General features: G+C 42.0%; 2 protein-coding genes across 5 annotated transcripts in view; one reads left to right on the top strand and one right to left on the bottom strand.

The window, feature by feature from the left end:
- Nucleotides 1-2,221: 2,221 nt before the first annotated feature.
- LOC140493723 (TBC1 domain family member whacked) lies at nt 2,222-117,656 on the top strand. 4 transcript variants are annotated; one of them, XR_011963752.1, is made up of 13 exons: nt 2,222-2,413; nt 4,328-4,415; nt 5,636-5,725; nt 6,267-6,374; nt 10,287-10,479; nt 14,269-14,394; nt 20,469-20,592; nt 21,616-21,685; nt 23,077-23,191; nt 42,576-42,693; nt 63,438-63,560; nt 111,309-111,431; nt 117,167-117,324. XR_011963752.1 is itself a non-coding variant. In XM_072592505.1 (13 exons), the coding sequence occupies exons 1-13, from the start codon at nt 2,298-2,300 to the stop codon at nt 117,397-117,399; spliced, it is 1,620 nt and encodes a 539-aa protein (XP_072448606.1). In that variant the 5' UTR covers nt 2,222-2,297; the 3' UTR covers nt 117,400-117,656. The 4 variants fall into 4 exon arrangements, 3 of the variants coding, with proteins under 3 accessions (XP_072448606.1, XP_072448607.1, XP_072448608.1); XM_072592505.1 differs by having other exon boundaries at nt 63,438-63,553; nt 117,167-117,656; XM_072592506.1 differs by lacking the exon at nt 5,636-5,725 and having other exon boundaries at nt 63,438-63,553; nt 117,167-117,656.
- A 122,401-nt stretch (nt 117,657-240,057) lies between these two features.
- The window catches only part of rassf10a (Ras association domain family member 10a), a 4,777-nt gene continuing 1,041 nt past the window's right edge, over nt 240,058-243,793 (bottom strand). Inside the window, exon 1 of the mRNA XM_072592500.1 lies at nt 240,058-243,793. This exon is cut by the window's right edge and continues 1,041 nt beyond it. Within this exon, the coding sequence (XP_072448601.1) occupies nt 243,191-243,793 (603 nt within the window). The 3' untranslated portion in view covers nt 240,058-243,190.

The raw sequence follows: 243,793 nt of genomic DNA, 5'->3' as shown, positions 1-243,793 counted from the left end.
AAAATGGGACTAGAATAGATGGTTATAATACTTCATGACTGGTGCAGCCATGAAGAGCTGAAGGGTCCCCATGCTGTGAAACTTTATGACTTTGTAGTCTACAGGCCTTTGAAGAAGTGCCCCTTCTGCAGGGGCAACTGCTTTGAGTAATAATCTCCACATCTAAAGCACAATTAAAACAAAAGTAAAGCTGTTAAATACTTGGGCACTAAAATTGCTGGCAGCAATAGCTGGACTCTGATGGAGAAGATTTGGCATCCAGAAAGGAGATACATATCTGTGCAGATACCATTTACCAGATAAATCGCAAGATGATTGAGTTTTTTGAAGAAGTAACAAAGAGGATTGATGAGGGCAGAGTGGTCGATGTGATCTATATGTTTGACAAGGTTCCACATGGGAGACTGGTTAACAAGGTTGATCTCATGGAATAAAGGGAGAACTAGCCATTTGGATACAGAACTGGCTCAAAGGTAGAAGACAGAGGGTGGTGGTGGAGGGTTGTTTTTCAGACTGGAGGCCTGTGACCAGTGGAGTGCCATAAGGATCAGTGCTGGGCCCTCTACTTTTTGTCAATTTAATAAATGATTTGGATGCGAGCATAAGAGGTACAGTTAGTAAGTTTGCAGATGAGACCAAAATTGGAGGTGCAGTGGACAGCAAAGAAGGTTACCTCAGATTACAACAGGATCTTGACCAGATGGGCCAATGGGCCGAGAAGTGGCAGATGGAGTTTAATTCAGATAAATGCGAGGTGCTGCATTTTGGGAAAACAAATCTTAGCAGGACTTATAAACTTAATGGTAAGGTCCTAGGGATTGTTGCTGAACAAAGAGACCTTGGAGTGCAGGTTCATAGCTCCTTGAAAGTGGAGTCACAGGTAGATAGGATTATGAAAAAGGTGTTTGGTATGCTTTCTTTTATATATGAGTAAAGGAGTTGGGAGATCATGTTGCAGGTGTACAGGACATTGATTAGGCCACAGTTGGAATATTGCAGGCAATTCTGGTTTCCTTCCTATCGGAAAGATGTTGTGAAACTTGAAAGGGTTCAGAAAAGATTTACAAGGATGTTTCCAGGGTTGAGCTATGGGGAGAGGCTGAACAGACTGGGGCTGTTTTCCTTAGAGCATCTAAGGCTGAGGGGTGACCTTACAGAGTTTTACAAAATTATGAGGGGCATGGATAGGATAAATAGACAAAATCTTTTCCTTGGGGTGGGGGAGTCTAGAACTAGAGGGTTAGGGTGAGAGGGGAAAGATATAGAAGGGACCTAAGGGGCAACTTTTTCATGGAGAGGGTGGTACTTGATATAGAATGAGCTGCCAAAGGAAGTGGTGGAGGCTGGTACAATTGCAACATTTAAGAGGCATTTGGATGGGTATATGAATAGGAAGGGTTTGGAGGGATATGGGCCAGGTGCTGGCAAGTGGGACTAGATTGGGTTGGGATATCTGGTCAGCATGGACAGGTTGGACCGAAGGGTCTGTTTCTGTGCTGTACATCTCTATGATGCTATGTTCCATTCTCATTACCAGCAACCTCAAGCTTGTAATCATATGTTATTAGGGAACAGGATGTATTTAAATTAATCACGATCAAAATTATAAACAGAAAACCTTAATTTTATTTGGATAATATGCATCCGATGAAATATGTTTATTTTAAAGCTTAAAATTAAAGCCACTGGTGATGTTACATTGTGATGTCATTAGAGTGGAAATGCATCAATTGATAAATATGGGATTAAAATATATTAATATCAAATGTATCACCTCCATTGATAAAACTGCCACCTAAACTTAGTTAAGACCTGGATGTATGTTGTGCGGATATCACACATAAGGAGTGTATGGATTTACTGTTCTCCCTCTCGCCAACTGTTTGCATCTGGACAGCTCCATGACTACAGCGTGCAGTGAGAACATTGAAGGAGAAAAGATTTTGGCAAGCAAAAGATATATAATCTTGGAAAAGAATGGGAGGAGGTGTTATAAGCAGGAGAATGTTTTGACAACATTGTCCTTCTTTCTTCCTGAAATCAGAGTAACAAAAGCCTAAGCTTGGCTGCAAGTTTGGGCTCACTCAGCAGCGGTGGGGCTTCCTATTGGTCGGACAGCCGCTGCCAATCAGACGTCCTGTCCAATCCGGAGAGATTGGGGGCGTGGCAGGGGGCAGTGGCGCTAGATTCGAAAGTGCTTTTGATTTGACTGGGGAGCAGCGGCTGGAGGGGAGCTCGGCGTTGTTGCTGGGGCTGGGGAAGGGCTTGGAAATTACGAAACCGGTTCTCGGGCCAATATGAGCAGCCGTTCGACCGAGAAGCCATGCGTGCTGGGCTTCGACCAGTTTGGCTTCGCGGTGTTTCGGAGGCATTGCGACAAGTGGAAGCAGGAACACCGCAGCCATGAATACAGGCAAGTGTCTGTCCCTTACTAACCCTGCCCAAGGCTCGTATTAAATACTCAGACCCCGAATCTCACTTCTACGATCAATTATATAAAGCTACAACCATAAACAAAAAACAAACAAGTGAAAAGAGCCTGCAGTAACCTTTCGAATCAAGACTGCAGTTCAGAAAGAATTGGTTGTGGCTGAGGGACTGGGCAGGCGCACCTGTTGCAGGAAAGCTGGATTCCTACCGGGAATCATGTTGGCCGCTGAATACCCTGTCGGCTTTATTGTTGTTTGAGGACTGGGTTGAGTCGCTGGTATACAGCCAGCTACTCAATTCTGCAACTGTCACTATTGTGCAGTGTATTCGACAGTTTCGTTCAGTGTTCCAGTGAGAAATCCGTGCGGTTTGTTAATCTCAACCGCGACAAGGCAAGGTCGTAATTTACCGAATGGTGCAACTATTGAAAGTGGTTTGAATCTGTGACTTCCCTTTTCTGGCAATAGTGTTTTCGTTATGCGGAAAGAATACCAATAGCGTGAACCGTTGCAAGTACAAGCTACTGCAGATGCAATCCGCCCGGCAGTTTTTACGCAACGTGAGTTTACTCTGAAATCAGGATGCGAAATGTGTCCACCAGCAATTACATGTTCATTGGAAAATGGAAACGGAAACTACTGCCAGTTCCAGAGTCGAAGAGTGGGGTTTACAATAATATCAATTTTAAAAGCAAGGCGTCCAGGGAGTGGAATTAGGAGCCAGCGCTTCATGCGAGGGCTGGTAGAATTTTAGAATTTACTTCAGTAAGGGACAATAGCATCTCGATCAGGTCTGAACTTTAAAACTGAAATTGATACAGTCTGAACAAATTCCTTTAATGAAAATGGGGGAAAGATGAAGTTACAGATTTCACTAGATGGTCGGACAGTTTGCGAGGCTAAATTGTGTTCTTTTGTTCCTGTGCCCCTAAACATTGCCCAGAATTTTATGGGACAGCACAATTTCCATTGAAAAATGGTCGCACACTTCTGAGTCTCACGAGTGTGCAAAGTTAAGAAGAGAGCATTAAGTTTATCCGGATTGCTACTTTTAAACCCTTCTGGGACTTTATGACGAGTTCGCAAAAATCTATGAACTAAAATCAAAAATGATGTACGCTCTTCAACAATTTGTGGAAAACATGATGGTGATGAAATTCAATGTAGCAATGCACAACACATTGGCCTTCCATTTTACACTCTGCCAGATCTTTTAGATTTGATTTCAAAAGGCTAATTTGGGGATGTGCATGTTTAAAAGGGGTGGCAATTTGTCACTTGTTTCTACACTATACCAGGGATTATTTTCATCTGTTATATCAACCATGGTTTAGTTGTGGTAAGCACACTACAGCCAGGCAGAGATCGAAGGGTATGTCAATCTGGATAATACCCTTATCAGAAAAGCTGCCATGTGGATGAAACCAAGGCTCTGCTCACTCTCTCAGGTGGGTCCTATGATGCCATTTTGGAGAAGAGCAAGTAAATTTTACCTGGTTATCTGTACGTATATGACATTGCGCTTTGGCTGCTTTCAATTCATAAGTTGGCTGTGTGGTTTCTTTGTGCTACAACTATGACTGTACTCAATTGGTTTTAATGTGCTGAGGGATAACAAGGTTGTGAAAGATACAGTATTATTTAAAAAATGTTCATGCATGCTCTTTCTCTCTCCGTTTCTTGATTATTCCTTATTTTCTCCTTTAATCACATCCTGTTTATCTTTTCCTGTTTTTTGTCTGTGTCTGTTTCACTCTCATGTACTTCTCTCCATTCTCTCTGTCTGTCCTCATGAACCCTTTGTCAGTGCCCTTCTCTATCTCTCTCCTGTCTGCCTGCATGTCTCCTTGTGTCTCGCTCTGTTCTTATGGATTAACCTCTTGTACCTCGGTTCACAGCTACCCAAATGTCAGTGCTTCCAAGCTGGAATCATGGCAGAAAATGCTTAGCAATTGGAATGAGGCTGGTGCATCATGCATGGAAAAGGTAAAGGGAATATTGCAAACTACTAAAAATGTTTTTTCTTTTAAAACATTGTGTGCCAGTTGGAAGCATGTTTCACATGTGATATTTTCTTTCCTTCCTTACCTCCATTGTCCCTCAGATGAGATTGTGAATGAAACTCAGGTCTGAACTGACCTGTAAAAAGAAACTAAAACATACTCGTGATTTTTCTCCCTTTGAGGAATTTATAGACTATTTGTCTCTTTTCTTCTGGCTGAAAATACTGAGTAATCTTAATGCCAACTCGCTGGTTCTTTCAAGAAGATCAATTTTGGATTATTTTGCAATTTGTGTACATGATGACATGGAAGTAATTGATTTCATCCCATGAATTGCCAGCCTGCAAAGTTCTAATCTTTCTGCATGTAGGTAAGGGTCAAGCAGTGGCTACGTCATTCCAAAACCAAAGGGTGTGGGGTAAATTAGATGGTGACTTGACTCTCCACTGATCTCTCTCACATTGTTTGTCACAAAGTAGCAATGGTGGAGGCATGATGAGCACAAACCAGAAAATATAACACTACGTGACTTATGCTAAATACTGTGCAATAAAGTGTAATGATTTGTTTCACCTTGTCCAGAATAGTAGAATCAGAGGACGTCAGCCTGAGTTTTGAAGTGGATAAATTCAAAACTGAAAGAAATTTCAGTGACTGAAGGGTATTCAATGAAAACCCTGAAGAGATATGGAAGGTTGATTCTCAATAAGAAGTACAGTAATACTTTAGAGTGGCAGATAGTGAATTATGAGTCAATAAATGAGTGCAGTGAACATGAGAGGAACAAGTGAGTTTTTGACCTGTAGTTCCCAGAACTCTCCAGCACTTGAGGATTTTGTCACCTAATGTCTTTAGGTCTGTTTTGACTTATTGATAGAGGTTAGAATGATTGACTAATCATAGTAACCATGTTATTGATTAGTAGTACTGCTATGTTAATGAAAGGTGAACTCCATGGCCCTTGAGAAGGTGATGGTAGGGATATGTACCCCTGCAAGCTGGATGGTTCATGTAGCTTTGATACAACAAGGTAACTTGTTAGACCATTTTAATAGTTCAGGATAAAGCCAGCACTGAAGAAACTCAGCAGTTATGGCATATTCATGGAGAGAGAAACAGTTAACGTTTCAAGTTCAGTATGACTCTTCTTTGATTCACTCCAGTACGTGTCTCCTCCCAGCACACTCTATTTTTTCTTTTCAGATTTCCAGCATCCTCAGTTTTTTTTTCTTTTCTAAGAAGCCAGCCCCCTTGGTGAAGAGCAGAATCTCTCTCAAGCTCAGACTGAATAAGGTGGTGTTTTTTTTTCCACTCCAGAGCATTAATAAACCAGATGATTTTTTTTTAATGATCCAGCATTGCGAGTGCCATTTACCAATCCCAGTTTAGTGTTTCCAATTGTAAAAACAAACCAAAAAAAAGTTGAGTTCTGAGGAGAGTTACCGGATTCAAAATGTTAACACTGATTTCTCTTCTCAGAAGCTGCTGGACTTTTCCAGCAACTGCTGTTTTGTTCTTGATTCACAGCATCCGCAGTTCTTTTGGTTTTTTTTTTAAAAAAACTGTCAATTGTGATATGAGCTGAGTTTATTCACTCAGACATCTGAATATTTTTGATATTTAAACAGTGATAAAGATTACAGAGCTATCTCTGTGTGAGGGAAGGGAAAGTCGATCCTGATCCCTCAATGCAACGTTGGAAATCTTTTAGAAAACCCATCTCTACTTACATGCGAAATAATTCACTCCTTGTATATTATTGTTTAAACTGATTTTGCATTTGATCACTTTGTAGAGAGTATTCTTAGTTTTTTTTTACTAAAATTTATTTCAGATTCATGTCTTCCTTGAAGATGGTGTTCCCATCAAATTACGTGGACGTCTGTGGAAATGCCTTTTGGGCAGTGACCTAGCTAAGCAGAGTAGTAGTCACACCTACCAGGTAAAGAAAGCTATTTTTCATCTGCAGTGCTTGCGTATTGTTTTTGTTTTAAAATCATACTTGATAGAAATTATCAAAAAGAGACAGATGTACATTTATGCAGTCATTCACCACCTTTGCAGACACTAAATACATTTGAAGTACAGGTATTGTTGTTATGTGGCAGCGAACACCATAGTTAATTTGCACACAGCAAACTCGCATGTGCAGCAGTGTTATAATTTTAATGATGTTGGTTGAGCAAATGTTGACCAAGAGTTGGGGAGAACGTCCCTGCTATTCTTCTAAATACTATCATGATATCTGGGGAATAAAAGTATATTAATCACAGGTGATTTTCATATCGATTGGGGAAATTCAAATTAGCAAAGAAAGCCACATGGAATAATTCATAGTGTATTTGGGACTGTTTCCTGAAATAATATATATTGTGGATTCAACCTGAGTTCAGGCTATTTTGGATCTGGTACTATGTAGTGACACTATCTTAATTAAACTTAATAAAAGTTCCCCTGGGGAGCAATGATTCTATCCTGGTCAAATTTGGAATTTGGTTTGAGGGGGAGTAACTTGGGTCAGAAGCATGTGCTAAATTTAAATAAGGGTAGTTACAAAGGTATGAAGGCAGAGTTGGATTAGGAAAGGCATTTAGCAGAAAAGGTAATTGAGGAACAATAGCAGATGTTGAGCAAAAATAGTTTGTGACTCTTAGCAAAACAAGCTCCCTATGAAGATGATTTCTAGGAAGGGGATAAAGGATGGAAGCAGAGGTTCGTACCGAGCTAAACAAAAAAGAACATACAATATGGCAAAAAGTAGTGGTAAATCAGAGGATTGGGAAAATGTTAAAAGCCAATGAAATATGGCCATAAAAATTAGAGGGAAATATAAACTGAGGGGAAACAAGTAAATTTTTTTTAAAAAGAAATAGCTTTTTAAATATAGGTGAAAAGAGAGGCCAAAGTGAACATAGGCTCTTTAGAGAATGAACATGAAATAATAATGGGGAACTAGGAAATGGCTAGGGAGGTAAATAAATATTTCGCACCAGTCTTCACTTTACCAGTAACTAATAGCATTCCAAATATCCTAATTAATCAAGGGCACTAAAGTGGGGGAGGAAGGAAGCATGGTGACTGTCACAAAAGTACAAGGTAAAGTAATGGGGCTAATGACTGAAGTCTCCAAGACCTAATGGGTTGTATCCTAAGATGTTATTGGAAGTAGTTAGAGTTGTAGGTGCACTGCTTGTAATCTTCCAAGAATCTTGAGATCATGGAAATGTCCTGGGGAATTGGAAAACTGCCAATGTCTCCCTCTTGTCAAAAAAGAAGATAAAGAACAGCTAACTGTAGGCCAGTTCAATTCACATCTGTCATAGAATCACAGAATTGTTACAGTGCAGAAGGAGGCCATTTGGCCAATGGAACCTGCCTAGTTCGATTACCCAGTACCAATCTCCTGCCTTTCCCTGAAACCCTGCACACTGTTTATCCAAATATTCATCTAATGCTCTCTTGAAGCCCTCAATTGCAAATCATTGCTCTTGCTTAGTTTGCACATCACTTTAAATCTATGCCCTCTCATTCACTTTTCTTTTATGAGCAAGATCCAGCCCTCTCATGATTTGGAAACCTGTATCAAGTTTCCTCTCTGCCTCTTCTTCTGCAAGGACAGTCCCAACCTTTTCAGTCTATCCTTGCAACTGAAGCTTATCTTTCCTGGAACCATTTTTGTAAATTGCTCCTACACCATCTCCAATGCATTTACATCTTTCCTATAATATGACACCCACAGCTATATACAGTACTGCAGCTGAGATCTAATATGTGCCTTGTACAAGTTCAACATCACCTCCTTGCTATTGTACTCTATGCCTCCATTAATAAGGCTTAGAAAACTCTAAGCATTATTAACTGCTGTCTCCACCTTTCCTGTCACCTTCGATGATCTGTGCACGTATACAATTGCCCTTCTTCTCCTGCACCCACTTTAGAATTAATACCTCCTATTTTTCTTGTCTCTCAATGTTCTCTAGACCAAAGTACATCCCCACTCACTACTTTGCATTGAACCTCATCTGCCATCTGTGTGGCTACTCTCCCAACTTGTCAATGTCCTTTTGAGTTCTACACTCTTCTGCTCAATGTTTACAATTCTTCCAAGTTTTATGTCATCTGTAAACTTTGATAATGTCCCCTTCACCCAAAGATCTAGATCATGAATATATACCAGGAAAAGCAAAGATCCCGATACCGACCCCAGGAAGGTCCACTATAAAGCTTTCTTCAGATCAGAAAGTATCCACTGACCATTACCGTTTCCTATCATGCAGCCAATTTTGCATCCATATAGCTATTGTCCCTTTTATACCATGACCAATAACTCCCATCGCAAGTCTGATGTGTAACACCATCACAAATACCTTCTGGAAATCCATGTGCCCCAGTGTTGGAGGAAAATGGATGTGCATTTAGAGATACATTATACAATCAAACAGTCAGCATGCCTTCATAAAGGAGAAATAATGTTTGACGTATTAATTGGAAGTCTTTAAGGAAGTAACATAATAAAGGGAAAACAATCAATGTGATGTATTGGATTTCCAAAAGACATTTAAGGTACCACACACACTAGGTTATGTAAAAAGGTAAGGCATGGTATTAGGGGTAGTTTAGTAGACTGGATAGAGGATTGTCTAACTAATGGAGGGTTAAAGGGAGTAATTTCAGGATGGCGATCTGGATCTGTGGTGAGGCCGCAAGTATTTCCAAGGTATGTTGTACATAGGCTAGGTGGATTAGCTGTTGGAAATGCAGGGTTACAGGGATATGATAGGGGGTAGGTTTGGATGGGCTGCTCTTTGGAGAGTCAGTGTGGACTCGATGGGCCAAATGGCTGCTTTTACACTGTGGGGATGTAATGGTTCTATATTAGTAACATAGATGACAAATGAACATGCTACCACCAAATTTGCAGATAAGACTAGAGAAGGTGGGTAGGCAAGTAGTGAAGGTGACTGTGTTTATAGAAGGACTTGGGTAGATGGAATATAATGTGGGAAAAGGTCTGGTATGCACGTTGGCAGGAAGAAATATTGAATTGAATATTATTTAAATGGAGAGAGACTGCAGAAAGCTGCAGCACAGAGATTTGTGTCCTTGTGCATAAATAACAAAAAGGTAGCGTCCAAATTCAGCCAGTAATAGGAAAGGCACATTCACCATTGGCCCTTTATTTCAAAGGCAAAGGAGTATAAGTTAGGGAGATATTGATAAAACTATTCAACACCACATCTCAAATTGAATGATTGTGGGTTTTTTTCTTTTTTTTTTAATCTAGATTAATCCTGGTATAAACGGATTTTCCTCTGAGGAGAGGGTGAATAGGTGCGACCGATGTTAATTTGAGTTTAGAAAAATGAGAGGTGACCTTATTGAAACATAGAAGGTTCTTAGGCTTGACAAGTTGGCTGCAAAGAGGCTATTTCCCTTTGTGATAGTCTAGGACCAAAGGCCATAATCTTGGAGTAAGAGGTCATCCATTTCAGATTGAGATGAGGAATTTTGTCTGACAACCTCTGGTGTCCTCTGGTTACTAACCTTCAGCCAATGGAAAGAGGGTTTCTCTTATTTACTGTGTAACAATCCCTCCATTTTTAATATTTATGTACATCTCCCCATAACTTTTCCCGATCTTGCATCTCCTGTCTGTTTGACTTAATTGTGGTTCTCCCCCTCTCGAGAGTAAGTGCCCTCTCCACTTAGAGTTTACTATCCTTTCTAAAATGTATTGCACTGAACTGAATGCAATACTCCAGCTGAGGCCTATCTGGTGTTTTATTTAGGAATGCTTGAGGACAAATTAAGTTAAGAATGGCATGGTTTAAAAATAACTCTGGATTTCTTGCAGGAGTATGTGGAGGAACTGCGCAGTCAGCTGGCAAGGCTTGGCGTGAATGAGTATGGGGTGCAGGTGGCCATTTCTACACTAGAAAATGCAGATAAAGAGAAGGCAGTAACAGACGGCACAGCTCCCAACCTGACAGCTAATCGCAACCCTGAGATCACCATTGAAACATTAAGGCAGATTGTCCTCGATGTTGGTAAGGAGGCTAAATTTTGTGATCATGATGGATTTGATGCTCCTTGTCAGGTGATAGTTCTAAAGGGCTAAACATTTAGGTCTGAGATTAAACATTTTCTCCACTGAGGGGTGTGTGTATGTTTGGAATTCTGTACCATTAAACAACATTGGATCCTCAGTCAATAGGTTTTTTTTTAAGGTAAAAACAATGACTGCAGATGCTGAAAACCAAATACTGGATTAGTGGTGCTGGAAGAGCACAGCAGTTCAGGCAGCATCCAACGAGCAGCGAAATCAACGTTTCGGGCAAAAGCCCTTCATCAGGTTTTTTTTAGACTGAGATCGATCAATTTTTTTTCATCTTTGTGGAAATTATGGGATATGAAGGTAGGACAGGAGAAATCTCCTGCCATGTTGAAGCAGACTGGAAGGGCTGATTGGCCTGCACATACTTCTGTTTCTTCTATTCTTGGGTGGTGGTGGATACAATCACATATGTTGAATGTGAAGCTGAACCTGTTCTGCCTGCCAATTTTGTAGTCCATATATTTGAATGCACAGTATGTTTGTAGAAGGATGTCTGGAAGAATGTAAGTACTTGCAGATTGGTGTCATGCTAATTGACCATAACTGACACTTCATGCAAAGAAGAAAGAAGAATTACTGAAGGATTTAATTTTATGCCATGAGCCCTAGCACACATGCACAGCTACCTAACACCACGCTTGCTTAGACTGTATATTGTCCCACCAATGGTTGACTAATGAATGTGAAAATGTGGGTGATAAAGAAAAAAAACAGTGAGTGGGTGGAACAAATGAACCAGTCCCTGAATATTTTGAAGACTTAACAGCAATCTAATTTGTTCAATACATCACATCAGTTGTATGACACTTTGATCTTTTAATATGAATTGTGCCCTATGATCCTGACCCACTAGCTGTTTACTGAAGGAGCAGCGCTCTGAAAGTTTGTACTTCCAAATAAACCTGTTGGATTATAACCTAGTATTGTGATTTCTAGCTTCCAGAGAGAACAGTGTAGCTGAATTATTACAAGACTGGTATCAAGTTTTTGGGATGGATACAAGGGCATAATGAGAGAGATGGACATAGAATTGATGTAGGGCAGTGTGGAGTGGTTATGGTGAGAGGAGAAAGTGAAGACTGCAGATGCTGGAGATCAGAGTGGAAAAGTGTGTCAGTGGAAACGCACAACAGGTCAGGCGGTATCCAAAGAATCAACGTTTCTGGCGTAAGCCCTTCATCGGGAATGGGGGTTGGGGAGTGGACGTGGCAGAAGGAGGATGAGATGAAAAATATGGTGGAGGTGAGTTAGTAGATCCAATCCTCCAACTTGGCACCACCCTCTTGAACTGTCCTACCTGTCCATCTTCCTTTGTACCTATCTGTTCCACCCTTCGCTCCAACTTATCACTACCACCCCCCCTACCTGCATCTACCTATCACCTTCCTGGCTGTCTCACTCCCACCTCACATCCTCCCTCCAATTTATATCTCAGCCCCCTGCTCCTCCACTCCTCCCTCCCCACCCACATCCACCGCATCCCTAATGAAGGGCTTATCCCCAAAACATTGATTCTCCTGCTCCTCAGACGCTGCCTGACCTTCTGTGCTTTTCCAAAGCCACACTTTTTAACAGGGCAAGGAGAGATAACAGAACAGCCAAAATCTTGAAGCTCCTTCCTTAACAACACTAGGTGTGCCTGTATGCTACAGACTGACATTGATCAATAAAACAGCTCACCAACCATTATCTGAAGCCAATTAGATATGCTAACCTTGTTAACATTGTACCTGTCTGATAGATGAATTCAAGATGAAAGTCTGGTATTCGTATTGAACAATACAGGAAGTATAGGACCAGGGGAATTAATTTGGGAATAATACAAGGGTGTAAGTGAAGACCGTGTCAGCAAAGTTAGGGCTGGAATTTGAGTGCCTATTAATGGAATGATAATTAATACAATACTAACTAACTCTTCTTGCCATTAATTTAAACCATTAATCTGATTCATTTAACTCATAAGTTGTTTGAGATTTGAAAAATGTCAGTTGCAAATTCTTGTTTCCTTTTTTATATTGCTTCCTCAATTTTTCCTTTTTCTCTATTTGTCTCTTTGAAGCTGATTTTGACTCAAATTCTTTTGACTTTTTCTGCTCTGTGCCTCTTTCTTGAACCTTTATCAGTTCAAATGACAACAGTTAACCCACTTGCTCTTTGCCCCTCTCCTCCACCCCCACCCCCACACCCCCACCCCCACACGTTATCAATTCACACTCCCAGCAAGTCACAGAGTCAATTATGTTTGAACTAACAGCTGCAGCAAAAAGGGATTCACACCACGATGTGACTTCAAGCCCTGACCCAACACCCCTTCTTGTTTCACGTTTCTTTGTGTAAGATTTTACTTTCGAGGGATAAGAAGGTCACCTCGATTAAATACCATTCATCAAGCCATTATTTGCAACTTTGAAATCATTTCATAATGTAATTATTTAGTATTTTGGTTATTGAAAACTTTTAGTTTTTTTTTACACAAACAGCACTTAAAGATGCTTTGCAGGAGTATGCTCAGAAGCATTTTTAAAAGAAGGGGAGATGGAGGAGTAATTTTACAGGAAGAATTCCAAAGCTTTGTTTCCCAGCAACTGACTGCACAGTCGCCAATGTTAGAGCTGGAGGAGTGTGGAGATCCCAGAGGGTGGAGGGCTAGGCAATGTTAGAGACTCAGCAGAGCAAGAACATGGAGGAATTTGAAAACGTGGATGAGAATTTTAAACTTCAAATATTACTGGACTTTGAGCTAGTCTGGGTCAAAGAACACAACTGGTGTTTGGTAAAAGTTAGGATGTGGACAGCAGAATTTTAGATCAATTACATATAATTGTACTACATAGAGTATTGGCTATTCAACCCAACTGAGCTATGGTAGTATTCAACTCTACTTCATCTCATCCTATCAGTACTGTATATTCTTAACCCTTTCTCTCTCATGTTCATCTAGCTTCCCTTGAATGTGTGTCTGAATCTCTGATCGGTCTTGGATAATTCCTTTGATTGTTCTAATGGAATTTTCTTAGTGACTACCTTATATTTATGGCCCCTAAATGTTTGACTGGGTGAGTTTAACCCTTTATTTCCTCTAAGACCAGACAAGACATTTATTCATGCATGCGTGGGAGATGCGTGCATCGAGTAAATGGCATGCAGCTCAAATTTTATTGCAACAGGTTTTACATTGTTCTTACAAATTCCAATTGGCCACTCTAACAGAATACTTTCCACCCACCCGATCTCTACCCAAACCTGGTTGCATAATTCATAATCCAAGTTAATACACATGACTATATTAAGCAATCCTATTCAAACTAATGTGATTACACTATGAACTCATATCTTTATGTTCACATCTTTTAATTGTTAATGTGTACTTGTTACAGGAAATCTATATTGCTTGCTTCACCCCAATGATATATAATTTTGATATCCCACGAGTGGAAACACCTGTATCTACTCTATTGGACAACTACTTGTTCTTCTTGGGTAATCCCTCCATCTTGGGAAAAGAGCTCAACCTGTTTAGTCTTTTCCTGTTACGTTCTAGCCACTCAGCTTTATATCATCTCATCTGCAGTTATTGGAACCAACCCATAAGCTAATGATTTTTATGGGCATAAGTATTTCATAGTTTTTTTTTATTGCAGCATGGAATATAAATGTCATTTTATATAAAAATACAATTTATTTAAGCACACGGTATAATAATGATGTTTGTTTCTTGCAGAAAGATCATTTCCCACTCACTGTTCCCTAATGGGTAAAAATCCAGAGGCAAAAGAAGGGCAGGCAAAACTCTTCAGGATCCTCTCTGCATATGCCAAGTATAATCCCCAGATTGGCTACTGCCAAGGTAAGAGCCAGCACTATTGCTCCTATCATTTCAGCACGTCTTTAATGCAGAGTAAGTATCCCAGAGATTGTATCCATCACTGGGAGGGAGGAGAGAGAGTTTTCCGTATGTGAATTGGCTGGTATGTTTCCCACGTTATAATAGTGCATACTCGTTTTTTTTTAGAAAGAAACTTTGTTGGCTGTCAAGTGCTTTGTGGGACATCCTGTGGTTGTGAATTGTTATGGAAATTTGTCTAATGACACATAAGTTTGTTAACTTGTGTCATTAAAGGCAATTGATTATAAAATGTTAAAATGGTTCTTAGTGTGCCAAATCAGTGTGGAAGAATATTCAGTGTTCGGCTTCATGCCATAACATTTCAACCTCTTGACAGTATACACTTTGTGGATTTAAAACTTAAGGGCATGGTTGAAAGTCTAAGCGAGATATTAATTATTAAGTAGTTGCAATGGTATCCTGAAGAACCCTCCTTGTTGTTTCTGCAGAAGTCCGTCCACTAGTGGAAATATGAGAACAGGGGTTTCAGTCAAGGTGTGTGTGTGTGTGTGTGTGTGTGTATAGCTATCAGCCAAAAGAGGGCAGTAGTGCTCCAGCTAACAGAACAATTCTTTTAAGGTCTGGTTATAAATTGGGCACTTCGCATTTTAGAAAAAGTGAGAGAGAGAATTGTGGGTTTAACTTTGCAGAAATATTTGCAGTTGAATATCTTTTTAAGGCTTTAAATATGAAAGTTTTCTGTTTTTAAACCAGCCAATAGTTTATCCAAGAGCACTTGCACTACCCCTGGATTCTATATAATTAAAGTAAAACCCTGATTGATTTTGAATTAATCCACCCTCCCTTAACGTAATGTTGCAAGGAGTGCAACAGGTGGAATGTCAAGTAACATGTCTTAGACCGTCATGTTAGAGTATTGGAATGGAAGAGCAATAATGAGCTGAAATCTAGCAGAGGGGATTTGTGGGAACTAGTAGCATGTTTTCCAGTTCACTCTGCAATCTATTGCCAACCTAGATGTGCCTAAGTTGGAAGGAATACAGAAAAAATATTGCAACCACTATATTTGCATTGTGCCTATAATGAGGTGCATTGTAGAACTAAATTTGACAATGTAAGGCATGTAACCAAAGCTTGGTCAAGATACTATGCTTTGAGCAATGTCTTAAAGGATAAGAGGCAAGAGGTTTAGGAAGAAAAGTGCAGAGCTTATGTCCTGGACAGCTGAAAATTGGGATGTGTAAGAGGCCAGAATAAAAGTGGGGACATCTATGGGTTAAAGTCATGTAACATTAAAGAAGATTTCAGAGGGACAAGACAATGGAATGATTTGAGCTCAAGGTGGAATTATCTAATTTGGATGCATTGACTAACTGGAAGTCAATTTAGGTCAGTGAGCACTGGCATGATAGGATATTTACATAAATGTTTTAATTGCAGCTTGAGTTAGCTCTTTGAGTTCTGTTTGCAGGCGTATAATAGGCTTCTGAAATTGAGCTGTAATTCTCTAGTGCTGCTTCAGCAACCTGAGTTTGCAAATTTATATTTTCACCTTTTCAAAAAATTTTGGTTTTTGTGCAAATCATAATGTGACAATTGAAATTTGAGTTCAGTCCGCGTTTACTAAAGTAGGTGGAATATAAAAGATTGCATTCTAATTAAAGCAATGTCTTTGTACTTTATGGCATGATATGTGCATATGAAGTGGCAGCAGTCGACTTATGGGCAGCCACCAACATCAAGCTTGGCAAGTTTAGGCTACCACAACTTACTGAGTTTTATAGTGTGGCACACAGAATTTTGAACAGTAAATAAATTGGCAACACTTAGAATATTTATGAAGTGAAAGAATGGAATTTCTGCAGTGCCTTTCATGACCTCAGTATATGCCACAGTTATTTACAGCCAACTAAGCAAAATTTTAGAGTTGCACGTTATAATGTAGGAAGCATAACAGTGAATTCATACTGTCCCACAAGCAACAAAGAATGAAAGAAATGTCATTTTTTTTGTCATTAGCTGAAAAGTAAATATTAATCACATACTGAAAGAGCTCCCCCTTTTTCTTCAAAGTAATACTGTGGATTCTTCTATCAGAGGGCTGAGCCCTCTATTTGTAAGGTTATAAAGTAACATGTGTGACCATCAGTGAGTGCTAATTGTATATCTGTTGATTGGTAAAAATGAGTGGTGGGTATTTATTTGGTGCTAACCTAATGCTCATTTATGAGAGCACACTGATAGAGGTTTTCTTGTGAGCTGTAGAGTATGCAATGCAGTATTTGTAAATAAAAGCTTTTAAGTGAATAAAGCAAGTGTCTGTTCTGTCCAAGGCAAGACAAGTTCACACTCTGAAGTCCACTATTCTACTAATAACGCCATGTGTTTGTTTTACACAGTTATCCATATAGCCAATTATATAGACCAATCTATCCAGTTCTAAATAGAAATCCACGAATTAGCTTATGACAAGTTATTTGGAAGTGTATGTGTTTATAACAGATGTGCATACAGATCACTTAAAGAAAAATGGAAGGAACGTTCCCTGTACAAAAAGAACTTTGACCAAATGTTATTTTATGAATAAATAAGTTATGACCTAATTTAGATAGCGATTAGTATGTTGTTTTGGCATACACAGACTGGTGTCGTGGGACGCACGGTTGTTTCTTGAATTGTTTTCCCCACAAACAGTTCATTCATGAGATATTGCAAGGAAGTCTTCCAGAAGTTTCTCAGAAGCTTGCTCTCGATTCTCGGAAGACTTTTCAAAACTGGAAAAGAATGAGTTGGATGACACCTCTCAGCAAACTTTGTATATCATCTGAAAAATATCAAATAGCTACGACTCTTGACAACCATAACTCAGCAAGTGACTTTCTTTTGAACAAGTCTAAGCAGTTAGGTTGTAACATTTGATTTCCACGCAACTGTCTTAAAACAAAATCTGAAGTATCCTAATACCAAACTTATTTTATAAAGAAAAATACATATATACTTCTGTTGTCTTTCCATCTTTAAGCAGTAGACCTAAAAAAATGTAATAATGGAAATACCTTCATAATACCTGAGGAAGATTGGGATGCCATTTTTAAAATGTAATAGTTTTTTTTAAACTTGAGGGATGTTTACTCATACACACAAACAATGAATGAGAATGTAACTAATAGTTAGGTCCAGTACTAGGTACTCAAAACTAAGATGAATTCTAGACAAATCATCAGCAATTACTTTGTTTCCTTTCCAACAATGTAGACAACCTTTAAGTATAGGGTTGCAAGAGTTAACTGCATTGAAATAATCTGACATTCTGGTTTTTAATTGTTCCACAAAGACTAAGATTTTATGATCAGTCTATAAGTGTCTCCCAGTAGCCACGGCAAATGTGTAACAGCTAATATTTTATTTTAACACTGAAATAATCTATGTTTGATTTTGTTATAATTTCTTAGGGAGGCCACTGGGGTGTTTTTCTATGCTTGACCCACCTTCTACTAATGCTTGCACTTGCCGCAGGTCATTAGTGTCAATTGTCACCTTGATGGGTTTGAAAACATTGGGGCCAGGCAATACCAAAATTGCTTTCAAACTCTCAAAAGATTCTGGAACTGCCCTGACCATGCTACTTTCCCTTAATATTAGGGCCAGGGAATGTCACTAATACTTGCATGTTTGTTCTTAGAAGGATTTTTTAAGAACTATTACCCAACACTAGCTTGGGCCTTTTGAAGGCAGTGATGACATTGGTTGATGTAGGTGCACCTACAGTATTGTTAAAGAGGGAGTTCCAGAATTTTTGTCCCAGTGATTGGATTTCCAAGTCAGGATGTTATATGACGTGAACCAAAAATTGCAGGTGGATGTGTTTGCATGAGTCTGCTGTTCATCTCGGTGGTAACAGGTTGCAATGTGGAAGGTTAATTGGAGGAGGCCTGTGAGTTGCGACAGTGTGTCTTGCAAGTTCACAGTCTGCCAAGGTGTGCTGGTGTTGGAGGGAGTAGGTGATTATAATGTTATAAATGGAATTTCAATGCTGTCTTTGATGAGGAAAAGAAATGCAGCATCAGAATCTTTCAGCATTCAGACTTCCAACTGATCATCCATTTTGGCGCCTATAATTGAGTGTTCAGAATCATATAGCCAATAAAAATGGGTGTGCACTTTAGAATAAGAGAACTGTGTGTACGGACTTTTGTTTGGAATAAGAGAACTCTGTTTAGTGTTCTCTCCTAAAGAGCAGATCTTTATCAACATGGCTCAATGGGTAATGTTCTGTTAATAGTCAAAGTAACTGTTTTCAGCTGGAAGAGTAAACTTTGATCCTAACTACTTATTCAAATAGACCGAAAAGGTCCATTGATCCCAAATATCAGGTGAATTCTCCCAGTCTGTGAGCTAACATTTCTCTCCTTCAAGCTGCAATATAAAATGTAATTAATTTGCTGTGATGTGTTTTGCAATGTCGCATATATACTTAACTATAAAGACTGTAGAGGTTTACAAAATCATGAAGGGCACGAATAGGATAAATCTTTTCCCTGGGGTCGGGGATTCCAGAACTAGAGGGCATAGGTTTAGGATGAGGGGAAAGATATAAAAGAGACCTAAGGGGCAACCTTTTCATGCAGAAGGTGGTATGTGTATGGAATGAGCTGCCAGAGGATGTGGTGGAGGCTGGTACAATTGGAACATTTAAAAGGCATTTAGATGGGTATATGAATAGGAAGGGTTTGGAGGGATATGGGCCGGGTGCTGGCAGGTGGGACTAGATCAGATTGGGATATCTGGTCGGCATGGATGGGTTGGACTGGAGGGTCTGTTTCCATGCTGTACATCGCTGACTCTGTTGTTCCATTTATTACCCAACTGATTACAAATATCTTCTATGAAAAATGGGCAAGTTTTTGTTAACTTGTAGCAACTCACTATAAGTCAGCTAGCAGTCATCTGGTTCTGTATTCTAGTGCTATATTGAGATGTCATATTGCCCCTCAAACCCATTCTGCCATTCCAGCTACTACTTAACTCCCCTTCCCTGCTGTACTTTCCTATCCCTACTGTGATGATAAACCTGCTCAGTTCATTGAGTAGCATGCAGTTTGAGCACTTTAGCCACCTTTTTTTGAGTGAATTCATTTGAGGAGGATATGGAAGTCATTGACAAAGGAAAGGAAAGATTTCTCCAAATGGGTTGAGGGTTTTAGTGCTGAGTGAAGAAACTGAGGCTCTCCTGCTGTTGAAACAGCCAAGTGAATGATCTAAGAGGTGTTATGTGGTCTTAAAGATTTTGATGAGGGCAAGTTGGGGAAAATGTGGTTGGTGAGTTTGCCAATGAAATCATGCAATCAATTGATAGAGTGCAGAAGGGGGCCATTCACCCCTTCTTGCCTGTGGTAGCTCTTTGAAAAGCAATCTAATTGGTCCTACTCCCTGTGCTCTTACCCCACACACAGCCTTGCAAATTATTTCCTGTCAAGTGCAGTGCTTATCCAATTCCGTGTATTCTTCAATCTGTTTCCACTGCTCTTAAGGCTGTGTTCTAAAGCATAATAACACACTGTCTAAGATAATGTCTCTTCATCTCCCCTCTGGTTACGTTGCCAATTATCTTAACTACACTCAGGCTATCATTAAAAGAACAAAGAAGATGCTAAGAGCATTTTTTCGTGCAGCAGGTTGATGGGACAAAGAAGGGAAGTGGACTCAAAAATGACTCTGATGGAAACTGATAAATGCTTGAAAATACATAAGTTTTTGGGAAGGAGCTGAGGAAAGAGGGGGGTGATGGTTAATAGCTTTTTCAAAAACCCTGGAAAAGTACAATGGGGTCCTTCTGTGATGCATTTTTCTACAGGAACAGTGGTGGTGGTTGGGCTTTTTCGCTTTACCTCCTGTCCAAGTTATTGAACAAATAAATCAGTGGAGAATCAAGCTTAAACTTGCCCATCTCCTACCTGAGGGTCAGTTAAAATGACTCCTCTGAAAATTATCAATTAAGTTTTTTTTAAATTTAATGCATGCAGCTTTTTAATAGTGAATTCTGGACCCAATTTGTTTTTGACTTGTTTTGCCAGGAATGTCCTACATAGCAGCAATGCTCCTAATGAACATGCAAGAAGAGGATGCTTTCTGGGCTTTGGTTGTCCTCCTGGAAAAGCCCAAGTACCTGGCTGGATTTTATGAACATTCTTTAGATACGTATGTGCTTTGCGTATGTGTCTCAGTATTGCATCTGAGCATGTCTCTGTGTCACTGATTCTATTACTGCATCTTTGTGTCTATCACGTCTGTCATTGAGAATCTGGCTTCTATTTCTTCTCCTCTGTGTTGCTGAAACATGATTTGTTAAGGAATCAGGTTTTTAAAACTACAATCACCGATTTATTCACAAAGATTGTTTAGCACTTTTCATGGCCTCACCAAATCCTAAAACACTTCAGATAGCAAAGTAATTGATCGTCACCCTTGTAATGTAGGGAACATGACAGTAACATTGTGCAGAGCAAGCTCTGATAAACTTCAACAAATAAACTACCATAGCCACTATAAACCTGAAGTCATAGAACTCTTGCCTGTAGCTTAACTTGTGCACCGTCCTGTTTACCTATAGCTTCTGTGCATGGTGACCTATATGGTCTCCCAGTCAAGCAGCACAGGTATATGAATTTTCAAATCCGACCCCTCCATGGCTTTACTACTTTCAATGTCTGTAATCTCTAACACCACAATCCCATGCTGCCTCGACCCTAAATTCTGCAATTCCCTTTCTAAACCTCTCCGCTTCTCTACCACTTCTCCCTCCTTGTTGACCTTAAGAGCTCAGTGGGCCTCCTTTAGCCATTCTAGGGGCAGTCCTCCTGTACAAACGGCCCGAGTTGGATGTTAATGTTTGGAGCTTTTAGTCTCCTTCCAGCATTTTGCGAATTCCCAATCAAATTTGACCATACTTTTAGTGTCTTCGTGCAAAGTTGTTTAATCCCCTCACTAAATCTCTGCCTCTCTAACCCTCTCCTCCTATAAGATCCTCTTTAAATCCTACATCAAGTTTTTGGCCATCTGTCCTAATGTTTCCTTCCATGACACTATCAAATTTCATTTAGTAATGCACTTGTATCAGACCCCCTTTGGTTGGCTTTTTGTTTAGGGAGGCTGTCTAAATGCAAATTATTAAATTTCATTGCATTGCCTATGCTGACTGGAAGATAGCTGTTTGCTTTACAGAATCCAAAGGCATGCCAAAATCTTTCAACAGCTGCTGAAACATCGAATGCCCTGCCTCTGGCAACATATGGTAAGCACTTTGTAATAGACTTGAAGCTCAACTCTTTTTCTGTCAGGCTTTGCTACTAGTCCAGCTGTCTCTAGCACAGCCCAATCTTCTTATACAAGCATTGTGTTCCCTTAGTTCAGAGTTGAAGGTGTTTTTTTTTCCCAAAGCACCAACCGTGATTGTAAATGTATGAAAGAATTGCAATTCACTCTGGGATCTCCTCTAGATCAAGCTGTGATGTTGAAACATGATTAGGGAGTATTGGCCAGTTGGAGAGATTAAATGAATATCTGTCTTCCTCAAGTACCTCTCTGAAATTAACAAAAGACTTATTTGCATACCAAAACTGCAGCGATTCCATCTCTTTTATACAATTAATGCATAAATCTATGATTTTAATTTCTTGATGTTGCTACTATGGTTTTCTGTCTGCTCGTTTCCACAAATCTGTTACCCCTCCTGACTTGCCTTTGTCCTAGTTCTCTGCCACTTCTCCGGGTCACAATGTCATCTCATACTTCATACCAGTGTTGTCCCCTGCAGTGCCCAATCTCTGGCCCCGATCTCCTCCTCTGACCTACTTGATTTTGCCGGATCTGTGCCTTTCCCAGCTGTTACATTCCTTGCTCCTGTCTGGTCAATAACACATGCTATTGCTTCTACTGGAACAAACTCCTCTTCACTCCAAGTATCTTTCTCCACATCAACATCTTCAGGGCATCATCAGATAGTAGATTCATACTGACTTGTCAGTGCCAACCATGTCTCAAGGAAATGTTTATAAATGAAATGTCATTTTTATTTTAAAAAGGTGGAGAAAAGAAGATATTTTAGTGTAGGTATCCATAAGAACATGCAAAAATCAATTTGAAGCGCATTGAATGTCAGTCTTTTATCTCAAGGAAATAATATCATTGTCTTGAGGAAATACCTTAGACAATAAATGAGGGACCTCAGGAGAAACCACTTTAAAAAGCTAAACATGTGGAATTTACTATCAAGGAGTAGTTGTGGCCAACAGTATACAGAGGAACCTCGATTATCTGAAGGACACAGGCAGGGAGAATTTAGTTCGGTTAATTGAATTCCGCATAATCGAATGCTGAATAACATAGTTTAGCAAAACATTGGGACCTTGCGATCTTGCTGGATAATCCGATATTCAGAAAATAAAATGCTGGATAATCGAGCTTCCTCTGTAGCTGTGTTTTAACTCCAGCACCAATCATTAGGGCTGAAAGGTTGATTTCTTTGCTGTCTGCTTTACATGTGTTTGAATTGTAACTAATAGTAAGTAGTTTGGAATTCTGTGATCATAAAATGTATTGTCGGAGAGTGCTAATGCTTAACCAGCCCTCCTCATCACATTTGTCAGAACAGTATTTACTGACACATTGCTTAAACTTTGGCAGGAGAATTTGGAAGTGGCACCGTTACTGTTCATCACCACTTGGTTCCTGACTCTCTTTACATCCTTGCCTTGCTGGGATTCAGTGTTGGCCATCTGGGATCTAATCATTCTAGATGGTAAGAGCAATACTGCAAAATGAATCTTACTAGTTGTTTATACAAACCAATAATAGAATGGACCTCTGCAGCTGCACAGAATGTCCAAGCTGGCGTGCCTCCATAACCGAGAACCTGAGAATAATCCAATGTCATTGGTGCAGTGCTGGTGCTATTTGTCTAGAACCACAGAACTTTGCAACACAAGATATTGTTCAGACTATCGTGTTATGTGGATTCTCTGAAAGAAGTATCCACTTGGTCTCCTTTCTCTTCCAACCTTTCTTCTGATTTTCCCTGGTTTTTTTTTTGTCATTTTCAAATGTGTGTCTATTTTTCTATTTGAAGCTCCCATGAATTCTGTATCCATCAATATTTTTGGCAGGAGTTCCATATTGCTAAAAACCTGTCTTGTATTTCTTGTTTTAAAATTGTCTGACCTCTTTCTTTAAATTGTTGAATTTATAATCTCATTGACCAGAAGACCGCTTTTACTCACTGTTATCAAAAATCCCCTTATCTTCCATTCGGCTCAGGTTTGGAGGGCCGAAGGGCCTATTCCTGGGCTGTAAATTTTCTTTGTTCTATTTCTTCATCATCCTGTGAAGAGTCCCATTCTTCCAGTTTCATTGTCTTTACATTTCTCCCCTTTTGCCCCAACATCCACTGCTATCTTTCATGTGCTTCAGCCTCCTCTACTGTGAAGACAGATACAACCTACTTATTTAACATCCCTGCCATTTCTTTGCTTCCTATTATTAATTCCCAAGTCTCGTCCTTAAAAGACTAACCTTTTACTTTTAGCTGTCCTCGGCTGCTTTATATAATCAGAGAAGAGCTTCTTATTCAGTTTTTGTGTTTAATGTTTGTTTGCTCTCCTGTCCTACTTTCACCCTCCAATCTTTTAGTTATCAATTGAAAAAGATTTTGAAACTGCTAGTCATTGAAATTTCGTTTGCAATTTTTTCCTTTCAATTTGGTACTATTGTTAACTGGCTAATTTAACCACCAAGGGTGCCACTTTCTTGCAGAATCTTTCTTTCACCAGAATTATAGCTCATTAAAAATCTGCCTCTGCTTCTCTACTATCTTGTAACAATTTGTGTAGGCCAATCTGTTCATATCCTTCACAATTGCATTTAATGAAGCTAACTCAAAATTCTCCCCCTTTTAAACTGTAAATTTAAATTCTTTAATTATGATCACACCTCAGTAGATGATCCCAAACAGTGAGATCATTAATGAATTCTGTCTCTTTACCTCTTATGGTCCAAAAAAATCTGGTCCCTGGGTTGGCTCCACAATACATTTTTTCACGTAACTTGAAAGGGAATTTATCTTCCTTAGTCCCTCCTTGTTGTAAAGGTCATGGGTTTAAAGCTACTGTGGAAGAAGCCTTAATGATTTGATATAGTGCATCTTCTAGATGGTATACCTGGTGATGAAGGAAATCAATTTTCAAGGTGATGCACTAATCCAGATGTTTCTTTTGTCTTGAATGGTACTTGGTTCTCGAGTGTTGTTGGAGCTGCACTCGACAAGGCAAGTAGAAAGTGTATCTCACATTGACTTGTACATTGTCATTGGTGGGCAGGCTTTGGGGAATTGGGGGGGATGAGTTATTTGCTGCATAATTTCCATTGTGGAATTTGCTCTAAGAATTGCAGTAGATGAAGGTGATTACCCACATGTTGATGGAGGCAGATTCAGCAATGGTATTTTAAATAAAGGTTGCATTTTGAGCACATTTCATGACCATAGAATGTCTTCAAGCATTTCACAGCCAGTTGAGTATTTTTGCACTGTACCCAGTGATGCAATGTAGGAAATACAGAAAGAAATCTACACTCAGTAAATTTGCACAAACAACAATGTAATAATGGTCCAATTGTCTGTCTGCCTTTTTGTGATGTTGATTAGCTAGGATGAACAACCCTCCTCATTTAAAATAGTGGCATGTGAACTTTTAATTTCATCCTCTTTGACACCTGTAATGAAAGTACCTCCAGTGGTGAAGCATACCTTCTATAGTGAACTGAACTATCTGTCACTTATCAACCCAAGTCTTGAATGTTGTTAATGTCTTGACTGCTTCAGTACCTCAAGAATTGCTGAGTGCTGTACAGTTATTGACAAATACCATGGTTGAGTGAAAGTCATTAATGAAGCAGTTGAAGGAAGTTAGGCTGTGTATTCTCTCCTAACGTCATGTTGCAAGCCTTGGTACTTGTTCTCCAACAACTGCAACCATCTTTTGTCCTGGGTGTTATGATAAAGTGTGTCCACACCACCTCTATTGACATCAATTTTGTCAGATTCCTTGATATCAAGGGCTCTCACCCTTCTCCTTCACCGTGTTTGGCTCAAGCCCAGCAGGTGATTAGCTCTAACACAACCCAAACTGAGAGTCAGTGAGCAAGTTATTGCAGCGCAAGTACTGCTTGATAACTGTCAGTGACACTTCCTATCACTTTGTGAAATATTGAGAGTTAACTGACGTGGCAATAACGTTGCAAACCGAATATACTTTGGCAATTTTCCACATTGTATTGGTTCAGCTTAACCCTGACATGGCTAGTTCTGAAACATGAGTCTTCAGCACTAAAGCCATAGTGTTGCCTGGTACTGTTTGGTTTGATTCGATTTATTATTGTTGCCACATATTTGAGAGAAAGTGAAACTTATTGTTTTGTGTGCTTTGCAAACAAATTATACCTGACTTGCATCTAGGTAATAAGAACAGAGTGCAGAATGTAGGTTACAGCTGCAGAGAAATATCAACTCTAATGAGAAGTCTGATAACAGCAGAGAAGATGCTGTTCTTGAATCTGTTAGTACGTGTTTTCAAACCTTTGTATCTTCTGCCTAATGGAAGGGGGTAGAAGTGAGTATAACAGGGTGGGAGAGAGGTCTTTGACTCAGTCTATACTTGCTGCAAACATAATCAATGAAAGGAAAGCTGGTTTTCATGATGGACTGGTTGCATTCACAACTATAATTTCTCATGGTCTTGAGCAGAGCAGTTGCATACCAAGCTGTGATGCATCTGAAGAGGATGATTTCCAAGATGCATCTATTAAAAATGTGTCATTGTGGACATGCCAAGTTTCCTTTAGCCTTCTGACGAAGTAGAGGTGTTGGTGTGCTTTCTTGGCCATAGCGTCAACTTGGATGGACCAGGACATATTGTTGATGTCTACTCCTTGGAACTTGAAGCCCTCGACCATCTCCACCTCAGCATCATTGATACAGACAGGGGCGTGTCCTCCACTCTACTTCCTGAAGTCCATGACCAACTCCTTCATTTTGCTGACATTGAGGGAGAGATTGTTGGCTTTACACCATACCACTGAGCTCTCCATCTTTTTCTTTACTGTTTTGTTGTTTGAGATCTGCTCCAGTATGGAGGCGTCAGCAGCACATTTGTAAATTGAGTTAGGGTTGAATTTGACCCCAAAGTCATGTGTATAAGGAGTATAGTCAGGAACTGAGTATGAAGTGTTGCAAAGCACCAGTGTTGAAGATTATTGCTGAGGACATATTGTTGCTGCTTTTCACTGATTGCGGTCTGCGGTTCAGAAAGATGAGGATACAGTTGTAGAGGAGGAGCAGAAACCTAGGTCTCACAGTATAGACTTGAAGGCAGAGCTAAAGTCCATACTCCTGAGGTGTCCTTATTATTCAGATGTTCCAGGAATGAGTGTTGGGCCAGGGAAATGGCATCTGCCATAAACCTATTGCAATGGTAGGTGAATTGTGGTGGATTAAGGCAATTGGGAGTTGGAGTTGATGTGTGCCATTGCTAACTTCATAACGAAGGATGTCAGAACTACTGGGTTGTAGTCAGTAAGACACATTACATGATTTTTTTTTCTTCTTTGTATCTGGGGATACAGGCTTGGTGCTGCATTGTCATTGAGGCATGGAAATGAGGGGCCCATTGCCTTCCCAGATGATACTATTGAAAAAAGGTGCAAATTCTTGATATTTCTTGCCTTGTCCAGTGTAATTGGAGGCCAATCTACTGATTTGTTCAGTTGCCGTATACAGAATCTATTGTGACCTTGTTGACTGTAACATTTTACCTTCATAGAAAAGTTAATTGTAGTCCGACTTTGGTTGTAAAGAGCTTTGAGATGGCCTGAGGATGTGAAATGCAATTTGTAATTGTGAAGTGCAGGAAGGAAATGATTTGAGAATTGTTGCTCTGCTTCCCTGGGTTGTATTTTCAGTAGGAACTTTACTGCTTTGTTTGGCATGCGGTAGAGGAGAGCTCACATTCACTATTCCACATCATGACTCATTCTGCAATATTTGAGGGATATGAGAGACCCTTGCTCACAATTTCCTGAAGGAAATGCAAAGCAACTAACTTTACACTGTCGTATTTACTAAATACTGCATTCTACACTGCTTGCTGGATATTTGTTCACTGCAGCTCTTTGTGATGACTGTGTGTGTGTGTGTGTGTGTGTGTGTGTGTGTGTATGGAGTAGATGAGTTTAACCCTTCACTCAACCAATTACGTATAATTAAAGGAAACACTTGTGGGCAATTAACCAAGCCAATTAAACCTCTGACCTTGACCATTCAGAGACAACAGCAACAGGTGCATGGGAATCTCCAGGAACCCCTTCAAGTCGTATACTATTTTGACTTAAAACAATGTCAACTATTCCTTTATTGTCAGTGAGTTAAAATCCTGGAAGCACCTCCTTAGTAGCAGTGTAGGTATACCTTCACACAGGTTCTGTGCCGGTTCATGATGACAGCTCACTACCATCTCCTCAAGGCAATTGGGGACGGTGAATAAAAGTTGGCTATGCTTGTGATGCTGACATCCTGGGAATGAATTGAAATACAAAAGAGATACCCAACGATGTAACGTTGTAACCGAATGTGGCTTTTTGATCCATACCCAAGTTGTTGGGGCCAACAGGAGGGGGTTGAAGTTAATGTCCATTACCTGCCTGCTGTTAAACAGAATTAATATACAATTAATACTGCACATCCTTTTAATTTTGTACAGTAACTTAATAGAATAGTAATAGGAGCAGTTTTGATTTGAAGTTACGCTACACTCCATTGATGCAGCGCTGCACAGTTGTAGATGCTGTCTATCGGGAATAAAGGTTAAAGTAAGACCTGGTTTGTCCACTCAGAAGCATGTGAGAGATTCCATGACACTTTGTCAAATGAACTGGCAAGTAATCCCTGGTGTCCTGTCCTGGCTAACATCCATCCCTCAAACTCCTTCAGTACAAACCATCTGATAATCTCATTGCTGTTTGTGGATCCTTGCTGTACACAATTGGCCTCTGTATTTCCAGAGTATAACAGTGACTGCACTTTGTGTTTGAAGATTGTGACAGGTGCTTTTGAAATGCAAAACTTGCAATTTTTTCTTATGCCAGTTAAGGAAGCAGTGTGTAAATTGAGATTGTGGCTAGCCATGCACTGATTGATTGTCTTTGGGAATATTTTTATTTAAACCTTTGTAAACATCTCCTCCTTCCACCCTTCCACCCCACCACCCCACCCCAAACACTCAACAAGAATTGGCATTAATTTGTGCTTTTTCACATAGGAAGGTGACATCCTTGATTTGGCTCTCATATTTCCATTAGTACTTGAAAAAGCAGTTAATTGACTTTAGAAGGTCTGAGATACTGTGTAAACACAATTTTTGAAGTAAGGTGGCAAGGGAGGTCTGTAAGGAAAGTTAATAGGATTAATGCCTCCAAGATAAATACATTACAGATTCACAATACCTCCTAACTCACAAAGTATTCTCCACAGAGCAGCACCAGTTGGCACAGGGTCCTGTGTAGATACTGTGAAATTCCAATGTATTGATGATTCACTTTAGATTTGCCACTTCCTGTAAAAAGCCTCTCTTAAAGGAAATGGTCTTCAGTCACGATTGTATTTTAGGTCAAATGTGCCAAAACCTTTCTTTTTAAAAACCTCGGATGCATTCTTCACTGAGGTGTGACATTTCTGACATTGCTAGCTCTGGCTTAGCTTCAGATATATATTTAAAATCTGAATTTGTATTTAAAGTCCTTATCTGGATCACAATAACAAAGATTAATTTTGCCAAGAGGGATTTAGACTGCAGAGGCAAATCTTGGTTAAGGAGTGTTCAGATTAGACCTCTGTAGCTATGAGGGTTTCCAGCCCTCAGTGAACATTTGGTTTGTGGTATAAACTGAGATCAGCAGCTGGATTCTGGGACCAATGTGGAATCTCCCTGTTGGCACAGTCACCTCCCTCAGGCAAATCCAAAAAAAATTCTTCAGGCACTTGTGAAATCTGATTGGAACATCCTGAAGTTTTGATTGACAGTTAGCAAAGTGTAATACTCAATGAAGCAGTTTGTAAGTACAGTAATACAGGAAACTTCCTGACATAGTTAAGACTTAACATTGTGACATTTGGTTATGCTCCCTTTCAAGATATCGTGAATCATTTGGTTTTTTTTTCAATAATCTGACTACTTCAAGATCACTCTTACCCTGGACATCAAAAAGCTAGGAGTAGTATGTTTAAAGAGGCTAAATTCAAACTCTTGAACTGTACCATGACGACAATTCAACACCAGTTGCATAAGGCTATAAGTAACAGAAGCAGGATTGACCTTCCAGTTTTTCAAACCTGCTCATCTATTCTGTAAGATTATCTCCACTTTTCCAATCTCCATGTCTCATTGTCCCTTTCACGTCAAAATGTCTTCAGTTTTAGCCTTGAATATTCTCCATGATTAAGTATTCCTAAGGTAGAAAATTCTAAAACAGTGAAGACATCCTCTTTATTTTAGTCCAAAATGACTGACTCCTTTACCATGAGATTAAACCTTTGAGTTCTTGATTCTCCAATCAGAGAAAGCTCCTACCTCTATCCTATCTCCACCAACTCTGTAGGACCACCTGGTATATAAAAGTAGCAAAACCTAGACACCCTGACTCTGGCATGAATGTTGAGAAACTATTTCATTTACAGGAAAACCAGTGACCATCAGGACACAAATTTAGGGTCATTGCAACAGAACCAAAAAGCACATGAACATTAAAAAAAAGTAGGTTGTTCTGAGCAGCAAGGGCCATGGAACTTGATTCAGAAATTTTCAAAAGGAAAGTGAGTTAATGCTGAAAGTGGAAAGGTTCCCTGTTGAGAATAGGGCTCTCTTTCAAAGAGACAACACAGACCGAATGGGCCAAATAATGGTTCTATTATTTTCATACCATGCAGTTCTTGCACCAACCAGTGAACAGTGCTAGAGAGCAACATCTAACCAATCTTGGGGAATTTCCATGCCTTTCTGAAGAGGATTTGAAACTTAGTAATCCTAGTTGGTTCATACTGAGCAGAGTTCCAAAATAATTACTGCCATAAGAAGTACACAAAGGGAGCTGATGGCCTAGTGCTATTATTGCTGGAATTTAATCCAGAAGCCAAGGAAATGTCCTGCGGACCTGGGATTGAATCCTGTCATGATGGAAACTGAATTCATTAAAAATCTGAAATGTAAGAGTCCAACGATGACCATAAAAAATTGTCAATTGTGAGGAAAACCTATCTGGTGGGCTAATGTCCTTTCGAGAAGGAATCTGTTTGTCCTACCTGGTCTCGCCCACAACACTCCAAATGGGGTTGATTCCTAATTCCATTCTCCAGCAACTAGGGATGAACGATAACTGCTGCCTCATCCAGCCACACACTATCACCATGAATGAATTTTTAAAAAAGTCAAGTGTCCTCTTGGTTCAGCCATTCCTGGGGGAGCCAATTTGTAGTAATAGTGATACAGAGATGCAACTTTTCACATTGAGGTGGTTCTGGCTACTTTTACAATCAAACTGCGCAGAAACAGGCCCATTGGCCCAACGTATTGAGGCTGACCAACAAACACCAATATACACTAATCCCATTTACCTGCACTTAGTCCAGAGCTTTTTATGCCCTGGTATTTTAAGTGCTTCTCAAAGTTTTTTAAATATTACAGCAGCACCTGCCTCCATCACTCCTCAGACAGCTCACTCCATATTTCCACTACCCCAGAAGGGGGGGGAAGAGGGGGTTGGTGGGGAACATTTTCTTCAAATACCCTATAAACCACATACTCCTCACCTTCAAGCCATACTTCCTGGTCTAAGATACATCTGCCACAGGAAAAAAGATTCTCACGACATGCCCTGTCTATGCCTCTCACTTTTGTAGACCTTAATCTGGTCACCCCATAGCTCCATGGAGAACAAGCCCAGCCTATCCAGTCTCTCCTTATAACTGTCACTTTCCATCCCAGGCAATATCCTGGTGAATCTCCTTCACCACCTTTCCAGTGCAATCACCAGTGACAACCAGAACTGCACACAGTATCCCAATGTGGCCTAATTAACATTTTATATGGCTGTAACAAGACTTCCTGTGTCTATAATCTTTGTTCCTAAAAGTAACCATTTGAAGGATATTAACTTTAGTGTCAACAATTCTTGGCCAGTCTTGCATCCTCCCTAAACCTCCGCTCATTCCAAGTATTAGGTATACACTTAGCCTCTCTGCTCCTGTGCAGAGAGATTCCCATTTCTCAAGTGACTTCTCAGCCATAGTTTCCTTTCCTGGATTTGTCCCCAAAAAAATCTTTGTATAAAACTACATTCCATGTCCAAATGATTTTAACCATTCTAACTTTTACTGCACTGGACGTTAGCTGTCGGTGGTAGATCTCAGTCAGGAGCACTCTCTTGGCTCCGATCAAGACCCAATCCAAAGACATGAGCACAAGACATCAGCTGGCACTTTCGTGCAGTACTGACTGGGAGTTTTGCTGTCAGAGGTGACTTGACTTGGGGAAGAAGTTGAACCGGCTGCACAGGATCCCATTGTACTATTTTAAAGAAACTTAGAGGAGTTATTCCATGTCCAGAGGAATTACTTCATGTTCAGTGGCCATCACATGATCAATATCGCTAACAGACTATTCAGATGTTGCTGTTTGTGGTGTTTTCTGAGAGGAAATTGGTCAGTTTGTTACGTTATAAAAGTAACCATATATGCAAGGTTTGTGAAGATTTGTAGCTCAGGTTGAGGTTTAGGGTGTAGGTTTGCTCGCTGAGCTGTAGGTTTGATATCCAGATGTTTCATTACCTGGCTAGGTAACATCAGTGACCTCCAAGTGAAGCTTCACCTGGAGGTCACCACTGATGATGTTACCTAGCCAGGTAATGAAACATCTGGATATCAAACCTACAGCTCAGTGAGCAAATGTACACCCTAAAGTAACCATATATGACTATAAAGCATGTGAAAGGTGTCATATAAATGCAAGCTTTTCTTTCTCATTTTATCCGGCCCCAACCCCCAATTCCATTTCCTGTCCCCCTCCAACTGGCTCAAAACCAACTTGAACCTCTTCTTCTTCTTCGTCTTCTTCTTCTTCGTCTTCTTCTTCGTCTTCTTCTTCGTCTTCTTCTTCTTCGTCTTCTTCTTCTTCGTCTTCTTCTTCTTCGTCTTCGTCTTCTTCGTCTTCGTCTTCTTCGTCTTCGTCTTCTTCGTCTTCGTCTTCTTCGTCTTCGTCTTCGTCTTCGTCTTCGTCGTCTTCGTCTTCGTCTTCGTCGTCTTCGTCGTCTTCGTCTTCGTCGTCTTCGTCGTCTTCGTCTTCGTCGTCTTCGTCGTCGTCTTCGTCGTCTTCGTCTTCGTCTTCGTCTTCGTCGTCTTCGTCGTCTTCGTCGTCTTCGTCTTCGTCGTCTTCGTCTTCGTCGTCTTCGTCTTCGTCGTCTTCGTCTTCGTCTTCGTCTTCGTCGTCTTCGTCTTCGTCGTCTTCGTCGTCTTCGTCTTCGTCGTCTTCGTCGTCTTCGTCTTCGTCTTCGTCTTCGTCTTCGTCTTCGTCGTCTTCGTCTTCGTCGTCTTCGTCTTCGTCGTCTTCGTCGTCTTCGTCTTCGTCGTCTTCGTCTTCGTCGTCTTCGTCGTCTTCGTCTTCGTCGTCTTCGTCTTCGTCGTCTTCGTCGTCTTCGTCTTCGTCGTCTTCGTCTTCGTCGTCTTCGTCGTCTTCGTCTTCGTCGTCTTCGTCTTCGTCGTCTTCGTCGTCTTCGTCTTCGTCTTCTTCGTCTTCGTCTTCTTCTTATGGATTTCTAGCTCAGCTCAGCTCAGCTATTTTCTGAGCATCTCCTTTGATTTTCTGCTGCTGCTGACAAACCGTCTTGTGATGATGCAGTGACCAGCATTTATTGTTGAGAATGCAGTCGTTGACCCTTTGAGCAGTGTGAAGCTGCCTTTTTGACCTGGCAGCCTTCCTGCTGTATATCGTAGTCTGTGCGGTTTGACTGATAGAATCGCTGAAATATCTCCAATCGCTCAAGGGGCAATTGGTCAGTCAAATTAATGAAGCACCTTTCTAGTCTTTTAGAGTTCATCCGTCTGAGCTAGCCCGTACGTAAATAAAATACTTTTGGGGGAAAAAAAAGACTTGATCGTGTTACCACAAACACCCTCTTCTGCTACACATTTAGCTCTTAAACCTTCTCTCCAAATGTGAGGGGGGAGTAAAAAACTTGCCTTTTATTTAGAATGTTCACAATCTCTGGACTTTTCAAAACATTGTATAACCAATTATTTACTGGTGAAATACAGTTACAAAATAGGAAATCATAGAATTAAAAGCACTGTAGCCACATAGATACAACATTGGCTAAGTGACAGCAAACAGTGTGGATGATGGGTCTTTTTTTTTTGAAACTGGACAGAGGTTTACAGTGGACCTTTCCACATGTTTGTTAGGACTCTTGATCTTCCTGATCCATATTAATGACTTACATCTTGATATACATTGGACAATTGCAAAATGATGATATGAAACTTGAAAGCATCATGACAAGTAAGGAGAAGAGGGTAAAACTTCAAAAGACGTGAAGTGATTCATTTTAATACAGTCATCGATAAAGGGAGAACAGAGTAAATTTAAGCTAAATGCTTTGTCCCTCAAGCAGGAGGCAACAAGGTGTTACCTGAAACTACTGTCCCTTACAGAGGTAGGCTAAGTGGGATTCCCAAAACACGCACTCTAGTAAGTTTGCAAAGTTTGAAATAAGCCCACAGAAAAATCCTAGAAGATGAAATCAGATATAGGATTTACAAAGAAATAGTAGCATGGGGTGGATGGAAATTTGTTTTTCTATTCTATCTACACACACAAGACCTAGGAAATGAAGGAAGACTGCATAACAAAGTAATTTACCAAAATTTATAATTTATAACCTGCGGTATTAAAAACTGTTGAGCTGCAACTTCCCAGAGGTCAGTATCTGATGTTAGTTTCCTCAGTGAGCCAGTCCCAGTAGTTTTTCTCCTTTTGAGACCAAAAGCGGGTTTCATCCCATCCAGCAGCTTGGAAGCAGAGATGGACGATCTCTCGTAGGTTGCCAGTTCAGTCTGGGGTCCTGATTATCTTCTGGAAGTCAGACAGCAACTGACTTGGAATCTCAGGATTGTCTATTGAGGCCATTCAACAAGCTCTGAATTTAGTCATGTGACAAAATGGCCACTTATGGTGCTGACAGCCCATCTCGATAGGCTAATTAGAAGTTTATTAAACTAAGTATAGCTTTACCTCCTCCATCAGAGCAAAGTGAAGAGGTAACTTTAAAAGCACTGGAGCCAATTTTAACATAATTGCTTTGGATATTTTCCTTTACCCACAGTGGGCTGGAGGTGGATATTCTGCCTCTGAGTCATCTGTGTCAGCTTTAACTGGAAAATTTATATGAATCAGGGAAGTTCAGAAACTTGTGGAAGTATGAGTGTGATCTGTTTTGGCTATTTTGCCTCCAGCAAACTTATGATTCTTTAAAACAAATATGGATAAGAGTACCATTTTCTTTGGGCTTTCTCCTTGTACTCCCGAGCTATGAAAAGTATGAATAATGCAGAGATGTATGAAGTAAGTTTAATTTCTAAAAGGGGTGAAGGAACAGAGGATCTGGGTGTACATGTGCAAAACATATCAAAGGTGACAGGGCAGGTTGAGAAGTGTTGGACAAAGCAAGCAGCTGCCTAGACAAGAGTTTCTCCAAATTGTGAAAATTCTGACCACTCGTCCTGTCTATTAGTCCTTCACAATTTATCCTGAGAGATCTTTCGTTTGCAGTGACGAGTTGTGGCCATTTCCAAACATTGAAGTGGTGACACAGTGGGGACTGCTTCATGAAGCAATGTCCCAGGTTTTGATTAATGTGGACTTCAAGTACAAAACCAAGGATGATGTATTAACCTGGTACAGAACATTGGTTTGGCCTCACCCGGAGTCTCACTCCAGGAAAATTATGAAGACATTAAAGATGGTTGTGGAAAATATTCATAAAAATGGTTCCAAAGATGATAAATTCATGCTACATCGACTGCCAAACTTGGGACTGTTTTCCCTAAGAAGAGCAGATTAAATGGAGATTTGGTAGAAGTATATAAAATCATGCACAATCTTGTATGAATCAACAGAGTAAAAACAGTTTCTGTTGGTTTAAGGATTGAGAATAACAGAACATATTTTAAGATAATTATTAAAAGAGAAGCAATAGACGCATTAGGGAAAAATGTTTCCTTGAGATGAGTTTTTGAGATCTGGAATGCATTGCCTGACAGTATGGCTGAGGCAAGTTCAATTGCAGCATTTAACAGGAAGATAGATAGTTACCTGAGAAGGAAGAGTGCAGGATAACAGGAAGGAGGTCAGGAGTGGCACTAGGCAAATTGCTCATTTGGAGACTCCGTGCAGACTCTGGGCCAAATGGCCCTCTTCCATTTGTCTATCATTCTCTGATTCTGAGAGAGCCACCTTATGCATTACAAGTGCTGACAAACGATGATCTGATAACCAGCAATGGTTAAGGAAGTTACAAGGTAACTATATAAAGCGTTGTTTGGTCCCAGCTGGAGCATTGCACCCAATTCTGAGCATTGGATTTTGAGAAGATGTGAAGCCTTTCAAGAGGGTGCTAAAAAGGGAATAGTCAGTTGCATTGGTCAATTGGTGAAGCTGAGGTTGAGAAGAGAAACTCGAGCAGAGAAGATTTGAAAATTGATTCAATCGGGATGTTCAACATCATGCAAAGTAGGTAAAGAGAGAGAGTGAGAACCTGGGGATTCCATTGGTGAAAGGGAGCAGAACCAGAGTGCAACGGTCTCGGGTGATTCGCAAAGGTATCAAAGGCACTATAAGAAAAACATTTTACACAGTGTGTTCCTGGGATCTATAATGCAGTGATTTAGGTTAGTGTAAGTTGAAGTGTGGCTTTCAAAAGGAAAAACTTGAAAGTGTTATGTGGAAAGGACAGGGAGTTAAATGATCTACCTTCTTTGTAGATAACGGAGATAAGCTCACTCAGCCAAATGGCCTCCAGTGCTATAACTGGTCTGCAATTCTGTGGTAAGTATTAAAATTGCCCAAGACACTGGAGAGGAACAGACTCTCCTCCTCCAATATAGAAATTGTACAACTGTTCCCTTCGGCCTGAAGGCAGACAGTGCCTTGTTTGATCATCTCACTTAGAAGGTAAATAGGTGTGCATATGTTATTTACATATCAGATTAATATAAAGTTTGCACTAACATGTGACATGTGTAATCTTATTAACATCTGTTTTTATATCAGACAGATTTTGTGCTTGATCTGTTTTGAAAACACATCATTTAAAATTAATTACTGCACAGTTTGGCAATTTTGGTCTCTTTATTTTAGAAAGGATGTAAATGCAATGGATCTGATTCAGAGGAGGTTTGTTTGATTTCCTGCTGTGAGTTAGTTGCCTTATGAGGATAAGTTAGACAAGCTGTGCTTATTTCTGCCAGCATTTAGAGTAGGGGATGACTTGATTGAAGCCTGTATGATCCTGAATAGTCTGACAAGGATCATACCTCTTGTGACTGGGGGAGGTACAGTTGTAAAATTACTGGTTGTTTTTTTCAGGACAAAGTTGAAGGGAAATCCCTTCTCAAAGGGTGATGCAACGTTGGGCTTCTCTGCATCAGGTGGTGGAGTTGGAGTCATTAACACTTTTTAAGACTGAGATGGATGCGGTCTTGTTGGGTAGTAAATGGCAATCAGATGAGTCATGAAAATCAAGTAAAGCACTGAAAACTGTCAGAGAAACTCAGCTGGTCTGGCAGCATCTGTGGAGAGAAAACAGTTAACATTTTGAGGCCAATGACTCTTCAGAAGTGCTGACCAGTCACCATACTTGAAACTTCAACTCTGTTTTCTCCCCTCAGATGCTGCCAGACCTGCTGAGTTTCTTCAGCAGTTTCGGGTTTTGTTTTAGATCAGTAATGATCTTTATTGTATGGCAGAGCAGGCTCAAACAACTAAATGGTCTACTTGCATAGTAACTTACATATTGAAGAATGTGGGTCAAAAAAGTGTGGTGCTGGAAAAGCACAGCTGGTCAGGCAGCATCTGAGGAGCAGGAGAATCAATGTTTCGAGCATATTACATACTTATGCTCCAAGTGCTTGTGCTCTCTCATAACCTCATTTCCAGAGCTATACATTTCATCTCATCCTATCAACGCAACTTATTCCTTTCCACCTTAAATTTCTCCATTTCTCTTAAATGCATTTAGTGTATGTACCTCGAGGATTCTTTTGTAGCCCTAGATTCTACACTTCCATTTCCTCTCAACAAAGTTTCTACTGAATTAGATTCAGGGCTCTTCTACCTGAGTGGTGAGGCACATCATCGGCTATTAGTGTAGAACCAGAGGAAACTTGGCTACACGCAAAGTGACCATTCACGGAAACTAGCCACCTATTCTAATCTCTCATTCCAGTTTCTGGTCTGTAGCTTTTGCAGGTTACCTGGTTTTAGGTAGATTTTGGATTCCTCTTAAATAGTTTGAAGGTTTCTGCCTCCATCAAAACCAGCAGCAAATTCTTTCTACATGGAAACGTTGTTTGACAGGTCCCCACTAATTCTTGTACCAATCACCTTAAAGCTGTGCCCCCAGTAACTGACCCTTCCAGGAGGGGAAGGAGGCCTTCCTTGTCTGCTCTTTCCAACTCCTCATTATTTAGTTCCCCTTGATTAAAGCATCCCTGAGCTGCCTTGGTTCTAGGGATCACCCTAACCTGTCCAATCTTTTTTCATAGCTGCTACTTTCAAGTGTTGGCAACCTACTGTTAGAATACTGAATGGACTCTCAAATTCTTAGCATTCACTTGTAACTGTGTGTTTTTTGTCGCTGTTTATTTATTTATCTATGCTACGTAACTCTGTGATCTGCCTGTATTGCTCACAAGACAAAGCTTTTCGCTGTGCCTCTGTACATGTAACAATAAATTCAATTCAATTCAACCTTAGTGTAAATCACTTCTATTCTGTGTCTGTGCTGACACCTTCAGGGGCCTGTGAATATACACTCGAAGGTCCCTTACTTCCTGTAATTCTCCCCACCCCACCCCTCCCAAGTAACAACTTCGAATTAGTTGTAGGAGGCATGATTGGAAAAATTGCTGTTAACAAAAGTTGGCAGGTAACTTATAACAGAAAATGGCTGTTGACTGCAGGATGATATTAATGGTTTGGATGAGTGAATGCAAAAAAGAACAAGGAATATGCTGTTAAAAGAAGCCCCCCCCCCCCCCCCCCCACCAATATTCCCCTGTTTGTGTCTTCCCTTGCTTTGTTTGCCCTCTTCTCACATGCATAACCTCACATCTTCTCTGGATTGAATTCTATTTAACATTTCTGGAATTCTGCATATAGTTCTGGTTGCTACATTACCAAAGGGATGTGGATGCTTTGGAGAGGTTGCAGAGGAGATTCACCAGGATGTTCCCTGGTATGGGGGGTGCCAGCTATGAAGAGAGGTTGAGTAGATTAGGGGTATTGTCATTAGAAAGATGGAGGTTGAGGAGGACCTGATTGAGGCCTACAAAATCACGAGGTATGGACAGGGTGGATAGCAAGAAGCTTTTTCCCAAGAGTGGGGGACTCAATTACTAGAGGTCACGAGTTCAAGAGGTGAGAAGGGAAAAGTTTACGGGAGATATATGTGGAAAGTTCTTTACACAGAGGGTGGGAGGGTGCCTGGAACTCTTTGCCAGTGGAGGTGGTAGAGGTGGGCATGATAGCAACATTCTAGATGTATCGAGACTGATGCATGAATGGGCAAGGAGCAGAGGGATACAGATCCTTGAAAAATAGGTGACAGATTTAGATAGAGGATGTGGATTGGCGCAGGCTTGGAGGGCAAAGGGCCTATTTTCATGCTGCAATTTTCTTTGTTCTCTTTTGCTTCCACTCGTCTAAACCATTAATATCATCCTGCAGTCAACAGCCATTTTTTTTTGTTATAAGTTACCTGCCAACTTTTGTTACCAGCAATTTTTCCAATCATGCCTCCTACAACTAATTCTCAATCTTTCATACATCCTAAATACCATTTAAAAATTGCTTTCCAATCGCAAAACTTTGTTTGCTATCCTGAAGCCAATTTTGACCCAACTTGTCACATTACTCTGTCCTGTGGGCTTTGCCATGTGCCACCTTGCCAAATGCCTTACTAAAATCCATATCGATGCTACCGACTACACAATCTTCATCAATCCTCCTTGTTACTTCCTCAAAAAATTGAATTAAGTTTGTAAGACATGACCTTCCATTAATAAAACTATACCATCCTCGATTAATGTCTTTCTAATTAACTTAATCCTATCTCTCCGTATTATTTCTAGTCATTAGCCCATCGCTAATATAAGACTGACTTGCCTATAATTATTTGACCTATTTTTGTATCATTTTTAAGTAACAGTGCAATGTTTCCAGACCTTCAATGCCTTTATCTAGTGGGCATTACAAAATGATGCTCAGAGGAAATGCTCTGCTATTTCCTCTCCTCTGGCTTCTTTTAACAGCATATTTATCTATTTATTTATTCACCTTCTCTTAGTCATTTTCGTACTTTCATTGCACTAATAAAACACATTTGGATTTCCTTTACTTTTATCAGCCATTTTTAAATATTGTTTTTGCTTTCTTAATTTCCTTTTTCACTTCACCCATGCGCATGTTTTGAGACTATGGCAAGTTTTATTTTCTGCTTGCCTGGGCTGGATTTGGGAGTTTCAGAATAGGGCCATGTCTGCAGTATTTGACTTTTGAATGCCACACACTGATTTTCCTTCAAAGAGCCTTATCCAGTCGACATCATTGCTTTGCAAAATTTGCCTAATTCCATGTGTATGTGTGCCGCACGCACTCACTCAGATGGACGCACACAGACAGACAGACACTCTCTCCAAAATGGAGACCCTCCACTACTTCATTCACCTGCCTAGTTTCATTCAGTAAAACTATATTGGGCTTGTATCTATGTAATTGGTGGACAAGGTTCCTGGAAAGTGCAGAAGATTGATACTGCCCCTTCTTTCCATTTGGGGTGGAGCCTGGTACGATTGCAACATTTAAAAGGCATCCAAATGGGTACACGAATAGGAAGAGTTTGGACAGATATGAGCCAAATGCTGGCAAATAGGACCAGATTAATTTAGGATATCTGGTTAGCATGGATGAGTTGGACTGAAGGGTCTGTTTCCGTGCTGTATAACTCTAGGACTCTATTTAAATAAAAGTCCAACCTTGGTCAGTCCGCTACTTTTGACTCTATGGTATTGTACAGTGGGTTTTTGCAACTCAAAACCTTTATCTGTGTTTCCGATCCACCGATAAAGCAAACTGAAAACAGCACTGACACTAATCAACTTGAGAGTTGGAAAGGACACTACATCAGCAGTTGTCAAAACATAACACTTCCTATAGAGATTGTCAAGCTGGATCATGGGGAAAAGTTAGTGATTGGAGAATGGCCAACATCAATGCTGGGTTCTGCTGATCCTGCATCAATTGCAATTGCAGTGCACAGTATTGGAAAAACAGAAGTGAGAGGATGTAGCCATTGGAAAAGTTTGCATAAGTTGAAGCTTTTTACTCAAGAATTAAGAAAGCTAAGGGGTAACTTGAGGAAAATTTTCAAGATTATGAAAGGGGTTTGCTAGGGCTGAGATAGAGAAGAATTTTCACCTTTGCTAAATATTATAAATATAAGATGATAAATTTAACTGAGAATTCGGGTGAAATCCCTTTACCCAGGCACTGTTGAGAATGCAGAAGTCAGTACCACAGGAGTAGGTCAGGCGAATAGCATAAATGATGTTTGATAAATGTGAGACAGAAAGGAAGAAAAAGAAGCTTAATGGGGTGATAGGAGGCAGGGTGGGGAAAAAATATCAACACCAGCATAGATCTGTTGGGCTGAATGGCGTGTTCCCGTGTTGATTATTTGTAATGTTCTGTGGCAGTCCTCTCCGAGATGGTCGCAATTTTGATAGCACTGTTTTTAAAAAAAAAAGTCACATTTTGACTACCCATTGTGTGGGAATGAAAGCTTCTCCGTTTTACTTTCAATAGCCTCTAATTTTTAACAATGTTCCCTTGTCAAGAAAGAAATAGTAGGTGTTTGGAAATTTTTTTACATGGTGAGTAGGGAGAATGTAGAATTTTGGAACAACAAGCAGCAATATTACCTTGAGAGTGTGCAAGAAAATGTGGAAAAAATGCAAGGAAACAGATTTTGATAGGTCAAAGAACCTGTTTGTTCTGAAATGATCTGCAGCCTGACTGCTTTTGCATGTCTGAATCAAAGTTGCCTGAGCGAAATTGTTTGGAGGGAGAGGGATTCTGATGAGGGACATTTTATCGAATTATGAAAGTACAGAAGGACCTTATTTGATCCATTATGTCTGTGCCAACTCTTTGAAAAGGTATAGTTCCTTTCCTCTGCATTTTCCCTGCAGTGCTTAAAAGTAATCCCTTTAAGTATTTATCCAACTCCTTCTTGAAAGTTACTACAGAATCTGTTTCTACTAGTCATTCAGGCAGCACATTCCAGATCATAATTCATGGTGTTTTAAAGAAAAGCATGTCCATGTCTCCTCCAGTACCCTGCAAACTTATCTAAGTTTGTTAAAAGTATTTCCACAGAAAGGAAGAAGTGGAGTGGCTCAATGTTTTGTTAAAATGACCTAAATTTCATTAAGCAGTGTCTCCTTAAAAATGATTCCAGAATTTAGGCCGATTCATCATTACAGAACTTGATTGAACAAGAGGCCCTGGTACAAGCTGATCTTAAGGCATTAACAATTTATTGCTGCATTTCAGTTCAATGTGGATTAATGTCATATTTAATCATTATCAAAGTTGTTTCACAATTTTTTGTGGTTAGGATTTAGACCTAAAATCTTCTAACTTAGGTACACATGCTACCCTGGCTGAGTCCTGAGAGGTGGGAGGATAGATTATTTAGTTTGAATTATTATTGATTTTAAAAAAAAAAATCCTGTCCCTTTGTTTCTCCCCTAGGTATCAATGTAATATTCAGCACTGGCCTGTGTATTCTACAGCTACTAGAACCTCGGCTACTCGCCATGTCTGACGTCTCTGTGCTTCTCCCGACCCTGCTCCGGATTCCCGTCGATGTGTAAGTACAACATCGCCTTGAGATTTCCAAGCCTCTTCCAGTTGTTGCTTGTCAGTAGATGAGTCTCTGCACGTGGGTAGCGCAGTGTAGACATGGCCCAGACAGGGCACCTCTGGTTGAAAGTTCACTTTATCATCCATGTAATGTGTTCAATAATTCCGGTCAGCTTGTCAGTCGGTAGCAGAAGTTGACAGTGAAGCTGCTACTCAGTCATTCTTTCAGGAGGGAAGCCTACCAGGTCAGTAATGCTTTCCAGACTAGGGGTACTCATGGTTCCTGGTCTGCTTTATAGCAAGGAACTGAACTGGACTGGACCAACCACTGAAATGTTGTGGCTATGAGAGCATGTCAGAGTCTGGGAATTCCAAGGTAGATAACTTATCTTATGACTCCTCTGTGCCTGTCCTCCTACAAGGCAAAAGTCAGGACTATGATAAGATGCAGAGACCTAGGCAGGTGGAGAGAACCTCCATGAACCAGAGTGGAGAAGTCCAACACGGTTGACGATGAAGAGTCTGCTTAATTGGCACCCCATCCCCCATGTAGAGTGTTCATTCCCTCCATCACTAAGTGCACAGTGGCAGCAACATGTACTGTCCGCTCGTACCAATGTAGTAACTTACCAAGGCTGCTCCAACAGCACCTCAACTGTCGGCCTATTGACTCCCACCCAGAAGGATGTGGTCAGTAGCTGCAACAGACCACCACCACCAGCAAATTCCTTTCCAAGTCACTCACCATCCTGACTTGGAAACATATTGCTGTTACTTCACTCTCAAATCCCAGAACTCCCCCCTCAACAGCACTCCAGCCATGATTTAGGGTGGTTTAAGAAGGCAGCTCACTACCACCATCTTAAGGGTAATTTAGTCATAGCAGACAAATCATGGAATTGCTAGTGACACTCAACCCATGGATTATTCACTCAGTGGTAGCACTTTTCTTTGCTAGAAAGTCATGGGCTCAAGTCTCGCCTCTATAATCTTTGCTGATTTTTTTCAGTTCAGTATGAAGCGAGTGCCACACTGTTGGAGATGCTATTATTAAATGAAGGCAGACATAAGATTCCAAAACAGAATTTTGACAGAGCGCAAGACATCTTCTGGACTATTATGTAACCAATAAAAATGAACAAGTTAACTGATTATTTCTCATTGCTGTTTGTGGGAGCATAATGTGCACCAATTGACTGCTGCACTTCCTACAGCACAGCTGTTGATTATAGATTTTAAAACAAAACAAAAAGTGCCTTGCAGCAACCTGAATGAGAATTCCCATCTCCAAGTTCAGGCTCAGAGGCAGCACCACATCCAAAATTTGGGAGTTCACCACATGCAATCCCCAATTGTTCATTTCCAATTAACCAACCTTCTAAGGGTAATGATAAATGATTTGTCTTATCAGCAAGTTTCACATACAGTGAACAATCTTTTAATGATGTTTGTCAAAATCAGTAGCGTACAGACTGTTCAACTGGAAAGTTACACCTTGCATACATGGGCCAAATTAAATTCTCCTCCCTCATGAGACTGTTCCTCATAATGTCATGTCACCAGATGGTTCCTATCAGCATTGTTCATGTTGTGTTTAATGATCTTCCTTTACTGTCAACAGCGCATCATTCTTAGCTCTCCAGGAGTGTGGGATTTTACTAAACCACTTGAGTTGCCAAAAGTTATTTCCTATTCCTCAAGTTTTCACTCTTCTCCTGTTAACAGACCCTGTTACTAGTGATGAGTGAAGCATTTCTTCTCAGGATTACTGAGCCCTTATGTTCTACCGATAACATTTTTTATTTTAGTTGGTGCTGTTTCATTTATTGTATTGATAATGTTTTTTTTTTCCATCACTTAGTCACCCCACACACATGCAGGCACAAGTACACACTTTCACGTCATTCAGCACTGACACTGTCTTTCACTGTCTTGCTTGGTTTTTTGCTCTCGCTCTCGCTCTCGCGCTCTCTCTCTCTTTATATACACTTCCTTCTTGTTCCCTCCCCTTGCCTCCGCCCTCACTCTCACACACCACTTCCCCCTCCCCTCTCTGGGCCCTCCCTTTTTCTTTTGGGAGGGAGGAGCAAAGGAATGTAACCACATTCATCAGGACACCTCCCAAATCCAGAAACAAAAACAGAGGTTGGTGAAAAATCTTAGCAGGTCTGGTAGCATCCATGTGGAGAAATCCAAGTTAACATTTCAGGTTCAGTGATCCTCAGAACTGCTATTCCCTCAGAGATCAGAACAGTTCTCTTTTTCTCTCTGGACTCAACGTTCGCTGTTGTGTTTCTGATTTCTCACATCTGCTGTTCTTTGGTTCCCAAATCCAGAAGTTATGGCAGGTTTTTAAAAATCTTTTTTGTTACATTTAATTTAAAATGATTCAGGATCAACATAAATTAAACATGAATTAACATGCAAGTGATGCTTCGAATAAGATGAAGTTTGTTTTTAGTTGATGCAACAAATGTATTACTCAAACACCTAATTTGTTCCCATAAACATAAGCCAGGACATAGTTCTGCTATAATGCTTTTTTTTTATTTACATAGAGTAGGTCAAGAATCTTATCTGGCAACACTTAACAACCAGTATTACAAGTATAACTCTCATCAGGCACACTTCCATGAAAACAATGCCATTTGGGTCCTGGCAATCCTGGTGGTGTAGCTCTCCAGAGTTTCCTTTCAACTGATCAACCAGTAAACCTCCAGTCACAGCTTGACCACCTCCCAGGAAAACGTCTAACTCTTTAATGTTTCTGAGCTATTTTCTCAACTGTCTAGATTGCCTCCAAGAAATCCTGTCTCTGTTCTTCCAAATAGAAAAATTAGTTCTTCCTGAGAGGAATTTGCTTCCTTTCCTGTCAGGAATTCTGTGTTCCTCTTTGCTTCTGAATGCTTTCTCTTTCTGTGCTCACTACCTTCACTTTCCCTTGTGTCTTTACTGTAGTAACTTCTTAGCCTGATATCTCTTTGTCTGGCCGCAGGACTTTTCTTTGTCCTTTCTGATATTGCTTCCAGGTCAAGGGACACTACAAGTTGCAGACTAATATATCTTACAACTGTTCCATTTAGATTTGTTGCAAACTCGAGTGCTTTTCAAAAAATTATTAAAATTAATTACAGATCCAGCAGACCTTTTAAAGAAATTGTAAGTTCTCCTTATTCCATTTCTGGTAAAGGTCATTCCAAGCTCCCATTTCTAATGTTCACATGCTGTCTCTCACAATATAGTATTAAATTTTATTTTGGCCTTGTCTCTCTTGCATTTCCTTCCACGTGAGTGATTTCCATGTGGATAGAGTCCAACAAATATTGTATCAGTTGATTTTCCACTTTTGCCCAAGTGCCAAAACAAATGGATTGATCGGGGATGGAGGATGTATTACTGACCGGCTGTATACATTGGAATGTGGACAAGTCTTCAAAGTAGTTTGATAGTTTTGGCACAGGCCCCCAAGTACAAGTGTTTTCTGAATGTTTTGTGTCAAATGAAGGCAAGACAAAGGATAGCTGGACCTTTGGTGGCTAAACCAAGAACTGCAAGGATTTAACCTTCCAGCCTGCACCCACTGCTTTACCTGCTCCCTGACCACCTCTCAGCTACCAATGTGAAACGCTGATGGTTTTGTTTGTCAGCAAGATTCCATTCTGCAGCCGACGTGGCAAAATTTTGCCATATGACGACTTTCTGGTGATGGGCTTCCCTACAAGTGTAGAGGGGTGGACACAGAAATTGATTGATTGCATTTATGTTGCGCCGTGCACGTCCTCGGGGATTCTCAAAGACTCCATCATCAATCAGAGGGTTTTGATGTGTTGCATTGAAACACATCTTTTGTTTTAATTGAAACAATGGTTCCAGCTAGCAGAGAGATTCCTGTTGCCAAGGCAACATACTGTGTATGCTGGACATATGAAGTAAAAACAGAAAATGTTGGAAATACTCACCAGGCCAGGCATCATCCATGAAGAGAGAAACTGGGTTACCCTTTCAGGTTACTGGCCTCTCATCAGAGCTGAAACAAGTTAAAGGAACAACCAGTTTTAAGCTGATATATAGACCAGGAAAGTGAATGGAGAAAGGTGACAGATTAATCAACAAAAGATTAATTAACTGACTACTTTTCAAAATACCATTCAATGGTGTGAAGCTCTTTGAGGAATCCTGGGGATACACACGGTGCTATAAAAATGTAATCAATTTCTGTCTCTAAATGCCTCGCTGAAGAAAAGCTGATAGCCAAACAAAATCCAAAAAGTAATTTTGGAAGCTGTGATCATCTGAGGGGGAAGATTGGCCCAGCTTTTTTTAGATTCATAAGATCATCGAATCATTACATTGTGGGAACAGACCATTTGGCCCATGGAATCCAAACAGCGTCCCACCCAGACTTACCAACCCTCTCCCTACAATTCCTGTAACCTTACATTTCCAATGGCTAATCTGCCTAACCTGCACATCTTTGGGCCATTTTGTCATCTGAAATAGGATCCTTAATTCAGCATTCAGTCAGTACGGCCCTGGAGTGGGACATGAGCCCACAATCTCCTGCCTTTGTCAAAGAAGGGCCGGGTCTGAAGCGACACCACGTATAAAATGCTAGACTGGGGATGGTGGGAAGAATGTACCCAATGCCACCCTCAGCCTGATGGCCGCCTTTGAGCATGTCTGCATCAAGCTGTGCGTCAACCCTCATACCACTACGTACTGAGGTTCTACCTGTCCCCTGGTGTTACAAAGGATAAGTCTAGTCGCCTTGCCACAGAACACTCTAAGTAGTTGGACCATCTGTATTTCCTGTCCCTTGTGGAATGATTTGTGATAGAAAATACCTTTGACTATAAGTCCACCAGCAAGTGGTCAACACATAGCAAGCTTGAGACCCTGTGGAAAAAGGAGAAGGTTGACCTTTTCAAGTGGCTCCCTAAGCAGATGTTTTTGGCAGAATGTCTTACTGTCCGAACTTTCCAACAGGCACCGAGACATCGCTTGGCTGGTGGTGAGAAGGGCACCAACTGTGAAATCCTTCACATATGCCCGGACATTCTGTGCCACAGCACCATGCACTCAAAACGGCTGCAGGGGGATGGAGACTGTCGCACATCTCCTGCTGGAATGTGCCTTTACATAGGAAGGCTAGAGAGAGATGTGGTGATTTTTGTCGAGGTTCATCCCAAGCAGCTCTGTGAAGGAAGACTCTGCTCTACGGTCTGTCCCCCAGGACACATGAGACAAACTCCAATTGTGCCTGGAGGACCATCAACTCATTGAAAGACGCTCCATGGCCTGTCTGAAACTTGCTGCTCTTCCAGTTGAAAGAGCTGACCCTGACCAAGTGTTGCAGTGTGGTCCATTCCATGGTCCAGGACTATATGTACTAAAGCTTGGGGCAACTGCTGCTGAGATGCAGTAGGGAAAGACCACCATCTAAGACCTTTCTGCAAAAGTACATTGGAGGTCTGTTCAGTTATCAGACTCTCTTGGTACCTCAAATACATGCAAATATAGTCCTGTATAAGTAAGAGATGCCTTGGGCTTTATTTCTTTGTTCATTAGACAGATACATGAATGAGCAGAGGGATATAGACCCTTAGAAAATAGGCTCAGGTTTAGAATCGAGGATCTGGATCAGCGCAGGCTTGGAAGGCCGAAGGGCTGTAATTCTTTTTGTTCATAGAATGCCAAACTTCCAAAGTTATTTGTTTCACATGCAGACTGTAAGGAAATGTTCAGTAACTGTGTATTTATTATAAGGATTTTTTTATGAATAAAATGTATTTTTGCAAAAAAAAAGGTGGGTTTACAGGGATTGTTAAGGGAGCTGGGTGTGATTGGGATGGTGTTTGGAGGGTTAGTGCTGACATGATAGGCCAAATGGCCTTTTTCTACCCTGTAAGATTTCTGAGATTCTAATTGAAGAAAGGAATAGGTTCAAGGGAGTGAATGCACGACTCCTGTGCCTAAAATGCTAATTGGAGTTCATTCTGATAATCAAATTGACTAACAGGACAATTCAATGAGCAGATCATTTTGTGTGCCTGTGTTGGTTGCACTTTATTTCGCCTCGCACCCATACTCTGTCTTCCTTTTTCTGAGTGAAAACAACATGGACGATAAGTTACAGTGCAACAAATTTGTGAGTGTGCAATTGTTGTAGGTTGCTAAAGTCCTGTCTTTCCAGCCTTCATCAAGTCAAAAGACTGCTAGTCTTTTCAAGGCTGTGTTAATCAAATGGTTTGAGTAGTTTAAAACATCGAAGGGGGAAGGGTTCTTTGAGTACTTGAGTGAAATGAATGAAGGACAATTAGTATAGAGTGACAGGACTATTTTCTAAGAGGGTAATGGGCCATACTACACTTTTGTCCAAACAATGAGCCAGCATTTGCTGTAGCAGGGCATTTAATACTATCTGCCATTATTTACATTTACCCCTACACCCTTTTGGCTGGGGTAAAAAGCTATTTCCTCAAAAGTTGCTGAAAGTGTAAAAAGATCGTTATTATGTTATGAGAGTTGGGCCAAACAAAATGAGCTGTGACCTTAACCCAATGTGATATAATGGTTCGGGTAGTAAGCAGCAAGGATAGAGAGGATGAACTAAAAAATTAATGCTGAATCACTACAGTAAGGGACAAAGATAAGAGATAGAGAATGTAAATGTAATATTTGACTTTTTAGATTTTCTCTGGAAGATTCAAGACCTGAGTTGCCACATTTATAATAGTTATTCTTCATTGCCAAAGAGGCTGATTGAGAATATTTAACCAGTCATTGCTGAGAGCAGGGGGTGGGGGGGTGCAATATTGTTGCATTGTCCCTCATCTACAAATTCATAGACACACGTGATATTCTGGGAACCTGGGTTCAAATCCCATTGTGGAAGGTGATGGAATTTGAATGTTGTTTTCTAAAAGATCTGTAATTAAAGGTCTAACCATGACCATGAAACCATTGCCAATTGCCATTAAAAACCCATTTCCTTTGGGGAAGGAAGTCTGCTGTCCTTGCCTGTTCTGGCCTCTGTGACTCTGAACCACAGCTATGAAAATAGCTCTTAACCGCCCCTGAAATGGCTAAGCAAGCCATTCAGTTGCTGCAAAGTCACAAAGGAATGGAACCAATGGACTCCCCTCCAACCTCCCAACATCAATCTAGACACCATAAATGATAACAGCAAACACAGCCCTGTTGATCCTACAAAGTTAGCCTGGTTAACACATGGTGGCTGCTGCTAAAACTGGGAGAGCTTTCCCATCAACTAATCAAGCAACAGCCTATTGTTGCATCTAAAGTATAATTCCAAAAGTATGGCTACATCCCAGACAATACCATCACCATCCCTGCAGGACAAACCCAGCAGAGATAATACCACAGTGGTGTACAGTCAGGAGGGAGGTGCCCCAGGAGTCCACAACATTTACTTTGGCCCCTCTGAGGAAATTCTGTCAGATGTGTTAAGGAAATTTCCTGCTGCTGATCACATACTGATCTCTCCCAAGAGTGGTAATAACACAATGTGTTCTATATGGGGGTTTTGTTGTCCATTAGCAATAACAGCTCAACAAAGCCACTGCTGATCATAATGACCAGATTCTAAAGGACATAGCTGCTAGACTGGGTCTGTAGCAGGTGGTAAGGAAGCCAAAAAGCAGGAAACGCATACTTGATCTCATCGTCACTAATCCACTTGCCACATCCATCACAGTGTTGGTTACAGTGACCACCACAGTGTCATTGTGAAGACAAAATCCCATCTTCAAATTGAGGATACTCAGTTTTGTAGCGCTATCACTGTGTTAACTGGGATAGGTTTTGAACAGATGTGGTAACTCAAGACTGGGTATCTAGGAGGCATTAGGGGCCATCCATCTTCAACATGGTGGCTTAGGGCATCCCCTACTCTACCATTATCATTTCAGCAGAGAATCAACCCTGATTAATTACAGAATGCAGGATGGCACATCAGGAATACAGTCAAGAGTGTGTTGTTGGAAAAGCACAGCAGGTCAGACAGCATCCGAAGAGCAGGAGAATCGACGTTTCAGGCATAAGCCCTTTATCGGGAATTGCCCGAAATGTCGATTCTCCTGCTCCTTGGATGGTCCCTGATGTGCTGTGCTTTTCCAGCCCCACACTCTCACCTCTGATCTCCAGCATCTGCAGTCCTCACTTTCTCCAAGTTGACATCAGGGATAGCGCCAGGCACATTTAAAAATGAGGTATCACCCTGGTGACGGTGCAGCACTGGATTCTGTGCATCCAAATAGCATCACCAGCAACTGAGAGACATGGCTAAATAATTCCACAGCTAAAGGATCAGATCAAAGCTCTGCACTCCTGCCACATGCAGCCATGAGTGGTACTGAACAACTTGGAGGAGAAGGCTCCATAAATATCTCCATTCTCAATGATGGGGGAACCAAGCCATCCATGCAAAAGATAAAGTGGAAGCATTTGTGGCAACTTTCAGCCACAAGTGTTCAGTTGATTATCAACTGGTCCTCCTTCAGAGACTCCCAGCATCACAGATGCCAGTCTTCAGCAAATCAAAAGCCACACAACCTTCTGCATCTATTTCTTATTTGGAAAGCTGTTCACAGAGGGGTTTCCTCACCACCTATCTGGGTCTGGTATAGACTCAGGGACAGAGATCGATCACTGTGATTTGGCAATTTTTTCATTGTCATGTGACTACCAGGCTGTTGGATGAACTAGATGGACCTTGGTCTTTGTTATTTCAGCAGTTCCTAGGAGCCTGAGACTATTTTCAATTTCTATTTTCTTGCACAGTAATAATGCTTATCTTTGTGCCAAATATTATGAAATTATAGGGAAAGCTGTGGAAATTAGCAAAAATCACAAATTTTTGCAACCTGGCTCCAGTGTACGTTTCTCCCACATTTGATACGTGTCACTGAGCTGTGAAGTTGTTCTTGTATTCTGTGTAAAACTGACAAAGCTTTGCACAAGCACTTAAAAAGCACTAATCTGTAATAGGGTGTTTTTTTTTTGAATCCCCTTCATGTTAAAACTAATAAACTCTCAAAGTGAAATGACCCACTTTGAATGGAGTAACTGTGTTTGAGTAGGCTCCAGAAGTCTACGTGTTCAGTCATCACCCTTCTCATCTGCAGCCGCGGGACCTTCCGCCATTAATCTCACACCACAGCCTTTTGAAAGATTGAATTGAGCACGGCTGATGTTTGCACTTACCTGTCAAGAGAGTTCAGGGATGTTTGCATTAGGGTGCTTGATGCAGTCTTGGTTTCACTTAATAGAGAGGGGTGGGAGAGATGTTTCTATGGAAACGGTGCCAGTGCCACTTTTGGCATCTGCCTTGAGGCACCTTACAATGTGATAGTTAAGGAGGCCTCAGTGCTTTCACTGATTAGGCCCATCTTTCACCTTTCTGTCCTAGTGAACAGATTTCATGTCTTCACTACCTAAGAATTAAGGATTCTGCACAAAGCAGTTTCACAGCTGATTGTCAAAACCAAATTTAAACAAATGTTCTCTCAGGATTAGTTTGATTTGCTTTGTGGACCCACTCTTTCAAACTATCCACTTGTTTTGCCTTTTGTAAATTTCTTTGACATCTCTTGAGACCTGACTTTTTTAGACACAAGTTTCTCTTTTGAGCGGATGGCTTTTAAATCAGACTTCTCTCTTCAAGTTAAACAGCTTTGAGTTAAATGGCTTGCGACAGCCAGAGAAATTGAGTGTCACCTTGTCTTTCAGAATCAGCAAAGTCCAAGTCTTAATATTTCTGAACTAAAAACACCAATCTCTAGTTTTCCTGGTGAATAGAGACCTAGGTACACTATGATAGTAATTAAGAGTGACCATGAAAGGAAGGTGTGCATGACCACCCAGATGTCTGAAAGTGCTTTACAGCCAATGAAATGCTTTTGACTTGCAATGTTGTAATGTAGGAAATGTGGCAGCCAACTTGTGTGCAGCAAGCTCTCACTGGCAATAATATGATTAATGGTAACGTGTTTTAGGGATAAATACCGGAGAATTGCCCTGTTCTCCTTCAAAGTAATGCCCATGATATCTTGTACATCCACCTGAGAGGGCAATTGGGGCCTCTATTTAATGTTTCACCTGAAAGGTAACAAGGTTCAAACATTACCTAACCTTGAATCAGAAAGAGCTTTTTACAAAAAACGTTTTAAAGATTCCTACAGACTGTTTAAATTCCTCGATGTTGCCAGTAAACAGAGCACTTTGACTTTCTTTTAACTGAGTCATTTAATGAGCTGCAAGTATTAAATTGCAGTTGGCGAGAGTACTGTAGTTAAATCTGGGTTGCTGGCAAGGGACCTGGTAGTTTGAACTGGGAATTTTGTGGTAATTTCCATCCCAGTCTTTGGCATGTAACAGAGCTAGCATCTTGACTGGAAACCCTCTCATCTGTTTGTTCTTGAGCTGGCCTGTCAACGATTGCAAAATCACTGTTTGAACAGAATTTTCTAGCACAGAAACAGCCCAACCAGCCCACGATAATGTTTATGCTCTACCTAACTCTACTCCTCCCAATTATCAGCATCCCCTGTTGTTGTTCCTTCTTCCTCATGCACTTACCTAGCTTCCCCTCAAATGTGTCGACACAATTAATTTGTCTTACACCAATGGTGTAAAGTTCCATACTTTAATGGTCTCTACCAATGCCTAATGCTAATCTCCAGCTTTTTCACTGTATCTTATACATTGTTTCAAATAATCATCCAAAGCCTCAGGAGTGCATTCCATACCCTAATTACTCAGAGTGAAAAAAATGTTTTTTGTTGCATCACCCTTGCTTCTTTTGCACATCATTTTAAATCCATGATGTCTTGTTCTTTTTCCTTTATGAGCAGAATCAGCTTTCCTGTCTACTCAATGCAGCTCACTCATGATTTTGAGTACCTCTATCAAATCTCGCCACAGCCTGCTTCTCTGAGGTGAACAGTCCCTAAAACCATAAGATAAAGGAGAAGAATTTGGCCCATTGAATCTGCTGCACCATTCGATCACGGCTATTATGTTTCTCAACGCAATTTTCTCACCTTTTTCCATAATACTTGATCCCTTAAGCAAATTAAGAACAGTCCCAACCTCTTTAATCTATCCTCAAAGCTGAAGTCTATCATTCCTGGAATCATTCTTATGAACTGCTCTGCACTCGCTCCAATGAATTCACGCCTTTCCTATAAGGTGCCACCCATAACTCTATTCAACGCAAGTGACTTCTACAGGTTCAAACAAGTGATTTATACAAATTCAACATCATCTCCTTCCTCCTTTACTCTCCCTCTATTTTAAAAAGTCAGAGACCTATATACTCAGTTAATTGCTCTCTCGACTTGCCGCATTACCTTCAATGATCTGTGCAGGTATACATCCAGGTGTCTCTGCTCTCATATCCTGTTTGGAATTGTACCTCTTCCATTGTACTATCTTTCAATGTTCTCCAGCGCAAGATAAGCCACCTCACATTTCTCTGCATTGAACCTCGCATGCCACCTATCCATCCACTTCTCCAACTTGTCAGTTGTTTTGACCTTGCATCCTGCCATCCTCACAGTTTGCAGTTCTTCCAAGTTTTTTGTGTTTTTTGCAGGATCATTAATTTTTTTTTTAAATTCACTCATGAGCTGAATCATCTGTGGCCAGGCCAGCATTTATTGTCCATCCCTAGTTGCCCAGAGGGCAGGTAAGAGTCAACCATATTGCTGGTGGGTCTGGAGTCCCATATAGGCTGGACCAGGTAAGGAATGCAGATTTCCTTCCCTAAAGGACATTAGTGTGCCAGTTGGGTTTTCCCAACAATCGACAACAGTTTCACAGTCACCATTTGGCCTTTGATTTCAGATTCTTTATTGAATTCAAATTTTACCATCTGTCATGCCGAGATTTGAACCCAGGTGCCCAGAACATTAGCTGAGTTTCTGGATTAATAGTCTAGTAATAATACCAGTAGACTATTGCCTCCTACATAATGTATATCAGAATAATGTGCATTACATTGAGCTGAGGAATTCATTTGTCTGTTTGCTCCCTGCCCATGTTATCCACTTTCTCCCTTTCTTTCCCAGTGAGCCCATTCAACTGCCCCATCACCTGACCTCCCTTACTCTCAGCAACTGCCCCGTCACCTGACCTCCCTCCCTGTCAGCACCTGCCCCGTCACCTGACCTCCCCCCTCCATGTCGGCAACTGCCCCGTCACCTGACCTCCCTCCGTGTCGGCAACTGCTGGCTGAAGTCCCAGAGAGCTGCTCACCTCCCTAGCTCAGTGCTGTCCATCACTGCCACCACGTGTCGTTGGACATCCTGTTACATTGCCACCCTAGCTAGGATATTCCCAACCCTGATTCTGCAAATTCCTCACCTTGGACATGTAAAGCCTGCCTATTGTTTACTGTGTTTGGTTGTAAGTATTGTGAAATGCTAAACAAAGGAGGAAGCGGAGAGCATTGATAAATTCAGAAGTACATTAGATGAATTTCTTGAAGGTAGTAATATTTGGGAGTACTGTATGTGAGTAATTTTCAATGTGACTTGTGGGGAATATAGCGTGTTTATGAGAAACACGGTAGATAATGATAAACTCTCTGTTTTTTTAGGACAAGGGAACAGGAGTGAATTTGGGAAACATTTCTACATGCAAAGTATGGTAGAAATGTTGTGTTTGTTAATTTGACGTTAGATTCCATCTGAAACTGAGAGAGTTGTGTTATTCAAATGCATTGAAGGAAGTGGAGCAAAGTATGTGGAATAAGGTTGCAGATCATCTGTGGTTGCACTGAATGGCAGAATAAGTTTAAGAAGGTATACACCCTACTCCTGTTCTCATTCACTTTGGAGCAAGAAAAGTTCAGGAAACATTTATTGGAACTCTTCAAAATTTTAACAGGATTTGATGAAGTACGCAGTAAACCTGTTTTCATTCGCAGGAGGGTCCATAACCAGAGGAAAGAGATCCAATGAATTCTGCAAAAGAACCAAAGGAAAGATGAAAGATATGCTTTGCTCTGTGAGTCATAATCAACTAGAATGTGCCATCTGGAAGTACAGTGGAAGCAGATACCATAGTAATTTCCAGAAGGCAACTGGTTAGATACTTGGGAAGAAAAGCAGGGCACTGAGGCAAGCGCAAAGGATTGGATTGATTGGAAAGTTCTTTTCAAGGGCCAGTACAGTAGAATAGGCTGAATGAGTTCTTTCTGTGCTGAGGCTCAAATGGTTCCAGTGGGTCACTTTGGATCTATGGTTGTTGGAACTCTACCACTGGGAGTCTTCATTTTGAGTCTTTTTGAGTCTTCATTTGTTTGGAACTGTTGTACATCACTGTGATGTATACGTCTGTTGAGCAACGATATTTTTTATTGTTGGATCATCTACCAGGATGATGGAAAGTGAATTTGATGAAACGTGGACACCTTCCGTCTAGCAATTCTGAAATTGTTTGGTATGCCATGGATGAGAGACTGCTCCTGAGGGAGGATGCACACGTTCCCTGAACTTTTTCTTTCTTTTTGTTCAAGCCCTAAAAACTACAACTGGATCACCACTTAATCGTTATACACCAGGAAATATAATCCTAGTGTACCTAAACCAACGCCATCATTTTAACCTTCTAACCCCAGTATCATTCTGATGAACGTGCTACACCACCTCAAAGGTGAGATGTAGAGCTTAGAACTGAACACAGTTACTCGGCATAGATATAACCAGATCTCTAACCAGCTGCAACTTAACAAATGAATAGTTTGGAGAACTGGGGATGTTCTCCTGAGAACTGAGATGGTTCAATGCAAGTTTGATCGTTTGAGCCATGAGCTCATTGAATTGGCAGGGCAGAGCAGACTCAATGGGGCAAATGGTCTACTTCTGCTCCGACATCTTATGGTTCAAAGCTATGAGAGACCCGGACTGGGTTAATAAGAGAGAAACTATTCACATTGGCAAAAAGGTTAAGTACTGGAGGATGCAGATTTCAAGTGATCAAAAGAACCAAGGCTCACATTAGGAAATGCTTTCTCTTCCCACTGCGTATGAATGTGATCTGGAATGCAATATTTGAAAGAATAGTGACAAAAATATTAATCATGAAAAGAAATTTCAAGACGGGAAGGGAAGAACTGGGTAAAGGGCTAAGCTAAATAGCTCTTTCAGAAAGGGCAGGGACTCAAAATAGGTATAGTAGGAGTCTGATTATGATTCTAAATCTACTAATCCTCTTCCACGGTAGAATGCAATCATCCCTTAAGCAGTCCTGACAGGAAATGGATGGGAAGCTAGAGAAAACCACCATCGCTACCAGGTGTCTCCCTGGCTCCTGTCATAACAAATCAGATATTATAGCTTCGTTCACCAGCCCCAAGCTAGAAGTCAAATCATTGGATCTTAAATTAACCAGTTTTGTTGATCCTTAGGAAAGTTACATTAGAGACAATGCATTAGTTAGCCTGACGTGAGATGAGGGTGTGATGGACGTTAGATGACATGGCAAGATTATGTGTTTTTTGTATTGTGCCAGAAAACCGCTAACTCATCTTGGTTTTGTAAGACTATCCCCAATAGTGGTCAAAATACCTCCTGATATGAGGGTAGTCTTTTGTAAACAATTGAAATATTTCTTCTCAGGAAGTACAGAGGACTGAACAAAAGTTTGAATGGAGGGTCACTCCCGATGAACCAATTACCTTTACTGATTGAGTTAAGCAGCACCTGTATCTGAATTCTATTGGTGGAACAGTGAATATTGAAATTAAATGCAACTGTAAGTTTTATCATTTAAGAACTGACTCATGTTTATCCAGTAATTTGCAACAAGTCATGGTGTTGTAACTCCTCAAAGTGCTTCATAGTCAATGAATTACTTTTTATTTTGCTTCAGTGAAAAACAAGAATCGAAAATTTGCTGTGTATGTTTAAAAGTGCAAACTTGTAACATATATGTTTCACATTCATCCATACAATGGTGGCTGCTTAACATCTTGTTCGGCACCTTGTTTTCCTGTTATTTCTATCTTCTGTTCTGAGAATAATAGAGGGTCTACCCCCCCCCCCCCCCGTACAGTGCTAGGATTGCAATTTCTTTGATGCCTGCTAACTGAAGGAGTTTTTTTTACTCACTAATAGGATGAGGGTGACAGTGGCTAGGCCAGCATTTATTGCATATCCCCAATTGCTCAGGAGGCAGTGAGGGTCACTGCCATTGCTGTGGGTCTGGAGTCACATGTAGGCCATACCCAGTAAGGATGCCAGATTTCCTTCCCTAAAGGACATTAGTGAACCAGATGTGTTTTCCTGATAATAGACCATGGTTTCACAGTCATCACTAGATTCTTAAGTCCAGAATTGTTTTTAAATTGAATTCCAATTCTACCATCTGCCATGCTGGGAATTGAATCCAAGTCCCTAGAACATTAGCTGAATTTCTGGATTAATAGTCGAGCAATAATATCACTAGGCCACTGCCTGCTCTCACCTAAAACTATACAAGCATCTCTACTTAATAAAGAATTAATGATTAAGAATTGCATCTAAACTCTTTCCAATCTCTTTCTATTTTCTCTTTCCTGGCTACTTGTACTTCCCAAACTCCCAAAATTAATGGAGGAGAGTTTGAAGATTCTTTGCCTTAGTCAATGGTGTAGTATCCAAAAGGATTAATATGTCTGCTCTAATTTCAAACTTGTTTATCTGCCATTTACTTTGACTATTGTTTACCAAAAGTCATTCTGCGGGCCTGTATTATCAAGGAAGCTGAATTCTTGCTATGGACTATTTATAGTCTATTTCTCTTAGTGCTGAGACCCCAGCAGGCTACTGTGGTATGTGTTTAATGTTCTGGTTGCTGCTTCATCCTTACCCAAGTCTCTCACCTTTCACTCATGACTCGATAAAATCAAACAGTTTTGGTTCCTGCCTCTGGAATTCTCGAATTACTTGGACTGCACCTGTTTCGGAGCACAGTTGACATTGATGTGTTTTCTTATTGGTTTGTTTCAATATTACTTTACTTGTTTTGTTTTTCTCCCTGCCCTCCACCCCCAACCCTGGTTGCCAAACACAAACTCTCCCGCTCTTTGATTTCTGCACCAGCTTTCCTGTAATACAGTTCAGTTCCCAAGTACATGTGAAGCCCCTTGCTAGACAGTCCCTAACACAGCTGAGCTACACTTTGGGCGTTTTCTCCACCTCTGGGATTTGGTTCACTGGGCTGGGCATCATGGTTTACCATCAGTGATCTTGACTTCAGGCTCTTCCAAAGACCCCAGTCCTGTAGATATGGTCACCGTTTGCTACCACATAGTAATGTGAGATCTACACGCTTGAGTGAACAACAACATGCTTTATTGAACATAATCATACACAGAGGATTATAAGAGAGGATATTTTATCTGGAGCCTACAAACCCAGACTCCAACTCCCTGACCTCCCAATCACCGCCCATTTCAATTCCCCTAACCATTCCCTTTTCGACATGACCATCCTTGGCCTCCTCCTTTGCTACAACGAATTAAACCGCAAATTGGAGGAACAACACTTCATCTTCCGCCTGGGCAGCCTATAGCCTGGAGACTCAACATTGAGTTCTCCAAATTCAAATAACCTCCCTCCCCATTCCCTGACTCCCTTCCCAGCCCCTCCCCTTCCCTTCCACTGCTCCATGCCACCTACCAGATTCATTCCTCCCCTTGGCCAACCAGGTCATACCCTCTGCCTGTCTTCACCTATCCCCACTTCACCACCTTGCCCCTGCCATCCCCTTTATCTGCAGGTCCCCCCAGTCCTGAAGGGTTACGCCCGAAATGTCGACTTCTCCACCTCCTGATGCTGCCTGGCTTACTATGTTCTTCCAGCCTCCTGCCTATCTACGTTTGATTTCACTATGACCTATTCCCCCTTACACAAGATCACAAGCTACACTTGGAGCTTAAATTAAAATTAACTTCACTATTATAGAGTTAAATATGAATTAAATTTGGAAAGCATAATTTCCTTTAACCTGGTTTTTAGGATAGTGTAGGGAAGCTTCTCTGAACTGCTTTCAACTGCAGGTAGGTACCTCCTTAATTCTGTCTTTCCTTCTGCCCTCCTTTGAGGGTTGGGCCATGGACTTGCCTTTGGTCGAAGCTTATTGTCCCTGGTGTTGTGTGGCAGCAATGCTCACCATCGAACTTCAAGAAATTTGCCAAACATGACGTCCCTTTCAATAAACCAGGTTGACCCTGTCTGATGATAACATGATCTTCTAAATGTTTTCTGAAGACAATCTGCCAATTAGAGATGTTAAACTTACAGGCTAATAGTTTCCTGCTCTCTGTTCTCCTCTTGCTTGAATTGTTGCATTACATTTTAATGAGTAGAGAGAAATAGAGGGGCAAACAGGGTGGAGGTGTTGGGGGGGTGGGGGGGAAGGAAGGAATACAGTGGTTGAAGGAATAGGCACCACTTGTGGGCCAAAGGAAATGGGAGATGGAGAAGTGCAGGGATCTTGAAGAATTGTGGGCCTGGAGCACTGCAGTGAGGAAAAGTGTATTTATCCAGGGGAAAGGGTGACTTTGATTAAATCATCATTGCATCACTGAGCCGCAGAGTTTAATTGCTAACATATCCAAAGACAGGGACCATAGTTTAACGCATCATCTGAAAGGTGGAGGTAGGAAGATGTCAATGTGTTGGGGATTAGAGGTGAGGCAGCTCTGGTAAGAGGTATCCTGTTGTATGCTACCTAGCGCGTTGGCCTCTGGGCTCAGGGATCATCAGAACTTCGACAATCTGAATAGACCAGCACTGATGACACCTAATCTAATCAGAGGCAGAATCCAACTCAGCAAATCCACTGAATACCTGTGCCACAACCATGTTTAAGTGTGTGGCAGTAGGACAGATGAGTGCCTGCTATTGATGGGGTCTATTCCGAGGTTTCTATTTTTTTTCTCTAAAAATGAAAACCTTTCATCAACTGGAACAAAGTTGACTTTGTGCATTGTTGCAGAGATGATACTCAGCAGGACCTTTGTTACGTGTTCAATGCAAGTTAAAAAGTATTCGTTTGGGTGGGATTTTGACAGTGGTAGAACTGGAGACAGAGTAAATGTTTCCCAAGTCGATAGCAATCAGAGTGTCACCGGAGACGTTCAAAGATCTGAATGAAAAAGCCTCTCTTGCATTATATTGTCAAAGGAGCAATTTACAGGGTTTCACCTCCTGCCTCTCCTGGTGTTCCACTTTAAATCTGGCTTCACTGCAATTACTGTCCGTTGAAGTAAATGGAAACCATTTAGCATGAATCACAATAATGCAAGGGATTCGCTATTGTGAAGGGCACCACACTGTGCTATTCACATTTTCACCAGTGGACTCGCTTTAAGTTATAAAGAGATTACATCCCCTGCAAACTTGCTGTTAAATAAATGTCTGGCAAGAACCTTGCCTTTTTATAGCACCTTTGATTTAGTAAAGGTGTCCCACATTGCTTTCCAGGGTTGTCATCAAGCAAAAGTTTGATACCAGGCCAGAGAAAGAAGTATCAAAACAAAAAGCATGGTCAAAGAGGGGCATCTTAAAAGAGGAGAGAGAGAGACTTTAGGAGAAAGTTTTAGAGAGAGGATTCCTGAGTCCCAGTTAGCTCTGTTGGCAGAGTCAATGTTGATGTGACCAAAATGGTCAAAGTTGTAGGAATGCAGATAAATTCTGTGTGGTGCATTTCAATCCAATTCAAATTTGTATGAAAGCTAGATAAAAACTTCCCATGCAGCTCTAACTTTGTCCCAAATGGAATCTGGCAAAAGATTCATTTGTCAAAGAGCCAGTGCTGCACAATGGGCCAAATCGGCACCTCCTGTTTTGACTGGGGTGTGCAAGGTAACTGTTGGGCTTTGTGATGGCTTCAGTGGTTAGTAATGGTAAGTTGCCAAAATAAAGTCCACACGGGACGTTGGTCTTGAACAAGAACTGACAAAATTTCTTTGTTGGAATGTCCCTTTTCCGTTGAATTAGTAATGTAAGATTACTTCCCTCAAAGTTTGCCTTTTCTCTGCATCATGATTGACAATTATCCCCTGCAGATGGGATCTGAGCTTGTATCATTTCTTTGTGTAAGTTTGTAGCAATTAAATATTTTTTAAACTCCCTCTCTCTAAGGAATGATGGTGAGGCATTCCCGGTGGCATCTCCACCAACAGCTCATCCCTTGGAAGCCTGCAGGTTAAGCGCAGCAGGTCAGGCAGCATCCAAGGAGCAGGAGAATCGACGTTTTTGGGCATAAGCCCTTCTTCCTGAAACGTCCATTCTCCTGCTCCTTGGATGCTGCCTGACCTGCTGCGCTTTTCCAGCAACACATTTTTCAGCTCTGATCTCCAGCATCTGCAGTCCTCACTTTCTCCTAGCCTGCAGTTTAGGTCAAGCTGTACTGTTACCACCTGCCTCTACATTAGAATGGTGCTGGAAAAGCACAACAGTTCAGGCAGCATCCGACGAGCAGGAAAATCGACGTTTCAGGCAAAAGCCCTTCGTCAGGAATAGAGGCAGGGAGCCTGCAGGGTGGAGAGATAAATGAGAGGAGGGTGGGGGTGGGGAGAAAGTAGCATAGAGTACAATAGGTGAATGGGGGTGGGGATGGAGGTGATAAGTCAGAGGGGAGGGTGGGGGAAGGTAGCAAAGAGTACAATGGGTGAATGGAGGTGGAGATGAAGGTGATAGGTCAGAGAGGAGGGTGGAATGGATAGGTGGAAAGGAAGATAGGCAAGAAGGACAGGTCATGAGGGTGGTGCTGAGCTGGAAGGCTGGAGCTAGGGTGAGGTGGGGGAAGGGGAAATGAGGAAACTGGTGAAATCCACATTGATGCCCTGGGGTTGAAGTGTTCCAAGGCGGAATGAGGCGTTCTTCCTCCAGGCATCGGATGGTGAGGGAACGGCAGTGGAGGAGGCCCAGGACCTGCATGTCCTCGGCAGAGTGGGAGGGGGAGTTGAAATGTTAGACCACTGGATGCTGGGGTTGATTGGTGTGGGTGTCCTGGAGATGTTCCCTAAAGTGCTCTGCTAGGAGGTGTGCAGTCTCCCCAATGTAAAGGAGACTGCACCAGGAGCAACGGATACAATAAATGATATTGGTGGACATGCAGGTGAAACTTTGGATGTGGAAGGCTCCTTTTGGGTCCTTGGATGGAGGTGAGGGAAGGGGTGTGGGCGCAGGTTTTGCAATTTCCGCGGTGGCAGGGGAGGGTGGGTTGTTGGGGGCGTGGAACTGACCAGGTAGTCACGGAGGGAACGGTCAGATGATGTGGTTTATGCGAAGGTTGGTAGGGTGGAAGGTGAGCCTATCTTCACTCAGCCTTGACAGCGCGGATGTATAGGGAGTCCGAGTTGTAGATTACTACCATTTTTTTTTTTCTCTGCAACATTATCCCTGAAGGAAGACAAAACCCCCAAGAATTGCAGAAACTGGAAACCGGAAATAAAAAAAGAAATTGCTGGAAAAACACAGCAACTGCAGAGAGAAATCAGAGTTAACGTTTTTGGGTCCCAGTGACCCTTCTGGAATGTGCCAGACCTGCTGAGTTTTTCCAGCAATTTCTGTTTTTGTGTCCATTATCCATGAAGGATCCGGCTCTCATTTTACAAATGTATTAAAAATAGTTCTAGATATTTGCAGAGTACAAAAAGAAATGCTAAATTTCACTAGCCTTATTCTGAATTTTGTTTTTAAACACCTGTTTGTGTTTTATTCTCTCTCCAAGCTCCAGATATAATGTCCTGGTCCCAGCGCTGTGGATAACCAAGGTACACAAGTGGGAGTTGGACTGCATGCAGAGTGTGGTGCTGGAAGAGGAGGAGGAAGCACTGCTTTCCTCAGGTACAAGGTCAAGTTTCACCATTTCTGTTTTTCTCAAGACTGCCTGTGTAAGACTGTGTGTTTCATGATTGTGAATATTCAGTTAAAAGTTCATATGTCTGAGAATACAACTGTTAGTTTTATGAATTAACTGTAGAAAATGGGATGCCTGGTTGAGAAATCAGTTTTTTAAAAAAAAACCTTGACATAAATGCACTTCAAAAGAGCTTGGAGTTTATGACAGTAGACTTAAAAGGTTCACAGTTAAAAAGGAAAGATCATAAACGGTATGGGCTGTGAATGTTATAGGTTGGGGCCGTATCATTTTAAAACAATTATTTTTTAAAGATGTCAGTGACAAACCAACCAACCTTTGAAAACAAATTGCCCCACAACCTAATTATGCTGCAGGAAAGTGGGACTTCCAACCCCCAGGAGGAAGGATTCAAGCGTGGGACTATCATTTGGCAGTTTGTGCGGTCGCAGCCTTCCCACAACCTGAAGGTTGCTGCGATTACACAGAGATCCATGAAGAGGAGGTGATGGATATTGGAATGAGATGCGTCAAAGCTTTCTTTTCACATGGTGAGGGTTGGACACCTGAGGGAGAGGAGGGCTCAAGTGAGGTGGGGTGGGTGTTAGCTTGTGGTTACTGGGCAAGGCCCTTGATATGCACAGGACAATATAAAGTGGATATACTCCTTTTTCTTTGTCTCCTATTCAGCAACTGTGGTGAGGCAACAGCCTCCCACTTTAACCCAGCTTCTGCTCCCATTGTATGATGGTACTGGAGGTAGATTGCGGCCCTTAATAGGCTGTTAATTTCCCAATTAAGGACATCAAAAAGAACTATTAAGCCCCTTACACATCTCCTGTGCTATAGGGACAATGTTGGGGTGGGCACAAAATCAATGGGCTCCCCCTGTATATTATATATACCCATCATATATTATGCCCATATCTTGTGGAAGGCTACAAAATCTAGTCCCAGGTGTGTTTCTTAAGCTAAAGGAATGTAATTCCAGTAAAGGATAAGATATTCATGCTTTGTGGAAAGTTTTGCAATTAGAAGGCAGTCACTTTGATTTTTGCCTGGATGTCATTGAATCTGCCATAGAGATGTGTGGAGTTTATTTCAGTAAATTTAGTTACAGCATCAAGATCGGTTAGTGCTTGGAAAAGCAGTTGAGAGACCATTTCAGTTTGAGTCTTACCTTGTAGCTCCTTGGACATCTAAAGATAAAGCAAGATGGAGACATAGTCATAGAGATGTACAGCATGGGAAACAGACCCTTCGGTCTATCCAGTCCATGCCGACCAGTTATCCCAACCCAATCTAGTCCCACATGCCAGCACCCAGCCCATATCCCTCCAAACCCTTCCTATTCATATACCCATCCAAATGCCTCTTAAATGTTGCAGTTGTACCAGCCTCCACCACTTCCTCTGGCAGCTCATTTTATACATGTACCACCCCTTGAAAAAGTTGTCCTTTAAATCTCTTTTATATCTTTCCCCTCTCACCCTCAACCTATGCCCTCTAGTTCTGGACTCCCTGACCCCAGGGAAAAGACTTTGCCTATTTACCCTATCCGTGCCCCTCATAATTTTGTAAACCACTATAAGGTCACCCCTCAGCCTCCGATGCTCCAGCGAATGCAGCCCCAGCCTGTTCAACCTCTCTGTGTGGCTCAAATCTTCCAGTCCTGCAACATCCTTGTAAATCTTTTCTGAACCCTTTCAAGTTTCACAACATCTTTCTGATACGAAGGAGACCAGAATTACATGCAATATTCCAACAGTGGCCTAACCAATGTCCTGTACAGCCGCAACATGACCTCCCAATTCCTGTACTCAATACTCTGACCAATAAAGGAAAGCATACCAAACGCCGCCTTCACTATCCTATCTACCTGCGATTCCACTTTCAAGGAGCGATGAACCTGTACTCCAAGGTCTTTATTCAGCAACACTCCATGAAGTATAGTAACTGTTAGGTTACATCGTGGATGATCGGTCTATGATTGGGAGCTGCTATTCAGTACAAGGTGAACAATGACTAAGATTTGCTTAGCAGGATGTAATCACCATCTTTCTCTCAGGAAAAGTCAGTACGATACTGAAATTGAAAGTCTGGAAGTAAACAGCTTGGTTACAATTTGAAGCCATACAATGGGCTATTGGAGATCAATGGTGTTTTCTGTATTACGTTAATGCTCAGAAGATGCTGCAACTGTCAAATCTTGAGACATGAGCACAGATGGAAATTGAAGGTTTAATTAACCAAAAGCTAATTGAAGGACCCACATGAAATCTTGAATCTTGGCAAATAGCTGGAACACTAAAAGGAAATTTAATTAATTTGGGACAGCAATGATGGGAGTCAAAATAATTTTTCAGGGATGTTGCTCGAAGGATAAATGCAGGCCCAGGACACTGGGGAGATTTACACTGTACTTAGTTATAAAGCCACAGGGTCTCGCTATCTATTGACTGGAGGAAGCGACAGTTACAATGATCTTCCTCTCATGGGTGTCACCAGTTAATTAAGAATAGTTGGCCTTCACGTCCCTCACCACCTTTTTCCTTTGCACCTTCAGTCTTCACCTCCACGGTTCCTAGTTTTCCCATTTAATCCCTTCACCTCTCTTCACTCTCTCGCTTTCATCAACAACCACCCACTTCTGGACAACTTCATTCTGGGAGCACTTTAACACTGCATGCCCTTCCTAAATGCTCCAGTTTTAGGCAGAAGCTGAATAGCCTGGGTCTTTTTTTCCCTCTGGATTGTCAGAGGCTGAGAGGTGACGTTATAGAAGTACATAAAATCATAAGGGTTAATGGCCATGGTCATTTTCCTCTGGTGGGGGAGTCTAAAATTAGAGTGTATATGTTTATGGTGAGATGCAAATGATTTAAAAGGGACCTAAGGGGCAAATTCTGGTGTGTTTATAGAGTGAGTTGCCAGAGGGAGTGGTGGAGATGGGTACAATTTAAATGGCATCTGGATGGACATATGAATTGGAAGGGTTTAGACTGATATAGGCTAAATTCTGGCAAATGGGACAAGGTCAGATGGGATGTCTAATCGGCACGGACAAGTTGGACCAAAGTCTGTTTCCGTGCTGTACGACTCTGAGTCGAAATGTAAGTCAATGTCAGAAATAAGGGTACTTTCCAACAGTGCGGTGCACTCTCAGTTGTGGCCAGAAAGCGTCAGCCTTCAAGATTATACGTTTAAGATTTCTGAAATAAGGTATCATATTCAAAACCCTTCAACTGGTGAACTATTGTTGCCACCCATTCTTGCTGGGTGAATAGTCACACATTCTACTGCAGGCTGCACCAATACATAATCAGACAATTACAACATGGTGACTGTTGAATGCAATACATTTTCACCAATAATGTCCACTGCATATTTACCAAAGTAAAAATGAATGGAAATATCCTCCAACAAGTGAGCATGATTTGTGTTGATATTACAATTCTTTTATAGTATCGTCAAAATATTTCTCATGCAATGTTTTTAAATGAGAGAATTGTACATCAATTTTAAATATTGGCTTTGCAATCATTATTCAAAATGTTACTGGGTGAAAATTCTCTGCCTTATAAATATGTTTACTCTTTTGTACCATTATTTCTAAGAAGAGCTGGGGAGTTCTCTCCCATGTCCTGGAGCCAATGTTATTTCACCCCCCATAAGAAATGTCATTGAGGTTTTAAAAGACATTTAGATAGATACATAAATAGGAACATTTGGAGCAATATGGACCAGGAGCAGACAAGGTGCGACTAGTTCAGTTTGGGATGATGTTCGGCATGGACTAGTTGGACCGAAGGGTCTGTTTCCATGCTCTATGATGGGCCGGGTGCTGGCAGGTGGGACTAGATTGGGTTGGGATATCTGGTCGGCATGGACAGGTTGGACCGAAGGGTCTGTTTCCATGCTGTACATCTTTATGACTATGACTCCTTTATGTTGCTGTTTGTCAGAACTTCCCTTGTGCGGTTTGCCTGCTGCATTTCCAGTATTATAACTATCCTTCAACAAATGATGTTATAAGGTGGAGTTATGTGAGGTGCTATGTGAATGCAAGCAAGTCTTATTAGGTTTTGGGAGAGACAATGGCCCCATGGTATTACCGCTAGACCATTAATCCAGAAATTCAGCTCATGTTATGTGAACTCTGATTTCAATCCTGCCACTGCAGATGATGGAAATAGAATTCAATAAAAAAAATCTGCAATGGAGAATCTACTGATGACTGTGAAATGGTTGTCGATTCATGGAAAATTCCATCTAGCTTCCTAATGTTCTTCAGGGAAGAAAATCTGCCATTCTCACCAGGTCTGGCCTACATGTGACTCCAAACTCTGACTTCTTAGACCATTTCAGAGGACAATTGAGGGTCAACCACATTGCACTCAGTTGTATTAATCGCTATGAAATCTCAACAAAGAAATTAAACCGAGCGGACACTGGTAAATGGGACAAGGTCAGATAGTTGGACTGAAGGGTCGATTTCCGAAGCTGCATGATTCTATGACGACTTGGCATCAACTTAGGCACCAGGAAAGCCAGAAATAACCCTGTCCGCCCTGCAAATGTTACAAAGTCGAAAGCATGTACTTTCGCTTTAAAATAGTGTGTTTTCTGAATTTTGAAGTTGCCTGAAAGGAACAGCTGCGAGACGGACTGTTCCAAAATAGATCCATGTCGCATATGTCTGTTAAATGGATACCTGAGTTTTGGTTGATGTTTTGACAACAATTAAAATTTGACCAATTAGTAGGATACTAAAACCCAACTGTTTTTGAATTTATTATTTTGACAACATCAGACAAATGACAGGAAATGATTTTGGGGGGTATAAAACCAGGGCATTTTGAAAATTTGGTCAGGGAGCAACTGCCACTGAACAGCATAGCAACCGTGGTAGAGCCAGAGAGCTAACTGCCCATCTAAAATCTTGCTCTTAAAGAAATTAGAAGGTACTCTATATCAAGAGGTACCCTTTTCATGTCATAGAGTCATAGTGATGTGCAGCACGGAAACAGACCCTTCAATCCATGCCAATCAGACATCCCAACCCAATCTAGTCCCACCTACCAGCACCCAACCTGTATCCCTCCAAACTCTTCCTATTCATATACCCATTCAAATGCCTTTTAAGTGTTGCAAATATACCAGTCTCCACCACTTCCTCTGGCTGTATTCTCAGTAAAAAGAAAGAAGATGACCCAGGGAGATCAGCAGATGGAAGATTGAAGACTGTGGAGAAGCCAGAGACTGTGTGGACTTGGGATTAAGTTAATACAATGTTTAATAATTGTATTATTGGAACAACATGTTAATAGGATTGTGTTCAGTTAAGGGAAAGTTAGGTTTGTTAATAGTTTTGTTTAGTGTTCACTATTAGAGTTAGGAAGAGTCCAGGATTTTTTTTTTTAAAAGTAGTGGAAATTAGGAGTTCTCTGTCACTCCCTCAAACTTTAACAGATTACGAGGCAAGGTGATCTTTTCTGGGTGTTTGGTTTTAATTAACAGAGGGGTTCAACCTCTGCGTGGTAACGCTAACGAGGCTAGTGCCAAAATTGGGAGAACTGTCTTGTCTCTCTCACTAGTCAAGTAATAGCCTGACACGGTCCTACTCTCAAAATCATACTTTACAGACAACATTCCAGTCGCCATCATTAACTCTTTAGATATGTCCTGCTCACCAGAGGACAGGCCCAGCAGAGTTAGTGGTATGCAGTCAGTGAGGAGTTGCCCTAGGAATCCTCAACATTGACATCTCATGGCTCCAGATTAAACAGGAGTAAGGAAAGCTGCTGCTGATTACCACGTACTGTCCCCACTCAGTTGATGAATTGCTACTCCTCCATGTTGAAACACTGATGAAGGCTCCTGCCTGAAACGTTGACTCTCGTGCTCCTTGGATGCTGCCTGACCTGCTGTGCTTTTTCCAGCACCACGCTTTATCAACTTGTTCAACACTTGGAGGAAGCACCAAGAGTGGCAGGGATGCAAAATGTACTCTGGGTGGGGAATTTCAATGTCCACCACAAAGACTGGCTCAGTCGCAGCACTGATCAAGCTGAAGGACATAGTTGCTAGACTGGGTCTGTAGCAGTGATGAGGGAACCAACAAAACATACTTGACCTCATCTATATCAATCTGCCAGCTGCAGATGCATCTGTCCATGCCACTATCGGTAAAAACAACCACCATACAGTCCTTTTAGAGACGAAGTCCAGCCCTCACATTGAGAATACCCTCCATCGTGTTGTGTGGCACTATGACTGTGCTAAATAGGATAGACTTAGAACAGATCCAGCAACTCCGGATTGGGCATCCATAAGGCATTGTGGGCCATCAACACAATTGATAATACTCCAGCACAATATGTAACTTCATGGCCCAGCATATCCCTCACTCAACTTTTACCATCAAGCCAAGGGATAAACCCTGGTTCAGTGGAGAGTGTAGGAAGGCGTGCTAGGAGTAACACTAGGCATACCTAAAATTGAGGTGTTAACTAGTGAAGCCACTAAATAAGGCTACTTACATGCCAAACAGCAGAAGCAACAATTGATAGATAGAGCTAAGTGATTCAACAACCAATGGATCAAATCTAAGCTGTGCAGTCTGCCACATCCAGTCATGAATGGTATTGTAAACTTAAACAACTCAGTGGAGGAGAAGGCCCTACAACTATCCCCATCTTCAATGATGGAAGAGCCCAGCACATCAGTGCAAAAGATAAGGTTGAAACATTCACAGCAATCCTCCCCCAGAAGTGCCGAGTGGATGATCCATCTCTGCCTCCTCCAGTGGTTCCCAGCATCGCAGGTACCAGTCTTCAGCCAATTTGATTCATTCCACATGATATCAAGAATCGTTTGGAGGCACTGGATACTGCAATGGCCATGGGCTCTGACAAAATTCCTACAAGAGAATTGAAGACATTTGTTCCAGAACTTGCCGTTCCCCTATCCAAACTGTTCCACTAGTTACAACACTTGCATCTGCCCAATAATGTAGAAAATTACAGGTATGTCCTGTACAAAAAAAGCAGGACAAATCCAACCCGAACAACTTCCACCCCATCAGTGGACTCTTGATCAACAGTGCTATCAAGCAGCACCTGCTCAGCAAGAAACTGCTCAGTGATGTCCAGTTTGATTCTGTCAGGGCCACTCAGCTGCTGACCTCATTACAGCCTTGGTTCAAATATGGACAAAAAGGCTGAATTTCAGAGGTGAGGTGAGAGTGACAGCTGTTAACATCATGGCCACATTTCATGGAGTATGACATCCAACAACCCTAAGCAAAACAGGAATCAATGGCTTTCAGGGCAAACTTTCTACTGGCTAGAGTTATACCTGCACATATGATGATGGTTGTGGTTGTTGGAGGTCAGTCGTCTCAGCTCTGGGACATCTGAGGAGTTCCTCAAGGTAGTGACCTCAGCCTGACCATCTTCATCTGCTTCAGCAATGACCTTCCCTCCATCATAGGGTCAGAAGTCAGGGTGGCAATTGACAATTGCGCAATGTTCAGCACCTTTTTCAACTCTTCAGACACAAGCAGTCCATGTTCAAATGCAACAAGATCTGAACAATATCCAGGCTTGGGCTGACAAGTAGCAAGTAACATTCACTCCACACAAATGCCAGGGAATGACCATCTCCAATAAGACATAATCTAATCACCTCCCCTTGACATTCAATGGTTTTACCATCACTGAATCCCCTACTATCAACATTCCCGGAGTTACCATTAACCAGAAACTCAACTGGACTCACCAAATAAACAGTGGCTACAAGAGCAGATCAGAGATTAGGAAACTGCAGTGAGTCACTCCTTTCCTAACACCCCAAAGCCTGTTCACCCTCCACAAGGCAAAAGTGATGGAATACTCTTGCCTGGATAAGTGCAGCTCCAATAACACTCAAGAAACTTGACACCATTCAAGACAAAGCAGCCTGCTTGATTGGCACCACATCTATAAGCATCCGCTCCCTCCATCACCAATGTTCAGTAGCAGCAATGTGTACTATCTACAAGATGCACTGCAGAAATTCACCAAAGATCCTTAGACAGCTCCCCCCAATTCCACAACCACATCCATCTAGAAGGGCAAGAAATACCATCGGAATACCATCACCTGTAAGTTCCCCTCAAAACTGATCACTATCCTGACTTGGAAATATATCATCACTCCTTTACTGTCACTGGGTCGAAATCCTAGAATTCCCTCCCTAACGGCATTGTGAGTCATTCTACAGCATATAGACTACAGCAATTTAAAGAAGGCAGTTCATCAGCACTTTCTCAAGGACAGCTAGGCAATAAATGCTGACCCAGCCAGCAACACCCACGTCCCACGAGTGAATAAAAACAGGTAGTTCTTGGAAAATTGTTCAGGAAGATTTAATTAAAAGTTAAATGGTTGGAATAAAATGATTTTTTTCTGAAAACAGTTAGCAAGGAATCACACATGGGACATAGTGCTTAACAAACCAGCCAGAGTTTCTCAGCGATGGTACTGACGAGGTAAGTAAGGGAGATGTAAGCCAAACGAGGCTGATTCACAGACAGCTGCTGGCACAATTTCATATTGTCACTTGAAGGCTGTATTACAGAGTTGGTAGTAGAGGGAAGTGAAGGAGATGGGTTGTGGTGAATTGTGCAGCTGGATGGATGTCTAATTTAAAAACAAGACATAGGGTAGTTGGTAATAAATTATTTTCTGGGAATGTAGGTGAAGACACGCCCCAACAGGGAAATCCCAGAAACAGAGTCTTTAATTCCGACAACTTTTCTTCCTGTTCCCACCTGTTACATGTGGAGGTACCCCCAGCAAAATTACCCTTGGCCCCCTCCTGTTTCTCAACATTATGTTGGCCATTGGGAACATCAAGCAAATGCAAGACAGGTTTCACACACACAGTAATATCACTGACTTCATCACCATTCTCCAACACCTCTAATTTGTCAAGCTGCTTTCGTGACATCCAGTATTGCATGAGCGGAAATTTCTTCAGCTACATACCAGAAAGACTGAATATATTCTCTTTACGTCTCATCGCAATCTCCATTCTGTACCTATTGGCTCCATCCCTCTCCTTGGCAAATCTCAGGTTAAATAAGACACTTTATTGTCATATTTTACACCAGGATGAGCTTCTAACCACACACTCTCCATCACCGAGACTGTCTACTTTCACATTTGTAATATTGCACATTTACAGTCTAGCTTCCAACCCTCGATTGCTGATATCAAATGTTTTCAAGGAATCCTGAGAGCGTGCAGCATGTATAGTATCAATGGTGCTTTAGTGGGCTAATGCTTCTGTATCACAAGATTGTGGGTTCATGTGTCACTCAAGATTACGGAGGTGCCATAATTTGGCCAAGACACTAAATAAGGGACCGGATGTCTTCCCAGATGGATAAAGTGTCAAATAAGAGCAGGCTTTTTCTCCAGTCTCCACCAACATTTACCCCTTAACCAAGATCACAAAAAATGAGGTTTTGCTGTGTGAGAACTTTGAGAGTTGGAAGCTATCTGGTGTTTGATCAGCATGAGAGAATTGCAAGCTCTTTTTCTCTAAAAGTGCCAGTTTGTAGAGACTCTGTGGTAGCTTTCACTCCAGCCCTTCTTGAGATAGAATTATGTGTTAAACACGTAAACGTACAAAATATGAGCAAAAGTCAACCTTTTGGCTCCTTGTATTCATTCTTAAAATATGGGATTTCCCCTTTGGCATCATGCCATTCTGTGGTCAGTGCAACATTGCATGTTCAAAGTGATGCAATTTTGAAGCAGCCTGGCCCATTCACTGACTCCCCCACTCACCAATCCTGGCACTCGCTGCTTGCTTCCCAAGTTCTGGCATTCATAGCTCCTCTCGTATCCTAGTTCACTTCCTCCCTCTTACTACACCACCTCTGAGGGTGCGGGATAGGAAAGCTGGGAGTGGGAGGGTCAGCAGCTGGTGAAAGCAATTTGCAAGAGAGGGAATTGGGATGTGTAAAAGTCATTGAATGGAAAGATGATCTTGCAGGAGAGGCAGCAACTGGGTGGCGTGCAGAAACCATTAGCATGTTCATCTCATATTTTAAATTCTGTTTTTTATCTTAAAATAAAATAAATATTTAATTTACATATGTGAGACTTTAGAATGTTCAGTATTTCAAATTATAGGGTAAAATGTTATAATTTTTTTTCTGTCATGAAAGATTCAACAGAATCTTAACTTTACGTTGGTTGTATTGGGAAAATTTGATCCATTGAAAGACACATTCCAGAAATGCAACTGCAAGAATGAAGCCAGGATTTGCTGCATATAAATGCAAGCTGTTGTGGAGAGGTACTGGACATTGAGTAAGGATATGGCTATAAATAGGTTGGCTGTTCTTAAAGCACTCACAGATGATTTCAGTTGTCATTGATTTTGACTTTGTGCGGTACTGTGAAATGAATGATGGAAATAAAAATCAAGAGATTCCAGGCTCAATTGTAATGTGGGTTTTGAGACCCTGATGCTGTGACCAAAAGAAGCCAAAGTCAGGACTTGCTGACAATGGGGCAAGCTCAGCGATGTACCTAAATACACCCCCAGAAAAACAGCCCGTTGGTGAGTTGGTTGGATGGTCCTGACCTATCTTCTGGTTGTTTTTCAGGCTCCATGCTTCCCAACCAGTAACAAGAGACTGAGTACAATTCTAAACACGCAACAAGCCACTGACTGGCAACTCCCTGCATTACACAATTGCAAAAATTCCAGAACAACCTACAAGGAAACTATTGAAAGTTTGGACCAGTATATTTCTATATTCTCTGAAACATGGATAGGGTTTATGAGGATTGAGAAGTGGATAAAGCCAAGATTCTTAATTTGGGCTAGGAGGCATAGCTAGGAACTGTAAATCAGTGTGCTTTTGCAAATAATTTGACAGCAGGCTGAGTAATGAGGTCTGTTTATATTAAGAGCACAGGAGATTAGTGGGAGATTTCACCAGTGTATTCAAAAAGATAAAAGAAATGGGGCAGACTGTTTCTGATGTCCTGATGTCGAGGTCGGAATGCTGCCATAAGCTTAAAGGCTCATTCCTTTCAAAATATGTTATCATTGCATTGATATCATTTATTTGGAGGTCAATATACAGAGGAATTTATGAACATGTGCTAGCAATTCATACGTGGTGGGGATATATGCCCTTAGAACCAAAAAGTATAAATCAATGAAGGACTTCAGCTGGAGTATTGTTCCCAGTTCTGGGCACCACATTTTAAGAAGAATGTCAAGACCTTGGAGAGGTACATCAGGAATTACCAGAATAGTTTAAAAATGAGAAATTTCAATTCATCTGGAGAGGCTAGTAACATTGGAGGTAATCCTTCATAGAAACAGAGGCTAAAGGGAGATTTGGTAGAGGTGAATACTAAATAAAAACTGAATGAACTGAGGATGCTGTATGTCAGAAACAAAAACAGAAATTGTCAGAAAAGCTCAGCAGGTCTGGCAGCCTCTGTGGAAATGTAGACCAGTGGAGTGTCTCAAGGGTCGATGCAGGGTCCACTACTTTTTGTAATTTATAAAAATGATTTGGATGCAAACATAGTAAGTTTGCAGATGACACCAAAATTGGCAGTAGAGTGGACAGTGAAGAAGGTTACCTCAGAGTACAATGGGATCTTGGTGGGCTGAGGAGTGGCAGAAGGAGTTTAATTTAAATAAATGTGAAGTGCTGCATTTTGGGAAAGCAAATCAGAGCAGGACTTATACACTTAATGGTAAGGTCCTAGGAAGTGTTGCTGAACAAAGAGACCTTGGGGTGCAGATTCATAGTTCCTTGAAAGTAGAGTTGAAGTAGGATCGTGAAGAAGGCGTTTGGTATGCTTTCCTTTATTGGCCAGAGCATTGAGTATAGGAGTTGGGAGGTCATGTTGCAGCTGTGCAGGGTGTTGGTTAGGCCACTTTTGGAATATTGCATGCAATTCTGGTCTCCTTCCAATCAGAAGGATGTTGTGAAATTTGAAAGGGTTCAGAAAAGATTTACAAAGATGTTGCCAGGGTTGGAGGGTTTGAGCTGTAGGGAGAGGCTGAACAGGCTGGAGCTGTTTACCCTGGAGTGTCGCAGTGACCTTATCAAGGTTTATAAAATCATTAGGAGCGTACAAAGTTAAAATCACACAATGTCAGGTTAGAATCCAATAGGTTTATTTGGATACTCCACAACCACCTGATAAAGGAGCAGTGCTCTGAAAGCTAGTGCTTCCAAATAAACCTGTTGGACTATAAAATGGTGTTGTGTAATTTTTCGTCCACCCCAGTCCAACACTGACATCTCCAACCCAGTCTTTTCCCTGGGTTGGGGGAATCCAGAATGAGAAGGCATAGGTTTAGGGTGAGAGAGGAAAGATAAAAAAGGGGCATAAGGGGCAACCTTTTCACACACAGGGTGGTACATGTATGGAATGAGCTGCCAGAGGAAGTAGTGGAGGTTGGTACAATTGCAGCATTTAAAAGGCATCTGGATGAGATATGAATAGGAAGGATATGGGCCAAGGATAGAGGGATTTGGGCCAAGTGCTGGCATATGGGACTAGATTAGGTTAGCATATCTGGTCAGCATGGGCAAGTTGGACTGAAGGGTCTGTTTCCATGCTGTACATCTCTAAGACTCGATGCTACTAGACCTGCTGAGATTTTCCAGCAAATTCTGTTTTAGTTGAATAGAGGTGAGTTGTGATCTGGAATGTGTGCATGAAAGGGGAACGGAAGATTCAATAATTTTTGAAAGGTAATTGGATAAATATTTGAAAACAAAAGTGCACTGAGAAAGAGCAGGGGGATTAGGATTAGTGAGCTAATTATTTCAAAGAGGTAAAACAGACATATGGGCTAAATGGCCAAGTCCTATTTTATTATAATTCTATGACTTCTGTCTTACATAGAATAACTTTTGACTCTACATTAAGTTTTGAGTTGAAATTTCACTTTAAAACATAAACCCATAATTTAAACTGATGTTCCAAAGTTGCTGTAAGAGGGAGCTGTCAGGTTTGGGTGCACTTAGTTTGTGGATAATGAACTATATGGTTTGGTTGTGTGTGACACTCAGTAGGAGGTGTTTGGTATTGGGGGAGTGCTATATTGTCCTCCTGTTTCCAGGGAGCAAGAAAGGAAGTGCTCAAAGTTGTCCACCAACTTGCAGCCAGGAATAAAAAAAATTCCCTTTTTGCTATGAATGGCCCCAAATTGCTCGCTGATTTGTGCTGCACTTCTGTTAGCCTTGCAGGATTGACAGCTCCCCCTCAGCCAGTTGCCATATTAATTACCCATTAAACTTACCACAAAAAATTAACATTGGAATACCACAATGAAAGGAAGAGACTTACATTCCTGATTTTTTTTCCAAGTTCTCTGACACAGAAAGGGGGTAATAAAAAAAACTGTAGACTGTCTGGCTTACAGCTAGTAAACGCTTGCTTGTGATTTTTAAAATTTTGTATGTTTTAACTTCTCTTACTTTGCCTTTGGCTCTTCGCTCTCTCTCTCTCTCGCTCTCGCTCTCTCTCTTTCAGTCCAATCTTTCCTCCCTATGTCTTTTTCTTTCTAGAACAGACTTGACCCTAATTCATCTGATTTTCTTCTACATTCCCCTGCTTTTCAATTGCTTCTGTTGCCTCTGTTATCCACTAATACCTCTGGTACCCAATTGCTTTGTGTCTTTACCTGCTCATACGTTCAGCAAGTTACAATACAAAATGAATTCAATCTAAAGAGTGAGGAAACTGCCTACTTAACAGTGCTTATCAAAATCTGGACCATTGCCTTCCGTTGTATGTGGGAGAGAAAGGGTGCAGTAAGTCTCAGTCTCATTTCCTGTAGTCATTAACACTGGGTGAGCAAGTATGATCAAATTCAAAAACAGTGAGTAAGAATACAGGGGTAGTGTTAAGCTTTAGAATTCTTTGGCAATTAATCGTTCTTCAGTGTTGCACAGTTATCTTTCCTGAAATGTAGCAGTTCACACACTGACACACAAGGATTACTGTACACTCAGTGCACTGACTGTTAGAATTTCTCAATACCCATTCACTCATCATTCCGCCATTGCTGATTGTACCTCACTTTGATCCCTCCAAATTAAAATTCTATTCCTTATGTTTAAATTACTTCATGACTCTCAATACACTTTCCCCATTCTGTTTCTAAGATTGTAAGAAACAAGAGCTGAAGCAGACCAGTTGACACTGCTACCCTGTTCCGCTGTTTAGTGAGGTCATGGCTGATTTTCCCCCTCCACTCCAACTTCCTACGCTATCCAAACTCCAGAAATCTATTGACCTCTGTCTTGAATATGGTCAACTCATAAGCATAATAGCTCTCTTGCATAGACAAGTTCAAAGATTTGTCGCCCTTGAGTGAATTATTATTCGCTCATTCGTAAATGGCTGACTCATTTTCCTGAGAATCTGACCCTGTATTCTAGATTCCCCAGCAAGGGGAAACATATTTCCTAAGCATCTATGCGGAAGAGTTTTAAATGTTTCAATTAGATTCCTTCTGCAAACATAAGATGAAGGCCTAGTTTCCTCAGTCTCCATAACTCCTTTCACTAGAACTCTGAATTATTCTAGGTGTTACCTTTGTCCATTCTCCATGTCCCACTACTTCTTCTTTGCATTGATAACAATGTCTTCAGCAATCTGGGCCAGTGGTTGTCAACATCTGGCCCTCAGGGATGGTATTTCACATTTTTTGTGGGCTAGTCCAAAGTGCAAGTTACTGCGGCTGGCATTTAGTGAGAAAGGTTTGACAGACTTTTGATTTCATGTATGGCCCAACTGCCCTGGGCTTGCTGGTGCACCTACGAAGTGACTGCTGCCATCCCCAATAATCTGCAGCTGTAAGGTGGGATTTTCACTTGTGGGGCTGAAAACAAAGAATTAAAAGCTGAACGTGGAGTCTGACAGGAGGCCCAAGCTTGGAACTAGACCTTAAGCTCATTGTTTTCTTGTCAAAAGCAGCATCATTCTATCCAATAGTTCTGTTGAATTTTAGGTGAGGTGGTTGAAGGCTTGGGTTAGCTAGTGGTTGGTTCCCTTGGTCATTTGGCCTGACTAAATTCTCTACTGATGCAAATGGATGAAAAGCACTGAATCTCCTCCCTAAACTCTGCTGCCTTGTCAGCACTCTCTATTCTTTACAACCTGACATGCAAACCTGACTCCAATCTAAATACAAACTAAGAATTAAAATGGTTCCTCCTTGTATAAAATCAAAATGCTGCAAATGCTAATCATCTTAAATAAAAGCGTAAAATGCTGAAGAAGCTCAGCGGATCTGGACATTTCTATGGAAAGAGAAAGTTGTTCTTCCAAAGAAGAGCCTTTGGACTCGAAGCATTAATTCTCTCCACAGACGCTGTTAGTCCTGCTGCGTTTTTCCAGCATTTTCTGTTTTAAATTCCATCTTGTATAATGCTTTCCTCATGCTTCCAGGTCTAAACTGAATGCTCCATTTGAAACAGAAATAGATAAACATTTGGAAAGAAAAGATGTGAAGAAATGGAATTGGGGATGGTAACATCAGTGTGTGAGATGGCATCAACAATCTATGTGATGGGCCTCTGGTCTCCTCCTATAGAGTCATAGAGATGTACAGCAAGGAAACAGACCCTTCAGTCCAACCCATCCATGCCGACCAGATATAACAACCCAATCTAGTCCAAATGCCTCTTAAATGTTGCAATTGTACAGCCTCCACCACTTCCTCTGGCAGCTCATTCCATACTCTTACCACCCTCTATGTGAAAAAGTTGCACCTTAGGTCTTTTTTATATCTTTCCCCTCTCGCCCTAAACCTATGCCCTCTAGTTCTGGACTCACGACACCAGGGAAAAGACTTTGTCTATTTACCCTATCCGTACCCCTCATAATTTTGTAAACCTCTGTAAGGTCACCCCCTCAGCCTCCGACGCTCCAGGGAAAACAGCCCCAATCTGTTCAGCCTCTCCCAATAGTTCAAATCCTCCAACCCTGGCAACATCCTTGTAAATCTTTTCTGAACCCTTTCAAGTTTCACAACATTTTTCCAATAGGAAGGAGACCAGAATTGCACGCAATATTCTAACAGTGGCCTAACCAATGTCCTGTACAGCCGCAGCATGACCTCCCAAATCCTGTACTCAATACTCTGACCAATAAAAGAAAGCATACCAAACACCACCTTACTATCCTATCTACCTGCGACTCCACTTTCAAGGAGCTATGAACCTGCATTCCAAAGTCTCTTTGTTCAGCAACTCTCCCTAGGACCTTACCATTAAGTGTATAAGTCCTGCTAAGATTTGCTTTCCCAAAATGCAGCACCTTGCATTTATCTGAATTAAACTCCATCTGCCACTTCTCAGCCCATTGGCCCATCTGGTCAAGATCCTGTTGTAATCTGAGGTAACCCTCTTCATTGTCCATTACACATCCAATTTTGGTGTCATCTGCAAACTTACTAACTGTACCTCTTATGTTCACATCCAAATCATTTATGTAAATGACAAAAAGTAGAGGACCCAGCACCGATCCTTGTGGCACTCCACTGGTCACAGGCCTCCAGTCTGAAAAACAACCCTCCACCACCACCCTCTGTCTTCTACCTTTGAGCCAGTTCTGTATCCAAATGGCTAGTTCTCCCTGTATTCCATGAGATCTAACCTTGCTAATCAGTCTCCCATGGGGAACCTTGTCGAATGCCTTACTGAAGTCCATATAGATCACATCGACCGCTCTGCCCTCATCACTCCTCTTTGTTACTTCCTCAAAAAGCTCAATCAAGTTTGAGAGACATGATTTCCCACGCACAAAGCCATGTTGACTATCCCTAATCAGTCTTTGCCTTTCCAAATACATGTACATCCTGTCCCTCAGGATTCCCTCCAACAACTTGCTCACCACTGACCTCAGGCTCACTGGTCTATAGTTCCCCAGCTTGTCCTTACCACCCTTCATAAACAGTGGCACCACATTAGCCAATCTTCAGTCTTCCGGCACCTCACCTGTAACTATCGATGAAACAAATGTCTCAGCAAGAGGCCCAGCAATCACTTCCCTAGCTTCCCACAGAGTTCTAGGATACACCTGATCAGGTCCTGGGGATTTATCCACCTTTAACCATTTCAAGACATCCAGCACTTCCTCCTCTGTAATCTGTACATTTTGCAAAATGTCACCATCTATTTCCCTACAGTTTATATCTTCCATATCCTTTTCCATAGTAAATACTGATGCAAAATACTTGTTTAATATCTCCCCCATTTTCTGCGGCTCCATACAAAGGCTGCCTTACTGATCTTTGAAGGGGCCCTATTCTTTCCCTAGTTACCCTTTTGTCCTTAATATATCTGTCAAAACCCTTTGGATTCTCCTTAATTCTATTTGCCAAAGTTATCTCATGTCCCCTTTTTTTCCCTCCTGATTTCCCTCTGAAGTATACTCCTATTTCCTTTATACTCTTTTAAGGATTCACTCGATCTATCCTGTCTATACCTGACATATGCTTCCTTCTTTTTCTTAACCAAACCCTCAATTTCTTCAGTCATCCAGCATTCCCTATACCTACCAGCCTTCCCTTTCACCCTGACAGGAATATTCTTTCTCTGGATTCTCGTTATCTCATTTCTGAAGGCTTCCCATTTTCCAGCCGTCCCTTTACCTGCGAACATCTGCCCCCAATCAGCTTTTGAAAGTCCTTGCCTAATACCGTCAAAATTGGCCTTTCTCCAATTTAGAACTTCAACTTTTAGATCTGGTCTATCCTTTTCCATCAACTATTTTAAATCTAATAGAATTATGTTCATTGGCCCCAAAGTGACACCTCAGTCACCTGCCTTGCCTTATTTCCCAAGAGTAGTTCAAGTTTTGCGCCTTCTCTAGTAGGTACATCCACATACTGAATCAGAAAATTTTCTTGTACACACTTAACTCTAGACCCTTAAAACTGTAACATTGTGGCAGTCCCAGTCGATTATTTGGAAAGTTAAAATCCCCGACCATAATACCCTATTATTCTTACAGATAGCTGAGATCTCCTTACAAGTTTGTTTCTCAATTTCCCTCTGACTATTGGGGGAGGTCTATAATACAATCCCAATAAGGTGATCATCCCTTTCTTATTTCTCAGTTCCATCCAAATAACTTCCCTGGATGTATTTCTGGGAATATCCTCCCTCAGCACGGTCGTAATGCTATCCCTTATCAAAAATGCCACTCCCCCTTCTCTCTTGCCTCCCATTCTATCCTTCCTGTAGTATTTGTATCCTGGAACATTAAGCTGTCAGTCCTGCCCATCCCTGAGCCATGTTTCTGTAATTGCTATGATATCCCAGTCCCATGTTCCTAACCATGCCCTGAGTTCATCTGCCTTCTCTCTTAGGCCCCTTTTGCATTGAAATAAATGCAGTTTAATTTATTAGTCCTACCTTGTCCCTGCCTGCCCTGACTGTTTGACTCGCTTCTGTTCTCGACTGTTCCAGCCTCAGATTGATCTCTTTCCTCACTATTTCCCCACCTTTCCAGTTTAAACTAAGACCATAAGACATAGGAGCGGAAGTAAGGCCATTCGGCCCATCGAGTCCACTCCGCCATTCAATCATGGCTGCTGGGCATTTCAACTCCACTTACCCGCATTTTCCCCGTAGCCCTTAATTCCTTGTGACATCAAGAATTTATCAATTTCTACCTTGAAGACATTTAGTGTGCCGGTCTCCACTGCACTCTGCGGCAATGAATTCCACAGGCCCACCACTCTCTGGCTGAAGAAATGTCTCCGTATTTCTGTTCTGAATTTACCCCCTCTAATTCTAAAGCTGTGTCCACGGGTCCTAGTCTCCTCGCCTAAATTTCCTAGCGTCCACCCTCTCCAAGCCATATATTATCTTGTAAGTTTCTATTAGATCTCCCCTTAATCTTCTAAACTCCAATGAACACAATCCCAGGATCCTCAGCCGTTCCTTATATGTTAGACCTACCATTCCAGGGATCATCTGTGTGAATCTCCGCTGGACTCGCTGCAGTGCCAGTATGTCCTTCCTGAGGTGTGGGGACCAAAACTGGACACCATACTCCAAATGGGGCCTAACCAGAGCTTTATAAAGTCTCAGTAGCACAATGGTGCTTTTATATTCCAACCCTCTTGAGATAATTGACAAATTCTCCTGAGCAGTTCTAGCAAATTTCCTTGCCAGTATATTAGTCCCCTTCCAATTTAGGTGTAATCCATCCTTCTTGTACAGGTCACTTCTATCCCAAAAGAGATTCCAATGATCCAAAAATGTGAATCCTTCTCCTATACACCAGCTCCTCAGCCATACATTCATCTGCTCTATTCTCCTATTCCTGCCCTCACTAACTTGTAGCACCAGGAGCAATCCAGACATTACTACCCTTGAGGACCTCCTTTTTAAATTCCTGCCTAACTCTCTGTAATCTCCCTTCAGAATCTCCACCTTTTCCTTCCTGTGTTGTTGGTTCCAATGTGGACAATGACCTCCTGCTGGCCCCTCTCCCCCGTGACAACATTCTTTACCCTCCCTGAGACATCCTTGATCCTGGCACCAGGGAAGCAACACACCATTCTGCTTTTTCGCTGCTGACCACAGAAACATCTGTCTGTACCTCGGACTAGAGAATCCCCTAACACAATTATCTCTTGGAATCCGATGTACCCGTCGTTGCATTTGAGCCAGTCTCAATACCAGAAACTTGGCTGTTCGTGCTACATTCCCCTGAGAATCCATCACCCCATACATTTTCCAAAACCGCATACCTGTTTGAAATGGGTATATCCACAAAAGACTCCTGCACTAGCTGTCTACCTCTCTTATCTTTCCTCGAGTTGACCCATCTATGTAACTGTATCTGAGATTTTCCCTCCTTCCTATAACTGCAACAAACAGCATTTATGGTAGATTTAATCCGCAGTACCCCTTAAACTCTCTTTAAACTCCCACATCTGACAAGAAGTACATATTACTCTACTAAAGGCCATTTTTGCTCCTTCACAATCTACAGACCCAGAAAATAACACCATCTAATTCCTTTACAAACACTGCCCCAGGTTGAATTAATAGTTATGGCTTATATTTTAAGTTTCATCAAGAGACATATCTACAAAAAACATAATCAAGAAATAACCCACTCTATTCACTATTGCAGACTTTCTGTTGGCCACACTTAAAACAACAATTAACTTATCTGATTCAGTGCTGTGAACCTCACCCAACAGTTCCTCCAAGATCAGTTGTGAAATTCACTGTTTGTCAATTTTCCCAGATGCACTCCGATGTCCAGCGATACATGAATTCAAACAGCAAAGGCAGTGTCAGTCTATCTCTCTCGCCCTCCTCTCTCTCTCGCCCTCCTCTCTCTCTCGCCCTCCTCTCTCTCTCGCCCTCCTTCCTCTCGCCCTCCTCCCGCTCGCTCGGCCCTCTCTCGCTCTGTCTCTCGTTCTCTCTCGCTCTCGCTCTCTCTGCCCTCTCTCTCTCTCTGCCCTCGCGCGCTCTCTCTCTCTCTGCCCTCGCGCGCGCTCTCTCTCTCTCTCTCTCTCTGCCCTCGCGCTCTCTCTCTCTCTCTGCCCTCGCGCTCTCTCTCTCTCTGCCCTTTCTCTCTCTCCCCTCTCTCTCTCTCTCTCTCTGCCCTTTCTCTCTCTGCCCTCGCGCTCTCTCTCCCCTCTCTCTCTCTCCCCTCTCTCTCTCTCTCTGCCCTCTCTCTCCTCTCTCTCTCTCTCTCTCTCTCTCTCTCTCTCTCTCTCTCTCTCTCTCTCCCTCTCCCTCTCCCTCTCCCTCTCCCTCTCCCTCTCTCTCTCTCTCTCTCTCTCTCCCTCTCTCTCCCTCTCTCTCCCTCTCTCTGCCCTCGCTCTCTCTCTCTCTGCCCTCGCTCTCTCTCTCTCTGCCCTTTCTCTCTCTCTCTCTCTCTCTCCCCTCTCCCCTCTCTCCCTCTCCCTCTCCTCTCTCTCTCTCTCCCTCTCTCTCCCTCTCTCTGCCCTCGCTCTCTCTCTCTCTGCCTCGCTCTCTCTCTCTGCCCTCGCTCTCTCTCTCTCTGCCCTTTCTCTCTCTCTCTCTCTCTCTCTCCCTCTCCCTCTCTCTCTCCCCTCTCTCTCTCCCCTCTCTCTCTCTCCCCTCTCTCTCCCCTCTCTCTCCCCTCTCTCTCCCCTCTCTCTCCCCTCTCTCTCCCCTCTCTCTCCCCTCTCTCTCCCTCTCTCTCCCCTCTCTCTCCCCTCTCTCTCCCCTCTCTCTCCCCTCTCTCTCCCCTCTCTCTCTCCCCTCTCTCTCTCCCCTCTCTCTCTCCCCTCTCTCTCTCCCCTCTCTCTCTCTCTCCCCTCTCTCTCTCTCCCCTCTCTCTCTCTCCCCTCTCTCTCTCTCCCCTCTCTCTCCCCTCTCTCTCCCCCCTCTCTCTCCCCCCTCTCTCTCCCCCCTCTCTCTCTCCCCTCTCTCTCTCCCCTCTCTCTCTCCCCTCTCTCTCTCCCCTCTCTCTCTCCCCTCTCTCTCTCCCCTCTCTCTCTCTCCCCTCTCTCTCTCCCCTCTCTCTCTCCCCTCTCTCTCTCCCCTCTCTCTCTCCCCTCTCTCTCTCCCCTCTCTCTCTCCCCTCTCTCTCTCCCCTCTCTCTCTCCCCTCTCTCTCTCCCCTCTCTCTCTCCCTCTCTCTCTCCCCTCTCTCTCTCCCCTCTCTCTCTCCCCTCTCTCTCTCCCCTCTCTCTCTCCCCTCTCTCTCTGCCCTCTCTCTCTGCCCTCTCTCTCTCCCCTCTCTCTCTGCCCTCTCTCTCTGCCCTCTCTCTCTGCCCTCTCTCTCTGCCCTCTCTCTCTGCCCTCTCCCTCTCTCTCTGCCCTCTCTCTCTCTCTCTGCCCTCTCTCTCTCTCTCTGCCCTCTCTCTCTCTCTCTGCCCTCTCTCTCTCTCTCTCTCTCTCTCTCTCTGCCCTCTCTCTCTCTCCCCTGTACTGACCTCTCATGTGCTTCCTTTGTCTGTTCTTCTCCCTTTTAAAACTGCTGTTGTTTTGACTTTTTTTCCAAAGTTCCAAAACAATGCAACAGCATATTAAACAGTAATTGCTGCTCCTGGAATTCGAGGAAGTTACCTCCAGCACCTAAAATACCTCAAAAAAAGAAGCAGCTGTTGCAGCCAGTAATTTTTCCCGTCCTCTACCTTGGATTACCCAGAATCCTGCACAATATCATTCTACAATATGTGTAATTATGTTAAAAGTTCATGTATTTGATTTTCATAAGCATTCAATGAGGTCTAACCCAAAATTAGAATTCAGGGAATTGAGGTGATGTATCAACATAGGTTGAGTTATTGAATTGACAAAACAGAGCTGAAAAGAATGAGACATTTTCAATTTGGAAGAAAGTAACAAGCAGGATGCTGCAAGAATCAGCACTTAGATCTCAGCTATTTACAATTGGTATGAATTTCAGGTGAGGGGATTGTGTCTAAAATATCTAAGTTACTTGATGATACAAGGTTGAGTAGAAAAGTAAGCAGAAAGAAGATTCCCAAGAGGGTGTGAGGATGGACAAGAAAATGGGCAGATGTGAGATAATGTGGCAAACTGCAAAGTTATTCACTTTGTTGGTCAAACTGGAAACTCAGAATATTTTTGGTAAGTCAGGAGACTAGGAAGTATTGGTATTCAGGGCAGCCCGAGAATATTTTATAAGAATAACAGAGAGTTAACATGCAAGTGATGAGGACGATAAATGGTTTGTTAGCTTTGTTATAAAGGGATCCAGGTATAAGGGTAAAGATGTTATATTACAGTTATACAGGGTTTTGATGAGGCAAGATGTAGAGTACTATGTACAGTTTTAGCCTTCCTTCTGGAAGGACATACTTGCCCTAGAGGGAGAGTAACAAAGCTCCTGGGTCCTATGAGGAGAGACTAAGTAAACTAGGCCTGTGTACCCAGAGGTTAGAAAAAATTAGGGGATCTTACTGAAACACATATAACTCTTCAAGAACTTGGCAGGATAGACGCTGAGAAAATGCTTCCCTTAACTCTGGAATGAAGAACATAGCCATAGTCATAAATGGCTGACTCCTTATTTTCTCATCTCCTTATTGAGATGAGAAATTTCTTGACAAAAGTTTGTGACTGTTTGGAATTCTCTACCTCCAGTCAGCCATAGGTGTTCATTTTTCGAAGGTGTTCAAGGAAGTAGTCGGCATGTTTTTGTGTATTAATGAAATTAAGCAGGTATGTTGGAAGGTGGAGTTCAGGTAATAAGTTCAATGGTGATCTTATTGAATAACAGAGAAGACTCAGAGCTAAATGATCTATGCCAGCTCCTGTTTTCTCAACTGCTAATGATCAGCTGATACTCTATCTGCCCTTTCTGATGTGTTAAAACTTCCCATGGCCACTATTTTGAAATGTTTGTGCCTCAACTAATATCAAGCAAGATTTTCTGGTCAATGATGTTTGTGGATGCACTAAATGGCTCTCATATTTCCTAAATGGCACCATCACTGCATTTTAGGTAAGGGGAGGAGAAGATGAGTACTTAATTGGATGGGAAATTCCTTGAGAGGTCCTGAGATTGTGCTATTGATATGTAAATACGCATTATTTTCATGTTGGGAACAAATCTAAATTGAGCAGTTAGCAAACAACTGAATAGGCAGCCCATCACGAATGTTTGTGTCTTCACATTTGAAAGAATTCAGTCCACTTGATTAGAGATCCAGTTCAGAATCTTGACCTGTCACAGATAGTTAATAGCACCCTCTTTCGTACAACCTCTAAGATTATAGATACAAAGAATAAAGAGCCTGACTTACTCCTGAAGCACCACATCAGTAGATATGAATTTTCTTTCCAGCTTAGTAGTCCTAAAAGCATGCATGAAACCAGCCCTAAGGTAACAGTTTCATTTACTGGAGCCAACATTATCATTCGCTCAGGTAACTTGTTTCAACAAGAGAGAAATAAAGTTCACCGGTTTTCCTACAACTTTGAATCTGACAGCTCAGAGGGATGCCATTCTATCCACAATGCTTGTGCAAGCTCATTTGAAAGCTCCTTAATATGGTGTGACATCCCAGTTTTAAACCAACAAATTTACCAGAGCTTTTCCGATGCAGAATCAAGCCATTTGAGCCAGCAGTTTGTGCCAGTGATTTGTCCTCTTCAAATACATATCCAATTGTCTTCTGAAAGTTCTTATGGAATCTGATCCCACCATCCTTTCAAAAAGTGTATCCCCGATCCTAACAACACTTTGTGTAAAACAGATTATCTTTATTTTCCCCTCGTTCATATGCAGATCATTTAAATTCTGTGACCTCTGGTCACCAACACATTTGACTGAGAAACTCAGTTTCTAATTATTTATTCTATCGATGTCTCTAATAACATTGAACTTCTCAAATGGAAAACTAATGAAGTTGTAAAATTGTCTGACATCTTCCAAAAAAATTTCATTTGCATGAGCACTAGACCATATGCAGTCAGCCTATAGTGTAAGGGCCTTAAGATCTATCCTATCTTAATGACAAGTCAATGAGAGCTTCAGTATAAAGATCCAAACCTTAGCCTCAAATATAACATAGTATGCTCTTAGTTATTGTCTTGGCAACTTTTCTGCTGACAATCTCCTGGCTCTAATACGTGTCACCTCATTCATTAAAGATTACATTCGTGCCTTGCGCTGTTGCTTCCAATAAATGCCATTATCTACTGTATCTTGATTTTAAATTTCTTATGCTTGTTTCCAAATCTCTCCGTGGCCTCACCCTTTCCGATCATTGTAATGTTTTCCAGCTCCACAATCCTATGAGGTTGATGCATTCTAATCCAGCCTCTATTGAGGCATTCCCAATTTTATTCGCGCAACCATTGGCTACACTTTCAATTGCCTCTATACCCTCCTTCTCTCCACCTTGCTCTCCTCCTTAAGGAGTATCTTAAAGACCTAGCTATGTAGCCAATTTTTGTTCAGCTTGGATAATACCTTTTTATGTGACTCAGTGTCATGCATGTTGTGTTGCATTCTACTCCTGTGAAGTGTCTTGCATTGTTATACTTCATTAAAGGGGCTATATATATAAATGTAAGTTGTTATGAGCCCCCCCCCCTCCCCCAGTATTTCAAAGAGAGTGTGCTAAGGGTTATTCCTTGTTGCTGATTTTCAAGGGATAACTTTCTCTGCTTTTCCATATGAAAGGCATCCCATGCTATGACTAGAATGTGGGGCCAACAGCCTCCCGGCAACTGCTCTTGGTCTGATGTCTTGGGACTGCCGAAATAGATGAAGTGTTTCCAGTCCAAGGCTCCCAAAACTGCGAGTTCACTGTGTTCATGCTTTGGCCGAGGTACCCGGACAGCCATTCATTCAAATGGTGAACAACAAAATGTCTCAAGTTAGCCTCCAAAGTCTTACCTTTAGCCTTTTGTACCAGCCAGCTTTTTGGTGAGGGAGGCACAGATAGAAAGTATTATGGAAAGAAGTTCCAAATTATCTTTCAAAGGCAAATTGGATACATACATAAAAGGTCCAATTACTTGGGACAGGGCAGGGGAAGTGGGACTAATTGAATTGTTCTTTTTTCAAAGAACCAGCATAGACACAATTAGTTCAGTAGATTAAATAAACATAAATGCGGGAAATAGAAAGTAAGCTTTAAACTGAACATGTGCTGTCCTTTGTGTTTATGTTTCCATTAGTCCATTTTAATTCTCTTCACTGTATTGTACATGTACACTGCATTCCAGGATGCATATACCTTAAGCACCTTGATACCTTTACCTTTAAAAGCTTTGTAACCAGTGGTATGGGTGACATGATTTATTAGTGAGACGGCAGCTGTAACTATTCTTGCTGTGCCTGAAACGATCATTTTTCAGACTTAAGTCAATAATTTTTCAAATAAAGTGACAAGCCAGTCCCTGCCGATTGAAGTCCACATCAATAAAGTCTTATATGAGGCATAATTAGTCATCTAATCAATTGGGGCTTCTGAGCATGACTGTGTTGCAAACATTAATTCCTGTCTCTGCCTTTGCCAAAAATATCTTTTTATATAATAATTCAAATTATTTGAGCTCATCTATCCCCTCCCACTGGCCCCAAGGAACAATTATTCCTCGTTTCTCTGCAGGGCTTCTGATTGACTTGTACAGCTTATACTCTGCTGTTCATTTGAAGTTGTTTAACTTTTTTAGTATGTTCCAATATTGTCTCTTTTGTTATTGCTCTTGTTAATTCTTCACCTGCGAACAACGTGTATTAGCATCCATTTGAAAATATGGTCTAGAAGTCATTTGCCTACAAAGTAGACTAAATTCTCAGTGCATACCTTCCTATCATTAACTCACTCATTCTCTTAAGAGCTCTGTCAAAATACCAGACAGAAGGATGTGTTAAATATTTCTTTATTACTGTTGCCAACAATCTGTTTTAGCTGTAATTTTTTAAATAATTCAACACAGCACATCGCACTGTTATCATATTACGTACAATAATTAGTGTGCTCAGCATAGGAACTAAGAACTCTGACAATATCTGAAGATCTGTGCTCCAGACCAATCACTAGTCAGCCTATTCTATTCCACATGGCCTCAACACATCCATGCATAAAATTAATGGCTCTTTACTAAAATGCACTTAGTATTTGGAACAAAATAATTAAACTAATATCATAAATATAGGTTAATGGGTATGATCTTATAGTCATAACAGAGGCATAGCTACAAGGAGATCAAAGCAGGGGGTTAAATATCTACCTAACAATGTAGAAACTCCCCACGTATCTCATGTTCAAAAAAGCACTGCAATCAAAATGGTCCCAACTGCATTATCTCAATTATCAATCCCTCCATTCAGGTAAAGACATTTGACAATTTACAAGTTCTTAAATATTAAGGAAGTTAATTCCCCCATGCAGCAAAAACTGAATACCATTGGGTGCCTCAGTGCTTAGCACTGCTGTCTCACAGCGCCAGGGACCCAGGTTCGATTCCAGCTTCAGGCGACTGTGTGGAGTTTGTACATTCTGCAGTGTCAGTGTGGGTTTCCTCCAGGTGCTCCGGTTTCCTTCCACAGTCCAAACATGTGGAGGTTAGGTGAATTGGCCATGCTAAATTGCCCATATATTAGATTACTTAGTGTGGAAACAGGCCCTTCAGCCCAACAAGTCCACACCGACCCTCCAAAGAGCAACCCACCCAGACCCACTCCCCTATATTTACCGCTTTACCTAACACTACGGGCAATTTAGCATGGCAGGTTAGGTGCATTTGTCAGGGATAAATGTAGGATAATAGGCAAGGGAAATGGGTCTGGGTGGGTTACTCTTCGTAGGGTCGTTCTGGATTTTTTAAAAATTAGATCAGATTCCCTACGGTGTGGAAACAGGCCCTTCGGCCCAACAAGTCCACACCGACCCTCCGAAGAGTAACCCACCCAGACCCATTTCCCTCTGACTAATGCACCTAACACTATGGGCAATTTAGCATGGCCAATTTACCTGACCTGCACATCTTTGGACTGTGTGAGGAAACCGGAGCACCCAAAGGAAACCCACGCAGACACTGGGAGAACATGCAAACTCCACACAGATAGTCACCCGAGGCTGGAATTGAACCTGGGGCCCTGGCACTGTGAGGCAGCAGTGCTAACCACTGAGCCACCGTGCAGCCCATAAGGGTCTGTTTCCACGCTTCAGAGAATCTAAATCTCAAACTTGTGCTCATGAGTCCTATTTGTGCCACACAAGCGCTAGGCAATGACCTTTTCCAACAGGAGAAAATCTATCCACCTGTCCTTGACACTCTGTGATATTATCATCAATGGTTGGTGGTGTTTCATCTGTAAGGTGTACTGCAGCAAGTCAAATAAGCCTTTTACACCATCACATAATAAACCTGCAACCTGAATCAATCAACAAAAGCAAGGGAACAGTTTGGGATAATACTACCACCACCACCTGCAACTCTGTCCATAAGTTCATAAAACTGTCATTCATTCTTGCTCTCACATGGCCTCAACACATCCATTCATAAAATTAATGTTTCTTTACTAAAATGCACTTAGTTTTTGAAAGAAAATAACTGAAGTAATAGCACAAATACAGGTTAATGGGTATGATCTTATAGTCATTATAGAGGCATAGTTACAAGGAGATCAAAGCAAAGGATGCTAAATATTCAGGGATATAGAACATAGAACATTACAGCGCAGTACAGGCCCTTCGGCCCTCGATGTTGCGCCGACCTGTCATACCAATCTGAAGCCCATCTAACTTATACCATGTACGTCCATATGCTTGTCCAATGACGACTTAAATGTACTTAAAGTTGGTGAATCTACTACCATTGTAGGCAAAGCATTCCATACCCTTACTACTCTCTGAGTAAAGAAACTACCTCTGACATCTGTCCTATATCTATCACCCCTCAATTTAAAGCTATGTCTCCTTGTGCTCGCCGTCACCATACTTGGAGAAAGGCTCTCCCTGTCCACCCTATCTAACCTTCTGATTATCTTATATGTCTCTATTAAGTCACCTCTCAACCTTCTTCTGTCTAACAAAAACAGCCTCATGTCCCTCAGCCTTTCCTCGTAAGACCTTCCCTCCATACCAGGCAACATCCTAGTAAATCTCCTCTGCACCCTTTCCAAAGCTTCCACATCCTTCTTATATTGCGGTGACCAGAACGGTACACAATACTCCAAGTGCAGTTGCACCAGAGTTTTGTACAGCTGCAACATAACTTCATGGTTCTGGAACTTGATCCCTCTATTAATAAAAGCTAAAACACTGTATGCCTTCTTAACAACCATGTCAACCTGGGTGGCAACTTTCAAGGATCTGTGTACATGGACATCGAGATCTCTCTGCTCATCTGCACTACCAAGAATCCTTCCATTAGCCCAGTACTTTTCATTCCGGTTACTCTGACCAACGTGAATCACCCCACACTTGTCCACATTAAACTCCATTTGCCACCTCTCAGCCCAGCTCTGCAGCTTATCTATGTCTCTCTGTAACCTACAACATCCTTTGTCACTATCCGCAACTCCACTGACCTAAGTGTCATCTGCAAATTTGCTAACCCACCCTTCTACGCCCTCATCCAGGTCGTTTATAAAAATGACGAACAGCAGTGGACCCGACACCGACCCTTGTGGTACATCACTAGTAACTGGACTCCAGGATGAGCATTTCCCATTACTGATCCAAACTGCTATATCTCCCACAATCCATTCCTCTGCATTTCGTACAATAGCCTACTGTGGGGAACCTTATCGAACACCTTGCTGAAATCCATATAAACCACATCTACCTGTTTGGTCACCTTCTCAAAAAAACTCAATAAGGTTTGTGAGGCACAACCCACCCTTCACAAAACCGTGCTGACTATCCCTAATCAAATTATTCTTTTCTAGATGATTATAAATCCTATCTCTTATAACCTTTTCCAACACTTTACCAACAACTGAAGTAAGGCTCACTGGTCTATAATTACATGGGTTGTCTCTACTCCCCTTCTTGAACAGGGGAACCACATTTGCTATCCTCCAGTCTTCTGGCACTATTCCTGTAGACAATGACAATTTAAAGATCAATGCCAAAGGCTCGGCAATCTCCTCCCTGGTTTCCCAGAGGATCCTAGGATAAATCCCATCTGGCCCAGGGGACTTATCTATTTTCACACTCTGCAGGATTTCTAATACCTCTTCCCTGTGAACCTCAATCCCACTTAATCTAGTAGCCTGTATCTCAGTATCCTCTTCAACAACATTGTCGTGTTCTAGAGTGAATACTGTCGAAAAATATTCATTTAGTACTTCCCCTATCTCCTCTGACTCCACACACAGCTTCCCACCACTATCCTTGATTGGCCCTAATCTTACTCTCGTCATTCTTTTACTCCTTAAATACCTATAGAAAGCCTTAGGGTTTACCCTGATCTTATCCACCAACAACTTCTCATGTCTCCTCCTGGCTCTTCTGAGCTCTCTCTTTAGGTCTTTCCTGGCTACCTTGTAACCCTCAAGCACCCTAACTAAGCTTTCACATCTCATCCTAACATAAGCCACCTTTTTCCTCTTGACCAGAGATTCCACTTCCTTCGTAAACCACAGCTTCCGCGCTGTACAGCTTCCTCCCTGCCTGACAGGTACATACTTATCTAGGACACACAGAAGCTTTTCCTTGAATAAGCTCCACATTTCTAATGTGCCCATCCCCTGCAGTTTCCTTCCCCATCCTATGTTTCCTAAATCTTGCCTAATCACATCATAATTGCTTTTCCCTCAGCTGTAACTCTTGCCCAGTGGTAGTCACCTATCCCTTTCTATCACTAATGTACACATAACAGAATTGTGATCGCTATCACCAAAGTGCTCACCTACGTCCAAGTCTAACACCTGGCCGGGCTCCTTACCCAGTACCAAATCTAATGTGGCTTTGCCCCTTGTTGGCCTGTCTACATACCGTGTCAGAAAGCCCTCCTGCACACACTGGACAAAAACTGACCCATCTATAGTACTCATGCTATAGTGTTCCCAGTCAATATTTGGAAAGTTGAAGTCCCCCATGATAACTACCCTGTCTCTCTCACGCCTATCGAGAATCATCTTTGCTATCCTTTCCTCTACATCTCTGGAACTATTCAGAGGCCTTTAGAAAACTCCTAACAGGGTGACCTCTCCTTTCCTGTTTCTAACCTCAGCCCATACTACCTCAGGTGACGAGTCCCCAAACATCCTTTCTGCAACTGTAATACTGTCCTTGACCAACAATGCTACACCTCCCCCTCTTACACCATATGTGTCTTTTCAAAAGAACAACCACGAAGGATAGGGCGATGGGGTAGCTTTGTTAGTAGAAGATGGAATAAGTATGGTAGCAAGAAGCAAAAGCAGATGGGCAGATGTAGAATCTATTTAGATAAAAAAACAAGGAGAAGACAACACTAGCAAGTGTAACCTGTAGGTCCCTAACAGTGGGACAGAAAAAAATTGGGAGATAATGAGGTTGTGTGAAAAGGACACCAATCATGCATGCCTATGATCTTCATGTAGATTGGGAAAATCAAATCACCAGGCAAAGGCAAAAGGCAGAATTCATAGAATGCATTTGAGACACTTTCCTAGAACAACCAGGGATCAGGCTATTTTGGAACTTGTAATGTGTAATGAGGCAGATTTAATAAATATTTTTAAGAGTAAAATGCCACCTAGAAAGCATTGATATAGTCAAATTTAGTACTTAGTTTGAAAGGGAGAAACTTGTGTTTGAAAAACTGTGCTGTACATAAATAGAGTAAAATTTACAAAAGAATGAGAGCACAGCTAGTTGGAATGGATGGGGTAAGATGTTTTAATGGTTTAGGAACAATGGCAGATGTTTAAAAAAATGTTCACGTCTCAGAACAAAGATATGTTCTTGGGGGAATTGGAGAACCACCAATGTAACCCCTTTATACAAAAGAGATTGAAACAGAAATGGGTAGCTATAGTCCAGGTAGCTTTATATGTTATTATAAAAGATGTAATAGCAAGGTATTAATATAATATGATCAAGCAGAGTCAACATCACGTCGTGAATGGGAAATCATGTCTTGACAATTTATTAAAATTCTTTGAGGTAACAAGCAGAATAGACAAAGGGGAAGAAGTAAATGTAATATATTTGGATTTCCAGAAGGAAGGTTTGATAAGGTGCCAAACAATGGGCTACTTAATAAGATAAGAGCATATGCTGCTGATCATAGTATATTAACATGGATAGATGATTGGCTAACTAATGGAAGTCAGAGTTAAGATAACAGGGACATTTCAAGATGGCAAATTGTAATAAGTGGTGGACCACAGGGATCAGTGCTAGGGCCACAATAATTTATAATATATATATTAAAGAGTTGGATGAAGAACGTAAATGTACCATATCCAAGTCTGACGATGACACAAAGTTTGAGCCAGTGGTGAGTAAGACTCAGAGTCCACAGAGGGATATAGACAGATTAAACGAGTTGGCAGATGGCATGTAATGTGGGAAAATGTGAGGTCATGCACTTGGGAAGAAGAACAGATGAGCTGAATATGATTTAAATGGAGAAAGCTGCAGCACAGAGGAATCTGGGGCTCCTCAAGCATAAATCGCAAAAAACTTGCATAAGACCATAAGACATAGGAGTGGAAGTAAGGCCATTCGGCCCATCGAGTCCACTCCGCCATTCAATCATGGCTGCTGGGCACTTCAACTCCACTTACCCGCATTCTCCACGTAGCCCTTAATTCCCCGAGACAACAAGAATCTATCAATCTCTGCCTTGAAGACATTTAGCGTCCCGGCCTCCACTGCACTCTGCGGCAATGAATTCCACAGGCCCACCACTCTCTGGCTGAAGAAATGTCTCCGCATTTCTGTTCTGAATTTACCCCCTCTAATTCTAAGGCTGTGTCCATGGGCCCTAGTCTCCTCACCTAACGGAAACAATTTCCTAGCATCCACCCTTTCCAAGCCATGTATTATCTTGTACGTCTCTATTAAGTCTCCCCTTAATCTTCTAAACTCCAATGAATACAATCCCAAGATCCTCAGCCGTTCCTCATATGTTCGACCTACCATTCCAGGGATCATCCGTGTGAATCTCCGCTTGACACGTTCCAGTGCCAGTATGTCCTTCCTGAGGTGTGGGGACCAAAACTGGACACAGTACTCCAAATGGGGCCTAACCAGAGCTTTATAAAGTCTCAGTAGCACAATGGTGTTTTTATATTCCAACCCTCTTGAGGTAAGTGACAACATCGCATTCGCTTTCTTAATCACAGACTCAACCTGCATGTTTACCTTTAGAGAATCCTCGACTAGCACTCCCAGATCCCTTTGTACTTTGGCTTTACAAATTTTCTCACCGTTTAGAAAGTAGTCTGTGCTTTTATTCTTTTTGCCAAAGTGCAAGACCTCGCATTTGTTCACGTTGAATTCCATCAGCCATTTCCTGGACCACTCTCCCAAACTGTCTAGATCCTTCTGCATCCTCCCCACTTCCTCAGTACTACCTGCCTGTCCACCTATCTTCGTATCATCGGCAAACTTCGCTAGAATGCCCCCGGTCCCTTCATCCAGATCATTAATATAGAATGCGAACAGCTGTGGCCCCAACACTGAACCCTGCGGGACACCACTCGTCACCGGCTGCCATTCTGAAAAAGAACCTTTTATCCCAACTCTCTGCCTTCTGTCAGACAGCCAATCCTCAATCCATCCCAGTAGCTCACCTCGAACACCATGGGCCCTCACCTTGCTCAGCAGCCTCCCGTGTTGCACCTTATCAAAGGCCTTTTGGAAGTCTAGATAGACCACATCCACTGGGTTTCCCTGGTCTAACCTGCTTGTCACCTCTTCAAAGAATACCAACAGGTTTGTCAGGCATGACCTCCCCTTAGTAAATCCATGTTGACTTGTTCTAATCAGCCTCTGCTCTTCAAAGAATTTAGAAACCTCATCTTTAATGATGGATTCTAGAATTTTACCAACAACCGAGGTTAAGCTAATTGGCCTATAATTTTCCATCTTTTGTCTTGATCCTTTCTTGAACAATGGGGTTACAACAGCGATCTTCCAATCATCCGGGACTTTCCCTGACTCCAGTGACTCTTGAAAGATCTCAACCAATGCCTCTGCTATTTCCTCAGCCACCTCTCTCAGAACTCTAGGATGTATCCCATCGGGGCCAGGAGATTTATCAATTTTAAGACTTTTTAGCTTTTCTACCACTATCTCTTTTGTAATGACAACCATACTCAACTCAGCCTCCTGACTCCCTTTAATTGTTGGGATATTACTCCTGTCTTCCACTGTGAAAACTGACGCAAAGTACTTGTTAAGTTCTCCTGCTATTTCCTTATCTCCCATCACTAGGCTTCCAGCATCAGTTTGAAGTGGCCCAATGTCTACTTTTGTCTGTCGTTTGTTTCTTATGTGTTGAAAGAAACTTTTACTATCGTTTCTAATATTACTGGCTAGCCTACCTTCATATTTGATCCTCTCCTTTCTTATTACTCTCTTTGTTATCCTCTGTTTGTTTTTGTAGCCTTCCCAATCTTCCGATTTCCCACTGCTCTTGGCCACTTTATAGGATCTCTCTTTTTCTTTAATACATTTCCTGACTTCCTTTGTCAGCCATGGCTGTCTAATCCCTCCCTGGATAATCTTTCTTTTCTTGGGGATGAACCTCTGTACAGTGTCCTTAATTATACCCACAAACTCCTGCTATATTTGCTCTACTGTCTTCCCTGCGAGCCTCTGCTTCCAGTCTATTTTTGTCAGTTCCGCTCTCATGCCCTCATAATTACCTTTATTTAACTGTAACACCATTACATCCGATTTTGCCTTCTCTCTTTCAAACTCCAGATTGAACTCTACCATATTATGATCGCTGCTTCCTAAGGGTTCCCTTACTTTAAGATCTTTTATAAAGTCTGGTTCATTGCAAAGCACCACGTCCAGAATAGCCTGCTCCCTTGTGGGCTCCATGACAAGCTGTTCCAAAAAGCCATCCTGTCAGCATTCCATGAATTCCCTTTCTTTGGATCCACTGGCAACATTATTTACCCAGTCCACTTGCATATTGAAGTCTCCCATGATCACCGTGACCTTGCCTTTCTGACATGCCTTCTCTATTTCCCAGTACATGTTGCGTGCCTGCTCCTGACCACTGTTAGGAGGTCTGTACACAACTCCAATTATGGTTTTTTTGCCTTTGTGGTTCCTCAATTCCACCCACACAGACTCCACATCATCTGACACTATGTCATTCAGTGCCATACATTTAATATTGTTCTTAACTAACAAGGCAACCCCACCCCCTCTGCTGATCTCCCTGTCTTTTCAATAAGTTGAAAATCCTTGGAGGTTTAACTGCCAGTCCTGACCCCCGTGTAACCAAGTCTCTGTGATACATGTTCAGCAGGTAATATGGAAGGTTGACCTTTATTTCAAAGGGGATGGAGTATAAAAGTAGGAATGTCTTGCTAGAACTATGCAAGCTATAACTTAGACTAGATCTAGAAATCTGTGAACAGGTATGTATTGCACAAACTCAGTAAGGAGTCACCCAGTTAGGACAGAGGTGAGGATTTATTTTGCCCTGCAAAGGTAGTAAATCTGGGAATTATTTTTACAGAGGGCTATAGAAGCTGGGTCATTAAGTATATTCAAGGCTGAGATAGACAGATTTTTAATTAGTAAGGGAACTAAGGGTTATATAGAAAAGGCAGGAAAGCAGAGTTGAGAGTTCTCAGATCATCCATGATCTCATTGAATGGCGAAAAACTTGATATGTCAAATGAGTACTCCAGCTTTTAACGTCTTTTGGTCTCAATATACACTCACTTATATAAATGCTTTGATGTGCATCCTTTCACACAAACACAGAGACTACACAGATATGTAACAGCTGTGAACTTGAAGATAGACCAGCCGGAAGCTGGAAGAACACAGCAAGTCAAACAGTATCAGGAGGTGGACAAGTCAACATTTCATTGACTTCTCCACCTGATGCTGCTTGGCTTGCTGTGCTCTTCCAGCCTCCTACTTGTCCACCTTGGATTCCAGCATCTGCAATTTTTTGTCTTTAGTGAACTTGAAGATAGCAAAATGTCTGTTCCATGTTCCCAATTGTACAAAATGGGAGTATGCCACTCTACATATTTGTCTTTGTTATTAGTACCATTTTCCCTACTTACATTCTCCTTCGTTCCTGATTGTATGGTGTCCTATTCACGAGAATGTTGGATGCATTGCTGTTTACAACCTGGAGCAAATGGTGTTCCTTCCTGCCAATATTTTCCACAATAACCTATCCTGCTGAAGTTTATTTCTAAAGAGTTCAATGCCACCTTTCTGTTGTCTGCCAAGCAGCCAACCCAGACTGCTGCTGCTGCCTGTGCGCGGTGGGGTGGGGGGGGGAGGGGGGAAAGAGGTAAGACCAAACTCTGACCCTTGAGCACATCCTGCAAGGCCATCTGTAACCTCCCCCATTGAAAGTCAGCAGCCTTCTACTCCCACTTTAGTGAGTATTAAAAGGCTCATTCTGAGTGGTCCAGGCTTCAGAGCCATTGCCTCAAGACACTGTTGCTTTATTCTACAACATGGAATACATGGTTCTCATTTGAAATCTCACTACTCCAGCAATGTACCCATTTCTTTTTTAAGTGGAAAGACAATAACGTCCCAAGGTGTTTCTTCCCAGGTGAGTACAAAACTAGAGGGCATCAGTTTAAGGCGAGAGGGGAAAGATATAAAAGGAACCTATGGGGTAATATTTTCACGCAGAGGTTAGTGCATGTATGGAATGAGCTGCCAGAGAAAATGGTGGAGGCCAATACAATTGCACCCACTTAAAAGGCACCTGAATGGTTCCACAAATGGCATCTGAATATAATAAGAGGGATTTAGAGGGATAATGGCCAACTGCTGACAAATGGGACTAGATTAATTTAGGATACCTGGTCAGCATGGGCAAATTGAAACAAAGGGTCTGTTTCCATGCTGTACATCTCTATGACTCTATATCCCCTGAAGCAGAGATGAATGGCATATTGTGAAAAGTGTATTATGCCAACTGTCCCACCTATAAGGATCTGCTTGTTGAGAAATCAGGGACAGCAAACTTGATGGTGACTGGCACTGCCATCCTCTCCCATGTTTGTTATAAGAAGTGGTTTACTTTGTATCTGAAATATAGATCGTTCAGACTGCTCCTGGCTGAGATGGAGAAGAATGTTTGTTCTCTGAAGACTAATAACGTGTTGATGTGGTATAATAAGAGATGTACCCAATCACATGACCCTGACATCAATAAACTAGAAGACACCAGTATAGAATGAACATGTGATGGGAAAGGTCTCAGACGCTACATTAGACAGCTGTATTGGAAAACCTAGTCTGGACTGATGTAAATAAAGGTGAATGACATTACATAAGGAGTTGAAGAGCCTTAGTGATACAGAACAAGCAGCCTTGGGGACAGTGCATGTACAGACCTTGACAGCACAAGATGTTGCAAAAACAGCAGTGGCATAAAGCCAAAGATGGTCTGTGAGGATCCCTCTTCCTACTACCTCTGAATATAACTTGCCATCTCTACAGCTTTAGTCCTTGTCTCTGTTGTGTTGCAGCCCAAGTAGGAGTGCAGATATAGACCCATTGCTCAGCAGGCTTTGTGTCCACTGAGACGTTAACCCCTTCCCCAACCATCCTGTCTGGATGTGGCATATTCCCTTCAGAATCAGGTCTTCCAAAAAATGCCGTGATACTTCCACAAACATATTAAGAGCAAGAGTAAGGCAAAAACATCTTACCTGGGAATTGCATGGCTGGTTCTTTACATAGCACCAGTGAAAGAGGTGCAGGGCTTTCCTATTGCTGAACATACGTTCACTTCGCATTAAATAACAGAATCCATAATTCTATTTGGCACAATGTGAACCAAATCATCTCCAGGACCCATTCAATTGAGGCATCCAGTACAGGTTATGGCAAAGGAAGCACTTTGGTTACTATTGCTTCACTTCAGAAGTGCTGGTACTATGGAGCATAATTTTTCAGAATATTGTAAAATATTAAAACAAAGCAGTATTCACAAATTTTATTTTGTGAACAACACACTCTTTAGATTAAAGAAGTGACCAAATTGTTCAGTTTGGATTTCATAATCTCTCAGACATTGCAATCGTGATCCTAGTCCCCCGGGTCCTTCAAAAGTACTTGAAATCCTATACTCTTCTGATTGTGGTCCTTAAGCGATCTAAATGTGAAGAAAACTCAATGAGCAGGACTATGGTAAGAGGCCCACGGGAATCTGCACTGTTTATCAGAAGTCCAGAGAAAGGCAGAATAATTGCACAGCAGCACACGAGAGAATGTCCCTGTAGCAATCCCATGTACCTTTGTTGTTTCAGTTCTATTGAAAAGATTCAAGGAGAGCCTGAAGGAAAACATTAAAAGGGTCTCATGATGAATAATTGCAGCCATTCTGTCTTGCTGGTTCGTGGGATCATGTTTGACTTTGCTATTTGTTACCAAGACGTTGTTGTTCTTTTTCCAGTGAACATGATTTCAACCCCAATCTCTTTTGAATCACTAGGAAAGGACCCACACTTTAATAGTGCCTCTCACAACCACAGGATGTCCCAAAAGCTGTTGAAACATTTTCTTTAATGTAGTCATTATTATGGTGTAGTCCACTGTGACAGCCAATTTGCACACAGAAAACTCCCACACATACCAATCATGTTTGAATAACATTGATCAAACGATAAATATTTGGCCACAGCAAGACCATAAGATGTACGCACAGAGGGAGGCCATTCAGCCCAAAAGTTTTTTCTGCTATTTAATCAGACCATTGCTGATCTAAATCTTCAATTCCACTTTCTTGTTTTTTCATCAAAACTCCTGATGCCCTTATTAAAGAAGAATTTATCTATCTCAGCCTTGATATTATACTTATCAAAACAACCTCCACAGCTATCTGCTGTGAGGATTTCCACAGACTCACTACCCTCTAAAATAAGAAATTCCTCCTCATCTCAGTTCTAATTGGGTGACCCCCTTACTCATGCCCTCTGGTCCTAGATTCTCCTACAAGGGGAACCAAGCTCTCCACATTTACCATGTCATCTGAGGGGCCACAATTCACCAGTATTCTAACTAGTGTCTTGTACAGTTTTAGGAAGACTTTCCTATTTTTATATTCCATTCCTTTAAACTAAAGGCCAACAGTACACTTGCCCTCCCTCTGACCTGCTGAATTTGTATGCTTGTTTTGTATAAATAATGCATGAGGATTTTGCTTCAGCTATCCACAGTCTTTCTCCATTGAATAATATTCAGCTCCTCTATTCTTCCTGCCAAAGCACTTAACCTCACATTTTCCCACATTAACTTCCATGTGCCATTCATGCAGTCTCTTTGCAGACTCTCCTTCCCGTTGTCACCATTCATCATCCCAACTATTTTTGTGATGAGGAAAAGCCAGTGTTGGACTGAAATGCGCAATGTTAACATTCACACAACACCAGGTTATGGTCCTGTTGGACTATAACCTGGTGTTGTGTGATTTTTAACTATTTTTGTGTCATCCCAAACTTGGCTACGGTACATTCACTTTCCTCATTCAAGTCATTAATATGTGTTGTAATTATTGTAGCCCCAGCACTGATACTTCTGGCACTCCCCTAGTTAAAGTTTGTCATCCTGACAATACACCTTTTGTCCCAAATCTCTGCCTTCTATTAATTAACCAATCTTCTATCTTTGCTAATGTACTATCTCAGAAATTATGGGCCGTTCCCTTCTTAACTAGCTTAACGCGTGGTACCTTATCAAATGCCTTCTGGGAATCCAAAAATATTGCACTCACTGCTTATCCTTTATTTACCCTGACATTTATCTTTTCAGTGGACTCTAAAAGTTTATCAGGCATTTTTTTCCCTGCATGAATGTATGGTGACTCTGCTTGATGATGGATATTATGTATATTATTTCTAAATGCTTTGATGCCACAGAGTCATACAGCATGGAAATAGACCTTTCGGTCCAACTTGTCCCTGCTCACCAGGCATTCCAATCTGACCTGGTCCCATTTGCCAGCATTTGGCTCATATCCCTGTAAACCCTTCCTATTCACATATCCATAAGATACCTTTAAATGTTGTAATTGTACCAGACTCCACCACTTTCTCTGGCAGCTCGTTCCATACATGCACCACCCTCTGCATGAAAACGTTACCCCTTGGGTCCTTTTTAAATCTTTCCCCTTTCACCTTAAACCTACACCCTCTAGTTTTGGATTTCCCCACCCTGAGAGAGAGAAAAAAAATCCTTGGCTATTTCCCCTATCCATGCCCCAATGATTTTATAAACTTCTATAAAGTCACACCTCAGTCTGTGACGCTCCAGGGAAAAATGGCCCAGCCTATTCAGCCTCTCCTTATAACTCAAACCCTCCAGTCCCAGCCAACATACTTGTAAATCTTTTCTGTGCCTCATCAAACTTAAGAACATCTTCCCTACAGAAGGGTGACCGGAACTGCTATGCAGGATGCTAAACGTGGCATCACCAATGTCCTGTACAGTCGCAGTATGACATCTCAACTTGTGTACTTAAATGTTCTGATCAATGAAGGCAAGTGTTCTTCTTCACCTTCTTCACCAACCTATCTACCTGCAACTCCATTTTCAAGGAACTATGTACCTGCATCCCTAGGACTCTTTGTTTGGCATCACTCCCCAGGGCCCTACCATTAACTATATAAGGCCTACCCTGGTTTGTCTTAATAAAATTCAACATCACACATTTTTCTAAATTAAACTCCATCTGCCACTCCTCGGCCCATTGGCCCAAGTGATCAAGGTCCCATTGTACTCTGAGTTAATCTTCTTCACTATCCACCAGATCCTTTATGATAGATTCTAACATTTTCCCAAACATGAATCTTAAACTAACTGACCTATAATTAATTGGGTTTTTTTGTCTCCTTCCCTGTTTGAATAAAGATATTACACTGGCAATTCCCTGGCACTTTTTCTGAGTCTAAGAATTCTTGGATGGTTAGTCCCAGTGCATCCACTGTCTCTATACCTACTTCTTTTAATATCCTAAGATGCATTCAGATAGGTACAGGTCTTTAGCCTCATTAGTTTCCCCAGCATTTTTACTCTGTTGATAGTTATTGTATTTATTTCCTCTCCCCTTTATGTCCTTTGATTATTCATTATTTTTGGAGTGTTATTAGTGTCTTCTACAGTGAAGATTGATGCAAAATATTTCCTCCTTTGCTATTTCCTGGTTCCCCATCATTATTTCCTCAGACTCTCACTCTCCAGGGTCTATGTTCATATTGGCCACTATTTCCCTTTTTGCATATCAGTCTTGATGGTAATTGCAAATTTTTTCAAAGTCTGTCTTATTCCTCTTTATTATTATTCAGTCATCCTTCATTGGTCTTTAAAACTGTCCCAATCCTCTGACTTAGTACTGACATTTGCCACATTGTGTGTTTTTTCCTTCAATCTGATGCTATGCTCAACTGCTCTGGTTAGCCAGAGTTGATTTATCTCCTTCCTAGAATTCTTTTTTCCAACTGGGATAGGCATTCATTTTAAAACATGAACTATCTTCTTAAACGTATTCCTGATGGCGAGTAAAATTCTCCTTTAAAATCGTTCCATGAGATATTTTGCATCTTTCTTAGCGAGAAATCTCACCCCAATGGTGTCGTGAAACAGCTCTCGCTCAGCCTAACAATTATATGCGATTGAGAAGAATCTGTTTGAAAGGTAGATACTTTTAATTGTAAGTGTAGTTCAGCCAAATAAATAACTTTAAATATTCATTACACATAATTTTTATTAATTCTTTCAAGGAACTTAAAAGTAAGTATTTGGTGAGATTACATCTCCTGTGTTTGAAGTGTTATTGCTGAATAGAGTTGGCTATGAGCCATTTACTCCAAGGCAAGTTAGTAACACAAGTTTATTCAAACAGTATTCATTCTGTATACTAGCCAGTTTCATAATGCGTTCAATGAAAAATGAGAAAAGCGCCCTTTTAAAAAACATTGTTGTTAATACATTGGGAGACTATCATGTTTCATCATTGTAATTGTGTTTTCTGTAATCGGGGGCATAACTTATGTTATTGGTTAGTGAGAACATGATGCGATATCAACCTTCTGAACCTATAATGTTTCAAATTAGCTGGAAGCTGTTTAGTATTACTGAATCTACCCATTTATGGAGTAGTGTGGGAAAGACTGATTTATTCCAACTTGAAATGGACTTTTTCCAAAAGTCTATTTTTACCAAAGATTGGCTATGGTTCAGTGGAGAGCACTGTCACCCCTCAGTCACAGGCTTGTAAGTTCAAGACCCATTCCATAGACCTCACCATGAAATCAGGCTAACAGTGGCGATGTAGTACAGAGCAGACTCAGTTCCTCGATGTTGGGGATGTGGGCCTGAGAGACCATACTGATATTGATCTACCTAGCCTACCAATGGATTTGCAGGATTTTGTGAAAACATTGTTTGTAGTATTCTTGACTGATTTCATGTGCATTTTCCATGTCTCTGGCTCGTATAGGGCAGGGGGTAATATGCCCCCCTGTAGACTATGAGCTTAGTGATAAGCTTGTTGGTCTTTGTCATTAAATACTGTGCTCTACAGACAGCCAAAGACAATACTGGCAACTAGAGGTGATGTTGAGTTTCATTGTCTATGTCTGCCTTCATTCAGAGGAGGGTCCAAAGGTATGAGATTTGATCCACATTGTCCAAAATGGCTTGCTATAAATCATTATTGTTGAGGGATAATTGCATGACGAGAAAAAATGGTAGATGAATTTTGTTTTCTGAATATTTAGCCTAAGGGCCATTTTACCATATGTCTCCATGAACATGTGGACAACGGTTTGGAGTTTGGCCTCTGAGTGTATGTAAGTGGAACATCACTGGTTAAGGATTGGATTAGTGCTGAATATATTCTTGAATTGCTGTCTATGAGGTATATAGACACTCGTGTGCTGTTATGGAAGGGGATTTTTCAAATTTTGACCCAGTGACAGTGAAGGAACAGCAAAATAGATCTATGGTGTTTGGCTTAAAGAACTTGTGGGTTTGGTGCTTTCATGCATTTGCTATTCTTGTCCTTTTAGGTGGTAGAGAGTTGTGGGTTTTGAAGATACTGTTAGAAAAGTTTTCAATAGTTTCTGAAGTAGTTGTGAACATCATTCAACAGTGGGAATTGGGTAAAACTCTCCACAGGTTGAAACCATACCTGGTACAAAGGAAGATGATAATGGTCTTTGGTAGTCAGTCATCTCAGCCTCACGATATCTCATCAGGCATTCCTCAGGAACTAAGCCCAACCATCTTCAGCTGCTTCATTAATGATCATCCTTCTATCATAAGGTCAGAAGTGGGGATGTTTGCTGATCATTGCACAATATTCAGCACCATTCAAGACCATTCAGAAACTGAAGTATTCATAACAAAATATAAAAAGACCTGGACACCATCCAGGCATGGGCTGACAAGTGAGTAGTAATATCTATGCGACGCAAGTGCCAAGCAATGACCATCTCCAAGAAGAGAGAATATAACCATCAGCCCTTGATATTAACTTGTTTTATCATTACTGAATCCCCATTACCAGTGACCAGAACTGATCTGGACTAGCCATTTAAATACTTTGGCTACAACAGCAGTCCAGAGCTTTGTGAGTATGAGTATGAGTCAATAACATAACCACTACACTACAAAGCCAAAGTGGTACCACAAAGGGGTGCAGAGACTAGTAAGATAGATCTGTTTAAGGATAAACTAGATTAGTAAACAAGAATAAAATAATAGGAACCTTGGCTAATAGGGTTAAGTATGGAAAATAAGCACTAGTGAAAACTAGTTGATCCAAATAGCTTATTTGAATCTTGTGAAGATTACGTAAATCTATACATAATTAAACATTTCAAATTATTCCCATTCAACAAGAGAAATGTGATTAAGGTGAATATTCTCTTTCATCTAATCTGCCATCTCATTCCCATCATCCTGTTAAATTGGACCTAAATGATCCCACAGCAAGTTTTCAAAGAAGAGCATGGAAATTCCCTTGATGCCCAGACCAACGTTTATTCTGCATCAATTCAGTCCACACCGTGGCACTTAAAACATTGAATTCTATTTTTAAAATCTGTAAATAGAATACTGTTGTAGTGAAAATTACTATGAAGCTGTCAGATTGTCATTTTTAAAAACAAACTGTCAACTTACATCCTTTAGGGCTGGAAATCCTACACAGTCTGGCTACAGTTACATACCAAATTAATTCATAACTGCCCTCTAATGTGGTCTAGCAAGATCCTGTATACCTTTGTTACATAAACCACAGCAATTCCAGAAGGCCCACCAACTCCTTCTGAAGGAAACTCAGATGTCAAAAATGGCAGCCTTGCCATCAATGTCCAAATCCTGATTTAAGAATGTGGAAAAAAATTGGCACCAATGTTATACAATTTTGGAATGAGCTTGTTGCAAGTTCTTTTTGGGTAGGATTTGCAATAATATCTTTGTAAATCATGTTTTTTTTTGATTGCTTACAATTCTTTAAAGAACAAAGACTGAGCTGTCAAATCTCCTTATTGAAACTCTGTTTTGAGAAAAAAGCATTTGGAGAATTTGAACTTAAAGTTCCTTCTATTCGAAAATATCTGGAGGAGTTCCTGGTTGTCTCAATATCTCCTCACTGCTGTTTTGAAACAAGACTTACTTACAAAGCAACATGCTTCCTATATTATGTCTAATTCATAGGCAGTAGCATAAACTTCACAATATTTCTTCTAAGGACAGGTAGTTTAATATATGTTTGCTGCCACTCATCCATGTGAAGAACAGATGCACAATACGAGCAGTTCAGCTTTATTATCATAATTCAGTGCAAAGATTCTGTTGTGGTTTTGTCTGCACCACTACATTTCTGTGCATATATCTGCACGTCCACAGTCGATCGATATGGAGATAACAAAGAACAAAGGACCACTATGCAAAATTGGTCATGTGAAGCTTAATACATTTTTTTATTTAAATGAAAGTTCACAATGTTAAAGAAATAAACATGTTCTTCCTTGTATAAAAAAACGCTGACTCTGCAATCCCTGGTGTTAACCTTTGCTCCAGCACTTTTTAAAGTAATACAAAGATTGGCAGAGTTTTTGCCCAAGCTACTTTTATAGAAAGAGAAGATTGCTCTTGCCTGAAATTACCCAGTATGACCATAAAATATATCATTTTTGGCATAACTATCAACTATTGTCATTAACTGTATAGAAAAGCTCTTTGTTAGCTATTATAGCCATGCAAGAATGATCACTTCAATATGAAACATTTATAGGACTTTAGTCACATCTTCATTTATATCTGCTTTGCTAGGGTTATAGCATTTGACCCTCCCATGGAGCCATGTTGATAAGAGCTAATAATACAATCAGGACACTAAATTGTACACCTTGTGTATTCTTTAATCCTTATTTTAAATGATTTTTATAGATTCCCTCCGGTGTGGAAACAGGCCCTTCGGCTCAACAATCCCTCCGAAGAGTAACCCACCCAGACTCATTTCCCTCTGACTAATGCACCTAACACTATGGGCATCTTTGGACCATGGTAGAAAAACCACGTAGACACGGGGAGAATGTGCAAAGTTCACACAGACAGTCACCCAAGGCTGGGATCGAACCGGGGAGCCTGGTACTGTGAGTCAGCAGTGCTAACCACTGAGCCACAGTCCTGCCCAATTTTTGTCCTTTCCATTCCCATGCATTTTCCCTTGGAAAAAAATTAATGAAGGTTTTTAAATAAAGACAAAAATTTGCAATCACCTAGAACCTTTTCACAAGCTCAGGATGTCTGCCAAGAAATGTTTGAAGTGGTTTCCTCCACCAAAGCCTTCAGTTATCTTCCCCATTTTCGGAACTCCCTGAAACCCTCTGCTTTCCTCTTCATCTTTCACTTCCTTTCCAAAAGGGCCTCCTCTTGTTTATATGATAGACAATGTACATTTATCTACCTGACATTTTAAAAAGGTTTGACGACAGTTTAATTTAAGACAAAACAGGAAACATAAGTTATTGTGTTGTAGGAAACACAACCAATTTGCAAGCTCCCGCAACAGCAATTGACAAACGCCCAGGTAATCCACTTATTTGTGATTTTTGTTGGGTGGTAGGTATTGGTCCGCACCAACGGAAATAAATAAACCTGCTCTCCTTTGAAATAGTTGCATAAGACCCTTCACATCCACATGGGAGTAAGATGCAGCTTGGTTTGATATCTCCTCAAAAAAGAACATAGGAACAAAAGGAGACACAGTTCTGCCATTCAGTGAGGTCTTGGCTGATCTGTAACCTAACTCCATAGCCCTAAAAAAGCTGAAGCTCAAAAGAACCTGTCGCATTCAATGGCATTAACATCATTGAGTTCTTCACTGTAAATGTCCTGGGATTACCATTGACTAGAAGTAAAATTGTGGATTAGTGGTGCTGGAAGAGCACAGCAGTTCAGGCAGCATCCAACAAGCAGCGAAATCGACGTTTCGGGCAAAAGCCCTTCATCAGGAATACAGTAAAATTGGACCAGCTAGTTTAAATCCTGTGGCTACAAGAAGAGCAGGTCAGAGACTGGGAATATTGCAGTTAGTAACTCAAATCCTGCGTCCTTATATACTGTCCATCATCTGCAAGGCACAAGTCAAGAATGTGATGGAATATGCTCCGCTTCCCTGGATAAGTGCAGCTGCAACAACAATCAAAAAGCTTGACATCATGGGGGATACAGAAGTCCACTTATAGAGTCATGGAGTCCCATAGCACGGAGACAGGTCCTTACTTTATTGATATCACATCTACTACCATCAATATTCACTCCCTCACCACTGATGCACAGCAACCTCTACCACCTAGAAGGATGAGGCAGCAGATGCATAGGAACATCACCAGCTGCTAGTTTCTCTCTAAACCATATACCATCCTGACCTTAAGTGATATCACTGTTCCTTCACTGTTGCTGAGTCAAAATGCTGGAACATGCTAAAACCACTGGGCGAGCCCACACCCAAGGTCTGCAACAGTTCAAGAACGTGGCTCAAATTTAACTTCTCCAGGCCATTTACAGATGGGCAATAAACACTAGATTAGCCAGAAATGGTCACTTCTTCCCAAACAAATAAATAAGAGAAAAACTAATTTAAAATCAAGAGGTAATCTAGTATCAGCTGTCATTTGTAGAATTAAGTTCCAAACTTCCGTCACTTTTTGTCTGGAATGCTTCCCTAAATTGATTTCTCAAAGGTCTGAATTTAATTTTTAGGCCATGCATATGTACCAAGGGACAACTGCACTCTCAAAGGGGTCACCTTTCAGATGAGGCATTAAACCAAAGCCTGATCTGTAGGCCTGCTGAACTTTATGGCTCCCGTGGCAGACTTTCTAGGAAGAGCAAGGCATAGTTCTTATCATTCAATCAACACAACAATTATCTGATCATTATCACATTGCTGTTTGTGGGAACTTGCTGACCAAATGAATGCTGCATTTCCTACAACAGTCACTAAACTTCAAATATTACTACAGGCAATCCCCAGGTTGTGAACAGGTTTAATTCTGCAGTCCATTTTCTAGTCTATTTGTTCACAAGTTGAAAAACAATGCAGGACAGTGTAAAGCAGCTGTTTGTAAGTACACGAAATGTTCAAATGTTGAAACTTTAAAATCACATCCCTCTATAGGGTTGTGTTCGTAAGTATGAACACTCGTAAGTTGTACTTTTGTAAACTGGGGACCTTGTGTAGTTAGCACATTGAGATGCCCAATGGAAACTATGAAAAACACAATATAAATGCAAGGCTTTCTCTCGTTTCCTCCACTAGCAGACTTGTAAATGTGGTTTTGTAACCCATCATCCAAGTTGTTAGTGAATATGGTGAATAGTTGAAGCCTCAATAGAGATCCTTGTGCAGCACAACTAGTCACATCAGATGTCACCTCTGACTTTGTGACACTCATCCAGCTCTGGGGTGTCAGACTAAACTTAGTGCTGGAATCTTTGGAATGGGACTTGAACCCCTAATCACTGAAACATTATTGATGTTTATATCAAGGTCTGTTCTGTGATATATCCACAGGCAAGCACTCCATTCAGGCAGCCACTGTGGAAAATACGACAAAGCTAAATGGGAAAAAAGCACCTGACACAAAGGGAGCAGAAGGGAAGAGGACGACAAGGTCAAGTTCATCGATAGGAAGAGGTACGTCTTCACTCTCAATATTACCTTTTCAGCATTGAATTACAACTTCATTTTTTTTTAAATTTACAAGGTAAAGTAATGATCAGTAACAGCAAGTAGAGGATATTTTAATACTTTAAGCACAAACAATGTGTAACCTGGATCACAATTCACAAAAAGACAGGTAGAGAGGGCTAGTATCCAGAGTACACAGTTTTGGTAATCAGCAAAACAGTCACAAGAAAATTTATGAAGTGAGTTGCTGTAATCTGGGTTACACCACCTGGAAGGGTAGGTCGGAACGGATCCGATAATAACTTGTCTTTACATGGGCCTGCAGGCCACTTCCAAGGAACTTGATCAGAGACAGCGAGCTATATGAGGAGACATTGAGACAGGTGATGCATATCTGAGACAGAACTGTGGATTTTCAGAAGTATTGTATCACATTGAAAGACTGAGAAGTTTTAAGATTCAGGGAGGGAATTCCAGAGTTAAAGGCCCATGCAGCTGAATGCAAAGCCACTAGTAGTAAAGCAATGAAAATCGGAGATGTGTGTAAGACCAGTGAGGGAGGAACACAGACTTATAGCCCTTGAGCTGGTAGTAATTGTAAAGAGAGAATTGGATCAAGGCTTGAAAAGGAAAACATTTTTTGACCGATGGAAGAAATAAAAGAGTAAAATGAAAGAATTGAATAGCTCTTTCAAAGAGCTGGTACACATGTGATGGACCAAATGGCCTCTTCTAATGCTGTATCATTCTAAGGAGGCAGGTGATTTGCAAACATTCTCCAAACATGAACGATGGAAGATAACCTACCCCTCTGTCTACCCTCAATGAAATCCCAGCTGTGAAATTTCCTACAACCTCGCATCATCGGTATTGGAGTGCTCAACGCGATGGAATAATGATGGTTTAACTCAACAAACACTTTTTTAATGGCAGAAAATAGCACAACCTGATATCACCCTGATCTAGATATGTCATTAGGGTCTGCTAACCTCTAGGATTGCCCTGAAGTCTTCAAGAATAAAAAATTATTCTCCTAGGTCCTGAAGTTCACAACATGTCGGAGTAACATCACAGCAGATTCTCATGATGAACAGTAAATCTGACTGGTCTTGATACCTGCTGCTCTTCAGTTTCATACAATCTAGACAATCTGAATTTTGACATAATTGATACATCCATGCAGTACACTTAGCACTTCTCAATCGTTTGAGAACGATGTTGTTACTACAAATTATGGCATCCCTGTAAAGCTACGCTACTCTATTTTACAAAGAGCAACTCCGTGTAGTTCAGCCTAATGATGGAACCCTCAAAGAATGCATCCACCTACAGGTGTCAACCCTGCATTGCCCAGTGAGCTACTACAAACTGAATTAATGTGGACAATGTGGGAGATGGGATTAATTTTCCCATTCCTCTGAAACAGAATTAAGTGTCAGTTCGAAGCAGGATACAGTCCAGCACTGTCAATTATGATGAGGAATTGAGATTACAAAGACAGTTGAAGGTTTATTTGCTGTGGTCATTGGGTGTAGCACTGGCCTTTGCTGAGTTTTTTTTTAATCAGTGCATGTATCTTGTGCTGCAGTTACTTGACAACTAGGTAGAATTCTGCTCCTGTTAGTCTAAGTCACAACAGTATATTTTATTCGTTCATTCATCCATTGACAGATTTTCTCTTCAGTTATATCCTGTAACCTGTTCAAAGCGTGAACTTGTACAAAGTCTGACTCAATTGACAAAAGATTAGCGATGGTTCTTGTGTTGTTTTGTCTGAAGTTAATCTTGTGGTGGTTTGTCTTAGACAACTTTCTTTTCTTGTTACGCATCTCCATGACCTGTTTTTATTTTATTTTTAATATCCTTTCTTAGCATGCGGGCAACATTTGGAGTTGCTCATCCATAGTTGCCCTGAGAATTTGGTGGTAGGGCACCTCTCCCAGGAATAGCCATTGTTTATACAGCTGAGTGACTTTATGGATGACATCAGAGGACATTTCGGGGCTTCAGTCCACTGACCGAACTGTGATGAAGGAAGACCTCACAGAACAAGTGGGGTTAGATATGCAACTCCAGAACTTCCTGGCCACTGCACCCACCACACTGTCCTGTTGGAGGCAGGAGGTGCCTCAATGCACTGGTGAAAATTAATGTGGTCTCCAGCTGTGAATCAATCTCCATGCCCCATATAGCATTACACAGCACAAAAGAAAGCCATTCAGCCCATCTTGTTCCGTGTTGACCCTCTGAAAGAGCAAGCCAATCAGTCCCACTCCTCTGCTGCTTTCTCACGAAACCCCTGCAGATCTTTTCACATACAGCATTTATCTAATTCCTTATTGAATCCAGTGGTGCGTGATAACATCTCTGAACAGGTTGATTCAAAAGCGAAAACAAATTCCTTAATGAATTTATTTCTGCCATGCTTTCACTTGCTACAAAAAAAATTCTTAATTTTGCCTCTGGTTCTTTTCCCTTAAATGTATGTCCTTTGGTTACTGAACCTCCTGCCAATGAAAGCATTTTCTCTTTATCAAAACCTTCTATGATTAATGATAATTGCAAAATCAGCTCTCTGCATCAATCCTGTTTTGAGAGAAGAGTTGAAGTATTCAATGATTGGACTAGTTTCAACTCTGTACTGGCCCACAGCCAGCAATGATTGGGATAAAAGTTTTCTTTACTCGAGTTGTGAGTGCTAAGGCAGCATCCAGACCTACATATTGCAGCAAAACCTTTTCTCATCACTGGGAAGGACAAAGGTAAAGTTGTCCAGTTCCACCGGACAGTAGGGTTCTCTCTCATTTGAGAAAGACGACCAGAGGTGGTTTAACCTGAGGGCCACCGTGCCTCAGGCAAGCCGACAGGTTGAGAAGGAAAGGCCTTCATGATTACCTCAGCTGGTGCAGGAATTGAACCCATGCTATTGGCATCGCAATCCAGCAAACTGAGCTGACCAACACCCATCTATGGTTGGTTTAAGTTGGTGTGGCTATGCTTTATCATTACCTCAAAACCGTTGGCTGGCGCAAAAGAAAACAAAAATGTCTGAAACACGCAGTAAGAGTCATCCATTGCCCTACATACTCCCACAAGTCTTGCTTTCATATGGGCTACGGCAGGGTCTCAACACAGACATTAATCTGAAATATCCTGCATGGACATGACATTAGACATCATGGTGGCACACTTCCATTGGGAGCTACGACTCAAGACACTCAAACAGATGTGGTGAGCAGGTCCGAAGATGTACAGGTTAGGAGGATTGGCCATGCTAACATGCCCATTGTGCCCAGGGATGTATAGGATAAGTGAATTCGCCATGGAAAATGCCAAGTTACAGGAATAGAATAGGAAGCTGGGTCTGGGTGGGATGCTGTCCGGAGGGTCAGTGTGGACTCGAGGTGCCTAATGGCCTGCCTCCGCACTGTACAGATTCCATGATTCTATAACAATCAATTTATATGAACATAATACTCTATGCAATGCAATGTCATGGACAGTTGCACCTGCGATAACAGATTTGTGAGGGCAAAGTCATGAAACTTACCCATTCCTTTTATTTTCTCCCCATGTGCTGCAGGCCTAACCTGGCAGTTATGTCTGTCAGGTCTCAGCCAGCTCAGTCAGAATGGGTGCTACTGAGCCACTGCTTGTAATGGAAACCAAAGTGCTACTCAGAGCTTCTTCCCAGTCATGTATATACAAATGCATGGGAACTTCACCAACAACTGCAACCTCCCGTCAAGTCACACACCATCCATACGCTGAACTATATTCCTTCACCAAGTTGAAATGAAACATGAAGGAACATATTGTTAATATGCAAAACGCACCAAGGTGATTCATAGGCGTAGTTAATAGCCAGTTATTGACACAGAGCCACATTAGAAGATATTAAGGAAGGTAACTCGCATTTATCTTATACAGTTAAGCATTGGCAATAAGTGCTGGTGCTTCCAGTCACAACAACAACCCCAAACAAGTTAATTCAGAAAATAACCAAAGCCTTGATCGAATTTTTATTCTGTCCCATAGCAGCTTTAAAATATTTGTTCATGGGATATGGGCATCGCTGGCTAAGTCAGCATTTATTGCCCAACCCTAATTACCCTGGAGAAAGTGACAATGAGCTGCCTTCGTGAACCGCTGCAGTCTTTAGGATGAAGGGACTATTAGGAAGGGAGTTCAAGGATTTTAACCCAGCGACAGTGAAAGAATGAAGTTACTATCCCAAGACAGGGATGGTGAGTGGCATGGTGGGGAATGTGATGGTGATGGTGTTTTTGTGGCTGCTCTTTATGTTTCTTCTAGGTTTGTTTTGCTAATCAAGCCAGTGCCAAATTGCACTTTGTTTTACTTGCACAAAAACATGCACAATATGGTGCCAAAGAATTGGGCAGCATGGTTAGAGGCCATTCAACCCATATTTCTGCACCAGCTAATTTGAAGGATTGTCCAGATAGTTCTGAACCCCTTCTGTTTCCCTGCTATGTTTCATTCTTCAAGTATTTGAAATCTAAAACCCATCAATGCACTTTAACATTGGGACCAGCGTCCATTGGATGTTAAGCACTCTGAACTGAGTTCCTGACTTTGAGGATAGAGCTGTACTAACTGGAAGCAGGAGTTAACTGCAAATTTAACCTTGAGATAATAACAGGTACCTTCAGGAAAAACTTTCAACCTTGGGGTGTTTGACGCTGCCGCAAAGTCATCAAGAAATGTTCCATTTGGATCCAAGTCTTCACCACAATGAATGTTTCAGGCAGGAATTCTATGTCTGGATGCGAATTATGCTTGGTATGCCTTCATCTCAACTCTCCTGTGGTAACATAACTTAGCAATGATATGAAAAGAAAAGATTCCTCAATTACATGGGATTAAGAGTAATTGGTATTCTGCCCTGTTTCATTTTATTCATAAATGCATACTGACATTATCATTTACTGAGCCAAGTTCTGCTTCATGTATGATGTGCTTATAAAGTTGCATCTCAGGGTTTGCAATTTGTAATTTCCTTATTGTTCCAGAAATATTTTTGCTCTTATCCGTTCTCAAATGTAGGGATTCTTGGTCCATTGGTTGTTTATCCTTGATTGCCCCTTGAAAGCCAATCAGAAAATTGGAACATGTCTATTAAGAATTACCTTTAACTATCACTATCACAGGGTGAACAATCATAGTCTCTCCAGTATCTCCATATACTTGTGAAGTCCTTCATCCCTGGTATTAATCTAACACATCTCCTCTGCAACCTCTCTGAAGCCTTGACACACTTCCTTATCGGTGATGTCCAACACTGAGCGGACTGCTCCATCAGGGACCTAACCAGTGATTGATAAAAAGATAGCTTTACTTCCTTGTATTTGCACTTTTTATAAAGACCAATATTCCATTTTTTATAACAGCCCTGACAATCTGACATGTTAGCTTCAAAGATTTTTCTATGCGTTTTTCCGTTTTTGTTTGGAATTATTCCATTGTTTATATTGCCTCTCCTCACTCTTTACACAAAAATGCGCATGGTGGCAAAATCCACAGATCCATTCTTGAGGAGTCTGGATAAGTACATGAGGGCAAAAAGTATTGAAGGGAGGATGAATTGAAGAAATTCGGTGAGAGCCTTATGTTCAGCACTGATCTGAGTATTTCTATGAATGAGCTGTGCCTTTGCTGCAAATGTTAATGCAATTTTTATCACAATTGTTAAATGTGTTTCTTTCTTTTGGTTTCATAAGGAGCTGGACAACAAGAGACATTGAAGGACACGCTTACCAAGATGCTGAAAATAGCCCGCTGTTACCTGCAAGATTTGCGCCACTTGTCTGAAGGATACAAGGAAACCCCTTCACAGGAAAAAACATTGTTTATCCCTGGTCATTCGAAGCGTCGGTCAACTACTCTCAACAACAAAGGGCAGGCGAGGAGGGGGATTAGTGGGAGGGGGAGGATTGAGAAAACTTCCCGATAAGATCGGGTTAAACTTGCCATCGAGAGGGAACCAATATTGGGGCAATTATTTCCTCGTCAGTTTAGCAAAGAAAACTATTTGAAAGGGGAGTGGATATTTTGACTCTGTAATTAGGTGACCACTACTACTGACTCCATGTTATTTGTTCATTAAACGTGCCGAGTTAATTAACTTTGTCTCATAAATATATTTTTTAAAAAGCAGTGCCAATTCTCATAGTTTGTCACTAATGCACTTGTGTCTAATGAAATGCACTCTCAAGCTTTATATTAAAAAAAGTTTAAAATTAGTTGCTGCTGTTTGATGTTTTTTTAATTTTCTCAAGGGATGTGGGTGTCCCTGGCTGGGCCAGCATATATTGCCCCATCCTTAATTGCCCAGAGGGCTGTTAAGAGTCAACCACATTGCTGTGGTTCTAGAGTCACATGTAGGCCAGACCAGGTAAGGATGGCAGATTTCCTTCCCTAAAGCACATTAGTAAACCAGAAAGGTTTTTTCCAACAATGAATTCATAGTCATCATTAGACTCTTAATTCCAGATTTTTTTTGAGTTCAAACTCCACCATCTGCTGAAGTAGGATTTGAACCCAGGTCCTCAGAACATTTGTTAAGTTTCTTAGCTAAGTTTCGAGATTAATAGTCTAATGATAATACCACTAAACCATTGCCTCTCCTCTGCCCTCTGTCTAATTATCTGAGGAGCTCAACACTTTATTATAAGAAAAGACTCATGCTGTCAGGCAGTGCTTGAAGGAAAATAACTATTCCTGCCCAGTACGTCCTAGAATGATGGTCCCAACCCAAAGCTGCTTAGCTCAAACCCATTTGCAGCTGCTCTTCAAATTTAACTGATGTGGAGTGAGAGTGGGTAAGAGAAAATGATCCTGTCATGTAAACAGGCTGCCTTTGAGGTATTTCCACATATTGTAGGCTCCTGCAGAATCCATGCTGGCTGAGAGTTGACGTGATTCTCACTGTTCCCTCCCAAAACATCCCAAATTCACACCAGGTTAAAGCCATTGCTGCTGGACAAAATCAGAAAGGAACAGGCTAAAGGAATGAGAGCTACACACGGATCAGGCAGATATTGGCAGGTTTAAGGGACCATTTCATTTCCCTCACAAAATGATCCATTCAATAGGGAGCTAAATAAGAATTGAGTTCATTTCTAGCATAAAGCCCACTATTTAATGGGTTGTAGCTTCACCAGGGCTCAGTGAGTGCATCTGCACTAAAAATAGCTTCCACTCTCCATCATTTACTACTATGGGAGAACCAGGGCATTGTTCTATTTTCCAAATGTGGTCTAATCAATTTTCTTTACAAGTTTGGAAAAAAACTCTTTTGCTTTTGACTATTATTCAGTTTGACCGAGACCCATGGTTTCTATACATTTTGTAGCTTTGCTAACCTACATAGATTATTTTCAATGATTTCTGTAACCTTAGATCCCTTTACACTTTGACCTTGTGTGGCCTTTTATTTTTCCAAGAGTCTTTATCCCTCTTACCAAATGCAGCACCTCGCACCTTGCTATATTGGAAAAGCAGAGAAAGACTCGTTTAACACAACAGGTGCAAATGTTTGGGGTCAGTTTAAAATATCAGACTGTCATTCATAAATATTGTTGGAAAAGATTAATAAAAAGTTACAAAATCTAGGTAGCTAAATGGAGTTTATATAGATCAGTTGTGATCTTAGGCTTGGGCTGTTAAATCACAAACAACATATTTACACAACACGATTATCAGAGAGAAACGATGTCCAACTCAAATGACTCTACTGCCACTGAAATTTTCCCATCCCCTCCTCACTCCCTTACTGTCAATATCCTAAGGGTTGGTATTGACCAGAAACTAAACTGGAGAAATCACATAACTGCGGTAACTACAAGTACAAATCAGAGATGGAGCTTCTGTTGCAGGTAACTCCCCTCCTGACTTCCCAAAAGCTGATCCACCATCTAGAACCATCTAGAAGGCACAAGTCAGGAATTTGATAGAACACTCTCCATTTACCTGGATGACTGTGACTCCAACAACACTAAAGAAGTGCAACACTATTCAAGACAAAGCAACTGACTTGATTGACATTTCATTCGCCATCTCAAACACTTGCTCCATCCAGTACATAGTGACAGCAGTGTGTACCATCTACAAGATGCCAAAATGTTAAATATTTTCAATCCAAGCACATTGGGAATTTGGAGCACCTTCTCTTCCCACCCAAAAAAGAACTGCAGCCATTCACCAAGACTTTGACAGCACTTTTCCAAGCCATGAGCTCAACTACCCAGAAGGATTAGAGCAACAAACACAAACCAACGCAACCATCTGTGGGTGCTCCTTCAAACCATGCGCCATTCCTTCGTTGTGGCTGAGACACTGGGTCCCTTCCCAACAGGACTGCTTGGATGTACCTACATGGACCACAGCTGTTCAAGAAGGGGCCTTATTGCCACTTTCTTAATGGGCATTAAAAATGGGCAAAGGCAATAAATACTGACCTCATCAAGTGATTGTTCATATCCCATGAAGGTATAAAGGAATGAAGGTATGAGGGACAAAATAGGTTCCTCCTCTTCTGATGTTCTCACATTGTGGCTGATGGATCTTGCTAGTGCAGATGCAGCATTTCTGTCTTTCAAGTTTTGTTTTCCTCTCCTCTAGTCAGTGGCTTTGGTATCATGAAACAGAGGAGCCGCTCCAGCTCAAACCGGTCCCATCAAAAGCTGGGAATGCATTTTTCTGTGATGTGGCGTCTTGAATTGTGCCAAACCTCATTTAGCCTTAGCACCCAGTCATCCTAATCAGTGCTGGGCCCAGCCAGCGATGAAACTAGTCCAATCCATTTAATAATTCAACCCTACTCTCCAAACAGGCTTGAAGCTGGGAGCTGATTATGTAATTATAATTAGTCATGTAAGGCTTCGATAGGGTAGAATCAGAAGAATTGTTTTCACTGACAGAAAAATACTTAGGTTATGGGGCTCATAATCCAGAGGCTTGCAGCAATGGTCCAGAGCCACCAGATCAAATCCCCACTATGGCAGTCTTAAAATTTAAATTCACTCAAATAAATAAATCTGCAATAAGAGGCTAGTTTCAGTCATGGTGGCACAACTGCTGGATTGTGGTTAAAAGCCAAATTCGCTCATTAATGCTTCTTGAGCATTTGTGGACTGCCTATACATGACTCCAGACATTCAGAGATGTGGTGGATTCTTAACTGCCTTCTGAAACAAATAGTAGCAAAAACAGATTTATGGGAATTGGCAAAAGATAAAGCAATTGTCATGATCTGAAATGTACTGCCTTAAAGGGTAGTAGAAGCAGATCCAATAGTACTTTTCAAAAGGACATAACAAATGCTTGAAAAAGAAAAGAATTACAGGGCTATGGGAAAGAACAGAGAAGTGGAAGTAATTAGATCTTTTAAAGATCTGGCATTGCACTAGGACATGCCAGCATTGTCTTGCCGACTGCTTTCAATAAATTCATCAACTAAAATGTCAATTAGTAAACAGTGGATGGTTACGTTGCATAATCAGAGGTGTCTGCTATGGAACCATACCACTGCCAAATTTACAATTAAGAAATATTGTTCTGCAAACAGATATGTAAAAAGAAGTTCTAATTCAAATTCTATACTTGTGGCACTAGCTCATCTTTCTGTACAATAATGATGCTGTTATGTAACCTTCACTCTTACTGTATCTCTGAAGGTGGTAGATATTCTTCTTGAACTGCTGAAGTTCATGTGGTGAAGGTATGCCCACAATACTTTTATAACGTCTTGGATTTTGATGTGCGACAGTGAATAAGCCTTGATTAAGTACAATGTTATGTGACCTACAGTAGATCTTGCAGGTGGTGGTGTTCCACGTGTCTACTGTCCCTGTTCTTCTAGGTGGTAGAGGACTTGGATCAGAAGGTGCTATCTAAGGAGTCTTGGTGAGTTGCTACAGTTCCTCTCATGAACGGTGTACGCTGCTACAACTGTGTAGCAATGGAGGAAATGGATAAGACATTAAACTGTAACCCTGTCTGTAAGATCTGCACTCAGATAATGAGCATTAATATGCCTTATTAAACATAACAATGAATGACTGTAAGGGAGGACATCTCTGGAAACCTAGAAACCTGAATCCAGCTCCATGTAATCTGACATCACTAAGGCCATAGTCCCTTACACACATACAGCTATTCTTAGAATAAAGCTATAGTTAACCCTTTACTGTCTGCCCTTTTGGCTAGAATGTATAAGATCCTACTGAAAGCTGCACTTTTCCCATTATCCTGGCAAATATTTATCCCTCAATTAATATCAGTAGAAATTGGTTGGTATCTGGTCAATTATTAAATATTTCTCTGCAAAGTTAGCTCCTATTTTTAGTGAATAAGAACAGTACACTTCAAAAAGTACTTCATTGTCTGCAAAGTGCTTTGAGACATCTTTGCGTCCTGAGTGAATGGAGTTTTATAAATACAAGCTCTTTCTTTCTATATGGTGGTGGCTGGGCCGACAATCAAGTTGGCTGCTTTGTCCTGGATGGTGTCTTGTACAATGCAGTTTATTAAGAGTCCTTTACTAACTCGCACTTAGGTTCCCCAGGGTGTTTGTATTCTATATCTCTGAAGAGTTTACTTTGCAACCTTATTCTCCTGGCTGTGTGCACCATAGTTAAAGAAAGGAAAACTCACCCACATAGTGTCACACCTGTGGTCACGTACCCAATTGTAAATTAAATGAGCAGTTAGCCCTTCCTATTCATGAAAATATTGGTATTGTGATAAAAGACAAGAAAAGCAGCAGTCAATGGTTGTCTTGAGCCTTAAGACTGTTTGAGGAAATGGTTAAAAAGGCATATGAGAACATGGATTTTATAAAGAGAAGAGCAGAGTACAGAAGTCAGGGCTTTATGGAGAATCTTTCTAAACCACCAATTTGCCTGGCCTCAGTTGGAATACCATATCTAATTCTACTTCCTGCTTTTAAAAAGAAAGAGCACAGAAAAGATTGATAACACTTGTTCTGGCAATGAGGGATTTAGTTATGTGGAGAGATTAGGAAAGCAAAAGGTGTTCTACTTAGTGAAGGTATAGAGGAGATTTGATGTAGGTGTTAAAAATCATGAGGTATCCAGATAGGCTAGATAGGCAGAATTTGTCCCAATTGCCAAAGGAATCACAAGCCAAAGGTCATCAATCAAGGTGAATGATCAAATAATCAGAAATGACACAAGGAAAATCCTTTTTTTTAACCAGTTTACATTTGCACTGGTAGAGATAGATGCAATCTTGACTTTCAATAAAATATTGGAAAAACACCTGAAGTGAGATGGGGGGCTGTGGGGGCAGGAATTGAAAGGCCACAGGTAAAGAGGAATCAAGACTTACTCCATGGCTCTCACAGAGGACAGACATTGGCTCAATCAGCCGAATGTCCTCCCATACTGGAACTGCTTCTATCCTAGAATGCCACATCTGAAAGAATGAGGTTAGTATTAAACTAACTCATTAGTATGAAACCCTCATGGTCAGTTGCAAAGTTGATGCTCTGATCCATTCACTTTAACAGCTTCCATGGAGTGTGGCCATTGCTGATAAGACCAACATTTGTTAAATATTTCAATTTACCCTTGAACAAGCTTATTGTGCCACTCCAGAGGGCAGTCAACAGTCAACCACATTGTTGTGTGTCTGTTGTCATGCGTAGGCCAGACTAGATATGATTGACAGATATCCAGCTCTAAAGGGCATTAGTGAACGAGGATGTATGGTTACAGCAATCAATGATAGTTGTATTGTCTATGGTTACTGTGACTAGCTATAAATTCCATATTTATTAGCTGAATTTAATTTCCTCCATCTGACTTGGTGTGATTTTCTTAACTATTTCCCCAAAGGGTTAGCACTCATCCAAGCCTCTGGTTTACCGGTCCAGTGACATAACCAGTGTTGTTGAACTATATTCATGAAGATGCATCCTGACATGACTCTTTACACTGCAATAAACTGTTCCTACTGAGCTCACCAGCTGGACCCTTTTTATTTGGTTTTCATTCATTGATGGGATATGGCAGTCATTAGCTAGATCAGAATTTAATTCCTGTTCCTAATTGCCCTTCAGCAGGTGTTGCCGATCTGTCTCTTGGAACATTGCAGCCAAATGTGTTGTAGATGCACTCACAATGCCGTTCGGAAGAGAGTTCCAGGATCTTGACCCAGTAACAGTGAAGGAACAGTGACATTGTTCCAACTCAATGGATTGAGTGGTTAGGAGGGGAGCTTGAAGAGATTGATACTCCTATGCACTTCTAGGTGGTAGAGATTGTTTGGAAGATGCTGTCAAAAAAGCCTTAATGAGTTACTGCAGTGTATCTTTTAAATGGTACATGATGATGGTGCTTTGTATCAATGGTGGAAGGAGTGAATGTTTGTAGATGTGGTGTCAATCAACTGAGTTGCTTTATCCTGGATGATGTTAGCTTCTCAAGCATTACTGGAACTGGACTCATCCAGGCAAATGGTGAATATTGCATGACCTCTTCAAAGAAATTATTAATGAGATAAAATACTTGAGTGTTAATTTTCCAAAATTCGCTCAATTCAGAAAACGGTCCATTGGACTGGAAAGCAAAAAATATAACAATTCAATTCAAGGCATAATCGGTAAAGTCACAGTTGACACCTAAATAGGAAGGAAATCATGCTGTGACGAGGAACTTGCAGACAGATATAGATAGGTGTAGTGAATGGGCACAAACCCTGCAGGTAGAATGTAGAAATCATCATAGAATTCCTACTGTGTGGAAACAGGCTATTTAGAGTTGAAAATGTGTTGCTGGAAAAGCACAGCAGGTCAGGCAGCATCCAAGGAACAGGAGAATCGACGTTTCAGGCATCAGCCCTTCTTCAGATATTTAGCCCAACAAGTCGACACCAACCCTCTAAAGAGCATCCCACCCAGATCCATTCCCCTAGTCTACACATCCCTGCACACTATGGGTAATTTAGAATGGCCAATTCACCTAACCTGCACTTCTTTGGAAACTGGAACATCCAGAGGAGACCCACACAAACACAGGGAGAACAAGTAAACTCCACACAGACAGTCTCCCAAAGCTGGAATCGAACCTGGTTCTCTGGTGCTGTGAGGCAGCAGCACTAACCACTGAGCCACTGTGCCAGTATGGGAAAATGTGAAATTGTTCACTTTGGTAGGAAGAATAGAAAAGCAGAGTATTTTTGCTTTGATAAGGTACTTTGTCCAGCATCATCAACACGTTTATTTGTATTTTTTGATGCTTGGAACTTTTCCACTTTCAAATCCAAGATATTGGATTTCTCAATACTCTGCTGAATTTCTTGAGTTAGAGCATAATTTCTGGCAAGAGTGTCTCATGAGTGATTTGCAGCTTCTTGTTGTGCTCACAGTGTATCTCCACCTGGTTTTGCAGGTCTAGCATTTTGTCCAACATCAATCAGCTGTTTTTGCAACTCCTCCTGCTGAGCCTCATCTGTTCTACATATAAATTATAGTCATAGAGTCATACAGATGTACTGCACAGAAACAGTCCCTTCAGTCCAACCTGTCCATGCCAACCAGATATCCTAAACTAATCTAGTTCCATTTGCCAGCACTTGGCCCATATCCCTCTAAACCCTTCCTATTCATGTACTAATCTAAATGCCTTTTAAATGCTGTAATAGTACCAGCCTCCACCACTTCCTCTTGCAGCTCATTCCATGCATGCATCACTCTCTGCGTGAAAACGTTGCCCCTTAGGTCGCTTTTAAATCTTTTCCCTCTTACCCTAAACTTAGGTCCTCTAGTTCTGGACTCCCCCACCCCAGAGAAAATACCTTGTCTATTTACCCTATCCATACTCCTCAAGATTTTATAAACCTCTATATGGTTACCCCTCAGCCTCCAACATTCCAGGTTTTCCTGTAAACTAGCAACCTTGACATTTATAACTGTGCATTTAGAAAAACCCAAGGTAATCAGAAAGGGAAAAAGGGATTACAGTTCATCCTGCTTCATTTATTTCACTTTCAATTTGACATTCACCTTTGTGTGGTAAGCAGATGTTTCACCCTGAAGACTTCATTGCCTCACACGTGGTAGTCTCAAGTTTGGATTGCTCGGCCTTTTCTTCTTTTCATTTTTCTGTCCACAAAAGAGATCTATCAGCTCCACTAATTCAGAAGAAAATGAAGGGTTCCATTCTTTCAAGTTCAATTATGCAAATTTTTCTTGAATTGTCTGCTGCAATTTCCATTCAGTCTCTGATTCCTGACTGATTCCATGGATTGTGACTAGCACAGCATCATGACATGTTAGTATACCTGCAATTGCTGACTTAGCAGTGTCCATGATGCAGGACATCTGCAACATTGAGTTGGATTTACTGTCTTTGCACTCCAGCAAACTTTCCTGCACACAGCTGCATAGCCACAAGAAGAAGCCATGGGGCACCTTCCGGCATGCCAATATAGTGACCGGAAGTCACTGGCACATAAAGATCTCAAAGATCTGCACAGCGGAAAAATGATTGGGGGGGGCGGGAATGTGACACTCTTCCATTATTGTTGCTGAGCATGGTCTTGTTAAAGCATTGTATAATGTATATTTTGTATTCATAGGTTTTGTAAGGTCTTCCCATTTCTTTGTTTTAGCATTTTCAGGGGAGCAGGTTGGCACTTGCCCAGTGTTAACTGTGTCCTATAAAGAATAATCACCAATTTTCAGAGGGCCGATAATTTCAATTCTTCCAAAAACTCCAAATAGTATGATGACAGTGTGGAATGTGTGGTCACCACTTTATGTCTTGTCATGTACACCATCAGATTCTGATTTGTCGATCATTTCATGTATGCACTTCTAGTGGGATACAAAGTGATCTTTACTGTAGCCAGAATCCTCTCCTCTATGCATTTAGCTTGGTTTGTGTAACACTCTTTATGGATCATCAAAATTTGTCTTTAGTGCACTGTTTTTGCCAATGAACTTTTCTTTCACATGTCTTGTAAAATTGGCTGAAAGCTGGGTATTTCCATGGCACATGCAGAAAATCACATCTTCCACTTATCTTGCTATGTTAAAGTGTTTTAGTGATTGTATCAAATGTTGAATTTGTCCTTAAGACCCTTCGGCTTTGTTGACCAGCATGGATCACTTTGTACTCACATGCATCCTTTGGTAGATTTTTCACATAGTGTGCTTTTGTTTTGTGTAGAAAATCTTTCTGGAAATTTTCCATCTGGATAGATGCCCTAGTTCCGCTTCTAGAAAATCACAAAATAAAGCAAATCATGAACTCTTTCCTCACATTTGTTCACACAGAGGTCCATGGATTCTCTAGGCTTCTGCTTAAATTACATGAATGCTAGTTAATTAATTGAGAGGTTTAAATTCATCCTGAATTAGTCTTTTCTTTGTGGTCCATATCTTTTGGGGTTTATTTTTAGGTATTCACCTGTTAATTGTGATGTAGATGTTCTGTGCAGTTTTTCTTCATCAGAGGCAACTGAATCTATAAACTATAGCTCTGTCCATGTTTAACCATTCTAAATTCTGTTAGATGGTCCACTGTATCTCTATTTGAACCAGGGAATTTTGGGGGTGTTCTGACAATATGCATGTAATAACTCAGGAAGTCTGACTGGAAAGGAACATTGCTTATTGTTGAACATCAAAATTGACCCACAACGCGCGGAATACAAATTTTAATCTCAACCCAGGACAGACAGGTTTGCAAAACTCCCCGGGGCTGTTTTATTTTTATTTTGTAATCAACCTGTTCAGAGATGTTATCACACACTTCTGGAGCAGGTGGGGCCCAAACCTAGGCCTGATGTTCTAGTTGAGTCCGTTTTATAGATCTTTTTAACTAACCTGTTTAGATTTGTTATGATACACTTCTAGAACAAGTGGAACTTGGACCTAGGCCTCCCGGTTCAGAGGTTGGGATGCTACAACCATGCCACAAAAGCACCTTGCATCTGTTTTACAATTTCTCATCAACCTGTTGAGAGATTATGACTTACTTGTGGAGCAGGTGAGGCTTGAACCAGGGTATCCTGGCTCAGACGTAGGGATCTACCACTGCACCAGAGGAACCCTCCAATGCCTGCTTTTATTATTATTTTAAATCAACCTGTTTTGGCAAGTTAAAGTATACTTATGAGATGGGAGGGATTTGAACCCAGATATTCCAGCCCTGAGATATTGATACTGACTGCACCACAAGAACCTGATTGGGGCTACTTTAGAAAAGATTCAGGTGATGAGTTCTACCTGGGCAGACCATTGCCTGTTACTAAGGGAACTCAGGCCCCATGAGGAGATTACTTAGCAATTCCCTATGGGCTGTGGAGAGGCTATCACAACACCTTTGAACTTTCCTTTATATTTTCCTAATCAACCTGTCCACCACCGGAGCAAGTGGACTTGAATCCATGTCTCCTGGAGCAGAGGTTGGGACACTACCACTGCCACAAGAGATCTGTAATGTACTCAGCTAGGATTGAACTAGGGACCTTTGATGTGTGAGGCAAATGCGGTAACCACTAGACTATACGAACTCTGCTCAAAAGCAAATGAGTAAATCTGTTTAGACATATTATGGTACACATCCAGCCCAGCTAGGACTTGAACTGAGGCTTCTGGTTCAGGAGCAGAGATACTATCATTGTGCCTCAAGTGGTGCCAAAACACACCCTGATGACTTAAATTTCTCAAGTGAGTTAAACTGGTCTCTCAATAGCAACTTATCTCCTTAGCAGCAAGCTATGTTATCAACACTATCTGTTTTTTCCAACACTTTAACAAACAAAGCTATCAAGGATTATCTCATGCACTTTAACATTACTTGAGACTATCAAACAAGTATTTTACCATGACATAATCTTACGTGCTGACTGCTCAAGCATGTTAGGGTTCACCAGCATGTTGTCCACTACAGATAAATTATGTTCTGTTCATGCTAATGGTCTAATAAACAATATGACATCAGGGATTGATTAACTATGTTGGTTAGTTTATTTAAAACAGTAAAGATAAATACTGTAGGTCATGAAACAGACATTACAGTAAACTAACTGCTTTGTTTGTGTGCAGCTTGCTGATATAAAGCAGACCTACAGGCGGGCAGAGTCACACAACATTGTATGCACTCCCACCACATGTAGTCCTTATAAAGACATGGTACACAAAATAAACCATTGCGTCATAACCTGTGGTTGCCTGTTACTAAGGAAACTCACACCCCATGAGGAGATTAATTAGCAATTCCCCATGGGCCTTGGAGAGGCTATCACAACATCTTTGACCTTTCCTTTATATTCTCCTAATCAACCTGTCCACCTCAGGACAACAATGATGATGTCTGGGATATTTACTGTAAGATATGACTGTGAGAATAACTATGTCAGGCTGTTGCTCAATTAGTCTGTGGGACTGCTCTCCCAATTTCGGTTGAAGCCCCCAGATAAGGAGGACTCTGCAGACCAATAGTGCAGTGTTTGCCTTTGTTATTTGTAGTGCCAAGGTTGATGTTGGGTCGTACATTAGTTTCACTTTCCGGGAATATCCTCCCTCAGCACAGCTGTAATGCTATCCCTTATCAAAAATGCCACTCCCCCTCCTCTCTTGCCTCCCTTTCTATCCTTCCTGTAGCATTTGTATCCTGGAACATTAAGTTGCCAGTCCTGTCCATCCCTGAGCCATGTTTCTGTAATTGCTATGATATTCCAGTCCCATGTTCCTAACCATGCCCTGAGATCATCTGCCTTCCCTGTTAGGACCCTTGCATTGAAATAAGTGCAGTTTAATTTATCAGTCCTACTTTGTTCTCTGCTTTATTCCTGCCTGCCCTGACTGTTTGACACGCTTCTGTTCTCAACTGTACCACTCTCAGATTGATGTCTTTCCTCATCCTCCCGAGCAGCTCTAGCAAATCTCCCTGCCGGTATATTAGTCCCCTTCCAATTTAGGTGCAATCAGTCCCTCTTGTACAGGTCATTTCTACCCCAGAAGAGATTCCAATGATCCAAAAATGTGAATCCTTCTCCCACACACCAGCTCCTCAGCCATGCATTCGTCTGCTCTATCCTTCTATTCCTACCCTCACTAGCTCGGGAGTAATCCAGATATTACTACTCTTGAGGACCTCCTTTTTCACTTCCTGCCTAACTCTCTGTAATGTCCCTTCAGAATCTCAAACTTTTCCCTTCCTATGTCATTGGTTCCAATGTGGACAATGACCTCTTGCTGGGCTCTCTCTCCCTTGAGAACATTCTGCACCCTCACTGAGACATCCTTGATCCTGGCACCAGGGAAGCAACACACCATTCTGATTTTTCGCTGCTGACCACAGAAACATCTGACTGTACCTCAGACTAGTAAGCCCCCTAACACGATCAATCTCTTGGAATTCGATGTACCCCTCATTACATTAGAGCCAGTCTCAATACCAGAAACGTGGCTGTTTGTGCTATGTTCCCCTGAGAATCCATCACCACCTACATTTTCCAAAACAGCACACCTGTGTGAGATGGGGATAGCTGCAGAAGACTCCTGAACTACCTGCCTACCTCTCTTATCTTTCCTGGAGTTAATCCATCTATGTGACTGTATTTGCAACTTTTCTCCCTTCCTATAACTGCCATCCATCACATCCCCTTGCTCTTGTAAATTCCTTATTGCCTCTAACTGTCTCTCCAAATGATTCATTCAATGTGATAACCAACAGCATTTATTGCAGATATAATCCTCAGTAACACGTAAACTCTCCCTAGCTCCCATACCTGACAAGAAGAGCATATCACTCTAGTAAGGGCTATTTCTTCATCATTCAATCTACAGACTCAGAAGATAGCTCTGTTTTATTCCTCTACAAAACACTGCTCCAGGTTAAATTAATACTTAAGGTTTATATTTTTAAGTTTAATCAAGAGATATATCTCAATAAAACATATAATCAAGAAAGAATCCACTCTATTCACTATTGCAGACTTATGTAAGGCCACACTTAAAATATTTACTTATCTGTTTCTGTGACCTCTCCCAAACAGGTTCCTCCAAGATTAGTTGTGAACTTCACATTTTGTTAATTTTCCCAGATGCACTTCGATGTCTAGCGATACATGAATTCAACAGCAAAGGCAGTAACTGTGCAGGTTCACTGCTGTCAGTTAGCATTGTGGGTTTCTTTCTCTCTCTCTTTCCTGCACTGACCTCACCATGTGCTTCCTTTGTCTGTTTCTCTCCCTTTTAAAAGTGCTGTTGTTTTGACTTTTTTTTCTCCAAAGTTCCAAAACAATGCAACAGCATATCTTTATTGTTCAAAAAAGGTCTACCTTAGATCTAAGAACGTTTACTGAAGTAGCGTCAACTACTTCACTGGGCAGAGAATTCCATAGATTTACAACCCTCTGGGTGAAGAAGTTCCTTCTCAATTCAGTCCTAAATCTGCTCCTGCTAATTTTGAGGCTCTGCCCTCTTGTCCTAGTTTCACCTACCAGTGGAAACATCCTCTCTACTTCAACCGTATCCATTCCTTTCAAAATTGTATATGTTTCTAAAGGATCATCCCTCATTCTTCTATATTCCAATGAATATAATCCTAGTCTACTCAGCATCTCCTCATAAGCCAACCCCCACAACTACGGAATTAACCCAATGAACCTCCTCCGCACCCTCCCCCCCACCCCTCCCCACCTAGTGCCAGTACATCCTTTCTCAAGGAGACCAAAACTGCACAGAGTACTCCAGGTGTGGCCTCACCAGCTGTAACATAACCTCTCTGCTTTTAAACTCAATCCCTTTGGCAATGAAGGACAAAATTCCATTTGCCTTCCTAATGACTTGTTGTACCTGCAGACCAACCCCCTGAGATTCATGCACAAGGACACCCAGGTTCCTCTGCACAGCAGCATGCAGCAACATTTTCCCATTCAAGTAATAGTCCTTTTTACTGTTACTCCTACCAAAATGGATGACTTCTCATTGATTAACATTGTATTCCATCTGCCAGACCTTTGCCACTCACTTAAATATCTATGTTTCTCTGCAAAGTCTCACAGTCCTCTGCACACTTTGCTCTGTCACTAATCTCTAGTGTCATCTGCAATCTTTGACACATTGCACGTGGTCCTCAACTCCAAATCATTAATATAAATTGTGAATAATTGCAGTCCCAATACTGATACCTGAGGCACACCACCAGTTACTGATTGCCAACCAGGATAGCACTCATTTATCCCTACTCTTTGCTTCCTGTTCGTCAACCAATCCTCTATCCATGCTAATACTTTACCCATAATGTCACGCATCCTTATCCTATGCAGCAGCCTCTTGTGTGGACCTTGTCGAAGGCCTTTTGGAAATCTAGGTACACCACATCTACTGGGTCTCTTCTGTCCACCTTGCTCGTAATGTCTTCATAGAATTCCAAAAGATTTTTTAAGCATTACCTGCCCTTCACGAACCCATGCTGCATCTGCCCAGTGGAACAATTTCTATCTAGATGCCTTGCTATTTCTTCCTTGATAATAAACTCAAACAGGGGTGGCACGGTGGCACGGTGGTTAGCACTGCTGCCTCACAGCGCCAGAGACCTGGGTTCAATCCCCGACTCAGGCGATTGACTGTGTGGAGTTTGCACATTCTCCCCGTATCTGCGTGGGCTTCCTCCGGGTGCTCCAGTTTTCTCCCACAGTCCAAAGATGTGCAGGTCAGGTGAATTGACCATGCTAAATTGCCCGTAGTGTTAGGTAAAGGGATAAATGTAGGGGAATGGGTGGGTTGCGCTTCGGCGGGTCGGTGTGGACTTGTTGGGCCGAAGGGCCTGTTTCCACACTGTAAGTAATCTTCCCCACTACAGAAGTTAAGCTAACTGATCTATAATTCCCCATCTTTTTTTCTACCTCCCTTTCTAAACAATGGTGTCACATTTGCTGTTTTCCAATCTGCTGGAACTGCGCCAGAAACCAACGAATTTTGGGAAATTACTGCACTTGCTATTTCTCCCACCATCTCTTTAATACCCTGGGATCCACTCTGTCAGGGCCAGGATACTTGTTTATCCTTAGCTCCATTATCTTGCCCAACACTACCTCTTCCATAATAACGAAAGCTTCCAGGTCCTCACCTACCTTTGTCTCTTTGTCAATTACTGGCATGTTATTAGTGTCCTCCACTGTGAAGACTGACACAAAATACCTGCTCAATGCTTCGGACATTTCATCATATCCCATAAATAAATGCCCCTTCTCATCCTCTAAAGGACTAACGTTTACTTTAGCCACTCTTTTTCGTTCTTTATCTTTGCTATCTGTCTTTACATTCTGTGTTTTTTTTACCTCTTGTTCCAATGCAATGTTTGCTGAGAAGAGCATTAGGATATCAGCTTGGATCTTTTGGTCAACTCTCTATCTGGGATTTGAATCCACCGCTTTCTGACATAGAGTTGAGGGCTCAGCCACAATGCTACAGCTGATATCTCTGTTGATTAGTCTTTGAAAAGGTTAAGCTGACTGATTCTTGGTATTGTCATTGCATTCAAATGGACTAGACCCTAAAGATTGAGTAACAGGACCTTCATACTTCAGACTGTGGCAACTATGGCTCAGTCATGTTGAACTCCCATTCCAGGACCTGAGCACAAATATCTAGGCTAACACTCCAGTGAAGCACAAACAGGATAATAGCTTTTCAATGAAATGTTAATTCAAGGCTCAATCTGTCTCTTGGGTTGATGCAAAAGACCCCATTACACTATTTTGAAAAAGAACATGAGAGTTGGCCCTGTTATCCAATATTCTTCCCTCCATCACCATACTCTGACAGGTTACCCAGTCATCATCATATTGCTGTTTGTGGGAGCTTGCTGTATGCAAATTGTCTGCTGCATTTCCTATTTTGCAACAGTGAGTGAATTTTAGAAGTAATTAATTGGCTATAAAGGGCTTTGAGACATCCAATAATTGTCTTTTTTTTCTCTTTATGATGAAGACCTTTAGTTGCTTCAGGGCCCAGTGAGCTTACACTTACTGATCTCTTACACCCAACCTCTCATCCTTAGGCATAACCACTCAAAGATGGCCCAAGGAGAGGTTTGTGTATTGTAGTAAAGACATGTAGGATGTGCTTTGTTCAAGTTCGAGATGGAAGGTGACAGATGTGAAAATGTGGATTCTTATGGCTAAACAATTAGGATACATAACTGGTAAAAAAGATGCCTATGCTCACTGATCCGTATTGGCTTCCATTTCCCAAATTCATCCATTTTAAAGTTTGTAGGTTCTATGTCAAATCTAAATATGAACTCCCTACCCTCTGTAACTGGGTATCTTGCTAACCAACTCCAACTCTACAACCATCTAACTATCCAAGCTCTCTCCACCCCTAAAATACAGGTATCATGAGCATCCTTGGATGTTCCACCATCAGTGCCCATGCCTTCAGCTGCCTGGGCCATAAGATTTGGAACTCCCTTTCTTTTTCCTTCTTTAAAAGCTTCTTAAAACTAAGCTCTTCAAGTTCTGAAGCAGGGTGACTGGACTCAAAACATTAACTTTGCTTCCTCTGCACAGATACTGCTAGACTGGATGAGTTTCTCCATCAATTTTTGCTTTTATTGCAGATTTTCAACAACTACAGTTCTTTGTTTTATCTGTGACCACGTTGTTCAGTCATCTGCTCCAATGTTGCCTAATGTGCTTACATTCTACCTGACTACACACCAGGGTCATGTTATCTTGTTAGTGCAAGTTATAGTGATTGTTGCTCCTTGTTATATTGTCATCAACGAGCCAAAACATTATGGCCTTCTACCATCCATGACTGTCATGTCCTGTATCAAATCTGTATTTTAACTGTAAATAATTATCTCATCCACATGCCTTAGTCATAGTTAGTTGAGACCATTAATTTTTTTTATATAAAGAAATGAAATAACTCTAACGGTAATGTATAATAAGCTAAGTTAAAGATGTCTGACATCATTGAAGAATGAGACAGATTGAGCAGTATCTTTATTTTCCCATTGATTGTGAATGAAAGTAGTGCATTTCATCATAGTTACAATGTGTCATTAATCAAATCCAGCTACTTCACTCACTTGGCTTTCAGTAGAATTGAATTTGTCACTTTATATCGCAATTTTACCCTCTTGGTCCTTTGAATATCTTTTCCAACTAGGACTGGGGCAACATATCTTCAGTGAGTGATATCTTGACTTGGTAGATTGGCAAAATGTTTCCATTAAATAGTATCCCCATCATAGAATGACCTGAATGTCCCATTCCCACCACATCCCCAACCATGGAAATCCACCCTAAAAAGTGCAAGAACAAACAAACCTGTACAGAATCCTGGCTAACACTCCCAGCACAGTATGAAGTCGAGCCCCATTGTTGGAGGTTTCACTTGTTGTCTTATATAGAACATAGAACAGTACAGCACAGAACGGGCCCTTCAGCCCACGATGTTGTGCCGATCACTGATCGTCATGTATGCACCCTCAAATTTCTGTGACCATATGCATGTCCAGTAGCCTCTTAAATATCCCCAATGTCCTTGCTTCCACAACTGCTGCTGGCAATGCATTCCATGCTCTCACAACTCTCTGTGTAAAGAACCCACTTCTGACATCCTCTCTATACTTTCCTCTAACCAGCTTAAAACTATGACCCCTTGTGTTAGTCATTTCTGTCCTGGGAAATAGTCTCTGGCTATCGACTCTATCTATGCCTCTCATTATCTTGTATACCTCAATTAGGTCCCCTCTCCTCCTTCTTTTCTCCAATGAAAAAAGTCCGAGCTCAGTCAACTTCTCTTCATAAGATAAGCCCTCCAGTCCAGGCAGCATCCTGGTAAACCTCCTCTGAACCCTCTCCAATGCATCCACATCTTTCCTATAATAGGGCAACCAGAACTGGACGCAGTATTCCAAGTGCGGTCTAACCAAAGTTTTATAGAGCTGCAACAAGATCTCACAACTCTTAAACAAAATTCCCCTGTTAATGAAAGCCAAAACACCATATGCTTTCTTAACAACCCTGTCCACTTGGGTGGCCATTTTAAGGGATCTATGTACCTGCACACCAAGATCCCACTGTTCCTCCACACTGCCAAGAATCCTATCCTTAATCCTGTACTCAGCTTTCAAATTCGACCTTCCAAAATGCATCACCTCGCATTTATCCAGGTTGAACTCCATCTGCCACCTCTCAGCCCATCTCTGCATCCTGTCAATGTCCTGCTGCAGCCTACAACAGTCCTCTATACTGTCAACGACACCTCCAACCTTTGTGTTGTCTGCAAACTTGCTGACCCATCCTTCAATCCCCTCATCCAAGTCATTAATAAAAGTTACAAACAGTCGAGGCCCAAGGACAGAGCCCTGTGGAACACCACTCACCACAGACTTCCAGGCAGAATATTTTCCTTCTACCTCAGAATTATTATGCAGTATCACTTTTAAAAACATTCTCATGATAGCATCACTTCATTATTCCATGTGACCCAAAGATGTAATGGTCTCCCTCTTGAAGCATGACAAACTGGTGTTGGAAAATTACTCTTTGGAACCAAAAAGCTCAACGATGGCCCGGACATTAGTGTGCCTATGAGTAAGATATGCATATGAAGAAGTGCAATAAGGGTCTATTGAATCTTTCAGTACCATATTGTCCACATCTAATTCTAATGTTATGGGAGCTAACAGAAGTACTGTTATATGAGATCCTGAAGACAAGCAGTGATTTGAAACACAGCGGTGGTTCACTTTCTTTTGATAAAATACCAAAACAGTTATGGGGGGAGATAGTGGTATAGTGGTAACATCACGAGACTGGTAATCTAGAGGCCCAGGCTAATGCCCTGCAGACACATGGTCAGCTACCATGGCAGATGGGATTTAAATTTAGCTGATAAATCTGGAAATAAAAGATAATGCAATGTCACCATGAACCGATTGCTATATAATAAAAATCTGGCTTGCTTTAGCAACCTGGACGATGTGTGACTCCAGACCAACATCAGTGGAGATGATTTTCAACTGCCTTCTGAAATGACCCTAGCAAGCAGCTCAGTTCAAGGGTAATTAAGGATGTGCAACAAATACCAGCCTGACGTGCACATCCCAAAGATAAAAAAGAAGGCCTTGTCTGTCCATTCTGTTGGGTATAAAGGTTCTATGTCAACTACATTGAAAAAAAGCAAAGGATTTCTCCCCTGGAAGCCAGCTGATATCATTAATAACACTGATCATACCTCATCATTTGTCTGATTGCTAAGGTAATTTGCTGTGTGAAAATTACCTCCTGTGTTTCCCATATTACAGTACTACTGTGACTATACTTCAAAAATACTTGATAGGCTGTGAGCACTTTGCAAGCTCCTAACGTTGTGAAAGGGCTGTTGAAATCCAAGCCTCCATACTTATTTCATTTTTATCCATGTAAAACTTTAAAAATTACAACAGAAAATAGATTAGAAAATTCTTCAATGGAAAAGCTGACCCATTTCAAAACTTGCATCCTCTTTATTAAACTGTGTGGGGCCTTATCATTTCTTCTCCCTCTGAGCTCCCCCCATTCCTACAACCTTCCAAGATCATTGGGGAATGGAGTACTTTCAATCAGTGACAAACCCTACTATTGAAAGGAAAGAGTTAATGTATCCCCATCAATAGGATACATGATACAACTGAATCCATTTCAGGATTCCACGCCATTTTGCAGCAACAGGATAAGGACTTGGAGGGATGTTTTTGTTTACAGGGTTACAGGGATAGAGCAAGAGAAGGGGATCTAAATGGGAAAGCTCTTCCAGAGAGCCAACACAGACACGATGGGCCGACTGGCTTCCTTCCGTGCCATAAAGTTGTATGATGCCGTGAACTGACCTGCAAACTGTAAAAACATGTTATTTCTCTTTTAATGTGGAATACGTAAGAGAAATCCAGCCTGATAATTGGCACCTTTTAACAAGGATCAGTTAATATAAGCACATTTAAAAGCTTCTAGCCCATTACTTCTTTCCCTTCCCTTTGTCAGTTGTATTGTGAAGAGCAACATTAATTCTATAAACATTTCATTTGGATATAAAACAGTCAGCTTGATAGGAGCTGCGCCAAGTTAAATGCACACAGCTATGCCACTTAACACTACATTTTTTTTCAATTACGAAGCTCTGATTATAATCAGAATTGTATTCAAAAGCTGTGGGAGGTTGATCACTGCCTTTGGAGAAATATTTCTATTTTTACCTAATTCTCTAATGGGTTCCAAGTAGTAAATAACTGAGATTAATCCTGTACATTCTGTACCTGCCTGTACCTCGAAACTAAAAATCAGAGAGATGTGGGTCTGCAGATCCAATTGACTTTGTATTTGTGATTTTTCTGCTATGACATTTCTCTTCTGCATTGTCTGAAGAGAAAGAGAGAGTGGTATTTGAAGGAAACTAAAGATATTCACACCTAGTTAATGCAGCAACCTGCAAAATGATCTGCTGGTCCTTGTTTAAGGTAAACACTTGACTGACAATGTGTGAAATTGAGACTCAGCAAAAGACTGATGTAGTCTCACTGACCCAAAAATTTAACATTCTTGAGAAGTTCTCAAAATTTCCTCGAAACTTCTCCAACCCTGGTGTTAAAATTGTGTATCAAGTTACCACCTATTGCATTGAATGTACACTGCAGAAATAGGCCATTTTAGTCCGTGCCTTTGTACCTCACACCACAAATGCTTCTTACCTCTTCCATTCCTGCTCTTTACTTAGCTCCCCGTGTTCTGGTCTCATCCACAAAGAAACATTTAATTACACAGGCCCAATCAAACATCTCTATAATTTTTGAAGTTATAATCTTCCAACAGTTCCAAAGAAAAGAGACCTAATTTACTCAATCTTTCTTAATTGTTACATCCCATAAATACTGAAAAGTTCCTGTAAACTTTGCCCACACTTTTTCTAGCCTTTTGAATGTATAGAGACCAGAACTGAGCACAGTGTGGTCTAACCTTCAAACTGCAGTCTTAACCATAGGGCTAAGTCTGCAAATCATGCATTGGGGTCTCGTTTAGATGAAGGGCTTTTACCCGAAAAGTCGATTTTCCTGCTCTTCGGATGCTGCCTGACCTGCTGTGCTTTTCCAGCACCACTCTAATCTAGACTCTGATTTCCAGCATCTGCAGTCCTCAGTTTTGCCGAGATCATGCATTGGGCTGATTTGCCATTTCTGAACCATCAAACCAGTGTGTAAACTGGTCATCCGCAATCCCAATGGATTAAGAAGAAGGTAACCTAAATACATGGAGACCAGAACTGAGCAGTGTTCTCCAGTTGTGATACTAACCAAGGTAACTGGAGACAGCAAATCTCCTATTATGAAGGCATCATCCTTTTTGATACTAAACCTTTATATTTAATTGGCAAGGGCTCAGTTGGAGTTTTATGTCTAACTTGAGGAAAGCTGTCACAGCATTGAGGAGAGTACACAGATTTAGAGTCATGGAGGTCATAGGGTCATCCTACATAGAAGAGGACCTTCAGCCCATTAAGTCTGCATCAACCTATCTACACTCATCCACTTTCTTGTACTTAGTCCATAGCTTTGATTGTTTGGATAGCTTTGACATTTGTGAGATTACTCGTGTCTACCATCCCCTCAGGCAGTAACTTCCAGATTCACACCACCCTTTGGATGAAAATGAAAACAGAAACTAACTAAAGAAGAAGTACTTGCAGAACACAGCAGCATGGTATGCCGTTCCCGAAACCAGCCATCTCTGTGTGTGCGTGTGCAGAACACAACAACATGGTATGCTGTTCCCGGAACCAACCATCTCTGTGTGTGCGTGTGCAGAACACAACAACATGGTATGCTGTTCCCGGAACCAACCATCTCTGTGTGTGCGTGTGCAGAACACAACAACATGGTATGCTGTTCCTGGGAATAGCAATCAGTGATCTCTGAACACATGGGCAGAACACAAGAAACTGTCTTTTGCGGGCTTTTTGTTGTACACATCATCCACACTATTAAAAACTGCTGTACCTGTTGTTTGGAGAGAGACGCGTGGTCAGATCCCGTGGTTAGGGTCAGAATCATGCTGCCCCTCCTAAAAGCTTTTGATTTAATAAATTTGATTGACTTGCTTCTAAATTTGATCGACCTGCTTCTAAATTTGAGTTTTATTAATTTTACTGCAACAAACAGTTCTTTCCTCAAATCCCCTATAAACCTCCTTTCCTTCATCTTAAAATTATGTCTTTGTTATTGAGCCTTCAACCAAGGAGAACCCTCATAACCTTATATAACTCGATCCAGTGGCCCCTCTGCCTTCTTTGCTCAATCCAGCCTCTCTTCATTGCTAAACCACTCCATCCCAGGCAACATCCCGTTGAACTACCTCTGTAAACCCTCCAGTGCAATCACATCTCTTCTATAGTGAGGTACCCAGAACTGCATGCAGTATGCCAGCTGTGGCCTAACCAAACCATTGCTCCAACATACCTCTTGTTCTTATAATATATGCTATGACTGATAAAGGCAAGTATCCATATGCCTGCTTCTCACACAAGGCAAAAGTGAGGACTGCAGATGCTTGAAGTCAGAGTCTAGATTGGAGTGGTGCTGGAAAAGCACAGCAGGTCAGGCAGCATCCAAGGAGCAGGAAAATCGACATTTCAGACAAAAGCCCTTTATCACACAACCTTCTGTCTTCATTTGCTAAAATGGTACTAGGAAGATGGGACTTCAGTTAAGGTGGAGAAGTTAGAGACAGTGGGATCATTCTTGTTACAGCAGAGAAACATAAGTGACATTGAAATGAGGAGTTCAAGATTATTGTGGAATTTGGAAGAAACTGATTCCTTTGGCAGGACGATTCAGAATGTAAAGGTGCCATTCTAAGATTTTTGACTGAAGGGCCAGGATTGAGATGAGGACACCTTTGTAATACAATGATCCAGAAAGTCTGAAAGGATGGTAGTAGCATATTCAAAGTTAACTTGCAAAAGAGAATGAGATATATAATTGATGGGGATAAAAATTGCAGTGCTACTGGGAAAGAGTAGCAAGAGAGGAACAAAGAGGATGACTCCTTCACAGAAATTGAAAATCAATGATTTGCCAGAGGAGAAACCCACATGCAAGTTCCAACCTTGTTTAGGAGTTCTGCAGCATCACATGTTGATTTTGAGACTCCACCACCAGCTGTCATTGGACCAGCATCTACATTCTGAATGTTGTGTCACAGGTGCTCTCTCTATGAGCCTCTGTCCTCCAGGCAGGAGGAAGCAGATGTCATCAGAACACTTACAGAAAAATAAAGTTTTGTACGGGGTTCAGCTGGAAAATGGTTAAGGAGGAGCAACTTTCACTCATCCATAGCTTTGAATGAGGATATGAGGGTATGGTATGTGCAAACAAGCAAGACTGAGAAACTAGTATTGTGACATTTCACCTTCTCCCTTGTGAATTTTGAAGGATTTAAGTAATTCCCAGTCTTTCAAATAAAGATTACTTATTTCCTTTGCATTTCCATGAATGTATGAAGCATGGACTTGAACACAAAACCTAAGCTTACACTGCCAGTCCAGTATTAAGGGAGTAATGTATTTTCATTCATGCTTTTTTCTGAGTAAAACCAAAGCTCCCTCTGTCTTCTTGTTCGGATGTAAAAAAAAACAAGGGAGGTCTCATTTAGCGCTCCAAGTGTTACTACTCCGCATCATTCAAAACAGATTATTGTAGTCACTCGCAAATTGCTATTTATGGGATCTTGCTGTGCACAGATTAGCAGCCACATTTCCCGTATTCAATCACATTTGATTACACTTCAAAAGGCTGTTTATTGGCTGTGAAGACCTTTGAGATGCCCTGACATCATGAAGCCTCTATATATGTGTGAATTTGTTCTGTCGTTTGGTAAGAAGAAAAAGAGTTAGCAAAGTTCTACTCTCAATGCAGCTTTCCTAATATATTTTGTGCAATGAATGATTCAAAAGCAAATGGTCATACCCTCTGCATTTATATTGCAGGAGCACTAACTGACAAAAGGTGACATCAAGCTAAAAATAATGAGGTAGGATGATGGATGATCAAAGTTTGATGAAACCTTATTATTGAAGAGAGAGGTTAACAAACAAAGGAAATATTAAAAACAGAATGGGGTTTTATCTGGAAGCCATCCTAGCTTCGATTGGTTAAATGCATCATCCTGTGTTCCAAGGTTCCACCTAAAGGGCACTGGATAAACAGGGGGAATATTTGAAGGGGAAATATTTTCAGGCCAACAGCAGGGAACATAGGGCATGGCCTGAACACAAAAGTCAAGGCACAAGCACATGAAACTAGCTTTGGACAGAGATGCCCAGTGGAAGAACAATCTCAGCCTGCAAAAACCAACATTAAAGATGCCAGTCTTCAGCCAATTCATTTCACTCCACATGGTACGGGGCCAGTGGTGCAACGGATAACGTGCCTGACTACGGATCAGGCGATTGTAGGTTCGACTCCCATCTGGCTCAAGGGCAGCGCAGGCTTTCATTACATTTCCAAACTAATCTGACTCATTGTTCTGAAGCAGAAATGAGGTTTGAGTTCCTCATCTGTAGGAAGGCGTATCCCTTCAGAGTCAATGTCCGAGCATTATGACAGGAGGGGATGCTGAAATAGTCCCACACGCTGCACATGGGCACCTTACCATTTCCCAAACCCAGAGAGCTAATCACCGTGGCTCCTGGGAATAGGAAGGAATGAAAATTAATAGCCTAGTCTCAGCTTTGTGAATCTTTGGAGTGGCACTGTGGTGAGCATTGTTGCCTCACAGTGCCAGGGACCCAGGTTTGATTCCAGCCTTGGATGACTATGTGGAGTTTGCACATTCCCCCCGAGTCTGCGTGGGTTTCCTCCCACAATCCAAAGATGTGCAGGTCAGGTGAATTGACTATTCTAAATTGCCCATAGTGTTAGGTGCTTTAGTCAGGGAGAAATGGGTCTGAGTGGGTTTGTCTTTGGAGGGTCGGTGTGGACTTGTTGGGCCGAAGGGCCTGTTTCCACACTGTAGGGAATCTAATCTAATCATATCAAGAAACAACTAAACCATTTGAACACAATGAAGCTCTGGCAATTTTAAGATAGTTTTAAAGAACATTTTAAAGGATTAGGGATAGATGCAAAGATAGGTTTAGGGATGAAATTCCAGAAGTTAAGATCCTGACAGTTGTATGACTCTGATCTTTTCCTTATAAATTCTGTGTCAAAAGTCTTCCTTTCTCATGAGCATCTGATTAAGAGGCTGCACTCTGACAGCTAGTGTTTTCAAATAAACCCACTGGACTATAACCTGGTGTCATGTAATTTTTGACCTTGTCCAACCCATTCCAACACCAGCACCTCCGCATCTTAACAGCTGAAGACATAGATGCCAATGGTAGAGCGATGAAAGGCAGGGATATGGAGGGTGCTAAAGTTGGAGAAACTCCAGGATTTTGAAGGGTCATAAGGAGAGGGAGTTTACAGAAGTAAGGGAAAAAAAGAAGATCAAGAAGGATCTGAATGCAAGTTAAGAATTTTAAAGTCGAGGTGTTGTCAGATCAGCAACCATTGGCAGTCTGTAAACATTTTCTGGTACAAACATGCAGCTATAAGTGTCAATGAAAGTCCATCCAACAACTTCTTGAAGAGAGGCCGCAGTTCAGCAACAAGCTTTTAGGAAGATTTGTATCATAACTAAAGAATGGGCTCTTTTTGTTTTTTATCTATGCTGCACTGACTTTACTCTAGTTTTGTTTTGTTTTGATTTGATTGGCATCATTCTTACAGACGGATCTTGCAAGTAGGGCAGATAAGGAAGAAAATGCTGCAAGTTAGAATTAAAAACAGAAAAATGCTGTCAATATCTGAAAAGAGAAGCAAAGGTTTTGCATCTCGGGCCTTCAGAGACTATTTTGACAGAGTCTATTTCAAAATCGTAGTTTCCATTTTCAGTTGATGGTCGACTTGGTTCTATTTTACATGAAGAAATGGTCAGCATATTGTGCACAGCGTGATTGCTACCTTAAAGAAAAAAAATTACATTTCATAAGCTTAGAATGTCAGAAGGTATGCCAGAGCCATTTTTGTCCTGGTTCTGAGGACTCTGTTGTAACTTATTGCCTCCCCAGCAAAGCAATCAGGTTGAAGGAATACTTTAGCCCAAACTAACTAAAAGAATGAGTTCCGCTATAAATACAACATAAACTTAACTGATGTTCTGCTCCTACAATCATAGCCTACAGCCTGTGACTGCAAAGAAAGACTTGCATTTTGATGTGGCCTTCCCAGCCTCAACATGTCAGAGCATTTTACAGCCAATGACATAGCCTTGAATTGCGGTCACAATTACAATGCAGGAAAAGTCATTTTCCACTCACAATGCAATTCAGTCATCACTTCAGTTGCAGGACTCCAGGGAGAATTTCTTTACTTTTCCCAAAAATAGTTCCATTTAGTGGTTGGGATCCAACTGAGAAGCAAATTTGACCCGAATTTAACGTCACATCTGAAAGGTAACAGCTCAAATAGTGCAGCACTGTACTGAAGCATCAGCTTTATTTTGTATGAAAGTTCCTTGACATGGAAATTGAGCTGACAATCTTCTGACTTGGGGACATGAGTACTACTTACAGGACCTCAGCTCACACTTCAGGGGCTAAATCACCTCTAAGCTATCTTTCTTTCAAAATGACAGCGTAGATGTTCTCCTCAGAGCTCAAGTTCCTGTCGGTCTCATCAATAACACATTTCTTAATTTGTGCTCATTGTCAAAATGGATGTATTTTACAGAGATCTTGGACATTTTGCTACTTCAAGGGCTTGACAGTAATAGATGCTGAAAGGTTTCTTGCACTGACTAGAAAGCCATGATTTAGAAGTCATAGACTCAATATAAGAGATCTGTCATTTAAGACTGAGATAAGTAGAAATTTCTTCACTCAGAGATTTGCATATCTTTAATATCCTCTACCAGAATACTTTGATTGCTGAGCCATTGAGTATATTTGAGACAGAGATTAATAGATTTTTGGACACAAGGGTAACTAAGGGACATGGAGATAGGTAAGGAAAATGGAGTTGAGACTGAGCATGATTGTATTGATTGGTGAAGCAACCAATGAGGAGTGGAATGGTCTGGGATGAAACCGAAGATGGGAACTTAAAGTCATGAGGAAAGATTTCAGATGCTGTTTCTAGAGAGGAAGAAAAAGGCTAAAGAAATGCTCAAAAGAAATTTTAAATTGTGAAATAGTTGATCATGAGAATAGGAAGGATTAGGACAACAGTTTTGATACAAGGATTTATTGGAATATAAATAAATTGAATTATTGGAACTTCAACATCTTTGACGTGACTATGACAAAGATGAGCTATTTTTCCTCGTCCTTCTCAACCAATCTGCAGCCTTCAATCAGGCAGGCCTTCACTGTTTATGTTTTTATTTATCTAATTAGAGATCACCCAAAAGAATCATGTGCAATTACTTCTTGGCCTATTTCTGTACTGGTGTCTCCAAGGATACGTCCTTGCCTTAGTTAAATGGTTAGAGTCTATTTTAAAGGATGCAATAGCAGAATATTGAGAAATACATAATAACATCAAGTAGTGCCAGTATAGCTTTATGAAGAAGTAATTACGCCAACATATTTATTAGAATTTTTTGAAGAGGCAACAAGTAGGATGGATAAGGGGGAACCATTTGATGTAACATACTTGGATTTCCAAAAGGTGTTTGAAAAGGTACTAAATGTAAGGCTAATTAATATATAAACAGTCCATCATGTTGCTGTTGTATATTAGCATAGATTCAGGATTCTTAATTAGCGGAAAGCAGAGAATTGAAATAAGAAGGCATTTTCATAAACCTTTACTATAGTCATCCAAAACGAGCATTCTTCAAGTAGTTTTGTGTCTTCCTTAGCAATTTGCAATTAGTAGGGTATGACAGGAACCAAGGATGGGGCCACAGCCATTATTTAGAACATATGTTAATGACTTGTATGAGGAAAGTGAATGTAGTATTGTAGGCAAAATGTGGCACATAGAGTAGAATATAGGAAAATGTGAGGTTATGACTTTTGGGAGGAAGAATAGAGGATTAAAGGAGGCAATAGCTGACAGATCCAGGTTTGAATCTCACCAAGACAGGTAGTGGAATTCAAACTCAACAAAAATCTGGAATTAAGTGTCTAATGATGGCCATGAAACCATTGTTAATTGGTGTAAATGCCTATCTGGTTCACTAATGTCTTTTTGGGAAGGAAACTGCTATCCTTCCCTAGTCTAGCCTACATGTAACTCCAGACCCATAGCAACAATGGTTCACTCTTAACTGTTCCATTCCCTAAGGCCCCAAAAAACATGCCTGCTGTTCCTGTGTCTGCTTGTGCATGTCGATGAAGTCACTAACAGCTGACACTTTGGGGTCCTCTCCTACCTGTGGCTGAGCAGAGGCTCGGTCTAAGGCAATTGTCTGAGTACCAACAACTTTGGATGTTCCTCTCTTGACCAGATGGGACTGTGAAGTGCTCACCAGTGGGCACGGCCAGGTCTTAATAGAGAAAATGCCCACCAAGGCATCAGTATCTGAGCTGGTGGGGAGAGCGGAAGACAGTCTTGTCAGTGCATCCTCTGAGGTATCGGTGCCATCTTTCTTAGAGGAGGTGGGCTTCATGACAGCAGACACTGTGGACATCCTCCTGCTACCTGCAGGAGACAATAGTGAAAATGTCACAACCAAAGAGCAAATATTGCATGCACAGCCAGGGTACTTGGACATAGCACAACAATGAACAATGTTTCTTACTTGGTTGTGAGGATACGGAGACTTCTGCATCCTCTGATCTTCACTTGCCAATGCCAATGTCAGCTCCTGATAGGCTCTGAGGAAACATATGGGAAGCACCTCACCACTCATTGTGGCTTTTTAATCTCTTTTATGGTCTATTTTCTCTTGCAATGAAGCCAAGGGAGAGATTAAGTGAGATGAAAGTGGGTGGCACTGCTGTTGGAGCTCATACAAATTTTGAGGTGGCCCAAGTGAGTGACAGGGCATGTGATAGGCTTGGTACTGGGACAGGGGCTTGCTTTGGACAGAAGGAAATGAGGGAAGATTTTGCATGCGATCATTGGAATGGCTTCGGTGAGACTCGAGTGCAGTGGCTGAGATAGAGTAAGTTGAGGTAATGGGGGAAGATGGCAGCATTTACCCTTGCCAACGGAAGAAGGTCATTGAGCTTCTTCCTACACTGCTGGAGTGTTCACTTCCCACAGTGGAGACTGCACTAATCTGAATGGTAACCTCAAACCAGTCTGACAAGGTCTGGTGTCATGGCCTCTTCTGCTAGTCTTAGAGAAAGAGGGCAGTGCTCTTCTGCACACCCCATCACCCAGAATATCCGGGTCCCTGTGCACAAAGTGAAGCACCAATTTCTCCTTCTCAGCAATATCCAGGGCAAATGTCTATAAACATGCTAGACAGCTCCAGTATCTGATCTGATGCACTACAGTTTTTATAAGCAATGGTGCTAGTGCCATCAATGCTGGTACATGGGAACTGTCAGCATTGGGGAATTCATTCTGGCGACAGTGAGTCGGAGAATTGGGCTAACACCATAGAGTTGTGCCAAGCAAATAACAAGGAGAGTTTCAGACAACAGTGCAAGAAAGCATGCCTGGCCTCACGGAGAGAAACCCTCCTTAAACCACTGTAAAACTGACATGTCACCAAAATGTAGAAGGCTCAGCTCTAGATTCCATTGCCTGGAAGGTAACTGGAAGCAGATTCAATAGCAACTCGCAAAATGGAGTTGGATAAATGTTTGAAGAACAAAAATTACAGGCCAAAGGAAAAGCTATTGGGTGACGTGGTGGCTTAGTGGCCAGCACTGCTGCCTCACAGCACCCGGGACCTGGGTTCGATTCTACTCTTAGGCGATTGGTGATGAGAAATTTGCATGTTTTCCCCGTGTCTGCATAGGTTTGTTCCAGTTACCTCCCAAGTCCAAAGATGTGTTGGTTAAGCAGATTGGACCATGCTAAATTGCCCCTGGAAGTGCAGGCTAAGTGAATGAGCCATGGCCAAAAGCAGAGTTAAAGGGTAGCGGAGTGGGTTTGGGTCGGATGCTTTTTGGAAGGTCTGTGTGGACTCAATGGGCTGAATGGCCTGATTTCCCACTGTAGGGATTCTATGAGACTAGGTGGTACTTACAAAAAACCAGCACAGGCATGATGGCCCCAATAGCTACCGTCTGATCTGTATTATTTCATATTCTTTAAATATCATGGTGGGATTTGAACTTACCCTTTACGGGAGTACTAGCATAGTAATATACCTACTGCACTACCATACCCAGCCATTTGACTGATTGTTTGCAAGATCACATTACCTATATAGAATATTTAGTAATCTGCATCTTGGGAGCTCCTGATTTTGAAAAGAAATGATTTACGTATGTATTGTCCAAGTTGAATGATTGATTTAATTTCCTAACAATAGCCAAAGATAAACCTTCACAAGGGCTAAACTTCATCCTAGCTCTCAACTTTAATATCACAAAGCCCCATTATAGTGATAATGAACACTTAAAATTGGTTTCATTTCACAATGGACAAAGCTTTAGTCTTGTGCAGGATCATGACAGGTGTTCTGGAGGGAGGGGAGAAAAAGTGCTGCTGTAATTTTCAGCTTATACTGTGGAATTTGAACTCTAGCACTTGTGATGAGCATTCTCTCATGACCTCATACATTGTGCTTTAAAGTGCAGGCAGATTTGACATGAGACATTTATTTAAGGTAGTTGCAAAATGCAGGTGGGCATAAAAGAGCAAAATATGTCAGGGACCTTGAAAGAAAAAGACCAGCATATTTCAATATGTTTTGTTGACCCTGTCAATAGGTTTTTTTTTCAAAGAAGTTACATTTTACACCCTTAAGGAGTCAGAGTGAGTTTTGGGGATGAAACTTAATGTCTACAATATGCACTTTAATAATGCATTGATTGTAATCCACAATATTAAACAGAAGAATTCATTTCCATTCTAGCCCAAATACAATGGGCTAAATGGTATTCTGTGCTGTATAATTCTATGGTATGAAGACAGAATACCCCAGTTTGAGTCCCCATTTATGGTTTCAAGTCCAAACTTAACCTTGATATTTGTGCTGATGTTGCAATGCCACATGGGAAGGTCATGTTAAGGGAGTGTCATACTCTGAGATGACATCTTTTAGATGAAATGTTAAGCCAAGGCCCTGTCTGCCCACTTTGTTGGGTGTAAGAATTTTCACAGCACTATTTTGAAGAGGATCAGTGGCATTCTCCTTAGTCTACTAGCCCATATTAATTCTTCCACTTACCTTAATAAAGTGTCCTGTGGATTAGGTAGTGGACCAATGGCAACAACTATAAACAGTGACATTCTCCATGAAGGATATTCATGCTGCCACACAGCTCAGCTGGAAAATTATCTTAAGTTCAGCTTAATGTCTCACAAGAGACTTCTGTGCATCTCAGATGCAATGTAACTTCTTCTTGTAAAATATGTTATTACTTATGCTACTTATCAAGTTTGAACCTATCCTTTGCTATCATTAACTTAGGCTAAGTCAGCATGGATCTGTGATAGGAAAATTGTGTCCAAATAACCTGCTGGAATTTTCTGAAGGGGTGGCAGAGTGGGTTGATGAGGGCAAGGCTTTGATGTGGGGTAACTGTATTCCCAAAAGGCATTCCATACAGTGGCACGCAACACAGTTAAGAGGAAGAGTATGGTTCACGGAATAAAAGGAACAGTAGCACCACGAAAGCCAAATTGGCTGAGGGATAGGAAACAGAGACTAATGGTTAAAGGGTCAACCTGGAAAATGTTTTATACTGGATTTCCTCAGAGGTTGGTAATGTGACCCTTGCCTTTCCTAATATGTATAAAGGATCTAGATCTTGGTGTGCAGAGGACAATTTCAAAGTTTGCCAATGAAACAAAACTTGAGAGAATTTTAACTGTGAGGATGACAGTGTAGAATTTCAAAAAGACATTGCTACATTGGTGAAATGAACAGATAAGTGGCAGGTGAAGTTTCGTGTGAAAGAGAATGAGGTGGTATGCTTTAGTACAAAGACCATAGAGAAACACTTTAAAATAATGGATACTACTGTAAAAGGTGTGCGAGAGCTGAGGGATTTGAGTGTATATGTACACAAGTCATTAAACAAGAGAGGACATTCAGGTAGAGAGCTGTTAATAATGCATTCGGTTTTGGTAGGTGCATAGATAATAAGATGCAGAGGTTATGATAAACCAGTTGTTCGACTAACTGGATCATTATACACAGTTCTGAGGGACCACAGTATAGGAAGGATTTTGAATGCTTTGGAGAGAGCACAGACGAGGTTTGTGAGAATAGTTTCAAGAATGAGGAACTTTAGTTATGAGGATAGATTGAAGATTGTGGGACTTCTTGGAGAGGACATGGCTAAGAGATTTGATGGAAGTTTTCAAAATCATGAGTGATCTGGACAGAGCAGATCTGGAAAAACCGCTCCAGTTTGTGGATCTAGAGTGAAAGGGCACCATTTTAAAGTGTTTTTGCTAAAGACACAAATGTGAAGTGAGGAAAAAAATAACCTTTGCATACAATGAGTAGTTAGGGTCTGAAATCGGGTGCCTGGAAATATAGTAGAGGAAGGTTTAGTTGAAGTTTTCAAGAAGGCATTGGATAATTAATCAAATAGAAACAATATAGAGGTTGACAGGGAAAAGGCAGGAGATCAGCACCAAGTTAAAATGCTGAGAGAGCTGGCGTAGACACAATTAGCTAAATAGCCTCCTTCCACACCATAAAATTCTGTGATTCAGTCATTCTGAAATTAATTTATTATAAAGAGTGAGCAATTGAGTTTGACATCAAAGAAGAACTATTGATGATTATTTTGATGAAGTGAGTCAAGACACAACAAGAGAAAAAATGTCAATGTTGCTCAATATCCTCTGAGTCAGATGGCTGTGAGTTTAATCCCCACTTCACAGCATAGCCTACACTGATGATTCAGTGCTAAAGCATTGGTACATTTTTAGAGCTATCATTCATTGGACAAGTGAAATTGAGGCATTGCCTACTTATTCAAATGATTTGACAAAGGGACACAAGATATGCACCAGCACAATGCATTGCTTAAAGAACAGCAGGAAGACTTGCATTTTTTTAACTTCTTTCATTATCTTAGGATGCCCCAGTTGCACTTTACAATGAAGTAGTCTTTGAAGAGTAGCCACCATTGTAATAAGGGAAACAGAGCAGCTAATTTGGGCATAGCAATCTCTCACAAAGAGCTATAAGATTATGACCAATTAATCTTTCTGAAAAGCAAAATACTCCAAATGCTGGAAATCTAAAACATACGCAGAAAATGCAGGAAATGATCAGTCAGCCTCTGTGGAGAGAGAATCAAAGTTTATGTTTCATGTCAATGGTCTTCCAACAGGATATGGATCTGAAGTATTGACTGTTTCACTTTCTACAGATGCTGCCAGATAATTGATTATGGGGCTTTGAGTGAGGCATAAGTATTGGCATTTGACAAGAGGAAGAACTCCCTGCACCTCAGTGAGATCATGGCAATGGGATCTTTCACCAACTCTGAGAGGACAAATGGGAATTTAGTATAAGTAATAGTTCTGTTAGGCTTAATGTTCATGTTACATTGGTTTCACATCATTCTACTGAAGCCGCATGTAGTCTGAAGACAAGGAATTCTATTCTAGCTATCAGAGGGAACAGATGTATTTGTCCAGTTCCTTATGGTTTGTGCAATTGTGCCTGACCCAATGTCATTGTACATGTATCTATCATGCAGTAAATCTTGACATCTAAGAACAGTGCTTCTTCTGCTCTGTTAAAGCAGAACCTCGATCAGCTGTAAAAGGAGTGGAGCACTGTCACAAAAATGCAATTAAATGGTTAATGGAAACTTATAAAAATAAGCAGAAATTCAGTAAATCAAAATAACATTTTCCAGGGTGCTGACACACTCCAGCTTCTGTTGTATCCACCAGTCTCTAAAGGACATTGCTGTGGCAGTGAAAACCGCAGGCAACCGCTCAATAGATGCCCAAACACAGATATAACTGCGAGAAATGGCAGGCAGTCATGCACTGTGACCTCCTCCACAGCATGTTGCCTGAACCTGTTAATGGCAAAGCCCATGAGAAAGGCTCTGACCTGCCTATCTCACCCCACATAGTGCCTTGTCTTTACACCGGCACCACTCCCCACCTCTTCCTCCGCTACATTGATGACTGCATTGGCGCCACCTCGTGCTCCCGCTAGGAGGTTGAGCAATTCATCAACTTCACCAACACATTCCACCCTGACCTTAAATTTACCTGGACCATCTCTGACACCTCCCTCCCCTTCCTGGACCTCTCCATCTCCATTAATGACGACCGACTTGACACTGACATTTTTTACAAACCCACCGACTCCTACAGCTACCTGGATTACACCTCTTCCCACCCTACCTCTTGCAAAAATGCCATCCCGTATTCCAAATTCCTCCGCCTCCGCCGGATCTGCTCTCAGGAGGACCAGTTCCACCACAGAGCACACCAGATGGCCTCCTTCTTTAGAGACCACAATTTCCCTTCCCACATGGTTAAAGATGCCCTCCAACGCGTTTCGTCTACATCCCGCACCTCCGCCCTCAGACCCCACCCCTCCAACCGTAACAAGGACAGAACGCCTCTGGTGCTCACCTTCCACCCTACAAACCTTCGCATAAACCAAATCATCCGCCGACATTTCCGCCACCTCCAAATAGACCCCACCACCAGGGATATATTTCCCTCCCCACCCCTTTCCACCTTCCGCAAAGACTGTTCCCCCCGTGACTACCTGGTTAGGTCCACACCCCCCTACGACCCACCCTCCCATCCTGGCACTTTCCCCTGCCACTGCAGGAACTGTGAAACCTGCACCCACACCTCCTCCCTCATCTCTATCCAAGGCCCTAAAGGAGCCTTCCACATCCATCAAAGTTTTATTTGCACATCCACTAATATCATTTATTGTATCTGTTGCTCCCGATGCGGTCTCCTCTACATTGGGGAGACTGGGCGCCTCCTAGCAGAGCGCTTTAGGGAACATGTCCGGGACATCTGCACCAATCAACCACACCGCCCCATGGCCCAACATTTCAACTCCCCCTCCCACTCTGCCGAGGACATGGAGGTCCTGGGCCTCCTTCACCGCCGCTCCCTCACCACCAGACGCCTGGAGGAAGAACGCCTCATCTTCCGCCTCGGAACACTTCAACCCCAGGGCATCAATGTGGACTTCAACAGTTTCCTCATTTCCCCTTTCCCCCACCTCACCCTAGTCCTAAACTTCCAGCTCAGCACTGTCCCCATGACTTGTCTGGACTTGTCTTACCTGCCTATCTCCTTTTCCACCTATCCACTCCACCCTCTCCTCCTTGACCTATCACCTTCATCCCCTCCCCCACTCACCCATTGTACTCTATGCTACTTTCTCCCTACCCCCACCATCCTCTAGCTTATCTCTTCACACTTCAGGCTCTCTGCCTTTATTCCTGATGAAGGGCTTTTGCCCGAAACATCGATTTTGAAGCTCCTTGGATGCTGCCTGAACTGCTGTGCTCTTCCAGCGCCACTAATCCAGAATCAGGTTTCCAGCATCTGCAGTCATTGTTTTTACCTTGTAGATGATCTTTAATGCCTTCTAACATGATTCACCAGATATCCCCAAGACAAGGCAAAGGCAAGGAAGGATTAAAAGCAGTGATCTACCTCAAACAACCTTTACTCAATACTGGTCGAGGTGATCTACACTTATTACTGTAAGTAGAATCTTTATTGAGATTATTCCAGTGGTGTGAGGAAATCCCATTACAATATTCAGTCTCTGGCATTGTTCATAATCAGCATGTAGTTGCTTTGATCCAACTCACCGGATTGGAGATTGGAAGTTAGGATCATCAGAGCTATGCCCAGCAAGGGAAACCATGGGTATGGGTGGAGAGTAGGAGCAGGGTTTTGTCAGCTAACTGATGATGGGTTGTTGATCACAGAGTCCCCAGGCAGCAGCGACCAAGAGTAGGTATTTTCTAATGAACCTGTTCAGAGGTGTTATGATGCAATCCTGGAGTGGTAGGATTTCAACCCTGACTTAGACTTAGGTCTCTTCCCTTTTAACATTTGAAGAATTGATCAGTTTGACAAAGTTCTGTCCAAAATGGTGAGCAAGCTATTTCTTATGTCACAGAACCCCTGATTTCCATATTTAACGGAATCCATTGTTTTAAATGAAAGATTGCTTTATCATGGAGTTACATAGACAATCAATAAGGCAGTAAGACTGGTCAATGCCAATTTCTCTCATTTTTACACAGTATCAACTCCAATTGTGTGAAACACTTGGGGGATTTCTGAGAGACGTGATAGAACATGAAACATTTCTGACTCTTCTAGGTCTCCTTTGTTCTGAAAGTTGTTCAATGCAAAGTGTCATCAGCTTCTTAATTAGTAGTGCAGTAATTAATATTCCAATCCAGAGACTGAAGAACATAATTTTAGCTGATCCTCTCAGTTGCCCTACTGAGGCCATCATTTGTTCTCTGAAGTGCCTTTAAGACAGCTAATGGCACTTTATCAAAGAAGTACAGGAGAGTTCTCCCCTGTATTCTGGCCAATATTTATCCCTTAACCAATAGATTATCTAGTCAGTTATCTCATTGCTTTTTGTGGGAGCTTGCTGTGTGTGAATTAGTTCCCTTCATTACCTTCTTCAAAAGTGGCTGTAAATCATTTTTAGATGTTCCAAGGTTGTGAAAGATGCCAAGTCTTGTTTTTTCTACTTGCATTTTTTTGCTTGCAGCAGCAGCTGTGCTCCTAATACTACTAAAGGCATTACAGATGAAGTTTTGACAGGAAAGATGATTAAAATAGAGAAATTCAATGTAGTAAATCAACGACTCAAGACAAGGTTTCATATCCAGCGGCAAATCTCTATGTACCTAAGAATGTATGATCTGAGGTGGCAGCTGCTGCCTGTGAGTCAATTTGAGGTTAACTGGCCCTTAGGGGTCAGGCACAAAACAAATCTGACTCCATTAAAGATCCATCATTGAAGAAAGCCCACTAGAGTTGGCTCCAAAATGAAAAGCATAACCCTATCACTGTGCTTAGGGATGATTTAGAACACTAAAGTTGCTTTTTAAATGCAGGTTATTGTTGCTGGGCCCACAAAATTACAGGAGGATGTCTTCCAACACCTTGAACCTGACCCATGATTCACTTCAATCATTTCTTATCCCATACCTTAGCTCCATTTTCCTGCTTGGGTCCAGTAACCCTCAATAGCCATACCCAGCAAAAATCTATTGATCTTAGCCTCAAAGCTTTACAAATGAATCCCCCGCCTCATCAGATTTCAAGATTTTTTGGAAGGGTGAGAGTTCCAGATTTCCAGTGCTCCATGATATCTCCCTTAGTTCTAATTTTAAGGCTTATATTTCTAAGTCCTGGACAATTCACCTCACACCCTTCCACCAGCCTCCTCACCAGAGGAAATATCTTTTCATTATCTACCCTAACAAATCCTTCAATCATCTTAACCATCTGAATTAGATCACCCTTTAATCTTCTAATCTCAGGGGAATATAAGATCACTCAACACAACTTGTCCTTATTATTTAGCCCTTTTTGCCCAGTCTAATTCTGAACTGTGTGGAAATAGCTGGTTGGAATGGGATTAATTGGATAGCTTTTTGCCAAAAAACAGCATTAGCAGACTGTATTGAGTGACCATCTTTTATGTTAGAAGGTCCAATGGCAATATTGATGTGCATAAACAACCAATTCAATCCTTGAAAAAGTGCTCAGTTCAGGAGTTAAAGACACTATGACATTTGTTTTGAAAAATCAGAGAACAGTTTAAGCACAGACAGAAGCCAGCCAGCTAATCATCTCTGCACTGTACCTAGTGACATTCACTCACCTTCGCCCTTAACCCTCTACATAAATTCCCTCTTGAATGCTTTGTTTGAAGCTGCCTCCACCACAGTCTCAGGCAGTACATTCAGAAGTTTAATCACTTGCTGCATGAAAACGTTCTCATGCCTCACTTGGTTCATTTACCAATATCTCAAATTTGTATCCATTACTCTTCATCCTTCCACCAATGAGAATGGTTTTTCCCTGTCTACTCTGTCCTGACCTTTCATGATTGGACTACCTCTACTAAAGCTTCTGTCAACCATGGTTCTCCATGGAATTAGCCACAACTTCTTTAATCAATCTACATAACTGAGGTTCTCCATCCATGGAACCACTCTTGTGAATCAATCAGCAAATGCCATCACATCATTCTTAAAGTTTGTTTCGCAGAACTGGACACAACTGTCACCTTTAAAATTCTGATAAAAGTTCATCAACCTGAAATAGTAATTCTGTTTCTCTGTACAAATGCTATTTGATCTGCTCAGCTTTTCCAACATTCTTTGTTCTTATTTTAGATTTCCAACATCCACTGGAACACATGTTTTCATATGGATATGTTATTAAATATTTATAAAATCACATGGATAGATTATCACCTGGATGTCTTATCACATGGATATGTTACCAGATGAACATCTTAACCTATCTTGCCTGCATATGGTTGGCACTTCACAGCTGCTCTCCGAAATGGCTTAACTACCATTCACTTTGCAAGCAGGTAGTTTACCATCAAAGCAATTAGGAATGGTCAATAAAGGCCATGTCCAATCCTCAGGATAAATTTAAAGTACTTCCACACAGACCGAGAAGCTTCCCCACTCATTCTGTTTCATTCTTTCCATTCAATCTCTGTTACAGTTTTTAGCCTTTGTTAATTCAATATACAGAGCTGAAAATGTGTTGCTGGAAAAGCGCAGCAGATCAGGCAGCATCCAAGGAGCAGGAGAATCGATGTTTCGGGCATAAGCCCTTCTTCAGGATTGGCTTATGCCTGAAACGTCGATTCTCCTGTTCCTTGGATGCTGCCTGACCTGCTGCGCTTTTCCAGCAACACATTTTCAGCTCTGATCTCCAGCATCTGCAGTCCTCACCTTCTCCTTTAATTCAATATACATGTAACATTTTTAATTGTCCATGGAGTGGTATTGTGTGGAAGGCTTTCTGAAAACCTTCATGTACTACATCCATTGCATTGCCCTATCTATCATGCCTGCACTTCAACAATTTGGTTCAACTTGATCTTCTGTTGTGTAATACATTTTGATTTTAGGTTATTAGTCCTTTTGAAGAAGTTCTGAAGAAGGATCAGTGGACTCAAAATGTGAACTCTGTTTTCTCTTCACAGATGCTGCCAGACCTGCTGCATTTATCCAGCAATTTCAGTTTCTGTCTATTTTATCTTTCTTTATAAGTTGGGTACAAAAGCCCGAATATTGATTACATAGAAAAGCAACATTGACAAAAATCTACTTAGACATGGAGAAGGTGACATAGACAGGTGAGTCTAAAGCTAAGGACCATAAGTAGAAGATAATCACTAATAGATCCAATCAAAAATTCAAGAAAAAAAAAATCTTTGTCCAGAGGATAGTGACAATGTAGAATTTCCAACTACAGAGAGTAGCTGAATCCTACGATATAGATATATATGAGGGGAAATTGGATAAATACACAAGAGAGAGTGAAATGGAGGGATTTACAGACAAGGTGACTTGAAGGAAGATCATAAAAAACATCTTGGGATAGATAGGCTGAATAGTCTACTTGTCTGTGAGATATTCTAGATAAACTGTGAAAGACACTTGAATGAATTAACTCAATTTTGGAAATACTGGCCAAACAAGCATTCCTCTGGAAGGTGATGTCCAATTAAAAATGTATTGATGTGTAGTCACTGTGTGCACACAACAAGCTCCTACAATTAGCGACGAGATAAATATCCTGATCATTTTTCTTTAGTGAATGTTAACCAAAACATCAGAAAAATTCTCCTGCTTTTCTTCAAAATTGGGCTATGGAACCATTTAAGTCCAGTTAGCTGGGGCAGTCTGGGGCTTCAGTGTAATGTCTCATCTGAAAGGTGGTGTTTCCAACTGTGCAGCACTCCCTCAGTTCTGAGAGTAGAACTGTCCGATCAGATAATGTGCTCAAGATGCTGTAAAGTAAACAGAGGTTATGAAGTCAGCATGGAGGAAGTTGAACACAAAAGTCAGAAGTTAAATACAAGGCATTGCTGGATCAGGAACATGAGTCTCACACAGCTGTAGCTTAGTCACCAAAACTTAGGAAAGAAGAAACTATTTACATGCTTGTCACCTCAAATATATTGGTAAATTAGTTGCCAAATTAGACTTTGTACATGCAAAGAACTTAATATGCCATGACCTCTGTTCCAACAAGTCTTTTTTCATCTAGAATGTATACACAGTACCATCTTTGTCATTACATGTTTTATGTTTCTGAGCTATGGGTCTCGGATTTGGCAGGAGAAAGATATCTTCTGTAGGCTAGATTCCTCCTTTAGATTACAAAGATGTTTTAAATTGCTGTAAGCAATTAAGTCAGTGAATGAAACTAGATTGCTAGGTTTCCAAGAATGGATAAACTGCATCCAGGGAGCTGCAGTCATAATACTAACTAAAGACTGTTCAGTAAAGGCACCAAATCCTTGTCATGGCTCAGAGGCATCGTATCTTCAGCGTTCCAGACAATTCTGCAAGTCTGGTGGAGTCTGTCTGTCACCCAACACATTCATTGATTCAAACTCTTTGTAAACTTTACCCTTGGCAATAAGGATGTATTTGTGAGGAGATCAAGTTAAAGGCAGAGGTTAAGAAATTAACAACCGTAGGAACGTAGGAACAATAGGAGTTCGCCTCCTGAGCCCGTCTCATCACTCTTTTAAATCAGGGCTGACTTGTATCTGAACACTATGACCCGACCTTGGAACCTATGTCAAATAATTCCACAAAGGTCAGTATTCAAGTCACCAAGTTTTTACATGTGCATGGTACATGTCACTGACCCAGCTAGCTCAGACCCAGCTCCTAAAGTGAGCAGAACTCCTGACACTCCTGTTTATACCTTTCAACCAGGTTGACAGCCCCAGGCAGGGAACGCATAGTCTATGAAATCTACCTGGCTGACCTCGTTCCAATCACTACGTCCCTCTCCCTTTAAGTCCTGGGACATAAGCCCATTCTTTCTCCTGTACCTTTCCCCGGGGGTGTTTTTGCACCAGGTCCAGTTCCTCCGATTCTGCGTTGGATATTGGCAACATGTCCCTGACTGTGGCCCCTCTCTTGCACCCAGAACTTCTTGAATGAAATTCACCTTCTTCTTCAGGCAGTAATGACATTGAGGCTGCAACATCTGCCGTGTCTATCTTGTCCTGAGCGGTTTCTTCAACACTGGCCGGAGGGGGAGGACCCAAGGGTTCTGACAGCCATGCCAGATGTTCTGAAGGGTTGTGTATGTATTGCTCCTGCACCGTTTGCAAGGTTGCAGCTTTCATGTTGTCCACTTGCTTGTTCAGGACCACCTCACCTCCCTAAACTTTTAATGGCATGGGATTGCATTGACCATGTCTTTTACCTATGCAGGGCAAGTCCCATGATTTTGACACCAAACGTCATTCCCTGAAGAAAATTGCCTCTCTCATTTACAGGAGTCTTGTGCCTAGCATTGATGTTCCTGATGCCGCTTCACCCTTTGCCCAGGGCCAAGAAGATCAGGTTTAACCTGGTGTGGAGCCTTCTCCCCATTAGCAACGCTGCTAGAGCTGTCCCTGTAGTTGTGTGAGGGGTGGTCCAATTAACAAAAATAGATCTGGGACAGTTTGGTATCGAGTGAAGCTGTAGGCTGTTTCTTTAAGCCTGCCTTCAAAGCTTGGACTGCTGTTTCTGTCAGACCATTGGGCAATGGATGGTATGGAGCTGTCCTTACTTACTAAATGCCATTGGCCTTTAGGAAATACTTGAATCTCTTGCTGGCAAATGATGGCCCATTGTCTGTAACCAACATCTTCGGGAGCCTGTGTATTGCAAACAATGTTCGCAACTTTTCAATTGTTGTCCCAGTGTTTCACGAATGCACTTTATGTACGTCCAGCCACTTTGTATGAGTGACCACAATGCCTAAGAATATAGAACCCATGGCATAGTTGCCATGTAACTGAGTTCAAAATTTACCCGACCATTCCCACGAATGTGGGGGAGCTGCTGGTAATGTTTTCCCTTGTTGGCACTCTGGAGCCTGACCCACCAATACAGCTATATCAGCATCCAATCCTGGGCACCAGACATAACTCCTCACCAATATCTTCATTTTGGAAACTCCTGGATGGCCCTGATGGAGTTCAGCCTGTATCTGATGGAGATCCTTGCTTGGCCTTTTGTTTCCCCCATCACCACCAGCTGCTTTAGTTTTGCCAAGATGGGATCTGCTTGTGTCCACTGTCTGATATTATCAGTAGTAGCCAGAAGGGTGTCCGGAAAGTTTGAAACGAGAAGCGGCTGTTGCAGTGGTGGTTCAGGTGGGGTATCTGCCAGCGGGAGGAGCCTCAAGACATCCACGTTTGCCACTTGGCTTCCCGGACGGTTTTTCAACTTGTAATATAACACGCTTAAAATTAGAGCCTGTTGCTGACTTTGACCTGAAACTATGGGTGGCACAGCCCTGTTCTCTTTAACTAGCCCTAGCAGGGATGTGTGGTCTGCTACTATTACAAATTTATACCCATAAAGGTAGTGGTGGAACTTTCTCACATTGAGGATGACTGCCAAACTTACCTCCTCTATCTGGTCATATCTTGTTCTGCATCAACCAAAGTCCAGAAGAATACACTATCGGGCACTCCTCTCCACTGAGCCAGCACTACTCTGATACTGTACGGGGAGGCATTGCACGTCAGTCCCACATCTCGATTGGGATCATGCCAATAATGATAGCTGCTTCTTCCCTTCCCTAAAGACTGCATCATGGATCCGAGACCAGTTTCAATAACGAATGTAAGGCTGCCTGGGTGGAGGCCAGGTAACCTATGAAATTTCCACTTAGAATTGTCATTCTAAAAATTTAGTGTTTGTTAAAATTCTGTCATTCTCATTGTGCTATCTAAAATTCAGTCATTCAAACCAGTGCGGTTTATGGAAGCTCAGTCGCCCTGGGAGAGTGTCCACTTCCATCGGAATACCCTGTAACTCATATGCCCCACTGGCCACATTTTCTAATGACAAAGCCAGTTGTAGGGCCTGTTGGAAGTCCAGTTGCGCTTCAGCTAGTAGGCACTTTTGCACGGTTACATCATTAGTCTCACATACCAAACAGTCTCTCCACATCTCATTTAGGGATAAACCAAAGTCACCTGCCTCTGCCAGTCATCTTCACCTCGTCAAAAATCCCAATATGGATTCCCCTGGTTCTCGAGTAGTCAAGGAAAACCAATAGCATCTCAGAATTAGAGGCAGCTTGGGATCATTATATTCCTTCACTAAATCGGTCAACTCTTGAAAGGTTTTAGTGTCTGGTGCCTCTAGGAAAGTTAGGCTCCTAATACCCCAAAACGTTGTGGGTCCACAAGCTATCAGGGGAATTACTCATTGGTTTGTGTCTACCCCAATGTAATTTGCTCGAAAAAAAATAATGCATTCTTTCTACATACTGGACCCAGTCTTCGACAGCAGGATTGAATGAGTCAATCTTCCCATGATGCCAGGAATGCTTACCCCAACTCAAAGATGAATGTTGCAAGCAAATCTCATCGGGGTATGTTTTTCTCTTATCGCCGCTGAAATAACTCCAGGAAGGCCAGTCTCCCATCACCATGTCACCCTTTATTTACACGTGCATAGTATATGATCTAACTACCTCCTAGAATAAACAGAACCCCTGATACACCTGCTTTTTTTCATTCATCTCCCACACAATCACTGTGCAGTATTATTCCTTATTCTCCCCCACATCAGCCATGGTTATGTATGCAGAGACTCAGTAAAAGAGAAACCATTGTGTAAGAACTTTATTCAATACTTCCACCAGAGGGGAAAAACACCCATGTTGCCGCTGAACCATGAACAAGCAAGGCCTGATAAGGGCAATGCTGAGGTGAAAAAAAGTGAAGTGAGAGGGTAGGGATTAAATCAAAACAGAGTTGGAGGGAAAACTAAAGCACTCCGCAGTGCCCACCTCTCCCTAAAGAGATTGAGAGCGTTGGTGGACACTGTGTGCTCCCTCACCAATGAGACGCAGGCTCAAACTTTGCCTGCCCCTCTTCCATGGTAGTCAGCAGAGACGACCCTCCCCCCACCTCGGCCTGCTGCCTGAACCTGTTAATAACCAGCCTGTTCATAACCCCTCCACACTGGGACACTCCTATTTGTATCCTGATTGGATTGGTTAACAATCCCAGTCGGCAAACTCATAATCTATGAGATTCACAAGGCTGACCTCGTTCCAATTGCTACACTATGTTCTCACCGAACAGAAATTTAGTGATATCCATGTTGAAGTTTTAATTGGGCTTCCACACCCCTGCTATATCCGCTCTTTAAGGAGAGAAAGTTCCTGATTCACACCAGCTTTTGTGCATAGACTTGCTCCGTGACATCATGAACAGAGCCTAGCTCTATTTGTTTGCAGGACAGTAAAACAAATAGCAAATATTGCAAACCTGAAATATAAACCAGACATGGTGATAAACCTGTCCTGACTGTTTACATCTATAAAGAGACAAGACAGGTAAATATTCTGGAGACAGACAGAGCTGCTGTTTAATTTCCTATCATCTTCAAGAGTACAGCACTCCCCCAGTATAGATACCCAACTGATTCTACAAGAAAGTACATAATAAGAGTGGGTTATGTTCGTGATGTAATTTTTGCATTAAAAATCTTCTTACTGTCTGAAATATAATGTGCTCAAAATTCTCTGATTTACTGAGTTTATTGGCTTTTCCCGAATTGTTACTTACCATATCTTTCTAACTCACCTGGAAAGGGTGGGTTGATTTATATTGAAAGTTGGAATTGGCCAGGCTTTTGTCCTCTGGGTTTTAGAAGAGTAAGAAGCAACTGAAATGAAACCGAAAATCCTCCATGGTTTTCACAGGGTAAATGTGGAGAGGATGGTTCCTCTCTGGAAGAATTGAGAACTAAGGGTCATAGTATAGAATTCAGGGACCACCCATTTAGAGTCATAGAGTCATAGAGATGTACAGCATGGAAACAGACCCTTCGGTCCAACCCGTCCATGCCGACCAGATATCCCAACTCAACTAGTCCCACCTGCCAGCACCCAGCCCATATCCCTCCAAACCCTTCCTATTCATATACCCATCCAAATGCCTCTTAAATGTTGCAATTGTACCAGCCTCCACCACTTCCTCTGGCAGCTCATTCCATACACGTACCACCCTCTGCGTGAAAACTTTGCCCCTTAGGTCTCTTTTATATCTTTCCCCTCTCACCCTAAACCTATGCCCTCTCGTTCTGGACTCCCCGACCCCAGCGAAAAGACTTTATCTATTTACCCTATCCATACCCCTCATAATTTTGTAAACCTCTATAAGGTCACCCCTCAGCCTCCGACGCTCCAGGGAAAATAGCCCCAGCCTGTTCAGCCTCTTCCTATCGCTCAAATCCTCCAACCCTGGCAACATCCTTGTAAATCTTTTCTGAACCCTTTCAAGTTTCACAACATCTTTCCGATAGGAAGGAGACCAAAATTGCACGCAATATTCTAACAGTGCCCTAACCAATGTCCTGTACAGCCATAACATGACCTCCCAACTCCTGTACTCAATACTCTGACCAATAAAGGAAAGCATACCAAATGCCTTCTTCACTATCCTATCTACCTGCGAATCCACTTTCAAGGAGCTATGAACCTGCACTTCAAGGTCTCTTTGTTCAGCAACACTCCCTAGGACCTTACCATTAAGTGTATAAGTCCTGCTAAGATTTGCTTTCCCAAAATGCAGCGCCTCACATTTATCTGAATTAAGCTCCATCTGCCACTTCTCAGCCCATTGGCCCATCTGGTCCAGTTCCTGTTGTAATCTGAGGTAACCCGCTTCACTGTCCACTACACCTCCAATTTTGGTGTCATCTGCAAACTTACTAACTGTACCTCTTATGCTCGCATCCAAATCATTTATGTAAATGACAAAAAGTAGAGGACCCATCACCGATCCTTGTGGCACTCCACTGGTCACAGGCCTCCAGTCTGAAAAACAACCCTCCACCACCACCCTCTGTCTTCTACCTTTCAGCCAGTTCTGTATCCAAATGGCTAGTTCTCCCTGTATTCCATGAGATCTAACCTTGCTAATCAGTCTCCCATGGGGAACCTTGTCGAATGCCTTACTGAAGTCCATATAGATCACATCGACCGCTCTGCCCTTATCAATCCTCTTTGATACTTCTTCAAAAAACTCAATCAAGTTTGTGAGACATGATTTCCCACGCACAAAGCCATGTTGACTATGCCTAATTAGTCCTTGTCTTTCCAAATACGTGTACATCCTGTCCCTCAGGATTCCCTCCAACAACTTGCCCACCACAGACATCAGGCTTACCGGTCTATAGTTCCCTGGCTTGTCTTTACCGCCCTTCTTAAACAGTGGCACCATGTTTGCCAACCTCCAGTCTTCTGGCACCTCACCTGTGACTATCAATGATACAAATATCTCAGCAAGAGGCCCAGCATTCACTTCTCTAGCTTCCCACAGAGTTCTCAGGTACACCTGATCAGGTCCTGGGGATTTATCCACCTTTACTCGTTTCAAGACATCCAGCACTTCCTCCTCTGTAATCTGGACATTTTACAAGGTGTCACCATCTATTTCCCTACAGTCTATATCTTCCATATCCTTCTCCACAGTAAATACTGATGAAAAATACTCATTTAGTATCTCCCCCATTTTCTGCAGCTCCACACAAAGGCCGCCTTGCTGATCTTTGAGGGGGACCTATTCTCTCCCTAGTTACCCTTTTGTCCTTAATGTATTTGTAAAAACTCTTTGAATTCTCCTTAATTCTATTTGCCAAAGTTATCTCATATCTCCTTTCTGCCCTCCTGATTTCCCTCTTAAGTATACTCCTACTTCCTTTATACTCTTCTAAGGATTCACTAGATCTATCCTGTCTATACCTGACATATGCTTCCTTCTTTTTCTTAACCAAACCCTCAATTTCTTCAGTCATCCAGCATTCCCTACAGCTACCAGCCTTTCCTTTCATGATAACAGGAATGGGTTGGTGACGATTCGCCGCGGCACATTCACCGCTGCCGATTAGCCACTGCCGGTTCGCTACCAGCGTTTCTCCACTGGGGTCATTTGACCACTGGAGACTATTCACCACCGGAAATACATATATGTACTGATTGTTGTCCCTCCCGCCTGTTCTTTTATACTTCTCAGTCCCCTTTATTTATACAATAAAATAGTACATATTGATAAAACAAAGAGGTGAAATAAATATGATTTTATTGGTTTATACATAAAAATGAGTTACAAACACTTGCAGTGGCGAATAGTCCTCAGCGGCCAATGAGCGGTGGCGAAGCGTCCTCGGCGGTGAAAGGGCAGTGGCGAATCGGCAGCGGCAAATGGTCCCATCCCGAACAGGAATATACTTTTTCTGGATCCTCATTATCTCAATTCTGAAGGCTTCCCATTTCCAACCGTCCCTTTACCTGCGAACATCTGCCCCCAATCAGCTTTCGAAAGTTCTTGCCTAATACCGTCAAAATAGGCCTTTCTCCAATTTAGAACTTCAACTTTTAGATCTGGTCTATCCTTTTCCATCACTATTTTAAAACGAATAGAATTAAGGTCGCTGACCCCAAAGTGCTCCCCCAATGACACCTCAGTCACCTGCACTGCCTTATTTCTCAAGCGTAGGTCAAGTTTTGCACCTTCTCCAGTAGGTACATCCACATACTGAATCAGAAAATTGTCTTGTACGCACTTAACAAATTCCTCTCCATCTAAAGCCTTAACACTATGGCAGATCCAGTCTATGTTTGGAAAGTTAAAATCCCCTACCATAACCACCCTATTATTCTTACAGATAGAAGAGATCTCCTTACAAGTTTGTTTCTCAATTTCCCTCTGACTATTAGGGGGTCTATAATACAATCCCAACGAGGTGATCACCCCTTTCTTATTTCTCAGTTCCACCCAAATAACTTCCCTGGATGTATTTCCGGGAATATCCTCCCTCAGCACAGCTGTAATACTATCCCTTATCAAAAATGCCACTCCCCCTCCTCTCTTGCCTCCCTTTCTATCCTTCCTGTAGCATTTGTATCCTGGAACATTAAGCTGTCAGTCCTGCCCATCCCTGAGCCATGTTTCTGTAATTGCTATGATATCCCAGTCCCATGTTCCTAACCATGCCCTGAGTTAATCTGCCTTCCCTGTTAGGCCCCTTGCATTGAAATAAATGCAGTTTCATTTATTCGTCCTACCTTGTCTCTGCCTGGCCCTGACTGTTTGACTCGTTTCTGTTCTCAGCTGTACTAGTCTCAGATTGATCTCTTCCCTCACTATCTCCCTGGGTCCCACCAACCCCCCCCCCCCCCTCCACCCCCCCCCCTCCCCGGCCCCCCCCCCCCCCCCCCCACCTTACTAGTTTAAATCCTCCCAAGCAGCTCCAGCAAATTTCCCTGCCAGTATATTAGTCCCCTTCCAATTTAGCTGCAATCCGTCCTTCCTGTACAGGTCATTTCTACCCCAAAAGAGATTCCAATGATCCAAAAATGTGAATCTTTCTCCTATACACCAGCTCCTCAGCCATGCATTCATCTGCTCTATCCTCCTATTCCTGCCCTCACTAGCTCATAGCACTGGGAGTAATCCAGATATTACTACCCTTGACAACCTCCTTTTTAAATTCCTGCCTAACTCTCTGTAATCTCCCTTCAGAATCTCAACCTTTTCCCTTCCTATATTGTTAGTTCCAATGTGGACAATGACCTCTTGCTGGCTACTCTCCCCCCGTGAGAACATTCTGCACCCTCTCTGAGACATCCTTGATCCTGACACCAGGGAAGCAACACACCATTCTGCTTTTTCGATGCTGGCCACAGAAACGTCTGTCTGTACCTCGGACTACAGAATCCCCTAACACAATTGATCTCTTGGAACCCGATGTACCCCTCGTTGCATTCGAGCCAGTCTCAAGAAACTTGGCTGTTCGTGCTACATCCCCCTGAGAATCCATCACCCCATACATTTTCCAAAACAGCAGACCTGTTTAAAATGGGTATATCCACAAAAGACTCCTGCACTAGGTGCCTATCTCTCTTACCCTTCCTGGAGTTAACCCATCTATGTGACTGTATCTAAGACTTTCCCCCCTTCCTATAACTGCCATCCATCACATACTGTTGCTGTTGCAAATTCCTCATCATTTCTAAATGTCTCTCCAACCGATCCATTCGATCTGATAAGATTCGCAGCCAACAGCATTTATGACAGATATAATCCGTAATAACTCTTAAACTCACTTTAAACACCCATATCTGACAAGAAGTACATATCACTCTACTGAAGGCCATTTTTGCTCCTTCACAATCTACAGACCCAGAAAATAACACCATCTTATTCCTCTACAAAACACTGCCCAGGTTAAATTAATACTTATGGCTTATATTTTAAGTTTAATCAAGAGGCAGAGAGACAGCTTATGAAATTGTGTTTATCTCAGAGGATTGTCAGTCTTTGGAACTGTCTTCTGGAAAATGTATTGGAAGAAGAATCTTTGAGGATTTTAAGGTAGAGATAGATTCTTGCTAAGTAAATAGTGAAAGATGATCAGAGTTTAAGTAGTGAAGTTGATTTGAGGTTGCAATCAGATCAGCCATGAGCATATTAATGAGTTGCCCTCAAGGGGGCTGAATGCTCTACTCTTGCTACTCATTTCTTTGTTCACTAGGTTCATAGGTACCAGCTCATCCATTACTCCTCCGGATCTCCAAATATCATTGCTCGTTTCCTGCTTCCAACTAGCCACGTCCTACTTGCTTCTTCACACTTCCGGCTCACTGCTCCTACCTTCAACACCCTGCTTCGACTTTCCGCCCACTGCTTCCACTTCCCGTTCACTGCTTCCACCTCCCACTCACTGCTTCCACCTCCCACTCACTGCTTCCACTTCCCACTCACTGCTTTTAATTCCCACTCACTGCTTTTAATTCCCACTCACTGCTTCCAATTCCCACTCATTGCTTTCAATTCCCACTCACTGCTTCCACTTCCCACTCACTGCTTTTAATTCCCACTCACTGCTTTTAATTCCCACTCACTGCTTTTAATTCCCACTCATTGCTTTCAATTCCCACTCACCATTTCCAATTCCCACTCACGTTTTTAACTTCCCACTCACTGCTTACACATTCCCCTCACTGCTTCCAATTCCCACTCACTGCTTCCAATTCCCACTCACTGCTTCTACTTCCCACTCATTGCTCCTACTTCCCGATCAGTGCATCCACGTCCTGCTCGCTGCTTCCTTTCCCACTTACTGCTTCCACCTTCCAATCACTGCTTCTAATTCCCACTCACTGCTTCCACTACCCGTTACCGCTTCCACCTCCCGGTCAGTGGTTTTACTTCCTGCTCGCTGCTTCCACTTCCCAATCATTGATTCCATTCCCCACTCCCTGCTTCTACCTCCCATTCAGTGGTTCCACTTCCAGCTCACTGCTACCTCCTCCCACTCACTCCTTCTAACTCCCACTCACTGCTTCCAATTCCCACTCACTGCTTCCACTTCCTAATCACTGCTGCCATCTCCCGCTCACTGCTTCTACTTCCCGCTCACTTCTTCTTCTTCCGGCTCACTGCTTCCTCTTCCCGATCTCTGCTTCCTCTTCTCAATCCCTGCTTCCACTTCCCGTTCACTGCTTCCACTTCCCACTCACTGCTTCCACTTCCCACTCACTGCTTCCACTCCACACTAACTGCTGCCACTTCCCGCTCACTACTGCCACTTCCCACACAATGCTTCACCTCCCACTCACTGCTGCCACCTCCCACTGACTGCTTCCACTTCCCACTCACTGTTCCCACTTCCCACTCAAGCTTTTACCTCATCTCACAAAGCTACTCCCTTTTTTTTCTCTAAACGCTCTTCCTTGGCTCAGGAAAAAACAGTCCTTGATTGTTTTCAGAGGGACAATAATCCATGCCGAGCTCCAATCAGTCTGGCTTGGTACAGAGATGAAAAGGATTTTGAGTGGCTTTTTGTTTGTATGTAAACTTCAGGTCGAAGTGGTCATGGTTTAGAAGTGACCTGTATAAAGAAGGTGGAGTGGTCAGCTTTCAACCTGAGCTGAGCTGAGCTGAGCAGATTTAGCTCAGTCTGAACTGGGAAGTTCAACAGGGAGCTGTGTGGAAACCCTCTCTCTTTTCTGTCCTTCAACTTCAATCTGTAAACATGTATTCCATTTATACTTTTTTAAAGGGATTTGGCTTATAGGGACTGTTGTATGTATTCAGAACAGTATAATTAAGTCTAGCTGGATAGGTTGAGTTCCGTGGAGGTTATTCTGTTCTGTGTTCTGATCTTTGTGTTTTATTGTGTAATTTTGTGAATAATTTTTTTTGTTTGTTTTAAAATCCAGTATTCAACCTAGCGATATTACTCCGGGTAATTTTCACTGTACAGTTATCAAAACAAATTGCAAATTTAGGTCTAGGGCTGCCTGATTATCAATGCTTTGAGTGATGTGGACTAGTCCACAACACTTCCACTCACTGGTTTCACCTCCCACTCACTGCATCCACTTCCCACTGACTGCTTCCACCTTTCACTCACTGCCTCTACTTCCAACTCACTGCTTCCACTTCCCAATCACCGTTTCCACCTCCTGCTCACTGCTTCAACTTCCCACTCACTGCTTCCACTTCCCACCCACTGCTTCCACTTCCCACTCACTGCTTCCATTCCTGCTCACTGCTTCTACCTCTCATTCATTGCTTCCACCTCCTGCTCACTGCTTCCCGCCCCTCACTTGCCGGTTCCCTCCTCTGACTCTCCTGCTTACTGCTTTCTGCTAACACTCACCCCTCACATACTCACCATGTGTCACTGTCCCTCTTTCAAGTCCATGCTCACAGTTGGAGCGGGATGTGACAAAGAGGAAAGTCAGGAGGGGGCAGGGAGGCAGTGAGCAAAGCAGTGGTCTGTGTTATAGAACACTTGATCATGTAAGTACTGCACTGAAATGAAATCAGAGACAGCACTTTTCAAGAAACTCACCTAATATACAAACCAAGATGAAAGAAAGATGTATTATTAGAATGTTCTTCAAGATGGGGATGCCTGTACTGCAGCAGCAATGTCAGCCGAGATTTTGTATTCAAATTTCTGAAATGGGCCTTGTCCCATCAATTCTCTGATTTGGAAACAAGAACACTGAAACAAGCTGTGTATTTTTACCTTTTTCTCTAATTACACAGGATTGCTCACATCTTTCTTCACAAGTAGAGTATCTTCCATCTAAAGATCATATCAATACAGCCCTGAGCCATCATGAATGACTGAATCTTAGATGGTGCACTGTAAATGCCAGAATTTTTATTCAGAAAAAGGTGAGGACTGTAGAAGCTGGAGATCAGAGTTGAAGAGTGTGGCGCTGGAAAAGCACAGCAGGTCAGGCAGCATCCGAGGAACAGGAGAAACAATGTTTTGAATATACGTCTTTCGTCAGGAATTATAACACAGAATATTTCCCACTGTGTGAAGTTATTGAAGTTGGAGAATAGCTGCCCTGGATTTTTTCTATGTCGAACAATGGTTTTGTTTCTGCCTTTTAACTGAAACAGTACACTAAATCAGAACAAGGCAGAAACAGACACGCTGCCACCTGATTCTGGCCGAACAGTGAAACATTTCATGCAGTGTTTTGGAGATAAAAGCAGGAAACCAAGGGCTCTGCAAGTTGAGAAGCTAATTCAAGATCACTGGTAGATGCACCTTAAACGACACAATAAAACTTTACAAGACCATTTGCTAAAAGATGCAGAAAGCAGTCTGATGACATCACAGTTTGAACAGTGCCCTGCTCCAAAACCTTGTAAAGTGCAAAGCACCAACAAAAGAACACAATTTACTTAATGACAGGGTTCAACATCAAAGTGATTATTGGTCACAGATAGTAATTGTTTGTCTAGTTACACTAATCCATTGGCAATTTTAATCCATTGGTGTCATTAGTTCACTGATGCTTTGGCTATCCTGTGGCTGTGGAAGGTGCTGTAGAAAGCTTGGCCTTTCTTTAGAAGTAGTTGAGTGTGGTAGCCACCATGTCACACAGAACACTGCGTGGGTCATTCAATGCGCAGTGACTGAGCACTTTTCTCTCTTAAACACCACATAAACACAGAAACAGATAACATCTGATGGCAGAATTATATCACAAACAGTAATATCCTCAACAGAACCAATCTGTCCAGCACTAAATGCATTCTCTTAATACCATAAGGCCATAAGAAATAGGAACTGGAGTAGGGTCAGCCCCTTGAGCCTGCTCCGCCAATCAATAGAACCATGACTCATCTAACATACCTCACGTCCACTTTCTTGCCCTTCCCCTGTCATCTTTAATTCCCCGACTAATCAAGAATCTCAGCCTTAAATTTGCACAAGGACTTGGCCCCCTCTCTATGGCAAGGAGTTTCAAAGACTCTGAGAGAAGAAATTCCTCCTGGTCTTAAATTGACACACCTTTATTCTGAGACTATGCCCTCTGGTCCTAGCCTCTCACATGAAGGGAAACATCCTCTCAACATCTAACCTGCCAAACCCCTATCTCTCACTCTTCTAAACTCCAGTGACTAGAATCTCAACCCTTTTAATCTTTGCTTATAAGATAGTGCTTCCAGTACCAGGGATCATCCTAGTGAAAGCAACCTTATAAACCTAATTGTGCTGGACTGGACCACTGTCACACATGGACGACTCCAGGATTTCAAAAGTAGTGCTTTATGGTAAACACATTTCAGTAAAAGAGACTGTGGTTCACCTTGCAACTACATCAAAAACCAGTCAAGAAAGACAGTTTTCACTGGCTGATATCGCCCAGTGGATTTAAGAGTTGGAAACTGCTGACAGACACAGCTAGTGACCAAAAACCAGGAAAGCAACCTACCAACTCAAATTGGACAAAAGTGAGGCAGCTGAAGAAGGATGCAGCCAATGGATGTAATCAGCATAACCCTGCCAAACCTCACAGAGATTGTACCCCAGTTGTTCACAAGCCTACACATCAAGAATTGGTCTCTTTAGCCACTAACAAGGATGCAAACTACCAGAAAGACAAGCCTTCCCATGGCCTTGCCCTGCAAAGAATCTGCCATCATCAACCAGTGAGGTTCAATAGTAATCAGCCATTTGTGAGATAACACTAATGTTCCTTGCAATGAGCTACAAGAAAGAAGTTCAAAGCCATGACATGACAATCAGTGCTGCAAAGTATGAGATTTTCTGTGACAATGGTAAAGAATCTGTCTGACTATCTGCCCAAAGAGCTGTAGTCACCATTGGCATTAACTCTCATGTCCAAGTGTCCCCATTTTTAGCATTGGGTCCTATGCTGAGGAAATGCTTCTTGCCACTCACACCTCTAGCCCCTCTCAGTCCTCTGATGCCCCTGGTGCTGTTTTCTGAAGGGAATTATTCTTCATTGTCACTGTCATGTCTTCTGGTTTCTTCCTGGAATCTTAGCTGTCTCTTGAAAATTCTCAGACATTTGAAATAATCTCACTGCTATCTTGGAATTAAACCTCTTCCTGTTTAATTCTAATTTGCTATGCTACCACTGCCAGGAGATTGTTTAGGCTGGTGTCGTCTTACTCATTGTCCAGTGCAGCCATTCATGTTCCCCACCAGAACACTGACACATACAATTGGTTCCAGGTTAATTAATTCATAGCCCTTTACTGACAAAATAAATATAAATCCCTCTTTCTTTAAAACATAACTCTTGTCACACTGTAACTGCACAGGAAATTTCTTAAATTCATAGGCTATCAACTGAGTCTTACATTAATCTTTCAAGAATACCCTGCTTAGTAAACAGAACACATAATTCTTAAGTCTTTCACGTTCCAGAAAAAAGAAAACTCTAACTAACATGGGCTGTACATGGGCGGCACAGTTACTCAGTGGTTAGCACTGCTACCTCATTGTGCCAGGGACCCAGGTTTGGTTCCACTTTCAGGGAACTATCCGTGTGGATGTTGCATGTTTTCCATGTGTCTCTGTGGGTTTCTTCCCACAGTCCGAAGATGCGCTGTTTCAGTGGATTGGCCATGCTAAATTCCACAGTTGTGTTTGGAGATGTGCAGACTAGGTTGGTTAGCTGTAGGAGATGTGATATGGGTTTGGGAGGGACACTTATCAAAGGATCAGTGTGGACTTAATGGGCCAATTGGCCTGTTTCCACACTTTAGGGATTCTGTGAACACCACAAATAATGAAGTCCTCATTATAGCCAATACATCCAGCACAAAATGCCTTTTTTTTTGCAACCCCAATTGCACTGGTCAAAATGTCATGAGTCTGAGGTTCTCATTCTTGATTATTTTTGAATAAATCAGCTGCTGTAATGTATCGTGGTTGTCTTGATATTCCAGTGTACATAGGGGAAGCAGTAAAGATGACATAATACTATTGTTTCTGGATTCGTAATCTAGAGACACAGATTAATACTTTGGAGATATAGGTTCAAATGACAGATTGTGAAATTTGATTTGAATTTAAAAATCTAGTCCAAAGGGGATTATGAAATGATTGTCACTAAAAACCTATCTCGTTCCCCAGTTTCCTTGCACTGCAACAACTCACCAAGGATCCTCAAACGGCACATTCCAAACCTGCCCGAATGACATGGGAACATTGCAGTCTGCAAGTTCCCCTCCATCCTGACTTGGAAATTTATTGCTGGTTCTACACTGCCTCGGTGTCCAGGGGTAGGGACACCACCACTGCTGTCATACAGGAGGGATGAGAGACTGATTTCAGTACTGGCTCAACAGTGACATGACTGTCAAGCGTAACTGTTTCTTCAAAACACTCGGAGCACATTTACACCAGATCTCACTTGCATCTGATCAAAGGGTGCCTTTCAATGGGTGCACCATCTTGAATCTTCACCTCATGATTTACTGAGATAATCTGTAGTTTCTCACAGCTGCTCATCCCATGACAGTAGGACCATCTGTTTCAGCAACATGGAATATACACTGAACAACATTCCCTTCACAGTACCTCGATTTAAGTTGTTCCTAATAGTCAAGTCTCAAATTCCTCAGTATGATGTTAGCCTGACACTATTCAGTTTCAGAACATCTTTCCTTGACAACTATTTTCTTCTAAATTTTCAGAGAAGATACTCTGGTACACCTGAGCAGAATGACATTACACTGTGCTTCAATATCAATCTTCACCTTCAGGTTTTTCATTGTGGGCTTATTTTTCACCCTGTTCCTAATCTGAATGGTTGTGTGAATGTCTTTTGTCTGGGAACCATTGTGTCCAGACACTTTATGCGACTGTACGGTATGTCTGTAATATATTCAATCTCATTGGCATCTTCCGAGGTGTGAATGTGGTGTTTTTGGTTTACTTTCCTTCTCACTTGACCTGTTCTCTGGCTCTGATGATTCATCTATCACTTTCTTCCTTTGTCTTGCACATTTTCTTTCCCAGTGGGTTGGTGTTTCCACAAGTACTGCAGGTTGACCCGTCTCCTTCTGTCTGAATTCATGTAGTCATCCATGGCTCCTGCACTTCTTTCTCTGTTTGGTGCCATTTCACTAGATCAATCCTGCTGTCTTCCTCTTGGCGTAACTGAAAATTTGATGTTTGAGTTGTCAGCGTCTTTATCTATCTGCTTGTGGCTTCATGTAATCAGGCAGTGTCTACAACCCGCGATTTTGTGAGCTTATCATTTTTGGTTAGTGCTTTCTATACTTCAGAGTGTGCAGAACCACAAATTAATTGATCATTCAGGTTTTCATTTGTGTCCGCACCTGAGGTATTGTGTGCAGTTTTGGTCTCCAAATTTGAGGAAGAACATTTGGACTATTGAGGGAGTGCAGCGTAGGTTCACGAGGTCAATTCCCGGAATGGTGGGACTATCATATGTTGAAAGATTGGAGCCACTGGGCTTGTATACACTTGAGTTTAGAAGGATGAGAGGGAGTCTGATTGAGACGTATAAAATTATTAATGGATTGGACACTCTGGAGGTAGGAAGCACGGTTCTGCTGATGGAGTAGGCCGGTAGGCCATTTAGAACAGAGTTGAGGAAAAACTTCTTCACCCAGAGAATAGTGGATATATGGAAAGCTCTGCCCCAGAAGGCAGTAAAGGCCAAGTCGCTGGATACGTTCAAGAAAGAGCTCTTAAAGATAGTGGAATCAAGGGTTATGGGGATAAGGCAGGAACAGGATACTGATTGTGGATGATCAGCCATGATCATAATGAATGGTGGTGCTGGCTCGAAGGGCTGAATGGCCTACTCCTGCACCTATTGTCTATTGTTTATTGTCTTTAAATGAAGCCAGAAAATGAACCTTTTTAACCTTACTACGCAATTGTCAATAGGCAGTTCTTAGTGGTAGATCTGATGATTTATCATTGGCTGGTGCTGGTTGCAGAATCTTCAAAACATTTGCCTGGATTTCTGCTTCTTGTTCAGTTAGCTCCCAGCTGTTAGGTAAATTCAATACTTTGCCTGCTGACCAAAGAAGGATAAAGCTGACCCTTTCTTCATTGCCTGTGTCCTTTAGGAAACCGTTGTTCATCAACCTACCGTTTTGTATAAAATTCTCGAATGCATCGTTGACACCATCAACATCCCAGTCTATTAAGTGCTGTGACTGTGCATTCATAGTCATGCTTCTCAACATTTAATTTTTCATTTCCATTTTTTATTTCCATTTTTTTCTTCTGTCATTAACATGGGTCGATTTTGTTTATCAGCACTGAGTTAACTGTTTTACTCACTGTTACCACCAGGTCATGTCACCTGGTACCCAAATGTCTGAAATAATCACATGGTAGATACGTTCAGATGTGTTATGACACACCTCTGGAGCAGATGTGATTTGAACCCTCCTGACTCAGAGGTAGGGGCCTTACCATTGCGTTACAAGAGCCCCATTATCACACTTAGAAAGATGACAGCTCTTCAATTAAGTTTGACTTGTCATGCTGGCGGCTGCCTAGGCCAGTGTTGTCTTAGACAAAAGCCTGACTATCCAGTGCAACTATAAAAGTAACCCAACTGGAACACTTATAAATTCAATTGGTTCCTGGCAAATTAGTTACTACCTTCACATAGACAATTCAATATGTAACAGTCGCTGGATCCGAAATCTGAGAGTCATGCCTGATTGCAAGCTGCTGATTTTCTGCTGGTCTCCCGAATGTGCCTGGCAGCCTTGCCACCTCTTTTGGCACCATGAGGGTGCACTTCCTGAGCAGAAAGTAAATGCTCACCCTGCCCTATATACACTCCCAATGACAGTGTTTGTCAATGGCCTTGCCCCCAATGCTGTCACTCTCGCTTTTATGAAACTAATTATTCAAAGTTTGTGAGAAGATTTGTAGCTCGGGTGCTCATTGTTGTGGTTCTGTTCGCCGAGCTGGGAATTTGTGTTGCAGACGTTTCGTCCCCTGTCTAGGTGACATCCTCAGTGCTTGGGAGCCTCCTGTGAAGCGCTTCTGTGATGTTTCCTCCGGCATTTATAGTGGTTTGTCTCTGTCGCTTCCGGTTGTTAGTTCCAGCTGTCCGTTGCAGTGGTCGGTATATTGGGTCCAGGTCGATGTGCTTATTGATTGAATCTGTGGATGAGTGCCCTAGGAATTCCCTGGCTGTTCTCTGTTTGGCTTGTCCTATAATAGTAGTGTTGTCCCAGTCGAATTCATGTTGCACTCATCGACCTGGATCGAGGATGTCACCTCGACAGGGGACGAAATGTCTGCAACACAAATTCCCAGCTCGGCGAACAGAACCACAACACAGAAACTAATTATTGCCTGGGGTGACCCTAACTGCTTTCCTAATGTGTTTTAGTCCTACGGTGCATCTGGTCTACCCTGAAGCAGAATGCACCCCTTGTTCACCAAACAAAACCGCAATGTGCTCCTCAATGAACTCTTAATATGGTCCTCAATGACCTTGAATCTTAATGGTTTCTCGAGCCTTAAATCAGAAACCTTAGCAGTTTGGATGGTTTCATGAGGCCAGCCTTGATGAAAATCACGAGGAATGAAAACAAGGATGCGGCACACTGGTCAGCACAGAGTTTTTGACACTTGTCCTCCTTCTCCACCCCTTTTGCAACAGGAAAATTCAGGCTGCAACATCTTACAACAACTTGCATTCATGTAGCAACTTTAAAACCATGATAGATGTCCCAAGTTGGAGGCAAGACCAATCAGGCAACACTCAGACAGATGGTCAAACAATTCGCTTGCTTAGAAGGTTGGTTTTGAGAAGCATTTTGAAGGAGGAGCTTGAAGTGAAAGATCAAGAGGTTTAAGGAGGGACTTCCAGAATTTGTGCTCCCCCCCCACCCCAAATATAAACACAAATAACACTGGGGACCTGTACAAGAACAGTATTGGAGCTATGCACTGACCTCAGGGGATTACAGACCTAGAGAAAGGGGAGCTTATGGATGGATTTAAAAGCAAGAATGCAAACTTTAAAATTGAGGCTTTACCCATCAATCCTACATTGAATTGTGAAAAAACGCACATGGATGTCATGCACGAGGAAGTCCTAATATATTTATTTCCATACATCATTGAGAAAGGGAAGTATTCTATAATACCTTTCACAATCATAACTCCCTGTTTTAAAACCAGTGCTGTAATTCTGAACTGTGGTCCCCATTGTAACTAGGAAACCTGGCAGACAATTTTGCACACATCAAATCCTGCATGCAGCACTAATGAGCAGATAATCCATTTCATTTTGATATTGGTTGAGGGATTTTGTTGGTTCAGCATGTCAGGAAGAACTTTCATAGAGTCATATAGCACAGAAACAGACCCTACAGTCCATAAGACCATAAGACATAGGAGTGGAAGTAAGGCCATTCGGCCCATCGAGTCCACTCCGCCATTCAATCATGGCTGATGCGCATTTCAGCTCCACTTACCAGCATTCTCCCCGTAGCCCTTAATTCCTCTAGACAACAAGAACCTATCAATCTCGGTCCAACCTGTCCATGCCGAACATAATCCCAAACTAAACTAGTCCCACCCATCTGTTACTGGTCCATATCCCTCCAAACCTTTCCTACTCATGTACCTATCCAAATGTCTTTTAAACATTGTAACTGTGCCCACATCCACCACTTCCTCAGGAAGTTCATTCCATATCAAACCACCCTCTATGTAAAAAATTTGTCCCTCATGTTTTTTTAAATCTCTCTCTTCTCCCCTTAAAAATGTACCTCCTAGTCTTGAAATTCCCCACCCTAGGAAAAAGACACTTACCATTAACCCTACCTATACTCCTTATGAATTTACAAATTTCCATGATGTGTGTTTTTGAAATAATGTTAGAAATCTCGTATATCTAGCTGAAATCTAGGGAAGACAGGAACTTAGTTTAATACCTCATGAAATCTGGCTGATTTTTACTTCTCAACTAAAACTGAAAAAAAAGTTGATCTGGACTTTGATGTTGTGGAATGCCAGGTGAAACTTAGCTGCCGTATTCCCTCCATTACAACGTTGACCAAACTTCAAAAGTATATCATTGGTTGTAAAGTGCTTTGATATACCTTGACGTTGTGAAGTGTTGTAGAAATGAAATTTTTAAATTCTATAATCTCTCCCAACCCATTGCATTACTTCCAACCTTACCTTCCCACCCCAATGAGGATCCAAACTGAGAACATCTTAATCTGCCTGTTTATTTTGATCAGAGCTAAGCATTTTCATCATGTTCTGTTTCACGGTGCCGTTGAGGCACTTGTAGTTTATTTAACAATATCAACAGGCTCTGTGCTGTGTTCTAATGTCAGCATTCTTCATGACAAAACAGTCTCAGGATTTAAATGAACTGAAAGGTTGAGGCAGTAGATTTCAATCCTAATGATGGAAACCATTAGGAAAGAGACCAGCAGCATTTCCAAGGATTGCGTAAGACTGTAAAAAAGGCATTAACTTTAGATGTGTGACATTTTAATGCTCAGTCAATACTAATTAGTGAATACATGGGTAGTCCCATGTCATGGTGATCTGTGGTACCTGCCACAATCATCAATTCCCAGCCCCCTCACCCGCCCTCCTGTCATCAGTGGTAGGTACACAATGGGGAGAAATTGCAGCCCTCCTTGCCCTTCATGAACATGCCCCCACTCTTTTGTCAATGCATTACATGACTCTTAAGGAAACAAACTAGAATGGATTGAAGGTCCTGAATCTCTTTTGACCTCTCTGAGCTTGACAATTAGCCCGTGACAGAGGAGACAAAGTACTGGGTACCCACCCACAGAGCCCAGCAGGCTCTACCATCTCTTTTCAGTTTTTGGGAGTTGGGGGTGGTGGGGATTTCTCTTAGACTGTGTGTTCACTCTGAACCAGTACTGAAAGGTGTTAGATTTCTTTTTTTCTCATCCTTTATCGGGTTTCAAATTCGATCAGTTTCATTTTGAAAGGGCTGGCATGCAGAACTCCAACAATCAAACAAGTCTTCAGAATTCATACTCCCCTCAGCCACAACTTTATTCTAACCTTTTTTTTTCAGTTTTTTTTTCATTCATTCAAACTGATTACATGCCTGCCTGTTTAATATCACACATTACTGAGAATCAACACTTAGGGTCTAAGTGTTGATTCTCATTGTACTTGTACAGCTCTAAGTCCCTTTCTGCTCATCATATGATGCAACCCAAAGATGTGCAGGCTAAAGGAATTGGCCATAGTGTTCAGGAGTGTGTAGATTAGGTGCACTAGTCAGGGGTAAATGCAGATTAAAAGGGGAAGGGATCTGTGTGGGATACTGTTCAGAATGTCTGTGTGGACTTGTTGGGCCAAAGAGCCTGTTTCCACGCTGTAGGGATTCTATGGTTTGATGATTCTATGATTCATAATTTACTTAGGAAAATTGTCACAAAGCTCCATGACATTTAAAATGATTCACTGAAGGGGATTTGCGGGTGGCATTAGGAGATGGTGGCGAGATGGGCAATGCAGAAGAAATTTTCAGAGTGTCCAAAACTGGGAGTAACTAAGAATAATTTGACTAATTTTAATTGAAGCTAAGATCAATATGAAAAGCCATAAAGATTAAAAAGGCAATAATAAACCCAGTTGTGTATTCAACTAAAATGTCTCTGTTATTGTAGTGATAAACAAACCTGTTTATTTCACATCTTCCTTGATGCAGTGTCTTTGTATATTATTTCCATCCTCCTACAATCTCCCCCACAAGTTTCCATATTACAGGGATAATTGTGGCTATTTCATCAATCTCCCTGACCTTGTTTGTAATTCCCTTTGACGAGAAAAAGAATCTGTGTTCCCAAGTTTTAATCTTCACACTGTAAATCATTGTTTAAGCCATTAAAGAATGCTCTGCGTTATGGCTACTGTGGCACAGTGATGATGTTCTTTGAGCCAGCAGACCCTAGTTCAACTCCCACCCTGAAGTGTGTCTTAACACATCTGAACGGGTTTACTTTAAAGAAAAGAATGTGCACTCTTTGTTCATGGTGTCTAACTAGACAGCTGGCCCATCCTAATAATAACTTTTTCTCATCAAATTTAAGGCACCGTTATTTCAAATTCTTCCCTTCGGCCTCCATTAGAACAGGAAGTGTTCACTGAATGAAAACAATTTACTCCTTATTCATTCTTCTCAGTTTGCCTAATTCCCTTGTAAGTTCTTTGATGATGTAGTCAAGGAGATGAAAGCATCTGCTTCTTCCAAAATGTTCTTGTATTTTTGCCCTAGTCGTTCAATTGGAATTCTTGACAATGTATCTCATGTTGTAAGGATTTTGCGCAGGTTTGTAGCTTGGGTTGTGAATGCGATCGTTGGTTAGCTTGCTGAGTTGGCAGGTTGCCATGTAAGTGTTTCGTCACCATGCTAGGTCAATTCAACAGTGCGGCGAAAGTGAGGGCTGCAGATGCTGGAGATCAGAGTCTAGATTAGAGTGGGGCTGGAAAAGCACAGCAGGTCAGGCAGCATCCGAGGAGCAGGAAAATCGACATTTCGGGCAAAAGCCCTACAGCAGGAATGAGTCTGAGAGCCACGGGATGCAGAGATAAATGTGAAGGGGTGGGGCTGGGGACAAGGTAGCTGAGAGTGCAATAGGTGGGTGGAGATTGGGGTGAAGATGATAGGTTAGAGAGGAGGATGGAGTGGATAGGTGGGAAATTCATCAGTGCAACTTCTGTGAAGCACTGTTGTTCTATCCCACTTGATATTTATATGATCTGGTCTGTTAAGCTGGGTTGTGTTATTTCCGGTTTTGTTCTGCAGTGGTTTTTTTATGTGGGGTCTATTTCTACATGTTTGTTGATGGCATTCCGGGTTGAAACCTTGCCTCTAGAAATTCTCAAGCGTGGCTCTGGTTAGCTCTTCCTGAGATGATTATGTTGTCCTGGTCAAATTGATGGCCCTCCTTGTCTGTGTGTACTGAGATAAGGGAAAATTGAATCTGATGTGGTTGATGCCTTCCCTGAAAGTATTCCATGCTAAGATTGTTTCTCATCAACATTCATCAGAATCTTTGTTCCTCTGGTGACATTTTTACAATGTTCCTGGTGTTCAACAATGTTACCAACAGCTTGTGGTCTGTTTCCCTAGTTTATAATGTGAAAATATTTGCATACTCATGAGGCTGCTAGTGCCTCTTTCTCATTCAAAGAATACATTTGTTCAACTTCTGTTAAAGATCTGGTTACAATAGACTGCCATACGTTGTCTGTCTTTCTGGATTTGGAATGACACTTTGCTTTATATAGTTTATACTGCATCAGCGCTGCTTCAGTTGTTGTCAGTGTAACGAGCTAAACTTTCTGATGAAATAAGCACTTCCTTTATTTTCTTGAAGCGTTCTATTGATGTTTGTTCCAAACTATCATTGATCATGTCTGAAGAGATATCACAATGCTTTATTTATTTGTATAAGATTTTGCCCAGTTTTTATTGCAGTTGCAAGATATTTCTGGGTGTGGGAATTCTTACATAGCTCCAGTCTTCAGTGAGGCTGACATAATGCCTACTATACAAATAAAGTCTCCCCAAGAACTTGATTGTGCGATATGAGTTCTCCTTCTTGCAAAGATTTTAGTGCTGCTGCTATCCTTTTGCTAAACTCAGTTGGGAAAATATCATCCATTTGGCTGATAGGGTTTCTAATGCCTCTAAGGTGTTTGACACCATTCTTTGGAATATTTCAAGTGCAGAAGTGAATTTAAGATTAGCTTCCCTACAGTGTGGAAACAGGCCCTTCGACCCATCTAGTCCACACCGACCGTCCGAAGAGTAACCCACCCAGACCCATTCCCACTAACTAATGCATCTAACTCTATGTGCAATTTAGCATGACCAATTCACCTAACCTGCACATCTTTGGACTGTGGGAGGAAACCCACGCAGACATGGGGAGAACGTGCAAACTCCACACAGACAGTCGCTGGAGGCTGGAATCGAACCCGGGTCCCTGGCGCTGTGAGGCAGCAGTGCTAACCACTGAGCCACTATGCCATCCCATGAATGCTGAAAGGTGAGCAGTTAAATATTATTCAAACTTGATTCAGAGTTTAGAATTTGCCAGAAATTGCCGTTAGTATTGAGTTTGGTGAAAATGGTGTTTTTTTTCCTAGCTTTGCCAAGTTTTCATCCACTGATGCCACAGGTTTATCTCCCGAAGACAGTACTTATACATCTAGGATCCACATGTACTTTTTGCAAGCCATTCAATTTTAGCACTGGTATTATCCCAGAACACCAACTCATTGGCTGGATCACTGGTGAAACCATTTGTTGGTAAGTGTTGCCTCAATTACATTTTAATTTTCTAATTATGGGACTTTTCTAGGTGTGGATAGGCAAACTGACTCAGGTTTGGTCTTAGCAGTATGTTGTAAGTTGCCTTTAGCTTCCCCAGGCCACTGAACAAATTTGAGAATTCAATTCTGAATTCTTATTGGTTTTCCTGGCTATCCAGTTTATCGACCTTGTAAATAAACTTTTGCAGTTTTCCGTTCAGTAAAGAATATTCTTGATTTTGAATCGTGTATAAAGTCTCAGTGATTACTTGGTATTAATATTGAAATCTCTTAGCTAACAGGCCTTTTATCTTTAACTGGATTCCTCCTAGTCCCTGGATTCGACTGGAAAACAGCTGGACTTTTTGTCATACACCTTTTTGTCATACACCTTCCCCAGTTTTGAAATTCAATTTTGTTTGGCGCCTGGTCACTTTTATGTCAAACACTCCAATTATTCCCTCTTTGATTCCCGTATTTCTCCCAAGAAAGTTACTTCACTGCCACCTTAATCTTCATTCTCTTAGGTATTGCTCACATTTATGGGACTTGCCTTCAGTTTTGGTGCTAAAATCTTTTTTAACTATGGCAAACTGTGTTAAAGTGGACAGCCTTCTCACAAATATGCATCTGTATTTTTGACTATCTTCATACTGATGTAACCCCTTGTCACCACAGTGAGATCACTGTGTAATGGCATCTGCCACCGTTTCTTCAAACTTCCTGGCTTCAGCTTGTTCTGATCCCACTTTTGTACCCAACAAAATACACTGGGTTGATTGGCAGTTTGCATAACATCTCACTACTACTTTGATTTATGTCTTGTTCTGTCTCCAGTCTGTCACCTAAAGCACTGCTTTTACTGAGGTTCAGGCTTGCCCACACTGTAGGAACACACGTGGGAGAAAGCAAACAGGGAAATGCCGCAGGCTAAGATGAAGTAGGGTGAGAGGACGTTCATGTAACCCAGGGATGTTTTAGACAGACTGGCCTATCCCTATGCAAGAGGTTCCATTATTTCCAACAAAGCCTTCATATAACACTGGTTCAGTTTCAGACATAATGTTCCCAGTCTGGGAAGGATATAAAGACCTTTAGGAAAGATATCATGGCCTTAGAGATAGTACCAAGGATGTGATGAGGGTCACAACAAGAGACTGGAGAAATTGAGATTGGTCTCTTTTAGGAGGACGTTAGCTGGAGAAAATTTGATTGCCTTTAGGCTAACAAGTGATGATAGGAAACAAACTGCTTCTTCAGTCAGTAACTCCTACCTGCTTTGATTCTCCCATTACCTAAATGGCATATCTAAAACCATTGCAATAAACTTTCAGGCCAGTATCAGCAGCAACCTATCAGTACTACTTCAAGGTTTATATTTAGGAAAATGCATGATTCTGAAGGGCCTTGATAAGGCAGAACAATGGACAAAATCTTATAGAGGCCTGAACAACATGAGATATGGTGAGAGATGTAGCAGAATAGCATGAGATGTCTAGTGAGACCTATCTCAATGTCATGAGAAACTCACTGCATCTTTATGCTACAGTCTGAGTGTTAAGGTGAGATTCATGCTTTTAAGAGCAATTATTGTTCGTAAATGACCTCATTAACTGCAATTCTCACCTCATTCCAATGCAGCATCCTACCAAAGATTTGTACACCTGTTGCCTTTCACTGTGTCTCACACCTGCACACACACAACATGAGTGCTCGGGAAAATATAAGCACTACCACCTAACTGTGGTAGTGTGGGGGTTTCGAAGAAAATATATAACCAGGAGATTTAGAGAAGAAAAAACTATAACCAGAAGATTAGAATCTCCTCAGGCCAGGTGACTGACTCTGAGCTGGCTGACCACAGTACACCAGTAAATAAAGAGTGATTTGGTGACAGGAAAAAAAACATAACCAGGAAATTGCACTTCTATTGTTGGGGGAGTTGGGGGTTGGGGATTATTATAACTAAGAGATTTAGAATCTCCTCGGTTTAGGGCACTGACTCTGAGCTGGCTGGTGCTACAGGCAGTGTGTTACTACTTTTTTTTAGATTACTTACAGTGTGGAAACAGACCCTTTGGCCCAACAAGTCCACACCGACCCGCCGAAGCATACCCACCTAGACCCATTCCCCTACATTTCCCCTTCACCTAACCCTATGGGCAATTTAGCATGGCCAATTCACCGAACCTGCACATTTTTGGATTGTGGGAGGAAATCCATGCAGACACGGGGAGAACATGCAAACTCCACACAGAGAGTCACCTGAGGCGGGAATTGATCCTGGGTCTCTGGCGCTGTGAGGCAGCAGTGCTAACCACTGTGCCACCGTGCCGCCCATGATGTTGTTGGTTTCTGCTTTTCTTTTGGAGGAGGAGAGTTTTGCAAAAACAAAAATGCAAAATCCTACCCTCTCAGCGGCTGTGAGCAAGCTAGATGCTGCAAATTCTTTGACATGGAAACAGGTAGATGAAAAAGTCAGCTCTTTGAAACCAGCCTCCATGTTGTTCCTCTCTCGACAGAATTCAGGGTTCCAACAACTTCAGCCATGTGCACCCTGAATGCACAGACACTGATTTCCAATAATGGCCAGCCCCTCAGGATTCTCATTGAATCTCTCTGATCCACATGTACAAGTCTTTCACAGTACGTACCTGCATTGTCGGGTGCATCAGCAACTAACATTGAAAGGCCACTGCAAGGACACTTTGTGCACAGGAATAGGCACCCAGCTCACAGAGTGTATCAGGCCGCACCTCAGGGATATTTAGTTCTCTTAACTCTCGCTCAGTTCAGGCCTACCTACATGCCTGAAGCATTGCTGCCTTGCCTTGAATGCCAGGGCTTCAGGCTGAGCCAAAGGCGATCGGGACTGCCTCTTGTTTGAGCTGCTTTGCATAGATGCACCTCAACAGGAATCAGTTGTGAGAGGGTGGAATATCTTGCTACACGGCACACTAAGTTATCAATCTAACACCTACAGCATGTGCCAGCTGTCTGCATGGCCAACACACTGTACATCCAGGTGGGAGTCAGTTTGCACTCTAGTCAAAGGAGACCTACTGTCAGTCAGGGATCCTGGTACCATCAGTCTGGTACAGACCAAGGACTTAGTCACAGTCACTCGTCTGCTTGGGCCAGTCACTGTTGGGGTATGTCTGACTATAGTGCATGGAGGGGTAATGGTCAGTACACCCAAGTCCATTGCTAGTCTGGGGAATCCCATGTCGTCAATTGGGGAACTGCTAAAATAGCAGTCAGGGTCAGTCAGTTCTCGGGCCTTATTGTTGAATTCAATCAAAGGTCTGAGATGAATATGGTGTCTGTTCGCTGATCATTAAGAATTATATAAGAGAAGGGTTATATAGGGACAAAGAGGAACTCATTATCAAAAGATGCTGGGGCAGTCATTATTGGAGAAGGCAAATAGATAAGGAGGCATGGGTCAAGATAGGGAGTGTGAAGGATCATTGTAGACATCACGAAAGTGCAATGTGGGTGGTCAGGGTGCAGGGAGGAAAGAATCTCCACACAGTGGGGGAGTGAGTGAAAATTGGCTGCTGGGGTAATGTAAGATAAAATGGGACATGGAAGCTCTGGTGGGCTACCCAGTGACTAGGTGGAGTCCAGTGCTGACAGTGTCCTCCGTGAGTTATGTTCCTTACTTTTCCTTCTTGCTGTTCACTTGTCTCTAACTGCAACTAGAAAATGGCTGGGATGATACCTGGAGTAGGCAGAGTTAATGTCAGTTTGATGGGCAATGTCCATGTCTGCTAGACACAAGGGCATTGAAAGGACAAACACATGAAATATGGGTTTGCAAACTACAGCTACACGTAAAATGCAATCATCACAATGTCCATTTGCAATGCATGCAGACTGGATGTGCTTAAGTTTCAAATGCTGGTCCAAATGCCATTAGTGCTTGCAAATTTAACATTGGCATCTTAATGACGCGGAAACTAGTGGCAAGGACCTAAAAAGAGGTGAATGCTGGCTTAAAGTGACCCATTACTTTTGAAAATTACAAAGGTGCAGTGGGGGGAGCAGAGTTGATTATTTCAAGATGTGTCATGTTTTGATTTGATTTGATTTATTATTGTCACATGTAGTGAGAAAAAGTGTAAGTATTGTGTTGTAAGTATTCTGATGGACTCTATTGAATATAATGCTTTATTTCATGGTTGGTATGGATCTGGAATGGAAAGGGGTTCAGGGCACAGCAGTCTAGCTCTTTCGGTATAACCTGCTGGTGCAACACCTTCACATGCTGAGACTGAGTAAACGATGGAGGTGTGGGCCGCGTTATGAGGGTGCTGCATGTCTCACTATGTGAAAGAGTGTGTGCAGCCTTCATCTGCAGGCCATGCCAGCTCTGACTGCTGTCAGAGCTGAGAATCTGTTTTGGTCCTTACGTTTCCTAAATAGGTCTTTGCCACTAAGAATCATGTATCCAGCCCCAGCTGGGATCTTGATCACTTTTGCTGCTTTCCTAAGAAAGCAAAGGCAGATGCAGGAGACCCCAGAATTGATTGGAAGCCCAGGAGCAGCAGCAGGCCACTGCAGAGGCACAGCAGTGTCCTGATCAGGCAGAGGTCACAAGTCATACTCAGGATGTGTGGCCTCCTCAGGGGCCCAGAGATTTTCTACCCTGACTTTAGTTTCTAGGGATAAGTGAAATGCAACATCCATGCAGGCTTCATGTGTTCTGAGACATACTGACAGAATTAAATGAGAATGCTAGAACAGGCCCTGAGGGGTGCATGAATGGGAGCCCATCCTCTCCAGGTGGCTGTGAAGGTGACAGCCATTCTGAACTTTCATGCAACTGGCTCCTTCCAGGGGGTGGCGGCACCCACGAATCCATCAGAATAGTGACTGATGTCATCTGTAAAAGGTCACAGAGGTTCAGCTTCTCCCCCCCCCCCTCTCATGCTGAGGACAGTGCTGTAACCTGGGCAGTAGGATACAGGAACATAGCTCGCTTCCCCTAGGTGTTAGGTGACATTGACATGTGAGAGGGGTGTATCATAACACTGCAGAATTCATCAATAGGAAGGAGTTCCATTCAATTAATATATAGCTGACTTGAGATGAGCATTACCACTTCTTGGAGTTAAGTACCTGCTACTATGTTAGCTGCCTAGGGCTCCTATATCTTGGACCCTTGTGTCTAAGGGTCCAGCTGCCTTACAACACTGCTTACTAGGATACAAGGGCTATCCAATGATATCAGTGAGCAGTACCCAGACTGATGTAGAGAACAGGTATAATGTTACAACAGGGCTGTGGTGGAGCAGGCAATGAGGCAATGTGATAGATACTGAGGAACTGAGACAACAGCTGCACAGTGGCAAATTGTTCTGGAACACAGGTTAGATCAGAATTGAGTGAGAAGGGTGCAAAAGGGTCATGGCAGGTAGTTCATATGTTAAGATACAATGAGAGATCTTGCTAGGCCTTATGGAGAGAAACACTCTGTAAAACTCAATTAAATATAATATTTATCCTTAAGGTCAGGGAATTCCTTCTGGCCAGGGAATCTAAAAACACAGGAGCACAGTGTCCCAGTGAAGAAAGTTTGACAACTAAGAAAAATCGAAATTACTTCATGCAAAGGGTTGTGAATCTTTGGAACTTTGCACTTCAGATGAATGTGGATACTCAATCGTTGAAAATATTTAAGGCTGAGATAGCTCGACGTTTGGTATCTCAGGGAATCAAGAATTGCAAGGTTCAGGCAGGAGTTTGAAATCAAGATCAGCCATCATCCTGTTGACTGGTTTATCTGTCCACATGGTCAACTCCTACTCTTATTTCTTGCATTCCTGTGTACTTGTGTCCCCTTATTTACACTGAAAAAAAAGCTTTTGTGATTTTGAAAAGATCTATCAAATCTCTTCTTAACCTTATCACCTCTAAAGAGAAGAGCTCTATCTTCTCTAGTTTTGCCACATAACATCTCCCGTCCTGAGTAAATTCTATTCAATCTCCTCTGCATTCTTTCCAAGGCCTTATCCTGCAAACAGGCATACGTCCCAGAATTTAACATAATGCTGCAGGTGAGGTGCAAACAGTGGGGAAAGAAGGCTTCCATGCCTTCCCTGGTGTTTTACTTTGTGCTGCTATGAGTATAGCCAAAGATTCCACATTTCCTTTAATAATAATCTCACAATGACCTCCACTTTCATAAATATGTGTACATACAATCCCAGGTCTCTCCTTTAAAAATAGGACTACTTAGTTTACATTGCACTTATATAGCAGTTTTCGCAATCTCAGTGTGTTTCAAAACACATTGCATTTAATGAAATGCTCCTGTTGTAATGTAGGATTTGTTGTTGTTATTGTTATTGTTGGCTTCCTTCCATCAGGAAGTCTATTTTACATTTAGGTTGGGTGTCTTTATTTTGTTTACATTTGCTGATGGCTGCAAAGATAGCAGCCTTGAGAGCAACATTCTGCCACAAGTGCCAAGCATGAAGCTGCCAAGTGACGTTGTGAGATGTGGCAAACATCCTTGTACGCTTGGCCACTAGACTGTTCATATGGTTCTTGCTACATTGCTACATGCAGTGATTAGACAATTCTCACTGACCCTGTGGAGATGCCCAATCCATTAATATCATATTGGTTTTATTAATGCCAACACTCTGCCTTCAAAAGGAGTGCCACACTTATGATTTTATCCTGCCAAGATATGACCATAAGGTATGTCAGACAATGAAGATGAAAGCCATTGCATGTCTTTTCCTGGTAGCTGAATGTCTTGCTTGTTTCGCAGCCATACAGTAAGATGCTTAGAACTTAGATCTGATAAACCACCACCTTGATCCTAAGGGGCAGCTTGAGGGGTGTTATCCTGTGAATCAGCATCGACACAAGGTAGAGGAATATGCTAACCACTTTCAGCAAAGTTTTGGTTTGTGTGCCACTACTTGTCCCAGAGACCACTCTTTATTTGATGTTTAGTCACGGAACTCAAAATGCAGGCATGGGACATTTGTTTTTAGACACTTGTGGGACTTGGACGGTGCCGGCTGGGTCAGCATTTATTGCCTGTTCCTAGTTGCCCTTGAGAAGGTGGTGAAGAGCTGCTTTCTTGAACCACTGCAGTCCACGTGTTGTGGGTTGACTCACAATGCCAATAGGGAGTGAATTCCAAAATTTTGACCCAGTGACAGTGAAGGAATAGCGCTATGCTTCCAAATTAGAATGGTGAGTGATGGTGCTCTCATGTATCTGATGCCCTTGTCTATATAGATGGAAATGGTTGTAGGTTTGGAAGGTGCAGTTTGAGAATTTTTGGTGAATTTCTTGTAGCTAGTACACAGTGTTGTTACTGAGCATCACTGGTGAAAGGATTGGATGCTTGTGGATGTGGTGTCAGTCAATGTGCTTTGTCCTGGATGGTGTCAAGCCTCTTGAGTGTTACTGGAGCTGCGCCCATCCAGGCAAGTGGGGAGTATTCTATCACACACCTGACTTGTGCCTTGTAAACGGTGGACAAGCCTTGGAAAGCCAGGAGGAGATTTTTTCACTGCAATGTTCCTAGCCTCTGATTTGCACTTGTAGTGCATATGGTAAGTCCAGTTGATCTTTCTGGACAATAGTAACCTCCAGAACATTGATAGTGGGGAATTCAGTGAAGGTGACACCATTGAATATTAAGGAATGATGGTTAGCTTATCTCTTATCGGAAATGGTCATTGCCTGCCATTTGAGTGATGCAAACATTACTTGTCATTTGTCAGCCCAAACCTGGACATTGCCCGCACCTTGTTGAATTTGAACATGGATTAGTTCAGTACCCGAGGAGTTACAAATGGTGCTGAACATTGTGCAATCATCAGCAAACATCCTCGATTCTGACCTTATAATGGAGGAAAGCTCACTGATGAAACAGCTGAAGATGGTTGGGTTGAGTACACCGCCCTGCAGAGATGTGCTAGAGCTGAGATGACTGACCTCCAACAACCACATCCATCTTCCTATGTGCCAGGTATGACTACTCCAACCAGTGGAGAGTTTACTCCTGATTCCCATTAATCCCTGTTTTGTGAGGGCTACTTGATGCCACACTTGGTTGAATGTAGTCATGATGTCGTGGGGAATGCACGTTTACAGGGATGGGGTGTGAGTCTGGGTGGGATGCTCTTCAGAGGGTTAGTGTGGAACTTGATAGGCAGAATGGCCTGCTTCCACACTGTACGACTCCTATGATCTGTTCTATAATCTATGTCCCTCTCATCTCACCTCTGGAATTCATCTTTTGAACCAAGGTTGTCAGGAGGTCAGGAGCTAAGTGGTCCTGGCAGAATCCAAACCGAGCAGCCCTGAGCAGGTTACTGCTGAGTAGATGCTGCTTGATAGCACTGTTGATAGCCCCTTCCATCACTTTACTGATGATCACAAGTAGACTGGTGGAGCAGTAATTGACCAGTTTGGATTTGTCCTGCTTTTAGTGTACACGACAAACCTGAGCAATTTTTTACACTTTTGGGTAGACGCCAATATTATCGCTGTACTGAAACAGCTTGGCTATGGTAGTGGCAAGTTCTAGAGCACAGCTCCTCAGTACTATTGCTGGAATCTTGTCTGGGCCTACAACCTTTGCAGTATCCAATGCTTCTAACTGTTTCTTGTTATCAAAAGGAGTGAATCAAATTGGCTGAAGACTGTTATTTATAATGCTGGGACCACTGGAGGATGCCAGGATGGTTTATCCACTTGCCACTTCTGACTGAAGATTGTTTCAGTCTTATCTTTTGCACTGATGTGTCGGGCTCTTCCATCATTGAGAATGGGTATATTGTGGAGCCTCTTCCTGCAGTGAGTTATTTAATTGTCCACCACTACTCACGACTGGAAGTGGCAGGACTGTGAGTTTTGATTTGATCCTTTTTTTGTTTATTCATTCATGGGATGAGGACATCACTGGTTAGGCCAGCATTTATTGCCCATCTCTAATGCCCAGAGGGCAGTTAAGAGTTGAAAATGTGTTGCTGGAAAAGCGCAGCAGGTCAGGCAGCATCCAAGGAGCAGGAGAATCGACATTTCGGGCATCAGCCCTTCTTCAGGAGGCAGTTAAGAGTCAACCACATTGCTGTGGGTCTGGAGTCACATGTAGGCCAGAACAAGTAAGGATGGCAGATTCCTTCCCTGAAGGACATTAGTGAACCAGATGGGTTTTTCCAACAATTGAAAATGGATTCATAGTCATCGTTAGATAAATTAATTCCAGATATATATTGAATTCAAAATTAACCATCTGCCGTGGCAGGTTTTGAATCCAGGTCCGCAGAACATTACCTGGGTCTCTGGATTAACAGTCCAGCGATAATACCACTAAGCCATCACCTCCCCTTGTGATTAAATTAGATTACTTATAGATTAGATTAGATTACTTACAGTGTGGAAACAGGCCCTTTGGCCCAACAAGTCCACACCACCCCGCCGAAGCGTAACCCACCCATACCCCTACATCTACATCGACCCCTTACCTAACACTATGGGCAATTTAGCATTGCCAATTCACCTGTGGAGCTCAGCTTTATTACTTGCTGCTTGTGCTGTTTGGCATGCAAGTAATCCTGTTAATAGCTGTTCTAGGCTGACCCCTCATTTTTAGATATAGTTGGTGCTGCTCCTGGCATGTCCTCCTGCACTCTCCATTGAACCACGGTTGATCCGCTGGCTTCATGATAATGGTTGGGTGGGAGATAGGATGGACCATGGGGTTACAGATTGTTTCGCGGTACAATTCTGCTGCTATTGCTGGCCCACATTGCCTCATGGATGCCTAGTCTTGAGTTACTGTTTGAAGTCTCCCCCATTTAGCACAGCGATAGTGCTAGACCCATCCTTTACAGCAACATCCTTTTGGACCCAACCAGCTCGATCAGTACCACTGCTGTTGAGTCACTCTTGGTGGTGGACATTGAAATCCCCCACCCAGAGTACATTTTCTGCCCTTGTCACCCTCATTGCTTCCTCCAAGGAATTGTTGAATATAGAAGAATACTAATACATCAGCTGAGGGGGGATGGTACATGGTAATTAGCAGGAGGTATCCTTACGCATGTTTAATATGATGCCATGAAACTTAACATGAGGTTCAGAGTCGATGTTGAGGATTCCCAGGGCAACTCTCTCCTGACTGTATACCACTGTGCCACTACCTCTGCTGGGTCTGTTTTGGCAATGCCACAGGACATATCTAGTTATGGTAATGTTGGTATCTAGCACAATAGGATGTGCCATTGAATGGATAATGTGAGAAGCAGGTGAATGATTTGGAGATGTGGTGGGTTGGTGGTGATTGAGTGGGAGCAAGCATGCATATGTTCATGCATTCTTTTCACAGATCACATCGCTAACCTAAATCAACAGCTGAATTAAACAAATGTGAATTAATTTTTGGGCACAGTCACATGCCCCCGTGACATTGCTCACTGTGCATTAATATCAATAACTTGGTTCTACATTACCTCCCAAATGCTCTAAATACACATAGACACTGTCTCCCATGCTGGTAATTTGCTCTCTCCAACTAAACATCAAAGCTAATTTATATAACACCTTTAGCATCTTTATGATGTCCACAAGCTTCTCATAGTCGATTAAATATTTTTCAGGTATAGCAATTTTTGTCAAATGAGTAATGGAACAAATTGCTACAAATGACCAATTAATACATTTTAGTGATGCTGTTTGAGGGATAAATATTAGCCAGAACATATAGGCCACAAACTCCTCTGTTCATCTTGAAATACCATCTTCAGATATTTATGTTCACTTGAGAGGGCAGATGGAGTCTTGGTTTCATGACAAATACAGAAACATGATCTCCAAATGTGCGTTACACTGGGAGTAATCATTTTGAATTATATGGTCAAGGCTTTGGAATGGGACTTGAGACCTTCAAGAAGTTGACTCAGAGCCAAGAGTAAGTGCTACCAACTTTGACCCAGGCATCTTCCAGGACTTTCTTATAATGTAAAGCAGTTAACCACTAAGCTGTTTTGTAATGCAATCCTTCACAGACTTGCTGTTTTAGTCCTCAATTGAATAGATTTTGGCTCAGAATTGCCTGATAGGAATACTGACTATGTATTGTATTTCGTGGTTGCTTTAATTGCACCCGAATGAATTTTTAATTACGTTCTACTTTTGTCACCTGTATTGTATTTCTGAGAAGTCTTTCACTTATTGCCAGCTGAATACGGGGACGTGGTGGGATTAATGTTGATGGGAGGGGGTGGGCACAGTGTGCAAGTGGCTTATTATTTTCTTCATGAAAGCTTAGTCTTTTTTATTCTTACAATCATCTTTCAAGACATGAGTCTATTGTGGTGGGAATTATTCAATATTTATAATCGCCTGCTCCTGAACACCCTTAACTGAATTGTCTGGTGGATTGATTTCAGAATTATTTAAGCAAGCTACTCACGCATTAATCCTGGTGAAGTACATTAGGATTTTGTGAAGTTCCACTGCTTCAAGGTGTGAGAGTAAGAGAAGCGACCCAAGCTATTCACTATTAAGACAGTGTACAGTCTCTGCTGCATCGGGTCCCACGATCGAAGATGTCTACTTGAGAGCCTAACACACAAAGGAAACGTTTGAGATTCAATGCTATGCTGAAATATCTTTCACTGTACCATTAAAATTAATGAGTCATGCTAGTTAGGCTATATTGCTTGTCAATAATTAATAAATTGCATTATATCCATTATAGCATTCAGCTTAACAAGGCTTAATCAATGCAAAATTAAACTTACCTTGGAGCATTAACTATAATTACAAAATGTTGTAGCACTAAAAACTAAACTACAGATAAATCACAGAATCCTACAGCACAGAAGCCCACAATCTGCTCTGGTGTCAGTTCATTACCCATTTTCCAGGAAATTTTCCTTGACAGGTAAAACCAATTCCCTATTGAAAGATTAGATTCCTTACAGTGTGGAAACAGGCCCTTCAGCCCAACATGTCCACACCAACCCTCCAAAGAGTAACCCACCCAGACCCATCCCCCTAACCCCTAACACTACAGGTAGTTTAGCATGGCCAATTCATCTAACCTGCACATTTTTGGACGGTGGGAGGAAACCCACACAGACGCGGGGAGAAGGTGCAAACTCCGCACAGACAGTTGCCTGAAGAGGGGATTGAACCCAGGTATCTGGCACTGTGAGGCAGCAGTGCTAACCACTGTGCCACTGTGCCACCAAGTAAATGCTGTGGCTATAGGAGCAGGTTGGGGCTGAGAATCCTCCAACAAGTGACTGACTAAATTGTAAGTCGTGCCTGTCATCGACAAGGTGCAAGTAAGCAGTCTAATGGTCTATTCTCATTGCTTGGATAAGCTACAATAACATGCAGCCAATTCAATGCCATCCAGGACAAAACTTGATGAGCACCTTACCTGACATTAAATATTCTCTCTTCCTACTGCCTTCATTTGGACTACAAAATGCGTATCACTGTAGGCCCCTTAGAAAATATCTTCCAAATCCACAACTTTTATCACTGAGAAAGACAAGGGTAGCAGCTGCATGGGAGTGTCCCCAAATGGAAATTCCCCTCAAAAATATTTGGAAGTATATCTCCACTCCTTCTTGGCTGCTAGATCAAACCCCTGGAACTGTCTTCCTAACAGCTCTGTTTTTGTATTTACATCACTTTAACTTCCGAGGTTCATCACTACTTTGTCAAAGGCAATTAGCAATCGCCACGAAATAGCCCTGATTCCTGATGAAGCGTTCTTGCCCGAAACGTTGACTCTCCTGCTCCTTGCGTGCTGCCTGACCTGCTGTGTTTTTCCAGCACCACACTCTCAACTAGGCACTAACTGCTGACCTTTCCTGTAACACTCACATTTCATGAACAAATGGCTCCTGCTGCCAGGGATTTCCAGATCATAAGACCTCTGAGTTCCCAGAAATACTCTTTCTCTTGCTCTGGCTGTTTCACTAATTATTTGTGTGACCTCTAGTTACTGATACATACACCAGTGGGAATCATGTCTCCTTATTTATTCTTTCAAAAGCCCTCATTTTGAACACTTCTGTTAAATCTCCCCTTGACCTTTTATGTTCTAAGGAGACCGACCCAGCTTCTGCAGTCTTTTCACATGACTGGAATTCTGCATCTCTGCAATCAGCTACAAGAAAGCAATACCTTCATAATAGCTTCCTAGCAGTTTGCAGTGGTGTAATGCCCTCACAATCACATCTTTGGGCCATTATTATTACGCACATGTGAGTTATATGATCCTACTAAAAATGGAACATTGTCAACCACAGCTGTTCAGCTGAAACTGGGAGTACATTTTCATTGTAATTCAGTGAATCACATGAATTATAGAAAAAGAAGGGTACCTGAGAATGAGTTACTGATGTAATCTGATCACACACTTCAGATTGTGTACAAACTATTTTGTTTTATAGAACTACTCGAATTAATCCTAAACCTTCTGTCTCTAAGATTTCTCCATGAAGTCTCACTGATTATATCTAAAGTTTCAATTCCCCTTTCCCTTAAATAGTAGCTACCGCAGATTGCTCTGATACTAATAGAGGTGAATGTTCTGATTTCTGGCAAACGGAACAATCAATTTTCTTATAAAGAATAATTAAATAAATAGGCAGACAGTCTGTTTCAGTGATGTTTGTCAAGGGGTAAATATTGACTCAAGATACTAGGGAGACTGCCTCCTTCAAATAGTGGCATCAGGTTTTTAACATTTTGATGATGAGGCAGACAGCACCTCAGTTTAACATCTCGTATAAGCAACAATACTTCCGCAGCATAGAACATCACAGGAATTGCTTAAGTCTCTGGCATCACTGTGACTTGAACCTGCAGTTTGCTGGCCACAGATGAGTACACCCATGAGCCAGGTCAAAGTGGCCCCTGCAGCGGCTACACAAAACCATTGACTACACTTGGAGAATGCTTTACTGGCTGCGAAATATTTTAGGATGTTCTGAGGTTGAGAAAGGTGCAACAGAAATGGAAATCTTTCTTTAAATGTACATCCAGCAGAAATAGGTACCATTGAAAAGATTTACTTGCTCTTTGATATGGTCATCAGTTTCTCAAATTTTGAAAAGTCTGCAGCATAAAAAAAAAACTCCTTTTAGCCGCTTTGTGCTGCTTTGGGAAATGACACTCAAGAATCTTACATTTCTTTGGCTAAGTCCAAGTTGCATTGAATTGTTGGATGGGTTTCCACTCGGCCTCATAGGTTTTCTCAATGTGTCTGACTAAACCCGCCTCATACACTACCTATCATGTCCCTGTTGCTTCCCTCATGACTGTTTCTGGTTTGATTTTACCACGTCTCATTTCCAGACAAACTTACCATTCAGGAGAAAGTGAGGACTGCAGATGCTGGGGATCAGAGCTTAGAAATGTGTTGCTGGAAAAGCGCAGCAGGTCAGGCAGCATCAAAGGAGAAGGAGAATCGACATTTCGGGCATAAGCCCTTCTTCAGGAATGAGGAAAGTGTGCCAAGCAGGCTAAGATAAAAGGTAGGGAGGAGGGACTTGGGGGAGAGGCGTTGGGAATGCGATAGGTGGAAGGAGGTTAAGGTGAGGGTGATAGGCCGGAGAGGTCGTGAAGAAGATTGCAGGTCGAGAAGGCGGTGCTGAGTCTGAGGGTTGGGACTGAGATAAGGTGGGGGGAAGGGAAATGAGGAAGCTGGAGAAATCTGTATTAATCCCTTGTGGTTGGAAGGTTTCTAGGCGGAAGATGAGGCGCTCTTCCTCCAGGCGTCGTGTTGCCATGGTCTGGCGATGGAGGAGGCCAAAGACCTGCATGTCCTTGGCGGAGTGGGAGGGGAAATTGAAGTATTCAGCGACAGGACGGTTGTGTTGGTTGGTGCGGGTGTCCCAGAGGTGTTCGCTGAAACGTTCCACAAGTAGGCGGCCTGTCTCCCCAATGTAAAGGAGGGCACATTGGGTACAGCGGGTGCAAGTAAATGATGTGTGTGGAGGTGCAGGTGAATTTCTGATGGATATTGAAGGATCCCTTGGGGCCTTGGAGGGAGGTAAGGGGGGAGGTATGGGCGCAAGTTTTCCATTTTCTGCGGCTGCAGGGGAAGGTGCCGGGAGTGGAGGTTGGGTTGGTGGGGGGTGTGGATCTGACAAGAGAGTCATGGAGGGAGTTGTCTTTCCGGAACGCTGATAGGGGTGGGGAGGGAAATATATCCTTGGTGGTGGGGTCCGTTTGGAGGTGGTGGAAATGACGAAGGATGATCCGATGTATCTGGAGGTTGGTGGGGTGGTAGGTGAGGACTAGTGGGGTTCTGTCCTGGTGGCGATTAGAGGGGCGGGGTTCAAGGGCGGAAGAGTGGGAAGTGGAGGAGATGCGGTGGAGAGCATCGTCAACCACGTCTAAAAGGAAATTGCGGTCTTTGAAGAAGGAGGCCATCTAGGTTGTTAAGTATTGGAATTGGTCCTCCTGGGAGCAGATGCGGTGAAGGCAAAGGAATTGGGAATATGGGATGGCGTTTTTACAGGGGGAAGGGTGGGAGGTGGTGTAATCTAGGTAAATGTGGGAGTCGGTCAGTTTATAGTAAATGTCCGTGTTGAGTTGGTCGTCTGAGATAGAGATGGAGAGGTCTAGGAAGGAGAAGGAGGAGTCTGAGACGGTCCAGGTAATTTTGAGGTCGGGGTGGAAGGTGTTAGTAAAGTGGATGAACTGTTCAACCTCCTCGTGGGAGCATGAGGTAGTGCCGATACAGTCATCAATGTAGCGGAGGAAAAGGTGGGGAGTGATGCCAGTGTAGCTGCGGAAGATGGACTGTTCCACATATCCAGCGTAGAGACAGGCATAGCTAGGGTCCATGTGGGTGCCCATGGCTACTCCTTTGGTTTGGAGGAAGTGGGAGGATTGGAAGGAGAAGTTGTTAAGAGTGAGGACCAGTTCAGTCAGTTGAAGGAGGGTGTCAGTGGAAGGGTACTGGTTGGTACGGCGGGAAAGGAAGAAGCGGAGGGCTTTGAGGCCTTCGTGATGGGGGATGGAGGTGTATACGGACTGGATGTCCATGGTGAAGGTAAGGCGTTGGGGGCCGGGGAAGCAAAAACCATGGTGGAGGTAGAGGGCGTGGGTGGTGTCCCGAACGTAGGTGGGGAATTCTTGGACTAAGGGGTACAGGACCGTGTCAAGGTAGGGAACTGCCTCCGTGCCTACTTCTCCAACCAGGACTCCTGCCCACCCTCTGATGACCCCTTCTCCTGCCTCCAACTCACCCCATCTACTCGGACACCCCGTGCTGGCCTCTTATCCACCCTTGATCTCTTCATAGACAACTGCTGCCATGACATTGACCGCCTCAACTTCTCCACCCCTCTCACCCACTCCAACCTCTCACCCTCAGAACGTGCAGCCTTCCACTCCCTCCGCTCCAACCCCAACCTCACCATCAGACAAGGGAGGCACAGTGGTAGTTTGGTGCACCAATCTTTATATTGCTGAGGCTAAATGCCAGCTCGCGGACACCTTCTCCTACTGCCCCCTTGACCATGACCCCACCTCCCACCACCAAACCATCATCTCCCAGACCATCCAGAACCTCATCACCTCAGGGGATCTCCCATCCACTGCCTCCAACCTCATAGTCCCACAACCCCGCACCGCCCGTTTCTACCTCCTGCCCAAAATCCACAAACCTGACTGCCCCGGCCGACCCATTGTCTCAGCCTGCTCCCGCCCCACCGAACTCATCTCTGCATACCTCCACACGGTCCTGTTCCCCTTAGTCCAAGAACTCCCCACCTATGTTCGGGACACCACCCACGCCCTCCACCTCCTCCATGATTTTCGCTTCCTCGGCCCCCAACGCCTTATCTTCACCATGGATATCCAGTCCCTATACACCTCCATCCCCCATCAAGAAGGACTCAAAGCCCTCCGCTTCTTCCTTTCCCGCCGTACCAACCAGTACCCTTCCACTGACACTCTCCTTCGACTGACTGAACTGGTCCTCACTCTTAACAACTTCTCCTTCCAATCCTCCCACTTCCTCCAAACCAAAGGAGTAGCCATGGGCACCCACATGGGCCCCAGCTATGCCTGCCTCTTCATAGGATATGTGGAACAGTCCATCTTCCGCAGCTACACTGGCACCACCCCCAACCTTTTCCTCCGCTACATTGATGATTGTATCGGCACTACCTCATGCTCCCACGAGGAGGTTGAACAGTTCATCCACTTTACTAACACCTTCCACCCCGACCTCAAATTTACCTGGACCGTCTCAGACTCCTCCCTCTCCTTCCTAGACCTCTCCATCTCTATCTCGGACGACCGACTAAACACGGACATATACTATAAACGGACTGACTCCCACAGCTACCTAGATTACACCTCCTCCCACCCTGCCCCCTGTAAAAACACCATCCCATATTCCCAATTCCTTCGCCTTCGCTGCATCTGCTCCCAGGAGGACCAATTCCAATACTTAACAACCTAGATGGCCTCCTTCTTCAAAGACCACAATTTCCTTTTAGACGTGGTTGACGATGCTCTCCACCGCATCTCCTCCACTTCCCACTCTTCTGCCCTTAAACCCCGTCCCTCTAATCGCCACCAGGACAGAACCCCACTAGTCCTCACCTACCACCCCACCAACCTCCAGATACATCGGATCATCCTTCGTCATTTCTGCCACCTCCAAACGGACCCCACCACCAGGGATATATTTCCCTCCCCACCCCTATCAGCGTTCCGGAAAGACCACTCCCTCCACGACTCTCTTGTCAGATCCACACCCTCCACCAACCCAACCTCCACTCCCGGCACCTTCCCCTGCAACCGCAGAAAATGGAAAACTTGCGCCCACACCTCCCCCCTCACCTCCCTCCAAGGCCCCAAGGGATCTTTAAATATCCATCAGAAATTCACCTGCACCTCCACACACATCATTTACTGCATCTGCTGCACCCGATGTGGCCTCCTCTACATTGGGGAGACGGGCCGCCTACTTGCGGAACGTTTCAGAGAACACCTCTGGGACACCCGCACCAACCAACACAACTGCCCCGTGGCTGAACACTTTAATTCCCCCTCCCACTCCACCAAGGACATGCAGGTCTTTGGCCTCCTCCATTGCCAGACCATGGCAACACGACGCCTGGAGGAAGAGCAACTCATCTTCCACCTAGGAACCCTCCAACCACAAGGGATGAATACAGATTTCTCCAACTTCCTCATTTCCCCTCACCACACCTTTTCTCAGTCCCAACCCTCAGACTCAGCACTGCCTTCTTGACCTGCAATCTTCTTCCCGACCTCTCTGCCCCCACCCCCACTCTGGCCTATCACCCTCACCTTAACCTCCTTCCACCTATCGCATTCCCAACGCCTCTCCCCCAAGTCCCTCCTACCTACCTTTTATCTTAGCCTGAAGAAGGGCTTATGCCCGAAACGTCGATTCTCCTTCTCCTTTGATGCTGCCTGACCTGCTGCGCTTTTCCAGCAACACATTTTTAAACTTACCTCTCAGTCAATATCCTGGAATGCATAGGCATCCATTGTGCTTACACCATCTTTAAAAGCCCACTTTGTGCACTTAGACAAGGTCTGTCATTTCAGAGCATTCCTGCACAGTCTCTGACATTTGCCCTAGATATTGCATTCAGGAGGATATTGTCACCTCACTGGATGGTCTGGGTCCTGGGCAGCCTGATGGACGGAATGGTGCACAGGCAGGACTTTCTCTTCCTCAAGACCAGCAGAAGAGACCATGATACCAGACCATGCCAGCCTAGACTGAGGCTTTCACTTGGGATAGTGGAGTCTCAGCCATCTGTAGGAAGAAGGTCAATGACCTGCAGCCACCAGCATAAATGCCACTATCTTCTCTCTGTTACCTCACACTCACTCTATCTCTGCTACTTTATCCACGTCCCACCAAGGCTCATGCTCTACCATGCTCATTATTTCCTGCAACATCTCCCCTCAATCCCTGTCACTCGCCTCTTCCTCTTCATCTCAGTTTTAAATGGTTGTTCTTCACTCTGAGGCTGCTACGTTTATGTAGTGTTCTTAATATTAATTTGCCACAACATTTAATGGAAGAGGTACCAAAGAAAGTCCTGGTGAATCTCCTCTGCTCTCCTTCCAATGCAATCACCTTCTGCTTGTAGTGTGGTGACTGGAATTGCACACAATATTTCAGCTGTGGCCTTATCACAGTTCGGTACAGCTTCAACATGATCTTCCTGCTCTTATAATCTTTTATTGTTGTGTTGTCTTGGGCCTACCTTGTGGACAAGTAGGTTTATTGTACAATAACAATTAAGCGCAATTATATTTGGTCAGGCAGAATTATCAGGACAGTTCCTTGTATCCGTCCAGATACTATGTGTGGCATCAGTAGAATGGGAGGAGTTAATGTAACATGAACAGTAACCATTTCAGAACCATAACATAGAACATGGAGCAGTGCAGTACACGAATGAGCCCTTCGGCCCACGATGTTACGCCAAACATGATGGCAAATTAAACCAATCCCTGCTGCCTGCTCTTGATCCAAATGCCTGTATTGCTTGGGTATTCATGTGCTTATCTAAAACTCCCTTAAATATCCTTGTTGTATCTGTCCCCACCATCATCCTGGCAGTGCCTTCAAGACTCCTACCACTCTCTGGGTAAAACATCTGCCCCTCACATCTCTTTTCAACTTTCCCCTCTCACCTTAAATGTGTGCCCCTAATATTAGACATTCCAACTCTGGGAAAAAGATTCTGACCGCCAACCCTATCTATGTACATCATTATTTTATAAATTCCTATCAAGTCTCCCCTCAGCTTCAGTCCCTCAAGAGAAAACAACCCAAGTTTTTCTCGTGTCCCTTATAGCTCATTCTCTCTAATCTAGGCAGCATCCTGGTAAACCTCTTCTGCACCCTCTCCAAAGCCTCAATATCATTCCTGTAATGTGGCGACCAGAAATGAACACAAAACTTTAAGTGTGGCCTAACCAAAGTCTTATAAAGCTGCAACATGACATCGTGACTCTTGTACTCATTTCCCCAACCAATAAAGGCAAGTATGCCGTATAGCCTTTATCACTCTATCCATTTCCATGGCCTCTTTCAGGGAGCTTTGGACTTGAATCCCAAGATCCCTCTGTGCATCAATGCTGTTCAGAGTCCTGCCACTAACTATATACTTTTCCTTAACATTTGATCTCAAAATGCAGCACCTCACATTTACCCGGATTAAACTCCATCTACAATTTCTCCGCCCACATTTGCAACTGAATCCCACTGTATGCTTTGACAACCTTCTACATTATCTACAACTTTACCAATCTTTGTATCATTTGCAAATTTACTAACCTACCCAGCTTTATTTTCAGCTGAACCATTTATATATATATATATATCACAAAAGCAGAGATCCCAGGTCTGGATCCCTGCAGAACACCTAGCCTGAAAAACACCCTTCAACCACTAGTCTCTGTCTCCTATTGGCAGGTCAATTCTGAATCCACGCAGCCAAGTCACCATGGACCCATGAGGGACCTTGTTGAAAGCCTTACTAAAATCTATGTAATCAACATCCACTGCTCTACATTCATTGACCACCTTTGTTACCTCCTCAGAAAATGCATTCAAGTCAGTACGACACAACCTGCCCTGCACAAAACTATGCTGACTGTCCCTAATTAGGCCATGCATTTTCAAATGTGTGTAAATCATATCCCTAAGAATTCTCTCCAATAGCTTCCCAACCACCAATGTGAGACTCACCAGTCTATATTTCCTGGATTATCCCTATTTCCCTTCTCGAACAGAGGAACAACATTAGTTATTTGTCAGTCCTCCGGGATCTCTCCAGTGCTAGCGAGGATACAAGGATCTTGGCCAATGACCCAGCAATTTCCTCTCTTGCCTCTCTTTGTAAGCCAGGGTAAACATCATCAGGCCCTGGGGACTTATCCACCTTAATTCTCTTCAACAGATCCAATATCACTTCTTTCTTGCTGTTAAAATGCCCTAACATATTAACATGCTCCATAGAAATCTCACTATCCTCCATATCCTTCTCCTGGGTGAATACCGAGAGAAAATATTCATTTAGGATCTCATCCACATCCTCCGCCACTAAGCACCTTCCCTCCTTTGTCCTTGAATAGTCCTACCTTCTCCCTAGTTATCCTTTTATACATCTCCCAAAATGGCTTTCCCCCCCATTGCTCCCCAGGCAAGAGGAGAGGGACAATTCTTCATGGTAATATTAGCTGGTGCAGACATTGAACCCATGGTGTAAGCATCACTTTGCATTGCAAATGAGCTATCCATCCAATTGAACTAACCAATGCCCCCTACTGCTGTGAAGTGTAAGCTTAAGTGGGTTATCGTGCTCACTCTGGTTCTCTGAATGTGGTAACGTGTCAGGGTTATTTGAGGCAGTTTGCTGTCACCGATTATCCTTTATCTTTGCTTTGACTTTTAGAATAATGTGTGCAATTCTGGTCTCCTTCCTATCAGAAGGATGTTGTGGAACTTGAAAGGGTTCAGATAAGATTTACAAGGATGTTGCTAGGTTTGGAGGGTTTGAGCTATAGGGAGAGGCTGAACAGGCTGGGGCTGTTTTCCCTGGAGCATTGGAGGCTGAAGGGTGACCTCATAGAGGTTTATAAAATCATGAGGGGCATGGATAGGATTAATAAGGTCTTTTCCCCCGAGGTGGAGGAGTCCATAACTAGAAAGCATAGGTTTAGGATGTGAGGGGGAAAATTTTAAAAGAGACCTAAGGGGCAACTTTTTCATGCAGACAATGGTGCCTGTATGGAATGAGCTGCCAGAAGAAGTGGTGGAGGTTAGTGCAATTACATTTAAAGGGCACCTGGATGGGTATGTGGATAGGAAGGGTATACTGGAGAGGGATATGGAACAAGCACTGGCAAGTGGGACTAGATTAATTTAGAATATCTGGTTGGCACGTACATGGACTGAAGGGTCTGTTTCTGTGCTGTACATCTCTATGACGCTCTGACTGCATGACTTGGGTATGTCTAATGATGAGTGGTACAGGATACAACAGCATGGAGTACCTACAGAAAAGGCTGTGCTCTAAGATTAACAAAAAGGTTTATTGCATGATTTCAATAAATACAATCACTTTTGGTCTGGCATGATTAATAGAACCTAAGGGAACTGAAACAGCTATATCTGCCTCTTCCCAAAACCTAGAGTAAAAGTTTTTGTCTCCTGCCACATATTAAATTTAACATCAATAGAATGGCCAGCAGACAATGTAACATGAACAGTAAACCTTCTGGAACCATTATCTTATAGCACATTGGTAAAGCCAGCATTTATTGCCTAATCCAAATTTGGCTGGAGAAGGTGCTGGTGGACTTTATTTATAATAAAACTGTGCCTTGCTTTGTTCATATCAGAATGCAATTAAGAATCAACCATAATGCTGTGGGTCTAGATTCACATCCAGGCCAGTATGGGTAATGACAGCAGAATTTTCAAATTGCAAAGAGAATTGATTCAGGAATCCAATAAAATAATCAAGAGAGGGTGGTGGTGGAGGGTTGTTTTTCAGACTGGAGGCCTGTGACCAATGGAGTGCCACAAGAATCGGTGCTGGGCCCTCTACTTTTCATCATTAATATAAATGATTTGGATGTGAGCATAAGAGATATAGTTCGTAAGATTACAAATGACACCAAAATTGGAGGTGTAGTGGACAGCGAAGAAGCTTATGTCATATTACAACGGGATCATGATCAGATGGGCCAATGGGCTGAGGAGTGGCAGATGGAGTTTAATTTAAATAAATGTGAGGTGGTGCATTTTGGGAAAGCAAATCTCAGCAGGATGTATACACTTAATGGTAAGTTCCTAGGGAGTGTTGCTGAACAAAGAGACCTTGGAATCTAGGTTCATAACTCCTTGAAAGTGGAGTCGCAGGTAGATAGGATAGTAAAAAAGACGTTTAGTATGCTTTCCTTTATTGGTCAGAGTATTGAGTACAGGAGTTGGGAGGTCATGTTGCGGCTGTACAGGACATTGGTTAGGCCACTGTTAGAATATTGTGTGCAATTCTGGTCTCCTTCCTATTGGAAAGATGTTGTGAAACTTGAAAGGATTCAGAAAAGATTTACAAGGATGTTGCCAGAGTTGGAGGATCTGAGCTATAGGGAGTGACTGAACAGGCTGGGGCTGTTTTCCCTGGAGCGTCGGAGGCTGAGGGGTGACCTTATAGAGGTTTATAAAATCATGAGGGGCAAGGATAGGATAAATAGATAAAGTCTTTTCCCTGGGGTCGGGGAATCCAGAACTAGAGGGGATAGGTTTAGGGGCGGCACGGTGGCTCAGTGGTTAACACTGCAGCCTTGCAGCACCAGGGACCCGGGTTCGATTCCAGCCTCGGATAACTGCACATTCTCCATAAATGGGCGGCACGGTGGCACAGTGGTTAGCACTGCTGCCTCGCAGCGCCGGAGACCCGGGTTCAATTCCCGCCTCAGGCGACTGACTGTGTGGAGTTTGCACGTTCTCCCCGTGTCTGCGTGGGTTTCCTCCAGGTGCTCCGGTTTCCTCCCACACTCCAAAGATGTGCAGGTCAGGTGAATTGGCCATGCTAAATTGTCCGTAGTGTTAGGTAAGGGGTAGATGTAGATGTAGGGGTATGGGTGGGTTACGCTTCGGCGGGGCGGTGTGGACTTGTTGGGCCGAAGGGCCTGTTTCCACACTGTAAGTAATCTAATCTAATCTAATCTAGGGTGAGAGGGGCAAGATATAAAAGAGACATAAGGGGCAACTTTTTCATGCAGAGGGTGATACATGTATGGAATGAGCTGCCAGAGGAAGTGGTGAAGGCTGGTACAATTGCAACTTTCAAAAGGTATCCGGATGGGTATATGAATAGGAAGCGTTTGGAGGGATATAGACCAAGTACTGGCAGGTGGAACCAAATTGGGTTGGGATGTCTGGTCAGCATGGACGAATTGGACCACGGTCTGTTTCCGTGCTGTACATCTCTATGAATGTGGGTGTTGAATCCAGCTTAGATTCCAGGGACAAAAGTCATCAACTGGAATTAGCATCATTACATTGTCATGAAATCCAACTGAGTAACACCTAGACTGAGAGGTCACTGAGAGGATTAAACCCTTAAGATACAGAGGCACTGGAGCAACTGCAAAGTAAAACATTTGTCAGAATGATTCTAGAAAGAAGTTACAAATACTAGGAAAGATTGAACAGGCTAAGTCTCTTTTGTGAAGTAGAACTAATGAATTAGAGAAATGTTTGATAAGATCAGCATATAGAGGCAGTTTCCACTTCTGAGCAAGGCCAAAACTAGGTCATAAATATAGGATAGTCACAAATAAATCCAACAGAGAATTCAGAAGAAACATCTTCACCCGCAGAGTGATGCCAACAGAAAACTGATTTCCACAAGGATTGTAAGGCGTATAACATTCAAGGTTAAACTAGGTAAGCCAATGAGCAAGAAAGGACCAGTTGCCCTATTTATGTGCTGTAATGTGGAAGTAATTCTCTGTAACTTGTCAGCTGCTGCTTAAAACTTGGAAATTAACTTGGGTTTGGATATGGGCCCGGTGTCAGCATTGTTCAGCTTCCAAAATCTCAAAAACTTTGTCTGCATTTATTTCAGCTATGAAAGGTTCGGAAACTCTACACCTAGATAGTGAGCCCATTGTTCCTCAGTGTGGTACATTAACTGAACCAGTTTGCGGGTCACATCTATTGCTAGAACACAGTCTTAGTTTAGTGTACCTCCAGAAATTGGAATTGTGAATTGAGGCCCCGTTTACGATTCTTATCCAAGTTCAAGATTACCCAGCACTTTTTGATGAGGTACAGACAGATTGTTCCGTATCTCCTAGACAACATTCTACTTTCAACTTAAGAATCAAACATAGTTCAGCTGGTGAAACCTCTCATGTGCTGATTGTTTGACTTTACTGTATAGACATTGGTATGTATCTATGAATCAACAGTTCTGTACTTCAAAACAAAAATGGGCTGTTAATTAATTTGGAAATAAAATCAGAAAAGACACCAAATTGTTGGATTGCTATAACTGGTTTCCTTTCAAGAAAGAGTTCTGTGCCCTTGCCTGCCTTTATATGTCTCATACCAACTGGGTTGACTGTTACATGCCCTGCAGTTTCCAAGCAGTATAGTCAATTGCATGTAATCTCAAAGCAACATGACATTTGGCAATAAATGCCAGTCTTAGCACTGGTGCCAAAACTGGCTCACACAGGAACTTAAATGACCTGCTGTGACTTTTTTTCTATTGATTTATCCCAAGGTAATTTGGCCCATTGTGCCTGTGCTGGCTCTATGTAAGAACTATTCGTTTATACCTAAGAATTCCATAAAGAGAAAGCACTGTGCCTGAGGGACATGATAAAGTGTGAAATAAATTTAAAGAATTTCTTTCTGGAGAATGAAAAGAATGCAGATGAGCACAGGCAGGAACCTGATGTTTGTTGGCACAAATGATCAATTCGTGAAGGAGCAATTTATTGACCTGCTCTTCTTGAGACCGGCAGATTGCCAATGCCTCTTTCCTCCTTGCCTGTGGTATAAACAATTAAAAACTTCAAAATACATCTGCAACATTCATGCAGTTCTAGCAAACCGGTGACCCCTGGTGATTTGCTCAGGCATCATTTCTAAAGCACAAAACAAAGAATCAAGTCCCAATTTTAATCTCCCAGCTTCTAGATGATCTGGTTCCCCTGCCAAGGTGGTTGACTTCTTGAAAGGCTCACAAGCAACTCGCTTGTGCCTCTCAAGGTATGGGTTATAAATACCAATTGCATCCACATCTCGAGAATAGAAAAGCAAGATGATACCAAGGCTGAATTCATGGAGCAACACCTAGAAAGAACTCAGTCAAACAAGGAAGCTTCTTTTGACATGTTGAAATAACTCCATGAAGGCCACATCCCATTACCAAGTCACCCTTTATTTACACGTGTATAGTACCTGACACTGACCCAGCTAGCTCAGAGCCAACTCATACTGACCCCCTCACAATCTGTTCATCTCTGTCAGACAGGGCTGCCTGATTTGGACTAAGTTAACAGTCCCAATCAGGAAAATCCTATTCTATAAGGTTCACCTGGATAACCTTGTTCCAATCACTACACATGTCATCATATTTGTAATGCAGTAATTAATAAGGCATCACAAGGTCCCACAAACCAATGACTAAGAAAATCTGCTTTTGGTGATATTGGTTGAAGCATAAACATTGACTAGAGACTCTTATTTAAAATAGTGGCTTTGGAAGATTCTACATTGAGCATGAAGATGGAACTTTGATTTAATATCTGATTTGAAAGAAGGTGCCTCTGACAATTCAGCACTCTTGTAGTAGTAGCATTGGGAATAGCAGCCTAGATTTTCAAGCTAATGCATGATGCATTGTCAGTTGGATATGTCCTTGCCTCCCTGAATAACACCAAACTTGACAACTTATTCAGATCAACTGAGGTGAAATTGGTCATTAACCACATGCCAATTTTACCCTAAAGTGGCATCTAGGGTCTTATGAATATCACGTATTCTCAAATTTGCATATGATATGGGGAAATTGCCTGAAAAAGGCAGGTACGTTGGTGACCCAACAGACCTGCTCTTCTTGAGACCGGCCTCCGCATCCTGATAATACCTCTACAATCCTTTATTGTCCCAGTATCCACCAACATGCCTTGGAATCATGTCTGGATTCATAATCACTGATATGAAACACCTTGAGATATTTTACCATATTAAGCACTTTAAATAAATGCAAATTGGTGTTATTGGGATAAGCCGATAGTGGGATTGAGGGGTCAGTAAGTCGATCAATCCCATTTCTGGCATTCCAGTAATATCTATTTCAGTTGCTTAAAATCAACATCAATGATATCTATGGAGGAGGGCCAGAATATGGGCCCGTAAAGACTAGCTTCTTTCAGGTATCTGTTACCACACAAACACACCCTGTATTCAGTGTCTGTTAAAAGTGACGTTATAGAGGTAAACACTAACAAGCAGAATGATGACTCTTAGTTACAGAACCACAGTACCCAGGATAGTTACCACACTTTGCCTTTCTAAACCTTCTGAGAATTGACTGTTCTTTCTTTATTCTTCAGTGCAGCCAATTCAATTGAAAATGAGATTTTGCGGAGTTTGATGCAATGCCAAGTGATCCAAACTGGAAGACACAGTATTCTTGTAATGGATGCGTGTGTGAAACAAGAATAAAAGTTTGATTTTACTCTTTGTTTCTATTTAATTTCACAAGTTTTATTGCAGGAAGTTAGTTGTTATGCAATAATCAAAGGGAAGGCCTACTCAGAGCTGCCCAGTGCTGAATTCCATATGCCTTGACCACCAGGTTCCAAAATTCCATAATAAAAACAAAACACTGTGGATCCTGGAAATCTGAAACAAACACTGAAAATGCTGTAGAAATTCAGCAGTCCTGGCAGCATCTGTGGAGAGAGAAACAGAGTTAATGTGACTAAGACCCTAACACTATAAGGAGTAGGAACAGAAGTAGACCATTTGGCCCATTAAATATGCTCCTTCATTCAATGAAATCATGGCTGATCTGATAACTCTCAGATGCACTTTCCTGCCCATTACCTTTGATTCCCTTACAGACTAAATATCTGGCTGTCACAGTCTTGAATATGCTTAATGACACAACCTCACAGCTACTGCGGTAAAGAATTCCATGCATTCACACCCCTTTAAAAGAAGAAATACCCCCTCATCTCTGTCTTAAATGGACAATCACTTACTCTGACACTGTGTCTTCTCGTCCTGGAGTATCCCAAAAGAGGGAAAAAACACTCTCTGCATCTATGCAGTCAAGTTCCTGAAAAATAAAAGCACCTCTTATCCAATAAGTACAGGATCAACCTATCCAAGTCTTCCTTACAACAAAATCCCCTCATATCAACCTAGTGAACACTCTCTGAGCTGCCTCCAATACAAAGTATATCTTTTCATTAGATTATGGGGCCAAAACTGTTCACAGCATTCTAAGTACGGTCTAATTAGCCTCTTGCTAAGCTTTAGCAAGATTTACCTAATTTTACAGTCTTGAAATAAAGATCAACATTGCATTTGCCTTCCCTATTAACTGCCGAACCTCTATGGATAATTTTTGAGATTTATGCATGAGTTCGGTGCTACAGCTTTCTGCAGTCTTTCTCTATTTGAATAATATTCAGCTCCTCTATTCTTCCTGCCAAATTTCATGACCTTACATTTTACCAGATTTACTTCATCTGTCAAGTATTTGCTCACTTGCTGAATTTATTCGCATCCTTTTCTTGTCATCTTTACCCCCTAGTTTTCCACCTATAGTTAGTGTCATCCACAAACTTGGCTATGGTACATTCCACTTTCCTCATCCAAGTCAGTAATATATGTTGTAAATAATTGTGGTCCCCAGGACTCATCCCCATGGCACACCACAAGGTCGTCATGCTGAAAATTCCCATCTTATCCTAAATCTTTGACTTCTATTAAGTAGCCAATCCTTTATCTATGCTAATATTCTACCTCCAAAACCATGAGCTCTCATCTAATTAAATAACTTAATACCTGGTACCTTATCATATGCTTTCTGGATTTGCAACAATCACTCCCTCACCTTTCTCTATCCTGCTCATTACTTTCTCAAAGAGCTCTAATAAATTGATCAGGTTTGATCTCCCTTCTATGAAGCTATGAAGACGGCTGGTGGAATTTTAGCCTTTACTGTAAGAGGATTTGAGTACAGGATTAGTGAAGTCTTGCTTCATTTGTTAGACCGCACCTAGAGGTACTGTGGGCAGTTTTCACCCCATTATCTCAGGAAAGTTATTGTTGCCAGAGAGGGAGTGCAACAAAATTTGCCCAGGTTTGTTCCTGGGATGGCAGGACTGTCCTATGAAGAGAGATTAGGTAAACTTTGTTCTCCAAAATTTCAAAAAATGAAAAGTGATCTCATTAAAACCTACAAAATATTAGATATATAGACAGGGTATATGCTAGGAAAATATTTCCTCTAGCTTGGAGGCTTAGAACCAGTAGAAACTACTTAAAAATAAGGGTGATGCCATTTAGGACCTGGATGAGGATAATTTTTGTTTACTCGGAAGATTGTATATATTTGGTATTTTCTACCCAAAAGGGTTGTAGAAAGTCAGTCTTTGGGTATGTTTAAAGGAGAGGTTGATAAATGTTTGGTTTTCAAAGGCATTAAAGGTTATGGGGATAGTGTGGGTGAAAGGCATTGAAGTGTCCAATTAAATGGCAGAGCAGGTGCAATGGGCCAAATGGCCTCCTCCCTTTCTTATGTTCCTAAGAGAAGGGAGGCAGGAGCCATGGGGCTGGGTTAAATAGTTGCAAATAATTGGCAAATAAAATGAATCTCTGTGCAATTCGTTTATTTAAAACATTTCTCAAAAGTCGTATAACATAATTGCTGTATTATTTGGTGTGTGGGTAGATTTGTCCCCTACACATCCCCTAAAGGACTATCTGTTAATTGAGGGCCCTCGTTAACAACAAAATTAAAGATGTCTTGAATTTTTATATTGTTTCTCAGACCCTCAGGATGATCCACAGTATGTTTGTGAAACAGTGTTGACATGTAGTCACTATTGTTAAGTAAGACAGCAGCTGAACAAGAATATCCCACAGATAACAATGTAATCATGGCCAGATTTATTGATTTTGTTGTGGGATAATTATTGGTCAGAAAGTCATGGAGTCATTATGCCACAGGAGGTACAGCAATCCAAGCCATGCTAGCTTTCTGTACAGCCTTCCAGTTAGTCTTATTCCACCATTCTATCATCATAGTTCTGCAAGCTTATTTCCCTCAAATGTGCATCTAATTTTCTTTTGAAATCATTGACCACTTCTTCTTTGAAGGTGAACTCCCCTGCTCTTCTTCAAAATCATTTGATGGAGTCTTTGATTCTGAGAGGGCAGACAGGGTTTTAGTTTAACATTGCATCTGAAAAGACAGTCTTCCGAACAGTGAGGTACTCCCACAGGCAATGTCAGCCTAGATCGTTGCTCTCAATTCTCAGAAATGGAACTTTAATGCTCACTCATCTGACTTGGAGCTAGAATGCTGCCACAGAGTCTCAGCTGACACCATTACTTTACTAAGGGAGATGCAAAAAAATTGCTTTTGAGTGAATATTTTTCCATATGTTTTCCATTCCATGGAGATGAGAATTGTGTTGAGTTCTAAGTGCTGCCATTTCCCATAAAGTTCAAAAAGATCTAGTGTCAAACCGATGTCTGCCATTCAGTGAAATTACACGATGCTTACATATATATCTTAGTGAAATAAATCAAGGACAAGCCTGTCTGCTTTAATTACCGCCCAGCTACTCACTATTCACCACCATCTTGTACCAGTGCTGCAGGAGGTGCTTAGATTACAGACGATCATTACAGTTTCGGGCAAGAATAAAAGATCTCGAACAAGTTACATGCAATTGCCGAACCCAAGGAACAATGCAGGATCTGTTCTATGTTCAAATAAAAGGGCTTTTAGTTCTCCAAAGGGACACAAACTAGGTGATCCTTTTACATTCTCTATTTTGGTGAAGGATATATGTATTTTTCTCTTCGTGCTTTCTCCACAAACTCACAAAGGACGTCTGACTGTACGTTGCTTTGCAGAAAACAGAGCAGGTGTAAAACTGAACAGAGGCTGCACTCCGAAGTCTTAGAATTGTAAATGAGTGGGGAAAGGAATTAAAATTCAAGATTCCTCTTCATTGTCCTGCACATATGTTCTGAAAGGAGCAAACTCTTCCTCCCGCCACATAGAAAATCCTCTTACACCTCCTTGTTGATACCATACAATGATAACAGGTTTCTTTTCTTCATAGTTTGTAGCAGCATTTGCAAACAGATTTAACTGGAGTGCACTTAAGTTGAGGATGGGACATTCAGTTGACTCCAGGCCAAAGAACAATTAGTTATCGACAGTATCTTATTGGGCAGTGGAAGGCCGTTCAGCCCAGTGTGCCTGTGTTGGGACTATGAAAAAACTATTTAATTAGTTCCATTCACATGCTCTTTCCCCATAGCCTTGTAAATATAATCAAATTCCCTTTTGAATGCTGCCTTTAAAGTTGCTTCCTTTTCAGACAGCACATTTCAGTTACCAACAACTAGGCCACAGCTGGAGTATTTCATTCAGGTCTGATCTCCCTGTTAGGAAGAATGTGTAGGTTTTTTAAAAGGTGCAGAGAAAATTTGCCAGAAGGCTTCCAAGAATTAAGAATTTTAACCATTAGGTTAGATTGGAAAAGATGGGGTTGTTTTCCTTGTATCAAAGGAGATTGTGGAGTGATGAGAAAGCTGTAATAGATAATGACTTGGTAAAAGCTGTTTCACATTTACTAATGGTACAAGGAATAGAGGACACCAATTAAAGGTTTCAGGCAAAGGTAGAAGGGTAGCTAGGTGTGAGGAAGAGCTTTTCTATCCAGAAAGACAGAAGGCCCTGGAAGTTGCTGTCTATGAAGCTTGCGGAAGTGGAGATGATTCATAACATCAAAAAGAAATTGGATGGCCACTTTGAGGGAAATAAATTTGAGAGGAATAAAGGGAATAGGATTAATTGGATTATTATACAGACAACCAGCATGGATCTGATAAGTAAATGGTCTCTTCTTCTACTATAAATGCCTCAAAGGGCAGGATGATACAGTCCCATACTGATGAGTTTGAAAGCCAGGGGTTCAGAAAATGGAGCTGGTGGTCTTTCCTCCATCCATCCACCCACCTACCCCTGTCCTGTTTATTATTTGCTGGGGAGGAGTGGATGTGAAGGGTGGCCCACCAGTCCTTGGGTGCGTTGAGGCTCCAGAGTGGTCAATTTATGGCTACTTAAGTGTGTGACTTCTCCTCAGCTGTTACTTGACCCATGTGAGGGGAGAGGCCACTAAGCAGGCAGCTTTTGCTGAGCATGCAGATTTCAGGTGGGTGGGGAACACAGTAACTCTGGGAGTCTCCTGTGCTCAGCGGAGGCATGTCCCACAAGGACATATCCCTCTTTTTATGCTAGAGCCTGGCAGCCAGATCCTGGGCATATGCCAGCCTGGTCTCCATTAACTTCTCTTCTTCAGAGACTAGCAATAGTTCCATCAACCATCATCACTAAAAACTGATTTTCTGGTCATTTATATCATTGTTGTTATTGAGATCATGTTGTATGTAAATTTTCTGCCATGTACTTTACATTAAAACAGTGACTGCAAAATAGCATTGACTATATTTGAATCATCAAAAGATTTTTTTGGCAAGCTGATAACATTTATTTGCTATTTAGCCTATTGCACCCTTGACGTTCTTGGTAGTGTATTTGGTCTTAGAACTATCTCAGTGATTTTTTATCGGGTTAAAATTAGATTTTGTCCATCATTCATCCCAGCTTATTCACTTTTCAGGCTTCATGGAACTGAGGTTTCAAAAGATAAGGAATTAGGCATGCCTGGGATGACCTAACAACTTGTTGCTTCCTGTACAGGACAAGACCACAGACAAAACTTCCAATAAAACAAACTAAATGTCTTCTCTCTTGTAGTGGAATTGCACTCAAGTTATCATAGGCAGACAATTGCATGAAGAATGGTCTGTTTGATGAGGCCAGCACAAAAAGATAAATCAAGGTGTGTAACTGGGGTAAAGATACAGATCAGACTCGACCTACCTCAGTGTTGCCCACCTGACAATACAGCATTCAAGTAGTCACCCTTCTCACACCACAACACCCATTCTACTGCTACTCCCACTTCATGTAGCATTCCCTCTATACTGACTCTCCAATAATGTAGCATTCTGTCAGCACAGTCCTCATGCTGTTGTAATGCTTCCTCAATGCAGTCCATGCAGCAGTGCATGCTCCCTCTGTTCTGTCCCCTCTGAGTAAACTGAGGGCTGATGGTCTCTTGATCCGATGCATCAACAGATGGATTGGTATATCAGCAGAGGGAGCACAGGAGGTAGGGTGGCAGGGAAGTGATGAGCTAGACAAATCTCTTTAGAAACCAATGCAATAACTTTGATTTGTTCCCTTTGCACAAAACAGGGAGTAGAGATGAAATGTTGTTACCAGGACATACAAATTCCTGCGATGTGGCTGAAATAGGAAGTGACAGACAGTAAACCTGGATGTTTTTATATATTTTAAATCTTTGGTCAGCCATCAAAAATTAAGGGATTGGAGAGTGGTGTGTGAAAGTGGTTTAGGTAGAGGATCAGCCATGATCTTGTTGAATGGTCATCTAGGCTTAAAGGGTCAACAGACTATTTAACCTCCTAGTTCTTAAGTTCACTCACTGGGTTGAGAGAGGTTAACATTTATTAGAAACAATTTAGCAATTATCGCATCATTATAAAGGTACTTGCAAAGATAATTACAAGGCTTATAACATTCTACAGCAAGGGCAATTAATGAGCAATTTCTTCAAACACACAGGGAGATAAAAATGGCATTTTCATGAGGTTAACAGTGGATCGGTGAGATTCACCTGGCAATTTGTAGCGATTGACAGCACACAGGGTATTTGTACCTCGTCACAAGCTGTTGAACAATTTGCACACTAACAATGATCTACATCTTTCACTCATCACTAATTTTTTCCAGCAAATTCTGTCCCATTAATGTTTTTTTTAATTACCTTCTATTAGGAGTTCCTGGACAATGAGCTTTGTTGCTTGAAAGCAGTGTCTAATGTCAGACACATTGTTATGAAATTGATCCAGACCATTCACCAGATTACAGTGCCTCTCCAGAGTGACATTCCAAGAGGGTTCTGAGTATAATACAGTAATACTATTCATGGTTTTAACATTCCGACAGTCTTGAGAAATATCACATTTCAGTCAGCTCTGGAGCAAACCTGTCCCTTTGATCTTGGTATATGTGGACTAATCTTGTCAAACACTAAATCATTCTTTCAAAAATTTTAAATACGTTTCAGAGTGTAATGTTATTTATTGTAAAAGAAGGAAAGTAAAATGAAGATTCTTATCGTATAAGGTTTTGTGGATTCTACCACAATGTAATCATAAAGTATTCTACAAAACCATTAATTACAACAGTGATAATTGTTAGATATATCTATCCAGACATTTTTGTCTGTTGTTGACTAATTGATAGAGTTTGATTGTTGTGATTAAACTAAAGAGAGTCTTGTATGTATAAAGCACCTCCTACAACCATTGGACATCCCAGAGCATGTTATACTCAGTGATGTATTTTTTTAAACCAGAAACAATGTTGTAAGGCAAGAAATGCAGCAGCCAATTTACACACAGCCAACTCTCACAAACAGACAAGTAAAAACTAGATAAGCTTTTTTATCATGGGAGAAAGTGAGGACTGCAGATGCTGGAGATCAGAATTGAGAGTGTGGTGCTGGAAAAGCACAGCAGATCAGGCAGAATCATGTTGATTAAGGGATAAATATTGACCAAGACACCACCTGATTCTTCTTCAAAAGAATAGCTGTCAGATCTTTCTTCACTTGCACAAGCAAGCAGTTTTAGACCCAAAACCAGAACCTCTACCAGAGCAGTTGTCACCCAGCATGGCAGTGGAAGTGGCAGTCTAGATAATGGTGCTAACATACTGAAGTGGGATTTGAACCCATAACCATTCAGCTCAAAAGCTTTTTGGCAGTGCATGAACAATATGTCCAGCACATTAACAACATCAACGTGCTCTATTACTCATCAAAATTTCAATCAAGTTAATTAAAGATAATTTGCCCTCAGCAAATTCATGCTGGCTTCCCTTAATTCATCTTAATTTGTCCAAGAGACTGTCACTTTTTTCCATTTCTATCTTTTACCTTACACCACAACTCTTTTGTCACCTAGGGAGCACTGGAAACATCCCCCCCCACTGATGGAATATATCTCAATTTCATTCAAACCATCACCTCTACTGTTTTTCCATGCTCATTGGATGTGGGTATTGCTGGCTAGGCCAGCATTTATAACCCATCTCTTAATGCCTTTGAAAAGGTGGGGGTGAGCTGCCTTCTTGAGCTATTGCAGTCCATAGTGCTGTTAGGAGGGTGTTCCAGATTTTGACTCAGTGCCAGTGATGGAGTGGCAATATTGCTCCAAGTCAAGATGGAGTGTGGTTTGGAGGATGATGGTGCTCCTGTGTACCTGCTGCACTTGTCCTTCTAATTTGACTCGGTTATAGTTTTGCACAGCAAACATTCTTTCCAATTTACCAGTAACAGGCCCATTCTCAACTCACTGGAATTGCCTTCCCTACAATCAAGTATCCCTTTACATGCATCTTCAAGCATTTAAAACACTTCAAGTATTTATGCAATTCCTTCTTGTAGGTTCTGACTGAAACTACTTCCATTCATACCTGTAAACAAGGAACAAGAGGAGGCCACTCGGCCCTTCAAGCCTGCATTGCCATTCAATAGGAAAATGGCTGATCAAATGCTAACCCCAGCTCTACATTCCCGCATATCTCAATAGTCTTTCATCCCCTTGGTAATCAAGAATCTATATTCCTGAAAAATACTTAAAGATTCTGTATCGGCTACCTTTTGAGGAAGGGAATTCCAAAGGCTCACAACTCCCAGTGAGAAGTTTGTTCTGTCAGCTCTGTCCTAAATGAGTAACCCCTTATTTTTATATTGTGACCCCCTGGTTTCAGATTCTCCCAAAAGAGGAAACATCCTTTCTACATCCACATGGTTAAGTCCCCTCAGGATCTTATATGTTTCAATTAAGTCATCTAATCCACTTCCCTTTCATTCCAAATCATAGCAACCTCTCCATTTAAAAAAAAGTATCTTTCTCCCACTCTGCTTCGTTGCCTGCTTCTCTTAAAACTTGTATTCTGGTCCCTGATCTTCTTCCACTGAAAGCAGTTTCACTATAAATACTCTTTTAAAAACATTCATAATTGTATAGAACCTTATCAAATCACTTCTTAGGCTTCTTTCTCTGTGTATTTTTTTAAAATCTATAAATAGAATGTCTGGATCAGTTAAAAAAAAAAGGTACTAAGTTTTCAGATTGTTATAAAAATCCCTGATTCACCTCTGACTTTTTAAGAAATGAAACCAGCTATATTTATTCAAGCTGAGACAGTTCTATATGATGGCAAGAGTGATCATTTATCTGGAGAGTGCATTCAGAGTTGTGTCTCCATGTCTATCTCGGACACAGAGGGAAACAAGAGGAGGATCAAAAAAGAAACAGAATCAAGGCATTCCATATTGATGCTAGCAGACAGAGGTTTCTTTGGCTGATGCTAAACCAAAATATCATATCTTCTGTCTGGAGCCAGGGTCAAGAACATCATGCAGAGCATTTCAAAGGGGAAAATGAATACCTAAATTTCATCATTGTTCTGATGGTGGTAAAAATGGACTGTCAATTTTCAAATTTCATCACATAAATTTGAATACCCAGGACCTATTCGGGGGGGTTTGCAAAAGGGAAAAAAACACTGACAACGTAGCGACAGTGATCACCTGACCACAGGTGGGGCCAACTCATGAAACCACCAACGAAACATGAATCAATCTGAGCTGAACATTGACATTGTTACAGAAAGGAATTGAAACGCAAATCTGCATGTCCTGTTGTGTTAACACTTTCATGGTGAGTTTCGCAAACTAGCCTGCAGATTATCTAGCTGGGAAAAAAATAGTTAAGTTAGACATGGGAGTACACAAATGAACTGTACGTCAAGCAATTGCTTTTGGGCAGAGCAGGTAGGGAAAGAAAATGGACTTGTAACAATGGAACTGGAAGATCATCTTTGTCCTTGCTTTAATGCCCAGCCTCTTGGAAACAATGTCCAGTGCAAAGTAATCTCTCACCAAGAAGGCAGAGAGAATTTTCAATACCGCTGAGGATACAAGCCATTAATTAAATAACTATAATCTTAGCTTAAAACCTAACATCCCAAGGACTCCAAGTACTTTAAAGTGCATATTCTTTTATCTTCCTGTCTGTATTGGACATTCTCCTCTCAATATGCTTATGCGTGTTTGATGCTACATTTTACTATCTTTTCCGGTGCTTACTAAGGAATAAAGGTTCCACTTTCTTTACTCAAGAAAATCTTACAATTGTCTCCTTAATTTTGAATTAGTGAATGACGTTTTAATTAAAATAATATTTGATTGTGATAAAAAGATATATAAGCTTTGTTGCCGCCAACTGGAGAAGGGTTAGATGTTTAAAAAGAGGCGAGCCAATTCACATTCCCTCATTCATTCATACAACAGGTTGGTCTGAATACCAGTGACGTAAGCAGAAAGAACAAATTTTAGTGAGCTGGGAAAGAGTCCACCAAGCAATTCCTCAGGGTTCATAGTATGTCTAATGCCAAGCACTAGGGGTCAGTGTATTAGGAGGTTAGAATAGGTGAGTACATAAGTGGGGAGGTAATCAGGAGAGATGGTTTTGGATTCCTGCAACACTCAGAATGGCCCTGCAGGATGTGGCAGCATTGTCCAAGAGTGCATCTCCATTTTCAGCAGGGTCCAAGGAGTGCACCATATTCTGCAAGTAGTCCTGGGAGCATGAATTGGAGGGACCAAATTCTTCACAAAGGAATATTTTGAAATTACAGACCTCTGAGTTCCTGATCTTGACCGGGTAAATCCTCTATAACAAACAGGTTCAGGAAAAGCTTGGGAAGAAGCAGAAGATGGAAGCAACGTAAACATCTTTGCAACTTTCTCAAAGCTCATATTGCAGAAATATCAAAGTATTCCCATACAGGGAGGACCTGGTGGTTGCCATCTTTAATTGGGCATAATCCTGGAGACCTCCAGCAGTCACACCTCTCAGGGCTTGTGCCATTGGCCATGTGATGTAGCAGTCCTTGCCATTCCTGGCAACCCACAAACAGACAATCTGAAAGTGACTAAACTATTCACTGCTTAATTGAATGATGCCTGACTGTCAGTCCAATAGCTTTTCGCTCACTTCACTAGAGTTGACATTTTTTGGAATTATAAAGTGAAGTGTGACAAGACAATCAAAAGAACACAATTAGTTTTAATTGTCTCCTGTTATTTCTTCCGGGCTTTGCTCCTAGGGGTTAATCTTTAATTCCCAGAGACTCCAGGGAAATCCTGGAGAGTTGGCAACTCTATTGGGATATATCTGACACGTGAGGTTTAAAGACAAAGGAAAGCTAATGACCAAAACTGGAATGGGAGCAATTTGAATCTGTTCATACTCCAAAACTACTTTCTCGGTAAAATACAGACATCAGACTAATTAGCACAGCACCAGTCATAGGCAATGACACTGGCCACTGTTTTAATGAGCTTTCTTTAGACTGGGTACTGAGGAAAGGCATTTGCTCTTCTTTTGTTCTGACATAGACTTGAAGATCTGCCAGCTCCAAGCAAAGACAAGAAACAGAGATTTGACTCAGTTGAAATTACTCAATCGCACATTCTGCCAAAGCTATGGTATGGAAGGTGCTAGCTATGAAGAGAGGTTTAGTGGGTTAGGTTTATTTTCACTAGAAAAAAGGAGACTGAGGGGGGACCTGATTGAGGTTTACAACATCATGAAGGGTATAGACAGGATGGATAGAGACAAGCTTTTTCCCAGGGTGAATAATTCAATAACGAGAGGTCATGCTTTTGAGGTGAGAGATGGAAAGTTTAAGGGGGATACATGCGGCAAGTACTTCACACAGAGGGCAGTGGGCTATGGAATGCGTTGCCAGCAAAGGTGGTAGAGGCAGGCACGGTAGATTCATTTAAGATGCGTCTGGACAGATGCATGAGTAGGTGAGGAGCAGAGGGATACAGATGCTTAGGAATTGACCGATAGTTTTAACAGTACATTTGGATCAGCTCAGGTTTGGAGGGCTGAAGGGCCTGTTCCTGGGCTGTAAATTTTCTTTGTTCTTTAGCTAACCAGTCTTCGGTTTTAATTACAACTGCAAAAATTATGGCGCTGGGTCAGTTAAATGAATCTGTTTAGATCTTGGGTTAATGATGCAGTGAATCAAAAAATATTGATACCTGACTAGTGGTTCCTGCCCTTAGAGCAGAGCCACTCAACCTGTTAGCTGCTTTTCAGTGTTTGTGGCACAGGAGTGTGTGGGGTGTTGTGCGAGTATGACCAGGCCGGGCTACTCTCTAATTGGTTGCTAGGAGATCTGCAATACCTTCTTAGCTTGGCTTGCCTTCTGATTTATCCGTTCCTCGCCCAAGGGGAACTGCATTGTCCCTGCTCCTTGTTCGAGATAACCAATCTATATTTCACTGACCTGCCCAAAGCCACATTTCTTAGACTAAACCATTAAATTTGCATCAGACGTTTGTTTTGTTCTATGATCAATCACTTCATTTAGTCTGTATCTTACCGTGTCACATGATTAACCCAGTGACTAACTTTAGCCGTACTAGTTGGCAAAACCAACCACAACAATCTGCATTTATACGGCACCTTTAATACAGGGAAGCTCCCCACATTGTTCCACCTGTCAGCAGTCTGGTAACCTTTGACCCTGAGTCACAGGAGGAGATATTAAGGCAGCTGATCAGTACCTTGGCAAAGCGAAAGGTTTTAAGAGGCACCTTACATGAGAAAGAGAGATTGAAGAAGAGAATTCTACAGATTGGGCCAAGGCAGTGATAGAGTGAGTCAAATGAGGTCAATGTGCTCAGAATTTCAGCAACACAGAGATTTTGAATCATTGTGGGGCCGAAGGAGATAACTGAAATGGGGTAAATGCAAGGTGATTCAGTGATTAGAAGAAAAGAATTTTAACATTCAGACATTGTTAGATCAGATGCACTGCCCCGAAACGTCGATTCTCCTGCTCCTTGGATGCTGCCTGACCTGCTGCGCTTTTCCAGCAACACATTTTCAGCTCTGGTCTACATGTGACTCTAGACCATAGCAATGTGGTTGACTCTTAACTCCCCTCTGGGCAATTAGGGACATACGATAAATCCTAGCCTAGCCAGTTATGTCCTTATACCATGAATGAATAAAGAAAAATATAAAACATCCACAGCACTACCCCATCTGCTACCTATGGCACCTTGTCCAAGAAGTCCCTCGAGTTAGTCAAATATGGCCTGCCCTTGAAAAAAATTAAGTTAACAGCCTATATTAATTTATTTTTCTTTAAGTGTATATTTACCTTATCTCATGTTATGTCTTCCATCAATTTTCCCACTATTGACATCAAACTGACAGATAGAGTTTGTACAGCGTAGAAACAGATCTTTCAGTCCAACTCGTCCATGCCAACCAGATATCCTAACTTAATCTAGTCACATACGTCAGCATAGGGCCCATATTCCTCTAAAACCTTCCTATTCATAAGAACTCTTCTATCCAGATGCCTTTTAAATGGTGTAATTGTACTAGCCTCCACCACTTCCTCTGGCAAATCATTTCTTATACGCACCACCGTCTGTGCAAAAAACGTTACCCCTTAGGTCCCTTTTAAATATTTTCTTCTCACCTTAAACCTATGCCCTCTAGTTTTGGACTCCCCTACCCTGAGGAAAAGACATTGACTATTCACCCTATCCATGCCCCTCATGACTTTATAAACTTCTATAAGGTCAACCCTCAGCCTCCAACACTCCAGGGAAAATAGTCCCAGCCTATTCAGCCTCTCCCTGTAGCTCAAACCCTCCAACCCTGGTAACATCCTTGGAAATCCTTTCTGAAACCTTGCAAGTTTCATGACATATTTCCTATAGCAGAGAGACCAGAATTGAATGCAATATTCCAAAAGTAGTCCTGTACAGCCACAACAGGAAATCTGTAGTTTACAAGTTTATCTTTACTCCTTTCTTAAACAACAGCATCACATTCATAATCTTCCAGTCCCTGGGAATAATCCTGTGGTTAGAGAGGCCAGGAAAATTTCTGCCAATGGCACCTTTCCTGCCTTTATCCTGTTGATCCCAGTCAACACTTTGTATGTCTCAATGAGATCACCTCTCACTCTTCTAAACTTCAGAGAATATCAGTCTAGTTTATTTCCTGTTTTCTACAGGACAGTCTGTCCATTTCAGGATTTAGTTTGGTGAAACATTGTTGTACTCACTCTATGAGAAGTATGCCCTTCATTATGTAAAGATACCATTATTACACACAGCACATCAAGTGTGGCAGATACCAAAAGAAGCTCCTTCTGTCTATTTTTTATGTTTACTGTCAGATTCTGCTTTCCTTTCTGAATCTTTTTCTTGGTTCTATTCTGTAGAGTCCTAAAATCCTCCCTTTTGTTTTGACAATTCTATTGGCCTTTTCCCTGATTTAGTACAATTTATGATTTATTCCATTTGCCATATTTGGAATACGTTCTCACTGGGTTTTTTTCTGTATTAAAGAAAGATGTTAAACTATATAGTAGTTCTTTAAGTATTAGCCATTACCATATTTACTGTTATATCTTTTAGTGTGGCTTTCTAATCTACCAAAGCCAATTATCCATTCAAAGTCTCATAGTTTTCTTTGTTTTGAGTTAAGATATTAGTTTCATATTGACGTGCACCACTTTCAAACTTAATATAAAACACAAACATCCTGTGGTCACTTATTCCTACAAAATTCTTTGCAACCAGATCATTAATTAGCCTTTCCTCATCACACAATTGTAAATGTAAATTACCCCATTCCCTAGTATGTTACCAATATGCAGCTCTGAAAACCATATATTGTAAGCATTCATCCTCCACAACATTGATATCCTTGGATTTATCCAGGCTACATGCAGTCAAAAATTCCTCATGATTACTTTATTATCCTGTTACACACACCTCTAATTTTCTAATTTATACCAAAATTTACATTACTGGTGCTGTTTGAGGCTTATAAATAACATCTATCTAAATTTTCTGCCTGTTATTGTTTCATAGTTCCCCCTTATCCAATTCTATATCTTCAACATGTCTTCAATAGCTGTCACCATGCATATGAATTTCTATTTGAGATCACAATTCACTTGTTTCATTGTAAATATTGTGGGAATTCAGATACAAAGCCCCTACGCTAGTTTTTTTTTACTGTTTCTGTAAGCTCTGGCCTTATCTGCTGGCATACTCTTAAGTTTGCAATCCCTGGCCCTCTCTGCCATACTGTAATTACCATTCATTTTATTGCTACCTTAATCTATTGACTTGTCGTTTCTCATTAACTTATTCAATCTTCCCCTTTTTCTTTCCTTTAAGGTCTTCTCTATCCTCTTCATTATGCAACTTGTAAGAACACCAGCTTCAGAACAGTTCAGTTGAAATCTGTCCCAGTGGTACTGCCCCATGTTTTCCAGTACTGTCAGTACTTGATAAATCAGAACCCACATTTCCCATTACAGTTTTTGAGCCACACATTCATATTTCTAATCTTCATTGCCCCATTGTGATGATGCTGCTCCTTTAACAAGGTTATGTTGTGCTTGTTTTGTTTTCCCAGAGTAAAGGCAGAAGTTCCAGTATGTCTGGAAATGTCTCCTTGAGGAAGGTATTAAATTTTTTTTTAAACACTTGTACAATAAAAGGGGCATGGCCAGTTCTGCCAGGTTTGATTGAGCAAGCTTTTTTTTCAGATGCTGGTGGTGAGAGGGGCACTATCTGCGAAAACTTTCACATATGCCCAGATTCTCTGCACCACCACACGTTGCCCTCAAAGCGGCTATTGGAGCCGGTAGGGGGGGGGGGGGGGGGGGTGAGTGGGGGGATGGGGGGTGCAGGGGAGAAGATGGAAGGGAAACAAGACTGCATGGTAGCTCAGTGGTTAGCACTGTTGCCTCAAAGTGCCAGGGACCCAGGTTCAATTCCAGCCTCAGGCGACTGTCTGTGTGAAGTTTGCACATTCTCCCTGTGTCTGTCTCCCTGGGTTTGCTCTGGTTTCCTCCCACAATCCAAAGATGTGCAGTTTAGGTGAATTAACCATGCTAAATTGCCCATGGTGTTCAGGGATGGATAGGTTAGGTGCATTAGCTGGGATAAATGTAGAATAATAGGGTTGGGGAACAGGTCTGGGTGGGATACTCTTTGGAGGGTCGGTGTGGATGTGTTGGGCTGAAGCATCTGTTTCCACACTGTAGGGATTCTATGATTCTATGGCTTCCTTGTGGGATATGCCTATGCAAAGAAAATCTGGAGAGAGATGCAATGGCTTTGTCCAGGATCGTCCTGAGCAGCTCCATGATTTGGAAACTCTGTGTTCTATGGGCTGGGATGCACACCAAGACAAACATCAAGTGTGCCTGGAGGACGATCCACTCAGTGAAAGATGCTCTTTGGTCTGTCTGAAATTTATTGGTCTTCCAGGCAAACAATTTGACCGCGAATGTGTGTTGTAGACTGGAACATTCCAAGGTCGAATACTACATGCTGAGGGATGCACTAAAGCTTGGAGCAGGTGTCACCAAGGCACATGGGGTAGACCACCGTATAAGGTGCTTCTGGCAAAACATAACAGGAATCCATCCAGTAACTGGACCCTCCCTGATGCCTCAGCTAAATGCCAAGAGTTAAATGATAAATATGGCGAAAGCTGAACCCCAATGTTGGTTTTCTTCTCTATAAGTAAAGGAAGTATAGGTCTGAACTGCTTCATGAACTGTGTACGTACACAAAGATTTCTTTCCATGAATGAAGTATAGTTTTGCAATTTAAAAAAATTATTTATTATTTTCAATCTATTTATTGTATCTCTACTCACATAACTCCACTCGCTCATCTATTTCTTGATTTCTCATTGTGTCCATTCCAGCAGCTCTCAATACAAACAAGCAACACTTGAGAGATCCTTGCATTCATACAGCACCTTTAATGATGAAAAAAATCATGCAAAGGTGTTGCACAGGAACAAAATAAAACAAAATTTAATACAGAGCAAATGATTAAAATCTTGTTCAAGGTGGTAGGCTCTAAGGAGCAGTTTAAGGAAGGAAAAAGAGGACGCAGGAGGGAATTCCTGAGGTTGTGTTCATAAAGATGAAGGAACCATTGCTAATGGTGGGTAATGAAAATTGGGAATGCGTAAAGTTTGTAATTGCAAGAGTATAGATCTTGAGGGCTTGTAAGGCTGGATAACAAGGTAGAGAAAAGACACTATGAAGGGATTTCAAGATAAAGTTGGTAATTTGTAGTTCTATTCCTTGCAATGATACATTGTGATGTTATTGTGTTTTGTAATGCTGTTAATTTTTTATTGATGTCTTACTCAACAGCTTAACATGTATAGGAATTGAAAAGACACGAAACAAATAGGTCATAGTTTGATGTGACACAGAGAAGGCTATTGAGCTCTTTATATCTATGCCAGCCTTTTAAAACTTTATTTTTTATTTCAGAATATGTGCATCATTGGCAAGGTCAGAATTTATTGCCCATTCCCAAATAAAATGAGAAGGCATTGAGTTACCTTCTTGAAGTGATGCAATCCAAGTGACACAATACATTCACATTACTGTCAGGGAGGAAGTTCCAGGTTTTTTGACCAAATAAAAATAATGACACAGTGACCTATTTCCAAGTCGAGATAGTACATAATGTGGAAGGGGGTCAAGAGTGTGGTGCTGGAAAAGCACAGCAGGTCAGTCAGCATCCGAGGAGCTGGAGAATCAACATTTCGGGCATAAGCCCTTCATCAGGAATGAGGCTTGTGTGCTGGGGGCTGAGAGATAAAAGGGTGGCAGTGGGGTTGGGGGGGAAGGTAGCTGGGAATGAGGTAGATGGATGAAGGTGAGGGAGAAGGTGGGCGGCACGGTGACACAGTGGTTAGCACCGCTGCCTCACAGGGCCAGAGACCTGGGTTCAATTCCCGCCTCAGGCGACTGACTGTGTGGGTTTCCTCCGGGTGCTCCAGTTTCCTCCGACAGTCCAAAGATGTGCAGGTCAGGTGAATTGGCCATGCTAAGTTGCCCGTAGTGTTAGGTAAGGGGTAAATGTAGGGGTATGGATGGGTTGCGCTTCAGCGGGGTGATGTGGACTTGTTGGGCCGAAGGGCCTGTTTCCACACTGTAAGTAATCTAATCTAATCTAAAGGTGATAGGTGAGAGAGGAGGGTGGAGTGGATAGATGGGAAGGTGATGGACAGGTCAGGCAGACGGTGCCAAGTTGGACGTTTGGGACTGGGATGGAGGGGGGGAAAGGAAATGAGGAAATTGCTGAAATCCACATTGATCCCGTGTGGTTGCAGGGTCCCAAAGCGGAATATGAGGCATTCTTCCTTGAGGTATCAGGTGGTAAGGGTTTGGCAATGGAGGAGGCCCAAGACCTCCATGTCCTTGACGGTGTGGGAGGGGGAGTTGAAATGTTCAGCCACGGGGCGGTAGGGTTGGTGGGTGCGGGTGTCCCAGAGATGTTCTCTGAAACAATCCGCAAGTAGACTTCTTGTCTCCCCGATGTAGATGAGACCACATCGGGGGCAACAGATACAGTAGATGGCATTGGTGGAGGGACCGGTAAATTTCTGTTGGATGTGGAAGGATCCTTTGGGGCCTTGGATGGAGGTGAGGGGAGTGGTGTGGGCACAGGCTTTGTACTTCCTGCAGTGGCAGGGGAAGGGAGTAAGGTGTGTGCTGGTGGGGGGTGGGATGGTAGCATGGAACTGACAAGGGAGCCATGGAGGGAATGATCTCTCCAGAATGCTGATAAGGGAGGGGATGGAAAAATATATCTGGTGGTGGGGTCTGTTTGTAGGTGGCAGAAGTGACGGAGAATGATGCGAGGTATGCAGAGGTTGGTGGGTTGGAGGGGAGGATCGGGGTGGTGGGGGAGGGGGTTCTTGTTGCAGTTGGAGGACTGGGGTTCAAGGGCGGAGGTGCAGGAAGTGGAGGAGATGCACTAGAGGGCATTGTCGACCACATGGGAAGGGAAATCGCGGTTTTGGGAAAAGGAGACCATCTGGGATTTTCTAAGGTAGAAATGGTCATCCTGGGAACAGATGCGGTGGAGGCGGAGGAATTCGGAATAAGGGATGGTGTTTCTGCAGGAGGTATGGTGGGAGGAGGTGTAGTCTAGGTAGCTGTGGGAGTCGGTGGGCTCGTAATAGGGCTTGTAGTAGATGGCTGTGGGTGTGGGTGGGCTTGTAGTAGATGGCTGCATGATGTGGGAGGGCCTGGGTAGTGTTCCTATTTCCTTCTTCTTCTGGATAGCAGAGGTCGCAGGATTGTAAGGTGTTGTTTCAGGAGACTTCATGAGGTGCTGCAGTATACCTTGAAGATGTTGAAAGTGTGCTTATCAAAACTACATTATATAGAGTGCAGGGGGAGATCCCAGCATGACAATGTTGGAATAAGTCCTGATTAATACCACTGTCTGTGATGTCATTACCTACTCATAGCTGCTACCTTATTCTACAGCCAGGGAAAGAACCTAAGGTCTTAGTCCTTCTCATATTTCTAAGCCCCTTATCCCTCACCACCTTCTGCATCAAACATCCCCCTTGTATCTTTCAGGTGCCCAGAATCACTCTCACACTCACTACCGCACAGGAAAAGCCAAAGCCACCCCACCATTGAGAGACCAAGGAGAGGCAGGAAGAGAGAAAGGGATTTGTCAAAGTAAACTTAACATAGAAGCCTTAGTTTACCTTCTGCTCTGGCAACCTCTAGTCAGGTTCAAAGAGTGAAGAAAGCAGCCGCCCACAAGGCTCACAGTGTGAGCAAAGAAGAGATTGGGGAATCTGGTTTGTGTTTGGCCTATGAATGCAATCATTCAGAGAAACAAAAGATTTCGGCTGAGCAATCCATCAACCACGATGATCTACCTGTCAGGTTGACTGCTTGGGACACTCGCCATCCAGATTGGCAGGCTCCTTAGCCAGCAAGTACAGGCCATTTCAGAGACCAAGGGTTTAGTGATTAGCACCATATGTACCATCATCTCCCAGGCCTTGACTACAGTGGCTGGTACTTACTGCTGACACTATGCACCAGTGGTGGAGGCAGTGAACATTTAAGGTACTGATAAATCAAGCTTCATTTCCTTGGACAAAACAATGAACTCCAAGTACTGGAAATCTGAAATGAAAACAGAAATTGCCAGAGAAATTCAGCAGGTCTGCCAGCATCTGTGGAGAGAAAAGCAGAGTTAATGTTTCAAGTCCAGTGATCCTTCTTCACAACTTTGGGACAAGCTGAGGTTATGAAAGATGCTATAGAAATACAAGGATTTCCTTTTATACACATTTTTATGCAATGAAATTGATACAACTTTGGATATAATTTAAAGACAGTGAACTGATATCATATATTTGTTCAATGCACAATGAGATTTGGCAGAGGTAAATTGTTGATATCAAACTCTGTTAATAGTGGATAGACTTTAAATTCCATTGGGACTCTGTGTTCACAGGCCCTAGCAATAAAAGCTGCTTTGTATTTAATTGATCACCTCATGCACTTGACATCAATCCTGAATAAATAGTCTGCAAAACAGCTTTCTCTGGTTTAACAATATAAGTTACAAATTTAATTTACACAGATTAATCACTCTAGAAATTTATATTGCCTATAAATGGCTGTCATGTCTTTTATTCATCAATATATAATTAACCTTCCATTCACTGCTTCCTTCTTTTGAAAACAAACTGTAACCTGCAGTAACTGATCTGGACTGTGATCATGTATCGGTTTATTTGCCTCCTTTTTTATTTCTCCCTCAGTGCAAATAAACCATATTGCTGTTAATGCAATTATTAGTGACATCCACTTGGTTAGACTTGTAATAATTTGAAATGATGCGTGGGAGATTGCTCCAAAGTGCAATCAAAAGAGCTTGTAGCTTGCATCAAAGATAAGCATTCAGCAAAATCAACATCTTCTTTTCATCTGCTTTTTAAATTAATTCTCAGGTTATGGGCTTTAATGATTAAACCAGCATTTATTGCCTATCCGCAGTTGTCCTTTAGCAGGTGATGGTGAGCCACCTTCTTGAACCACTGAAGAGAAAATGGTGGAGTACACCCACAATGCTGTGGGGGAGGGAGGGGGGGAGGTCAAGTATTTTGACCTATTGACAGTGAAGAAATGGTAGTGTATTTCCAAGCCAGGATGATGAGCCTTTTGGAGGGAAACTTGTGGGTGGTGATGTTGCCAGGTTCCCAGTGGCCCTCTAGTTGGTACAGATTGTGAGTTTCGAAGGTATTTTCAAAGAAACCTTGGCAAGTTGTTAGGTACATCTTGTAGATGATACATTTTGTTGCTAATGTGTATCTGTTAAGATGTCCTCACCATTGCCTGGTGGCTCAGTGGTTAGCACTGCTGCCTTGCAGCACGATGGACCCAGGTTCAATTCCAGCCTCAGGCAACTGTCTGCGTGGAGTTTGTACGTTCTCCCCGCGTCGGCATGGGTTTGCTCCAGTTTCCTCCCACAGTCCAAAGATGCGCAGGCAAGGTGAATTGGCCATGCTAAATTGCCCATAGTGTTAGGTGCATTAGTAAGGAGTAGGGGAATGGGTCTGGGTGGGTTACACTTTGGAGGGTCAGTGTGGACTTGTTGGGCCGAAGGGCCTGTTTCCACACTGTAGGGAATCTAATCTAATTGCCCCACACAGGCAATGGTAAGCTTTGTTTTTACCTCTCACTGTATCGCCTGGTATCTGGGAAATAAGGTCACATGGTAGTGTATGGAAATACTGCAGCTGTGTTGTGCATCTACCTATTTGTAATTTAACCATTAGCACCAGAAAAATCTGCATTGTACTTCCCCAAAAAGCTGCTGACCAACTGAAATTGTCAAAAATATATGTTCTGAGGGATGCAGAAGTAAGGCAGATAGTTGGAGTTGAGATATCAATCAGTCGTTATTTACCTGATTGATGGAGAACCTTGATGGGTTAAATGGCCTCCTACTATCCCTATAAGTCTGTGAAAGTATTTCTGTGAGAAAATAGTTAAACTACAGAACAGGAGCCAAGAAAACAGAGAGTATTGATTTATTCAATCTCAAAATAGAGAGATTTGCTCAGAAAAGAAACGTGCAACATAAAGCAGGATGTTGGTTTGCGAGATACAGGTGACTTTGGACCCATGGTTCCCATAGACTTCCCTCACTGGGGATTTTCCTCACCCATACCAGTGGCTTTATAAGTTCATTGATAGAGAATGATTAGTCACCAGCTCCATTCTTACTGGATCAGAGGGTAGAACATTATTCCAAGGTGTGAATTGATTGTAACTGGATCCTTTTCAACTTGGAATTTCAATGTTTAAATTATTTGGTGTCTGTAAAGTGGATACACTATTTTGTATTAATTTTGTAATTTTGTAAAAAAAAAACTCAATTTTTTTCTTTTTATTTTTTACAAAAAAAATTATTTGATGTCAATTTTTTAATAACCTGTGATGCACTCTTAATTTCCTAATTCCTAATTTGCTTCCTATTTTCCCCAGATGGTTTAAAATAGTATACCAAACACCTGCAAGAAGAAGATGTAGGTATGTGATTTGATTTTTCTGGCCAACCGTGGACAAAAGGAGAGAACAGAGCTGAAATTGATCTGTTACAGTGGAACAAAAGGAGTGATAGAGATAGATAGCCCATTTCACACTGTCTCCTACTTCCTTTGCTTCAATTACTTTGTATCAAAGATCAACTACGTATCATAAAAAAGTGCATTTCTTTCAGCTCCAATGGATTCACTGTTGTAATGGAGACAGCCAATCTAACTGTCAAACTGCTCACATTTCAGAGCCAACGAATCGTAATGAGGACCAGTTGGATTAAGAAGGCCAAATAGTGCAAAGGGATCTTTACCATTCCCTTAAATGGACAATGCCTTAGTCTGAAGGCTCATCTGAAAGAGGTTTTGGCAGAAAATGCCATTCCCTTAGTCATGCATCAAAATATTATCCTCCGACTATACAATCCAGTTTCTGAAATGAAGATTGAACCCACAACCTTCTGTTTGAGGAAGGAATGGCTACCAATTGAGCCACGGCCAACTAACTGCGCAACATCTATCAGTCTATTCACCATAGGTGTAGGGAGATGTATATATTTTTAATCGGTTTTATACGTTTCAGTTTTTATATTTTTAATTATCCTGTTTACAGATATTATTGCACACCTCCAGAGCAGGTAGGACTTGAAAATGGACTTCATAGTGCAGAGATAGGGACACTACCACAAGACTTGGAAGCAAATTGGCCATTCTCTTCATTGGGATTTTGTTCACATTGAACAGAGAATTAATATTGTAGGAGGTGCATTCTATTTGAAATCAACAAGTTAGTACGAAGTTTTGATCTGTCAATCAATTCTAATAGTGACATTTACTGGTCTATGACTATTTATAAAGATTAAATACCCCACACTCCCCATGTGGGACATTTTCTAAGTGTGCCATCTCATTGTGGAAACGGCTGGGAGAAGACGATGTGAAGGAGCTGGGAGGATGTAGAGTAGGAAGGGAGAGTTTACATGTGTTCTCAAATGGTGTGAGGAGGGGAATTGAAGAAACAGAAACATACCCCATGACTTACCCAAAGTTTACAGCACAGCCCAACAATTGTATTATAGGGATGTGCCCCTCAAAACAATAAAACAAATTCTGATCTTTTATTTTCATTCATTCATGTAGTACGGACACCATTGGTTAGTACAGCACCTATTGTCCATTCCTAATTAGTCTTGAGTAGATGGAGTGGTGAGTTGCCTTCTTGAACTGCTGCAATCCCTGGGGTGTAGAGACCCCCACAGTGCTGTCAGGGAAGGAGTTCCAGAAATTAAACCCTCACAACAGTGAACGAATGGTAATATCATTCAAAGGAATTTGCAGGTAGTTGTGTTCCCATGCAGTTTTAACCCTTACCCTTCTAGCTATTAAGAGCCACAGGTTTTGAAGGCACTGACATAGGAGCCTCAGTGAGTTATTGGTGTGCATCTTGCAGACGGCACACATTATTTCCACTATCGTGAAAGGAAAAGATTGAAAATTGTGGACAGAGTGCCAATCAAAAAGTTTTGTCCATGTTTTGAACAAGACTAAGGTGAGGTTGGGAGCTGAATTGCCTCTACGTTGTATCACAGGACATACCTGAGCAATGTTACACATTATTGGGTAGATGCCTGCATTGTAACTGGAGTGGAGCAGTTTGGTTAGGAGCAATGCCAGCTCAAGTCTTCATTACCACTGTCAGAATGGTGCTGTGGTCCATAGCTTTTGCAGTATCTAGTGTCTTCAGCAGTTTCTCAATATCACTTGGAGTGAATCAAATTGGTTAAAGGCCATGATGCTTAACACCTCAGGAGAAGGCTGAGGTGAATCGTCCACTTGACATGCATGGAAACATAGAAACTGAAAGAACAGCGAATGCTGTAAATCAGATTTTAAAACAGCAGGTCTGGCAGAGAAATCAGAATTAATGTTTTGGTTCTGATGACTCTTGCTCAGAACTCAGTGTTGTGAGGAAGGGTCACCAGGCCCAAAACATTAACTCTGATTTTTCTTCACTCATGGAAACATCTTCTGAATGTATACTACTATATCACCCCCCCCTCTGATGGGCCTATCCTGCCAGAGGAGCAGAACATACCCAGAAAACATCAGACTATGCTTTGGCTACTTTATGGGACCACTCCCCTAATTTCAGTACAAACCCCTAGAAGTTGGCAATGAGATGATTGCAGGGTTGTAAGGTCTATTTGCCATTATTGTTTCCAGTGTCTAGGTGAATGATTGCTGGGTCTGTACAGTTTAATTCCTTTCTTCAGATTTGTAGCAGTTTGATATAGTTTAGTAGCTTGATAGGCCATTTCAGAGGGCTGTTAAGAGTTAACCACATTGCTGTGGGTCTGGAGTCACATGTAGACCAGAACAAGAAAGAACAGAAGATTTCCACCCCTAAAAGCATATTAGTTAACCAGATTTTTTTTTTTACTGACAATTAGCAGTGGTTACATGGTTGCCTTGGTTCCATTCAAATGTCATCTTCTGTCATGGTGGGACTCAAACTCATGTCCCCAGAACATTAGCCTGGGCATCTCGATTGCTAATCCTGTGACATTATCAACATTGCACCATATAACCTTTATCACATTTCTCTTTGTGGGATCTTGCTGTGTCCAAATTGGCAATCACCTCACCTGCATTACAGCCATCACGGATTGGCAATATCCTGGTGAAAGGCACTATAGAAATGTATGTTCTCCCTCTGTACCAGCAAACAATGTTTCATTTGATTCTGGTCTTGTAGTCAGGATAGCAAACCGAGGGAGGCCACCAAAAGACGCTGACTGATGGGTGTTTGGGATAAGGGGTGTGTGAACAGAAACCCTGACTAGGACCCTTCAGAGATCAGATGGATGAGGGACTGGATCCAACACCTTCCAGCTGCTCCTTCAGTAGAGAACCAGATGGTCAATAAGTCTCCCCATCCTGGGAATTGGGCACCATGTAAACAACCTTGAGCCACATTACAGACTATTCCACATCATGGAATCACAGAATTCAACAGCATTTTCTCATGGGATTCAACTCTCAACATTTGGATTGCTGATTCAATAACTGGGTTACTACACCCCTCACTTGATTGATTTAATTGACCCAGTGAAATCCCCTTCCAACACCAGTTTGATTTAGAACTCTCCCCCTCCCTCAACTTTGATGGTTTGTATTGCCCTTAATGGGCTTTGCACGTAAATTAATATCTGGAAAACACAGATTTACTGACGGGGGGGGTTAATAGATGAAAACTAATCACAGGTGATTTAGTGATGAAAATGAATAGCCATTCAGTTGTGTGGAAGAGCATTTCATGGAATCTGGAGGCTCAGGTTCAAGTCCCACCTACTCCAAAGGTATATAATAATATCCCTGAACTGGCTAATTAGAAAATATCTCACAGAATCTTACAGGGGTTCTTGTAGTAGTGTCCCAATCTCTGGGCTGACAGAGATTGTCCCACTTCCCCCGGAGGAGTGTAGTAACATCTTTGAACAGATTGATTAGAAAATAACTCTGACAGAATCATCCACTGTCAAAGGAGGCTATTTGGCCCACCATATTTGTGCTGGCTTTTGCAAAAAGCTATTGAAAGAGTTGCACGGCCCTGTTTAGGGGTCAGTTTAGCTCAGTTGGCTGATAGCTGGTTTGTGATAGAGAGCAACATCAACAGGATGGGTTCATTTGGCTAACGTTACTATGATGGATCCTCCTTTTCACCCTCTTCCCTCACCTGAGGTATGTTGATGCTCAGGTTAAGCCACCATCAGTTGCCTGCCTTGCTCTGACAGAGCAGAAAGTGAGGACTGTAGATGCTGGAGATCAGAGCTGAAAAATGTGTTGCTGGAAAAGTGCAGCAGGTCAGGCAGCATCCAAGGAGCAGGAGAATCGACATTTCGGGCATAAGCCTTCTTCAGGAATGAGGAAGGTGTGCCAAGCAGGCTAAGAAAAAAGTTAGGGTGGAGGGACTTGGGGGAAGGGCATTGGGAATGCGATAGGTGGAAGGAGGTTAAGGTGAGGGTGATAGGCCGGAGAGGGGGTGGGGGCAGAGAGGTCGGTAAGAAGATTGCAGGTCAAGAAGGCGGTGCTGAGTCCGAGGGTTGGGACTGAGATAAGGTGGGGGGAGGGGAAATGAGGAAGCTGGAGAAATCTGCATTCATCCCTTGTGGTTGGAGGGTTCCTAGGTGGAAGATGAGGTGCTCTTCCTCCAGGTGTCGTGTTGCCATGGTCTGGCGATGGAGGAGGCCAAGGACCTGCATGTCCTTGGCGGAGTGGGAGGGGCAGTTGTGTTCAGCCAGGGGGCGGTTGGGTTGGTTGGTGCGGGTATCCCAGAGGTGTTCTCTGAAACGTTCCGCAAGTTCTACACTGGGGCCTGTCTCCCCAGTGTAGAGGAGGCCACGTCGGGTGCAGCGGATATAGTAAGTAATGTGTGTGGAGGCACAGGTGAATTTGTGACAGATATGGAAGGATCCCATGGGGCCTTGGGGGGGGGGGTGGGGGGGGGGTGGCGTGGGTGCAAGTTTTGCATTTCTTGTGGTTGCAGGGGAAGGTGCTGGGAGTGGAGGTTGGGTTGGTGGGGGGTGTGGACCTGATGAGGGAATCGTGGAGGGAGTGGTCTTTCTGGAACACTGATAGGGGAGGGGAGGGAAATATATCCTTGTGGTGGGGTCTGTTTGGAGGTGGCGAAAATGACGAAGGATGAAACAATGTATCTGGTGGTTGGTGGGGTGGTAGATGAGGACGAGTGGGGTTCTGTCCTGGTGATTGGAGGGGTGGAGTTCAAGGGTGGAGGAGCAGGAAGTGGAGGAGATGCGGTGGAGAGTATTGTCAACCATGTCTGGGGGGAAATTTCAGTCTTTGAAGAAGGAGGCCATCTAGGTTGTTCAGTATTGGAATTGGTCCTCCTGGGAGCAGATGCGGCGGAGGTGAAGGAATTGGGATATGGGATGGCGTTTTTACAGGGGGAAGGGTGGGAGGAGGTGTAATCTAGTTGCCTGAGATAAAAATGGAGAGGTCTAGGAAGGGGAGGGAGGAGTCTGAGATGGTCCAGGTAAATTTGAGGTCGGGGTGGAAGGTGTTAGTAAAGTGGATAAACTGTTCAACCACCTCGTCGGAGCACGAGGTAGCGCCAATACAGTCATGGATGTAGCGGAGGTAAAGGTGGGGAGTGATGCCAGTGTAGCTGCAGAAGATGGACTGTTCCACATATCCAACGAAGAGGCAGGCATAGCTGGGGCCCATGCGGGTGCCCATGGCTACTCCTTTGATTTGGAGGAAGTGGGAGGATTGGAAAGAGAAATTGTTCAGAGTGAGGACCAGTTCAGTCAGTCAAAGGAGGGTGTCAGTGAAAGGGTAATAGTTGGGTCGGCAGGAGAGGAAGAAGCGGAGGGCTTTGAGGCCTTCGTGATGGGGGAATGGAGGTGTATAGGGACTGGATGTCCATGGTGAAGATAAGGCGTTGGGGGCCGGGGAAGCGAAAATCATGGAGGAGGTGGAGGGAGTGGGTGGTGTCCCAAACGTAGGTGGGGAGTTCTTGGACTAAGGGGGACAGGACCGTGTCGAGGTATGCAGAGATGCCCGAAACATTGATTCTCCTACTCCTTGGATGCTGCCTGACCTGCTGCGCTCTGACAGAGCAGCCCTATGATTTGGTAGCAATATGAGCACTTTACTCCCCTGCTCTTTTCCCTGTTTTTCCTTTTCAAGTATTTATTTCTTTGAAAGTTACTATCAGGGGAATGAACCAGGAGAGGGACTGGTCAATTGTCTCCTACTCCACTACCAATATGTTCATAGATGGCCCTGGATTCCGTTTCCAGCTCCATCCCCATTTCAGACTCAAGATCACAGAGGCTTACTGCGTAACACAAAGCTCTCCTGGCTCTTTTGGCACTTATTATAAATCGACACCCTCTGGTTACTGAATCTCATGTCAGTGGAAACAACTTCTCCTAATCTACTCCATCAAAGCCATTCAGAACTTGCTTCAATGGCATCTCCCCTGCTCTGCTCTAAAGAGATCAGTTGGCCTTGTCAAGGTTTTAATTTCACTGCAGCACCAAGTTCAAAGGGCTGCAGCACACTTTAAGCTAAACCAAAAAGCCTTTCAATGTGCCTCTCACCTCACAATCATCTGGAGTGCCTCTCAAGGTCAGGCAAACAGTTCCATAAGCAATTTATAGAGAATGTTCTGTATCTTTCAACTGAAGCAAACATACAGAGACAGGTCAGAGTTCTCTCACTACCTTTCAAACCAGGGAAGTAATTTACACCAGATTAGGATTAGCCTGGACATCCACTCCATCCAGTTCCGCTATAATGGTTTCAGTACTGGGAGCTAAGAAAATCTATTGATTTCTATCTTAAAAGTTTCAACCGACCTGCCCCAACCCAAAAAATACTTTGGGGGAAGACAGTTGCAGACTTCTAAATTTCGGGGAATGTCAAGTCAACACAACCTCTTCTGATAATGTAACATTTTTAGACCTGACATTACTCTGGAGTATGCACATTGCACCCCCTCAAAGGCCCAAAACACTGGACAATCTTAGACATCCCTTCCAACCCTCAAGATTACACTCTACCAATTAAGTTTTGTTTTATTTTTAAATCCGTTTTCTGGCTTTTTGTGAATTCCCTTTGCTCTTTTACAATCTCCAAATCTCTCACCCTCAAAGAAAAGTTTGATTTCTCTTCCTCAGATCCAAAGTAAGTGATCTCATATTTCCCCACATAAAATTCCCTCTGTTACTATTCAGTTGCCTCCCTTAACCTGACTGGGTCCCTCTTGCAACCACTCTGTAACATAGTCATCTGCAAAACTGACTATACAACTTCTCATTCCTTCATCAAAATCATTAAAACAGATAGAGAATGAAGAGATAAGTAACATGTGGAGTGGTTTAGATTAGATTAGATTACTTACAGTGTGGAAACAGGCCCTTCGGCCCAACAAGTCCACACCGCCCCGCCGAAGCGTAACCCACCCATACCCCTACATCTCCATTTACCCCTTACCTAACACTATGGGCAATTTAGCATGGCCAATTCACCTGGCCTGCACATCTTTGGAGTGTGGGAGGAAACCGGAGCACCCGGAGGAAACCCACGCAGACACGGGGAGAACGTGCAAACTCCACACAGTCAGTCGCCTGAGGCGGGAATTGACCCGGGTCTCAGGCGCTGTGAGGCAGCAGTGCTAACCACTGTGCCACCGTGCCGCCCACAGGTTGAGAATCAAACCTGTGGTATTGAGGTTTATCCAGACAACATGAGTTCAAATACCAACATTGCAGTCAGAATTTGAATTGTGTCTCTTTCTCTCCAATCTAGAAGCAAAATACTGAAATCAGTAAAACTGGCTGGTTCACCAATGCCCTTTAAACCTGCTGCCCTTTCCTGGTCAGGGTCTATATAATACTCCAGCCCAGCCATCAATCTGACTAATTCAGGACTACCCTCTGAAGTGACCAGGTAAACCCCTCAACTGAATTAAACCATCACCAGCTGTTTGAGTATATGCCTTACCACCATTATATCTGGGTATCTAGAAGATGTGCGATAAAGTGCCACCTCCTTGTCAGCAGTGCCCACCTCCTCATAATGATTGAAATAAAAATGTCATATCAAACTATAGTCAGTGCAGCAAAAACACAGCATTGCTTCTTCAGTTAATTTTTATAGCACAAAAACAGGGTAGAAGAGACCTTCCAGTAACATCTGCAGGCTCGCTCAAACATTACAAATACCACATTTTTCAGATTGTCAACTTCTGTTTTGTAAATATTAGAACTTCAAAAAAAGGCTTGTAATTTTGAAGAGAGGGGCATGGGTGCCATGGAATGGAATTCATAGCAAGCACTCCCAAGTCAAGTATAAATAAGTTTTGCATTTCTAGACATCCTTTACATCCTCAGGGCTGTTCCAAAGCACTTTGCAGTGAGTAAAAGTACATTTGGAGTGTGGTCACTGTTGCAATTTAATAAATGGGGCAGCTGAGACCGTCAATTACATACAATAAGCTTTCACAGACTACAATGTGATAGCAGCCAAATAACTTTGTTTTTTATTGTACACTTTGAAGGACAAGTACTGGTCTCAGCAATCAGAAGAAATTCCTCTTTGGGACTTTTTACATTTAGTTAAAGAGGTAGATGGGAGTACAGTTTAGCTTAACATGACATCCAAAAAACAGGAGCTTGCTTTGGTCCTGTACAATCATTTAGCCAAGATTTTCCACCCATGTAGAGCATAATCAGTAGCAGAGTAAAGTCACTTTAGCTGCTTTATTAATGTCACTCAGAAAAGAAACCCACATATTTTTAATTTCTCCACATTAATCATGCCAAACAGATATTGTTATTTAGTGATAAATTAAGATTGTGATTTTTGAACTCATCATATGTTTCTTTTGGCTCTATTGTAGTGCCATTAATAGATTCTCAACAACAAGGAAGCGGTGTTTTGTTTTGCATTGATAATTGCCACCATCTCTCAGAGGTGAGTATAGAGATTGCTTAGAAGTACAGCAAATTCTAAAGGAGATCAATAACTCCATTTGAATAGATGGATTTTACTATTTTACTACACAACAGTTGGTAACAGTGCTCATCATTTACCAATTTTCAAGCTAATAGCCTGTATGTCTTGCCTGTTTATAGGTTTGAGAGTCCCTCACTATCTGCCCAATGCACCAATGACTTATGGAACCTTACAGTGCAGAAGGGGCTATTCCTCACACTTTCAATACAGCTACTGAATTACTCCCATTTGCCTATATTTCCTCCAACCCAGTTTTTTCCCTTTTCAACTATATATCCAATTCCCTTTTGAGTGTTACCATTGACATGTTTCCACTGTCTTTTCATACAGCACCTTCCAGGTATTCTAACTCACTCTGTAAAAAGAAAGTTCACCTGAATCCATCTTTGGTACTTTTGCCAACTAACAGCAATCTGTTTCCTCTCATTGCCAACCATCCCTATCAAGTTCACTTTTCCAACGGTGGCTTTCATTGTCACAAACAGGCTTTGAGATGCAGAGCACAGAAGTAGCAGAGGCAATTCTTTGAGCTTCACTGAGTCATCAATTAAATTGGATGCTCACATTAATGAGAAGGCCCAAAAGACAGGAACAGGCTTGGACCACTTCTGTTCCTATGCACTTAAATTGTCGGTACCCAGCTGTCCTTAGGTATCAGCTGTGACCAGGTCCCACTGCCTTATTTTCTATTCCCAAGAAGCTATTATAGACAAAACACCAGATGTGACCTTTATTCCAGTGCACATTAAAGTGGGGCTTAGCACACAACTCTGAGTTAAAGAGGGGAGATATAAGGCACAACCTTTTAAAAATTATACACACAGTGCAAAGACTTTTCTATTTCCAATGTGTTGGACAAATAATTAACTCCAGTTGTACATTCTAATAGCCAATGGCAAAGGTAGAATTAGAGAATTATGCACAAGCTGTTTAACACAGAGAAGGCAATGTTAATTATCTAATGCATTGTATCTTTTCTCTGCATTCAGTATCTTTTACATCATCCCACGGTTTCTTGTGGAACTGGAAACTGCTGACAAAGCACAGAAACTGCCCAACCCTCCAAACTTTCGCAGGAGCTTTCAAATCTTCATTTCTCCCCATCAAAATATTCCTTTTCTTTCTCCCTCATGTTTGTTTAATCTCCCGTAAATACTTACACTGTTCACTTCACGTTCTTGCCACTCTCTAGACTGGATTTTTCCCCCCTGAATTTTCCATTGGGATTTACTAGTGGCTATCACATATTCATTCTTTCCTACTTTTGGTTTTCAATCAACTGGTAGCATTGACCTTAAGTTGTTCTTTATTGTAAATATCACCATTAGGTTATACTGTGAACACTTTTGGTGCCCTTATCGAAAGAAAGGTATTTTTGCATTAGAGGTACTCCATACAAGATTCACTTGGTTCATCCTGGTGCGGGGGTGGCGGGGATTTTCTTACGAGAGAACATTGAGTTAGTTGGGCCTCGACGCATTGGAGAATGAGATTTTATTGAAACATACAATATTCTTAACAAGAAAAGTCGTTTCCCTCTGTGAGAGAATCTAGGACCAGAGGGCACCAAATCAGAGTAAGGAGTTGCTTATTCAAGGCAGGGATGAAGAGGTAGCTCCAGAGGGATAGTGAATTTGTAGAAGTGTTGCTGCAAAGCATTATATAGGCTGGGTCCTCAATTATGTTGAAGGCTGAGACAGGTTTTTTTTTAAATTAGAAAGTGAACCAAAGGGTTTTGGAAAAAGGCAGGAAACTGGAGTTGAGAATGATCAGATCAGCCATGATCTTACTGAGCTGCGTCTGCTGGTCTTGGACTCTCAGCCTGTCCCTCCTTATTTTACTAACTCCAACCTCTCTGTTCCGGTATCATCCTTGAAACCGTGTTTTGTCCCTTACTGCCTCCTTTTTTTAAAAAGAGTAAGGATTTACACTTTGAGCTAGACATGTTTGGGGGATTGTAACCCCTTTATCTACTGAAGGGTTAATGGTGGGATCGCCATCGAATTCCCAGACCAGTGAGTGAGACGCTCCTGTCGCTTTCACTGAAAAACATATCGAAAGCTAACACTTAAAATGACAGGAGCGTGAACAGTATGAATTGAAAATCATTCTAAATCCCACAGCGGATGATGGAAAGAATGGACATTTTACTAATGTCCTGAACGCGGTGGAAAGACTTTAAAACAATGTCATGGTTAAGGGTTACTACAACCAATCTGTGATAAAGATGACAGGTAACCAGAACTGAACGGGCTTTTATCTTCACCATCTGCTATAGCGAGTTTTGAACTAATGCCCACAGAACACTAGCCCGAGTTTTAAGATTACGAGCCCAGTGATATTACCGCTATATCACATTTGCTTCAATCTGTTTTTAACCATTAACCGTTAGGCACGTCTCATATATGTATAAGAATACCTGGTCAACATCAAGCATCAATTTGCAAACGAAAAATGATTATATTTATTACAATTTGTTTCATTACAGTGCCGTTCTATTCGGGGAAGTAAACATTTAAAATGCATCCTCCCATGGTGAAGGTAATGTGGATCAATTTCCCCTTGAATCATTCGGTGTTCACAGCTTGGCTCTCCCTGAGACTGTGGTCCTGTTCCCCGCCGCTTCCTTAGGCGCTATACCAGAGACTCAGAAACTGGGATGGTGTCGGAATCCTGACTGTTCATGGAGCTGAGACCAGTGTCCGAGTCTTCATCAGGGACCTGGCAGCTGCTGGACACATCCCCGGGGTCAAGCCAGGCGCTGCCTCTGTCCAGAATGGGGGTTTCCTGGGCCTCACTGACCTGGGCACATGTCCTCCCGGGCTCCTGCTCCCCGTCCAGCCTCAGAGAGTGGAGCTGCTCCAGCAGCCCCTGCAGCTCGCTGTGTTTCTGCTGGCACAGCCTCTGGCTGGCGGCCAGCTGCTGGCTGCTCAGCTGCAGCTCGGTGTCCAGCCTCAGGCCGGTGTAGAGGCTGGCGCTGAGCTGGGTGCGGAGCCGCTCCTGCTCCAGCAGCAGTGGCGGGGGGTCCTCCCCCCCGGGGCCCACCCCGGGCCCCTCTCCCCGGCCGCTGCTCAGCTCCAGCTCCTGCTCCAGCTCCAGGCGGAGGCGCTGCAGCTGCTGCTGGCGCCGGGAGAGTTCCCGCTGCAGGAGGGGGAGCTCCGGGAGGGAGGAGGAGGAGGAAGAGCCGGGGGCCAGCTCCAGCTCCAGCTCCAGCTCCCGCTCGGGGGGCTCCAGCAG

The sequence above is a fragment of the Chiloscyllium punctatum genome, chromosome 22 (genome assembly GCF_047496795.1).
Source record: "Chiloscyllium punctatum isolate Juve2018m chromosome 22, sChiPun1.3, whole genome shotgun sequence".
Taxonomy (NCBI): domain Eukaryota; kingdom Metazoa; phylum Chordata; class Chondrichthyes; order Orectolobiformes; family Hemiscylliidae; genus Chiloscyllium; species Chiloscyllium punctatum.
Note: the sequence above shows the minus strand (reverse complement) of the source record. Positions and strands in the feature narration are given on the sequence as shown.

Coding starts and splice junctions, on each gene's coding strand:
- LOC140493723 (XM_072592505.1), top strand. CDS start 2,298: ATGAGCAGCCGTTCGACCGAGAAGCCATGCGTGCTGGGCTTCGACCAG. Junction 5,726..6,266: donor TCAAGCTCAGACTGAATAAG/GTGGTGTTTTTT, acceptor AATTTATTTCAG/ATTCATGTCTTCCTTGAAGA. Junction 20,593..21,615: donor TATGAACATTCTTTAGATAC/GTATGTGCTTTG, acceptor TTTGCTTTACAG/AATCCAAAGGCATGCCAAAA.